The following is a 203,500-nucleotide window of genomic DNA, read 5'->3' as shown; positions in this document are numbered from 1 at the left end:
AGGGGAGACTGTTAAGGTCACATCAGAAGTTGAGGAGGCCACGTCAAAACTGCTGTCATTTGGAACAAGACAGGGATGGTGGTTGCACGACTGTGTGAATGCGTTACGTGCCACTGGACTGTGTGCTTTAAAATGCTTACTTCTACGTTATGAGTTTCATGTTCATTCAGAACAGGGGCTCTGCTAAATGCCATGTTACCTGCCACTGACTCGTTTCAACTGTTCAGCCAGTATTGATTGAGCCTCTGCTCTGTGCCAGGCGCTGACCTAGGCTATGGGGATGCAACAGGGAGCAAAACACAGGTGCTGCCCTTGGAGAGCTGGCACCAGAGAAGGGGGGACAGATCACAATGGTGGGGGAAGGCCCGAGCACAGCAGGACCCATCAGGACCTCAGCTTTTACTTTCAGTGAGCTGGGAGCTATGGGAGGGTTCTGAGCAGAGGAGGGTCTTGACCTGACAACAGGGTCCCTCTGGCTACTGAGTGCTGGATGGACTGCAGGGGACAGGAAGTCAGCCCAGGGACCCCAGGTGGGAGGTCAGTGAAGTCATCTAGGTAAGAGTCGGTGGGAAATACAAATTAAAACCACAAAGAGATCTAGTACATAGCCACCAGAGTGGCTAAAATTAAAGACAGATATAACCAAGCGTTGACATGCACCTGGAGCAACCAGAACTCTCATATGTTGTTGTGGGCACATAATGTTACGGCCGCTTTGAAGACGTTCTTGGCAGTTTCTGGTAAAGTTAAATGTACCTCTACCCTACAACACAACAATTCCACTCGCAGCCATATACCCGAGAGAAATGAGTGCTTATATTCACAAAAAGGCACATACAAGCAGCTTTATTCACAATAACCCCAAATTAGAAACAGCTCAATTGTCCATCCACAGGAGAATGGATGAAAAAATTGTGTATCCACACAATGAAATACTATACAGCAACGAAAAAGAAGGAACCCCTGATACATACAGTGACATGGATGTATCTCCTATACACTAATGTCAAACAAATTAGAAAACAGACACAAAAGAGTACATATTATATGATTGCATTTTTCTGAAGTTCTAGAACCTGCAAAGTGACCTACAGTGACAGAAGTGCAGCTTCCTTTGGAAAGGTGTTAATGACAGGGAGGGAGCATGAAGGAACTTTCCCCAGTGACAAACGTTCTTTGTCTTGATCCTGGCGGTGTTTTTACATACTCATGTAAAATTTCATCAAGCTATGTACTTATGTGTGCATTTCACTGAACGTGACTTACATCTTGGGGAAAAAAAACTGTCATAGGATGAAAGAGAAAGAATCCAGGCTCCAACCAGGTGCCAGGGTGGTAGGTGTGCAGGTGGAAGCAAAGGGCCTGCAGAAACTTACTTCCCTCCATGGGCTCACTGCATCAGGGCCCGGGCACCTTGTAATTCCAGCTACCGCCTGCCCTTTCCCGAGGACCCTGCCCCTTACTCTGGGTGAAGGCAGCCCGGGTGACCAGATGCCTGTCTTAAAGAGGGCAGGTGGCCTGAGGAAGTGCTTATTTATTTTGGGGACTCAGCCCATTTGTCCAATGGGAGAGGGGCTGGTGGTGAGCATCGCGGGACCAGATTCCTGATTATAACTTCATAACGGGCACTGGCTATTCGGGAGGTGCTGATATTTATGGAATAAATACGACGCGATTTATGGCTGTATCTCCCTCTGATGTCCCATCTGATATGCAATTCAATTTCTTTTATTGTCTTTGGGCTTTTGCCATGGAGGAGAATGCATAAATAAATAAATATATGGGTAAATGGCAGCCGGCAGGCTGGGCTGGGGCTGCCAGCCCGCCGTCTCCAGTCCCATATTAGGCCCATCTATCACGCTTTATGAAGCCTGAGCCTGTCCCCCGGCTCGGACGGGGAGCAGTCATGCCAGTCACTCCCTGTTATTTAGGGGTCTCTGCTGGCAGGCTGCCCTACCCGCCTTCTTCCTGCCACTGGGCCGAGGCGTCCCTACTCAGGACCGAAACCTGTGCCACCCGCTTGCAGGGACCCCTGAGGTCCACGTGTCCCAGCTCTTCTGTGGGTGGAGAACACTGAAGACTCGTGACATGTGCCCCCTGCCCGCTCTCCCATGGGGACCCCACGCCAAGTGGCCAGGCTGTGCTTCTGCTTGGGAGACAAACCACATCTTGAAAACCAAGCAGCGGCACCTCTGAGCCCTGGGGGCCTGGGTAAGTCACACTGCCTGACCCTTGCTTCCTCATCTGAGGAGGGGGCAGCGGCCTTTATCCCAGGGCTGCTTCCAAGATGTGGGGAGGCCCTGCACACGCTCGGGGCACAGGGCTGGGCGTTCAGTCCACACAAATGTTGCCCGGGCACTGACTGGTTGAGGGGCCTCTGGAGTGGGCAGACCCCAGCCCTGCCCTCAGCCAGCCCTGTTCTGGGGGTGACAGAAGGGCTCAGTGGCTGGTTCCCTGCCCCTTGCTGAGGACACAGCTGGAGAGCCCTGAGGCTGGCTTCAAGGCTGCCCTCCATAGCCGCTCTGTGGCCCCCCATCTCATGTGGACTCCTGTACCCCATGATTTGAGTAGCCTGCAGCGCCCCCCCGTGCCCCTTGGGGACTGTCCTCCAGGGGCCAACCTCTGGCCTCAAGCCCCCCTCCGTGAGGTGCTCCCATCCTCTGTGTCTCTCCATCCCAGCAGTAGGCTTGGAGCCCTGCACGCCCCCAGCTGGGCCAGGCCACAGGGTCTATGACAACCACCGCTAACTTCAGGCTCCAGGGGATGCGTCGGTCACCCCCCATCAGTTCCCGCCACTCTTCCTCCTCCACCTCCCACGGAGCCTGCCTGCTGGACCCCACGTGTCTCAGGGCTCCACAGCCTTCAGACCGTGTCTGTGCCCACCCCCAGCCCAGGTCCCAGCACACACACCACAGTCACACCCACACAGGCACACACCACACACACACACAGACACACACCACACACACCCGCCCATACCCCACATCGATCTCACACACACACGGCTCACACTCACAAAACACACATGTGTGCTCATGCATGCACACACACGTGAATGCACACACACACACGTGCACACGCCCACATGCACACATCCAAATGGAAGCCTGACAGCTCCAGCACATCCCTGACACAGCAGTGCGGGAAGGGCGATTTGTAAAGATGATCTCCATTGAAGAGATAAATTTCCCTGCTGGGGAGCAGGACGGACAATCGACCACAGTTTTGGAAAGGAAGGGGGTGCGGTGGGGAGGTGATCCAGTGGCAGGAACAGCGCATGTGCAAGTGCTCCGTGGCCCAGGCAGAGCACCCAGGATGCTCTCGAAGGGACTTCTAATCTGACACGGATGCTGGGGGCTGTCCTACATGTGGTTTGTTCCGGAAATCGGGAAAGGTGGGGGAGGGCAGGCAAGGAGGCTGCTAGAGAATCCAAGAGAACTGAGTTCAAACCCCACCTGACCCCTCCCAGCCAGGTAACACTGGGCAAGTTACTTTGCTTCCTGAGCCTCAGTCTCCCCATCCGAAGCATGGGGCCGATACCTGCTCCCTAGTAGGATCCCCGTGAGGAGGAGCCTGATGGTTTGCGTGTCAGGTGGTCAGGGACAGGCCCTGTCCGAGGCGGGGAGGGTGAGCGGTCAGCAACCAAGGGTGCAGCAAAGCGGGGCCTCTAACCCCCCGGTCCCCATGGCTACCCCCACCTGTGGGAGCTACCCTCTGCCCACCTCCCTGTCCTCCAGGTGCCCCACCCTCCTGGGGGAGGCACAGATTTGGCAGCTTTACTGTTTTATTTTCTAGATGCCCCTGCTCCTGCCTTGGCCTTGGACCGGCCCCAGCAGGCGGCATAAATTTCCCGCAGCCCCTGCAGAGCCCCGTTAAGCTGGCACCAGGAATGCTAATGGCTCCTTGTGGTCCCAGGCTGAGAATCCCAGCCTCTCCCTGACATTTGTAAGGTTCACGTTTTCAAAATAAAGCCACGTGAAGGGTGAGGTGCATTTGTAGATCACTTCCCAGTCGTGGGTCATGGGCTTGCGAGCTCCTTCCCTGCCCTTGGTCTTCACCCCCATTTACGGGCAGCCTCACCCCCAAAGAAGAGCCCAACTGGAGCCTGGGCCTCGCTGCCAGATTTCTTTCTCCTTCGTTCCCTCCCTCCGTCCAGTCTGCTTTCCTTCACTCATTCATTCACTCTGTACTATTTATGGACCACCTAGTGTACACCCTGCCTTGGGTGCACGTCAGGGACAGAGCGGGAAGCCACAGGATTCTTGTCCTCTGGGACCGGCAGCCTGGTGGGAAAGAGGGACATGAAAATAATGATGGGTTTAGAGGTGCCATGAGGTCAGGGGGCGGGGCAGCCTGAGGAAGTGCCATTGTCCTGAGGTCTGAGCCCTAGAGGAGGAGCAAGCGTCAGGCTGGTGAGAAGAGCAGAGGAGCGTCTCAGGCAGAGGGACCGGCAGGTGCCAGAGTCCTGGGGTTGGAGGGGACCTGGAGACCCTGAGGGTCGGAAGGTGCTGGCCGATGATGTAGGAGTTCTGGAGTCTTAGGAGCTGAGGTCTCAGAGACCGCCCTTACCTGAGAGCGATGGGAGCCTCTGCAGGGTCGTGCCAGGCCCTGGGGACAGACAGGGGTCCAACTCAGGCCTGGGGGTCCCATCCTGGTTCCAGCGGTGCTCACGGCAAGGGTTAAGAATCCCTGGGGCAGCTGGAGTGCAGGTGTGGCTTATCTGTGCCTTCCCTTCCCTTGCTAGGTTCTGCTGCTGACTTATAATTGCTGTTTCCTTGTCCTCAGCAGAAAGAGCTTGGAAATGAAATTACTGTTTAAGGGCAGCTTCCCCGTGGTGGGGATTGCTGGCGCAGACCAGTGTCTGCGTGGAGCTGGTCACTCCACTGGGGACTCTGTGGCCTTATCTGCTGCTTTGTGCCCCATGGATTCATCCCGCAAGTGTCCCTGCTGGGCAGAGAAAGGGGGGGCAAGCACAGTTGCCGCCCTCAGGAAGCTCCCAGTCTGATGGGGGAGACAGACCACAGACAAACAAGCAAGTATGTGTATGTGTCACAGGTTAGGAAGGAAAACACTGCACAGTGCAGGAGTAGGAAGCACAGGGGAAGGTCTAGGAAGGTCTGGGTCGGACTCTCCATATCGGGACCCTGGGGAGGGAGGGACACAGAAATCTGCAGGAACAGTGCTCCAGGCATAAGGCACAGCACATGCAAAAGCCTTGAGGTGGGAATGTGCTCTGTGTGTTTGGGAAGGAGGCCCGTGTGGCCGGAGCTGAGTGGCCAAAAGGAGAGGGTGGCAGGTGCAGTGGGAGAAATGGGGAGGGGGCTGTCAGGTTGTGCCTTCTGCTGAGAGGGCAAGGGCCCCAGAACTGGGGGCAGAGGTTGTGTGAGGAGAACCCAGGGAGAAGAAGCCCTCACTTCCCGCATGCATGCATTCATTCATTACCATGATAATCATCATCACCACCATCATCACCATCACCATCATCATCACCATCACCATCATCATCACCATCATCACCACCATCATTACTATCATCATCACCATCATCACCACCACCATCATCATCACCATCATCATCACCATCATCATCATTATCATCACCATCATCATCATCACCATCATCACCACCATCAACATTACTATCATCGGACTTCCCTGGTGGCACAGTGGTTAAGAATCTGCCTGCCAATGCTGGGGACAGGGGTTCGAGCCCTGCTCCAGGAAGATCCCACATGCCGCGGAGCAACTAATCCCGTGCGCCACGCCTGCTGAGCCTGCGTTCTAGAGCCCGCGAGCCACAACTACTGAGCCCGCATGCCACAACTACTGAAGCCCACGCACCTAGAGCCCGTGCTCCGCAACAAGAGAAGCCGCCGCAATGAGAAGCCCACTCACCGCAACGAAGAGCAGCCCCCGCTCGCCACAACTAGAGAAAGCCCACGCACAGCAACGAAGACCCAACGCAGCCAAAAATAAATAAATTTTAAAAACCCTATGTTCTCTTAAAATCCTTAAAAAAAAAAAAATTACTATCATCATCACCATCACCACCATCACCATCATCATCACCATCATCATCATCATCACCATCACCATCATCATCACCATCATCATAATCATCACCATCATAATCATCACCATCATCATCAATCACACTTACATCCATTCGTTCACCATCCATCCATCCATCCATCCCTCCATCCATCCATTCATTCAGATGCTCTCATTCTTCATGTACTTTTCATTCACTTACCATCCATTTAACATTCATCATCCTTCATTCATTCACTAGGCATTCTGTAAGCACCCACTTTGCTGCCCACCCAGGAGGTGAGTCACACCCCTCCTGCCTACCCTCCAGGGGCCCCTAGTTGGGGGAGCGGTGCAGACATACAAGAAAAGCCACTGAGGAGCAGCTGGACTCTGTGATCTACCCACAGGGTGGGCTCCATGGCCTTGTGTTCCTGGCTGACCTGTGTTGTGGGTGACTTTGGCTGCGTGTGGGCAGTGTCAGGCACAGCAGAGGCATGTCTGTGCGGACTCGGCCGCAGGCTTTCCCCAGGGAGTGCCAGGCCCAAGGAATGCCAGGCCCAAGGAGTGCCAGGCCCAAGGATTGCCGTGCTGGACCCTGAGTGTCCAGAGGAAGTGGGAGGGGACCTAGCAGGGGCCAGAGGCTGGATCTAGGGCAGGAGCCTCTCACTGGGGAGCGGGGAGCCTGGACCCCTGGGAGAGGTTGAAGAAGGGAGGCTCCTCTCTGGCAGTCCCCACATGGAGTCCGGCTCTTCATCAGGACATGTGGGGCTGGCCTTTGCCCACCCCACCAGCCCCAAACTGCTTCTTCCCAAACTCCCATCTCCAGCCACCCGGGGCTTCCTTCAGTTCTTCGGTTTTGTCTCCAAGCCTTTCACATGCTGTTTCCTCTCCTGGAATGCTCATTCCCAACCCCTTTACTGGCTATCTCCTCCTCTCTGGGTCCCAGCTGAGACCTCACCTCTTCCAGGAAGCCTTCCCTGACTTCTCCAGACTGGGGTAAGCACCTTCTCTTTATTCTCTCTTCCCCAGTGCTCTGATCACTCTGTGTTATAATCACCAGTTTATTATTGGGGCCCCCCAAGTGCAGGGACAGTTTCACCAATTCATCACTCTGTCCCCTGTGCCCAGCCCAGGGCATGGCATGTGGACTAAGTAAATGTCTGTCCAGCGAGTGAATGAATGATGAGTGGACAGCCTTTTTTTTTTTTTTAGAAATTTATTTATTTTTGGCAGCGTTGGGTCTTTGTTGCTGCACGCGGGCTTTCTCTAGTTGCGGCGAGTGGGGGCTACTCTTCGGTGCGGTGCGCGGGCTTCTGATTGCGGTGGCTTCTCTTGTTTCAGAGCATGGGCTCTAGGCACGCGGGCTTCAGTAGTTGTGGCACGTGGGCTCAGTAGTTGTGGCTCGCGGGGTCTAGAGTGCAGGCTCAGTAGTTGTGGCGCACTGGCTTAGTTGCTCCGCAGCATGTGGGATCTTCCTGGACCAGGGATCGAAGCCGTGTCCCCAGCATTGGCAGGCAGATTCTTAACCACTGCACCACCAGGGAGGTCCCGACAGCCATTGTTACCTCCTTTGCAGCCCAGCCTCTGGCTCCTGCACCACCCGGAAGGGGGTGCATCATTTATCCATCTGGGCCCCTTGGATTTGAAGGGCTATCCAGGGTTGACTCAATCCCAGGCCCAGGCCCTGCTCGGTCTGGGGACAGAGGAGGGTTGAGACAGTTGCTGTACTGAGGGGTGGCATGTCCCGAGGCCAACCATGTCCCTGGGCCTGTCTGAACTTGTTAACTCCAGGGAGAAGATGTTCTCTGAGGGTGACAGCTGATGGGTCCCTGTCAGCTCCCATCAGCGTGAGCCCTCCCTCTCCACCCTGCCTCTCATCCCATCTTTCAGGTCTCCACTGTGCTGTCGCCTCTTCCAAGAAGCCTCCCCTGATTGCCCAAACTAAACTTAGCCCCTCATCCTGGCCCCTTAGTGTGGTGTGGTCCCCTCAAGAGCCATTGCCAGGAGCTGGGCAAGGTCAGGGAGCACCCGGCTGGCGCCTCTTAAAGGAGCCATCATCTCCGGCCCTGCCCCCGTAGGATCAGCCTTTGCCAGCCATGTGGTTCCTGCTTGTTCCCCAAACATTCCCTGAACTCAGGGAATGGGGACAGTGGGTGAGGCACACGAGGTCCCTGCCCGCCAAGAACTCACAACCCTCAGCAGCCACAGATCCTCTACAGGACGAAGCCCCTGCTCATCACCATGGTGCCCAGCACCCCACATCATCTGGCCTCTGCACCCTGCTCCAGCCTCACCCCCAGGACCAACTCCCCACCCAGAGCGGCAAACACACAACAGGTTTGCCCTATCGATTCAGACGTCTGAGCCTTTGCACATGCTGTGCCTCCTGCCTGAGATGCCCTTTCCCCTACTCATCCTTTACAACTTGGTCTATTTATCACCTCTTCTAGGAAGCACCCTCCACCTGCAGGCAGAACTAGCCACCCCACCCTCCTTACACCGCAAGTCCCCCATGCACCACCTTCCGTTACATCCTATCAGCCTCTTCATGGACATCAATGGATATGGTGTCTCTCCCTCACTAGGGGGTGGGATGGGGGGTGTCTAATTCACCTCTGTGTCCCCAACACAGTGCGGGGTACACAGTGGGCAACACTACATGTTTGCTGAGGAACAAACGACTGGAAAACACGTGGTCACAATCCAGTCTTATAAAACAGGCAAGAACAAGCCTTGGAATGTCATCAGGCTGTTTCTTAGTGCCTTGTCTCCCTCTCTAGTCAGACCGAGGGCTCATCGAGAGCAGGATCTTGTCTTCATTGTAGTGATAGCAATTTATTGCCCACCCTCTCCACCCTCTCCACCCTCACCATGCTGGGCTCGGTGCCAAGCACTTGGCAAGTGCTTAGGTGTTTGCAACAGGAAGGACTGAATGCAGAGAGGTAAGTGCTCAGGGGATGGATGGAAGGACACTGCAAGTGCTGACATCCAGGACATTGCAGAACTGACCCACCCGGGAAGCTGCCACCACCTGAGGCTCTGGGAGCTCACTCTGTAACTGCAATCCAGGGGGCAGAAATAGGAGTCAAGATGCCACGGCTGCTGCTACCACCACACAAAGCCCTCTCAACCCCCACAGAGCTGGAGAATGGGAAGCACGCTGCTGCAGAAAGCCTCCTCCTCTGTGACCTCACTTGCCACCAGAAAAAATCACCAGATTTTTTCTTTCTTTTTACTTTTACTTTCCCAGTCTCAAGCAAGGACATCTGATGGGAAGGACCTAGCTGCAAAGGCTGCAGCTGAAAAATAGTCCTGAGCATGTTTAGGAAGTTTATTACTATTTTCCTTAGAGTTTTTCTGTGAAAGGCTGCTAAGTTTTATCAAGTGTTTTCTCTAGCATCTATTGATACGAGCATCTGGCTTTCTCCTTTGATTTACTGATTTTAATGAATGGCGCATATAAGGGGGCATCTCCTGCGGGTGGGGGGAGGGAAGGTCTCTCTCTGAGGTGATGTTTGTGATGAGACCAGGTATCCTTGGTCACAAATGTCAGCTTAGAATCTCTGCTTTGAGAGCAGAGAATAGCCAGCAGCAGAAGCACTTTTCAGGTTAATGGAACAGTGGAAACTTAAGGAACTACCCCTAGGGCGACTTTATTGCTGGGAGGAGACGTGCAACGGGAAAGACCAGGTAAAGACCCTGATGCCCCCTTTTATTTCAGGACTTGAAAGGCACTAGTGAGCGGTTTCCATGTCATGAACAGCCATTGAAACCTCACAAGCACGGTAATGAACCTGCATCATTACCAATCCCGTTTTACAGACGAGGACACCGAGGCTCAAAGAGCCAGGGTCCCCCGGCAGAGCCAGGGCAAGGCAGCTGGGGCTGACTCCCAAGCCGGGCACTCCCGGGCACGACCACCAGGTGGGGGTGAGCGGCCAGGGACGGAGCGGTCGGGAGGCTGGGGGGCGCTGCCCGCCGTCTGTCCCTCCCTCCCGCCATGGGTCCCGCCCGCCGGGGGAGGTGCGTCCTGGGGCCCCGCGCGCGCGGTCCGCGCACACCGGAGCCGGAGCCGAGGCGGGCGCGCAGAGCCGGGCGCGCACTGCCTGATCGCAAGGGCGTCGGTGCCCTGGACCATGGCGGCGGTGGCCGCGCTCCTGCTGGGTCTGGCGCTCCTGGCGCCGCGGGCGGCCGGCGCGGGCATGGGCGCGTGTTACGACGGCGCGGGGCGCCCGCAGCGCTGCCTGCCCGTGTTCGAGAACGCGGCGTTCGGCCGGCTAGCCGAGGCCTCCCACACGTGCGGCCGCCCGCCCGAGGACTTCTGCCCGCACGTGGGCGCTCAGGGAGCGGGGGCGCAGTGCCAGCGCTGCGACGCCGCCGACCCCGAGCGCCACCACAACGCCTCCTACCTCACCGACTTCCACAGCCAGGACGACAGCACCTGGTGGCAGAGCCCGTCCATGGCCTTCGGGGTGCAGTACCCCACCTCGGTCAACATCACTCTCAACCTGGGTAAGCGCGGGCTCAGGACACCGCCATCACCTCGTCCCCTGTGCCCACCATCGGGGGCTCGAGGCTGCGCGCCCTTGGTTAGCTGTGGGATCCAGATATGGGGGGGCCTCAGGAAAGGGACCTGTGCCCCCCACTATCTGGAAGGATAGACTGATGGGTGTCTGTTGGGGCTGGGAGGGGTGGGAAGCCTCCTGGGAGCCCTTTACAGAGCAGTGGACCTGGGTGCGAGGACCATGCCCTGTAATGATTGTCCATCCTAGACCCAGAGCTGTTGTGGGCAAAGAAGGGAGGTCACCCACCAGGGGGTGAACTAGTCAGCTCTCTGGGGCAGGGGCTCCTAATCTTGGGTCATCTGGTTGACTTCTGGGGTTCAGTGAATCCCTGAGGCTGTGTGTCGTCCCTGGGGGTGATCTTGGGGATAGAGCCAGTGTGTTCATCACCGGGAAGGTTGCCCTCAGGGCAGGAGCCAAGTTTCACCCGGCTATTGGGTAACTGGACCAGATGGCATGGCCTCTCTGCTGTGCCCAAGCCTCCCTCCACCCAACCCCATGCCAAGGTGCAGGAGCCGTTAGGTCCCTGGGAATCACAATCCCGAGTCTGGACCCAGCACTTCACTCCTGGCACCTCCCCCATTTCAGGGAATGGGAATAATCACCTCCCCGCCCCCGCCCCCCAGCTCCATAGCCCTTTCAGGGAGGGAGTGTTTCCATCGGTCCACACTCCCTTATCTGTGTGTTCAAAATCTCCCAAAGCTCTGAAAACTCAAAGTATTTTTATAACTCATTTTGGTTGCTAAACCTGACCTGAGGCTACTTATAGACCTTGTTGATCCTAGAGTGAATAGTCATACATTCTGTTTCTGAGATGTTTGAACATGGCTGTTAGCCCCAGACCCGGCTGGAGATGTTAACACAATCCATGGCATAAGGACTGCATCATCTCTCTAAACTCTGAAGAGTTCTGAATTCTAAACTACATCCGGAGCCAAACAGTTTTGATAAGGAATTATGGGAATGTATCCCTATTTTTCAGATGAGAAAATTGAGGTTCAGAGAGGTTAAGTCTTTTGCCCAAAGACACACAGCTGCTAAATGATACTGACATCCATGTGTATCCAAGATCAGAGCATAAACTCCTTCACATGAATTCCACCCATCGGTGGAGTCGGCTCTTCCTAGCTCTGGGTGACAGTGCCTTGGGGAGGGCTGGGGAATGGCACTGAAGTAGTAGGGGGGACATCGAGCCTTCTCAGAAGAGCAGGCTGTTACCCACTGCCACCCCAAGAAGCTCGGTTGCTCTGAGGCCTTGTTACCACCCATTGACCTGTCGGGCTCTCCAGGTGGGGCTTGTCGATGGGATGGGAGGGATGGAATGGGACAGGGTCTCTACCCAGGCTTGCGACAGGAAACCAGTGGGGGGAGAGAGGTTGGGGGAGCTGGCTGGACTGGCCTGGCAGGACCCCAAGGCCACAGGGGAAGGAATCTGGGATAGGATGGGGTCTGTGGGAGACAGTCTGTTCCATGACAGAGGACGCGGGATTGGCTGATGTGTTGCTTGTGTGGGTGGAACCCGGGGCAGACGAGGGGCTCAGGCCAGGCACAGACGAGGCGGGAGCGGGCGGGGGAGGGTCTACGTGTTTGGATTTGGGGCAGTTCCCGTTTACACTTGGTGTGTGCCAGGCCCTGCGCCACACACACACACACACACCATTGTTCTTCCCGTCGTGTTGTGCAGCACCAGGCATGTGGGAGGGGCTCTGGAAGGGTCTGCACAGTGAATGAATGAGGGAGGGACAATGTCACCTCCTCCATCCTGTGCCCCGGGCCCAGCTCAGGGGTCTCTTTTGCCTGCCCCAGGCCACCGAAGAGGCTTTGCACTCAGGCCCAGCACAGCCACTCACTGGGCAAACGCCACCCCCTCCCCGTGCCTCGGTTTCCTCCCTGTCAGATGGGGTGAGAGTTGCCACCTCTCGGGCAGCATGCAGGTCCTGTGAGCTCAGGTCGGCCAAGTGCTTACAGGAGCTGGGACAGTCCTTGTGTGTGACCAACAGGACTCTGCTGAGAGCGGCTCAGGCTGAGGTTCCCCTTGCGGTGGCCTCTTCCAAAGGGATTGAGAAATGTTCGCCCACCTGGCTCCCAAAAGACATCCTGACCCTGGTCCCATTTATGCAGGAGGGGTTCTGGGGACCCACAGCAGCCCCAGAGGTGGCCCACGTTTGGTTGCATTCAAATTTGGTTTTCTCCACTCTGAGCCACAGATTGCATAATATCAGGGGAAGAAGAGGTCTGGGATCATCAGGGTATTCCCAGTGGGGGCCTGATGGATCCTCAGTCAAGGTGGGCAGGGAAGCCTCTCCTAGCCCTCAAGCCACCTCTGCTGGCTCTGCCCCTTCTCTCCTTGACCTCGTTGGAGGCAGGAGTGGGCAGCGGCTCTGGCCCCGGTCTCCTGGAGGGAGTGGGGTGAGGGTGGGGGAGGGACAGGCGGCCGGTCAGCCCTGGATGGAGGTCGCTGCTTTCCCAGCCCCCTGCGAGCTCGCAGACATCTGTTCCAAATCCCCGAGTCCTGTCACTAAGCTGAGGCTTCCTGTCTGGGATGAAAGGCAGCAGCGGGGTCTGGTGGCTCCCAGCCCTCCACGGAGGCCATGGGAAGTGAGCAGGCTGGAGCCTTGTAGTGGGTGTGTGGGAGATGGATGGTCATCAGGGGTAACACAGTATTCAGGGGGCCCTCACCACGTGCTAGGGACCCCACTAAGTCAGCACCCCATCCCAGCACCATTTGTTCCTTTTCTTTGGCCACGCTGTGCGGCATGTGGAATCTTAGTTCCCCGACCAGGGATTGAACCTGTGCCCCCTGCATTGGGAGCGTGGAGTCTTAACCACTGGACCGCCAGGGAAGTCCCCGTTTGTTCTTTTATAGACAGGGAAACTGAGGCTCTGAGGATGATATCAGTGCCTAGGGTCCCACCGCAGACCCTGAGACCCTTCGCGCAGCGCGCTGCATTTGGGGATGATAAACGTCCAGGTTATGCCTCAGCTTTTGGCTGGGCTCAAGGGAGTCTCCCTTCTTGCTTGTACACTTTCTTGGATTCCTGGGAACCTACTGGAAAGACCATTAAGTCCCTGAGCAGGTGAGTTCTGAGCCCCTGAGCAAGGGGAAGGTTTCAGGAGTAATGGTGGGTGGGCTCCTGCCCCCCGCCCTCCAGCCTCAGATGCCGGCTGGGGGCTGCCCGTGTGCAGGGCCAGTTCTCCCTGCATCCATTCAGCATCTGCTCCATCTTCATGGAGCCAGAGACTAGCTGGGCCCCGGGAACGATGTGGATGAAGATTTATGCTCAGGGGACACACCCGGGGTGAGCGGGCCTCTCGGAGATCTGAAGGGTGGTGGGAATTGACAAAAGAATGGAGGGCATTCCAGGTCAAGGGGAGCCAGGAGGCCGCTCTGTGTGTTCTTGGACCTGCACGGCCTGGATGGCCAGAGCGGAGGGGACAAGAGGACAGTGGGGCCTGGCCCAGTGGGAGCTGGACGTCAGAAGGACCTGCCGGCCCCTGTGGAGCCCGACGCCGGCTGGGTCTCCTGAGCTTTGGCTCCACTGCGTCTTCCTGTCGAGTGGGTGGCCGTGTTTGCATTGGACGAGGCCAGTGCCGGGGGGACAAGTCCTCCTTCCTTCTCCCTGGGGGTTCTGGCTGGAATGCTGGGCCCCAGTCAGGTCAGGGGTCAAGGCAGCAGCCCTGATTAGCCTCTACCACAGAAGCAGCCCCCCATGGCCTTGGGCCCAGCTGGCCCTGGCCGCCTCGCCCCCCTCTGGGCTCAAGATGGACCCAGCGGTTGCAGGAGTGGGAAGTCCCAAAGCCCAGGAAGGATGCAGGCAGCCTCCAGATCTCCCCTCCCTCCGCTCCCACTCTGGCTGCACCAGCTGCCCTTCAGCAGGGCTGAGGATGGGCCGAGACTGCCTCTCTCCTCCTGGTCTTTGCCTTTGCTGTTGCATCTGCCCGGCATAACTTCCTGTTCCCGCCTTCTCCTGGATAACCCGTATCTCATTCATAAACAAAACAGCCTAGTGCCTACTGCGTGCCAATCCCTGTACCAAGCCCTGGGGATGCAACAGCGGACAAGCCACTATCTGCCCCACTCGGCTTTGAGGTCACCTCCTACAGGAAACCCTCAGCCCCCAGGATTGGGCGGAGAGCCTGCCTGCGTGTTCTTGCAGCCCCTCACCCTTCCCCTGTCACCGTCTAGATCATGAGCGTGAGGTTTTGGTTTGTTTGTGTCGGTCACTGGCTCCAGGCTACAGAGGGAATGCCTGTTTTCACAGCTGCACCCCAGCGCCCAGTGCAGGGCCCCCTGCACAGTGGTGCTGTTGGTTGGGTGGATGGATGGAATGACAGCATTTAGTCGTGCATGTGCCGGGGACTGTTGTAAGTGCTTTGCAGTCATTTACTCATGAAGCCCTTTTATTGTGATGCCCATTTTGCAAATGGGGAAATGGAGTCACTGTGTTCAAGACACTTGCCCATTTCACTGGAGGGAGGTTAGCTATTTTGCCCAAGGCAACAGAGCTGCTAAGCAGTGGAGCGGGGATGTGAACCCCAGCACATCATGGCTACACTGTATTTCCTCCCTGGAAACAAGGAATGAGTGGATGAATGCATGAATGAATAACTCCCCAGCCTTCCTGATACATCCCAGACTCCTAAGCTGTGGCCCCACCCTTCCTCCTGGCCCTGCCCCGCACCTGGGCACCCCAGGGCTCCAGCCGCTTCACCCGCCTCCCTGCCCCTGCTCTCTCTCATCTCCCTGCCAACCCTGCCACCAGCTCTGCCCTCTCCCCATATCATGCCCCTGGCTTTGCCTGTTGGGATCATGGTCGACGTTTGGGGCTCCACCTGCACCTCCAGCCCAGTCTCCCACCTGAGCCCTTGACCAGGTCATTCAAGCATCCTCCTGAAAGTCGACCCTTGAATGTCACACAAGGGCCCCAAACTTAGGGTCCAAAAGTAAAGGTGCACCGTGTAAACCATATTCATAGCAGCATTATTCACAATAACTGAAGAATGGAAGCAACCCAAGTGTCCACTGATGAATGAATAAGCAAGATGTGGCATAGCCATACAATGGAATATTTTTCAGCCTTAAAAAGAAGGAGATTCTGACACATGCCGCTACGTGGATGAACCTCGAAGACATTATGCTCAGTGAAATAAGCCAGACACAGAAGGACAAACACTCTATGATTCCACTCATATGAGTCCCTAAACGAGTCACATTCATAGAGACAGAAAGTAGAATGGTGGTTGCCAGGGACTGGGGGAGGAAAGAATGGGAAGTTAGTGTTTAATGGGTGTGGAGTTTCAGTTTGGGAAGACGAGAAAGTTCTGAAGATGGATGGTGGCCACGGTTGCACAACAGTGTGAATGTGTTTAATACCAGTGATCCATATGCTTAAAAATGTTTAAGATGGTAAATTTTATATTATATATATATTTAAAATTAAAAAGTAAATGCATCCTTCTTCCTTCCCCCTCGTCTCTCCATGCACCAAAGCAAGGAACTCAGGAATCCGCTGCAATTCTTCCCTCCTCATCCTTTGACTTCAGCATTCGCCAGATCACTAGATCACTGTCTGGAATGTTCCTTGTCTTTGCCTTCCTCTCCATCATTCCCACTCAGCCCCTCATCTGTTCCCTGATTTATTGCAATTGTCTTAAATGCCCTGACACCTCTCTTTGCAGACTTGTAGTTTGTACGTTTCAGTCATGGCTCCATTCAGACTGGACCTCAGAATCCTTCTTAACACAAAGCCCTAGGCAATAATCAATCAGACGAAATCTGTTCACTCTCCCCAGGTTAGACAATAGGCTTGACAATCTTGATCCATATTTGGGGTTTAGACTCTTGGCCCAAAGGTGAGGGAACTTTCGTGGGCCTAGCTCTGATTCAGCCAGGCTCTCATGGTGTCTGGCATTGTGGTCACAGGGATTCCCCAGCTCTTCACAGGGATTCAGCGAGCCCCAAATTGCCAAGAGCTAGGGTGGGAGAGGAAGACGAGAACAGTGGATGGCCAGATGCTAGGGCAGAGGAGCCCTGCTGTGATGCCTCCTGCAGGCTGGGAGCGGCTCTCCCCACCTGGTTCTCATGCCCACAGTGGGCAGGGCAGCCTCGGCCACGCATTTCCGCTCAGCTCCCCACCCTGTCCCCTCCAGCCCCATCCCCAGGCCACTGCTCCCCAGATGGCTCCAATTAAAGGGCTTTGTTTTGTTTCCCTTTTCCCAAAATAAGCCTCTCCTTCGGAGCTCATGCTGCTTGGTCAGTGCCGGATGTGGGCCAGCCTGCTTTTATGACCGCCCTGGTGTCATTCCTTTCGGGCTTTATGTCCCAGCTGGCTGGAGAGGACATGGCTTGGTGCTCCTGGTGCTGGCTTGGGCGACCTCTGCAGTTTTCATGGGCACTGGCACCTGCTTCCTGGGCAGCCCTTTCTCTCTGAGCATTGAATGGAGGGGGGGCTGGTTCGGCACCTTGGGGGACGACAAGCCTGTAGTTGAGTAGAGACTCAGCTGTTTTCTACGTGACCTTGTGCGAGACCCTTTCTCCTGCCTGAACCTCGGGTTCCTTGTTAGTAAGATGTGCACGGTTATGGAACTGTTTGGGGGTCTCTGAGATAGAGTGTACATAGAGCACTTAACAAGGTGCCTGGCACATAGTAGGTGCTCACTAAATGCTGGCTGTTGTTAAACAGACTCATTCGGGGGTCGTGATTGGCAGAACACTGTGACAGCCTCAGTCATGTTGTCAGGCCTGCCTGTCTCAACTTGTCCACTGGATTATAACCTCCTTGAAGGTACAAATCATGCTTCATCTGGCAAGCATTTATGGAGCACCTACTGTGTACCAGGCACTGTGTTCAGCTCTAAGGATTCACTGCCCCGTCCCAAGGAGGGCACAGACTAGTGGGAGGGATGAGCAGGTCTTTACAGAACAGGGTGACGAGGCTCAGGGCAGCTGGGGAGCATCAGTGAGGCACCCTAACCCACAGCTCCAGGGATGAGTAGCCATCAGGGAAGGCGGGAGAAAGGTGTTCCACGCAGGACTCAGGCTGGGGCATTTGATCAGTCTGCTAAACCAGTGGGATGAGCAGGGATGCACGGGAGCCAGCCAGGTGAGGAGCGGAGGGAACAGCGTTCCAGGCAGAGGGAACAGCATATTGGGTGGCTGGGAGTTGAGATCCATGTGGTCCCAAGCAGTGTCGCTCCGCAGTTAACAGGTGGGGAAGACGTTTTGGCCCAGCTTTTTTGATGGGAGCACACCTGTCTCAATCACCCTGAAGCCTCATTGGCCCCTGGAGCTTGCAAGGGTCTGGGTTGAGGCTGCAAATTTAATTCTTGTCACTGTTTAGATCTCAGGGCCAGTTCCTTCCCCAGCCTTTGGGTTGCCTTTGGCAGAAACCTTTTCATCGCAAAGCAGGGATTAAGTTGCTTTCTTAGCCCTTCTAATTAACTCTTGTAACAGAAAGTCCCTGCCGCGCCTCTGTGATGTTCCTGCGTCTTCTCTCACCTCCTGGCTTGGCAAGGAAAGGGAAAAGCCGCGGTGTTTCCTAGTGTGTGATGTTGTTCATTTGCATGAAATCCCAGTGGCTGCCTTTTTCCAATCACGCTTCTAGCTGCCAGCTACCTTTTAAGTGGCTCCAAGCTCCCCTCCTGAGAGGTGTCTGGCTGCTAGATGTTTACAGAGGAACCTGGGCCTGTGGACCCACGGCGACCTCCACATAGCATCCTTTCGTGAACGCACACCCGGGGCAAGTCCTCACCTGGTTCCGAGATCTGACGCCTGCTCAGAACAGAAGCGGCCGCCCCAGACACTGGCTCCGTTGGCGACACATGCTTTCTTTTAAGGGACTTGGAGTGACAGTGCCAGGCTGTGCTGCAATGTAACTTTGAAAAACATCTTAAAACAGAACATGGCAAGGCGGTTGCTTTTTAAATTTTTTTTTTAATTTGTGTTTTCTCCAGTTTTTAAATTAGAACAAACTTTGTGAGAAAAAATTGGGAAAATGTAGAACACTTGAAAAGGGAAGAAAAGTCACTGAGTCCTCTGCCCTGAGGACAGTCATGCTTGTGCGTTCGATGTCTTTCTTTTCTGCTTGTTCTTTAGGGATTTTTAAATATCATCTGATGATTCTAAACGTAAGATCGTTTGTCTTTTTTTCATTCAACGTTTTCACTTTCCCATGTACTATAAACTCATTGTCAACTGTTTCAGTGGTTTCAATCATCCTGTGAGTTTTTGCCCTACAATTTATTGAATCTTTATGGTTCCAGTTTTTTCCCTATTATAAAAAAAATTCCTTGATGAACTTCTTGATTTAGGTTCCATGTCTTGTTTGAATTCCCAGAAGTGGGATTTTTTTTTTTTCACCAAAGGCCAGGAATATTTTTATGGCCCTTCATCTGTGTCACCACACTGCATTCCCAAGGGGCCAATATGTATACTTTTGCCCCAGCTTTTTCTTTTATTTTGGTAAAATACACATAACATAAAATTTATTACCTTAACCATTTTTAAGTGTACAGTTCACTGGTATTAAGTATATTCACATTGTTGTATTATTGTTGTATATTCACCACCATCCACCCACAGAATTTTTTCATCTTCCTAAACTGAAACTCTGTCCCCATTAAATACTATTGCTCTCTCCCCTCACCCACCATTCTACTTTCTGTCTCTATAAATTCGACTCCTCTAGGGGCTTCATATAAGTGGAATCATATAGTATTTGTCTTTTGATGACTGGCTTAATTTGCTTCACATAATGTCCTCAGGGTTCATCCATGTTGTAACATGTGTCAGAATTTCCTTCCTTTTTAAGGCTGAATACTATTTCACTGGGTGGATGGACCACATTTTGTTTTTTAATTAATTTATTTTTGGCTGCATTGGGTCTTCGTTGCTGCGCGCGAGCTTTCTTTAGTTGTGGCGAGCGGAGGCTACTCTTCGTTGCGGTGCATGGGCTTCTCATTGGGGTGGCTTCTCTTTGTTGCGGAACACGGGGTCTAGGCGTGCGGGCTTCAGTAGTTGTGGCACGAGGGCTCAGTAGTTGTGGTTCGCGGGCTCTAGAGCGCAAGCTCAGTAGTTGTGGCACATGGGCTTAGTTGCTCCGCGGCATGTGGGATCTTCCCGGACCAGGGCTCGAACCCGTGTCCCCTGCATTGGCAGGCGGATTCCTAACCACTGCACCACCAGGGCAGTCCCTGGACCACATTTTGTTTATTCATCATCTGTTGATGGACACATGGGTTGCTTCTACATCTTGGCTATTGTGTGTAATGCTGCTATGAACATGTGTGTCCAAATATTTCTTCAAGACCCTGCTTTCAATACTCTGGGGTCTATACTCAGTAGTGGAATTGCTGGATCATATGGTAAGTCTATTTTTAATTTTTTGTGGAACCGCCAAACTATTTTCCAAAGCAAATGCACCATTTTACACTCCTACTAACAGTGCACAAGGGTTCCAACTTTTCCACATCCTCACCAATGCTTGTTATTGTTATCTGATTTTTAAAAATATTTATTTATTTATTTATTTTTATTTATTTATTTATGTTGGCTGTGCCGCGTCTTAGTTGCGGCATGCATGTGGGATCTAGTTCCTCGACCACGGATTGAACCCGGGCCCCCTGCATTGGGAGCGTGGAGTCTTAACCACTGGACCACCAGGGAAGTCCCTGTTATCTGGTTTTTAAAAAAATAATAGCCATCCTAATGGATGTGAGGACCAATTTTTAAAAATGTATGTAACGGCTTTATGGAGATATAATTTACTGTACAATTCACCCAATTCAAGCATACAATTCAGTGCTTTTTAGTATTATTCATAGAATTGTATACCCATCACCACAATCCATTTTTGAACATTTTTATCACCTCCAAAGAAACCCTGTGCCCGTTAGCAGTCACCTCCCCCTGCCAAGTATTCACCCAACACCCCAGGCCCCGAAAACCACTAACCTACTTTCTGTCTTTCTGGATTTGCCTCTTCAGGACATTTAATATAGGTGAAATCATACATTATATAGTCTTTGGGATTAGCTTCTTGTATTTATCACAGTATTTTCAAGGTTCATCCACATTGTAGCATGTGTCAGTACTTTATTCCTTTTTCTTGCCAAATAATATTCCTTTGTATGATATACCACATTTTATTTATTCATTTATCTGTTGACGAACATTTGAGTTGTTTCCATTCTTTGGATTTTATGAGTACTGCTGCTCTGAACATTGGTGTACAAGTTTTTGTGAGGACATATGTTTTCGTTTCGCTTGGGTACGTGCCTGGGAGTGAGATTGCTGAGTCACTTGGTAACTCTATGTTTAACATTTCGAGAAACCACCAGACTGCTTTCCAAAGCAACAGCACCGTTTTACATCTTCACCAGCTGTGTACGAGGCTTCCGATTTCTCCACCTCCTTGCCAACACTTATTTTTGTCTGTCTCTTTTATTATATCCATCTTAAGGGAGCGAAGTGGTATCTCATTGTGGTTTTGGTCTGGCTAATGACGTTGGGCATCTTCTCATGTGCTCATTGACCACTGATACATCTTTTTTGGAGAAAGGTCTATGTAGATCCTTTTTTCTGTTTCCCATTTTTAAATTGGGTTATCTGTCTTTTTTTTTTTTTTTTTTTTTTTTGGCTGCGCTGCACAGCTTGCGAGATCCTAGTTCCCCGACCAGGGGTCGAACCCGTGCCCTCTGCAGTGAAAGCGCGGAGTCTTAACCACTGGACCTCCAGGAAATTCCCGGGTTATCTGTCTTTTTATTTTTGAGTTGTAAGAATTCTTTAAATATTCTAGATAAATCCCTTAACAGATATAATGCTTTGCAAATATTTTCTCCTGTTCTGTGGGTTGGCTTTTCATTTTTCTCAATGGTGTCTTTAGAAGCGCAAATTTTTTGATTTTGATGAAGTTCAATTCATCTGTTTTTTTCCTTTGTCAGTTGTGCTTTTGGTGTCACATCTAAGAAGGCTTTGCCTAACCCAGGTCATGAAGATTTACTCCTATATTTTCTTCTAAGAGTTTTATAGATTTAGCTCTCACATTGGGCCAAGATGTTTAAACAGAGGATTGAAGTGACTTCTCCTCTGTGCGTAAGGAAGACTGTGGACAGTGACAGAGGTGGCAGCAGCGGGAAAGGCCTCCTGGGGTATCTGGGACCAGGGCAGAACAGCCAGAGGGAAGAAAGCAGATGTGGGAAAGGGGTGTAGAGAAGTTCTGTGCTGCTCTGGGGAATGTGAGTCGACTGCTAATAGTAGACTTTATGGGAGGGCTCCCTCTGTTGGTCATTCATTCGTTCCTCAGCCCATCGGTTTTTCTGTTCTTAGGCATTGCTTGCTGACACCTGTCGGGGCAGGTGAGGATGTAGGCGTCTGTTCTCCCCACCCGCCCTGCTCCCCAGCCACATTCCCCTTCCCATCCCGGCCTCCCAGCTCTGAGTAATTGTGGTGGATCTGGGGCCATTGTGAGCGCTCCTGCGGCACAAAGGTGGCAGCTGGGCAGAGAGGAGGGCAGGGTGGGGCCTGAAGATCCCACATCTTGATGTCAGCAGGGTGGGGGAGGGGAGCAGGACTAAAGCAGATGGAGAGGCCACTGGGAGAGGGGGCATTGAGCAGAGGGGGCCGAGGAGGGGACCCAGGGTGGGCTGGCAGGAGCAGCCCAGGAGCAAGACCCAGGAGGCAGGGCCAGGGGTGTGGGCTGCACGGAGGCCTGGGGGAGGGGGCTTCCAAGTAACAGGGATGATCCATAGCCCAGGAAGTAAGGCAAGGCGTGGTCCCCTGGCTGTGACCACAAGGGGCTGTTGGTGAGGAGGCTTTGCGAGAGCAGTTTCTATTGAGTGGCCCAGAGAAGCTAAATTGCAGTGGACTGAGGGTTAAATTGGGAGATGAGACCATGGGGCCAACAGATATAGACTTCTCTTAAGAACTTTGGATCAAACAGAAGTTAGATGGAAGCAGGAGAAAGAGAGGGGTTCAGGGGGGATTGTGTTAGGATTGAGGGGGCCTTGAAACAGGCATATCTCCAGACTCCAGGGGTCTAAAATCACGGGGAGGGAATGAGACCAAAAGGCACAGGTGGAAGGTTTGGCTTTGTTGGAGCGTAGTAAAAGAAATAACTTTCTAATGGTAGAGCAGGCTTCTTCAGGATGTGGCAACATCCCATTGCTGGAGATAGTTGAGCAAAAAGGGATGGCTGCCTGTCAGGGGTGTTACACTGCAGATTCCTGTGGAGGGAGACAAATGGGCCTAGTTAAGGGATGGCAAGTACTTGGGGAGCATGCCAGCATTGTCCTATCCTGTGTCCTTGACAGGCATCACTAATTTATCACGGCACACCCAGCACAGTGCTCCAGGCAGCCTCTAATGATCCATCCAAGATAGTATATGCAGCACAGCCGTTCTGCTCTCCCTGGACCAGGATTCTGACGCTCCCTTCCCTTCTGTAAAATGGGTCCACGTCTTCCCACTGCAGGGAAAGCTTACGAGATCACCTACGTGCGGCTGAAGTTCCACACCAGCCGCCCTGAGAGCTTCGCCATCTACAAGCGCAGCCGGGCCGGCGGTCCCTGGGAGCCCTACCAGTACTACAGCGCCTCCTGCCAGACGACCTACGGCAAGCCTGAGAGCCAGTACCTGCGCCCCGGCGAGGACGAGCGCGTGGCCTTCTGCACCTCCGAGTTCAGCGACATCTCCCCGCTGAGCGGGGGCAACGTGGCCTTCTCCACCCTGGAGGGCCGGCCCGGTGCCTACAACTTTGAGGAGAGCCCCGTGTTGCAGGTCAGAGAGGAGTGGGGCTGGGCGGGGGCGGGGTTGGGGCAGGGGCTGGGCTGGACACTCGGGTCCAGGGGACCACAGGGAAGTCTAAAAGGGCAGGAGGACACAGGGGACTGTGGGAGATCCCATGGTTTTCAGATTTGAAACAACAGAAGCTTTTGTTGTATCTTAATCTTTTGTGGATGGCTGATAATGAAATAGATGGAAGAGGGTGCCCTGTGACAGCCACCAACTCAGCTGACCCCTTCCTTAGGCAGGTGTGGAAACTGAGGCCCGGAGTGGGGAAAGGACTTCCCAAGGGCACACATGGGTTGGTGGAAGGGCCCAGCGCAGACCCCGAGGGTCCTGACTCCTAGCTGGAGCTTCTGCTAGAGCTCCCCGCTGGGAGCCCCGCTTCCTCACTCTGTGATGGATGGCGTGGCCTGCCCTGTGTATCTCCAAGGGCTGTGACGGGGATAAAAGGGAAAACGCGAAAAGAATGTGAGTTTGGAGTCATAGAGTCCTGGGATCTGTGCCGTCAGGCAGAGCTATCCAACAGAACTTCCTGCAGCGACAGAAATGATCCCTGGCAGCACCCTCCGGTATGTTAGCCACGTGTGTCTGTAGAACACATGAGATGTGACTAGCACGACTGAGGAATTGCATTTTCATTTTTATTTCATTTTAATGAAGTTTAAACAGCCACATGGGGCCAGCAGCTGCCACGTTGGACAGCCAACTATAAAGTGACCGGCACAGTGCGTGTCCTAGAAGAGATGCTCATTCACGCTTTGAAGATAAGAGCTCGTGGTAGCTCACCCATCTCATCCTCATGGCAGAGAGAGAGCGTGGCAGGCTTGCGGCTGTGTGCATCCATACAGGGCCCCCATCCTGCCCACCTGGGTCTACTCAGGTTTGTGGCCCTACCAGTATAAGCACCCGCGCATGTCCACATCTCTGTGCGTCAGTGACGGCTCATCTGTGGATGTGGTGGGTCTGTTGGATGTTTCGGGGCATTGGACGGTACTCTAGTCCACTCCCCTGCGTTCCGACAGGCCTCTGCCGAGAAAAACTGCTATCTTCTTCCCTCGCCATATTCAGAGCATTTCCTTTGCCTGTCTGGGATAATGAGGGGGCTGGGATTAGAATCCCGTTTGTTTCTGGAGGGGACACTGAGGCCCAGAAAGAGGTTGTGCCCCACCCAGGCTGTGCAGCATAAGAAAACACGGTGTCAGCTGGCTTGAGGTCCCCAAGACCACCCTCAGCTTCCGTGATTCACTGGAAGGACTCTGTACAGAACTCAGAAAAGCCGCTGTACTCACGGTGACGATTTCTTACAGTGAAAGGATCCAGACTGAAACCAGTAAAGGGAACAGGCACGTGGGACGGGAACAGGCACGTGGGACGGGTCCAGGAGAGACCAGGCATGGGGCTTCTGCGTGTCCTCTCCTAGTGGAGTCGTGGGGACAGTGCTGATTTCTCCTAGCAACGGCATGTGACAAGTGCATTGCCAACCAGGGAAGCTCACCCGTGCCTTGGAGTCCAGGGTTTTTATTGGGGGTCAGCCACATGCACATGGCGGACTGCCTATGGCTGACCTTGATCTCCAGCCCCTCCAGAGAGCAGGCTGATTCTGTGTGGCCCAAGGCCTCCCCATAAATCACATTGTCAGCATTGACCATCTGGGGTGGCCCAGGGCCCCAGGGGAACAAAGTTACTCTTATCAAGCAGGACATTCTGAGGGCTTGCAGGTGACCCCCCAGGAGTGGGGGGCAAAGGTCAGAACTCTCTCAGGCAAGGTTAATCCTTTCCGGCACAAAGTCTCATCTCCAGACGCCCAGGCCCTGCTTATCCCATTAAAAACGTTCACCTGTGATCATCACATGATTCTGTTGAAAATGACAATTTCTTCTCCATGGGGCTCCAAGCTCTGTAGATTAGAAAACATCGGCCAAGGTCATCTGAAGACAAGCACAAGGGCTGGGCCCCTGCTCTGCCTGCATCTGTGCTATCTTGACAGAGGGGCCCCCTGACTTGTTGCCCCTTATGTCCTGGATGCTGTCCCTAACGGAAAAACAGCCTTTTCGGAAATGAGACCCCTGCAGCCCCCAGGCAGAAGAAGGACAGAGAAGGTCAGAGAAGGACAAAAAAAGCCAAGCCCCCCCTCCCCTTCTCTCCCCTCTGGGCACCCCCAGGGTGGCGCTTCCTCTGAGGACGTGGAGCATTTGGGGTGTGGGGTAACGAAGGATGTGTCCATGCGGCTGCTGTGTCTTGGGTCCCTCTGTCCTCCATGGGGGCCAAGGACCTTGGGGAGAAGGCTGACCCTCTCTGGGGTGCTGGCTGGAGCAGAACCGCTGCTGCTTGGAGACGAAGCTCCTGCCTCCTGCTTCTCGTTAATGCTGCATTCTGGCTCCCACGTCTGTCCACAGTCAACCCGAGAGCCCACTTGTAGTTTTAGCTGGGCCATTGCAAGTTGCACAAGGTCCTTGCCTCTGTATATTGGGGCTCCGGTTTGCCCCCAAAGTTACCTCTAAGGCATCAGGGAGTGACCCGTACAATTTGGGCTAAGGGAACAAATTCCCCTTCTCTCTCCCAGCTCCCTTCCTGGTGTCTCAGGGAGATTTTGATGCTGTTCCTATCACCATCGTCTTCAAGACTGATGGAGCAGGTCATAGGCTGCAAAGCAGATGCAGGAACCCAAAGAGGGGTCACTGCGGGCCGAGACCTTGGGCAGGTCATTGCCCTCTGGGCTCCATTAGTATGATGAGGGCGTTGGGGTAGATGCAGGAAGGCAGGCTACCTAGTAGCTAAAGCTGGGACCCTGGGGTCAGATAGATCCGAATCCCAGCTCTGCGGGCACCAGCCGTGCAACTAGGAAGCAGAGTACTTACCCTCGCTGATCCTTAGTCTTCTCCTCTGTAAAACATGGGTAAGAATAACACCTCCCTGTGGGGTTATTGTGAGGACCTGAGCCATAACCACACAATCAGCATCAGCTACTGCACCTTCCAGCTTGGACATCAGCTGGTTTGGGTTCTCTAGGGGCACTTTTTCTGGAGAAAGAAAAGGCTCTTAGACCATCAGTTGTGCTCTGCTGGGTTCCCACCCGGGGCCTCAGCCCCTTGCTCCTCAGTTGCTTCAGGGACCGACCAGCAGCATCAGTACCACCTGGGCACATGTGGAAATACAGAGTCTCAGGCCCCACCTCTGATCAGAAGCTGCATTTTAACCTGATCCCTAAATGTACACTGACATTTGGGAAGTGGTTCAAGGAGTGACTCCCCGGAGGTTTACAAACTCAGCTGAGTGCTGAGGTCCCCTCTGAAGCTTTCTGGTTCTGGACCCCTCCCTGGCTGAAGCATCCTCAGGCAGAGGCCCGGGGCCCCAGGCCACGGGCTCGAGAGTTGCTGAGCCCAAGGGGATCGGAGAGGCCCGCTGGCCTGAGTCATGCTGGGGTGAGAAGTCAGACTTTGCCAGTTCATTTTCTGTCCTGATGGGCCTGATTGCTAAACCAGCAGCTGCTGGGCTGAATTAAAATGCTGATTAACATTCAACTGGAGCTGCCTCTGATTATAACAGCAGGCAGATGAAAATGTCAGCTTTCACGTGGGCTCTCCCCCACTTCCCCACCAGCTCTTCCAGGGGGAAGCCTCTCATTCCGCCATCAGCAAGTATTTATCGAGTGCCTGCTGTGTGCCAGGCAGAGCCCGGGCTGGGGGTGCAGCGAGAACCAGGGGCCCTGAGTCCTTGTCCTCTTGGGGCTGTGTTCTGGTGGAACAGATGTCACCTGGGGCAGGTGCCTTGTCTGTGGGAGCCTGATCCTTAGAACGTGAGAAGCCTATAAACCCAGGGCCCACCCCATGCCAGGGCGCTGGGACGCATCTTCCCTCAGCTGCTCTCTAGAATGGGGGTGCAGTCCCGCTGAGCAGTCAGGTAACCTGCGTGACACGGTTTTAGATGGGCTGCTCCAGCACCTCGACCATGTGCCAGCCTCCGTGCCCCGCCGCTGACATTGGCCATCCTCCTCCAGTACCCTCCTGGAGCCGGCATTATTCCTTGTCCTGTTTCACAGATGGGGAAATGGAGGCCCTGAGACATTGAGCAAATTCCCCAAAGCTGCACAGTTAGGAAGGGGCCGGGCATCCAGGTTGGTGTGACCCAAAAGCACAGGCTCCTTATTTCTGCAGCGTTCTCGGAATTTGTCTGTGTTTGGCCTGTCCCTGTGTCCCAGAAGATGCCCCGGGGAGCCAGCTGGACCCTCCAGCAGAGCAGGGTGGGAGCAAACACTCAGGAGCCTGCAGATGGCGCCCTTTCCCTTCCACCTTGTCCCCCAGGACTGGGTCACCAGCACCGAGCTCCTCATCTCCCTAGACCGGCTCAACACGTTTGGGGATGACATCTTCAAGGACCCCAAGGTGCTGCAGTCCTACTACTACGCCGTGTCGGACTTCTCTGTGGGTGGCAGGTAGGTGGGAAGCAGGGCAGCGGCCGGGACGCTGTACAGGGTGGCTGCCACGTGGGGTCACCCGGTGGCTACCGTGGAGGGTAAAGAAACCACTTCTGGTGCTCCAGGGGGGAAAAGGAGCAGGAGCCTGGTTCCTGGGCCTGGTATTCGAGGCCTTCGTGACCCACCTGCCTCCCGCCTCCCAGCCCCGTTCCTGCTGCTTTTCCCATGTCAGCTGTGTTTCCGCTGCCGTCAGTGGGACACACCAGCCCTTTGCACCTGTGATTCCCTCTGCCTGGTGGTCCGTCCCCCTCTCTTTTCTTTCTTCCTTTTTTTTTTTTTTTTTTGCATCTGACAGTACATTCATTCACGCCACATGTGCCCACGTGGGGCAATGTTCCACGCTCTCGTCTAACACGTAGAACCTGCTTAAATTTCCAGTCGGACCACCGTTCTGTGGGATGTGGGCTCCAAATGAAGCTGGTTAACAGTGGCCGTAAGCAGGCGTGGGACCCCAGGCTTTCAAAGCTTTGCTTCTTTCATCAGCACTCATGAGCTTATAACTGATGGAGCCCATCAACCCCATTCTTCCCCAAATCTTCCGGTAAACTTGGGTAGAGTAGGGCTTCCTGGGGACCCAAGCATGTTTAATAAGGCTTTGAGGCATCTCCAAACAGTACGAACGGTTCAGGCCACTCCAAAGCCCCACGGCCAGTGACCCAGAAAGGTCACCGAGGAAGGAGGCACCGCACTTCTGCCCCCTTCTCATGTGAGGGGCGTCGGGCTGTTCCGTCGGGACCCCTGGCCCTGGCCTACATACTTCTTTAGCTTCGATCAGTGCACATTGTAGTTTAAGCATCTCGTCTCTCCAAGAAGCAGGGGCCATCCTGTACACACGTGGCCACCTGGTACTGGGCCCTCCAGGCACAAATGACGTCTTCAGTATAAACGCTCCCTCATCAGGCTCCTTCTTGGAAAGGCGAGAGGAGACAGATGTGTTCCCGCCCCAGGCAGACAGTAACCAGATCAGTCCCCAGTAATCATGTCGCACGCCCCAGATTAACAAGGATAGGAAGCCAGGGCAGGGTGTGCTGGCGGTCAGGGAGACCACCCTGCAGATGGGGACCCTGCGGGAGGTCAGGGAGACCACCCTGCAGATGGGAACCCGGCGAGGCTGGAGAGGTGAGGGGCAAGCATCCCAGGTGGAAGAGCCAGCATGTACGAGACCCAGGCTTGAGGAACGAGGCAACAGTCCTGCAGCTGGAACAGGGGGCGTGGAGACGGCTGGAAGGTTGTCGGGGCCGTGGACCAAGTTTATGCAGTCAGTGGGAAGTTGCTGAGGGTTTGGCCAGGGTAGTGACAGGGTCGGATTTCTAAGACACCCCAACCCCTGACGTCGCAAGGGGGCAGATAGGAGGAGAGAGAAGAAGCTGGCTGGGCAGAGATGGTGGTAGGACGGGAGAGGTGTGGATCCGAAAGCTGTTTAGGGTGGGAAGTCAGCTCCACGTGGGAGTGGTGGCCCGTGGGGGTAGGGGGCGAGGGGCTTCCAAAATTCAAGGATGTTTAGGTGGCGTTCAGAGAGGTGAAGATGTCTGGGAAGGGAACGCGGGCCCAGCTGCCTACACTCAGGGTGTCTGCACCCTCTGGAGGCTGGCGCTCGGGCATGAAGGGGAAATGGGGGGTGTCTGTGAGGGCCCCTCTGCTCCTCCTCCTCCCCCGCCACTCCCACACTCGATTCAGGTCAGACCTCCCGGGAGCAGGGCCTCTCCAAGGATGGTGGATGGCGGTGAGCTGCAGCGTCTGCCATCAGGGGGCTTCGGGACAGAGAACAGCTGGGCCCCAGCTGCCAGAGCCGGACCACCCTCAGGCCAGCAGTTGGCTGGGGGGCAGTGGCCCGGCAGCCTGTGTCCCACAATGGCCTATAGGAATTTCACTCTTTCCCTTGGGATCAGAGGGCTTCGTGGAGGAGGGAGTGTTTGCAACATCCCCTTGGGGCCATGGGTGGTCCCTTGTCCCGAGACAGGTGACCACTGTCTCCCAAGGCCGCCTGGTGCCCGCCTCACCCCTGCCAGAAGTGCTGGGCATTACCTGCCTACCCTGAGCTCCCAGGGAGGCCTGGCGAGGAAACAGTGCTCTGTGCCCTTCCCAAGCCCTGTGTCCCCAGTACCATGGGTACTGGCAGTGGTCAGAGGTTCTTCAACATCCACTTAGGACAGAGCGTGGAACCTAGCTTATGGGGAGACACCAAGTGGCCGTAGAGGAGTGTCTAGGAGCTCAGGGTCTGTGTGGAGTAGGAGAGAACGGGGCTCAGATTCTGGCTCTGCCACGTAGCATTCGTCACTTCATGGTCTGAGCCTCAGTTTCCTCATCTGTGAAATGTGGATAGTTGTGGTCCGTCCTGCTGCAGTGGTGAAACTCCAGAGAGATGATGTGAGCTGATTGCTCGGTTGGGGGCTGCTACAGAGGAAGGCTGGGAGCTAGGAGCCATGGCCATCCTCTGTGTGGCTCAGTCTGGCCACCCGGGATGGGGGCGATGACCCCACCGGGTCAGGCTCAGCCGAGCACGCTGTGTGGCCCCCTGAGCACCTTTGTTCCTGCCTGATTCCGCCTGTCTGACTCTGCGGGAGAGGGGCTGGGGCAGGCCCAGGGCTGCCCTCAAAGGCACAGGCTCACTGGGGTCTTGAGATGAGTTGGGGGCTGTCCTGAGTAAGGCGCTGTCTCCTTCTCATCCCTTTAGATACGAAGGAGGGGGCATGAGGCGGCCTCCCGGGCTGCCTCCACCTCCCACCCACTGCCCTGAGAGCTGGCCCACCCTCTAGCCAGGAGACTGAGATGACTTCTTCCTGGGTCCCCCTTGGCCCCTGGGTGTGGTGCCTTCAGTGGCAGCATCGAGAACTTTACCATTACTAACTGGTGGCCTCGGGCAGCCTCTCTGTGCCTCAGTTCCTCCGTCTGTTAAATGGGGATCATAGCGGGCTTGTGAAGATGCGATGGGTTTAGACGTGTGCAGAGCTCAGAACAGCCCAGCGCGGTCGGTTCCGTTGCTGGTGCCCTGGGCACGTAGTAGGAGTTCAGTAAAGCTCCATAGCTGAGCCGTAGAATCAGGAGCTCACCCGGAGGCAGGGGCTACCTGGTGACTAACCCCTTCTCCGCCGGCACCTCCCCCAGCTTCCGGACACCCGCCACCCCCGTGTTCTTTTCCCAGGTGCAAGTGCAACGGGCACGCCGGCGAGTGTGGCCCCAACGAGGCGGGCCGGCTGGTCTGCCGATGCCAGCACAACACCATGGGCCCAGACTGTGAGCGCTGCCTGCCCTTCTTCCGGGACCGCCCGTGGGCCCGGGGCACGGCCGAGGCGGCCAGCGAGTGTCTGCGTGAGTGTCCTGGGCCTTTGGTGGCCGGAGGCCGGGGGTGCAGGCCAGGAGACGAACTCCCCATCCCTGGCGGCGGGGCTGCTCCTGGGTGGGCCTGGCCACAGCTTGGGACTCTAAACCCTGTGCGGGGATGAGGAGGAAGCGAAGGAGAGCTGGAGGGGGCACGTGACCCTCCGTCCTCACCCCCTCAGGCAGCTCCCCAGGTAGAGGCATGCGTGGCAGGAGGGCTGAGAAGGACCCCCAACTTATTCCTTTGTGTCAACTGCTCCAACCACAGCTGCCGATCAAAGCCAGGCCACCCCAGGTCCTGGGGTGCTGACCTGCCCGCCCAGCCTCTCCTGCAGGCCCCCAGGCAGCCCTTCGCTGCCCCGGCCCCCATGCGATGTGGCTGGCACTGCCTAACCTCACAGACACGCCGGAGAGGATGTTGCCATCATACTTTTTCCGGGGACGGGGGCCGCGGACGGGGTGGGGGGCTCCTCCCAGCCTGGCGTGCCCCTCCAGCTTCCCTCTGTCCCCAAGCCCTGCCCTCCGACAGTCATCTGGCTTGCTCCGGACCCCCATGTGTGGCTGGTCGTCGCTGGGCACCAGACTCCACCCTAGCTCTGCTGCTGGCAGGAGGCATGTCTTCATGGGCAGGCGCTCCTGACGGCTCAGCCTCTGGACCTACTGTGCTCCTGGGCTTGGGCTGCTGACATGTAGAGCTGGGGTGGGGAGAGGACAGCTTGTTCCATGGAACAGGGTGCTGTCTGCAGGAGCTTCCCAGGGCCACTGTGGCCCTAATGAGTTCCTGCTGCCCTTGCTGGCCTGCCTCCACCAGGAAGTCCTCTCGGGGCCAAGGAAGCTGGCTGGCTCACCCGTTCTGAGTCTGGGGCTCTCTCCGTGGTGGGGACACAAAAGGCCAGATTGCTTCTCCTGTCAGGTCCTCACCCCTGCGGTCACATCTCTGTCCTCCCAGCCTGGAACCTGCGTTTCATGCCTGGCCCCTCGCGCTCCCCAGTCCAGGCAGCCCCTGAGCCTCATTCACATCCCCCCAACCCATCTGACTGTGTCCTTCTACACGGTCAACACTGTGGTCTGGCCAGTCACCCCTCCTCTGAGCATCTGAAGCCCCCACCTCCCTGCTCTCCCAGCCCCCATACCCCACCTGCCGCCCAGCTGAAGGCACTTTCAAGTGCAGATGCGATTACATTCATCCACGGAGCCCCTTGCTCCAAGGTGAAGTCCACTGACCGTGGCTGCCCAGCCTGCCTGGATCAAGCGCTGGCTGACCTCTTGACCTCATAACTGCCCCTGCGCCCCTCCCTGTCCCGTCACAGTGCACAACGTCCCCACCCTCTGCCCTGCCCATCACATGACATGCCACCCTCCCACGCCACACTGGGTGAACCTTGCTTCTCTGCCTTTGCCACAACTATCCTCTCACCTCCTGCCTGGGACTCTCCCTTCCCTCTCCTCCCCTCCTTTGCCTGGACACTTCCTTCCTGCTCACCCTTCAGGTCCCACTTAGCTGTGACTTCCTCCAGGAAGGCAGCTGTAGGGCCCTCCTTTCACCTCCCAGAGCCTCCCTGCTTCTCCCATCACAGCCCTTCACCTGCAGGATTTTCACCTGCTTGCTGCATCTGACCTCCATCAAACAGTGGGACCATGTATGCGGGCCCTGGTCCACACCATGCTGGGCTCACCACGGGAGCCAAGATGGAGCCGATCTTTGGTACATACTTTTTTTTTTTTTAACATGAATGTACTTTGTTTATTTATTTATTTATTTATTTTTGGCTGCATTGGGTCTTCCTTGCTGCACGAGGGCTTCTCATTGCAGTGGCTTCTCTTGTTGTGGAGCACGGGCTCTAGGTGTGCAGGCTTCAGTAGTTGTGGCACGTGGGCTCAGCAGTTGTGGCTTGCGAGCTCTAGAGCGCAGGCTCAGTAGTTGTGGCGCACGGGCTTAGTTGCTCCGCGGCATATGGGATCTTCCCGGACCAGGGCTCGAACCCATGTCCCCTACATTGGCAGGTGGATTCCTAACCACTCTGCCACCAGGGAAGTCCCTTTGGTACATACTTTTTAAAAATGTAGGAAGAGTAAGCTGGGACGAAGTGAGAGAGTGGCATGAACTAATATATACTACCAAATGTAAAATAGATAGCTAGTGGGAAGCAGCCGCATAGCACAGAGAGATCAGCTCGGTGCTTTGTGACCACCTAGAGGGGTGGGATAGGGAGGGTGGGAGGGAGACGCAGGAGGGCGGAGATACGGGGATATATGTATATGTATAACTGATTCACTTTGTTATAAAGCAGAAACTAACACACCATTGTAAAGCAATTATACTCCAATGAAGATGTTTTAAAAAAATGTATTTATGAGTGAATGAAAGGTGACTTGTATTTTCCATGCTTCTGAGTGACCTCATGGTCACTGGGGATCAGATTCACATACTCTTATGGCTCAGAGGATCCACAGGAGATCTTGGAGGGAGCCACGCTGCCACTCGAGAAGGTAGCCAGTCTGTGATCCATGACCAGGTGACTCTACGTCCTGGCTTGCCTGGGAGGGTCCTGTGTGTGGGTATATTTATTAATGGTGCCCCCTTTGTTCTCGAGAGTGTCCTGTTTTGGAAGATCAATTGACTGGTCTCCAGATCCTTGATCAAGCCAGGCCTGAACTCCATCCTTGCCCTTCCTCCAGCTGCCTGCTCACTCACCACAAGGAAGCTGATTGGCCCATACTCCCCTCCTACCATGTGCCACGGCCTCTCTCACACACCCTCCCCCGCCTCCTGCCCACAGCTTGCAACTGCAGCGGCCACTCTGAGGAGTGCATGTTTGACCGGGAGCTCTTCCGCAGCTCGGGCCATGGTGGGCGTTGCCTCCGCTGCCGTGACCACACAGCCGGGCCACACTGTGAGCGCTGCCAGGAGAACTTCTATCGCTGGAAGCCACGGACGCCATGCCAGCCCTGCGACTGCCACCCAGCAGGTGAGTGGGCCGCACTGCCCCGGCCCCCACCCTCGGCCACCGCCACGGGCTCCCGCTGCCCTGTGCCCTTCCTTCCCAGGCTCCCTGCACCTCCAGTGCAATGACTCCGGCACCTGCATCTGCAAACCCACGGTGACGGGCTGGAAGTGTGACCGCTGCCTGCCCGGGTTCCACTCGCTCAGTGAGGGCGGCTGCAGGTGAGGGCGGTGGGGACAGTGGGTGTAGATGACCCAGCAAGGGCGCACGGCGGCAGATTTGGACTGAATGATGGGAAGCAGGAGGGAGAGTCCCAAGCCCCTCAGAAGGCAGAGTTGGCAGCAGGTGGTTACCTGGGAGCGGAAGAGGAAGAAGGGATGAAGGCTGACCCCCTGGGGTTCTGCTTCAGGCACCTGGGCGAAGGGAGGCCATTCATGGCAAGGGGAGCACAGGATGGGGAGAGGCTGAGTCTGCAGTGCTCGTGGGGCATCCAGGGGGACAAAGATGGACAGGGGCTACTGGGGTCTGGACCTCAGAAGAGGGTCTAACACTTGACTATCACTTGATTGAGAAAATACACAATGACCAAAAAAAATAAAGCCCTTATAAATTCAGAAGTACTATTAAATGAGCTTGGCTTTGGTTCATTGAACCAGTCTCCTTGTATATTTGAAAGGCAGTGGAAATGCCATTGGGGAGGTTTGGGGAGTCTCAGATCTCTCACAAAGTACTCAGTGGTTCAGGCGTAAAACTGGCCATCAGGTGGGGACCTGGATGCTTCCCCAGGGTCTATGGTCTCTGGGCCTCTGTACATGCCACTTCTCCTACCCTAGAGCATTCTCTTCTCCCTCAACACCCTGCCTCTCCCCGGCCTGTGTCTGAACAAAGTCCTACTCATTCTTTAATTTTCAGCCAAGGTACAACTCCCCACCTTGTTCCCTCTCCAGACACCTCATTGGTGCTGCCACAGCCTCTTCTTGTACATTCTCTCCCATAGCTTGTATCAAAGTACAACATCTACCTGTTTGCCTGTCCATCCTCACTGGACTCTAGGCTCTGTGAGGACAGGGACCATGTCTTATCAGATGGGGGATGGATGGATGGATGGGTAGATGGATGGGTGGGTGGGTGGAAAATGCATGGATGGGTGAGTGAATAGGTGTGTGGGTGGGATGGATAGAAGGATGGAAGGATGAATAAATGAATCAGTGGATGGAAGGATGAACGGATGGATGGATAAGCAGGTGGGTAGGCAGATGGATCACTGTTCAGGTGAGTGGATGGGTCACTTCCTTCACTCAGTGGGAACAGTAGAGCCAGGGGGCAGGCTCTTGGGTCAGCCTGCCTCCTGTTCCTCTCGGGCGTGGGGAAGGATAGAGGGATTCCTTCCAAGGAGGGTGGGCTATTCCCACTCTGGAGTTGCTCGTTGGATGCTTTCCTCTTGTCCTCTCTCTTTGGCAGACCCTGTACCTGCAATCCCGCTGGCAGCCTGGGCACCTGTGATCCCCGCAGTGGCCGCTGCCCCTGCAAAGAGAATGTGGAAGGCAACCTGTGTGACAGGTGGGTGAACCGATCCAATAATAAGCCTGCTGGAAGTGACCTCAGTGGTGGTGGGAGGAGCAGGGGCCATCATCCTCCCAGACTTGGGCAACCCCACCACCTGGCACCCTTCCTGGAGCACCATGGATCTGACACCCAGGAAGTTATCTAAAGACTTTACAATACCATTTATACTTTGACCCACCACCACTGAGAGTTCATAAGCTGTGAAAATACATCTTTTTTCCCCTAGCTCAGAATCCTGAAAAGAAAGAGCTAGAAAGGATAGGAGAGACCATCTAATCCAGGGAGAGCAGATACATGGTACTCGTACCACAACCCTCCCATCTCACACTCAGTGCAGACATCACTAATAGAGTGCTACCACAACCCTCCCATCTCACCCTCAGTGCAGACATCACTAATAGAGCACTACCACAACCCTCCCATCTCACACCCAGGGCAGACATCACCAATGGACCACAGCAGTTTACCATGAGCTCTACTGTAACCTCAGAATCCTTCTCTACGCCCTGCTCCAAGAAGCTCCCACCAATTGAGCTGAGATTCAAGCTTGTTTGCCATCCTTGCCATCCTATCATGGTACAAATGGAGCTTCTAAGGCTCAACGAGGCAGAAGGACTTTTCCCTGTACTTCCTCCTTCATGTGTTTAGGGGGCCTCCTAGCCCCAGCAATGGGCTGGCAGACAATTGTGGGTTTACGTCCTTGGGCACACTCTGTCCCCTCTTCCTGGCTTCATCTCCAACCTTTGAAGCCTTTGCAGCCAGCGTGGGGTGCGCCAGGGCCTCTCTGATCCTCTGGCCATGGGCCATGTGTGGGGAACCTGACACGGCAGTATATTGTGGACTCTACTCTTGCCAGACTATGTTGGGCCTCTACTGGTTCAGGAAGAAGCACGGCCTTGACTCTCACCTTGTCCACGCGGGGCCTGTGGGTCCTGGGGTGGGAGGTGGACTCCCTGCTGGGTCTTCCTTCCCCCAAGACCCCTCAAGCTGAAGAGACAGAGTGGAGTTGGGGGACTAGATCCCACTAGCTCTACGCCACTGCCTCGTACCTTGAGCAGGTCCGCCTCTGAGCCTCACTTTACCTGTTTGTGAGATGGGAGGGCTGGTGAGGTGTGTTCGTTGGAGCTGGCCCAGCTTTGGGGTAATTGGCAGCTTCTTATGAATTGGATTCCTCCACCTGGCTCGGCCCGAATGGAGCCCCCATGGTGTAAACCAGGAATATGTGTTTGTAAAAGGCCTCTGCAGGGCTCCTGGGAGAAATGGCTGATTCTGGGGCTGGGGCGGGGAAAACACAGGATGAGCCCGAAGCATCTTGTAGAAAGCCGGGAAGTGCTTAAAAACAAAACCAGACAAAGACAAACCCAGAAAACCCCAAACCAGGATGGGGGCCCGTGTCAAACGGACATGAGCGCCAACCTGAAAGAGTTCCCAGAGCTGGAACAAAATAAATAACAACAATATCGGATTATAATCCAAAGTATAAAATAAACATCCACGAGTCCACACTGATATAAATAGATGAGTGAATAAATAAATACAGGGGGATGAAGGGACAAATCTTCCTGGCAGAAGAATTCCACATTATAAATGGAGAAGGAATGAGGGAAATATTAAAGCACTGTTACTATATCAGAGTAACGATCGCTGTAGGCCAGAGCCGCTGATGAATGCTGAAATTCGTGGGCAGAACATGAGGGAGAAACAGGATATTTGCATAGCCCCCAAATATCTCCCTCAAAATATTTACTAATTACTGTGGTGCTTTCACCATAGGTCCACAATTCTTTGATTACTGCCCCCCTCCCAGAGGTGGAGCTTAATTCCCTTCCCCTTGACCCTGGGCTAGATTTAGTGACTTGCTTTTGATGACTAGAATATGGCAGTTTTGCAGTGGGGAAACCTGGCAGGGACTTCCCTGGTGGTCCAGTGGTTAAGACTCGGCACTCCCAATGCAGGGGGCCCGGGTTCGATCCCTGGTCAGGGAACTAGATCCCACATGCCACAACTAAGAGTTTGTGTGCAGCAACTAAAGATCCCGCACGTGGCAACGAAGATCCTGTGTGCTGCAGCTAAGACCGGGCGCAGCCAAATAAATAAATATTTTTTAAAAAAAGAAAGAAAAGAAAGGAAACCTGGCAGGCAGCGCCTTAACTAAATGGTGAAGGTTAACTTTACCAGTGACATCATACATGACCAGTGATGTCATACATTACCAGTGACATCACACAGGTATCGGTTACCCTGATATGATGTGAGAAGAAGGGCACTTCGCCTCTATTTCTTCCCGAAACCCACAGCCCCAGTCTAATCTTGAAAAACACCAGACAAACCCAAATGGTGGACAGTCTACAAAATACCTGACCAGTACTGTCAAAAGTGTCCAGGAAAGACCGAGAAGCTGTTACAGATGAGATTAAGGACACAGCTAAATGCAATGCCATGTCCTGGATGGGATCCTGGAGCAGAAAACAGACGTTCATGGAAAAGGGGGAGAAATCCTAATAAAGTCTGGGGTTTAGGAAATAACGTTAATCAGTGTTAATTTCTTGGCTTTGATAAACGTACCCTGGTAATGGCAGATGTTAACATTAGGAAAAGCTGGGTGAAGAGGCCATGGGAACTCGTGTCTGCAATCTTTGCAACTCTTCAGTAAATCTGAAATTAAAACGACTTTCCCCAGTGATTCTGGGCTCCGGTTAGTCTAGCTGGGATCCCCCGAATGTAGCCAATTCATCTGGCCCCCGTGGGCATGTCCGCCTCCATTGCAGATGTCGCCCGGGCACGTTTAGCCTGCAGTCCCACAGCCCAGCCGGCTGCCGCAGCTGCTTCTGCTACGGCCACTCCAGGGCGTGTGCGGCCGCTCCCCACTTCCGGGAGTACCACATCCTCTCCGACTTCCGCCGGGGTAAGAAGTGCCCCCACTGCAGCCACCTCCGAGGGGTCTGCTTCCCAGCCCAGCTGGGACAGGCGGTCCTGGGTCCTGCTCTGGGGAGATCCTGTGATGGTGGTATGGGTGGGTGTGGAAAGGAGGGGGCAACCTCTGGCCCCAGCCCGGGCGTCTCCCACAGGCCTACACAGCGGCCGTGCCCCTCTGGGTCCTTCAGTACCCCCAGCACCTACCTGCACCCCTTGGCTCCCTCCTGGCTGCTGCCAGGGGTGGGGGGTGGGCACCTGGCAGCCCTTGGAGCCTGTGGGGGAATTTCCAGTTGCTCCTTGGCCCCCTTGGTGTATCCTAGTGCTGGGATCCGGGCTCGATCCCCTGGCCTCCATTTATTGAGCACCTGCTGTATGCTAGGCACCATGCGGAGCTCGTTATGCCCATGGAACCTCCTGGATTCCCTGGCAGGTAGATATTCTCATCCCCATTTTACAGATGAGGCAACTGAGGCCCAGAAAAGGAAGGTCACGTAACTTAGTTGTTGGCACCTTGGGTTCATCAGCTCCCGAGTTTTGCTCTTCACTGCTGTGCAGGTCTTCTCTCTAGGTCCAGGGGTGCTGTGGGGACCTGGGTCCCCAGCTCCAGATGGATCTTTGGAGCAGGAAAGCAGTGGAGCTCTGAATTCTGCATTAAATCATGGCCTGCGTGGGTCCCTGCCATGCCCACTGAGTCTCCCCACCCCCGCGTCTCCCCCAGGGAGCTAGAACCTCAGGGCTGGCTCTGGGGCGCCCTAGATGCAGGGGGAGCAGTGCGCCCTCTGCTGGACACCACAGAAAGCAGGACCGAGCGGGGCTTGGAATGGGGACCGCATTGTGGTCCCTTGGGCTGTAGTCCAGGATGTCAGCGTCAGAAGGGACTCATTTTATAGATCCTAGAATAACATCACGATCCTCCTCTCTTGGAGCCAAGCCCTGGGTTTGGCACTTCAGTCTCAGCATCTCACGTGATCTCACTAACACCCTCGGCCAGCAGTTCTCAAACTTTTTGATCTCTGGATCCCTTCATGCTCTTGAAAATTAGACAGAACCTCAAAGTCCTTTTGTTTATGTGGGTTGTTTATACGGATATTTTCTGTATTAGAAATTAAAACAGTTTTTAAATATCTGTGTATTAATTCATTTACAGATGACCGTAGTAAACTTATAACAAAATATAACTTCTGCCTGTGAAAAATAACCCTCTTTTTAAAAGACAAAAAACTTTGAGAAGAGTGCCGCCCGTTTTACCTTTTGCACCTCTCTTTAAGGTCTGGCTTAATAGAAGTCAGCTGATTCTTACCACGGCTTCTGCCATTTAGTCTGTTGTGATATCACGCATCCTGTAGCTTCTGGAAAATTCTCACCGTGAGAAAGAGAATGAAAAACGCAAATAACATTTTAATGTTATTTAGAAGATAGTTTGATGCCATGGACCCCCTGAAAGAGCCTTAGGGATCTCCCAGGATATTCAAACCAACTTGAGAACTGCTACTGGGACCACAGTACCTCATTGCCCCCATTTTGCAGATGAGGCACTAACTGGCTTCAGAGAGGTTAAGTAACTTGCCCAGGGTCACACAGCCAGCAAAGGGGCAGAGCCTAGTCTATCACGGAGGAGCCCCAGACTTCCCCTTTCTGACCTCTTTCTCTTTCTTCATCCCTCCCTCCTCACCCCTTGGGTGCCCCAGGTGTTGGGCCTCCACCCTATTCTCCAGCTGCCCCCCTGGAGAGCGCCCTCTGGAGGTCACTTGTTCTGTGCCCGACTGTGCCTGGTGTGCTGCCATCACCAGAGGGAGGGTGGACTGAACTGGGACTGGGTTCCCACCCTGACCTGGCCACTTCCTAACCAGGTGGCCTCCCTGGGTGCAGTGGGGCTCGTGGCACACACACCTGGAAGGACGGGGTGGTGAGGTCATGGGCGAGGAAATCCTCTGAAGACCTGAAGACGAGGTCAAGTCCAGTCTCGTTAGAGACGGCCCACAGTGGGGTCTCTGGGCTGTTCTCATGTCCTCATCATGTGCTCAAAGCCCAGTGAAGGGGACTTCCCTGGTGGTCCAGTGGTTAAGACTCCATGCTCCCAATGCAGGGGGCCCAGGTTCGATCCCTAGTCAGGGAACTAGATCCTGCATGCTGAAACTAAGAGCCTACATGCTGCAACTAAAGATCCGGTGTGCCACAGTTAAGACCCAGCGCAGCCAAATAAATAAATATATATTTTTTTTTAAAAAAGGGGGGCAGGGCAGGCCCAGAGGTCTGACTGTGCCCCAACAGAGCCGGGTCTCTGAGCCTCCTAGCTCCTTCTGGAGCCACCTCCCACCCCAAGACCCCCAACCTGATCTGGAACGGGGATCCGAGCTGCCTGGCTCTGGGCACGGAGCATTTGCTAGCACCAGCCGGCTCTCATCCCCCCCCGGCCTGTCTCTAGAACAGTCTCTCCCCTCCCTGGGTCCTGGTGTTTCAGGCTGCACTCAGGCCTCTGGGGGTCGTCCTTGGGACCCGGGAAAGGGTGTGAAGTGGGAGGGGGCAGAGGCCACCCTCCAGGGCCTCACAGGGGCGTGTGTGTGTTTGCTGTCCAGGAGCCGAGGGCTGGCGGACCAGAAGCGTGGGGGGCCCAGAGCATCCTGCACAATGGAGCCCGAGGGGGCTTCTCCTGGACCCAGAGGACGAGGAGCTCACAGCACCAGGTACCTGCCTCCACAGGCAGGGGCAGGGCTGCCCGTGTTCATTTCCTGCGGCTGCTGTCACAGATTACCACCAACGTCGTGGCTAAAAGCAACGCAGATGTATTCTCTTTAGTGTTCTAGAGGTCGGAAGTCGAACACGGGGCTTGCTGGGCTGAAATCGCGGTGTCGGCTGGGCTGTGCTCCTTCTGGGGGAGGCTCTGGGGGAGAATCCGTCCCCTGGCCTTTTCCAGCTTCTCGAGGCGGCCTGCACCCCTCTGCTCGGGGCCCCTTCCTCCTCCTTCAAAGCCGGTCAAATCTTTCTCACGTTGCATCTTCCTGACACCACCTCTTCTGCCTTCCTCTCCCATCTTTGAAGGACCCTTGTGATTACATTGGGCCCAGCTGGATAATCCAAAATAATCTCTCTACTTTAAGTCCGGCTGATTAACAACCTTAATTCCACCGCAACCTTAATTGCCCCCGCCATGCAGCACAACATATTCACAGATTCCAGGGATCAGGACCTGGACACTTTTGGGGACCATTTTCCTGCCGACCACGTGCCCCACAGCCTCTGCTTCCTCATCACAGCCTTGCCACCCAGGGCTCCCTCAGGCCACTGTCGCACCCCAGACAATCCCTGCGCGTTTCCCATCAGCGTCTCACCCTGCCAGGCCACCGCACCCCCATGCCCGGGGCCATGGTATTCCTGTAGAAGCAAGAAGTTCTAGATTATTCTGAACCACTCCCCACCAACTAGGGCAGCTTTGGTCTCCTGGAAACTGTATCAGACCAGGAGCCTGGACCTCATTCTTAGCTCCACTGTGGCCAGATTTGGGGTCCACTGGCTCCCTTCACCCAGTCCTGCCCTTTCCCTGTCTCTGCAAGAAGGGCTAGAGAGGTGGCACTCAGACGTCTGAGCAGCTGTGTGGATGCAGCACCCATGCGCCCTGCAGCCAGGAAGCAAAGGACATGGGGTCCTCGGGTCCCCTCCTGGGGCAGGTGTTCCAAGTTCAGAAGCCCGAGAGCAGAAAACACGCTCTGTTCCCTCGCTGCTTTGTCAACGGATTTAAGAAGGAGTTACTCACTCAAAAAGTGTTTGCTGGGTTCTCTGCTGGGTGTGCTGGGCACACCGCAGTGAGCAGAGCAGGTGGTGGGCGAACTTAACTGTTTTTATTTCACTTCTTTTTACGCACACATTCAACAAACACTCTCGTGAGTACAGGGGGCCTGAAGGGAGGAAGGATGGGGTGTCCTTTGGTCCCTTTCCTTCTGTGTCATGATTTTCCGCCTAAGCACTTGGCTAATACAGAGAAATGACAAAGTAAGACAGGCTATGATAAGGCCCCTTGGTCCTTTGTGCATCTGCCTTCTTTCCACTGGAAGCAAGTTCTGATTCCTATGGAAAGTGTGGCCCTTGGGGGCTGTCAGTGCCCCTACTTAGTCACACGTGTAGCACGCTTGCCTGGTACTCGCTTTGAGCCTCACTAAATGCCATGGATGCGGGTCCCTAGGGATTCTGAGCTCACAGGGTGTTGGGCGTCATGAGCGCTGCGTGAACGGGCAGGCAGGTGCCACCGCCTTGCATACTGTGAGTTTCTCCTCTGCTCCTGTACAGACTCCCTTGTCCCATGGCACTTCACTTACAAAACCCAAGGTCCAAGATAAAAGTCTTAAGAGCGTCAAGATAGTGACAGCAGAGCATTAAGCCAGGCGTGGGGCCCCAGATAACTGCCAGGGTCACATGCCCAGGAAGCCAGCCCTGTCTGCGGAGGTATGCGTGGGCCACTCTCAGCTTCTTCTGTGCAGGGACCCTTTGATTTTGTAGTTTTATCTTTTGAAGGTTTAATTGCCAATAAAATCAGTGTAGACATGTAAAATCCAGCTAATTAAGTGAAGACCGTCAAAGCTGCCCTCTCTTGTCTTCAGAGAAGTTCCTGGGAGACCAGCGGCTCAGCTATGGGCAGCCCCTCACACTGACATTCCGGGTCCCCCCCAGGGGCTCCCCCATCCCTGCGAGGCTGAGGCTGGAAGGGGCGGGTCTGACCTTGACTCTGCGGCATTCCAGCTCGCCCAGCCCCCTGGACGCCAGGCAGCCGGGGGAGGTACAGCTCAAGTTCCTGTAAGTGTCCTGCTCTGTCCTGAGAGATGGGGTCGAGCAGTCGGGGTGGTCCCTGAGGTCCAGGCACACTTGGTTCCCCGGGGTCTGGGGGCTCCCGCCCTCCCCACTCCTGCTGGAAGATTCCTGGCACCACCTGCCCCGGGCCTCAGGGTCTGCTTTGACCCCCTCCCCCTGCCAGGTTGCAAGAGACCTCCGAGGACGTGGACCCTCCGCTGCCCCCCTTCCATTTCCAGCGGCTGCTCACCAATCTGACTGCTCTGTGCATCCAGGCCAGTGGCCACAGCGCCAGCCCTTCCGGTCAGTAATGATAGGGACAGCCCCGGCCCCAAAACCAGCTAGGCCCCCGGGCTCTTTCGTGCATAGCCTTGTTGAGTCCTCACAGCAGGTGGTCATCGTCCCCACTTTACCACGAGGGAGTCTGAGGCTCAGAGAGGTTGGGACACTTGCCCAAGTTCATATAACCAGTAAGGGCAGCAGGAGTGGATGCTGAGAACAGAGGCAGGGGCTGGACAGGTGAGGGGCCTGAGGATGGACAGCTCTAAGGGACAGGTGCTTGGCCACAAGGCAGCCAAGAACCTGGCGTGGTCGCACCATGGCAGAGTCCGCCACTGCCAGGAGGCCGGACCCCAGAGGGCCCTAGGTTGGTGCTGGCCGCAGGGGATCGCTTCCCCCTGCTGGTGATCGGAGGTGTTGCACCTAGAGAAAGCCTGGTTTCTAAACCCTCTCAACCAACCAGCTAAGTCATCACAACTTCAACCGGGACTTCTCACCACCTCCCATCCTGGTCACTGGGTGATTGCCCTGACGGTCCTCTGACTGTTCCTGGTTCCTCCCTTTTTCCTTAATGTACTTTCTCTCCTCCCCACCCCGTACCTGTATGTGCCTAGACCAGGGATCCTGCATGCCCCTTTTTAGAACAGATCTTTCATATATAGCACCCCTTTTACTATCTGGAAATGAAATTCACAGATATTATAACCTGGACACAATTTTTAAAAAACAGTGTAATATTCTAACTGTAGTACACAGAATAAATAAAAGGAAAGTAAATGCTATTTTAAAATAACCATATGAATTCCAAACAGTCACTGCTTCTAGGAGGGTGATTTGCTCCTTTTGAGAACCCCTGGCTTAGATGGCCAGCTTTTCCTGGGGCCCCTTTGAGTCCAAGGCTTGGGGGTTGTAACCCAGCCCCCTCCAGCCCCAGACCTTCCTCCTCTTTGGGGCTGTGGTTTAATTGCCTTCATCCCCATCATCCTTGCCAGTACTCCCTGCTCCCCAGAACCCCCCTTGCAGGAATTTCATTTTTACTCTTTCCAGCAGCTTCCAGAACTTCCTTCTGTCACTCACTCAGCCGTCAGTTAACAGATGTTTACAAAGCACCTACTTAGGCCAGGTCCGTGCTGGGAGTGAACTGGAGACGCACGTGGACGTATTGATACTCATCTCACCCCACCCCCCAAACCTCCTCTGCCCACTGGTAACGTTCTGGGGTGTATCACTCCAGACCTTTTTGTGTGCATGTACTTACATTTGTATTTTTTTAATACAGAAATGTGATCCCACAGTATAATGATCTGCCACTTGCTTTTTTCAGCTAACGGTGCATCCTGGAGGTTGTTACTTGCCTTACACGTAGAAAAGCCTGGCTCTCTATGTCCACCGCGTATCACTCTGTGGTAGAGATGCTCCATAAAGTTTTACCCATCCCCCTATTCATAGGTATTGAAGTGGTTTCCAGCTTTTCACCACTGCCAGCAGCGCTGCAGGGAACAGCTTCGTATAAAGGTCTTTTATCCTCGTGCAAGTGTGTCTTTAGGACAAATTCCTCAAAATGGAAACGTTAGGTCAAAGAGTGTACATTTTACATTTTGACACATGCTATCAAATTTTGCTTCAGCAAGGCTGTACCAATCTATATTCTGATGACAAGTGTCTATTCTCCTCCCCTATTTACCTGCTCTGGTTTTCCACCAGTGTTTACAGATAGTTTTTATATTTTGTCCCAAGTTTCTAGTTGTTTTCTGTGGGAAGCTTGGTCTGATAGGAGCTTCTCCCCTGTTGCTAGGAGCAGTACCTCCTGATTTGTATTCCCACAGTCCCGTGCCTGAGTTCCCCATACCCACATCCTCCACTGTCACTGATCTGTAAAATGCTCACCAATCTGAGGGTCGTGAATGATAGCAGTCTTTAAATGTACACGTCTTTAATAACCAGTGAGAGTGAATGTCTTTCTGTAAAATTCCCAGCCATATCTATTTCTCCTTCTGAAATTACCTATTTTTTCCTTTGCCCTTGGCCTGTTTTTTAAAAATTGTAAGTGATCCATGGACTGCCTTTGTATACGTGAGCCAATAACCCTTTGCCTTTTACATATGTGAATAGGAAAGTTTGGGGGAGAAACACGTGCATGGAACTCTCTCCTTCTCTCTCTCCTCGATCTGCAGGCCCAGTGTTCCTGACTGAGGTCCGGCTCACGTCGGCCCGGCGGGGGCTCTCCCCCCCAGCCTCCTGGGTGGAGACTTGCTCATGTCCCAGGGGCTACACGGGCCAGTTCTGTGAGTCCTGTGCTCTGGGATACAAGAGGGAGACACCACTGGGGGGTCCCTATGCCAGCTGTGTTCCCTGCACCTGTAACCAGCATGGCACCTGTGACCCCAACACAGGTGAGTCTCCCTGCATCCCCCCCACCCCCGCAAGGCCACCTGGGCACACAGAACAGCGAGATGAGTACTGACCTGCACGGGGTCAGCTATGAGCATGTAAGTGATCACGAAAAACAATACCAATAAAATGGTGTCCTCGAGTCCCTCCAAGTGCTAGGCACCTTTTTATATGCTATGTCATTGAATCCTGCAAGAACCCCTGGCGGTGCCGGGACCATTCCTGTCCCGTCTTACCGGTGAAGGACCTAAGGTGCAGGGAGGCTGCACGGCCAATAGGTGGCAGAGCTACTCCTCCCACAAGTTCAGTACCAGCTATTCATCCCCACTTGTAGCAGAGGAAACCTGGGGAAAGACCTCGCCGACAGTCACTGGGCAGGAGATGCCTGACAGGGGCTGGACGCTGGTCCCTCACACAGGAGGTGGGAGGGTCAGCGCCCTGCTGCTCTCCTGGAGCTGCTGGGGTCTCTGAAAAGGGAATTTCTCAGCTGACCAAGCACAGTAACCTGGGAATGAACAGGCCAGGCAGGGTGGGCGTGCACCGGTAACATGAGGGGCCTCCCCGCTTCTTGTGCCCATGGCAGGCATCACTAATCGAGCCAGATGAGACTTCATAGTCCTTCTATGCAGGGCTCCAGGAGAGTTGTCTCATGAGATGGGACTAGTTTGTCATCCCTCAGAGCCCCTTGCCTTGGCATGACCTCCAGCTCCATTTGGGCGAGTCCTCATCTGTAAAATGGGCACAGCAGCCACTGCTGTCCACCCTGGATGGGAGGAGGAGTAGTGACCGTGTGGGTGCTGGGCCGAGACAGGGACCAGTGGAAAGCAGGGCAGGTGTGACAGCTCCCCCGGATGCCACCCCTGCTCTGCCTGTCCACCCTGCGTCCCCTCCCCTCCTGTTCACCTCAGTCCCTGCTGGGTGCTGCTGGGGGCCTCTGGGAAGTGCTGGTCTTGCTTAACCCCTTCTCGGCCAGGCTCCTCCCTTAGTCCCTGGCAGTGGCTCTGAGAAGACTCCAGATGCTGTGGGGCTGGAGAAGGTGGTTTGCAGAATCCCCTTCATTAGAAACCAGTGGGCAGAGATGGGGGTTCTGTTCTATGAGACCAGGAAACCTCTGGAAACCCATAGACCCCCTAAACGGGAGCCTCATGTCAAGGCCAGAATCCTGGGTCTGTGTCACTGTCCCTGAAGTTAAGAGGACACGGAGGCTTCAATTAAAAAGAAAAAGAGGACACAGAGGAAGAGGAAAAGGAAAACCGTGACAGCAAATGCTAGCTGTATCGCCAGCTGGTTCGGTTACAGGTTTTGGAATACAAAATAATAATGACGACAGTAATAATAATTGTGTGCAAGAGACCGTGCAGGGCACTTTGACTGCATGGCCTCATTGAATCCTGATGAAAACCTTTTGAGGTCAGAGCCATTTATGCCCATTTTGCAGGTGAGGACGTTGAGGCACAGGGGTGCCCAGGTTCACACGGTCAGTAAGTGGCGGATGTGAACCTGGGGTGGATGCTTCATCCCTGGGCTATGCTGCCTCCACCTTGGAAGTGTTCCCACCCCTTTTCTGCCTGGGACGTGCTCTGTGACCCCCACGGCCAGAAGCCTGCCTGCTGTCTCTGGAGCGTCTGGGCTCAGGCAGTGGTGACCAGGTGCTTGTCTTGCCCCTCAGGGATCTGCCTATGCGGCCACCACACCGAGGGCCCGTCCTGTGAGCACTGCTTGCCAGGTTTCTACGGCAACCCCTTCACAGGCCAAGCCGATGACTGCCAGCCCTGTCCGTGCCCTGGACAGTCGGCCTGCATGACCATCCCAGAGAGCAGAGAGGTGGTGTGTACCCACTGTCCCCCGGGCCAGAGAGGTGAGTGGCTCATGCCCTGGGGCCCTGCCTCTGCCCAGCCTCCAGGAGTGAGTCCTGGGTCTGGAGTGTGACAGATGACGGAGGGCCCTGCTTAGGGGTGACAGGCCTGACCTCTGGGGACACTGAGTCTCATAGCCCCATAGCCAGGGCCCTGGGCTGAATGGGTTCCTGTCAGAACTTGGGCCACTGAAGATACCACGTGGGATTTTGGAAATCCTCATGTCCGGTGCTGGCCCCGCAGAGCCTGGTTTAGTAGCTTAAGACAGAGCTCAGGAATCCGTATTCTTATCAAGTTTCCTGGCTGATTCTTTTACGTAGTTAAGGTGGAAAACCTCTGATTGAACTTTCAGCTTTAAAAAAATGTTGTCATGGGAATTCCCTGACAATCCAGTGGTTAGGACGCAGCGCTTTCACTGCCGTGGGCCTGGGTTCGATCCCTGGTCGGGGAACTAAGATCCCACAAGCCACATGGTGCATCAAATAAATAAATGAATAAAATTTTAAACTGTCACCAGATAAATGTGTGAAGCAGAAGTGTCCCCATCCCCAGCCCTCTCCCTTTTCCTCATTCCCGCTCCAGGACTCAGAGTCATCCTAGGCAGCTGATTTTTTTTAAAAAATTGTGATATTATTCACATACCCTATGATTCACCCATTTGAAGTGTACAGTTCAATGGTTTTTCGGTATATGCCATTATTGATTTTTTTTAATTTTGGCAAAATACGCATAACATAAAATTTGCCATTTTAACCATTTTTAAGTGTACAATTCACTGGCCTTAAGTACATTCATGATGTTGTGCAACCATCACCACCATCCATCCACAGAATTTTTTTTTAATCATCCTAAATGGAAACTTCACACCCATTAAATTATTGTTTAATAGTTCTCCCTCCTCACAGCCCCTGCCATCCACCATTCTAGTTTCTGTCTCTGAATTTGACTATTCCGGGTACCTCATGTAAGTGGCTCAGATGGTGTTTGTCCTTTTGTGTCTAGCTTCTTTGTTTCTTCCTTCTTTCCTTCCTTCCTTCCTTCCTTTCTTGCTGCGTTGGGTCTTTGTTGCTGCACGCGGCCTTTCTCTAGTTGCGGCGAGCAGGGGCTACTTTTCATTGCAGTGCATGGGCTTCTCATTGCAGTGGCGTCTCCTGTTGCGGAGCACGGGCTCTAGGCGCGTGGGCTTCAGTAGTTGTGGCACGCAGGCTCAGTATTTGTGGCTCGCGGGCTCTAGAGCGCAAGCTCAATAGCTATGGCACACAGGCTTAGTTGCTCCTCAGCACGTGGGATCTTCCTGGACCGGGGCTCGAACCTGTGTCCCCTGCATTGGCAGGCAATTCTTAACCACTGCGCCACCAGGGAAGCCCTGTGTCTGGCTTGTTTCACTTGGCATAACGTTCCAGGGTTCCCAGACATCTGGTTCTACATCTAGTACCTGTGGCTGCATCAGGACAGCCCATTACCTTGGTCCTGTCAGATGCCTGCTTTGTTGGGACCACTCCGAAAGCAGCTCCCTGACGGCTAGCAGGGCTGGGGAGATGCCCCAGAGCAGGGGTCCCAAGAACTGAGGGAGTGAGGTCCCATCACAGGAACCTGCCCCCTGCCATCATGATGCCCCTCTGTTTCCATAAACTTCCCCATATCTTCTGGCTCCCTACCTGTGGCTTCCTCTGGTTTGCAACACGAGGGGATCCCACTCAGTGAGAGGGGGGACACTTAGAGAAGTTACCCAAGGGAGGATTTCGGGGGAGCAAGGCACTGCTGTCCACAGAGGGAACCCTGGGAAGGCTGCCTGGGGTCGACGTTAGGCCCTGGGGCTTTGAACCAGTTCCTGTCTTTATCACACCATCATCCTTCAGGTCCCGCCAAAGCCCTCACCCAGACAGTCTGAGCCGGGACTGACCAGGGTCAAGTCCTGATCCCTGCCTGCCTCACTTGTCTACCATCCTGAACCCTTGCAGCCGCCTCCTACCTGGGAGCTGTCCTCACTTGGTCCCAGGTGGATGGCAGGTTAACTATGGAGACCACATTCTTCATCACCAGCTTCAATCTCCCCCTTGCCCATCTTACTTTTTTTTTTGGCCGCGCTGTGCAGCTTGTGGGATCTTAGTTCCCTGACCAGGGATCGAACCCAGGCCCTCTGCAGTGAGAGCGTGGAGTCCTAATCATTGAATTCCCCCCTCTTACTTCATTTCTGTTTCAGAGTCTCAAAGCCAGACACTAGCCTCTACCTTGAACTCCATTCAGATTTTTCTTTTCCTTCCTTTTCTCTCTTTTTTTTTCATCTCTTCCTTAGTATTCCTCCTCTCCGTGTTCAAGGTTGCCTGCCTTTAGTCTCATTAACTTGATTTCAACTGGACCAATGAACTTTGAGGACGCAGGGAGCCCACAACTGTTTTTCACCACGACAGTAGCTATTTTTTAAATTATAAAGTTAGTAATACTCATTATAACAATGTAAACTCTTTGTAAAAGTGTAAAGAGGAACATGAAGGTGCATACAAGCAAGAAGACAACTTAAGATGCCCATCATCCTGCCACCCCCAGAGTGCCCCCAGTCGTCTGTTTCATGCAGATATACACAGAGAGGAAGGTGTATTTACGAAGAATGATCTGCCACTGCATGAAGTACATGGTACAAGTGTGTTCTTTTATGCCCCATCTGTGTTCAGAGTGAATCTCCCAGGCCATGACCCTCCAAAGGCCTCCTCACACACCTTCTTTCCTGAGACTCACAGTAACCCTGGGGCTGGAAGATAAAGCAGCAGCCCCAGATCAAACCCAGGAAGCAAGGTGGGAGTATGAAATAAACAGTCCAAATGGAGTTCAGAAACCATGAGAAGCAGAAAAGGCAAAGGGGTCAGAAACCACAAACGAAAAAGCAACCACAGCTGAGGGAGGGAGACGGGGGAGAGGATGAGGAACAGAAGGGTGAAGAAGAGGGAGACAGTGCTGTTGAAGATGGAGACAAGGAAGATGATGATGAAGATGATGAAGGTAATCAAGTTGATGCTAATGATGAAGATCAAGATGGTGATCAAGATGATGATGGTGATGAAGATGATGATGGTGATGGTGATGATGATGAAGATAATGATCAAGATGATGGCAATAATGACGAAGATGATGGATGATAATGATGACAAAGATGATCAAGATGAAGATGAAAATGACATCAACAAAGGCGATGATGACGGTAATGATGAAGATGATGGTCAAGGCGCTGATGAAGAGACTGGTGATGATGAGGAGAATGTGGGTGATGACATGATGACGAGGAGGGTGATGATGGTGAATGGGTGATAACAGCCACTACTGTTGAGCACCAGCCATGTGCCAGGATCTGTGCTAAGTGCTTTGCACAAGTGATCTCACCAAACCTTCTCAACAGTCCTTTGAGGTAGCTGCCATTATTGTCCCCACTCTGCAGACAAGGAGCCCAAGTTCAGAGAGGCACAGTGACTTGCTTAAGACCACACAGCCTGCTAATGGCCCAGCTGGGCCCTGGCCCCAGGTCAGACTGACCCCAGAGCCCCTGCTCTGCTCCACAAGGAGACTTGAGGGAGCTCACTTTGGTTCATGCCCGGCCTCACCCCTCATGGACCCAGCGGGCTGGGTTCCTCAATCACACAAGGTTTCTCCTTTCCCAGGGTGGCGCTGTGAGATCTGTGATGATGGCTTTTTTGGGGACCCGCTGGGGCTCTCTGGGGCCCCTCAGCCCTGCCAGCTGTGTCAGTGCAGTGGGAACGTGGACCCCAACGCAGTGGGCAACTGTGACCCCCTGTCTGGCCGCTGCCTGCGATGCCTACACAACACGACAGGTGCCCACTGTGAGAGCTGTCAGGAAGGCTTCTACGGGAGTGCCCTGTCCCCTCGGCCCGCAGACAAATGCGTGCGTGAGTACCCCCCTCCCAGACCCACAGGGTGGGGCGTGGTGGGCCCCTTCTCCACCAGATCCAGCTGGCTGCTCTGCAAGGCTGTGCAACCTTAGGCAGGTTACTCACCTTCCCTGTTGCCTTGTCAAGAAAGTGTAAGGGTTTGCTCTTCTCCGAGGTCTTTCAGCCTTGGGATCTGATCAACTCTGACCCTGTGATTTTTTTTTTTTCCTGCCCGGATAATTTAGCAGTTATCTCACGCTCCACAGTTGGCATGCAAGACTGTCCCAGATGGCCTGTGCCACTCATCATGTTTGTCCTGCCCCTGGGCTTCCTGTCAGGCCGTGCCTCCCCACCAAGATGCTCAGCCCTCTGTGCCCTCTCAGAGGGCCACAGCGTGCGTGAGCTCGTGGGAGGCTTCCAGAAGTGCTGCAGGGAGAAGCTCAGCATTTGCCCCAAACTCACGTGCTCCTGAGCCCCTGCTCCTTGCAGCACCTGTCAGCCTCTTGTTTTATGGGGCCCAGGAGAGCAGAGACAAGTGACCCAAAACAGTGGGAACAGAGGTCTGCCCCTAACCCCCAACCAAGTTTCTGGCCTTCTCTCCAGCCTGTGGGGACTCAGGGCAGGCTCAGAAGGGCCATCTGCCACCACGACTATTCTGGGCTGTCTCTCCAAGGACACAGAAAATGGGCTGAGACTGGAGCCCAGCCCTAGAACCTTTTTTCAGAGACTGCTTAGAAGTCTGAGCTGAATGTGAGTCATCTCTGTGGGCTCCCCATCTTCTCTGCCTCTCCTGGGTCCCCAAAGGTTGAACAGATGATCGGCATGGCTCCCCAACACGCTTTCCTGCTCCCACCCCCAGCCTGCAGCTGCAACCAGAAGGGCTCAGTCAGTGAGCAGAGACCCTGTGACCCAGTGACCGGCCAGTGCTCCTGCCTGCCTCACGTGACCGGACGGGACTGTGGCCACTGCAGCCCTGGCTTCTACGACCTCCAGCCTGGCAGGGGCTGCCGGAGGTGGGTGGGGCGAGGCTGTGGGTGCCCTTCCCCTGGGTGTTTCTCCAGGAGGGAAGAAGTCGCCAGGGAGCCTCCAGAGAGGGGCCTGGCTTGGCATGTGTCATCCCAGGCCCACTGCCAGGTACACTGTGCCCTGCACTGAGGGGGGACAAAGGGACGGTCCCTTGGGGGTCAGATTCATGGCCCTGCCAACCCAGGATGCGGGCCAAGAGCAGCCCTAAGGGATGTCCAGGTGGGCAGGGGCTGGTTTGGTCTCTGATTCCCTTCTCGGTAACTCCGTCACTCTGTGACCTTTTGGGCCACAGCAGCAGCTTAGATACCATCTTTACGGAGCAGTGGAGAACTCCAGGGAAATGCCTAGTGAAGCAAACAGGTTTCTTCCTGACCAGACTTCTCAGGCCTTTAATATGCTAGTTGCATTGTGACTTTCCAACTGAAGGGTATAGTCCAAATGTATATATGTCCCCATACCTTTTTTTTGGGGGGGGGAGCATTTTATGAGACTGTGCTTTCCGGGGCACAGCTTGAGGGAAGCTGTTTGACATGTGCAGACACAGAGATGGGGCCTTGTCAGCAGAGGGCGTGATCACCAGCCCTAGCCGGCAGAGGCGGGGCTGGGAGTGGCCCAGAGCTGGACTCAGACCTGGGTCCCTTCCCTTATCGTAGCTGCAAGTGCCACCCGCTGGGCTCCCAGGAGGACCAGTGCCACCCCAAGACCGGGCAGTGCCCCTGCCGTCCAGGCGTCGAGGGCCAGGCCTGTGACAGATGCCAGCTGGGTTTCTTCGGCTTCTCCATCAAGGGCTGCCGGGGTAAGGAAGCCAGGTCCTTCCCAGGCTGCCTAGAGAATGAGGCTTCTAGGAAAGAGGACCAATGGGGAAGATGGCCATGCAGCAGGAGAGAGATCAGATATGGGGCAGGTTTTCTTAGAGCAGCCGTGGGAACATGGAGTGAGTGAGCAGAGCAGAAGACAGCATAGGAGGCCAAGAATCTAGTCCTAGACTCCACTGCTAAATTCCTGTGTGCCTGGGGCCATCAGGTCACCTCTCTGGGCCTCATTTGTATGGTTAGACTGCATGGCAGTCCTAAACCTGACTGGTCCTCAGATCCCAGGGGCACTGAAATAACTCAGGCTCTCAGTCATGACCTCCAACCTTCTGAATCAGTCTCCCAGGAAGGACCCAGGAATGTACTTGAGCTGCCCACGGGGTCTGGAGCAGCCAGGTGCAAGGGTGCAGGGGACCTGGGGGTTCCAGTGTGGGGTGGCCATCAGGGCACCCAGCGCCGTCTGCCCCGGCCCCCCCAGCCTGCAGGTGCTCCCCGCTGGGCGCCGCCTCGGCCCAATGTCATGAGAACAGCACGTGTGTGTGCAAGCCCGGCTTTGTGGGCTACAAGTGTGACCTCTGCCAGGACAACTTCTTCCTCACGGCCGGCGGCACAAACTGCCAGGAGTGCCCGTCCTGCTACGCCCTGGTGAAGAAGGAGGTGAGCCCTCCCCATCCAGGCCCTGCCCAGGGCCGCTGCGCCTTCTGTTCATTTCATGCCCCCAGTGAGCACCAGCTCTGTGCTGGGCACCGGGAAATGCCCGCTTACCCACAGCTCTCAGGCCTTCGGGGACCACCGGCCACCTCCTTCTTGTGCCCACCCAGCCACCTGGCCCAGCCCCACCTCTGCCCTTCCCTGGCTCCTGAGCGGACAGGAGAAAGGTGGCTCCTGTGGCATGTCCTTCCCGACCACCCAGGCCGAGGTCTCACACTTTCTCAAGTTCAATGGGGACGAGACCACAGAAGGCCCTTTGGGGGAGGGTCAGGAGGAGGGCAATGCCCATTATGGGACACAAGTAGTATTTCAAGCAGGGAGGTGGTGTCGTGCAGGGGTCAGGAGCATGACCTCTGGGGTTCCCCTACCCCGCCCCCAACCCTGTTAGTTGTCACATGCCCAGGCAGGTGACAGCCTTGGTAAGTTTCAGTGTGTCTCTCCTACTCCAAAATGAAATAGTTCAGGCCTGCAACCCCTTACCTGAAACCAGTGATGGTTCTGTAGAAAGATAGGATGGTGTGTGCTGAATATTAGGTACCACTCCCAGCGATGCCTGGGCCAGCCCCCTAATCAAACCCAGTGATACATCTGCAGGAAAACAGGTGAATAGTCACACCAAGGGGGTAAATAAAGATCATAAGTAGCCTTGTTCAGAGCAGTTTTGTTTCTAAATGAGTGCAGGGTTTTTTCAACCTGATTTTGCCACCCAATAAGGAATGGAAAGCTTTGCAGGTTTTCAGAGCATTTTGGACTTTGGAATCGAGGCGTGGGCTCGGGACCTGTATCCCCTGCCCCTTAGGGTGGTTACAAGGTGAACGTGAGCTGGTGCGTGGCCAGCGGTCGCTCATACCTGGCTCCTAGCAAGTGCTCCATAGATGCATGTATTGTTCACATGATTGAAAGAATGGGGCTAGGAGACGTTGCAAAGCACACTCACTCAGCCTGCAAGGATCACATGCCTGCTCTGTGCCAAGTCCTGGGAACATAGCAAAACAGACAGAAATCCTCCTGGGGCTTCCCTTCCCATCCCTCCCTCAGTAGGGCAGAGGTGTGGTCGGCTGAATGCCAGCAGGTGCTGTGGGTATGAGAAGGGAAGGGACAGCTCCAAGGACAGGGTGGGCACAGTTGGTTCTCAGAGGTCCGGTGTGTCCTTAGCTTTGGGGCCCAGGGTAGGATTGGAGAAGGCAATGCTCGGGGCGGGCAGGCCAGGCAGAGGTTTCCAAGCAGGACTTTAGGCCACCAGCCTCACACACCCTTCCTTCCCTGACCCCTCCAGGCTGCCAAGCTGAAGGCCAGACTGACCCTGATGGAAGGGTGGCTGCAGGGGTCAAACTGTGGCAGGCCCTGGGCACCACTGGACATTCTACAGGGAGAGGCCCCACGGGGGGACGTCTACCAGGGCCACCCCCTGCTGCAAGGTACAGTGGGAGAGCAGAGTGGGAGACTGGGAGGCAAGGGGAGGGGGCTGGCTGGTCAGATGCCCCCTTTGGAGCCCTTCAGTCTGACCTCAGTCGGGTTCACCCCTAGGAGAACTCACTTGCTGGGAGAGCCTGTCTGACCTCCCCAACTAAGTGAGTTCCTCCTGCTATGCAGTCCTGTCATCCCACGGACCTCTCTTTCAATATCCCTCACCCAGTTGTATTTTGTAGCTTTATTAATATCAGTCTCTGACTATAGCCTCGGTCCCCATGCCCCCTGCGCCACCTAGACTGTACCCATAAGCTCAGTGAGGACAGGGTTGGGTTTATTCGTTGAGTCAGTCACTCAACAAATAATCATTGGGGCGCTGTCCCAGGTGCTGAACAGGTAAAGTTCCTGCTGTCTTTGACTGTTGGCCATTTTGCCCACTGCTGTATCCCCAGCATAGAAAATAAATGGGTAAATAAGAAAAAAGATTGTCATTAAGTCCACGTGGAATTTGTCCCTGGGACACTGAAATTTAGGAGCATCAAGCGTGAATTGCTTATTTTGTTAAATTTCCTGTTCACAAGCACCTGTACTCCTGTAGCAGCCATAGGTGAGCAAGACTAACAAAATAGGGAGCTATCAGATGCTGTGCGTTAAAACGCCCACACTGAGCCATGCTACGAATTACAGAGCTGACTCAAGGCGGGTTTTACTGCTGTCTCAGGTTCAGGAATTGTTCGCTGTGGATCTAGAAGGCCTGCATTCCTTCCAGCCCTTCCTCTGTGGCTGACTTCCTGTTTGGGGAACCTTGGGTCATGATTTGCCATCTCTGGGCCTCAGCCTTCGCATCTGTAAAATGGGGAGGCCTTTCCTTTGGAACCAGTGCTCAGGCCTGGTGATGGAGTCAAGCTGTGCCCAGGAGGAGTAGAGGACACAGATGGGGCCCCTTGAAGGTGCAGGCTTTATTGTGAAATCTCGACTGCTCTGTGACTCCTGGACTCTGGGCTTTCTGCAGGGGCCCAGGAAGACTTCCTGGAGCAGGTGACAGGCCTTGAGGGTGCTGTGAAGGCTGCCCGGGAGCAGCTGCAGGCACTGAGCAGGAATGCCCGCTGTGCCCAGGCCAGAGCTGAGAAGACCTGCGTCCAGCTGGCAGACCTAGAGGCGGTGCTGGAGTCCTCAGAAGAGGAGATTCTGCATGCAGCCACCATCCTTGCATCTCTGGTACCCCAGGGGACCCCTCCCCAACTCCTCCCCTTTACTGAGCCTGGGGCATGCCCCCACCCCCTGCTTTGGGAGGCTCAGTTTTCTCATCTGCAAAATAGCAGTCACACAGTGCCTCCTCTGCCGATTCAGTGAGATAATATTTGCAAAGAACGAGTCATATTCCAAGTAGACAGTGAATGCCCAGCAAGTGGTAGGCGTCGTTACTGTTATTTCCAAGCTCTAGGGCTCTGCCCACTGGATGCTGACTTTGTAGCTGGCTCTGAGCGTTTATGAAATAAGTGGCATGGCCCAGGTCTGCCCAACAATTTAGCCAGATGTGGCCCCTGCCCTTCAGGGATGGACCAATAGTTTCCTCCTATTTCTCTCTCTTCTCTAAAGGTGATTCCTCAGGAAGGGCTCGGCCAGCCCACCAACTGGAGCCACCTGGCCATAGAGGCCCGTGCCCTCGCCAGGAGGTGAGCCCCCATGCCCCGGGAGCATGGTGAGGTCCTGGCCACACAACCATGAAGGGAGCCCAGCCCTTCTGCTGGGGGCTTCCAGGGTCAGGGCCAGCCCCATAGGTATCCCCACCCCGGGAGTTGGAATCACTTGAGTACAGAGCTGAAGTGTCATCGCCGTGGGAAGGAGAGGTGTGCAAGGATGGCATGAGATGCGGGGGTCGGGGTGGGGGTCTGCCGACATTGGTCGACTGAAGGCATCTGAGAGCCTTCACTGGCTTTTTTTTTATAACAGCTTTACTGAGATATAATTCACATGCCATGCAAGTCAACCAGTTAAAGTACCATTCAGTGGTTTTCAGTATATTCACAGAATTGCACAGAATATGCACAGAATTGTGCAACCATCTCCGCAATCAGTTTTAGAACATTTTCCTTACCCCAGAAACAAGTACCCATTAGGCATCACTCCCCATTCCTCCTCACCCTCCTCAGCCCCTGGTAACCACTAATCTACTTTCCGTCTCTATAGATTTGCCAATATGGACATTTCATATAAATGGAATCGTACACATGGTCTTTTGTATCTGGCTTCTTTCATACAGCATAATATTTTCAAGGTTCATGCATATTGTACCATATATCAGTACTTCATTCTTTTTTACAACCAAATAATATTCCATTGTACGAATATGCCACATTTTGTTTATCCAGTCATCCATTGATGGACATTTGGGTTGTTTCATCCACTGCTTTTAAGAAGCAGCTTAAGATCCTAAAGACACAAGCTCTGAAGCAATTTGTCCCTTTAGCTGTACGTTAGGGACTGTAGACCCGTTTTACAGATGAGAAGAGAGACTCAGAAAAGTAAAGTGACTTGCTTAAGGACACGGGGTTAGAAGTGATAGAGCCAGATTCAAACCCAGGCTGTCTTTTCTATGCTCTCTTTATTAGGGTAACCATATAATCTATTGTCCAAGCTGAGATTTTATGTGTGATAAAAGGCCCTATTATTTATTATGCCAGGCCAACAGGCATAAACCCTATATAACAGAAACAGGGGCCTGGGTCCCCTTCCCATCAGTCTTCATTGTGTGTCAGGCAGAGGGAGGAGAGGAGCCTGGCACCCGTGGCTGTACTCTCTTTGGGACAGCAAGAGGCCCATGCGGTGGCGGAGGGGTGGGAATTGGGCCCAGGCCCCCTTCTGTGTCAGCTCCTGGTGATGGTCGGGCGGGTATTGTCACACAGTCACAGGGACACCACCACCAAGATTGAGGCCACTGCTCGGAGGGCCCTGCTCACCTCCAACAGCAGTTATGCGCTTCTCTGGAGTCTGGTGGAGGGGAGAACAGCCCTGGAGGCCCAGCAGGAGCTAGAGGACAGGTGAGGAGACCTCCCAGGTGTGGGTAGGAGCTTGGGTTGGCTTCCTGAAGCTGGCAGGACCTGGTCAGAGGCCGCTGGTTCCAGAACCGGCTTCCTTCCCTTGAGTCCTGATGTTCTTTGGGGCGGGGTGCGATGCCTAGGGTCTTGGGCCTGCTTGGTGGTGCGTTAGAGGAACCCACTCATGCCGGGCTGCAGCTCAGCCTCTGGAGAGAAGGAATGAGAACCTAAACAAGGAGGGCCCAGATCAGCTCATCCTCGGCCCCCTGCAGCTCCCCTGCCCCTCCCCAGACCCCTGGGGAGCTCCTCTCAGGCACCAGCTTTCTTCTTGGCCTCTGCTTCTCTGCTGTGGGTGGCCCCCTTGTATCCAGCTCATTCAGAGGGTCAATGGAGACCCACCAACATCTCACTGAGCCCAAGTGGATTTCCTAGATGAGAGAATCTGATTGGCCCAGCTTGGGTCAGGTGGCCAGTCCTGAGCCAATCGGTATGGCTGGGTGGATCACATGACCCACTCCCAGGGGCAGGGGGGCTGGCTCTCTGTAAAGGGGTGAGGGATGGGAGGCACCCTGGTGGGGGTGTCCAGCAGTACCCATGGTAGGGGGAGCTGGGTGGGGCAGGGTGTGGACAGCTGGACAGGAGAGCTGTCCTAGTTGACTGATTACAGCATTTCAGGGAAAAAGGGCTCCAGAACAGTCAAGCAGCCCAGAGGTCTCCATTTACCTGGAGAGCAACATGCCCAAGGTCACTCAAGGGCATCAGGGCCTGGGCCGCTATCCCTCCAACAACACCAGGCATTTTCCTCTTCACGATTCATCCAGAGGAGCCAAACATTTGCAAAACATGTGATTCTCAAGTGGAAACCAAGCGGGAGCTCCTTCAGAAAAGCGTGATTGAATTAAGTGAATGAGGAAACAAGAATGCAGTCCCTCGGCTGCCTTTCCCATTCATTAGACAGCTGCCGAGCAGCAGCCAGTTTCCGAGGCCAGCTGCTGGGTACCAACTCCGCAGACAGCGGTTCTGCCCGGGAAGTTGCCAGAGCCCCTTCAACCGGGGGCTCCGCTGGGGGGGCCGGGACAGCAATGGGGAGGGATGGCCTGCATCCTGTTCCTGGGCCATCCTGCCTCTGTCTCCTCCCAGGTACCAGGAGGTACACGCGGCCCAGAGGGCGCTGGGCACGGCCGTGGCAGAGGTGCTGCCTGAAGCTGAGAGGGTGCTGGCCGCCGTGCAGCAAGTTGGCGCAGATGCAGCCCAGCGCCTGGCCTCACCGGCTGCCCCTGCAGCACCGGTCAGCTCAGCTGTCCTTGGAGCTCTGCATGCGGTGGTTGTGAGGGAGAACGTGGCAGCTGGGAAACCAGTGCGGCCCAGGCAGAGGCAGAGGACGTGGCTTATTTCTAACTCTCTAGCAGTTGATTAGAAGATCTCAGCCAATCTTTGTTGTTGATTATAATGATAATATCAAGGCCGAGGCCTCTTCTTCATCATAGTGGCATTGGCAATGACACCAGACGGACATGGGGCCAAATCCCAGCTCCGCCACTCTAGCTCTGTGACCTTGGCAAAGGACTTCCCATCCCTGTGCCTCGGTTACTTTGTCCGTCTGTCGGCTGGAGCTCACCCATTTGGTTATTTCAGGGCTGCATCCATGAGGGGCCGGAGGGGATTCGTGAGTAATGCCCTCATCCCCTATGTGCCCGCCACCCTATGCTCCTCACCTCTGGATAAATCAGCTCATCAAGTCTTCTCAGTAATCCTGAAATTCCAAAACTTGGGAGCTAAACTTTAAAAAAAAAAGACTAAACTTATAGAAATGCATCTGGGGCCCAGCCTGCCCAGGACTGACGGCTCCCAGGCTGTTTACTCAGAGTGTTTGATCCTCCCGCTGTGTGTGAAGAAGAAAAATGTAGGTAGTGACGTGTTTGGCCCTGAGCACTGCCCCAGATACTGCTGAGGGCGTTAGGTAATAAGCAGTGTCCACAGGAAATTCTGAATTCAGAAGTACGTCCGGCCCCAAGGTTTCAGCTAAGGGATTGTGAGCCTGGGGAAGGAAACGCAGGTCAGGGAGGTTAGCTGGGTTGCCTGAGTCTGCGCTTCTAGAAATTGCTGGGGCTGGAATCAAACCTCAAGTGACAGCTTCCCCAGCCTGGCTTCTCTCGCCCTGGCCCCTCTGCTTCTTAGGGTCCATGTGCAGCCCTGCCCCCCACGGTCCCTGCCCCTGGGCTTCTCCCACCCAGTAGAGGACCTGCCCCTCGGACCTTCCCGTCAGGCCTTGTCTGAGCCCTCCATCTCCCGGCAGCCTCAGAAGTCCCAGGCCAGGACCCTGGGCCTGAAGGTGCAGGCCCTGGAGAAGACGGTCACATCGAGAGAGCGCATGGTCACCGAGGCTGCCCGGGCCCTCCAGGCCACCGCCCAGGCTGTGCTGCACAAGACAGAGCCCCTTACGCAGGTGGGCGCTTGTCCTTTGAGGCAGCACCTGGAGAAGGTTGGGGCTGCCCCAGGCATGATCTGGGCTCAGGGGTTGCAGGGGGAGGGAAGGGCAAAGACCAGAAGTAGTTCTTTCCACACCTCCAGTGCCTTCCCCCAAATTCCAGAGAACCTCAGTTAGCTCGTGCCAAGGCAGGAGGTCCTGATTTCCCGAGAAGGAGTAAAGGTGTGAGAGGAGGCAGGATGGACAGACAGACAGACAGACAGAGCCGCGCCCACCACCCTTACTCAGTGTTAATTACAGCTGGGATGGGTCTCATTCACTTATTCTTGCATTCATTAGTTCACTTGCCAGATATTTTAGCGAGCACATACGTTGCTCTAGTGCTAAACCCCACTGTTTGGCATCTACAGCCCAGGAGGGGAGGCAAGGCTAACTAATCAGGGAATTCAAGAATTATGGGGTGAATTGAGCCCCAGCCAGTGGTTTCCAACCTAATAAAGTATAAGCACCCCTTCAAGTGTTTTTTTTTTTTAACTTTTCATCTTTCATCTAGACTTAGAAAAAGGTAGCGAAGAAAGCACAAAGAAGTCCCATATAGCCTTCACACAGATTCTCCTTCTGTTAATGTTTTACCCAGCCACCTTACAAGGATCAAAATAAGGAAATCAACATGATATAGTACAATGAGCTAATCTACAGACCTTATTCAAATCCTAGCATTGGCTTATCCCGTAGCCATCTTTTTTTGGGGGGGGTGGGGCGCGGAAGATCTTAGTTCCCTGACCAAGGATCAAACCTGTGCCCCGTATAGTGGAAGTGGAGTCTGCCTGAAGCTGAGACCGCCAGGGAAGTCCCCTGTATCCATCTTTATTTTCCTTTTAAAGACAAGAAACAAGGCAGAAAGCTGTTGCCTGCATCCGAACAGCTGGGCCTGGTGCCTGTCACATACTGGGAGAGCTGTGCTGTGTCAGAGCCCCCTGGGATGGTACCCATTGATTTAGTCCATCACCCTGGTCTGGGGCACAGATGAGGCCACAGCAGAGTTAGGACCAGACCCCAGTGTGCAGAGCCCCAACACAGTGCCTCCCACCTTCCTCTCCCATCCTGCTAGGCATTTGGAGTAAGACTTAAGACACAAGGGCTCCCTGGGCAGCATCTGGTGGCTCTTCAAACCCACATGATTGCAACTTCCCTGGTGGTCCAGTAGTTAAGACTTCTCCTTGCAATGCAGGGCATGCAGGTTCCATCCCTGATCGAGGAGGTAAGATCCCACATGCCTCGCAGCCAAAAAAACCAAAGCATAAAACAGAAGCAGTATTGTAACAAATTCAATAAAGACTTTACCAAAAAAATTTTTTTAAACCCCACATGATTGGTTGATTGATGGATTGAAATTCACATCACATAAAATTACCCATTTGAAAGTGTACAACACAGTGGCATTTACCACATTCCCCAATGTTGTGCAAGCACCACCTCTGTCTAGTTCCAAAACATTCACCACCCCAAAGGGTGACTGCTTATACCCATCAAGCAGTCACTCTTCATTCCTCCCTCCCCCTAGCCCCTGGCGACTGCCCATCTGCTTTCTGTCTCTCTGGATTTACCTGTTTCAGACATTTCATATAAATGGAATCGTGCCGTACGTGACCTTTTGTGTCTGGCTGCTTTCACTTACCATAATATTTTCCAGGTTCATCCACATCGTAGTATATATCAGCACTTCGTTCCTTTTCATGGCTGAATAATATTCCATTATGTGGATACACCACATTTTGTGTATCTATTCATCCATCAAACCCGTATTCTTTAAGTATCCAGCCTTTTTTAGTGGCAATGGGGAAGAAACTAATTTTCTATGAGTAAAAGTTGTATAATAGACAGATTCACTATTTCACGTCCTCTGGCTGAGATGCAGCAGCATTCTGACAAGAAATTTTCAGTTGTCCATCTTTCTTTTAGTTCTTAGGTTCCAGTTTTCCTCTGAGCTTTTGTGAGACAGGTAACTTCTTGGGAGAGATATTCAAGGTTTAATATTGGTATAATAAAACAAATCAGATGTTCCTGGTAAACAGCATAATTCAGTGTCAGAGTTTTGGTGATGTTTTGGGACCTTGTACATGTGGGTTTGGTGCCCACCTGACCCCTCTCTGCCCAGCACACCTCCAGCACCACCTGACCAGCCTCTCTCTTCTCTCTCCAGCTGCACCGGGAAGCCAGAGCTGCCCTGACCCGGGCTTCCTCATCTGTCCAGGCTGCCATGGTGACTGTCACAGGAGCCAGCACTCTGCTGGCTGACCTAGAAGGTATGTGTGCCCTGCTTAGCCCCGGGCTCATGGATGCACAGATGCCCATGACAGACACCAGGACTCATGCCTCAGCCAGGGCAGGCTTGGCTGCAGGGGACAGAAGTCCAGTCATGTGGGCATAAGCCAAGGAGACCATTCCCTCTGCCTCTAAGGACCTCCCTCTCCTGTGGTTGCTTGTCCCTCCCCGTCTCACATACCACTCACCAGGTTCTTGCCTACGTGGCCATCCATCATCAGACCACACGCAGAGCCCCTCAGGACCAGATGGGAAGAGAGTCTGATGCCATCAGCTGTCCATCCCTGATCTAGGCCACTCTGGCTGGGGGGTCTGGTTGCCTGGTACAAATACGGCTGCCCTGGTCCAACGTCCAGTGGGGCTATGGGAAGGGATGCAGCGTTTCTCTTTAGAACGTGGGTTGATGGGTTGATGGCAGTCCAGGTCTCTTTTGAGCTGTAGGAAAATGAGGCCAAGTGCCCCCATTTTACAGTTGGGTAGACCAAGAAAGGAAATTTTACTGAATGAAATGTGGAACAGCCCCTAGCCTGTAGTTGCTCTGCCAAGAGAGGATTTGTGTTCAAATAAGTTTAGGAAATGTCACGTGCTGTAGATCCCCCTGAGGCCTTTGCAGTGCACACCTGAGAATATTAAAGGCTCTGAGAAGTCCTTCAATAAAGAAACCGGGTTCACTTTATGTAAACTTAATTTCCCCTAGCATTTATCAACACCCTGTAGAATTAGGGCTCCCCAGTGTGCACTTTTTTTTTTTTTTTTGGCTGCGTTGGGTCTTCGTTGCTGCACGCGGGCTTTTCTCTAGTTGCGGCGAGCGGGGGCTACTCTTCGTTGCGGTGCGCGGGCTTCTCATTGCAGTGGCTTCTCTTGTTTCAGAGCACGGGCTCTAGGCGCGAGGGCTTCAGTAGTTGTGGCACGCGGGCTCAGTAGTTGTGGCTCGCGGGCTCTAGAGCTCAGGCTCAGTAGTTGTGGCTCACGGGCTTAGTTGCTCTGCGGCATGTGGGATCTTCCCAGACCAGGGCTCGAACCCGTGTCCCCTGCATTGGCAGGTGGATTCTTAACCACTGTGCCACCAGGGAAGTCCCCCCAGAGTGCACTTTAAGAAATGCCAATTTTGTGTACAGGAAGCAAAGTAGATCTAACTTTTGGATTATCTTCGTAGAATGATTATGTAGTATTATGTCCCTGGATATTAGAAGGCTTGATTCTTTTTTTTTTTTAATATTTATTTATTTATTTATATATTTATTGGCTGCATCGGGTCTTGGTTGCAGCACACGGGATCTTTCGTTGCGACGCGTGGGCTTAGTTGCCCCGCAGCATGTGGGATCTTAGTTCCCCGCCCAGGGATCGAACCCACGTCCCCTACACTGGAAGGTGGATTCTTAACCACTGGATCACCAGGGAAGTCCCCTTGATTCATTTGAAATTTTGACTTTGGTCTACTATAATCAGTACTCCTTAGGATAAATTTCCCTTAGAATTTTATCTGAAAGGAAATGAAAAAGTCTCTCTTTCTATGTAGAAGGAAACTACTTCTTATTAGATAATAAAAACCTATGTGAATTGTAGAATTTCTCTTTTTGTCTTGGCTGCTAGGAGGCTAAAAGGTAAATAGTGCATTTGGTACCTGCACCGTCATTATCCTAATTTTCTGGCACTTCTCACTCTTCATCATCCCCCTAGTTACATATGGCCTTTGGTTTATCATTTTAATGGTCCAGTTTTTGGTCTGTTCATCACGATAAGCTGCCTCAAAGCCTATTTAGAAATGCGTGGTATGTAAAACCAAGGAACTTAATGGATCTTTCTGTGTACTGTGCTATAGCTCCCATCTCTACCACTGGCCCAGGCATTGGCCACCATGTAATTCTGTGACTTTAGTAAGTATCATAATATAACATGCATCTTTACACTCACAGGGCAGTATGTCTCACTCATTTGTTTTCCCTGGGTGAGCCTGAGAAGTTTGCACACAGATCTCAAGCATCTCATACTTCCGCTCACGTTGTCCCAGGGTCTGGGGTTGGTCAGACATCTGGCAGTGACCACCCAATGGGCTCTCCAGGCATGAGCCCAGCCCTCCTGACACAGCCTCGGCCGGGTTTACAGGAATGAAGCCAAGGTTTCCTCGGCCCAAGGACCAGGCCGCACTGAGGAGGAAGGCAGCCATCGTCCAGGACAGGCTCCTTGCAGACTCCAAAAAGAAGACCAAGCAGGTGGAGAGGATGCTGGGAAATGCGGCATCTATCTCCTCCAGTGCCAAGAAGAAGGGCAGGGAAGCCGAGCTGTTGGCCAAGGACAGTGCCAAGGTCAGGGCCACGGATGTGACTCCAGGGGCATCCCTGCCGTCTGGGCCTGTGGGAGGACTGTCCTAGAAGAGGTGCCCTTCTGCAGGGTAACTGCCCCTTCTGTATGCAATGCCGAATACTCTGCACTTACTAAGGGGTCCCAGGCTCTGAGCTCTGGAGCTTCACGCGGGTGACCCTGTTGATTCCGCATGAAAGAGATGTCACTGCTGTCCCCATGGGACAGGTGAGGACCCTGACGCCCAGCCCAGTTCAGTAACTTAACATAACCAGGACTCACACCTCGGTCTGTTTGGCTCTACTCCCTGAACTTCTAGACTTTTCTTGTTTAATTAGGGCCACATTTGAATCGGTATGCATCTTCCCAGCACCGTCACTCAGGGCCCAAGTAAACTGCCTCTACAGCTTCCTAGAGAAAGTGCTGGATTGAAGGAGCCCCCAGGCTTGGTTTCTGGTCCTGCCGTTTTGATTTTGGCCAGCTCCTCCTCTCTGCACCTCTGTTTCCCCATCTGTAAATTATTGGAATTTCTCCTCTCGGGGGAGATGGGTAGTGTCCAGCCATCTGCACTTTGCCGGCATCTGGTACACAGCTGTTGAATGAATGAATGAATGGTCTGGTGTATGAATCTATGACCGCTTGGCGGGGCGGTCACCCTTTACCTCTAAAAGGAGTTTCTCCGCTCACACTCCCCTCCCTGCTGCTGCCGCCCACCCCGTAGCTTGCCAAGGCCTTGCTGAGGGAAGGGAAGCAAGAGCACCGCCGGGCTGGCCGGCTCTCCAGCCAGACGCAGTCGATGCTCCGACAGGCCTCCCAGCAGGTGCTAGCCTCAGAAGCACGCAGACAGCAGCTAGAAGCAGCTGATCGGGTACGTGTGCTGAGACCCCAGCACTGCTTCTCCCGTTGGTCCCGGGAGCCAGCCAGGAGCCGCTCAAGCTTTTCTTCTCCCCCCGCCCAAAAGGTGGGTGCTGGGCTGAGCGAGATGCAGCAGCAGATCCGGAAATCACGCACCTCTCTGGAGAAGGACATCAAAGCCTTGTCGGAGCTGCTTGCCAGGCTGGGTAAGGAGACCCCAAGGCCGGGCCCCGGCCCCCTGGGTCCCTGCTGCATCTCCGGGATCTTCCTGGGAGGCCCCGTCCTGGGGAAGCTTGCCCCCTAGCCCTCCTGTCTATGGCTCCCCCCATCCCGAGCCTTGTGGTCAATGACAAGCATTTGTAACCGCTCCAGGCCCCCCGGGGGCGAGGCAGGGATGGTGTCCAGAAGCGTGCTCACTCCGTGCCCCCAGGGGCTGCTAGTCAGGAGGAGAGGAGAGACACAGAGCACTCACCACCCACAGAACACCTGTAGGTGCCAGGTGACTAGGTCCGCCCTCAGTGGTGGAGGGTTTCAGAGAAGGAGAGACAACGTCACAGAAGCAAGTCTGGCATCGAGGATCAGGTGCTGGATTCAAGTCTGGCACTTTCCCTTCCTTGGCTGTGAGACCTTGGGAAAGTCACTCCACCTCTCTGAGCCTCAGTTCCCCCACCTGGGAAATGGGAGTAACAGTGGGGTAGTTTCGAGAGTGCTTTCCACACCGTGCAGTGTGTGATGAGACAGCACATCATGAAAGGGACAGCCCCCAAGACGTGGAGCCCTCAGAGCAGGGGCGAGGGGACAGTATCAGAGCAGTTAGGCTGAAATGAACAACAAGCAGTTTTAAAAGTTGGGGTAAAATACACAAAACATAAAATTGGCCATTTTAACCATCTTTCAGGGTGCAGGTCAATGGCATTAGGCGCAACATTCACCTTATTGTGCAGCCATCGCCACCATCCATCATCCCAACATGAAACCCGTCCCCATCATACACAGACTCCCCATTCCCCCTCCCCCAGCCCCTGGCAACCCCTGTTCTACTTTCTGTCTCTGTGAATTTGGGACTGTAGGCACCTCGCCTAAGTGGAATCATATAGTGTGTGTACTTCTGTGACTGGCTTATTTCGCTTCGCGTAACGTCCTCAAGGTTCATCCATGTAACAGCATGCATTTCAGTTATCATGATCAATAAGACAAGGGAGAATCACCATGGTCTGCACTTTGGCTGGATGCCAGGCCTCCACTAAGCTGTTCACACACATGATCTCATGTTAACTTTCGAGGCAAGGGTCCTTATGCTATTGCTATTTTGCAGATGAGGAAACAACTAAGGCACAGAGAATTTAAATGATGTGCCCAGGGTCCCACAGCCAGTCAGTGGGGAGGCTGTGGATCACACTCAGGTCTGACCAATTCAGAGTGCCCGCTCGTAGCCACAGGTCTATACCCGCAAGAACTCAGTGCACTGGACACGATGCCCAGCATGAAACAAACGCCCTATGTGGGTAAACCACTCTGGCCGTTGTTGTTGTCATTTATTCGTTCACATCGGCACTATGCTTGACTCGGGGGTGCAGGAGTGACCACGCACACCTAGACCCTGTCCCCGCCCCAGGAGACCCAGCTGGGCAGATAGAGTGGAGGCTGTAACCTCCTCCAAGGCCAGGCTGTTTGGACTTCCCCGTGGATGGTGGGACCTCTCCGAGTCTTGGCTGGGAGCAGGGCCTGCCCGGCAGCAGGGCTCAGCTTCGCTCTGCTTCTCCCTGCCCCGGGCTCAGCCCTTGCAGCCGCCTGTCCTCCAAACCAGCCTTCACTGCCCAGGAAACTCAGGGCCATGATGGGGAGCCCTGGGGCCCAGGGGGGTCCTGTGGGATTCGAAGCCATTTAGGATTTGTTGCTGTGACTCCAGCACTCTCCCACCTGGCTCAGCTGTCTTTCCATTGAATGCCACCTTAAGGACAAGGTGACAAAGGCCAGGTGGGGGAGACAGCCCGTGGATTCCATGCCACCATCACCAAGTTCGTATGTGAGCACCCGGCCCCACCCCCTCGTTTTACACTTGGAGAGGCTCCTCCGGGAAGTCCTAATGTGTGCGGGGCCAAGACTAGACCCCTGCTGCCTGCTTCCCAGGCCTGCAGCCCCTCCTGCCCCGTCTGCCTCACCCACCCTCATTCTGATGCCAGAAACCTTTCTTTTCACCCTGATGTCCCCGCATCCTGGCTCACAAGTGCCATCTGTACGTGTGGGCTCTCAGCGAATTGAAACGGTGTGTGGGAGCAGCAGGCATTGTGGGGGCCTCTCACACACACACTGCTTTACAGATGAGGAAACTGGGGCTCAGGACTCACCCAAGGCCTTCATTTTTTAGCAGTAATAGTAATACCAACAACAAAAATTAACCGTTGCCCAGTGCCACCCAGGGGGAAAGTTCCAGGGTCTGCACATAAGCCCGGTGGGGTGCCCAGGCCAGGCCCTCACCTGCCTCACCACGCTGCCCTCTCGGTCCCTTGCCTTCCTGGTAGATCGTGGGCACTCGGGAGCCTGGAGGGTTTGGGCTGGGGAGGGCTTCTGGGGATGGGGCCTGCAGGGGAGGCAGCCCACCCTGAGGCTGTCCGTGCCCCTCCACAGGGACACTGGACACCCTCGGAGCCCCCGCCCGGGCCCTGAATGAGACCCAGCGGGCGCTGGAGCGCCTGAGGCTGCAACTGGGCCCACCAGGGGTGCTGCAAGGGAAACTGAGGCTCTTGCAGCAGGAGTCGGAGCAGCAGGGGCTGCAGATCCAGAGCTTCGAGAGCAACCTTGCTGAGATCCGTGCAGACAAGCAGAATCTGGAGGCCATTTTGCGTAGCCTGCCCGAGAGCTGTGCCAGCTGGCAGTGAGGGCTGCCCGGACCCACGGTGCCCCCGGCCCGGGGCATGCACGCCCGCCACAGGTGCCTCATGCAGGCACACTCCCCAGATCCTGCTGCCGCGTACCCTCCCGAGTCTGTGCCCACATCCCCCTCCCCACCGGCAGGAGTGAGTGTGCATTCAGAGCTCACCCAGGCGGCTACGGTGTGCACACCCCCATCAGCGTGCACTCCCACCCCATACGCACATACACATGCACAGGTACATGTGGACATGTGCCCGTGTGTGCAGTGCACACGTGTGCAAGTCCATCCATGTGTGGTGCGCCCCCTCTGGATGCTGGGGGTGTTTGTTATGTTATGTTAAATGCCCTGTGACACTGACATACTCAGGCAGGGTTGGTACCTGGGAGGCTGGGACCGGGTAGGTTGGGGGGGGGGGTCATCCGCAGAGATCCAGGGTGGGTTCAGCAAGAGCCAGAGCCCCCAGTCTCAGCCCTGCCCTCTGTCCTGCAGCCCCCTGACCAATGTGTCACCCGCCACGAACACCCAGTAGCTCTGCATAGCTGAGGGACCAGGCAGGTCAAAAGACACAAGATTCTGGGGGGTTCTCAGCAGAGGAACCTGAGGCCCAGGGCTCCTGGGGGCCGGGCCGTGGCCCACCCATGCAGGGGTATCTTTGGCTTTATGGAATACTTCCTTCTCAAGATCTTGGGGCTGGGTCAAACTCACTGAAGGAATCACCTGCCCTAGGTCCGGTGCCCCTTTTGGGCCATGGCCTTGTGACCTGAGGGGGCCTGGGTCAGGGGGCTCAGACAGGTCGCTTGGATCTTCCCTTTGTGACCCTGCCAACCCTGGCTGGCCTTTGACCGATCGACACTTCCCAAACTGGCCCTGCAGCCCTGTGGCCCCACCTGCCACACGGGAGGCCCTGCTGGGCGTGGAGGCCTGGCTGCCTTTCTAGCCTGTCACGCTAGGGTCTCCCCCTGTGGCTAGGCCCTGCCCAGGGTTGCCGGCATCTCCTCCTGGCACTCCTCCCCTTTCCCGGGCCCTCTTCCAGCAGACTGCGGGGCCTTGGCACTGGGAGGATGGGTGCCTCGGGGGGCCCAGCCCCTTCCCAGCGTTCTTCCTGCCCCCCAGCAGGGGTGAGAGGCAGCAGCCCAGACCGTTTCTGTTTAACCAACTCTGTTTAACGTGGCAATAAAGGACCCCTTTACTAGCTGGTGGTGTGCCTTTGGTCCTCCGGTGCTGGTCGGCAGCAGGAGCCCCGGCTGTGGGTGCACATGTCCCCCCCCACAGTGAGTCAGTGGCAGACGGTTCAGTGATCCCTCTTGGCCCACATGAGGTAGAAGGAAGGTGACAAAGCTGAGCCCATCGGCTTTGCCAGTGTCTTCCCACTGGGGGGACTCTGCTGGGGTCCTGCAACCCCAGGCATCTGCCCTCTCCTCTCTGCTCCGGGGGGCTTATTAGGCAAAGTCTAAGGCCTGGGGGAGTTTGAGGGGTGGGGTACAGAGAGGTCCTCAGCTGACCTCTGGCTCAGGCTGGAGACACCGAGGCAGGAAAGGAACTCAAATCCAGTGTCCAGCAGCGCAGAAAGGCTCAGGGAGGGACACCAGTGAGGAGAGGGGGAGGAGGGCTTTGGGCCAGGCCTCAAAGGGTGGGGAGACAGCGGGGAACATTCCAGGCAAGAGGGTGGGCAACAGCCCAGCATTTGCAGGGTAGGGGCCTGGCCCACACGGGTCACTCCAAGAACTCAGGTTGCAGGCGGGATTATGGCGCATGCCCAGTCAGGGCTCTTGACCACGAGGCCTGCCCCCCTCCCGGGTTGGTTTAAGCAGAAAAGGGGAGTTTGTTGGGAGGACTTGGGAGAGTCTCCTGGAATCCTGGGGTAGGAAGGGCTGCCAAAGCTCAGAGATGGTCAGGGGCCGGGGGTTTGCCTCTCCCTTCCCTCCCGCCCTTCCCCTTGGTGTCTGCGTCTGCTCCCTCCGCGTTTACTTTGTTTTCTTCTCTCTGCAGAGCAGCTTTCTTTGCTTTTCTTGTGCTTGATGGAAGAGAATGTCCCCACTGCCCCCACCTGGACCCACCATGGCCCCCATGTTTACTTGTCATCAGGTCAAAAGCTTGGCAGAGACAAGCTGGAAAACTGACCTGATTCCAACTTCCCAGGAGGGACCAACCCAGCTTAGGCCGGGTCCCCCCCTACCCCTGTTCAGAAAATCAAGGGTCTCTGGGTCCAAGGCCATATAATGAGAGATGGGCTGTGCCTTCCCCACCCCCGCAAACTCACTGGGGGAGAGCATTCAGAGAAGAGGTGCGCTCCTCCATGGAGAAACTAAAAACAGAGGCCAGGGCTAGTGGGGTGACGTGATGCATGTCAATGACCCAGGGAGTGAGCTGGTAGGTTTGGGAGGGAGGACAGGGGGTGGGGAGGCCAAAACAGGAGGTTGCTGCTCTACTGTGAGTTTGATGATTGATGTCTGGTGTAAGTGGTGTCAAGGAGATGGGGGTGCTTTGCAGACCTCTGGGGCGGGGTCTGATGCCCCCAAACCCTCTTCCCTGCTACCCAGCTTCTCTGCTGACAGAGGCACACCGCTGTTCTGATGGCTGCTCTTGGCCTTAAACCTTTCTGTGCTCAAGCCGTGGGGGGCTCAGCAAGGCCCAGTCTCAGCATCCCCAGCGGGTGGAGAACAGGCTTCCTCTCTGTTCCGCGGTGACGTACCTCAGACCTGACATCTCGTGACTCATGCAGTCCAGTCATGCTTCGGGTGTAGAGAGCCACTCTCTGGCCCCAGAGGTGGGGCTGTGGCTGGGTGGAATGTGGCAGCTGCTGCACATCTGGCTAGCCCAGCAGCTGAGCAGTGGAAGATGGGGTGGCCTCTGCCCTGCAGAACCAGTGACTGGGGCCAACCAGCCCAACCAACCAGGGCAACAGGCTCTCTGAGCCTGAACCAGGAAGTGCATTATGAGGGTCCCATTCTATGTCAGCTGTCTTCTCTGACCTCCAGACGGGACATCTCCCAGCAACCAAGGGTTATAACTCCTATCTGCTTAAACCACCCTGATGGTAATAAAATTTATAACAGCCTCTGCTGGGTGAAAAGCATTGTTTCCTCCATTCTGCAGACCAGGAGACTGAGACTCAGACAGGTCAAGTGCCTTGCCCAAGGTCACACAGCTTGGTCATATCCAAAACCTAGGTAGGGATGAATGGGCCTATGGAGAGTAACTGACTGTGCTGGGGAGGTGGGGCCTGCCCCTCTAAACTGCTGCCCTGGCATTAACCCATCTTGGGCCGTCCCATTCTGTGTAGCCTTCTCCCTTGGGACAGCCTGGCCACTTCCCTCCCCAGGGGCAGCTACAGAAAAAAAGAGAACCAGCTGGTCCCAGGATCCCAATCCTAGGGGTCAGGATGGAGGCAAGTCTGTGGGAAGGGGACTTCCTGGATCCAATCCCCAGGGACCCACTCTGTACCTTTGGGTGGGTTGGTGGGGGGTGGGTGAGTAGGTACACATTACTGGTGACCAGGTGTGCTGTTTGCCCAAGGGAGTCCCCATCTGTGCCTGTGACCCCAGCATAATTGTTAGGAGTGCCGCCTCTCATTCTCAGAAATGTCCTGATTTGGACAAGTCCCCAGTTCCCGAGCCCCACTATTCCAGGAGTTAGAGTCTTGGTTTATCATCCTGGTGGACCTGTACTCCAGGCTTCAACTTTCTGACTTTTCTGTAAAATGGAAATGCCGAGTCCTATTTCATAGAGGTTTGAGAATTAAATGATGTAACACATATATCCTGGGTTGATCTGGCAAAGTGCCTGGTGCCCGGTGAGTGCTCAAGAAAAAGGTTTTATTAACGAAACACTAATTCGTTCTAATTGATTTCAAGTGTCACTGATACCCTAGAGGCACTTTGTCGTTATGCATTTTCTCAACAAACTAAAAGTTTGTTCATCTTTCAAGAGTTCAGAGTAAAGTTTGGGAACCTAGGCCTCCCTTCCAAAAGTGCGTGCTGCGCAAAAGGCCAAAGGCACGTTACAGCTCCCGGCAGCTGGGACCCGCATTTGATCCTTACAGCCATCCCACGAACCGCGTACTAAGGTCGTCCACGGTCTGTTTAAGGCGAAACCGCGGCGCGGAGCGGGAAGGGACTGGTCGAGGTTCCTGAAGGAGCGGAGAGGGAGGTGCTCACGGGCGGCCCCCGCGCCGTGCATTTTCCGCGTCCTCCAGCAGAGGGGCCGGCGGCGGGCTCGGCGTCCAGCATAATAGCCGCTTTGATGCCGGGCGGCGGGGAGGAGAGGAGAGGGGAGGCGGGCCGGGAGGGGTAGGAGGGAGGGGAGTGTCCGGCCGCCCGCGCCATCCCTCCGCCCCTCGGTCCCGCCGCCACACGCCGCGCGAGCTCGGACCAGGCGCCCGCCCCTCCTCGTCGTCCTCGCCGCGGTCGCGAAGCCCCGAGCCGGCGGAAGCCCGGTGCTCACCATGTCGGTCGCGCTCAGCAACAGGTTCCAAGGTAGGCGCCGCTGTCCCCACGCTGTCCCGCGCCCCTGCCCACACCCGGTGTCCCCCGCCCGCCACCTGTGCGCACGGGGCGGTCGGTGGGGTCTGCCGCGCGCGGGAAGCGGGCGCGGGCCGAGGGCGCGCGGCCCGGGGGAGACCCCCGCTTCCCCGGCCGCCTCTTTGTCTCCTCCAGGAGGGAAAGCGTTCGGTTTGCTCAAAGCCCGGCAGGAGAGGAGGCTGGCCGAGATCAACCGGGTAAGCGCGCGCCGCCGCCTTCTCTTTTCCAGCCCCGCCGCCTCTGAGGGCAGCTGGCGAGTCGGCCCTAAAGCTCCCAGCGCTCCGCGAGTCCCACCTCCGTCTGCGCGGCTGTGCCTGCCGCAAAATCAAGCCCCCTTCCTCTCCTTCACCCGGGCTTCCCCCGATTTCTTTCCTCCAGCCCCCTCCCTGTGCCTCCAGGTAGGTCCCCCTCCACCCCGTCCACCGCCCTCTGGTCTCGGGTTGCAAGTTGTTACTCATAGACTAGGGAGGTAGGGCCCTCCCAGGAGCTCTGATGCCAGCCCGGCCCACCGGCCCCGGGCTCCCCAGGAGCCGGCCTGGGACCAGCTGCAGGGACTTGGTGCTGGAAGGGACCCCTGATGTCTCGAGTAATTCCCACTTTTACAGCGAGGGAAGGAAGAGAGGCTCAGAGAGGCGAGGTGGCTGCCCCTAGATTGCACAGCAAGTCTGGGTCAGGCTGCAGTTAGAACCCTGGGCTCCAGATTCACAGGCCCGTGCTCTCTCCACCCAAAAAAGGTTGGCCTCCTGCCTCCCACCACCCCCCCCGACCCCCCGCCCCAACACACACACACACACACAACTCCTTCTCACTCAGGCTTTTAGGAAAGGTTGCCTTAGAGACTTGGTGCTTTTCATCCTGATTCTAGTGGATTTCTAAAAAGAAATCCTTCCGGCTGTTGCCAGGCACACAATGGGACGTTTTAGACCTTTGCTTAAACACCATTTAAATTCTAGAAGATAAGGAAAACTGTTAGGGCCTGCCTGGATTGGCCGAAACTCAAAGGCAGCACAGCAAGACCTGGGCTCAGATCTGGTCTCCATTAGGTACCAGCTCTGTGGTCCCCAGCAAGGACCTCTCATCACAGAGCCGGGGTCACTGTAAGGGCTCCATGAGGGAAGGCATGTAATGTGATTGGTCCAGCATCTGGCACAAGAGAAGACCTCCATGGATGGTACTAGGATTACTTCTTGAGGAGGATGTCTCCAGGTTTCCTTCTCACTGGTTGCAGAATCATGCCCACTGAAACAAGGCTGGACATTTCCCCTGCAGGCTCCCCCGGGCTACTGGGCACCCAGCTCAGAGTCCCAAAGTGGAAAGCTGGTGAGGGTCAGCAGGGTCCTGGTGGAGTCCATGTGGAGGTGGGTCCACGGGCTGCAGCACGGTTGTAGTATAACTCTCGCCAGGGGCTTGCCGTCTTTATTCCCTCCTTGATTTCCTTGGACTGCCTAGAGCTAGGCAGCCTACCTGGTTTCATTCCACTGGCCGTAGGAATCCCATGGAGGGTTCTGGGGACCCCAGGGTCCCTCCAGGTAAACTCTGGCCTCCTCATCGCCATCCTCATCTGGCCTCTTAGTGCCATCTTGAGCACAGCTGAAAGGGAGCCTGGACGTCTGGCTGGGGTTCTCAGGGGTCCAGGCTGCTGGGCTCCCCCGCAGTTGACTCTGCAGCCAGCTCAGCCTTGGTCTTGGCTGCTTTTGCCCTCTGGACAGGAGCCTGGAACCCTGACCTCATACAGCCCCCTGGGCCACTCAGCCGGCTGGGTTCCAAGCCAGTTGAATCCACCCACAGCCAGAGGACCCCGAGCCAGAGACAGCTGGAGATGGGGGAGAGGAGATTGTAGTTGGACAGACCAGAGGAGCTGAGAGTGTGTGGGACTTTCCATGCCAACCATGCCCTTGGGGGGATGGGGGGATTAGGTGGGGTGTGGAGGTGAGGCCACAGGGCTGTTTTGGGAGGTGTACTGCCTTGGCTCAGGAAGGGGAGGGGCTGTGGCTCTCAGGGGCTGGTCTGGACAGCGCTGAGATTGGGGAAGGTGAACAAGAGGGGGCTGTGTCCAACCACCTCGGGACCCCAACGCCCAGAGAGGGCAAGCAGCTGGCCAAGGCCACACCGAAGCCAGTGGCAGAGCGTCCAGTCTAGCGACCTTTCCCTGACTGGATGCTATTCTGAGATCCACCGTGTGAGCCCGGGCTACTGTCAGGTTGCTGGGACCCAGGCTCTGGGCTCCCGGAGGAAGGAGGCTCAAGGAACAAACCAGAAGCTTGAGCTGCTTCCCACCACAGCAGGTCAGGGTGGCCCCACCATAGTTTAGAGTCATGGGCAGAGGGGGGTGCTCTGGGACCTTGGCAAGCCACTTGAGATGATGGTAGTAGGTTTGTTGTGATTTTGCAGCTGAGATAATCTATGTAAACTACACAGGAGAGCTGGCTGCTGTCTTGATCGCTATCATTGGTTTGTTTGGGACTTAAAGGTGTGGGAGTGGAAACCCAGGGGCAAGGTCTGAGGTAGACTGGCTGCTCAGCCTGGACCAGACCCCTTTGTCTGGCAGAACCTTATCTTCCCCTGCCTGAAATGGGAGCAGAGACCCCTGCTCTGCTCTAAGTCCCTACAACGATCAGAGGAGATGAACAGACTGAAGCTCCTTGCAGACTCTTCAGGGAGTCGCTGTGTTTGAGGGTCTGAGTCGGTTTCACCCACGGCCGTGGCCATGGTGGAAGTTCCCTTGGGTGGATGGATTCTGGAGGGAACCACATTGGCAGTCCAGATTGCCTGCCTTTGGGGTGCAGCTTCACTGCCCCACTGGAGGGGGCCTTCTGGGGGGCTGGGCTGAACAGCTGCCCCAGTGGTCCTGTGGAAGCCAGAAAGCGTGATGGATGGGGCTTCATGACTCACTGTATGTGCTTGGGCACCGCAGTGGCTGCTGCCTGGGGCAGAGCCCAGCCTGGCTATGAGCTCTGGAGGCTTCTCTGGGCCAACAGTTCCTCTGGGGCCTTTCTCCCCGCTGGGATGGGCCAGCTTCCAGAGGGCAGCGGGGTAGCTCAGTCTTGGCTATTGTTCTTATAAGGGATTCAGGAGTCAAAATAGAAGGGGACTTGGGTGGACCTAAAGGTCCTGGTGGAACTGTATGAAAATGCACTTTTTTGGGGTTTCGCTCTAGATTTTGCTCTCATTTTCTGAGCACTTGGCGTGTGCCAGGCATGCTTCAGACATTATCTCGTCGGATGCTCACTCCAACCCTGCGAGTGTCTGTTCCCATTTTGCAGGAGACGAGAGTCAGAGGGCCTGAGTCGATTGCCTGGGTTTAAACAGCCACACTTGAACCCAGCCTCTTCTCTCCATTTCTGAGCTTGACTGGGGCTCCTCTGTATGTGCCCACCCCACCTCCGTGCTGTGTGTGTGTGCCTGCGCGTGCTCTGCACCACTGGAGCGGGCCGGACCAGCGCGTGCCTCCTACTCCCCCACATAGCTGACATTCCCTGTGCCCTGATGGCATGGCAGGTGACCCTGGGCCAGCCAGAGCCGGCCTTATATGGCAACGGGACAAATTCCCTCCAGCTTCCTACAGGGACAGAGGGAAGCTGTGGGGCCGGGTGGGTGCCCCTCAGAGTGCCCTTAGCCTTGGGATGGAGGAGGAGGAGCCTGGAGGATGGTGAGAGCTGTGGCTTGCACCGGCCAGAGGCCAGGATCTTTAACAAAATAGCATGAGTGGTGCCTTTGCTCCGGGCCTGGCACTTGACATAAATCATCTCACTGACTCCTCTCAATGGAACACTTGATTAGATAGATGCCCAGCAAGAGTCTGTAAACATCCCCATGAGATAAGGATTACTAAGCCTCCCATTTTACAGATGAGGAAACAGAGGCTCAGCCATGTAAAGTCACCCGCCCAAAGTCACCCAGCCAGGAAGTGACACAGCTGGGATTCTGTCTCCAGATGCTGCCCCTGGCCCGCCCTGGCCCCTGTCCACCAGGTGGCTGTGGCCTCGCTGTGACACAGGCCTCTCTTGCTTATGTGGATAAGGATCTCTGGCTACTGTCCTGCCCTCTCAGCCATCCTGGGTCGAATGAAGGGCACTCAGCATTCCCTGTAGCATTTCAGTGCCTGATGGTTATTTCAGAACCCACGTGGCACCTGTGCTGGAAAGAACTGGGTACGGCAGGCTGGGTATCTCTACGTGGGGTGAGGCTTGTCCCCAGCCCCTCCCCCAGCAGCGGGGGACCTCTGAGACCTGACCCAGGCACTACACAGGTGTGTCTCTTTTCCTGTGTACTGGCAGTGCCACCCTGCCCAGGTGAATATGCCCAGCTGGCATCGCCGGGCACCCATCTCTCTTGTTCTTCCTTAATATATTATAAGGGAGATGGTGATAAGGAGCCACGTGAGCCTCTGAGGATTCAGTGTCCCCGCAGGTCCAACCAGTCTCGACCTCGGTGTGCCCGTGTCGCAGGAAGCTGGAGCTGGAATTTCTGCAGGGTCTGCTTCATTTGTGTAGGCAGTGGGGGTGTTTTTCTCCAGCTGCCCCATCTATTGGCGAGGACGCAGAGTCCGGATGAGGCCCCAGAGCTGCCGTGCGGAATGTGAGCCTGCTGTCCTCGTGGGTGCACGTTACAGGCTCCTGCTACACGCCAGGCACCAGGCCGGGCATCTATGGCCTGGCCCTGGCCCTTTAAGAACCTGTGGGCTGCATCAGAAGCCAGGCCGCACGGCCAGGCCAGGCATCGTGCCGCCTGTCCTTGGGGTTTTCTCCCAAGGCTTCAGCCACCAGCCCCTTGGATGGCCTCCAAGATGGTGCTATCTGCCAGCCCTAAAATTCTGCTGCGGCTAATTCATAAAGGCAAGCCTGGAGGGCCAGGAGCAAGCATCCAGGAGCAGGTGCTAGAGGTACCAGCCCAGAAAGAGAGTTAAGTCAGGGTGGGCGTTGGGCAGGTGGCAAAGGTCTGGAGGCCAGGACACAGCAGGGGCTGCCAACCTCTGCTGGTTGGGGAAATAGCCCCTCCTGGTCATGAGCACTTGGACGGGGCTCTCAGGGGGTGGGAGGAGTCTCTGATGTGCATCAGAGGTTGTAGATGGCCAAGAGAGGCAGCAGTGAGCCCACGCAGCTGCAGACACCGTCCCTCAGGGCTGAGATGGGTGCACTCTGTCCTCCGTGGATGGCCAGTCACGGCCAGTTCAGCCAGGTATCCAAGGACAAAGCAAAGTTTGCCCTTGAGGAGGAATGACCAGAGGGTCAAGACTCACCAGGAGGACTTCGTGGCACAGTAGGGGACAAAGAAAGTTGTGGGTGGATCTCTTCTCTGCCCTTCCCCTGCTCACAGTCGTCTCTTGGTGTGGCTTGAGTTTGGGCGATCCAAACGCACGATGATAATTGCTAACCGTTAGTAAGTATAATAGGAGCCAGGCTCTTTCTTTGCAGTTCGCTCATTTAATCTTTACACCAACCCAGTGAGGAGGTTCTATCTTTATGATTCCATTTTGCAGATGAGGAAACTGAGGCCCAGAGTGGTAACGCAAGTTGCCCAGGGCCACAGAGCTAGTAAGTGCTGGAGCTGGGATTTGAACCCCAGCAACCCAAGTCAACCTCCCTGCCCCGTCCCTCTGCCTTGCACGCCCTGTACTTGCCTAGAGGAAGGATGGTTTAATCAAGACCTTGCCCTCTGGGCCTCAGTTTCCCCAGCTGTTGAACAAAGAGAACAAGCTGGATGCTCTGAGTCCCTTCTGGGTTCTGTGACTGGGTGGATGTTGGAACAGCTCTGCCGCCTCCCTGGGCCTGGCCTGTGGACACTGGCTTGAGAAGTGACTGCCTGGTTCAGAGCTTCCTGTTTTCAACCCCAGGCTCCTCCCTGCTTGCATTTCCTGGTTCTTTGCCAGGGACTGACCAGGCCACCGAGGCCTCTAGACTTGCCACTCTCAGAGCCCAGGGGACCCCTGCATCCCTCATACCTGGAGGCCCTGACAGCAGTTTCTACAGCCTGAAAAACTTGTCTTTTGGGACAGTGGGTTGGAGTGGGAGAGGGGATGGGGCTAGAATAAACCATCTGCACACACCCCCATGCCCCTAGAGGGCTATAAAGTGGTTCCCTGGCCTCTGGAATAACATCTTTCTGTAGCTGCCCAAGAGGAAAGGTAACTCCCAGTATTGGCTTTCTTTGCCCAGAAACCTGTGGCCAGGCCATGTTTGGGGCAGGGAGGGAGCTGGGATGGTGAAGGGAGATAGGCCTTGAATTGTGAAAACGTTGTGATCTTGAGTAAGTTGAGCAACCTCTCTGGGCCTCAGTTGTCCCATCTGTCAAATGGGAATACCCAAAAAGGAGAAAGAGCGACCATAACCAGCCTAAGTTAGGGGAGGGGTTTCCTTCCTAATCTATTTAATAGTCGATGATGGTCTCGATGATGAGCTGTGGGTTGTAAGTGGACTGAATGTATATAGATGTTAGCCGATAATAATAATAAATGACTAACATTTATTTAACATTTACTAAGTGCCAGGCACTGTGTTAAGCACTTTAGATATGTTTACTTACATACTGTAATTCTCAGGACAAGCCTATGTGGTTAATATTTTTATCTTTCCTACAGATGAGGATACTGAGGCACAGGTAAATGAAGTCATTTTCACACAGCACTAAGTATGCTCGGACCTAGGCATTCTGGCTCCAGTTTGCCCTCCTTTTGTTTCTGTTTTTGTTTTTCTTCCAAACATCTGGAGTGACTTCTAGCTCCATCTCCTCTGCCTGGGGGCCCAGAGTTAGGGCAGGGCGGGGTGGGGCTGGGGGCTGGAGTGGGGTGGGTACAAGGTACCTGCCCAGTGAACGTGGCTGTGCCCCGAGGCTGAGCTAGGATATGGGGGGAGGACCCCTGGAGGGAGGAAGCTGTGGGCTGTGCATGAGCAGGAACCAGGAATCCAAAGCTCGGAGGTGGGGTGGGAGCCGGCAGCCCAGCCAGTGGAGCTCCTGTTCCTGCCACCCGCCTTCCTGCCTCCCCGGCCCCCTGGTCCACACAGCTGCCCCAAGCCCTGGGTCAGCGAGGGCTGCCGACCCACACGTGAACGGGCCAGCTGCTTCTCCCACCCCCGGTCACTCTGTGGCTCAAGCATTTGTCACTGTTGGCTCTAAGGAAATATGTGATTCCAATCTCTGAGGCCTCTCCAGCCTCTGTCATACACATACACATGCATTTGCAAAGCTGCCTTTCCATTGCAGGGCTGAGAGTGGAGAAAGTCATTCTGGGCTGAACGGCAGTCTTCTCCATTCATTCAGTAATGTTTATTGAGCACCTACTGTACGCTGGGCACTGCCGGGTGCTAGGCATCCGTGGGGCAGAGACAGTAAACACATCCTCCTGGATGTGTCTTGTGACCAAGGACCTGCCTCCTCTCAGCATCCTTCCAACACCCACTTTCTTGGGTCACTTCTACTCCCCAGCTCTCTGCAGGGAGGGAACCCAAGCAGCCTCTGCCGTGGAGCTTAATCCCAACTCAGCCACCTGTGAGCTGTGCTGCCTTGATGAGCAAGTTGTTCCTCCTTTCTGAGTCTCAATTCATTGACCCTTCCTGCAAATATTTATTGAGCACCTACTATGTAGAACCCAGCAGGGGGAGACAGATAATGGACAACACCCTTAATAAGCAATTACACTGTAAATTGTGTTAGGAGATGACTCATCATGGAATAAAAGGTGTTATCTTAAGGTGGATTGGAAGTGGAGGAGGGGACTCCAGTGGGCAGAGTGGATGGGGCTGGCCTCATTGAGATGGTGACAGTTGAGTAAAGACTTGAAGGAGGTGACATGCAGATATGTGCGCTCCAGGCAGGGCACACAGCTGGAGCAAAGGTCCCATGGTGGGAGCACGCCTGGCATGGGAGAGGCGTAGAAGGGAGGTCAGGGTGGCTGAGGCACCCACTCTGGTGGAGAGGGGTGGGGAGTTGGGGACAAAAATGAAGTACCATGTTAGATGGTGATTGGTGCTAAGGAGAAAACCGGCTTCATCAGCGAAAAGACAATAATCCTGGAAGCCCTGGGGCTGCCGAGAGCATGGTCCCGGGGTCAGGTCCAAGGAGGGGTGTGGCTATTAAGCACCCTGCGGTTTAGGCTGAGCTCTTGTCTGTCTTTGTCTGTGTCTGATTTGTCTCCAAGACCCAGGACCATGTCCTACCCCTCGAACCCAATCTGTCTGGATCCCTAGAGGTGATCAGTGTATATTACCAGACAAGCTCCAGGCTGGTGCGGGATTTCGGGTCAACCAGAGTCTGAGAATTTGGAGGACCCCCAGGTCTTTCCCCAGAGGTTCCCAGATGTTGAGCCTTACCTGTGTTCTTGTGCCTCTCCAGGAAGGCTTTCCAGTTCCTAATGTGGTGAAGTGAAGAGAACATAGGGACAATGTGGTGAGTTGAACGTAGGCTAAATGGGTTCCACTTAAAAATTCGGAGATTGTGAAGTTCCTACTTTTACGAAATATCCTTTTCTGAACTCGTGGCAACAGTCCATGGTCATTATTTAAAGTCTTTACTTGGCAAAATAAAATCTTGGAAGCCCAATATTAGCACCTTCCCCCACCCTTTTTTTTTTTTTGGAAATGTGTCTTTCTGCTTTACCCCAGAGTCTGGCCAATTGGCCAATTTGTCATTGGCCAATTTGTACCTCCGTTGGACAGATATGGGATCTGTGACCCCAGGAGGTGCCTGGGTTGCTCAGGTTCACAGACAAGAGTTAATTGTCCTACTTTTGGTCAGAGAATGGGGGTGGGGGCCTCAGTGGAGAAGACCTGTGAGAGGAAGCCAAGAGGAAGGGAAGGACAGACAGAGCCAGCCGACAGGAGGGCAGGCTCCCAGGCTGCAGGGGAAGGTTCCAGCTCCGTGGAGCTAAGTGCAGGCAGGGCTGTGCATGGCACACGGTAATGAGGCTCTGAGTGAGGCTGTGGCCGAGCCAGCTGGACCCCATGGGTCCTGGAGCTGCCCTCCACTTGTTCAACTGCTGGAGGCATGGGCCCTGGAGTCTGATGGACACAGGTTCCAAACCAACCCTGAGCTTCCCCAGGGCCTGGGGACCCTGGACATATTATTAGTTCTCTGGTCCTCCTGTTCTCACCTGTAAAATCAAATAACAGTGGCTGTGAGGGTTGAATGGGATAACATAGTGCCTGCCAAAAGCAAGGGGGCTATCAGAGGCCCCCTGACCCAGCGAGGGAAGCCACATTGGCGGGGGGTTCCTTCTACTCAGTCAAAGGATGCTGAGTTAGTATGGAGGAACTTGAACCCTGGAAGGGATCAGATTCTACCCCACACGGAATTTTACCTATTGTTTACTGAGCACGGACGCTCGAGCCAGGTGCTAACTGCCCGCAGTGGGTTGTCTCGATTGAGGGGTAGGTGCCTGAGGAGGTGGGTACCCGTGAGCCCATTTGACAGCTAGTAAGGAGGGGGCTGAGGATCCAAACCCAGAGGGCTTTATCCTCACTTAGGTTCTTGTCATTCTCCCATTCTACATTCCATTTACAGTGACTGGAGAGGTAGTGAGTTCCCTGTCCTAGGAGGTATGTAAGTACAGACTTGGTCATCATTTAGTGGGAAATGACGGCAGGAATTTAGAAACATATTGAGTGATTGACCCAGATAAATTTTTTTCATTCAAGAGATCATTTATTGAACTACAAGTACATATTTGTATGGAATGTTCCAAAATTTAGAATTAGAATTTTTTTAAACCCCTCAAAATTAACTTATAAGATGTCTTTTTACAATAGTAGTTGGCCTAGTCATAATAGGAAAAACATTCAAGAGAATGGTAGAAACCCCAAGTTCAGCATAATGATTACCTCTGGGAAGGAAAAGAAATTGGATTAGGGAGGGGCAGAAGGGGCCTTCAAACTGTGTATTAGTTAGACGTAGATAACATTTAACATCATTTTGTTTTGTTTTATTTTATTTTATTTATTTATTTATTTTCTTTTGGCCGTGCCACGTGGCATGCAGGATCTTAGTTCCCTGACCAGGGAACGAACCTGTGTCCCCTGCAGAGGAAGTGTGCAGCCTTAACCACTGGACCGCCAGGGAAGTCCCTAACACCATTTTAAACAGAGACTTCCTGTAATTTTAGGATAAAATTTAAATTTATCCTAAAATTATCCTTTAGGATAAGGACCTTGTCTTATTCACCTTGGTCTCACCCGCTCCCTGGATGCCTAGAACAGAGCAGTGTATACTGTGGTCCCTCAAAAACTGTTGAAGGAATGAAGGAGTCACAGCCATGTCCAGTTGACTCAATGAGGAAAGCAAGGTCCAGGGAAGTAGAGGGGATTTGTGGACTCTGGTGCCAGGATGGGAACACACCCTCTGTTTCCTCATCTGAATGCAGGTTCTAGGGACGTTTAAAGATTAGCAACAAGGCGAGTAAGATACCTGGCCACTGCGCCCAGCCTAGCAAGGGCTAATTGTCAGTTTTTTGTTTTAAAGCCGGATGAATACCTGTTCACTGCCCATCTTTAATTGTCAGGGTTAAAGATAGATGCAGGCTCTAAAGTCAGACAGAGCTGACTTGAAGTTCTGGCTCTGTGAGCCTCAGTTTCCTCATCTGTAAAATGGGAGTAATAATGGTTGCTCCCTCTTGGGCCCACTGGGAGATCCGGAGCGACCATGTGGGTAAGTGCTTCATTCTGGGGGCTGTTGTTAGTCCCTTCCCATCTCCTCCCAGCTCCATCTGGTTCTGAAAAGACTCATTTGAGTCTCTCCAAGCATCTGAGGGGAAGGTGGGCCCTGTTTTACAGGTGAGGACACAGGTGAGAGGGTAAGTGACCTCTCAAGCAATGGACAGTTATTTTCTGACTAGAGAGAGACTAATAATAATAATAATATAGCAGTTGCTGTTTACTGAGCTGCTAAGATTCATATATACACTCTCCTTGGATTCTCATGCAAGAAGAAGCTATGATAGTTCTACCCATTTGGCAGATAAAGCAATAGAGATTCAAAGAGGGATCAGTTTGCTCAGGGTCACATACCTAAGAAGTTAATGCCAGAGCCAAGTCACTTGTCTTTGGTTGCTCATGGCTTCATGGATCTTGGAGCCGGGGTGCCCTGGGGGGAAGCCCAGGTCCCTGCACCCGTAATTCAGAGGTTGACTGAAGGTGTTTAGTCTTCTACAGCAGAACCTCTGGGCCCCACCCCCAGCTGCTGAGCAAACTTCCTACCCACGGGGTGGATTATACCGATCTGCCTCTGCGGGTTGACAGGAGGCCAGGGCTAACACTGCCCTGCACGGCCAAGCCCAGCCACCTGGCGGGAGAGGAGGCAACGGGCAGTGGGCCTGTGTGTTGGTGAGTTCTGCCTGCTGACCCCTTGCTCAGTGCTGTCCTCTCTCCTCTGTAGGAGTTCCTCTGTGACCAGAAGTACAGTGATGAAGAGAACCTGCCGGAAAAACTTGCAGCCTTTAAAGGTGAGCTGGGGCTGGCTGCCCACCCCTCCAGGAGAGCTGGGTGGGCCCCTCCACCCCTTATACAAATCCTCACCCACAGGGCCAGGCTGCACCCGTGTTGCATCCACAATACCCCTCTTCCCGACGGGCTGTGAGACGGGGTGCCCAGCCCGGGGGCACAGCCCCCTCGCCCCTCGCCTGCGGGCCCCGGCCTGCCCTGCCCTTCCCTCCCTTCTGTTGCCCAGCAGGGCTCAGGTTGGCTCCTGCCCGCCCCTGCCCAGGCCCTGCTCGCTCCTGGGGCCCCAGCACACAATCAGCTCTTTGTAGCAGCCCTTGTCTCTCCCCCTGCACGGTGGAGCATCTTGGGAGCCCCTGCGGAGAATGGACGTTTGTGTCACCACAGTGGGGCAGGGGGCAGAGTTTCTGCCCATTGAATCTCGGCAGCACAGGATGAAAAGAAAACAGGGCCCGGGAGTCCGCGCGGGGAGGGGGCGGCATAAAGGTCCTTCTGTTCCAGGCCCTGGCGCTTGGTTCTCAGCCAGCGGCTCGAAAGGAGAGGAGCTGTGCACATAAGGAGTGGGACAGACCCACCTTTCCTGTCCGGGAGATGCACTGGCGCTGTGGGAGCCCTGGGCGCGCTGGGGGACCACATCCCACATCCTCCAGGCTGCGTCCCCCCTGCCCCCTCAGAGTCTTGGCAGCGTGGACATCTTCCCTGCTCCCGGGCAAGGAACCTGCCGGTGCTCCTCAGACCGCGTATCATGTAGCCATCCTTAGGCAGGACACCAATGGCTAAGCATCTATTGAGCGCTGACCTTGTGTTCAGGGTTGCGATCTTCCTGCCTCATCCCAATCCAGCCAGGAGGGAGATGGTTGGAGCTTTAGTTTACAGATGAAGAAACTCAGGCTCAGAGAGGTGGGGTCATTTGCCTGGGGTCACACAGCTCACCTATGGCAGAGTTGGGGCTTGTACCCATATTGGTCTCACTCCAAAGCCCCTGCTTGTGACCGTTACACAATGGTGCTTTTTACATGGGAAGGAAGGAAGGGAGGAAGAGAGGGAGGGAGGGAGGAAGGAAGGAAGAGAAAGAAAGAAAGAGAGAGAGAGAAAGAGAAAGAGAGGGAACGAAAGACAGAAGGAAAGGAAAGAACTAGAAGAAAGAAGGAAAGAGAGAAGAGAAGAGAAGAGAAGAGAAGAAAAGAAAAAAGAACTAGAACAAAGACACGCCCACCCCGGGCTGGTTCCCCTCCCCCATCCCTCTGCCCCTCCCCCTCCCAGTGCAAAGGAGGAGCAGCCAGTCCATTCCGTTCTCTCTGGATACCAATAGGGTCACTCTTCAGAGGTGACTCTGAGAGGAGGGACAGAGGTCCCAGGGGTCTAACGACCATTCTCCTTGTCCTCATTGGACTGTAGGATAAAGGTCCATCCTGGGACCACAGGAGGTTACCTTGGAAGCAAAGGGACTACGGAGGTTTCAAATCATTCACTCATTTGATCTCCAAATGAGCCTTACTAGGCACCAGGCCATTTGGGGCCTGGGTACACAACGGAGAACACACAAGACGGCCCCTGGCCAAAGGAGCCCGTGTCCTAGTGGGGGAGGGGTGGTGAAGAGAGAGCAAGGAAGTAGAAAGTGTGTCAGATGGTAGCAGGTGCTTTGCGGGGGTGACTGACGGTGCCCAGTTAAAAAGGCTAGGGGGCCCTGAAGGCATGAGGAGGGGCCCTGAGAATGCCTGGGAGGAACATGCCAGGCAGAGGGGTGGCAAGCCTGGGCTCAAGGGTCACTGGGAGGACCTTGGCTTTCTCGTGCTGGCTGCTAGTGCAGAATAGACCCTGTGGCTACCCAAGGCCACACGACTTGTTTGCACCCACTGCCTTGTCAGGAGACACCAAGCTCGTTGCTCTGACCCCTTGATCAGGGAGGTTTAACTCAAAGTTTCTAGGTGAGGTTTGCGGGGAGGGTCTCTGCGCCCCGGGCACTGTATGTGCCACTTGTAGTCAAGGGCAGGTCTGTGGGCATTTCTCCGGAGAGAGCATCAGATTCTCGGTGGTAGCCATGACCCCCCCACCAAAAGTTCAGAACTACAGGGACTTCTTAAATTGGGGGTTCTCACACCCAGCTGCCCATCTGAATCACCTGAGATACTCTGAAAACACACCAATTTCTGCCTCCCAAGTCTGCTTCCCAAATCCTGCGGATCTGCATCTCCAGGGCCGGGAATTTATTCCAGTCACTTTACAGCCGATTCGGATGCAGCCAGCCCACACTGGGGACCTGGGAGGAAGCCGCTGCCCTTCTTGGTACAGGGTCAGAGTGGCCCCCGGGCACCTTTCTCCATGGTGCCTGTGAGCAAGTGATGCAGGTGGGCAAGCCCTTTTCCCAGAGACAATGGTTTTCCCCAGAGGAATGACGGGACTTGTGTCAAGACTCCAACGTGGGGTGAGGAGGATGGTGTGGGCACCCTGGGGACCCAGCCAACTGCCCTCAAGGGAGTCACTGGGACCCTGCAGGGGGCAACCCTGCTTCCCAGTTAATGCCAGTTTTTGCTCTGTGATTTCCAGAGAAGTACATGGAGTTTGACCTGAACAATGAGGGCGAGATTGGTGAGTGAGGCCTTGGGTGAGCCGGGGGGTGGGGTGGGGGAGAGTGCTCCGTGGGTAGCGGGTGTGAGCGTCCAGAGAACCCCACTGACTCACCTGCATGGCTGAGCGGCCTGGGGCTCTATTTTGAGGGTGACAAGCACCCACTGAAGCTTCCCCGATGGGCCAGGCCAGCCAAGCTGGCCTTGAACTTGTCTGCCTTTCACCCTGGATCCCCTGCCCCCCAAACTCCTCTCCCCACTGCTTCCCTCCCCCCGACCCCAGCTCCCTGCCCACACCCCAGCCTCCCACCCCAGGTGCTCCCGGGACTCAAGATAGAGGTGCCACCCAGCCCAGGGCTGGAGATGCTCAGGCTGTTGCCGCCCTGGCCCAGGGGGCTGGCATTTCCCTTGTCCCCAAGCCTGTCCTTCCATCTGAACACTGTCCTGCAGTTGACAAGGGGCTTCCATGGACGTTGGTCCTCTCTTCCAGCAGACCTTTATTGTGTCCTGCCGTCCAGGCGCTAGGGGTGACAAACACCTTTTCCATGGCACTTATGTTCATGACCATACCTTGACCTTCACCAGTAGTGTTATGACACGGTCAAGGCCAGTTTAATTGTTCCCATTGTACAGATGAGGAAACCGAGGCTCAGAAAGGTGAAAGGACTTGCTTGGGGCATGTGGTCATTAAGTGGCAGCCATGGCCCAGATCCCAGCCTGTGGTTTCCGAGTGGGTTCTCCCTCCAGCGTTTCTCCGCCTCCTCTGTCTTCTCACATTTTTCTCCTTTTTGAATATTTTTATCTCTTTTTTTCTTAAAAAAAAGGGGGGGTTATCAAATGAATACATCGTCATCATAAAATGTTTTGGAAATCACAGCAAAGCACAAAGACAAAAATACATCACCACAATCCCACCTCCCAGAAATAACTGTGATAAAGATTTTGGTTTATATCCTTCCATTCTTTGTTCTAATCACAAACACTGTTCGATACCATTTTAGAACCTCCTTTTAAAATTTTTTACAATATATTATTAGTATTTTGACATATAATTCATTTTTTAAAAAATATAATTAATGGCTGCATGATATTCCATTTGGGGACAGACTATAATTTATTCAGCCAATGCCTTAGTATCACCCATTTCAATGACGTTTGGTTTTAACTCTTATTGATAATCCTGTGAAGAACGTCTTTGTACATCAATCATTGTCCACAATTGCTGATTATTTCTTTAGAGTAAATCTCAGGAATTAGACCTTCTGGGTCAAAGGCTTTTGAAGCATCTTGCCAAATTGCCTTCCAGAAAGGTCTTGCCAATTTAGAGTCTGGCCAGCAGCGTGTAGGAGACCTTTCACTTCTTCCTGTAGAACTCTGCCCAGCTTTCTTTGAAATGTCCTGGACATCCTGGCACCTAAGGGTCTGGCACCAGTCGTGCCGGCCCTGCCTCTCCGGTGAGCTGGCCCACTACTCCCCTGACCCTAAAATTGGCCCCCTGCCCCACCCGCACTCCCTCTGTCCTTTGCTGACCTGACCCATTGTTCACGGAACAATTTGAAGGAAATTGCCTCAGATCTTGGGAGCCAGGAGGTCAGAGGCAGCAACTCCTCAGAGTGTAGTGACTTTGGTGCCTCCCTTGTTTTTCTTGAATTTTGTTCTTTTGTTGGCTTTCCTGCTCTGCGGGATATTCTTGGCATCCTCTCCCTTCCAGCGAGGTGGAGCCCAGGACCGCAGGGTGGGAGTGGCAGGTGGGGAGAAGCTGCCACCGTGCCCTGGAAAGTAACTCCTGATGCCTGGGTCAGGCCAACTCCCTGACCCCACCTCACTGGGCCGTGACTTCCCGGGTAGCTGGAACAGCAGGCTCACGGTCACCTGAACCTCAGGCAGCAGCAGAGAGAACAACAGAATGAAGAAGAGAGGCTGTGTTCCTGGGCACCTGCTGTGTGCCAGGTGCTTCTGGTGCATCCTCACTCCAGATGATCCCATCAACCCATTTTACCACTGATGGGAGTAGGGGCTCAGAGAGGTTAAGTAGTTTGCCCCAGGTCCCACAGCCAAGAATAGCAGAGCTGGGTTCCAACCCAAGTCTGTCTGACTTTAGAAGCCCAGGTCCCTAACCACTAGTCCATACTGCCTCCGCAGAGAGCAGGGAAGATGTGATGGGCTCATTCTCCCTGGAGGAGAAAAGCTGTTGACTGCAGTCTCCAGGGATGGGCTCTCCTGCCGGGCTTGTTCTGGGCATGGGGGTGCCAGAGGGGAGCTTCCCCACTCAGCCTGGCCCCCTGTCTCCACTTAACGGCTCTGCTTTTCCTCCGGCAGACCTGATGTCTTTAAAGAGGATGATGGAGAAGCTTGGGGTCCCCAAGACCCACCTGGAGATGAAGAAGATGATCTCGGAGGTGACGGGCGGGGTCAGCGACACCATCTCCTACCGAGACTTTGTGAACATGATGCTGGGGAAACGGTCGGCGGTCCTCAAGCTGTGAGTACCTCCCACCTCTCCTGGGGCCTCTGGAGGCAAAGTCATAGTGTGTGGAGAGGCTCCTGGCTCGGGCACCTCAGCCAGTCCCTAGCCAGGAGGTAATTCACTATGTGATCTGCTGGGCAAGATGCTTAATTTCGATGAACATGATTTTCTTATTTGTCAAATGGTCACATTAATATGTACCTTGCAGGCAAAATGAGTCTGTAGCAGAACCTCTGGTAGAATCAGTGCTCGGTAAGTGGCCGACTGTGATGGTGACGATGATGATAAATGCACTGCTGAAACCTTCTGAGCCTCAGCTTCCTTGTTTGTAGAGTGACTGTACCACCCCATGGGGTTGTTGTGAGCATAACAGAGTCAAAAACTGGCTCTAAAGGGAGGTATCGTTCAAATTTTGATGCTATTTCTTGCTACTGAAACGACCTTGGGCAAATTACTTTCCTTCACCTACAAGACAGAGATGGTCATAAATATCTTGCATGAAGTGTTGTCCTGAGGGTTAATGAGATAATACATATAAAGAGTCTAGCCCAGTACCTGGCTGATGGCAAACACCTAGTGTATGGTGGCCAAAATCACACTTTGCGGGTACTTCCCCACTGGAGAGCAGCAGAGAAATTCCTTGGAGAGTCCCATGGTATGTGTTCAAGCTGTAAAGGACACTCGCTTGGCTTTTATGCGATAAGATTAACTTTTTCTTAAAAAAATTGAAGTATAGTTGATTTACGATATTGTGTTAGTTTCAGGTGTACAGCAAAGTGATTCAGTTATACATATGCATGTTTTTTTCAGATTCTTTTCCATTATAGCTTATTACAAGATACTGAATGTAGTTCCCTGTGCTACACAGTAAATCCTTGTTGTTTGTCTATTTTATATATAGTGGTATGTATCTGTAAGATTAACTTCTTCAAATGTACCAATGTAAAATATACCTGTCTCATTTTACAAAGGGGGAAGCGGGGTGACCTGCTGGTAAGCCCACGGTTCAGGCTGGTCTGGTCGGAGTGTTTATTGTAGGGAGGGATGGGCAGGAGGTGTGGTGGGAAAACCATCCAGGTCAGATCATGCTGCACCTGAGAGGCCAGGTGGTAGCAATAAGAGTGGTGATGCTATTAAAAACCACACCTAAGATTCAGTGGACATTTACTATGTATTGGGCACTTCCAATTTGATACATCTAGTCTGCATATTGACTCCTTAGATTTATCATTCATTCATTTGGCAAATACTTATTAAGCACCACCTATGTGCCAGGAATTATGCTCGGTGCTGGGGACACATGAATTGCTTACATTCTAATGGAAAGAGACAGACAAAAACAAACAAAAGACCAAAACACCAGATTGCAATAGTGCAATACAAAGAAAAATAAAGTGGGCAAGAGGAATAGGGAGGGGCGGGATAGTGGGCAGAGAGGATCTCATTGAGAAGGTGACATTTGACCTTCTGCGCAAGGGAGATGTGAAGAAATGAGCCATGTGAATATCTAGGGGAAAGCATTCCAGGCAGAGGAAGCGGCAAGTGCAGAGGCCCTGTGGCAGAACTGTGCTTTTATGCTCAAGGAATAGCACAGAGGCCAGTGTGCCTGGAGTGCAGTGAGTGAAGGATGAGTCTACAGAGATGGGCAGGGGCCAGGTGATGTGGGGCTTTGTAGGCCACGGTTGATTTAGCATTTTGTACTACCGTGGAGGGATGCCATTGGAGTACTTTAAGCTAGGAGCTGACTTTTAAAAGGCCCCCTCCAACTGCAGTGGGGACAAGAGTGGCAGCAGGCAGGCCGGTAGGAGGCTCGTGCACTTGTGCAAGTCAGAAATGAGTCTCTCAGGCTGGAGAGGCTGTAGTGGAGGTGGGGCTGTCAGAGTTGGGAGTGATTTTGGAGGTAGAGCTACAAGGGTTGTTTCCAGGTTTAAAGGAAAACAAGGAGTCTGATGGTTGTAAATTCTGGGGTCTGAGTTAACTGAGTGATGGTGCTGATTGCTTTGAGAAAAGAGCGGGGGGGAAGGTGGGAATTGAGCTCAGTTTTGATGTATTGAATTGGAAGAGACCCTAGACACGCAAGGGGAGAGGTTGAGGAGGGAGCTGGCTGTGCAGATCTGGAGCTCAGAGGTAAGCCATTGTGGACTATATCACACTTTGTTGTTGTTGTTTTTTAATTTTATTTTTTAATTAATTTATTTATTGGCTGCGTTGGGTCTTCGTTGCTGCGCGTGGCCTTTCTCTAGTTGCGGTGAGCGGGGGCTACTCTTCGTTGCGTTGCGCGGACTTCTCATTGCGGTGGCTTCTCTTGTTTCAGAGCACGGGTTCTAGGCGTGTGGGCTTCAGTAGTTGTGTCACACTGGCTCGGTAGTTGTGGCTCGCGGGCTCTAGAATGCAGCCTCAGTCGTTGTGGCGCACGGGCTTAGCTGCTCCGCGGCATGTGGCATCTTCCCGGACCAGGGCTCGAACCCGTGTCCCCTGCATTAGCAGGCGGGTTCTTAACCCCTGCGCCACCAGGGAAGCCCGTCTATCACACTTTGGATGGGATTTAAAGCCGGGGACTGAAGGAGCCCACCCAGGGAGGGAGTACAGAGGGAGAAGGGCACTGTCACTTGGAACAGCTCCAGGATGCAAGCGCTTTTGGCATCCTCACTTTCAGTTGGAAACATTGAGCGTTGGTGGGGTTGGGTGTCTTGCAGGAGTCACCAGCTGGGAAGGAGTAGGGCTGGGATTCAAAGCCAGGCAGTTTCCCTCCAGAGGCTATACTTTGAACCCCCATCCTCTTCTGCTGCCCAGATTTTACTGTCAGACTAGTGGGAGGTTTTTGAAGACCTGAAGGGGTTTTGAGCAGAGCCACGGCCCAGCCGAGCTCTGCTTCCTCCAGGCAGTGTGCTCAGGGGAAGGCGCAGGACCTAGAAGTCCGAGGTCTCGAGTGAGTGTCGTCCTGCCTCGGGCTGCCTGTGTGACTCTGACGAGTCTCATTGCCCCTTTGTGTCTCCGTTTTCTCCTCTGTAAAATGGGACTAGCAGCCCCCTCCGTGGAGTTGCCGCATGGGCTTCTGGGAAAATCTCGCTGGAGAGTGGATGCAAGGGCATTCTGTGGAGGACCCTGCAGACGTGAGGGCTGGGATGATCTTTCCCTGGACGAGGAAGGGAGTCCTGATCCTGTTTTGTGTTTTCTTTTTTTTCTCCGTTCCTGAACCAGAGTCATGATGTTTGAAGGAAAAGCCAACGAGAGCAGCCCCAAGCCAGTTGGCCCCCCTCCAGAGAGAGACATTGCCAGCCTGCCCTGAGGACCCCCGCCTGGACCTTCCCCACCCTCCCCACTCCTATTCCTCCCTCCTGATCTCACTGCCCTTCTTGACTCATTGCGATGTGTCTTATTTGTTCTGTTTGGTCGTTGTGCGTTTGTTTTTTCATCTGCAGAGTCAGAGTCTTTGTATAGCACAAGTTATCTGCCTTAAAGGGGCTCTGGGTTGGGGAGTCCAGATCTCCTCCTTCTCTTTTTCCCTGCGTCTCCCCTCCCTGTGCAGAAGGGCTGACATTAAACCAAAAACCAGAGGGGGCAGGGCCAGGACAGGGAGACCAGAAGCCTGTGATTCCCACACTTGAAGGTGGTACTGTTCGTCCTTCCAGGTCACTTGAGCTAAGTCCTGGTACCCTGGCCTGGCCCTGGTGAGGCCCTCAGCCCCTTTCAGAAGACCCTGGAGTCAGGATAAGGCTGCAGGGCCTCGTTAGGGTATCCTCGGACAGCTCTGTGGTTCCAGTGCTCTTGGGTGGGCCAGGATGTGGCCACGCAATGTCCCACCTCCTCAGCTGGTCCCCTCTCAGTCCACACTTCGTCTTAGACTTAGTGAGGTGACAGGAGAGAAGGAGAGGGACTTGGGAATTTGAGCCCTTCAAGAAGGTTCCAGAGGAATCCTCTAGTCTTGCCCCCTGGCCACACCTTTACAGGCAGCTCAGAGGAAGGGTGCAGCTCCCCCTGACCCTTGCTGGGGCTTCAGAGGCAGAGGGGATCCAGGGGCCTTGAGGGAGGGGATTCAGCTCAGTCTAGTCCCACCTTTTAGGGAGGATGTTGAGGGCAACAGGATAGGAGGATGAGGACTTAAATGCTCATGGCAAAGAGAGGCAGCACCACTGTTAAGCCAGGAGCTGAGAATAGGTTGCCTTTCTGATCCCAATCTGCTTGAAACCTGACTCTTGCTTCCCCATTTGCCTTCACACCTTCCTTACACCATTCATTCATTCATTCACTCACTCCGTCATTCAACAGGTATTTATTTACAACCTATTATAAGCTTTAAGTCCCCCAACTTTGTCCTGACATGTGCCATGTCCAATGTCTCTCTAATTCATCATTCTGTTTCCAAATCACTCAAAACCTTGAGCTTGGGGATTAGATTGGGGTCACCTGTGTTTTTTATTATGGACTAGGGTTTTAGAGCCCTGATCCACCCTGTAGGTTAGCTGGGCCAGGCCTCTCAGTTCACAGGTGAGAAAACTGTGGTGACCCACAGGGATCAAGTGCCTTGCCCAAAGTCAGGGGTTAATCTGGAGATGGAAGATCTGGACTGGGGCCCAGGTGTTCAGATGCCCTGCCCATGCCTCATCTCTGCTCTGGGCTGCCTCAGTCAGTGATGAAAACAAGGGAAGGGGCGGAGAGGGGCAGTCTCTTAGGTCAACCCGTGGGCAAGGCCCTGGGCCAGGATTCACCCTTCCCAGTGCCTCCGAGGTAGCATCAGCAGGGACCCCAGCCTTGACCCTACCTGTATTCTGGAGTCCCTTCCCCTGCCCACTCAGGACTTAGATGCACTCATCCATTGAACATGTTTATTAACCACCTGTTATGGGCCAAGAGCTAAGAACCCAGTAGTGAAATGGACAGACTCATGGAATTTAGAGTCTAGTGGGGAAGTCAGACCCAGGCGATGAATGTTAGGAAAGAGGAGGATATGAGGTGACTGCGTGGCAATCCTGGGGGCCTAACTGGGCCCAGCACTGGGCAAGGGTCTTGGAGAAGCCTTCGCAAACCTGAAGCGGAGAGCTATGCGGGGCGCTGGAGCCCGTGGGAGCTCCCTGTGGCTCCTCTGACCCGTAATCAAGGGCCCAAGGAGCTGACTTTACAGCAGCTGGAGGGAGTGGAGCAGGTAAGGGATGGGGAAACGGCCAGGTTGGGTTAATCCACTGGTCTCGACCAGTTCAGGAATAAGACTATTTGGCCATGACAGGCTGATCTTCAGCCTAAGAAGGTACTTCAGATGCATAAGCCTAGTTGAAGTTTAAACCCCAGCAAAACATTGCACCCTGTAAATGTAAAATCTCACCCCCTCTCCCTCCCCTGCCTTTTTTTTCCCCCCCTGAGATCTTAGATGAGCAACTGCCTGTCTCCACCCCTTCCCACTGCCTCTCCTTTCTGGGACAGGCTGAGACCTTTGAGCAAGGTAATGCCTTCCTTGACTACCCATCATAGTCAGTGTATCTGTACCTCACTCAGACAGGAGGACAGAACCAACTAGGCTTATTTCAGCGGGATACACACTTTACAAGACTGCAGGAAACCTTAAGGGAGGAGAGCAAGTGGGTGTGTCCCTAGCTTCTAGAAAGGGCAGGAAAGAGTTCTCTCATTGGATGGGGAGTGTCCTGGGAAACTCTACCAGCTCCTTCATCATTTGGAATTCAACTTCAGAGGGAGAGGGTCTCAAGAGTGATTCCTGGAAAGGGAGGGGGTGGTCTGCATGTATTTCAGGTTGTGGCTATTAGCTCTAGGACTCTTACTTCTCTGGCTAAGGGCTCAGCTTCTAGAAGTTCAGCTGTCTTCTTTCTGAAAGACCAAATCTAACTAATGTAACCAGCAGCTTGGGGACTGCCGAGTATGGCTCTGTCCCTGCCATTCAAAAGGAAGGAGTGTGTCGGGCAAGTTCAAGTGGATGCAGTATGTGTGTGCGTGTGCGTGTTGAGTGTGTGTGGTACTGGACTGGAAATAAAACAGACAAACTTATCAACGTCTTGACTGGTGTATTTTGAGGGTGGTTCTGGGGTCAGCAAATTCAGAAGAGCTAGCTGATATAGTGACACGACTGAATGTGTCCTGTGTGCCTTTACTCCTCACAGCAACCCCATGAGTAAGGTTCTATTATATAATCCTAGTTTGATAAATGAGAAGAAGGCTTGGAGCAGATAAGCAGTTTGCTGAAAACCAAATAGTAAGTGGCAGAATACACCCCCCCCCTCCCGGGGCTGACCCATGGGCTCCAAGTTAAGAATCTCTGTCCTAGAGCATTTATAATATAATTCCACTACAAAAATCTCTACGTAGGACTGTGTAATAGCCAGCAATCAGCAAGGCTGAATTCGAATCCAGCCTTCACCACTTTCTGACTGAGGGGCATTGGGGAATTTTCTTAACTTCTCTGTGCTTCCAGTTGCCTCATCAATTAAATGGCAATGATAACCCCTAGGTGACTAGGATGTCTTTGCGCAGTTTCCAGGCTTGTTACTCCAACGAGTAAACAAAGCTGATCGCGGGGACCCTTTAAGCCTTCAGACACGTAAGGGTCTCCGTGTTGAGAACCCTGCCCCCCAACTTTCTGAGAACCTTTTTCCTCCACACTCCTCTAAAGCCTTTCTCAGAAGCTACCCCTTGGAAATATCTGTCAAGTTCCCAACTCCTCTGAAGTCGGAACTATTAATAACCACCTACATCCAAAGACTACTGCGAAGTCTCAACGAAACGAACGTGGAGGACGCGCGCTTGCACTTCCCAGTGTGAGAAACCGACAGGAAACAAGCGCGTTCCACCTGAAATCGCGGTGGCTGTACCCGGACGCCCCCGGGCGCAGGAGCACGGACCCCGGGCCACGCCCCCTACTGTCTCAGAGCCGGCCAATGGGAGGCGGCAGCCAGAAGGGCTCGCGACTTTAGATGGTCCCTCCGCCTCCCTCGGCCGGAAATATGTGATGTCATCAAAGCGCGCCGGAAGTGCGTCATGTCTGCGTGCCGCTAGAGCTGAGGGAAGGAGGTCGGCCTGCGAGCCCCCTGGGCTGTGTCTGCAAGGACGCGGGCAGCTGCGGTAGCTGCTTTGACCAGTTGAGGGCGGCGCGATGGGAGACGAAATGGATGCCGTGATCCCCGAGCGGGAGATGAAGGTCAGACACTGGCCGGGGCCTCCCTCCCTTCCTTAGTTCCGGTGTTGCCTTGGAGCCCCGCTGACCCGGGAAGCTCGGATGTCCGCTGACCCGCCCCCCCCCCCCCCCCCAGCGCCTCCTGCTTGAACAATTTGCCGCTTTCAGAGTTCGCATTACCGCGTCCTGGAGCGCTCTGCCGTGCAGTTGGCGTGAAAGCCCCACGGAATGCGGTTTCCGCGTCCCCTGTTGGTCTTGTGCGACCCTCTTGAGTTATCCTAGCTACTTTAATGTGGTGATCCGAGTAGTGGTACTAACTACTGTTTATTGAGCGTTTACTGTGCCAGGCACTGGTAATTATCACAGCAACCCTACGAAGTACTTGTTAATGTAGAGGAGCAAATTGAGGCTCGGAAAGTAACTTACCCAAAGCCGCATTTGACAAGCGGGCTGAAAACCAGATTGTTGTTATTGTTTTTAAGACCCTCTCTCGCTGTACTAGTAAGGCGGTCCACGCTTGCCTAATGCAGAGCCAGGGTTCATCACTTATCCTACAAGAGCTTTAGTTAACTAGGATCGGAGGGCTGTTTCGGTACTGGAAATCAGCCTGAAGTCAGGAAACTTGAGAGGGCCAGGTGATCCAAATGATGGTTGTAAACACCCGAAAGGAAACAAGTTGTAGGAATATTTTAGGCATTTGAACAACAAATCACTGAAATGCATTAGGGAGTAGTAATCCATACCATGTTTAGAATAGTGATGCTCTCGTTCTTGAGAATCACTGCCAAGGGTGAGCAACCCAGTGAGAGTGCGCCATATTTCATATGCTGTAGCAGAAGGATAAAACGGTTTTAGACCCACAGACTTAGAAAATGATGGCCTCCCTTTGAGTTTCTGATACAAGACCCAAGTAGGATATTTGGGATTATCAGGATGAGAATTAACAAAAAAGGTTGAAAATTTTATGGTCTGACCTGGAAAGCCGTGTGGATTTCTGATCACCATACTCAGTTGGAATTAAGAAGAGTATTTCAGTTAATCTTTTAGCAAATATGTATTAAACATCGAATCCAAGGAAATTAGTATGTGGGGTGTGTTAGGGATCCTGTATGAAACACCGTAAATGGACACAAATGAAGGCTGAGAAAGGCTGTCTTTGGCTTTTACACTTTTTGGAGTGTAAGCAAAAGGAGATTCATATTCTTTTCACCAAAACCTTGACTTAAAGATAGGTTTAGAATTGAAGAAAAAAAAAAGTATATATATATAACACAACTTAGCATAATGCTTGGTAAACGTATGGAACTCTTTTTACCAAGAAGTGGTACACACTGAAAATTCTTTGAAAGCAGATCAATAAATTCATGGAAGACTGGATGAATCAGGCATTGACAGGAGGTTGGGGAAGGCTCCCAGGCCCTGAGGTGCTAAGGAGCATGAAAACGGGAGGAAATGAAAACTGGAAATAGGTGGGGGGTGGAGGTGGCACTGGATGTGGCAGAGGTGATGGCGCAGTTGTGGGAGGGAAGCAGAGTATTGTGAGGTGAGGCTCTGGAAGTGGACGAGTCAAGCCGTGTTGGCCTTACAGCCTGTGTTAAGGGGTTTGGACTTGATTTTAGATGTCCTCATAGCATCTAGGTATGTTTATAGGTCTTGAACGCCAAGAGATTGACCTCTTCTGTGGTGGGAGTTTTGTTTAGTATCTGATGCAGGTAAACCAGTTCTTGGGATTTGGTTACCGTTCAGTGGTCATTATTTCCATGTATCTTTGTTGAGTACTGCACTGGTAGTTTGAGCATACAGGGTAGTTGAGTGATGCTTTCAATATGTAACAACAATTTATTAAGCACTACTCTGGATCATAAGACATACCATGAAATAGGACAAGATTGTAAATTTAAAAATGCAGCTTGTGTGGTGGTTCAGACAATAAATAAGCTAGGAATTCAGAAAAGGAAAAGATCAGTGTTATGTGGGTTAGTCAAGGAAGGCTTCATGAAAGAATTTTTTTAAATTTAATTTATTCAGTAAATACTAATAAGCACTATACCAGGTGCCACGATATCACAGGAAGCTTAAAAATGACTGAGCCACATAGCCCTTACCCTCAGGGTAATGTATATTTTGTTGTGCTGGAATTGGGTGTACTGAAATATAATGACAGATGTGATTTAATTTACTGTTTTCCCTGAATTGATCTTGTTTTGACCCCGCACCACAGGATTTTCAGTTTAGAGCACTGAAGAAGGTGAGAATCTTTGACTCCCCTGAGGAGTTGCCCAAGGAACGCTCGAATCTGCTTGCCGTGTCCAACAAGTATGGCCTGGTCTTCGCTGGTGGAGCCAGTGGGTTGCAGATTTTTCCTACTAAAAATCTTCTTATTCAGAATAAACCTGGAGATGATCCCAATAAGATAGGTAAGTTCCTTGGTTTACGTTGCATGATAGAGGAGTGAAGTGCTAATGTCGTTTGATTTACAAGAAATCATTCTAGTAGGAAAACTGCTGTTAGTCCTGAGATTGACCCCAAAGAAGAGGAAGTTCTAGGTAGGCTTCTGGAAGCCCTCCTGGGTGTTCTCTTTGGTCCTTTGTATTTCTCTTTTGGTGAGCTGTCGCTCTGAGCTCAGAGGGAAGAACAGCTTACCGTTGCGCCATATGCTCAGTTGAACTTGGGTTCCGGCTCCCTGTGAGAAGAGTTTCATTGCGTGGCTTTTTAGTTGTCACAACAGCGCCATCCAAACAAATGGGAATGTGTGCTATCTGGAGCATTGTTGCAAAAAGATGGTACAGGGCACTGTTTTCAACAAGGGCTACAGCCACAGTTAGTTTTCTCAGGTCGGATGAGGAAGAGTCCCTATGATACTTAATGCAACATTATACATCTGTAAGAAAGCTACGATTTATCTGCACAACTTGTTATCAGGGTGTGTGCATATTTTTATGTAGATGCAAAAATTGTTTCACATAGACCTGAATACAGAGTTTGTGGCTTATGCTTAGAACATTCCATTTTCTGCTTTGTGTTTTTTTATGTTTTCATAGTTGATAAAGTTCAAAGCTTGCTAGTTCCTATGAAATTCCCGATACATCACCTGGCCCTGAGCTGTGATAACCTCACACTTTCCGTGTGCATGATGTCCAGTGAATATGGTTCCATTATTGCTTTTTTTGATGTTCGCACTTTCTCAAATGAGGTAAGCTGCTGGCAAACTGTAGGGACCTAAGAAGATTTCCTGGTATTGAATCATAACCTAGAAGCTCTTGGTTGACCTTTGAATTCTTTTTCTAGATTAAAATATGGGTTTTTAAAAGGTCCTTAATTATAGAATCATAGATCTTTGGAAATAGAAGTGACTTCAAGAAATTATTTCATAATACCACCTGCCCCAAGATGTTATCATTTCTTATTTATATATGAGACAGCCAGAGCCCAGTGACCCTTAGGTGACCTGCCCAAGGCCATAGAGTTAGTAGTTAATGTCAGAAGTTCCTACATCCTGGATCTCTGGCCTCCTGATGTAGTGTTCTTCCATTCCAGGCCGTTTAGTAATGATAATAGTCAATAATATTGAGTGTTTATACTGACTGTGTGCCAGGCCCTGTACTAGTGCTTTACATGCCTTGTTCTCATTCATGCCTACCCCTCATGGCCTTATGCAGTAGGTACTGTCGTCTTCATTTCATAAGTAGAGAAACAGGCCCAAGGAGTTTTAAGTATTTGGGGTTCTTGTGTGTTTGTTTGTTTGGGGTACCTTTTATAGCATTAATCTTTCATTAGCCTTCCACAACAAATCTTCAGTGAAGCTCTTTTGGAATTTTGAAGCCTTTGGTGGTTTCTGCATACCAGTTAAAATAGGTACAATATTTTAAGATGAGAGCTCTCTAAAATTCAAGGGCCCAACACTATTAAGAAGCAGAGCCCAGATTTTTATTTAGTGTCTGCTCTTTATGGATTATTTTGCATTTGTGTATTCCTTTGTTGCGAGTCCCTCTGAGTATGCTATAACAATTGATTGCCGTTTTCAAAGTTGTGTTAAAATTGTCTGTAACAAATAGACTGTTGTGCAGAGCTACATTTTTTTTTCATGGTCATGGAGAAAAGTGAACTGTAATTCGAGAAAACCTGCAGATTCAGTAATTTTCTTTGACTATTAAATGTCTCTGTACTTATTAATTTACTAGTATATTTTTGCTTCTGGGCATTTGTTTTAAAAGGCCAAACAGCAGAAACGCCCGTTTGCGTATCATAAGCTCCTGAAAGATGCAGGAGGCATGGTGATCGATATGAAGTGGAACCCTACTGTTTCCTCCATGGTGGCAGTTTGTCTGGCTGATGGCAGCATTGCTGTCCTACAAATCACAGAGACAGTGAAAGTGTGTGCGACTCTTCCTTCCACAGTAGGGGTAACATCTGGTGAGTAATAAAGTCTTCTCCTCTGTAACATATGGTAATGGTAATCTAGTTAAAATTTAATTTCTGGAAAAAAAGCAAATGGGGTTTTTTGTCATATTTGTTGTTCTTTGGTAGAAGTGGAGAGAGTGTTTTTTATTTCCATAGTTAATGTCCTTGAAGCCAAATAGCATACATGATTTAACTTGAATGTGCTTGGGCTTTCTGGAGAAAGAAGTATTTTGGCATAGTTGGTTTAGAACTGTGTTATTGAGAATAATTGTTTTGATCTAAAAGGGTCGTACTCTGAAACAGTCATTTGTACCTTTGAGGAAAAGCATTAGAAAATATCAAATAGGAGCAAGAGAATGATATCTTGATATTTGAAAACCTTCTGTATTCTCCTTGTTTTATCTAAAGACTACAGAGTTTTCTGTACTTTACAGCTTTCTGGGCAATACTCCATTGAAAAAGCATTTTTAACAGCTGATTCAGTGGCCCAGTGATAAATCACAGTTGGCTTGTATCATCAAAATGATCTTTATTTTTCACTGTGCCAAGTAAGGATGATCCCACAGTCTTCCGTGGACTGACAGAGGAACAAGAAGTGGTTATTATGTGGCTGTTTTGGTACAGATCTCATTGGTTTGCTCCATTTTATTCAGTTTTTAATTGGTAGCATTCTCTTCTTTACCCAGTCTGCTGGAGCCCCAAAGGAAAGCAGCTGGCAGTGGGGAAACAGAATGGAACTGTGGTCCAGTATCTTCCTGTAAGTCTTGCCTTGGACTTCAGAACTTTTTTACTTAAGTTACCCACTGTTTTGGGGATGGTTTGGGAGTATCTTTCCTGTTTTTTTCTATTAAAATGTAATTTATGCTCATTGCAACAAATCTATCAGTACACAAGTGAATGCAGGAAAGAGTTGTCGCATGTCCACTCTGTCAACTTCCCCTTGTGGTCTTCCAGAGGTAATATTCATGAATATTCTTCAATATAAATTGACAAAGAGTCCATATATATCTGGTCACATCCGAATGGGAAGGAGGGGTTCACAGGCAATGCCAAGGCCTGTGCTGTTGTGCATTCCACCTGTTCTCTGTGGGGCTGCAAAGTGGTGAATGTGGTGGAATAGGTTTGAGGTTAAGGTTTTGTTTCTTCTTTGTCATCACAAAAAGTTATGTGACATTTGGTACATATTCTTTTAGAGCATTAGCCTGTAAAAAGTTAATACAGTTGGTTTAATTTTATTGTTTGCCTTTTTTTTTTTTTTTTTTTTTTTAAACTTAATAGTGTATTGGAGGGACTTCCCTGGTGGTCCAGTGGTTAGTACTCCGCTCTTCCACTGCAGGGGGCATAGGTTCAATCCCTGATCGGGGAACTAAGATTCCTCATGCCGCGCGCTGCGGCCAAAAAAAAAAAAAAATGGTGTATTGGAGTCTTTTTTTTCCAGCTCATTACATATAGAGTTACTTCATTCTTTTGAATGGCTGCATAGGACTCCACTGTGTGAATATCTCTGTTCCATTATTGATGGTTATCTGTATCAGTGTGAGTGGTTTTGCTACTCTAAGTGGTATTGCATTGAGCATCCTCATTACCTACATTGATCACGTTGCTGTGAGTGTTGCCATAGGGTAGGATTCTAGAAGTAGGCATCCCCTCGTCTCTGTATTCATTCTCTCCTGGCTGGGGAGATGAGACTTAGGTGGTTTCTAGGGGAACTTACTGGATTTGACAGTTTCATTGGTTTGGGGATTGTTTCATTCGACTCTGTTTTTTTTGTGTTTTTTTTTCAAATCTCTTTCAGACTTTGCAGGAAAAAAAAGTCATTCCTTGTCCTCCATTTTATGAGGCAGATCATCCTGTCAGAGGTAACACATCTGCTTTTCTTATTGGGCTGACCGCTAATGAGGTGCTGTCCGTATTGCAGAAATTTCAGATCATGTGATGTACCTGCATACCTGCTCAGGGAAGTGTGGATACCTCCTGTATGAAAACTCCCATTATTTCAGTTAGCTAATTAAGTCGCTGTAACCATAATCCTCTGGTAGACACCTGTGTCTCTTGGTAAATGACATTAAATGGATCCTGATTTTTTGATTAGAATTCTTCATTATTTGCCTTGATTATAATCCACCAGGAAAAAAATAAAATACCACTTTGGGATGAATTTGGGCTTCTTGAGTCTCTGTGAATTGTATTTAGTTAGTGAAATCTGGACCTTTTTAAAAGCTATAGGAGTTGGATTTTTTTTTTTATCCTTGAGATGGTACTATAACGTACAGGGGTTATTCCAAGCACAAGATGGTTTATTAGGATGTGTGTCTTTCAGTTCTGGATGTGCTGTGGATCGGTACCTATGAATTCACAATAGTATATGCTGCTGCGGACGGGACCTTGGAAACTGCTCCAGATGTGGTGATGGCTCTACTCCCGGTATGTCTATGAAAAGGATGTCTCTGTTATTTGAGAATTTTAGAAGACTTCTAATAAAGTTTGCAGTTAGGCTTCAGTTTCCTTTTCCTGCTGGCAGTGGTCGTGCAACCTGAGGTGTAAGATTTTAATGCTGCACCGGGATCCTAGGGACCAAAACGGTGGTGTTCACTTAGAGCATGTTCTACTGTTGAGTCACAAGGTGAAAAAAGTCCTAAAACTTACTTTGCTTAAGTTGCAAACTATGAGTTGTGGTAGATGTTAACCTGATAAAGACATTTTAGAAAAGCAAGAAAGTACCTTGATTTTCAAAATTCGTTTACTTATTTATTCATCAGATATTTATCGAATGCCTACACAGTGCGCTTTAAAGCTGAGAATATAGCTGCGACCAAGGCAAAGTCCTTGCTTTTGTGGACCTTGCATTCGGATGAACGCGCTAGTCCACAAACAAGTGTCGGATCACGGAGTGATAGGGGTGAGGGAGGACATAAAGCAGGGTAAGGGGTGGATGATGACTGGGGCGTGATTTAGCTTGGGTGGTCAAGGAAGGCCTCTGAGGAAGAGCCATTTGAGTGAGGGAGTGAGTCATTTTGAAGGACAAAGAAGGACCTGAATAATAAGATCTACACTGTCTTACTGAATTGCAGTGGCATTAAAAAACAGCAAATATTTCCAAATCATGTTAGCTTTCAAAGTCTAGAAAAACATTAAATACATACATAAAAGTCTAAATATAACAAAAGTGGGGGTGGCACTGGTCATTCTGTTTTGCAACCTTGTTTTACTTAGTAAATTGCAACTATCTTTCTACCTCAGTAAATCTGAATTTTGCTTTTGGGCAGATAATCAATTTATTTAGCGCTTCCTCTAGTGCTGGATACTCAGGTTGCTTTCACTTTTTCTCTGTTTTAAAGAATACTAACACTCTTTTATGTACACTTAATGGGATTATGTTTATTTTTTAGGATAAATACCTAGAAATGAATTTGCTAGGTCAAGCAGTATATGCTTTTTTGATATAGGCTTTTGAAAACACTGCCGAAGTATCTTTTAGAAAAGTTGTATCAGTTTATACTCCTACCACGGATGGAACTACCAGTTTCCCAATATGTGTGTCAATATGCAATGGTACCATTTTTAATCTTTGCCAATCTGATACGAGAAAAAAGTGCCTTGTTTTTATTAACTCTTTTGGGTTCCTGACAATATTGAATTTTAAAAATAAGTTTATTAAGATGCCTTGTTTCAAGATATCACTAGGATTTTCTTTTCCCAGGGATAATATTAACATTAGCATTTATTGAATACTACTTATGTTCCATGTTAGACTGGATTAGATGCTTTATATGTATCCTTTCCTATCTCACAACAGCCTTTGATGTAGGTTTTTTAGGTCCATCATACGTGAGAGAAAACATTATCAGAGAGGTTGAGTAATCTGTCCATGCTGAAGTGACAGAAAACTTTGAATTCAGTTTGGTCAGTGGCCAATGCTTCCGTTCTTTGTACTGCTCAATGCTGCCTTTATATAATGTCTATATATTTTGAATGAATTTTCTCATAAAACTTAAATGATTTTATCTTTTGAGATTCTTAACTGTGTAGGATTCAGGAAAAATCGCCGATGAGATTTTTTTTTTCTCGTTCTGTTCATTGTAGAAAAAAGAAGAAAAGCACCCAGAAGTGTTTGTGAACTTTATGGAGCCCTGCTACGGCAGCTGTACAGAGAGGCAGCATCATTACTACCTCAGCTACATTGAAGAATGGTGAGCCGCGTACCCAGGGAGGGTACAACCTGCCCTCACTGTCAGGTCACGCCTGAGTCACTTGGTCCTGCTTGTTCTGTTTTGTTTCCTTTCTGTAAGGGAGGAAAATAGAGGCTGGAGATACCCCGAACATATTTTCAGCTCATGCTAGATAATGCCTTGCTGACTACTACTTCTGTTTTCCCAGTCTTGAATTATTTAGCTCGAATACATACTAAACTTAGAAATCCCATTTTCTCATTAACTCCAGTGATGACTTAAGAAAATACTGATATTTAAGGAACATACTAAAATTTCCCTCTGAGCAGAAGTGTCCCTTTGAAAGATGACTTGAAGCAAAGCTTCTGTTCCTCTAATTAGATTATTCTCTCTACAGGGGGGTATTATATTTATTGGGAATTCTGACTTCATTCTGTTGTGTCTATCCTTTGTCTTAAGTAGGGAGGCAGTTGGCTGAGTCTCCAGGGCTCTAGCCTATGAACTAAAAAGTAAAGCTTTACATCCAAAATCTTCTTACCTTTCTTCAGCCAGGTAGAAAACCTTGCTTTTCTCCTTCACATCCCAACGAAAGCCTTGTAGATGCTACCAGTGACTCAAGTCAAGGTACAACTGTTGCTGTTTGAATTTAATGGTCTTCCGGTTTTATTCTTTGAAGGGATTTAGTGCTGGCAGCATCTGCGGCTTCAACAGAAGTTAGTATCCTCGCTCGACAAAGCAGCCAGGTAAATGTCTCTCTTTTGTCACTTTTATGTGATACTTTTCTGAGAAAGATTTTGGAGGGCTTTAACTGAGGTTAAGATTTAGATGAAGTCACATCCCTTTTAATGAGTTTCTGGATGAGAGCACAGCTTAAATGACCAAGAGCCTTGGACCAAATGGCTTGGATATTGCATTGGACAAACATGGGTGTCAGATTTAGCCGTTCCTTCAATGTCATCAAAAGCCCTTCCGTTAGGTTAGGATGTATCCACTATGTGTGGAAACATACTAGTAATCAGCCTCCAATAGGAGTGTACCTGGATGTGTAGGAGGTTTTTTCTGCCTTGTTCTGTTCAACCATCTTTATTTTCTTCCTGTTACTTGAACCTGCCTCTTCTGTTTGGTTAACTATAACCCATCCTTGACTATGGAAGAGAGACATGCAAATCAAACCAAATTGTGACTCATCAGAAATACTTTCTGTTTGACTTTGAAAAACTGCCAGAAAGCGAAAAGCACCTGTGCAGATAAGCACCCATCTCCCTTCTTCCCCTGTGTGCTCCTTGCAGGCCAGGGTGGGCTGAGGTTGTCGTGGTAAGCTCTCCTGAGCTCTGGTAGATGATGCGCAGTGACTGCACAGGAGAGACAATGAAAGGGAAGCTTTTCTTTCTTTCTTTAATTATATAATTAGTAAAGGCCAGGTAATGGTTGTATTAAATTTGGGTACACATCAAGAATAAACATTTTTTTTTTTCCAGGAGGCACAAAACATTTTGAAAAATTGATCATATCAAGTCAGAGGTAGAAATGACATTGCACTGTTTCTGACATTGTAATAAAGCTGGATAATGACACAATTTTAAACAATCAAAACAAAACTGCAAAATACTGGCAAATATATATACGTGTATATGAAGTCACTAACTGAAATAACTCAGGTCAAAGAGAAGCTCAGAGCTACAGTTGCAGACTACTTAGAAATAATGGCAGAGACAAACATAAAAACATACAGAGCTGTTCTTAAAGAATAAGAGAGAATGAAAACTCAATAAGCTACAGAAGACCAAATCAATAAAATGTTTTATTTAAAATGTGAGCCAAATTTTAGTGCCTCTGCTGCATTTTGTAAAGGATTATAAGAAAAGGATGCAGAGAACTTTGAATATGGGTCAGTTACTTATTCAGCTAATCAAAGTGAGTACAGAATTCTGCTAATTTTATTTATTTTTTTTATAAATTTTATTTATTTATTTATTTATTATTATTATTATTTTTTTGGCTGTGTTGGGTCTCCGTTTCTGTGCGAGGGCTTTCTCCAGCTGCGGCGAGCGGGGGCCACTCTTCATCGCGGTGCGCGGGCCTCTCACCGTCGCGGCCTCTCCCGTTGTGGAGCACAGGCTCCAGACGCGCAGGCTCAGTAGTTGTGGCTCACGGGCCCAGCTGCTCCGCGGCATGTGGGATCCTCCCAGACCAGGGCTCGAACCCTTGTCCCCTGCATCAGCAGGCAGATTCTCAACCACTGCGCCACCAGGGAAGCCCAAATTCTGCTAATTTTAAATATTTTTTCTTATTGCTAAGAAAACCAGGAGAATGACCTAAAATTTCTTTCACTTCTGAACATTAAAATGAACTATTTTTCTGCTACTGTCTTGGTGTTAGGTGTGGCCACGTGACTGAGTTCTACCTATTACAATGGGAGCAGCAGTTTCTGTGCTAATTCTAGGCCTGGCCCCTAGGAACTATGGGCCTCCTCCATTTGCTCTTCTCTTTGTCACCTGGATACAAAGTTGGTTAAGGACTAAAATAATGGCTTGTGTAGCCACAAATGAGGAGCTTGGATCCCTGAATAAAGCTGGTAGGACAGCCACTCTGCCAACTTGAATACCCAATCAAACTCCAAAAATCTTCTGTAATGTTGGCTAGTACATATTTGGATCTATATTTGTTACAGGGTGTTGGTATACCCTAAATAGTGAACTAGGCAAAAAGAAACAAAATAATACATGGACCAATAAAATACAGATGAAGTAGTATCTGTGTCAGAATTTGACATTCCAAATTAAGTACCACTACATTAAATAAGGCATTAAGCAAAAGAATCACATGCAATAAGCAAGTGGAGTTTATTCCAGGGATATTTTTCTATCTCATATGTAAATGTTTAAGTGGCAACTCCTCTTGTATTTTTAAGAGGCATCTTAAACTAATACTGTCTGTAAATAAACTCTTGTTTTTCTCCCAATACCTGCTCCTCCTTCAAGTTTTTCCCTTCTTTGTAGGTTAATCTCCATTCCATCAATTGCTCAAGCAAAAATTATGGTGTCACCTCTGACTCTCTTTCTCTCACATCTCACATCTATCAAAAGGTAATGTTTGGTCTACTTGCAAAATGCATCTGCATTCTGACCATTTCTCACAACTCCTCAGCCAGAAACTTTGCTTTTTAAAAGTCTACCTTGAGTTTAAAAATGTTTTGTGCACCCCATGCACAGGTACATATGCCTCTTCCTTCAGTCGTTCAACATTTATCCATCCTTCTCTGGGCAGCAAGGTGGCCAACCATAAGTGCATAGCCCTCAGGGTCACAGGCCAGAGTTCAGCAGTCTGATTTGCTGTTCTTGGATTAACTTCAGTAAGAATTTCTTAGTAGCACAAATATTTTAAGTATTCACACATTGAAAAACACTTTTATTTTTGCTTTTTATCAAAATAATTATGTTCACGGTTGAAGAATCAAATAGTGGAGAGAGGCTTATAAGTGAAAAATCACCCCTGCCCATCCTGTCCTGATCTGTTCTGTTCTCGAAAGGGGACCACTTTTAACTTGTAAACTTTTTCTTTTAATGGTTACCTCCTTATCCCTAAATAATAATTTGCTTTATCACTAGTTGTTGATTATTAATGTTAAACTATTGCCTGTTAGGGCAAATGAGGATTTAGCTCACATGTGGCCTTCAAACCCTCCCTCCTTCCTTTCAGTAGGGTTATAGCACTGTTTTAGTTTCTTCTATTGGTTATCTTTGAACTTTAAGTAATCATTTTTACCTTCATTTCTTATGGTATTCCCATACACCATCTCTCTTGATCTTCCGAGCTGTGAGAGGAACATTTCAGCACCCCACCCTTGCCTTTAGCACACCTTCCCCACTCCCACCTGTAAGCTGTTGTCATCTGTGTCTCGTCTTTTGCAAAATCAAAGCTGATACTGTGTGTATTCTGTTCTGTAGTGATTGGCAAGCCTTCTTTATTTTGTCTATAGATTGTTTTTCCAAGGTGGAATCCACTTTGTTTACGTTATTATGAATGTGACTGTTCAGTCCATGGCTAAGTCACGGAGCATGATTATGTTCCCTTTCCTGAACAGTTTTTTGTTTTTCTGTTTCTCATTGAGCATTATTCCCCTTTGATTCGTGCTGCCCAGTTTTGGTCAACGTTGAAAGGTTAGATTTTTAAAAACCAGGAATCATTTGTTGCAAGGAACAGATCCCACTCAAGCAAACTTGAACGAAAGGGGAGTTTATTGGAAAGATGTGGTGGTTTCTCAAGGAATCCAGTGGCAGGAAGATTGGCCAGTGTGAGGAACTGACACCAGGAACTAGGAAGACAAGAACTAAGGTTACCTTCTGTCTCTGTGGTCGAGTGAGCACAGGGCATCTGGCCAGCTTTATAAGCTGCTCTGCTCAAGACCTCACTAGAGATCCCCTGGAGATCCTGCTTCCCGTCCCAGATTTCTAGGAGCAGCTACTGACTGGCTTAGTGCAGCTATTAGATTTACCCTCTGTGTTCAGGAGTCTGCCTAGTTGTGGTGGACGATACTTCAGAGAGTGTTCACAGTAGTGGTTATTTATTCACAAGGCAGGAACTTCGTATGCCAGGAACAGACAGAGAGGTTGACTTGGAAAAGTAACCCCTCGCTTGTTGGGGGACTCATAGCTTTTAGACTGTTTTTCCAGATTTCAGAGTCTCAGTCAACACATAACTCTAAACCACGTGAGCTGTCTTTTTTCTTCTCTCCTGTTGAGCAGTGCTGGAGAAAGCTCTAAGCAACATGGCGTTTTCTTCTTCTCCTTGTTCTTTTGTCCAGAGTAATTGGGAATCTTGGCTGCTGGAGGATTCTAGCCGAGCTGAACTGCCTGTGACAGACAAGAGTGATGATTCCTTGCCCATGGGAGTTGCCATAGATTACACCAACCAAGTGGAAATCACCATCAGTAAGTATAGTCTGACATAGCTTAGTGCAGAAGTAGTCTTCTTCCCATCATGGTTAATATTCAAATCCAGCTCTACGTTTTCATGATAGAATCTACTCTGCTGTGCACTTTTAACTTGTTGTACCATGTTTCTACTTAAAGAGTGAGAGAGTGTGTTGTACAACGCTCATCTAACTTGAATGGATATTCATTGACCGAGGTCACATACTCTGTGTGTCTGAGCGTCTGAGTGTTGGCGTGTCTGTGCGTGCTTTAGAATACGGCTGAAATACACAGCGCTGATTTCATAGCTTTGTCTCTGTGCCCCTTCCAGGTTCCCGGTGCCTCCCAAGGGGACAGCACCCCACGGCACGCGGGTGCTGCATACCAATACTTGGTTCGAAGGCCTGGTTAGAAAATGGAGGCCTCAGGCACAGGCTTCCAGATGGGGCCTGAGCACATGCTCTGAGTCTGTCTTCTCCCCTGCTGAGGCTCGGCAGGGCCGCAGTGCCATGAAATGTGAAAGTGAGACAAGACATATTTTTTCTCACAGATCTAGAGAACAAACTAGTGGTTACCAGTGGGGAGAGGGAAGAGCTGGGCAATATAGAGGTGGGGGAGTGGGAGGTACAAACTGTTGGGTGTAAGACAGGCTACAAGGGTGTATTGTACAACATGGGGAATATAGCCAGTGTTTTGTAATAACTATAAATGGAGTGTGACCTTTAAAAATTGAATAAAAAAATAAAGTAAGAGAATAACAAAACAGAGAGAGCGCAAAGGAAACAGCATAACCAACAACGTAACGAAAAGGCCGCCTGTGGAATGGGAAAAACTACAAACCATATATCTGATAAGGGGTTACATCCAAAATATATAAGGGACTCATACGACTCAATAGCAAAATAAAACAAAGTAAACAACCTGATTAGAAAATGGGCAGAGGACCTGAATAGACATTTTTCCAAAGAAGATGTACAAATGGCCAACAGGTATATGAAAAGGTGCTGAACGTCACTAAATACCAGGGAAATGCAAATCAAAACCATAATGAGTTACCACCTCACACCTGTTAGGACGGCTCTTCTCAAAAAGCTAAGTGATAACAAGTGTTAGCAAAGATGTGGAGAAAAGGGAATCCTTGTATACACTGCTGGTGGGAATGTAAACTGGTGCAGCCAGTATGGAATAGAGCATGGAGGCGCCTCAAAAAATTAAAAATAGAACTCCCATGTGAGCCAGCAGTTCCACTTCCCTTTCCAAAGGAAATGAAATCAGGATTTTGAAGAAATAGCTGCACTTCTATATTCATTGCAATGTTATTACCGCAGACAAGCTATGGAAACAGCCAAAGTGTCCATCAGTGGATGAATGGATAGAGGAAATGTGTTATATATATTACAATGGACTGTTCAGCCATAAAAAGGAAATCCTGCCATTTGCAACAACATGGATGGACCTTGAGTGAAATAAGCCAGACACAGAAAGACAAATACTGCATGATCTCAGTTATATGTGGAATCTAAAAAAGTCACACTCAGAGAAGCAGAGAGCAAGCATGGTGGTGGCCAGGGACTAGAGGGTGGAGGAAATGGGGAGGTGTTGGTCGGAGGGTAGAAACTTTCAATTATGTTATGAATAGGGTCTGGGGATCTGTACTTGAAATTTACTAAGGGCGTAGATCTTAACATAGACACACTACTATATATAAAATAGGTAACTAATAAGGACCTACCCTATAGCACAGGGAACTCTACTTAATACTCTGTAATGACCTATATGGAAAAAGAATCTAAAAAAGAGTGGATATATGTGTATGTATAACTGATTCAGTATAGCAGAAGTTAACACAACATTGTAAATCAACTATCCTCCAATAAAAATTTAAAAAAAAAAAAAGTTTTCACCACACACACAAAATCGTAAAGTACATGAGGTGGCGGATGTGTTAATTAGCCTGATTGTGGTGATCATTTCACAGTGTATACATCCATCAGATCATCATGTTGTATACTGTAAATATGTACAATGTTTGTCAGTTTTATCCCAATAAAACTGGGAAAAAATATTTGTTTACAAAAAGCCATATTCTTCGCGCTTTGTGCTTCATTTTAGAAAGGTGTACCCGTCAGACACCACTAAGTTCCTTGTCCTTTCCCTGGTCAGGCTGTTTGGTCTGATGAGCTCATTTACTCTGATTCTCATAAAGACTCAATTGACAAAATACATGCTTATGATTCAACTGTGAATGAATATAAAGTAGTGGGACTCACTTCTCTGTGCCCTACCATGTGTTTTCCAAAGAGGCTCATCTGTCATTTTTTTTTACTAAAGGAGTGGCTTCCTGGAGACTCCTGTCTTGGTCAGGGGAATGCTAAACCTACCTCCCAAACACTGGGGCACACGTAAAAATCGGAGCTTTGGGAGTAAGAGCCACTGCAGGACTGCTAGGGCTTCCCTGTAGGGCTGGCTGGACGGTGGCCATCTGATCATGGCAGTAGCTCTTCTTTAAGGAGCTGTTTCATAAAAGGCTGTTCAGATCCAAATCAGAACAAACCAACTCGAGCTACTGTAAAGATGAGTCCTGTGAAGCGTCTTTTGCTTCCAGCAGTCTTCCGCTTCTGGGCCCAGGCCCTTCAATCGACTTGGCCCTTTTATCACCTTTGTTTTCTTTTTTAACAGATGATGAGAAGACTCTTCCTCCTGCTCCAGTTCTTATGTTACTTTCAACAGATGGTGTGCTTTGTCCATTTTACATGATCAATCAAAATCCTGGTGTTAGGTCCCCCCTCAGGACACCAGAGCGGCTCTCATTGGAAGGAGAGCGACAACCCAAGTCATCAGGTGCGTGCCTCCCCCCATTTTGGCCGAGAGGGGATACCGAGGGCTTGTACAGGAGTATTTGCTAGGATGAATACTGTGAGGACACACAGTGGTTATCTTTATCAGCCGGTCTGTCTTATCGAGGCAGGACTAATCTTTTCCTCAGACACGTGCACATGCTTGCCTTCTCTCACCCCCAAGCTTTATTCTCCAACCTTTACTTTAGAGAAAAAGGAATCTCAGCCCGATGGATCCCATTAGGTAATTTACTGACAGTATCCTATTATAAGACCCTATATTATATGGTCTGAAACCTAACATGTTTAATCATGAGAGGTTGGTTAAATAAATGATTGTACATCCATACAGTGAAATGCCATGTAACTATTAAAAATGTTGTATTTATTGACAAGGAAAGGACAGAACATATCGTAAAAGAGCACTGTATACTCTGATTCCTTTTTTTTTTTTTTTTTTAATTTATTTATTTTTGGCTGTGTTGGGTCTTCGTTTCTGTGCGAGGGCTTTCTCTAGTTGCGGCAAGCGGGGGCCACTCTTCATCGCGGTGCGCGGGCCTCTCACTATCGCGGCCTCTCTTGTTGCGGAGCACAGGCTCCAGACGCGCAGGCTCAGTAGTTGTGGCTCACGGGCCTAGTTGCTCCGCGGCATGTGGGATCTTCCCAGACCAGGGCTCGAACCCGTGTCCCCTGCATTGGCAGTCAGACTCTCAACCACTGTGCCACCAGGGAAGCCCTCTGATTCCTTTTTTATGAGAAAAATATGTACATAGAAAAAATACTTGAAAGATGTTAAAATCTACATAGTGGCTATTGCTGGGTGATGAGAACATGGGAATTTTCTCTTTGTATTTAATTTTCTTTAGTTTTTTTTCCCCCTCCTCTTTGAAGAGATCACTTAAGTAATATATGTTTATTGGAGAAAAATTAGAAAATACAAAGACAGAATCACTTCAGAACCCATCATGCAATAGCCAGTCAGCATTTTGGTACATACACTTCACATACATAAATGCATGCATATAAATGCCAATCTGCATTTTCAAAATTTTCACAGTGGCAGTGTATCACTTGTGAGAACAAAGTGAACTTTTTAGAAGGGCGTTGTTTCATACTTTGGAATTTTACTAATATTTCTCTTTTTGAATTCTGTGAGTATATAACTAGTAAGTTTTTTCTCTTCTAATATAGCTAAAAAAGCTCATATTGCCACCAATTCTATATCTAGGAAGAAATGTTGACCAGTTGGGTTAGATGTGGTGGAGAACACTTAAGGGATCTTTCCTCACTGCTTCCCAATGCAGAGTGAGTTGTACTTCATTAATAGAGCCACTCAGATACTTGGGCTCCCATCAACTGGCAGTGTGCCCCCAAGTAACATAGCAGGTGCCTTGCATAGACTGTATCAGTGTTGTTGTGTTGGGATATCTCCTTATCTGCAGTGTGTACTCTGAGTTATTTTTTCCCCTTTAAGTGGTGCTGAGTCCCATGAACTACCTACACTCAGTTGCTGGGTCTGTCTGTAACAAGCATTGTACCCTGTGAAGTCGGGAGCCTGTGGGATGATGTTTGTTTCTGAGCACAGTTCAGTGTGAGGGACTTGCTACAAGCCCCTTATTCCCCGAGCACGAGCAAAGACCAGTTTTACTGTTTGCCTCTCCTAGAGAAACCCCATGTTCCCTCATGCTTGGCCCAGAGGTAACAGCCATGTTTAGATGAGAGGAAGAGAGCCACTGAAGGGGGAGGAGGTATCCCACCAATTCACCAGCTCTAGCCGAAGCTGGCTCATGGGTTCAGAGGACATCAGTGGTTCTGCTTGCTTCCACACTCCAGCGCCAAGGATGCTGTGTTGAATGAGCACAAATAGCAGCATGATGGTTTTCAGATATTTCGTTCCGTTTTCAGTGGGGAAGATGCCTATGATTTCTTTTGGGTTTGGCATATGCTTTTTGTATTGGTCTACTAAATGCATGGAAGTGATTAACACATATGCTTGGGTCTCTAAAGAGGTAAGCTGTTGTTGGTTCCATATTTATTGTGTAAAGGAAGTATTAACAGAATAGATAGGCTTGCATTATATTACTATCATAGAAGTGACAATTTACCTGGTGGTCGTTGTTTTCAGAAAGTGGCATTTTCATAGTTGTATCCTAAGTATTTCCTTGCTTTAGACATAGTGAAGATAAACTGTCATCTCTGACAATTTGGAAGAACCAAGACCCATAAATGTATTGATTAAAAAATATTGCTTTCTTAGTTAGTTATTTAATTTGGAAAATTAACATGTTTACTTTATAGAAAGTTTGGAAAATAGAAAAAATTTTAAACTTGCCTTTTATGGTATTCTCTTTCAGTGTTTTTTCATAAACATCTTTCTTCATAGTTGTGATTATATTGTATACATAATTGGTATGCTGGTCTTTTATTTAAATTTTAAGTGTTTTCCAGGTTTTTAAATAATTTTTATGATTCATTTAGGAGTGTTTAACACTCTATTGAATATATTTTACCATTTGGGTTGTATTAAATATCTTTTTCATTTTTTAGGTTATTTCCGTAGTCTTTATTCTTAAAATTGGGATTACTAGGTACATGTTCTATGATTTTTGAGACATAATGCTAAAATGCTTTCTGAAAGACTGTGCTAAAAAGGTACCTAGTAGTGATAAAAAGTTTCAGGTTTGTTTTACCCTTTCAAACATAGGGGATTATATGTATTTTTATTTTGATAATTTAGAGGACAACCAAAAATATGCCTCATTTAAATTTGTATTTCTTTGATTAGAGAGATTGAATACATTTTCTTTTTGTGAATTAGATTCCCAGCTTATATCTATTAAAGTCTCAAAAATTTTTAAATCTCAATTTGTATGAGCTTTAAAAAAAATAAAACATATTACTTGTCATTTGCTGCAAATTTTTTTTCATTTACCTTTTGGTTGTATAACTATTTCTGTACATAGTCAAATCTTTATCTTTTGTGGTTTTTTTGGTCACTTTTAGGTTTATCAAGTTGATAGACTCTAAGAGACAACTCACTTTTTGCCTCCTTTGTTTTGAGATATAGTTATATATATGCTTTTGTATATGTGTTTATCTTTAATTAACCTGGAGTTGTTTTAGTGACTATTATGAGGTGTACGTCTGAATTAAAGTTTTTCCCTGATAATAAAATATTGCAGAATAACTTATTTTTCACTGTAACATCGAGAAGTGTATTTTTTCTGCATTACTCAAGTGGGTGTTCATGAAGTCCTATTAGTCTAATGTCTTTTTGCATTTCCTTTTTCCTTCAAAGTTTTAGACATCTTACTATATGGAATGTTTGCTATGGAAAGTCCAACATCAACTCCACTTCCCTTTTTTTTTTCCCTTGTGGAACGAGAACCATTATTTCTGGCTTCATTCTTCCACAAACCCACTTGCTTTGTGTGATGTGGACCTCCACTGTTACGGGGTTAACTTCTCCCTTCCTTTTTCTCCATATTTCTCATTGCAGGAAGTACTCCTACTACCCCCACCTCCTCTCAGGCCCCGCAGAAGCTCGATGCCGCAGCAGCCGTAGCTCCTGCCTCTGTTCTGCCTTCATCACCGGCTGCTCCCACCTCCACCTTCTCTTTGCCTTCTGCCGTTGGAGCCCCTGCTGTGTTCTCCTTTGGTTCTTCATCCTTGAAGTCGTCTGGTTCTGTCACTGGGGAGGCCCCTTCGTGTTCCAGTGCCTCTGACAATTCCAAAGCAGCCTTGGGCCCTGGAGCATCCTCCTTCTCTTTTGCTCCTCCTCTTCCTCCTCAAGCCTCCCTCGTACTCACCCCAGCGGCCTCTCCCATGGCACCCTCAGCTGCCTCATTCTCCTTTGGATCATCGGGATTTAAGCCTACCCTGGAAAGCACGCCAGTGCCAAGCGTGTCTGCTCCAAACACAGGAATGAAGCCCACCTTCCCACCATCAGCCTCTGCAGTCAAGGTCAACCTTAGCGAAAAGTAGGTAACACTTAAAGTTTGATGGATAGAAATACCGCTTGTTATTCACTAGAAATAGAGTCGCTGTGAGTGGAGTTATTGAATAGATTTTCTTTTCCTTTTTCCCATAGTAATACTTGCAAATGGTAAAAATTCAAACAACATAAAGGTTTGCATTTCATCAGTGGACAGAGTCCAGAGATGTCTCCTAGAATTTTTTTTTTTAACTATTAGAAGTTTATATTTAAATGCTTGTTTTGCTTTTTCAGATTTTAAATGTAGGAAATATTCCTTACTTTTTTAAAATGAAGCAGTACAGATTATATATCCCTTAAGGAAAATGAATCTCTCTAGTCCTTTTTCTCCCTTGTGTCCACTCTTGACTCTCTGAACTGTTTTCCACATAGCCACTGAGTGATCTTGTGAAATTGTAAATACGTCAGATGACAGTCCCCAGCGTCTTCTCATTTCTCTTTGAGTACAGTCCAAACACTTCAGCATGGTATTCCACTTTCCTCCAGATCTGGGTCCTACTAACTCACTCATATCTTATTTTTTACTTCTTTATCTGCTTGTTTTGTTCTCACCACTAGCATGTAAGCTTCTTGAGAGAAGTAATCCCTTATACCTTGTAACCCTTCCTAAGATAGCCATTGAGTGGAAAGACTACCAGTTTTCCCCCACTCTTCTGTATTATCTCTTATTACTATGAAGGGGCTGCTGGCCGCTGTCGTTGTTAATATTGAATTTGCCATGCAGCCACTTCATTCTAAAGGTTGCCTAGTATTCCATTTTGTGGCCACACCATAATTTATTTGACCAGTCATCTGATGCTGGATGTTTAGATTGTTCACAGACGTTTGCTCTTTAGGTGAAACTTACCTCCCCTGCCCAGTAGATGGTCAGCATCCCAAAGATGGTGACCTGCTGTCCTCTTCCTTCCTCATTCCCCAGAGATGATCACCCCACAACGAGTTCTCAGTAATTTCCTTGGCAAAGGGAGAGCACTAAACTCTCCTAAGTCCAGTAGAGTCCCACCCTCTTTCTTTACTCAGCTTGATAGAATGGACAATAAATGTTTTATACCATGATAAACTTAGTTTCATCATCATGTTAAATACTTATTAGATGTTTTCACTGAATTTTTCATTCCAAATAAGCAGATGATAAATGCTTTCATGCAGCTTTCACCTTTTATAAGAAATAGCTAAATGTTTGCATTTCCTGAAGGCAAAAAAGTATGGATAGTAAGTTATCCTTTGATGATCGCTCATGACCAGTGTGAAAGGATCTCACAGCAGCAGGCTATTTTGATCCATTTGGGCTTCCATTTTCAGGTTCACAGCCGCGGCCACCTCTGCTCCTGTTCACAACTCACAGAGCGCACCCTCAATGCTGCCATTCTCCTCGGCCTCCAAGCCAGCATCCTCTGGACCTCTCAGCCACCCTGCACCTCTCTCGGCATCATCCAGTTCCTTGTCATCCAAGTCCTCAGTCTCTTCCTCAGTATCGGGTATGATTTTAAGCAAACTGCTTTAGAGCTCAATCCTGAATTCCCAGATGACTATTTTTCCAAGTTGTGGGACTTCCCTGGCGGTCCAGTGGTCAGGACTCCGCGCTTTCACTCCCAAGGGCGCGGATTCAGTCCCTGTTTGGGGAGCTAAAATCCTGTAAGCTGCACGGCACGGCCAAAAAAAATTTTTCCAAGTTGTTTAAAAATCCCTACTTTTAAGGACTGTTGTTTACATCCTTTTTCTTGCTTCCTGTAACTCACACTGAAGTCCTGTGGCTTTTGTACTCTGGATTGGGAAGGTGCACAGTGGCCTCAGTGCTGCCATGCTGTCTCCATCTTGTTGTGGGACATTTATCTTCATGCAGAGCCTGCCCTGCGTGAAGGTCGGTCACAGAGCAAGTCTTTAAGCCACATAGATGAGAAGGAGCCTACGGTGGCTTTATGCTTATTTCCTCTGATGACTGTCTTTGGGTGTTCACAGTCAGCCCTACCGCAAGCAAACTTATTAAATAAAGATCATAAATGGGAATAATGATTATAGCCAAGTTGAAGTGCGTTATAAAACCCCATGAGTAAATGTATCTAGCCTATCTCTTTCTTCTTTCAAACCTACAGAAAGGTTGCATAAATTATATTCTGAATACCATGCCCTTCCCTGAGAGTCAACACTTGCTAACATTTTGCACCATTTGCTTTATGTCTTTTTTTTTTTTTTTTTAGGCTGTGTTGGGTCTTCATTGCTGCGCGCGGGGGCTTCTCATTGCGGTAGCTTCTCTTGTTGCGCAGCACGGGCTCTAGGTGCGCAGGCTTCAGTAGTTGTGGCACGTGGGCTTCAGTAGTTGTAGCTCGAGGGCTCTAGAGCGCAGGCTCAGTAGTTGTGGCTCGCGGGCTTAGTTGCTCCACGGCATGTGGGATCTTCCTGGTCCAGGGCTCGAACCCGTGTCCCCTGCATTGGCAGGCGGATTCTTAACCACTGCACCACCAGGGAAGCCCCGTCTTTCCTTTTTAATGTAATTTTTTTTCTAAAACATTTGAAAGTTAATCGCAGACATGAAACACTTCACCCCTAGGAACTTCAGTATGTTTCCTAAAAATAAGGGCACTCAATACATTGTCACACTGAGGAAATTTAACAGTAAACAGTCTACAGCTGGTATTCACATTTCCACAGTTGTCCTTTTAATGTTCTTTGTAGCCGTTTTTCCCTCCCTCCAATCCAGGAGCCACTCAAGGACTACACGTTATATTCCGATTTTGTCTCGTTAGTCTCAGTCAGTTTCTCACCTTTTTTGTCTTTCTCAACATTAACATTCGTGAAGAGGTCGGGCCAGTTAGTTTTGTGGACTGTCCCTCAATTCGGATTTGAGAGTTTCCACGTGGTGAGATTCACATGAAACATTTTGAGCAGTAATACCACATAGGTGATGTGCATCACATCACATGATTTCTTTTTGTCCTGACGTAAGTGATGTCAGTTTGCTCACATGGTTGGGATGGTGTTTGTCAGATCTGTCTCGGTTTTTAAGTTGGTTGCTTCTATGAATTCCAGTGATAATACCTAGCCAGACATACTTGGGTAGCCATTTGGTGTTTGAGCGTAAGGAATAATTTTATCTTGATAGATATTGAGCAAGCATTGAGCTGTGAAATTCCTGAAATCTTCTCTCTTACCTATTGCTCAGGAGAAAGGGCTGCCTTGTGGCGTTTGCCAAAGTCACCTCATTCTGGGACTTGTCATCAAATTCTGAAAAGCACCTGTCTGTGACCCAAAAAATTAACAAGCCTTCCTTTAGTCTTTTCCCATGTCTTTACAGTTTGGGAGAGAGGAGATGTACCGTAACACACATTTTCTCCGTTTCCACCACTTACCACCCAGATCTCCCTACGCCCATTGACATATTTAATTCTTACAGTTTGGTGGGTCTTGGATTATTGGATTGCAATCCCAGTTGTACACTGAACGCAGTGGGGGATCCCCTCCCTAACCGTTTAATCAGGCTCTCTGGAGATGAGGCTTGGGTATGAGTTTTGGTGTATTTTTTTAAAGAACTCCTGGGTGATTCTAATGCGCAACAGGGTGAGACTTGTCCTAGAGGCTTCCAGGAGGGTCCCGAAGACCTTGTGAGTTCTTAAAGGGTGATGGGGATTACTGTTCTGGTGGTCTTTAAACTTTGCCCCCAGTTCCCAGAGGTGCATCAGGAGCCTCTGTGGGGAGTAAGGATGGGCCAAGTGGACAGCTTCCTGGGCTTGCACACCATCCACATACCTATTATCAGAGACACTCCAGTTCTACCTGCTTTACAAAGGAGTTTCCTGTTTTAAAATGTAATATGTGTTTTTTAGTTATTTGGGAACTGTGGGTGTCACTCTTGGTAACAAAGATCATAAACGGGGGCTAGGGACAATGATAAACTTTTTTTTTTTAGATTTGAGGAAAGGATGTTCGCGATAGGAGAAATAACGGGAATAAATACTGTTTGTTTTAACTGACTTCTTGTTCCAGCAGGGCGCTCTGCTCAGGGGAGTCCCAGTCCAGTGCCGTCAATGGTACAGAAATCACCTAGGATAACCCCTCCAGTGGCCAAGTCTGGCTCTCCCCAGGTATGTTTAAACTCAACCTACAGTGCTGTGTTTATTAATTTACTGCACAAAACATACATGTTTATAAAATGGGTTTTTGTGTTTTAGAATTCACACCTTTGAAATAGTATATAGGATTATGTGATAGGAAATACCAAAGTATGACCTTTGAATATTTGTAATGTGAGCTCATAAAAGCCATTTATCTCAACCCTAGAGTCTTAGAATTGTTTTCTCTGCTGGTTCCTGAGCTTATCCATGTTATGTTCCGTTTGTTGAATTCTGTTTATGTCTGAAGACTATGGTGTAGCCCCTGATTTTTTTCTATCATTCCCAAAGTAACCAAGAAATCTACCCACTGCCTTCTTTTTCTTTTTCTTTCCATAACAACTCAGTTTATTTTAGTTACTTAGTTTTTTACTAACATAGACTACACATGTGGGTAAAAAGGATACATATGACACATGTCCACCTCAGTGAATTGTCACCCGCTGAATACACCTTGGTAACTAACACCCAGATCAAGAAATAGAACATACTAGGGTCCCAGAGTCCCCCTCATGTTCACCTTTCTGGTCACAACTCTTGCCAAACGGGTCTCACTATTATGATTTCTAACAGCATAGCTTAGTTTAGCCTGTTTGTACCTTCTGTAAAGTGGAATCATACAGTATATATTCTTGTGTCTGACTGTTTTGCTCAACATTATGTTTGGGAGATTTTTCCGTGTCATTGTTGCTGTATGGAATTCATTGGGCGACTCTACTACAAGTTTCATTCCATCCTTGACAGGCATTTGAGTAGCTTCCGGGTTTAAGTCATTGTGAATAGCGTTGTTATGACCATGCTAGTTGACGTCTTTGGCTTAATGTGTGTATGCATTTTTGCTGGGCAGATGCCTAGGAGTGGAATTGCTGGGTCATAGAATATTCATGCGTTCCTCTTCAGTACGTTCCTGCTGGGAGCTTATGAGTTCAGCTGCTCCACATCCTCACCCGTTTTTGCATTTTTCATTGTTTATTGTTGTTGTATTTTGTGGTTTTGATTAGTATTTCCCTGATGACTAGTAAAATTCAGCTTTTTTTTCATATGACTATTAGCCATTTGACTATCTTCTTTTACAGGGTGTCTTTTGGGTTGTCTTTTTCTTACTGATCTGTAAGAGTTCGTTCCTTGTTGGATATGCACATGCATGTGCAAACACATACATATAATGCAAATACTAATACTTTCTCACTCTCTGAATTGCCTTAACATTCTCTTTGTGGTGTCTTTTGATGACTACAGTTCTTAATTTTAGTGTAATTCAATATATCAATTTTTCTTTTCTAATGAGTGCTTTTTGTGTTCTGTTTTAGAAATCATTTCTTATTCCAAGGTCAAAAAGATGTTTTCCTATGTTTTCTGAAAGTTTTACTGTTTTACTTTTCATATTTAGATCTGCAGTCTATCATCTCCATTTATTTTTATGGTTTAACTTAAAGAGCATTTTCTGTCCATTTCCCACTTGATTACTTGAGTGCCCTCAGAACAGGAGTCATGTCTTTTCCTTCTGTCCCTCTCCCAGTCAACCTCCTTCCTGCCCCCAGCACACACCTGTACAGGCTCCACAGTAAATGGCCAGTTTACAGGTGTAGCTTTTGGCATAAAGCATGACACATGGCATTTATTAAATAAAGCTGTTTTAATGAATGCTTACGCAGTCTAAAAACTCTCCATGTGTTAATTGCTGTAGGTATCAAATAGTCTGAAAGCCATCTCAAGTTATAACATCTCTAAAGCAGAATTCTTGATTTCCATCTTCCCCAGAACCTGTTCCTTTTCTAGTATTCCCATCTCAGTAAGCAGCACTAACCAGGTAGTTTGCTCTACCCCCAGTCCAGAAGTCATCCTAGATTCCTCTCTTTAATAGCACCTCCCCCAGTCTATAGTAGCAAAGGTCTTGCCAGCTCTGCTCTGTGATGTGTCATATGTCATAAATCCACATCTCTGTCCCCTGCTAACGTCGTATTTCAGGCCATTATCATCTCTTCCCTCCTTAGCCTCCTGACTCCTCTTCCTATTTCTTTTCCTACCTGTCACTGTCATCCATGCTCTATGTAGCAGTAGGAGGGATCCTTTAATATCATAAATCAGAGGATAGTTTAAACTCTCCTAAAACTCCGCTAGTACTTTTCCAACACACTTAGAATAAAATCCAGACTCCTTGGAATAGCTTTACACGACCTGCCTCTGCCTGCCCCCAGCTCCCTCCCTGACTTGATGTGCCCACATTCACTTTATATCTTTGCCTCAAACTTGCCAAAGTCTTTCCTGCCTCAGATTCTTTGCACTTGCTCTTCTCACTGCCTGGAGGTGCTTCCCCTAGAGCTTTCCATAGCTTTCTCCCTTTCTTCCGGTCTCAGTGCAGAGGCAGTGCTCAGTGAGGGCTTTTGGGCTGTCTCATGTCAAGCAGTGCCCACTTTTATTCTCTCTATATGTTCCTGTTTACTTTTTTCATATCACTTATCACTAGCTGAAATTACCTGTGTTGTTTACTTCTTATTATCTGTCTTGTCCCAGTAGAATGTGTTCCATGAGAGTAGGGACCTCATCTACCTTGTTTACCTCTATCTAGAGCATGTCTTATACCAGGAAGGTACCCAGTAAATACGGGTTCAAAAGAGTGAGTGGTGGAACAGTGAGGGTATTGTGAGAGCGCCGCACCTGTGATAGGCACAGAGCCACCTGCTCCAGGAAGCCATCACTTGGGGTGTGGGATGCACTTTAAAACCTTTGCCTTTCATTTCAGGCAAAATCACTTCAGCCTCCTGTTACAGAAAAGCAGGGACATCAGTGGAAAGAGTCAGATCCTGTGATGGCTGGAATCGGGGAGGAGGTAAATTTGTTCCTGCAGATTTTTCCAGAAGTAGCTCTGATAGTGAGACTTGCCTGGCTCTGAGTGTGGACTCCTACGAGACTGTTTTATTCTGGCATTGAGCCTTGGCGTGTCCCGGGAGTCTGCGCTGTTAGCGGGCCCGGGGGCAGTGACATGACTGCCGTGCCATTCAGACTGAGCCGTCCCCTCATTTGTGGCCTCTACAGGTCACTCACTTTGAGAAGGAGTTGGAAGAGTTGAAAGCCCGGACTTCCAAAGCCTGTTTCCAAGTGGGCACTTGTGCGGAGATGAGGATGCTGAGAACAGAATCAGATGACCTGCACGCCTTTCTTTTGGAGATTAAAGAGACCACAGAGGTTTGTGTTTTTGATATTCTTCCTAAGTTGAATTGCACATTTGCAAATTGTTGTCCTGATACTCCACGGATGTATGTATTTTCTCTCTTCAGGAACCACCAGTGTTGTTTTTTATGTGGATGAGTGGTTTACCTAGGAATGCCTGACTTCAAATCCTACCTTTAGCACTTAATAATAAATTATGTGACTTTGGGCAAATTATTCCAGCTATTCTATATTTTAGTTTTCTCATGTGGAAAATGGAATAATAAGTACTTTCTACCCCATTGACACTTACAAGGCACTCCATAAAAGTGTATTCTAGTTGTTAATTTAGTTTAGATATATTTGAAAATTTACTAAGTTTTTTTTCTTGGTATAAAAGCGGACTTTAATGAAGATACTGTGGGTCATTTACAGGAGAAAATTTACTGTCTTTTATAGTAAATTGTTAGGTTATAAAGGGTTAGGTTTAAGGTAAAAGCAGGATACTTAAGAGCATATACAGTATAAAAATAACAAATATTTGTTGTTAACTGTTTATTTACTGTGTTACAATTATTACCACTTACTATGTGCCAGGCATATCTATATTATCTCATTGAATCCTCACAGCTTTTCTGTGTGGTAGGCACTAGTATTCTTTTTGTTTTGCAAGAACAGTAAACCAGTTCTTAGAGAGATGAAGTAATTTGCCCAAAGCCACCCAGTTACTGAGTTATAGAGCCAGGATCCCAGTTCAGGCTGCCTGACTCCAGAGCTCTGGTTGTAAATAACACACTTGGAAAGAGGAAAGTTCTCAAGGGTGGGGAAGGGATAAATTGGGAATTTGGGGTTAATAGATACTACTATATGTAAAGTAGATAGACAACAAGGACCTACTGTATAGTACAGGGAACTATATTCAATATCTTGTAATAACCCATAATAGAAAAGAATCTGATAAAGAATATATATATATGTATATATAACTGAATCACTTTGCTGTACACTTGAAACATTGTAAATCAACTATACTTCAATAAAATTTTTAAAAATTAAAGAAAAAAAAGAAAGAGGAAAGTTCTCCACGGTTTTAACAGTGATCATCTTTAGATGGCAGGATTACCAGTACTTGTCTTATTTCCTGAGTTTCTGATCATTAGAGTATGTATTTTTTTAATGAGGAAGGAAAAAAAATGAACATTAGTATCTTTCTTTCCAAGCAGTGAAATTCACTTTTTGCTATATTCATATGTTCATCATGTTAAATATTTGAGAAATACCACCTTCCTTGATCTAGAAAGACAGGTTTATTTCTTGGAAATACCACTTTTGTATCAATTCATCCTCGTACCTTTTCTAGTCTCTTCACGGAGATATAAGTACCCTGAAAACAACTTTACTTGAGGGCTTTGCTGGTGTTGAAGAAGCCAGAGAACAAAATGAGAGAAACCGTGACTCTGGGTATCTGCACTTGCTCTATAAGAGGCCGCTGGACCCCAGGAGTGAGGCTCAACTCCAGGTAGGAGAACCCCGCCAGAGCTGCTGAGAACAGACTCCTAGACAGGCGCTCCTTTGGGAGGTACAGGCTTGCCCAACTGCTTGTACAAAGTTGTTCATTTCCTGTGAGTGTTGACCCACTTGGCGTAGACTCCCTTCACTGTCGCAAAGGAAATGGCACCTTCCCACTTAAGGTTTTTTGGATTAAACAAAAACATAATTCTTAATTAAACCTTAAGATTGGTAGAGAGTAGCTGTTGAAAAAGATATATTTAGAAATCAAATCAGGAATAATAATTATTAAACTAGCAACTGTTCATTGGGCACCAAGTACTCTGTGAGGTGGTTTTTTTTTGTTTTTTTTAAATATAAATGTATTTGTTTATTTATTTATTTATTTTTGGCTGCATTGGGTCTTCTTTGCTGCACGCAGGCTTTCTCTAGTTGTAGTGAGCAGGGGCTACTCTTCGTTGCGGTGTACAGGCTTCTCATTGTGGTGGCTTCTCTTGTTGCGGAGCACGGGCTCTAGGCGCGCGGGTTTCAGTAGTTGTGACACACGGGCTCAGTAGTCGTGGCTCGTGGGCTCTAGAGCACAGGCTCAGTAGTTGTAGCACATGGGCTTAGTTGCTCCGCAGCATGTGGGATCTTCCCAGACCAGGGCTCGAACCCGTGTCCCCTGCACTGGCAGGCGGATTCTTTTTTTTTTTTAATTTTTATTTATTTATTTATTTATTTATTTTTGGCTGTGTTGGGTCTTCTTTTCTGTGCGAGGGCTTTCTCTAGTTGCGGCAAGCGGGGGCCACTCTTCATCGCGGTGCGCGGGCCTCTCACCATCGCGGCCTCTCCCGTTGCGGAGCACAGGCTCCAGACGCGCAGGCCCAGCAGTTGTGGCTCACGGGCCCAGCCGCTCCGCGACATGCGGGACCCTCCCAGACCAGGGCTCGAACCCGTGTCCCCTGCATTGGCAGGCGGACTCTCAACCACTGCGCCACCAGGGAAACCAGGCAGGCGGATTCTTAACCACTGCGCCACCAGGGAAGCCCTGTGAGGTGTTTTTTAATACATTATTTCTAGTCTTCAAAACCTGCTGCTCTGCAAGGTGAGAGTTACTGATCCCATTGTACAGATAAGGAACTGGAATGTCATAGGCTAAGGAGCTTGCCCAAGGTAATGTTGATTCTAGTAAGAGTGGGACCAGAATCGAAACTTCTACCTGCCAGGGCTCCTTCCTGTAACTATTAGCAAAGTTACTTTTCTCATTCTTAATTATTCCTATATTCTCTTTGAGCTAAATCTGAGTTTTGTTTCCATCTTTCAATTTATTCAAAATGGTTGCATCACAGCTTTAGTAGGGGTCATCTCCCACCACCTTGCATTTCCCTAGAATCAGGTAGGAAAGGGTGCAGGGGTGGCAGCACTGGCCTTCCTCACCTGGGACCTGAGGGTCTGTGAGTATGGCGAACCCCCTCCTGCCTCAGAGGATTTGAGGCTGCAGACTCTACTGTTGCTGTCATTTCCATCCCACACCTGGTAAGCATACTGACAGTAGGAAAATGAAAGAAGTGGAGGCCTCCCAGAAAGGTTGAGGAACCCCTGCTGTGTCCTGCCACCCTTGAGGTATTCCTAGGTGTGTCCTTCTCCTGGGGATGGTAACCCTCTTAGCAGAGAGTGCCGACCACCTGCCTACCACTCATCAAATTACAGGCCTCCACGTTGAATCTGGTTACTCTTTCTTCCTGTGTGCCTTTTCACCCCTTGCTCTGTGTGCAAACTAAAAGAATTCAGCTTTGGGTGAACCACTTTCCCCATTCAAGGGGAATAATTTTCTCTTTTCCACAGTGCTAAGTAGATAATAATAGCTAGCATTTATTGAATGCATACCATATACAAAAGAAAGATAAGGAATCAGAGACACAGGAACTACCCAAGTCTCACCACTAATACATGCTGGACCCTGGAGCCTGGGCGGTCTGGCTCAGAGCCTGTGGTGTTCAACACTGCACTACAGCTGGATAAGTAGCAGCAGAAAGATGGACTTGTAAATACAACGTGGGGTGTGTTGCTGTGGGATTGCAGATGGGGGAGCAGCTAAGCCACAGAAAAATATTTGTGATAGGCCTTAAAAGAAAAGTTTTTTTTCCCTGGCAGACAAAGTTGGGAGGGCATTCAGAAGAAGCAAGATCAGGTAACGCACAGAGGTGTGGTCACATGTGCAGTGTCCACAGTACAGGGCCTCCGTGTAGCCATGGAGCACTGAGCTGAGATTTGTATTTGATGCCCAGGTTACTGCTGCTTCCTAGAATCAGCCTGGCTCTCTTTAAATGACATTTTCTTCTTCAGTTAGGACACATACCCTTGTCTGAAAATAATTTTGAAAATACAGTTAAACACATTAAGATCTTTGTACAGATGTAAAGAGTGTTTTCCACTGTAAAGCACATTGTCTTCATTTGTATACATGTTTAATGGAATGCTTCGTTTGCGTTAATGGAATGCTATATTTTTTTAATTTTTGAGAGTCAAATGGTATAGCCATGAAGGTTAACACTGGACCAATATTTAAAGAAAATTATTGCAGGCCTAAAATAAATTAATAGGTAAGACTTTTAATAATGGTAAATTCAGTTTCTAGTGCTGATACTATACTTTGTTTTTGAGAAATGAGTTTTTCCCCACTGGTGAGATGACTTATGTGTTCTACTCTATGAATAGATAGGTGCAGAATTATTTTCAGCACTGTTTTGTAGAATAATTTTGTCTGTATTACAGTTAATTTCATGGGTGGGAGAGCAAAAGCTAAATGGGTGCCCTGTCGGAATAACAGAGTGCAGTGGAAAATTCCTAGGCCATGTGGAGATACTTTACAGGAGCTGAAAATGAGAACTAAGCAAGAACATTGGTTGCCTAGAGGCCCTAGGCCGATACGCCCTTTCTGTTTCCCTTTTCTTCACACCACCTCTCTGTCACATGCTTTAAAAGGTTGAGTTGCTGTTTTTCATTTGAATTATAACATTCTAATGATTGCATTAAAGCCTATTACGTTTTCCTTGTTCATTATGGTTCTCAGTATAAAAAGACTTCAAAGTCATTTTAACTGTTTTGATACACCTTCCTGCAAGCTACTGGGCAACTGAGTCATTTTGACGTTTCATTTTTTTCTTGTAGGAAATTCGGCGCCTTCATCAGTATGTGAAATTTGCTGTCCAAGATGTGAATGATGTTCTAGACTTGGAGTGGGATCGGCATCTGGAACAAAAGAGAAAACAAAAGTGAGCGAGGCCTCTCATCCACTGTGTAGATAGTTGCTGTAGCCCTTTTAAAGGATCATTTAGGAGGATTTATAAAAAACCCTACAAAGGTTCATTCTCTTTGACCCAGTCATTATACATCTAGAAATTTGTTCTACAGAAATAATAGCAATATTCACAATAATTCACATAGAACAATTTATATTACAGCACAATTTATGAGAGTGAAAAATTGGATTCAGTCTAGTTACCCAAAAGTTAGAGGAGTGGCTAATAAATCTGGTCACATTTTTTTCTTAATGCAGAATACTGTGTAACCGTTGAATCGCATATTCTCAAAAAAATCATATTAAATATATTTTGTGTTACATGAACTATACAAAATATATAATCCTGTAGCTAATTATTAGGTATAAAATATGAAAAAGGTAAGACATAAAATCAAACTAGGTGACCTCATTGTGGAGGTCTAATGTAGAAAAGGCTGGAAATAAATCTGTCAAAATACTCATACCTGCAAGACGAGATTAAGAGGAATGTTTCTTTTATACTTTTCTGTATAGTCCAAATTTTCCTTTGGAGGAAACATTCCTAATTAGTATGGATAACTAAAAGGATGAGAGGAGTGGTAACAGAGGTAGAGGAAAACCTTCTATCCTAATCTTCCATCCGTGGATATTTGGTTTTATGCCTCGTGTTTTCCAGAAGGAATAGAATGCAGTACATTGTGAAAGCAGTAAGGTGCCCACAGGAAATGTGAAAACCAGGTCAGCCCTCAAAATGCTAGATTTCTGAAACACCTATACTTGATTAATGTGATTAGCCTTGTAAGGAAACAAACCAGGAAATGATCTATTCGCTTGTTTACAAAGCTGTGAGGTCACAGACTTTTTTTTTTTTATTTTAATTAATTAATTAATTAATTTATGGCTGTGTTGGGTCTTCGTTTCTGTGCGAGGGCTTTCTCTAGTTGCGGCAAGCGGGGGCCACTCTTCATCGCGGTGCGCGGACCTCTCACTATCGCGGCCTCTCTTGTTGCGGAGCACAGGCTCCAGACGCGCAGGCTCAGTAATTGTGGCTCACGGGCCCAGTTGCTCCGTGGCATGTGGGATCTTCCCAGACCAGGGCTCGAACCCATGTCCCCTGCATTGGCAGGCAGATTCTCAACCACTGCGCCACCAGGGAAGCCCCGGTCACAGACTTTTAAGTGGGGCAACCTGGGTGTTGTGTCGGGGGCAGGGCTAGAAGGTGTTTAAAGTTCAGTAAACAGAATTTAAGACATTGTATTTTACAGTGTGGAGAAAGGCTTTGTGCCCGACCTGAGGAGCATAGGTATGGGAAGACAGAGGTGAACGTTGATCCTCCAGACACTGGCAGGGGGAAGGTTCTGTGGCCTGGAGCACTTGTCCCCGTGGGCAGTTGGGCCCCTTTAGAGATTTCGGAGCTTACTCCCCCGGTTCGGAATTCATGTTCCCCCCCCATGTGAGAGAATGGCTTGACCCAACAGTGAGAACGTTCTGCTCTGCTTGACAGTTGGATTTCTCTTTGCTAATTAATAAGTTGGCTTTTTAAAAAGTGCATGATGGGGACTTCCCTAGCGATCCAGTGGTTAAGACTCCGTGCTTCCACTGCAGGGGGCACTGGTTCAATCCCTGGTCGGGGAACTAAGATCCCACAAGCTGCACGGCCGATAACATAAAATAAAATAATAAAAAAATTTTAAAATTAAAATAAACAATAAAAAGTGCATGATGCTAACAGAGAAGCCACGCTTTGTTCTCCTTTAAACAACCCCATGGATTTTCTACTTAACGTGCTTTTTTTTTTTTCCTCCGCACTCGGGCTTTCTTTAGTTGCGGTGAGTGGGGGCTACTCTTCTTTGCGGTGCGCGGGCTTCTCATTGCGGTGGCTTCTCTTGTTGCGGAGCACGGGCTCTGTCTAGGCACGCAGGCTCAGTAGTTGTGGCTCGTGGGCTTAGTTGCTCCCTGGCATGTGGGATCTTCCTGGGCCAGGGCTCGAACCCGTGTCCCCTGCATTGGCAGGCAGATTCTTAACCACTGCACTGCCAGGGAAGTCCCTTAATGTGCTTTTTTTAAGTTCCCTTTCTGTAGAGTTCAGATTCTTAAATCTGTACAATTTTCTAGCACTTCTCTGTTTTGGGCCCTTCTCTAAATGTTGCCTTGTACCCTATTGAAATGCCTGTTAAAAATATATGTTGAACTAACTACCTTGTCACCAGAAAGACAGGGACAGTTGTCCCTGTCTTCTTGTAATTCTTTTGGGTGGGTGACCCCCCCTGCTGCTAAATCGTGTGCTGTTCCTCTGTTTCAGTGTTGACAGCACTCTGAAGAAATGACTGACTGACTCCCTAGATTTCCCTGCACCCTTGGGCTTTTTCTTTTTATTTCATATAATTTACATACAGAGAAATATGCATATCCTAAATATATAGCTGGATGAATTTTTCCCCATTTCTTCCCTGGCACCCATCTGAGGTTCTGTCTGGCTGTGCTGTCCTCTGCTACAGGCCCGGTCCTGCACATCCTAAGCTGCTCTTTCCTCCTTCCACTTTATCCTCATTAGGCTTTCATCCCCTTTTTATGTTCTAGTAATTTCTTGATGTTTCTTTCCCACTAGTGGTTCTCCAGTTTAGTCTTCTCACTGTTAACAGTTGTGGTCTCTTTTTTTCCATTCAGTGGGGAGTTCCTTTACTTGAACCATTCACATTTAATTCTTTCCTCCTTGCTCTCAACAGACGCCTGCTTGTGCCAGAGCGAGAGACGCTGTTTAACACCCTTGCCAACAACCGGGAAATCATCAACCAACAGAGGAAGAGGCTGAATCACCTGGTGGATAGTCTCCAGCGGCTCCGTCTTTACAACCAAACCTCCCAGTGGGGCCTTCCCTTGGATGTTCCCTCGCAGAGCAGCACTCACAGGTGTGCAGGAGAATGGGCCTGTTAACGCCCCGTGCACTCAGTAAATGTGGCTGGATGAACGAATGAATAGTCAGAGTTAGGTGGAGTAGTCCTAGAATGGTTCACATGTGGCTTTGAAAGTGACTCTGCTGTCTTTCACCTGTGTGAGCCTGGTCAGATTCCTCACCCTCTCTGATCCTTTGTTCCTTTGCCAAAAAGTAGGGCTAACAATACGTGCCTCATGGGGTTACTGGAGAGTTTAAAACTAAGTCTTTAAAGCACCTAGTAGTGTGCCTGATGAAACAGATGCTCAATAGATGATAACAGACACTGTAGTCACAGTATTATTGTTTAATTGAAAATCAACTGTCAGGGTTAGGTTGACCAATTTGTCTTGAAGCTCAGATTTATCATTTTGCAAGAGTGTGGAGATTTCAGACCCTGCAGTTAGACAGTTTACCCCTGAAGTTACCAAGGTGGTCTTGTGTTTCTGCCTTTAGGCTGAATGTGTAGATTTTAATTGCCCTTCCTGCTGGAGCCCCGTTGGTGGTGTGTTTGCTCTGGGGTTGGGATATAATATTGAGACTGTGATCTCTTTCCTCTTGGATTAATTTCCTTGATTGGTCAGATTTTCCATTTCTGTATTGGGATGCTCTCATATCTTGCCTTTAGATTTAGGAGGATAATGTACCACCACCACCCCCCCGATTTCTCAGGTCGTAGTTGGTTCATATGTAACACTATCCTATTTCAGTTTTGACAGTGACCTCGAAAGCCTGCGCAATGCTTTGTTGAAAACAACCATAGACTCTCAAACCAAACCCTTGCCCAAAGTTCCAGGTAAATGAGTTCTTCCCAGTCTTTAAACTCTCTTTGTTCTCTTTCATCTACTGACATCTTAAAAACCGAGTCTTATGCATTTATGGGTTCATGAATTTCTTGCAGCTAAACTGTCCCCCGTGAAACAGGCACAGCTGAGAAACTTCTTGGCCAAGAGGAAGACCCCACCGGTGAGATCTACTGCTCCAGGTAGAGGAAACTGGTCCTGAATTTTTAGGATAAACCATATAGTACATGGTGTGGGAGTAGGATGGGGGGTGTGTGTGTGTGTGTGTGTGTGTGTGTGTGTGTGTTTTCCTTTGGTTCTTAATGGGAGATAGAGAAAATGTCCCCAGAATCTGTCATCCATTTGAATATTGGGGTAAGAAGCAGCTTATACATGGTCAATGAAGCAGTTCAAGGTAGTTATTCTGGCTTTTACACTGTGTTTTCCACAGTCCTTAGGGTCTGTGGCAGTGATTCCCAAGGGTTTTGGGGGAAGCTGAGCTGACTCCAGGGGTCCTAGCCTCTGCTTTAGCTAGAGAAGCTTTACTTTTTTTATTGGTATGGGGTTTTGAGGAAGGCTACATTTGAAAAAAAGACGTTCTAAGAAAGAAGAAAAAAAAACGACAGATTAGGGAATGATGGCTAAAAACACTTGCTGAAAAGAAGCCATATACCTGATAAAAAATATTTTGTCATGAAATTATCTATATAATTACCTGAATTTTCTTTTAAAAAACTATTTGTTAGATGCAACTTTAGGCATAACCCTGCTTTGCTCTAGTGCCTGTAACTGCTTTTTTCTTTGAAATTATGTTTTGAGTTGAAATTTTTTTTTTTTTTTTGGCTGCATTGGGTCTTCGTTGCTGTGCGTGGGCTTTCTCTAGTTGTGACGAGCGGGGGCTACTCTTCATTGCGGTGCGCGGGCTTCTCATTGCGGTGGCTTCTCCTGTTGCGGAGCACGGGCTCTAGGCTCGGGCTGTGGTAGTTTCAGCACACGTAGCCAAGCTTTTTGGAAAATCAGGATCCAGTCCAGGATTGTACATTGCATTAAGCCGCTGTTCTCTTTAGTCTCCTTTATTTTTCCTTTTTGACAGTTTTACTACTTAAGCTTGCCTCCCCAAACACCATAATTTGGTTTTGCCTGTTTTTTGGGCTTTGGATACTGCGGAAGTCCATTCGTTTATTCTCTGGATGGGTTTCTCTTACTCCACATCAGGTTTCTAAGAGTCATCCATGTTGCTGCATGTAGCTGTTTGTTTTTGTTGCTTTGGTGTATGAATATACTGCATTTGTTTATCCATTCTCCTTTTGGTGGACATTCACTGTTTGCAGCTTTTAGCTGTAACATAGTAGAATGTTGCTCTGAACATTCTTGTGCTTGTCCCTTGGGGTACACGTGTATGTCTTTTGTGTGGTCATGTGGCTCCGAGTGGAATTGTGTCTCGTACTCTGTCCCTGCGCTCAGCTTCAGATTCTGCGTGCAGTTCTCCAGAGTGGTTGTACCGAGTCACACTTGGCCATCGGTGTATGAACATTCCAGCTGTTCCACAGCCTTGCCAAGCCTGATATTATCAATCTTTTTCCTTTTAACTCTGCTGGTGTCACCTTTTTATATGTTTAATTACCATTTGGGGATCTTCTTTTGTGAACTGCCTGATTAAATCCTTTGCTCATCTGTCTATTGGATAATCTGTCCTGCTGATTTGTAAAAGTTTTTACCAGTTCTTGATACCAGCCTTTTGTTGGTTATATGAGTTTGTAGTTATTCACTTTGTTGCCTTTTTAGCCTCTTAGTATCTTTTGGCAAAGAGAAGTTCTTAATTTTAAAACAGATTTTTCAGCCCTTTCTTTCTTTTTTTTTTCTTAAGAGACTTTTTTTTTTTTTAATTTATTTTTTTATTTATTTATGGCTGTGTTGGGTCTTCGTTTCTGTGCGAGGGCTTTCTCTAGTTGTGGCAAGCGGGGGCCACTCTTCATCGCGGTGCGCGGGCCTCTCACTGTCGCGGCCTCTCTTGTTGCGGAGCACAGGCTCCAGACGCACAGGCTCAGTAATTGTGGCTCACGGGCCCAGTTGCTCCGTGGCATGTGGGATCTTCCCAGACCAGGGCTCGAACCCGTGTCCCCTGCATTGGCAGGCAGATTCTCAACCACTGCGCCACCAGGGAAGCCCCCTTTCTTTCTTTTATGGTCAGTTCCTGTTGTTCTGTTGAAGAAATCTTTCTCTACCTCTAGGTAACAGGAGTATGTATGCACCTTTATTATTGTCTAGAAATGTTAATGCTTTGCCTTTCAAATTTAGATCTGCTATCTACCTGGAATTGATTTTTTTAAAACAACTTTATTGAGGTATAATTTGCATATCATAAAATTCACCTGTTGTAAGTGTATAGTTTGACGATTTTTGGTAAATTTACAGAATTGTATAACCATCACCGCATTCCAGTTTTAAAACATTTCCATCACTTAAGAAGTTGCCTCATGCTGTTTGTAATCAGTTCCTATTCTGCTCCCAGCAACCACTGATCTGTTTTCTTTCTTTGTGGAACTGCCTTTTTTTAGAAACTGCGTATAAATGGAATCATATGTAGTCTTTTGCTTTGGCTTCTTTCCCTTAGTATAACTTTGAGGTTCACCCATGATGTGTATCATGTATTAGTAGTTCATTCCTTTTTTTGTTGAATGGTATTCCATTGTATGGGTAGACCATATTTCGTTTATACTATCTGGAATTGATTTTTGTGTATGATACAAAGTATGGCTCTCATGTCATTTTTTTGTATTTAGATATCTGATTGTCCCAACACTGTTTAGTGAAGATTCTTCCTCCCTGCTTAGTGGCCACCTTTGTTGTGAATCGGTTTTCCTTATACTCGTAGGTCTGATGGTCTGTACACTGATGAGAAACCACTGCCACCGCACTGCCTCAATTAACTGGTGCTAAAATAAGTCTCGATACTGTTTTTTTTTCTAGATCCTAAAGCTATGCTGTTCAATATGGTAGCCTGTTCAAATTTAAATTAATAAAAATTAAATAAAGTAAAAAATTCAGTTAATCCCAGCAGCCACATTTCAAGTGCTCACTAGGTACATGTGACTGGTGGCTACTGTAATGGGAGACGCAGACATAGAACATTTCATCATCGCAGAAAGTTCTACAGTCTAGAGTAGGGGTTGGCAAACTGTTTCTTAAAGAGCTGGATAGTAAATATGTAGTAAATATGTAGTTTCTATGGTACCTAGTGAACTCTGCCCTTGTAATGGGAAAGCAGCCACAGACTGTATGTAAACAGATGGGCATGCCTATGCTTCAGTAAAACTTTATTTATAAAAGCAAGCAGCTAGCTCATGGTTGTAGTTTGCTGACCCATGCTCTAGAATGTTTTGGCTCTTCTTGGTGCTTTCCATTTCCATATTAATATTATAATTGTCTTGTTAAGTTCTACCACCCTCAGCCCTCAAAGAGTTGAGATTTTGATTGGGATTGTATTGAATCTCTGAATTGACTTAAAAGAATTGACATTTGTACAGTGTTGATCTTTCATGTCCTAGACATGGCGTATGCTTATTTGGGTCTTTAATTTTTCTGCATGGAGGACATGCACATCTTTTGTTAGATTTATTCCTAAGTTTGATATTTTTGATGCTTTTATAATGAGGGGGGTTTTTTCCTTAAATTTTACTTTATGTTTTATTTTATGTTAGATATAGTATATAGAAATGTGCTAGATTTTTTGGTATGTTGACTGAATCTAGCATCTTGGCTAACTCGTTTCAAATAATATGTCTGTAGCTATTTCTTGGACTTTCTGTGGAAACAATTATATCTTCCATGGATATGAACACTTTTGTTTCTGCTTTTTATTTCATTTTCTTACCTTATTTCGCTAGCTAGAACCTCCAATGCAGAGTCCAATAAAAGGGGCGAGTAGGCATCCTTGCCTTGATCTCAAAGGGAACACTTTCTGTAGTTCCTTATAAGATATGAGGTTTGCTGCGTCTACTGAGATGATCATGATTTCTACCCCTTCTCCTTCCTGTTAATGTGGCTTTCTGCCTGTCCTGATCTGAGCTAGCATTTAAGCAGAGTAAGATTCTTTAGGTTTCAGTGGGGCCCCCTTTCTAGTGCCAGGAAGGTAGCTGCATCCTTGATCACAGCAGGAAGCAGCATGTGTCAGCTGCGGAGGCAGCATCATTGGGACAGTTGAGCAGACCAGGCCTCTGCAAGTGAGCATGGCCATTGCATTTTTCAATTGATGGGTGTCCCTCCACCCAAATCCAATGAATGGCATCAGAAAGATGAAGGAAGGAAACTGAGAGAACCCCCAGGTGGTATCAGACCTTGGGAGTTAAAGTTATTTCCGTTTTCTATCCAGTTCCTGAAGATGATGAGTCTGAGTCATCTCTTGTTGCTATTAACTCTCAGGAAGTGCGATTTTAGAGAAATTAGTGAGAGCACTGTGGCCCTAAGAGAGTGTGGGGTTTATATTAGTTTTCTGTGGATGCCGTGTAACAAATTATCACAAATGTAGTGGCTTATAACACCACCTGTTTATGATCTCCCAGTTGTGTGTGTCAGAAGTCCAGGCGCAGCATGGCCCTGCTGGGTCCTCTGCTCGGGGCTCACAGGCTGAAGTCAGTGCTGGCTGGTCTGAGCTCTCATCTAAAGGCTCTGGGGAAGATCCTGCTTCTGAGTTATTGGAGTTGTTGGCAGAATTAGGTTCCTTGCAGCTGTAAGACTGAGGTCCTCGTTTGCTTTGCTTGTGCCCCCGGCCCCGTTCATCTGCAGTCCAGCAACAGCACATTGAATGCTTCTGTGTCCCCACTTCTGCCACCTCTCTCTGCTTCCTCTTGTGCTTCTTTTCTCTACCTTTAAGGGCTCTTGAGATTTTACACTGGGCCCACCTGGAAAATCCAGGCTAATAACCTCTCTGTTTTAAGGTCAACTGATTAGTAACCTTAATCGTGTCTGCAAAATCCCTTTGGCCATGTAATATAACCATCTGACAGAACATAACCATGGGTGTGGCACTGGGGGCAGGGGTCGTGGGGTCAAAATTCTACCTAGCACAGGGTATTTTATATATAACAGAGTATTGTTAAGAACATGGTCTTTCAAGTCGGATACACGCCAGGTTTGAATTCTGGCTCTACCACTTACCAACTTCGTGACCTTGGGCAAATTACTCAGCCTTTCTAGGCATTAACCATAAAGTCAGATAACAGGAATTTCTAATTTAGATGCTTTGAGCAGTACCTGGTACCAGGTAAGTTCTCAATAAATGTTAACTGCAGTTTTACTGGTGGTGCTGGTGGTTATGGAGGGACTTGCTAAGTGACCCTGCTGCACATTGACCTGCATCAAAACACTTTGGTACAGTGCTGTCCCGTAGGACTTCCTGCAGTGGTGACGATGTTCTGGATCTGTGCTCTCCAGGAGAGCAGTTAAGCTGCGGCTATTGAGCACTTCAAAGGGGGCTGGTGCAGCTTAGGATTCCAAATTTTCATTTATTTACTTTACATTACTTTTAATCTAAATAGCCACACATGGCTGGTGGCTACCAAATTGACAGTGCAGCCTAGCAGCAGCGCTAGCACACAGCATTGGTTTTCACTTGCATTTATTTATGTTCCGGTTCCATTATGACAAATAAAATCTTGCAGAGTGATGTGCCTATAGGGCAAATAAGTCAGTAAATATTAGCAATACTTTTACATAACTTGAGGAGGAGAGAGGGCTGTTTTCTGTTTAGTTTTGGTTTTTTCCAATATACAGACAGTAACATGACTTCTGAAATTCATGGTAGAAAGTAACATGGCATATTACCCCATAGTTTATGGAAGGAAAAAAACAGGGAAGGTGAAGATTGATTTCAGTGGGTTTTTTTTTTTAACCTAATTGATTCAAAAGAATGATTAGATTTATGTGGCAGTGTTTGAGACCCTCAGCATTGAGGACATGATGTCTTTTCCAGTTTGCGTTAGGCCTGTTCTCAGAAGTTTATTGTTGGAAAGCAGTGGCAGCACTGGGACTGTTTACTCTGCTCTGGAAGCTTGTCTGTTGCTTTTCTGAGCCGGTGTTATTGCCTGTGAACTTCCTGCTTTTACACCAGCATGCATCCCGTCTCTCACCTCACATGTTTTTTGTTTAACAGTCAAAATGTTCTTGTCCTACACAGCTGGGTTTTGCAAAGCCCGCTTGAGCAAAAAGTATCTTTGTTCGCATTCAGCAGCAGCTGCTTCCACTTAAAATAAGTAATAATTAAGGCGATTTATAAATTGGATATTTCTCTAGCGGCAGTGAAAATTACATAGCTTTTGGACTTGAATTGTCTAAGTTGTGTTTTGTTTTGGGCTTTGTAGCCAGCCTGTCTCGGTCAGCTTTCCTGTGTCAGAGGTATTATGAAGACTTGGATGAAGTCAGCTCAACGTCATCCATTTCCCAGTCTCTGGAAAGTGAAGACACACGGGCATCCTGTAAGGATGACGATGCAGTGGTTCAGGTTCCCCGGCATGCTCCCGTGGTTCGAACGCCTTCCATCCAGCCCAGTCTTTTGCCCCAGGCGACTCCTTTTGCTAAATCTCACCTGATTCATGGTTCGCCAGGTGTGATGGGAACGTCAGGTAAGTAAACAATGAGACAGGAAATGATCTTTTTTCCCTAAGAGATCTCTAACTCCTGAAGGAACTGTAACTGGGTTTTATATCATCACGCCCTTAAGTTATGGGTTCCAGCCCATTTCTGTTAATATTCTAGAAATTACAGGACGGATTCAAGAGGTGTGTTCCCCTTGAAAGTGGTTGGTAGGACCTGAGGAAGAGGAGACCCTGCAAGGTTCACAGTTACTGCTTTACTGTGGAGCACAGCTTGTGCCTTTCACGTCCCACCTCATTTCAGCTTCTCCACTGTAGCCATGTTGTGCCAGAGCTCACCAGCCAGAATGCTCATTGTCTGTGTTGGCTCGCTGATGTGACCTGTGTTGTGCTGTCACACCTTCAGTTCAGAGCATCAGGACTTTGTATTGCAGTGACTTCTAAGAGGACAAAGCCGGGCATGAGGTACCAGAATGGAGAGATTTTATGAGAGGAGAGCAGGACATTGCTCTGTTTTGGCACAAAAGTTATATTTTGCTCAGTGTCAGAGGAAATGATCGTGTGAAGTATTTTCACTAATAGAAGTGGGCAGGCAAATTGCCTGCAGCATCTTTGAAAGATAAAGGTGCCAGCCTGTCAGTTTGCCAGTACTTTTCTGTGTTAGTGCTTAAGGATTTTTAATCTTAACATTTTCCCTGCAACCACACATGGAGAATTTACCATTTTAATTTTTGTGTTTTCTTCTTCTCTGACCCACTCTCTCACTTAATTTATCTTTTTTCCTCAGTGTCTACACCTGCTAGCAAAATTATTCCCCAAGGGGCTGATAGCACAATGCTTGCAACAAAAACCGTGAAGCATGGCGCTCCTGGCCCTTCCCACCCCATCTCTGCTCCCCAGGCGGCCGCTGCGGCAGCCCTGAGACGGCAGATGGCCAGTCAGGCGCCAGGTAAAAACATCTATGCAGGAGCTGATGGTGAGCTGTCTGAGCCCCAGGCCAGGACACAGGTGCCAAGAAACGGCGGGCTTTCTTTGCTGCCCTTCAGAAGAGAAGGCTGATGTGATAGGTCTCTCACCTTTTGGGGGAGAGAGTTCTGCGAAGGCAGAGACTTAGTCGGGAACTTTCCTTTTAAGGGGCGGTATTATCTGCAACATTCAGTTAAGTGGGAGATCAGTGGGGTTTTTTGATGGAGTTGTTAATCCCTACTTTTGAATAATGTCTGCTTTAAGCCCAAAATTAATCTTCGCAGTTAGATCACCTAATAACATTAGAGTTGTCTGATGGTATCTTAAGGATCCCAGCCACCCTCTGAGGTAGGTATAAGTGTGCCCGTTTTGCTTTTGAGTAATGTAAGGTTTGGAGAGGTGAAGGTCACCTGACCAATAGGTAACAAAACCCAGACTCCAACCGTGTGTTCTTTGTATCGTAGTACAGCTTTTTCTTAAGACTGCAAATTTAAGATGGAAACTTGACAGATGAAAACTCTAAGGAGCTAATCAGCTTTTGCATTTTGTCAGTGGTTTGTGGCTATCCGGAATTTTCTACATTGAGATTTATAGGTAGTTCGCCTCGGGGCCTCAGTTATCACTGGCTATCAATTTTTACAAGCCAGTGGTTCTCAGCCAGAGGCTATTTTGCCCCGCCCATCTCCCCTCCAACAGTTGGCAGTGTTGCTGGCATTTAGTGGGTAGAGACCAGGAATGCTGCAAAAAAAATCCTAAATGCACAAGACAACCCCGCAACAAAGGATTATCCAGCCCCAAAATGTCAATAGTGCCAAGGTTGAGAAACTCGGCTATAAATCAAATATTTTTGTTTTAGCTGAATAAAATTATTTTTTAGTTCTATAACTGCTTAGAACACATACCAATTTAGACTAAAATTTTAAAAGACTAAAAAGACGTGATGGTTTTATTTAGACAAAAAAGAATTACCATTATATAATAATAAAAGATTTCTAGGAAAAGTTCAAATATTAAAACCCTTATTAAGCCATCTAAAATAGATATGAAAGAGCAAAAACCGGATAACTTTTTAAGGCACTTTTGAGCCGTCTGAAAAAATAAGAAACCTTTGATGTTTTAAATATTGGTTGGACCAAGCAGAATCTTAGCATTATGCTGAACAGGCCCAAAATCAAGCTGATTGAGTTGGTTATTCATAAACTTAAAGTCTGTCAGTATTTAGGATTATTCCACTCTCAGCAGGAGGTGGTGTGATGTCTGTTTTCATTTTGGAAGCAAATATGTCTAAGGTGTAGGCACCTCTGAATGTGAAGGATGAAATACGTGCGGTCGTGGGCCAGATGTCCCTGGTTACCTCTCTGAACGAGGGAGTGAAGTGAGCTGCCATGGACCCACCGTCCTACCTGGGCTGCAGCTTTCAACTTTGCCCAAAGTATAGTTCGAAGAGATCTAAGAGCTTTGCTTAGGCCTTCTTAATAGTTAATTATGAAATATCATTAAGTCTTGGGCTACAGCTTTAAATTATAAGACACAAAAAAGGAGCCGTGAAAGCTGACAAGCCTAAGATAGATAAGTAGATGTCAAGTCAATCCCGGTTGCCATTCCTTAATTCAGGCCTCTTGGCCTCATTTTTCACATTTTATTCATCGTGTCTGTCTCACTAAGGCATGAGCTTCTTTAGACAAGGAACTATGCTTTAGACATTTTTTTGTATTCCCAGCACCTGAGTCGGACAATAATAAGCTCATGCGAAAGAACGGTTGAATGAAAATGCACGATGGATGGCAGAAGCCCTTAGTCTGAACACTGCTAATCCTCTAGCTCTTTCTGCCCTTTTCCAGGGCGAGCCAACAATATGGCAGGTATCTCAGCTCTGCGGTATAAAAGCTGGCTAGGGAATTCCTTTTTTCTAAACTAGTACATTTGATTAAATTGCGCAAAGCTTCACCAAATAATTTTTATGAATGGAGTAGGCCAGGTGCTCCACTGAACACAGTTTGCATTCTGCTTAAGCTTGCGTCCCAGTTATTCATTATACCTGGCTAGAATTTTTGATCCTTTACTGCAATTAATGTGCCTTTCTCTTCTCTATTTAAATAGCTGTCAGTACTTTGACCGAATCAACTTTGAAGAATGTCCCTCAGGTGGTAAATGTGCAGGAACTGAAGAATAATCCTACGGCCCCCTCTGCAGGGATCGGGTATGTTACTACTTTTCAGTGTGTTTAAGCCCGTGAATTATTCTGTAATAGCGGTGAACTGCCTGCAGGGAGCAGCATTGCCATTGTCAGAGTGTGACTATTTATCCTGCACAACTTTAGGTTATAAGAGGGGTGGAGTGGACGGCTAATCTTGGGTACACAATTGGGTTTTCAGGAGATTGTCCTCTTCAACTGGCAGTAACAGTTGCCTCATAAACCTTCAAAGTCTTGGTGATGTATACTCAGTATGCTGTTTGCCTTGTGTAAGTCTACGTAGGATACACATTACGGTTATTAAGTCAGGTAAGGTGTAGTGTTTGATTTTTGGTTTTTTTTGTTTTTTAATACTCTTGGGGCTCCTGAGTTGGCACTTCGACTCTAATGCTGACTGTTGATTCTGAAAACCCAGTGATGATCTTGAGATTGACGGTCTCTCCTCCCTTCCTTCCTCTCTCCAGGCATTCCTGTTCTTTCAAGTTTCTCATACCTCTTGTATGAAAAAACAATCTTTTAAAAGGCACCAGCTCTGTTTGGAGACTTCTAGCTTGTCTTCATGCCATATCTGAGGGCCAGATCATTGCTGCCAGAGCTGACTTTTCTTTTTTTTCTTAATTAATTAATTAATTTATTTATTCTTGGCTGTGTTGGGTCTTCGTCTCTGCGCGAGGGCTTTCTCTAGTTGCGGCGAGCGGGGGCCACTCTTCATCGCAGTGCGCGGGCCTCTCACTGTTGCGGCCTCTCTTGTTGCGGAGCACAGGCTCCAGACGTGCAGGCTAAGTAGTTGTGGCTCACGGGCCCAGTCACTCCACGGCATGTGGGATCTTCCCAGACCAGGGCTCGAACCCGTGTGCCCTGCATTGGCAGGCAGATTCTCAACCACTGTGCCACCAGGGAAGCCCCAGAGCTGACTTTTCTTAAGTCTGAATCTGTGTTTAGAATTCAAGTCATTGACTCCGTGTCACTGTTCTGGGCAGCACGGTTCATAGCATATGCCTGTGCCCTGTTGCTCTGCGTATTTTGTAGCCAGGAACTCTTCAGTGTGGCCGAAGAGGGAAGAGTTGGGGGCCGTTTCCTCAGTCTGAACGTAGGGATCGTGAGGACCAGTGTCATTCAGGCAGTCAGAGCCTGGTGCCCATTACTAGTCCAGCGGTGAGAAGAACAGCCACAGACCCTGTGTTTTTTCCGGTTTGCATGAGCTCTCTCCTACTCCCCTGCCCCCAGGTCTGCTCACTGTTCTGGTGTGGCTTTATCGAGTGGCCCTGCTGCACCAGTCCACTGGCCTCTTTTTTCCACATTGGCCCATTTATCAACACTGCCAGGAATTTCTCAGTTATCTCAGGGCCATACTAACAGCCAAAAAAAAGCCTACTCGCTTTCCTATCAAGTGACCTTGAAGCTTTGGTATGCTGTTTAGACCAAGATGGCATTTGTGGTCGTTGTGAACTTCTCAAAGGAAAGAACTATGCATTAGAGTTTGGGAATTATAGCCAGATTCCTAGTGTAGAGTAGGCAAAGAAAAGCCACTGCAAGGCAGAATATTACATAAGACAGGAAAATCCAGCTTAACGGTGAAAGAAATATGGTCTGGTATTTCTGAGATATTTTAGCTGTTAACCATGTGTGAGAAGCACCTGTTGGTGATTTCCTTTATCTTATCTCAGGCTTTGTTTCCCTCCAAGGTTCATCTGAGCTAATCATTGATAAGGGCTTTGTTAAAGGAGCAATGCTGAGTTTGCCCTTTTTTCTGACTTAAGAAAAATAGACACAAAAGTTAAAAAGGAATTGAAGAAACTCTCTTCCTTTCCCCACAGAATTGGACTCTGGTGCAGTTATTTAACCTGTAAGCCCAGCGTGGTGCCTGGAATGCAGTTCCTTTTTAATAACCACTTGTTGAATAATAGGTGGATCTAAGCATAATTGACAAGTGGAAATTGGTATTTACCACCTCCCCCAAGAAGCAAGCTTGAGAGGGAATTACATTCATTATAAAATTACTTTCAGATTCTCTTAAGCAGTAGTTTGGTAAGTGTATTTTAAATATTTAATTTTGCATTTAACTTTTTCTGAGTAATATCTTAAAGATATTTATTATAAGATGAGCTTACACATTTCTTGCAAATCAAAACTACAGTGAGGTATCACCTCACACGGTCAGAATGGCCATCATCAAAAAATCTACAAACAATAAATGCTGGAGAGGGTGTGCAGAAAAGGAAACTGTCCTACACTGTGGGTGGGAATGTAAATTGGGTACAGCCACTATGGAGAACAGTATGGAGGCTCCTTAAAAAACTAAAAACAGAACTACCATATGACCCAGCAATCCCACTACTGGGCATATACCCGGAGAAAACCGTAATTCAAAAAGATACAAGCACCCCAGTGTTCATTGAAGCACTATTTACAATAGCCAAGACATGGAAGCAACCTAAATGTCCATCGACAGAGGAATGGATAAAGAAGATGTGGTACATATATACAATGGGATATTACTGAGCCATAAAAAAGAACAAAATAATGCTGTTTGCAGCAACGTGGGTGAACCTAGAGATTGTCATACTGAGTGAAGTAAGTCAGACACAGAAAGGCAAATATCATATGATATCACTTATATGTGGAATCTAAAAAAAAAAAGGGTACAAATGAACTTAACAAGACAGAAGTAGAGTCATGGAGGTAGAAAACAAACTTATGGTTACCAGGGGATAAGGGGGGGAGCGATAAATTGGGAGACTAGGACTGACATATACACACTACTATATATAAAATAGATAACTAATAAGAACCTGCTGTAAAGCACAGGGAACTCTACTCAATACTCTGTAATGGCCTATATGGGAAAAGAATCTTAAAAAAAAAGAGGAGTGGATATATGTGTATGTATAACCGATTCACTTTGCTCTACACCTGAAACTAACACAACATTGTAAATCAACTATACTCCAATAAAATTTTTAAAACAAAAGCAAACAAACAAAAAAGATGAGGTTACACATTTCTGCCGTTGGTATATCTTATGTTCATTGGCCTCATCCCTTATATTCATCTCCTGTTTTCAGGAAGAGGGTTTATCTGGAGCAAACCCATGGCTATCTAGACTCCTCTCCAGTGCTCCGTCACTTGATTCAGCAGGTTCCTAAGGGGTGTCTGCCATGAGCATGATAACACCCTGGGTATTTGGGATCCAGTAGCGAGTAAGACATACCAGGTCCCCGCTTTCACGGCACTTAGATCTTAGCAAGAAGACAGCCACTAAATGACCCATTACATCGACAGTTCTCTAACTGCAGTATAATGAGTTGGATGAAGGAGACGTACAAGGTGCTAAGAAGGCACACAGTGAGGCCATCTGGTTGAATCTGGGGCTGCTGAGGAGGTTGGGAAGGAAAAGGTGTTGTAGCTGAAAGTTGAGCAGTGACCAGAAGCTGCCAGGCAGAGTGGAGAGAAGATGGTTATAAACAGAGGGTGCAGGATGGGTAAAAGCCCAGACCTGGGAAAGGACAGAGCATGTTTGAGGTGAAGGTGAAAGAAGGCCAGTATATCGAGAGACCTGGCAGGAAATGAAGGATGAAGAAAGCAGGGCCGAATGAGGTTAGAAATACGGTGGGATTTTTGGTTGGTTGGGTTTTTTTCCAAAGCGCACCGGATAGATCATTCCTTTCAGGAATTTTGGCATTCATTTATTCATTCTTTCTACAAATACTTAATGAGCATTTCCTATATGCCACACACTGTTCTAGGTGCCGGGGATAAAGCAGTTAACAAAACAGATTCCCAAAAACCCCCAAACCCTGCCCTTGTCACAGAGAGACAAATGGTACGTAAAATATATAGTATTTTAGGTGGTGATAGGTATGATGGAGAAAATTAAAGCAGAGAAGGGGTTTAGGGACTGTTGTCTGGACATGGGTTGCAGTTTTAAATAGGAACAAGGAGGGCGCTATTCATACATGGCTAATGACTAAAATATCTCAGAAATATCAGACCATATTTCTTTCACCATTAAGCTGATTCTCCCATCTTATGTAATATTTTGCCTTGCAGTGGCTTTTGACACTTAACATTTGAATTAAGACCAAAGACCAGAGAGCAGGTCGCATGAATATCCTAAGGAAGAAAGCCCCAAGCACCAGGCCTGTAGTGAGAGCATGTCTGGCAGGTTCAGGAAGGAGCCAGACAGCCACTGGTGGCTGGAGGGAGAGGGAGAGCGGGGCCGGGGCCCGGGATACAGGTCCTGTAACGTCTGGTAAGCCTCGGTCAGGACCTGGCTGACCAATGGATGTTGAGCAAACTGATCTGATTTATGTTTCCTTTATTAAAAGCAATTTTAGCAATTTTTTAAAATATTGGGGCATAATTAACACACAGTAAAATTCACCTTTTTTTAGTGTAAAATTCCATGAGCTTTGATAAATGCAGACAGGTGTCTTGACCTATGGTTTTAGCAGGAAGCTTCTGGTTCTTATATTGAGAATAGATGAAAAGGGCTGGAGTGAGGAATGGTAGAAACAGGGAGAACAGTTAGGAAGCTTTTTTTTTTTTTTAATTGTGGTAAAATATATGTATAACAAAATTTATTAATTTAACCATTTTTAAGTGTACAGTTCAGTGATATTAAGTACATTTACAGTGTTGTGTAACCTTCACCACTATTTCCAGAACTTTTTCATTATCTCACAGAAACTGTAGCCATTAAATAGTAACTCTTTACTCCCCCTTCCCTCTAGTGTCTGGTAGCCTTTATTCTACTTTCTGTCTCTAAGAAGTTGCCTGTTCTAGGTATATCATATAAGTAGAATCATACAGTATTTGTCCTTTTGTGTCTGGCTTATTTCGCTTGAATTTTTGAGATTTATCCATGTTGTAGCATATGTCAGAATTTCATTCCTTTTATGGCTGAATAATATTCCATTGTATGCCTATGTCCTATTTTACTTATCCATTCATCTGTAAGTTGACACGGGTGTTTCCCCTCTTCATGTACAAGTATCTGTTGGAGTCCCTGCTTTCAGTTATTTGGGGTAATGTTTTAGGAGTGGAATTGCTAGATCATATGGTAATTCTGCATTTAGCTTTTTCAGCTAAATGTAGTTCAAACTGTTTTCCAAAGCAGCTGCACCATTTTACATTCCCAGTAGCAATGTATGAGGTTCCAATTTCTCCACACCCTCACTAATATTTGGTATCGTCCATCTTTTTGATTATAGCTATCCTAATGGGTGTTACATGGTATCTCCTTGTGGTTTTGATATGCATTTCCCTTATGACTAATGAATGATAATTGGGTGTCTATTCATGTGCTTATTGGCCATTTGTAACTTCTTTAGAGAAATGTCTATTTAGATCCTTTGCCTGTTTTTTAATTGGGTTATTTATCTTAATTGTTGAGGTGTCATATTCTTTATGTAATCTAGATTCAAGTCCCTTATCAGATACATGATTTGTGAATATGTTTTCCCATTCTTTGCGTAGTTTTCACTTTCTTGATAGTGTCCTTTGGAACAACAAAATTTTTAATTTTGATGAAATTCAGTTTATTTTTTTCTTTTGTTGCTTGTGCTATAGGTGTCTTACATATAGGTATGTGTTTAAGAAACCATTGCTTAATCCAAGATCATAAAGATTTACTCCTGTGTTTTCTTCTAAGTTTTATTGTTTGAGTCTCACATTTAGGTCTTTGATCTGTTTTGAGTTAATTTTTGTAAATAGTGTGACTTTGTGGTCCAACATCTTTCTTTTTTGCATGTGGATATTCAGTTGTCCCAGCACCATTTGCAGAAAAGACTCTTTTTTTTTCCCCCTTTGAATTGTCTTGGTGCCCTTGTCAGATTGATCGGTTTTCTAATGTTAAACCAATTGTTGGTAATGATGTATTGTCCTTTTTTTATATATAGTTGGATTCAATTTGCTAAAATTTTGATAAGAATTTTTTCATGTCTTAATGAGGGATATTGGTCTGTAGATTTTGGTTTTTTGTAATATCTTTGTTTCATTTTGGTATCAGAGTAATGCTGGCCTTACAGAATGAGTTGGGGAGTGTTCCTTCCTTTTCAGTTTCCTAGAAGAGTTTATGTAGATTTGTTATTATTTCATCCTTAAGTGTTTGGTAGAATTCACCACTGAAGTCATTTTGGCTTGGAAATTTCAGTTTCTTTAGTAGATATAGGACTATTCAGCTTATCCACTTCTTGAGTGAACTTTGGTAGTTTGTGTCTTCCAAGAAATTTGTTCATTTCATTTGAGTTGTCGAATTTATTGGCAAGACGTCTTTTGTAATAGTCACTGATTATCATCCTTTTAATGTGGATAGAATTCATAATGATTTCACTTCCCTCTTTCCTGTTAGTGGTAATTGTTGTCTTTTTTTCCCTCATCAGTCTAGCTAGAGGTTTATCAATTTTATTGATCTCAAAGAAACCAGCTTTTGGTTTCATTGATTTTTTTTTTTTCCTATTACTTTTTTTACTTGGTCTTTATTATTTCATTTTCCTGCTTACTTTGGGTTTTATTTACTCTTCTTTTTTCTAGTTTCTTAAGGTAGAAGCTAATGTCATTGATTTGAGACTGTTCTTTTCTAATACAGGCATTTTAGTGCTATACATTTCCCTTAAGAATTGCTTTGGCTACACCCCACAGATTTTGTATATGTTATTTTTCATTTTCATTCAGTTCAAAATATTTTTGTTTTTTTTTTATACTTATGGATTATTTTAAAGTGTGTTATTTAGTTTCTAAATAACTGGACATTTTCTAGATATCTTTTTGTTATTGATTTTCAATTTAATTATTGTGGTCAGAGAACATGCTTTGTATGACTTGAATTCTTTAGATTTATTCAGACTTCTTTTATGGCCCATAACTGGGATCAGCAAGGTTTTTTTTTTAAGGGCCATATAGTAAATATTTTAAGTTTGTGGGACATACAGTCTCTGTCTCAACTACTCAACTCTGCCATTGCAGCCTGAACACAGCTGTAAACAAACTGTAAATGAATGGGCATGGGCTTTGTTACAGTAAAACTTTATTTACAAAAACAGGCAGCTGGTCTTTGGTCTGTAGTTTGCCAGTCCCTGACCTAGAATATCAATCGTCTTGGTACATGTTCTGTGTGTACTTGAAGAGAACATGTATTCTACTCTTGTTGGTTGGAGTGTTCTATAAATGTCAATTAAGTTAAGGTGGTTGATAGCGATAATTTTCTGTCTGCTTGTTCCATCAATTAATGAGAATGGTGTTGGTATTTTCAACTATAGTTGTGGATTTATTTTCCTTACAGTTCTATCAGTTTTTGCTTCATGTTGAAGTTCTGTTATTAGTTGCATAAATGTTTAGGATTGTTACATACTCTTGATGAAATGACCCAGTTTGTCATTACAAAATAACTCTCTTTCTCCCTTGTAAGATTAATTGCTCTGAAATCTACTTTCTCCTATGTTAATGTAGCCAGTCCAGCTTTCTTTGTTTAGTGCTAGTGTGGTATAGCTTTTTTTTCCTTCCTTCTATTTTAGACCTATCTTGTGTCTTTATATTTAAAATGGGTTTCTTGTAGACAGCATGTAGTTGCATCTTTTTTTTTTTAATCCAATCTGACAGTCTATGACTTTTAATTGGAGTACTTAGGTCATTTACATTTAATGTGATTATTAACATGTTTGGGTTTTAATCTGTTATATTGCTGTTTGTTTTCTGTCTGTCCCATTTGTTCTGTGTTCCATTTTCCCTCTTTTTCTGCCTTCTTTTGGATTGAGTGATTTTTTTTATGATTCTGTTTTATCTTTTTCTTTGGCTTATTAGCTATAACTGTGTGTTATTTAAGTAGTTGCATTAGGGTTTATAGTACACATCTTTAACTTATCACAGTCTATCTTCAAGTGTGATTATACTGTTAAAATATAGTAAAAGAATCTATAACAGTATTCTTCTATTTCTCCCCTCCGCACCTTTGTGCAATTGTTGTTGTATATTTTCCTTCTACCTATGTTATAAACCCCATGATATGTTGTTATAAATAGTTGATTATCTTTTAAACAGAACTAAATAAGAAGAAAAATATCTTTTCTTTTCCCATATAGTTATCATTTCCGGTGTTCTTCATTCCTTTCTTCAGTCCCAGGTTTCCATCCGGTATGATTTTCCTTCTGCTCAGGGACTTCTTTAACATTTCTTCAGGTTTAGATCTGAATTCTTCCATCTTTTGTGTGTCTTCCAGAGTCTTTATTTCATCTTTGTTTTTGAAAGATATTTTTCCTAAGTAAGGAATTCTAGGTTGACCGTTTTTTCCTTCACTGACTTAAAAATGTTGCCCCACTTTAAAAATAATAACTATAGTAATTACCATAACCTTAAAGAAAACTTTCATTCTTTTATTTTTCTTACTACAAATGTTCATTGTAGATAGTATGAAAATCTCAGATAGTTAAAAAAGAACAAAATTTAAATTACCTTTATTCCCACTGCAAATGTTTAATCACTGTTTACATGTTTCTTCATCTTTATTCCATGAAAATTTAGTTTTTTAAAGTAAAATTTGGAGGGAGTTCCCTGGTGCTCTAGTGGCTAGGATTCCGCATTTTGACTGCCGTGGCCCGGTTCAATCCCTGGTCAGGGAACTGAGATACCGCAAGCTGCACGGCGTGGACAAATAGATAAATAAAGTAAAATCTGAATACATGCTGCTTTGTAACCTCTCAGCTTAATCATGAAACTTAATTGTTAACATTTTTCCACGTCATTATAAATTCTTAACAATCCTATTTTCATATTTAATATAGGTCTTTTTTAAAGCTCTAATGCAGTTCCAACTTGCATTAGTTAAGTTACTTGGCACCTAGACACGCATGCAAAAACTACAGTTTGATTTAGCAGACTTTTAGGTGATATTTTGGAAAGCATTTGAGTCTTCAAAGACATAAAATTTACCAATAGGGGACAACAGTTGGTGGTAACAAGACATAAGAAACTCCTAAAAGTGATCGGATAGCTTTTTTTTTCTCTACTGACTGATGTTCAGGGATGTGCTTCTTATGTTGTTACCAACAATGCTAAAATAATTTGACACTTAGATAATTTTGCATGCTTGCAGCCATATCTGTTGGATAAATTCTCAGTTTTAGGACTGCTGAGGCAAAGGAGATATCCATATATGTGAGTATATATATATACATATAATTTTTATAATTGTTGTCAACTTTCTCTCAGTAGAGCTTATACCAATTTCTCCTTCCCACAAGCAGTGTATGACAATCTGGTTCCCCATATCTTTGCCAAGATTATCAAACTTTAAGATTACTACAGTCTGATAGGTGAAAAAATGAACTGAGAGCTTTTGTTTTCAATATCTTCTATTATTTTCTTTTTCTCTCCTGATTTATTTGTTCAGTCGCTCTTGATAAGTAGTCCTGTCTCCTTACTTGCTTCACCTTTAAATAATTACAAAAAATTCATAGTTCATTAAATAGTTAACTTTAGCAGCTTTCACAGTTTAGATCCACTGTGTCATATGTGACTATATAAAAAGATATACATGATAATGATTAAGACTTACCAAAATAAAACATAACCAAGTCTTTTGTTTTTTAGGCTCTTTAAAATGTTGAAATAGGTAGAAGAATGAGTAGTTGGCCCCTTTCACAACAATAGTATGAATATTTACCTTATTAAAGTTCATTAAAGTTTAAGGGACCACTAAGAAAGGGCCTAGGCAACATTTTAATGCTTCACAATCTTAACTCAATTTTATCATTGTGTGTAGAGTACACAGCCCTCGAATGTGTGTGCATTAGCCTGCCTATGTCGGCAGGCAGTGCTGATAGGGTGTGGCAAAAAAACAAAAAAATGGCTTTCCTGTGTTCAAGGCAGTGTTAGAACGAGGTTTGTTGTGACATTTTTTGATGTTTATCATACTTGATATGTTCACCTCCACTTGTGTATTAACTTTTATCAGGATGGTCTGGATAATGGAAAGTCGGAGAACTTAAGTTCTGTTGCAGTTGTTTTTCTCCAAGAACCTAATTTTACTACTCTTAGTGACCTGTGTAGCTCCATTCCTCCTTTCTAAAGCAGTGCCCTAGTGTTGGCAGTAGTATAAATGTCATTTGTAGACTCATGTAGTAAATATATGTGACAGTGCCATTTTCTGCCTGTGGTCCTTTGATTTCTGTTTTCAGCTGTGGAACAGAACATTTCAAATGAATTTCCAGTGATCTCTTTTCAGGTCCATACAGCTAGAAAGTAGAATACAGTCATCCAAAATATGATAATTCCAAGTTTAGTATTTCCATCTTCTCTTGAACGTTTCTAGCTGTTGATTTCCGTTGTTTTGGTTCACAGTCACGCACAAGTCTTTGAACACATTTGCTTGGTAGTATACTGTTCTTTTCTGTTTGTGCTCTTGGATCATGGTGGGTCCGATTTAGTGAGTAGGTTCGTTAGCTGATTGCACTGAGCAGCATTTCTCTGCAGGGTTGTCATATGGCCCGGTGTGTAAGTACTGTGAATCCTAATTTTGTGTGTTTGGGGATTTAGGACACCCAAGAGATTTATAGCATTATCACAAGTAAATAGAACAATAATTACACTCAGTCTGCTTCATGCATGATTTAATTTACCGTCATGTCATAACTAAGTTTAGGGTGCAAAAAATGTTCTAAAATTGGGTGAATTGCTGCTTTTCTTTTTATTTGTAGTTTCTTTTTTGCTTATCTTTAAGGAAGCATGAAAGATTTTCATTGCCCTCGTGACTCGCCTGAGCTGCAGCCATTTTTCCACCTAAGTCTGCTGTGTCCGCCCAGGGATTTCTCAGTCTCAGCATCTCAACTCACACATTCCTTTTCTCGTTGGAGAGTCAGCAGATGAGGGGAGCAGTGTCCCTGCGTACCTGTTTGGTAGAACATCTCAGGGGAACAAGGGTGTGTCTCTTCAGAGAGGCGCACATTTACAGCTGCTTCTCTCTTCAGTAGGAAAATAAAGAGGTTCTGTTTCATTGAAAATAACTGCCTTTTTTCTTCTCTCTGAATCATATAAAGTTTGTTTGGGAAGGTTCCTGTATTATTCCACGAGAGTATCCTGAGGTGACTGTAAGATTATTAAAATGTTTGATAATTTTTTTCTATGAGGCATGGGCTTATTTTTGTCTTTCCCCCTCCGAGTTAATCTTTCGATGGAAAATTATTAATCCTCCCTAAATGAGAGTTCTGAAAAATAAAACCAGGTCCTACAATTGCTATTCCTATGCATACTAGTCAAAGTAGCTCTGCACTGAGGACAGATACATTGATGGAAAGAATTGCTCCCAGGAGCCAAGCTTTGCGTTAAACAGGTGATTTTTTTCCGTCACATATTAACACTAAGTAATTATTGAAATAACAGTTCCCTGCTTACTGTGTTCAGGGGTAACAAAAGATGGTGAGAACTCTTTGTACACACACTGGATGCACTTTTCATACCATAGCAGAAGTGCAGGTCGGGAACGGAACCGTGGTATGTTTGACTCTCTTGTGTGCTGACATCATGAGCGCTGGGCTCCCAGGGCTGGTTGCTGTGAGAAGCTGAGATCTCTTCTTTGAGCCAGATCATATACATCCCATAGATCCTGTTGAACATTTTCTCAGGCTTGGAAAACAGAATCAGGCATTCCCCACGTGGTCCGGAATGGCGGTGGGTGTTGGGGAGGAGGTGCAGAAGGCTGAGTCTCCAGATGAGAAAAGGATCTGCTTCTGAATATTCATAATTTTTTCCTTAGGATTGCAGGAAGAAAATTCATTTTAAGGTCACTGCTTTGACTTTTATGCTAAAGACCCAAATTTCATTTAAAGAATTTATTCTTCAATCTGAAAAATGTCAAATGACTTTGATTAGGGTCCCAGACATCTATATTCTACCCCAAAATTGATATTATTTTTTGGACAGAAGGTTGGCTCAAGGATGAATGTGATTTACACCCAGTCATGCCTTTCTCTTGGGCATATGCTTTGTGTTTTTCAGTTCTTCAGTGCCGTACTCTGCAGCCAAAACACCTCACCCGATGTTGACCCCAGCGGCTGCTAACCAAGCTAAGCAGGTAAATTGCTGATTGTGGCTTTGCTAACGTGACATGCAGTGACTGTCTTTGTAACTGAAGACAATACTGTACTAAGCCCTCATGTTGTTTAAATGAACTATAAGTCTGACAAAGACCTGTGATCCTTTCCCCACAATTTATGCCAGTCTTGACCTAGTAGGTCAGTTAGGACCTGATACTATCTTTGACATTTTGCACCTAGTAATCTTGGGTCATAATTCTATATTTGTATGGGGTATCTGTATGGAGTTGAAATTTACTTTCATTTAACATTGTCTTAGTTAACCCATACAACAACCATATAGACAAGACAGGTGTTCAGCTATGTTTCACTAATGAAGAAGCCGGGGCTCAAGTGACTAACGCAGGCTTCCACGGTTTTTATTAAACGATGGAACCAGAGCTGGAACCCAAGTCTTCCAGCTTCTCCCTGTCCACTGCTTCGTTCATTGTCCCTTTCAGTGTCAGCGTCCAGGGGGTAGGTTCTCTTGCTTTCTCTTGCAATCCCTGTTTTTCAGACCTTGCATCTTCAGTGATGTTTGTTATGTCTACTTTCAGGCTTTTGCCTGATAAACATTGTCTCTTACAAAAATAGGTTATATTGTAAACAGTTAAACAATCCAGAAGAAAATAATAGGAGATGGCTGAAAGGTAGATCAAGCTCTCTCTGAAACTTTCCCTAAGAAAACCTGGTTTCTCTGCTACTCATCTCTGTCTCTAGAAATAATTGTAGATTGTGTTTGAGATTGAACATCAGAACTTGCCTATTGTGAGTTCTCAGACGTGGCTCTCTACTCCTTAGCTTGACGTGACTTAACATGACACTTAAGCAGTTAGCATTTGGTCTTTCTTCTGGAGTTTTCCATGTTCACCTTGGAGGACACATGGTAAGGCACAAATCCTCTTGCCTTACCAAGAGGAAAGGAACATTGACTGGAGATGGATGAGTTGAACAGTTTTGCTTTCTAACCTTATTATAAGTTTTATTGAGAGCCAGGACCTATTTCATTCATTAACTTCTTCCTTCATTTGTGTATCAGATATCCCAGTGCCTTTTACGTGCCAAGTGTTGTGTTAGGCACTGAGGAAATAGCCACAAGCTAAACAGGCATGACTCTGTTTTCTTGGTGCTTGTGCAATATTCCCATCTCTGATACGATCTTACATGTGGTAAGCATTTAAAAATACTGACTTAAATTGAAACGGAAAAAACAAAATTAAACTAAATAAAAGTGTTTGTGCTTGCTTATTTTAAATTATGGTATCATTTTACATGTTCCTTTATTCCAAAGGCTCGTTTGTGGTTTCACATAAATGTCTTGCTCCTGTTACAGGGATCTCTGATAAACGCCTTAAAGCCGTCTGGGCCCACACCAGCGTCCAGTCAATTGTCATCTGGTGATAAAGCTTCAGGTAAGTTTGCACTTTTGTTTTAGTGAAAATAAAGGTGAAAGATACGCTCCACAGTAGAGTTTATTGTTGTAGATCACAAAGGCAGCTTGATGTGAAATCAAGTACAGTAAAGACATATTTGAAAAGCCTCAGTTGATGTAGAATATCCAGGAAATTAGTGAGCCCTTCAGCAGCTCTGTAGACTTCTGAAATATGAGAGCAATAGGAGAAAGCCTGCCTTTAAATGTTTTTCCTAAAAAGGAGCACCTGCCTTGCTGGATAATCAAAGTTTAGAGAGGAGTGGATCAGAACATTGAACTCTATTTCTTCTACTACAAAGGAAAGAAAAACTCTCTGGGTTTACAAGGACAATTCAAAAGCTGGTAAAACACAGAAAGTAAAATGGATCTGTTACAATATAAGATCTCAGAGTAGATATAATTCAGTATTAAAAGACTGTGGCTTCACATGCTTCCAACACTCACTCAGGCGTAATGACTCTTAACCGAAATTAGTTTTTACGGTCACCATAAAGTGCTCTGACCAGGCATCCACGCCGCCCTCGCCCACTTGACCTAGAAGTGTGCTGACACGTCGTGCCTAGTTTAATGTGGGCTCTTCCGCAGCAGCCCCTCTTGTTGACTCTGTGTTGGAGTCCACTTCATTTGACATGTGTTACTTTCTGCTACAGTCCAGAAAATGCTAGATTGTGCTGCCCGCAGTCCAGCGTTCTCACCATGCTCTGGACTCTAGCTTTTATTCTGATTCATGCTCTCCAGTGGGTCTTCAAGCTAATAAATTCTGCTCGAGATGCTGAACTTCACACTTTAGCAGCCTGCTTTCCGTAATCTCTACACAATCATACCATCATCCCAACTTCTCTGTAGTCAAATCTTTCTCATTGGATATTGGGTTTATCTTCAGAAGTATTCCTTGCAGTCAGAAGAAAACCATTATTGTGTAAGCCCAAGTTGTATTCTAGAATTCAGATTAATGGAGGAGCACAGTTTTTATCATATAAGCCTTCCATGAGAAGGAGGTATATAGCACTTCTTAACTAGCAGCTAAAACTTTATGTTAGAAGGGAAATTTCAGTGGAATTTGTCAAAGACTTTTGAATCATTTAGGATTCAAATTAAGAAATTTGTTTCCATTTCTACCTAATATTTTAGAAAAATTTTTTGAAAGATTATGTATCTTAACCCCTTTCAAGGATTTTATTGGAGAGTTTTTTGTCACTCCTGAAGTTAAGAATCAAGGACATCTAAGGGGCTTTGTTTTGTGCATGTCTAGGCAGTTAGCATGACTTGCAAAGAAATTTCTAAGATTCATCATTCAGTGATGATTGTGAAATATTCTCTGTCCTTGCTATGTGTTTCCTTCTGTCCTCACTTTCTGGAAACAGACTTTTTTTGCGTAGGAAAATTTCCCTGAAAAGTACTATTTAAGAGTTTGCAAAAACTTTCTTTTAAAAAAAAAAATGCATTTCTGAAACCTCTATAGAATAATTCCCTTATTACTTAATAACGGAAATACCTTCATTGTTTTTCTGATTATAAAACTATTACAAGTCCACAAAAAGTCTATGGTGTAGAGCTATATAATGTAGAAAACGAAAGCTGCCCTGTAAGTTCCCTGTTCCAGAGATAACAGCCCTCAACGATTTGATGTATATCTCTTGGGGTTTGAAGTGTATCGTTTTTTTAAACAAAAATAGTCATATCCTGTATATATTGATATGTAATCTGTTTCCCCGCCCCCTCAAAGTAAATATCGTGTTCATCTTTCCAGATCTGATACAACTCTACCTCACTCATTTTAATGGTAGCCTAAGACCTCACTGTACAGTTGTACCCTGTTAAGTTTTAGTAGTACTCTGCAGATAGTTTAGATTGTTTTTAACTTTTCAAGATTATAAGTCAGGCTGCCGTGGACATCCTTGGACACATCACATTGTATTATAGCGGTTTGTTAGATAATTTTACAAATATTTATCCCATACTTACTTAAAGGGAGGTGCTTTTTCTTATTGTTTGGTTTGGTTTGATTTGGGCTTTTTAAATGTAATTCCCCCATTCCCCTCCTCCTTTTAAAAGTAGAGCGATAGGGGAAAGATTGTAGGTAATACCCCAGACTATTAATAAGTAGTTACAGTATATTGAATGTGGGAAGGATGATGGATTACACTTTTAACTCTCTATACTTCTCTATATTACAGCAATCATATATTACCTCTGTAATTAAAAAAAAAGAACTATTATTTAAATACAAAAAGTCTATGGAAAATACAGAAATGTGGAGAGAAAGCAAATAGCCATGAAGTCACTACTCAGAGATATTTAGTTAACCTATTTCTCTTTGGAATTTTGTCTTTCCTTTGGTATATATTACTTTTCGGTAATTGTAAAAGCTACTTTTAAAGCCTTAAATTTGAACTGCACTCCAGTTATTTTGACCTCTTTCCTGGAAAGGGGCAAGTGTGGCATGTCCTGGTTTGGAATTGACAGTGACTGAGCCAGAGGGCAAGTTCAGAGACCTTGAGGCAGCACGACTTAGGCAGCACTGCGGCCACCGACTTGTCATAGAAAGTGCGTGACCTGGGGCTGCACTCTACACGGCACCACGCTTTCGCTGCCACAGAGAATTAAACTAAAATGGTGATTCTAACTGGTTTTTTGTAATGTTCTCATTTTTTTCCATAATTTCAGGACCAGTGGCAACCAAGATAGAGACAGCTGTGACGTCTACCCCATCTGTTGTTGGGCAGTTCAGCAAGTCTTTCGCATTTTCTCCGTCAGGGTCAGTAGTGAACTAAATTTTGTGACATCACCAGCAACCTTACAGATAGCTGTCCCAAATCCTACAATCAGTAGGTATACTTATATGAAGCCAGAGTTCTTATCACTGCAGTGATGCGTTTGATAATAGTGACAGCAGCTTAGTGTCCTAATGTAAATCTGTTTCCCCTTTTTGATTCAAGTTTATACATGTGTTATTACATACTTGCTTATCTGTTTTGTTTTTTAGGATAAGCTTCATTTTCTTTGGATAGTGAGTCTGTGGTTGATCAAGTTTATCACACTGAGGTGTTTTCATTCTGACACCATCTGGGGGCTGGGTGAGAAGTTTGGATTGGCTTTGCTGCCCTGAGAGGTCACGTTATATGCGACTTCTGAGAGATCAAGACAGTAGTAGCCATTTGAAAATTTGGGTTTTATATAGATGTGGGGAAATACATTTCTGTTTCATTTTTTAAAAAGTAATGATGGCTATACTTGACAAGTTGAGTCATCTTTAAAAACAAAAGGGTCTTCTCACCCTCATTCCAAAGGGAGCTTTTATTAACCTTGGAAGGAGAGTGCCTTTTCTCTGTGCTACAAGCACTCATCTTGAAACCTGTGAGAGTCGCCAAAGCGTCCTTCCCCTTCAGGGGTGGAGTTAGGCTCTGTGTGGCTGAGATAAAAACCCATCCAAAGATTGTTTTTACTGTGAAGAGTTGCATGTTCAGTTCCATTAGAAAAGCCTCTTAAGCTCTTTCAGTTTATGCTTTTGTAACTGCAATCATATTGACCACAATCTCTTTTTCCTGACATGAATTTGTTTCTTGAGCATCCTTCAACCTAACCCCTTAAGAAAAAGGAGGTGGTTAGAATAGAATTTGAGGGGAGGAAATTATATATATTTTACTGTCAATCGTTATGTTTTCTACTTCCCAAAGGTAGTTTGGAGCAAATTTTGAAGAGTAGGTCAGTGCCAGGAGTTACTGCATCTTTTTTTTTTTCTTAATAAATTTATTTATTTTATTTATTTAATTTTGTCTGCTTTGGGTCTTCATTGCTGCGCGCGGGCTTTCTCTAGTTGCGGCGAGCGGGGGCTACTCTTTGTTGCGGTGCGCGGGCTTCTCATTGCGGTGGCTTCTCTTGTTGCGGAGCACGGGCTCTAGGCGTGCAGTCTTCAGTAATTGTGGCACATGGGCTCAGTAGTTGTGGCTCGCGGCTCTAGAGCGCAGGCTCAGTAGTTGTGGCGCACGGGCTTAGTTGCTTCGCGGCATGTGGGATCTTCCCGGACCAGGGATCGAACCCGAGTCCCCTGAATTGGCAGGCAGATTCTTAACCACTGCGCCACCAGGGAAGCCCTGGAGTTACTGCATCTTTTAATCTTTACTTCTGTGAACTGATAGTCTTCTTGCCATTTTTAAAATAACCTGAAAAGGTTTGGGTCATTGGGTCAATGGCTTACCTCTATTAGATAAAATTTCTTCACCAAGTTTGAGACAAAGAAAGAGAATTGTTTTCTTTTTTGATGTGATGAAATGTTTAACATATCTTCTTAGGTGGTCTTAGTTCATTTGACGAAGCCAATGATGGGTTAAAAAGAAAACCCAAAGTCCAGTCCTTACCATTACTTACCATATTTGGTATGCTTGGTCCCTTATATTTTAAAGCTGTATAGTTTTAAATTTGCTATTTGAACTTTTCTCACAGTGAATAGTCTGTTCTGGCTCAGCTTGTGCTGAGTTTTCTTCTTTGGCCATGGTGTCTTCATTCACGGTGTAAAGAAAATGTACAGAAAGAGAGGAGGTGATGAAAAGAGTCAGAAAAGTTTTTGAGGGTAGTTTCCTGGTGGTCTAGTGGTTAGGATTCGGCGCTTTCACTGCCAACGGCCCGGCTTCAGTCCCTGGTTGGGGAATTGAGATCCCGCAAGCCGCGAGGTGCGGGCAAAATTTTAAAAAAAGAAAAGAAAAGTTTTTGAACCAAATTTCCGAGCCCAGAACTAAGCATTCTGTCAGAACGGCAGAGACAGTGGCTCCTGTTCCGCGCTGTCCGTCGTCTCCCTGTGGCGTGCACTGTCCTGACGCGCTCTTTGGTCTCGGGCTGGGTCATAGAGGTCCTCCAGCCTGTCTCGTCTTCGTCACTCGGTGGGCCGTCTGCTCTGGCCACTCTCCCCACAGAAACATTCCCAGTGCGTTTCTCCTACTCCTTTGCTTTCCTTGGAATAGGTCCCCACCCCAGCCTCCACCATGGGAAGCCCAGCCGTTCCTCCAAGGTCTTCTCACCTGCTTCTCCCTTCTTACCTCACCCACAAATTGCCTCTCCCCGCTTAGAGAGCTTGCGATGGCTCTGCTGCTTCAGAGATAACGTGCTTTTACTTTGTTGATGTTCCTCTTCTAGATTATAAGTCCCTTGAGAGCAGTTTGTGTGAATGAATTATAAAATGTACTATTAAAAGGGCAATGTTGTGCCTTGGGTTTGTTCATTTTTAGCTTCTTTTCTTCCCCTCCCTAGGACTGGCTTTAATTTTGGGATAATCACACCAACACCGTCTTCTAATTTCACTGCCACACAAGGTACAGTCTCTGCATGGCATAGCATTACTTTTGTGTTTCCCCCTAAACAAGTGCAGGTTTTGGGGGGCAGATGTGTTGACATTTTGCTTGCTGCTGCATCTTGCCTAAAGTATCTGCAATTAACCTGGTGTTGATATTATGCATTAAAAATAGGCTAGATTTACGAAACTGTGGGGAAGGACTTATACTCTTCATAATTAAGTACAAGGAAAGGATTTGCTTCCAGAAAAGCAAGGCTGTGCTTTAAATGTGAGTGTTTACATGTGAATTAAAATTTTTCTCCATCTTTTTCCTATGTCATTTAAAATTGTATCAATTTATAGGATGAGATAGCCTTAGTACTATAGAAATCAAAGACTGAACTCATCTTTTTTCCTTGATAACCTATCAGAAAACACACTGGTCTCATGCATATTGTTACAGATCTACCAACCAGCATGTTTTTAATGTTTAAAAGAATTTGAAGACCTATAAGGAAACCAAATATACTTTTTAAGTGCCTTCCAGTTCTCAGTTTAAGTAATTAAGTTTACTTTTATTTTAAAAAGAAAGCTTTTATTATAAAAGTGATTGTTACATTTTATTATAAAAGTGATGTGTTCTAGAATCACACATTGTACCCTTAACCATTGCCATTTGGTTATATTTCCTTCTGGGGTTTTTGCTTCCACTCTATTTCATTTAACACAATCTCTTGTGAGTTTTCCAATATTACTGAAGATCTTGTGTAAATGTCATTTTTGATGGCTACATAATTTCTATCTTGTGGATATGCCATAATTTATTTAACTATTCACCTTTTAGACATTTAGGCTCTTTCCAGGTTTTCCCTATGATAAGACTATGACCATCTTTCATCTCTTCATTCAACACATTTTTATGAGTGCTTTCTATGTGCCAACCCAAGTGGTAGAAGTTTTTTTTAGTAAAAAAGGGCTCTCCTAAAACCTCCTAGAGGGAGATTAGGGAGTTGAAAGCATAGCAGACTTCCTGAACCTGAGCTGTGTGTGGCACTTAAAGGGTTGTTGATCTCATTCCTTTCTCTCTGGAATAGTGATTCTTAAACTGTTCTGCCCACTTAGATGTGGCTGAATACCCTTGAGGCCCACCCTCTCCCCAGTCTCACTTTCTAGAAGAAAAACAACTCAATGATATAAAAAGATTGGAGAGGAACAGAATAATTGTCAAAAATCCTAAATGAAATAAATTAGTAATAAAACACAATAGTAATTCCATAAACATTTTCATTAATATAAGAATAGACAACAATCCAAAATCATAAACAACTCAGTACAACACCAGTGATACAAAGAGGGGTTTCTGGAAATTATCTGTAAATAGTAGGGGCTTTGCAGTGTTCTCAGGAGTTTGTGATAGACAGACTTTTTAAAACAGCATGGAGTTAGAAACCTCAACCAGCACTTTCGATAGACCAATTTCAGTTTGTAAGTATCAAATTAGTCTTTATTGATCAGTTTTTTGACCAGGCCTTGTGAGTGCTTTACCTGTATTTCATTTAATCTTCGTAACAACTCTGTGAGGTACGTAGTGTTATTATCTCTCTCTTCCAAATGGAGAAATTGAAGCCCAGAGAAGTCAATTAACTTTTCCAGAGTTGCACAGCCAGCAAGTGGCAGAGCCCCCAGCCTCAGAGCCCACCCATGTCCTTGACCATCTGGCCACACTGCCACCGTGAAAGCACTTAGTGAGGAGAGCACTAGGAAGTAGCCCTTAATTATAGGTAAAAATGATTGCCTGTGGATTGACACTTTATCTGTCCATAAAACCAAACGGGGAATTCCCTGGTGGTCCAGTGGTTAGGACTCTGTGCTCTCACTGTCAAGGGCCTGGATTCAATCCCTGGTTGGGGAACTAAGATCCCACAAGCCGCACGGTGCAGCCAAAAAAAAAAAAACACCACCAAAGGATCAGTTCCTGGTCTCTCAGGAGGTCCATAGGCTAGTACTGTTGCCAGGAATGTTATTGCGACATGCACACGGGGAAAATGTGGGAAGATGCCTTTTCTTTCTCTTTTGGACCACTAGGTTAATTCCATGTACTCTAGAGAGAGGTGTATTTGTTATGATTTAATGGTCATAAAGAGAACGTTTGTTCATCTCGCCTCAGTGAGATGACTCAGAGCTAACGTTCCTGCGGAGAAGCATTTGTTCTGTCTGCACCTGTCCGAACAAGCTGTCCCTGACAGTGTCAAGGGAGGAGAGAGGCTTTGGCTTAGAAAAGTCAGTGAGATTGTGATAGGTCATATTTTGTGAAATCCAGTCCATTTCTTAATTTCTGTTTCTTGCTAGGGGCAACACCCCCCGGCAGAGAGTCAAACCAGCTGGACACATTCTCCTTTGGCGGGACAGGCAAACCTTTTTACGAGGCCGTTCCTGAAAGCTCACCTCCCTCGGGAATGACGACGTCAAGTAGCACGGGAGCTGCCGGTCCCTCTCCGGGGGAGTCTGCTCCGTCCGGCGGCAGGCCCGTGGCACCTTCTGGAATTGCTCTTTCCACCCCCTCTGGCAAGCTGGAAGCTCCACCGTCCAAGTTGGGAGAGCTTCTGTTTCCAAGTTCTCTGGCTGGAGAGACTCTAGGAAGTTTTTCAGGACTGCGGGTTGGCCAAGCAGATGATTCTACAAAGGCAGCCAGTAAGGCTTCATCCCCAGGCGGGACTGGTGCTAGTGTACAGCCCACCAAGACTTCGGCCGTCCCCTCCGGGTTTAGTTTCACCGGCCCCGTGGTGCTGGGGAAGCCCGCGGAGCCTCCCGTGACCTCCTCTGCGGCCACCACCACGGTGACCCCGGCGGCGGCGGCCGGCCCCAGCCCCAGCCCCAGCCCCAGCCCCGGCAGTTCCTCGACTGGCGTCTTCGGCAGCCTGCCGCTCACCAGTGCGGGACCCTCCAGCGTAATCAGTTTTGGGGGGCTATCTCTAAGCGGTAACAAGACCAGTTTTCCGTTCGGAGGCCAGCAGACAAGTAGTACAGCGCCGTCCTCTGCCGTTGCCGCTGCCACACCCCTTCCCACGTCCCTCCCCGCCTTGTCGTTTGGCAGCCTCCTGAGTTCAGCGTCTGCTCCCACCCTGCCCACGTCCTCCGGTAAAAGCACAGAGGCAGCCACGTCATCGGCTCTGCCCGAGAAGCCAGGTGGTAGTGAGGCCTCGGTGTCAACAGCCTCCCTCCTAGGGCAGCAGCCATCCACCCAGCTTCCCCAGGCTCCTCCTCAAACGTCTGACTCTGTGAAGAAGGAGCCCGCTCTCGCCCAGCCTGCGGTCAGCAGCCCTGGTACAGCGGCGCCCAGTGCCACCGTCCTAGCGCCGTCCGTGGAGGCCACTCCGACAGCCACGGGGGCCCCGGACGCCAAGACCGAACCACCGTCCCCGGCCCCCGCCCCGGCCGCGCCTGGGCAGATCGCCGTCGCAGCACCTGCCGTCCCAGGTGCCGGCCCCGTGGCCCCAGAAACATCCAGGCCTCCCGCCACCTCCAGCGCTGTTTCCGGTGATGCTCCAGGCCCAGCCACGGAGCCTGCAGTGTTTGGGGCGGTCACTTCGGGCTCGCCTGTCTTTACTCAGCCGCCGGCCGCCAGCTCTAGCTCGGCTTTCAGCCAGCTCACCAGCCACACAGCCACCGCCCCCTCGGCGACCCCCATGTTTGGGCAGGTGGCCGCCAGCACCGCCCCAAGCCTGTTCGGGCAGCAGGCGGGCAGCATCGCCAGCACGGCAGCTGCCGCGCCGCAGGTCAGCGGCTCGGGGTTCGGCAGCCCAGCGTTTGGCACCTCCGCCCCGGCGGTCTTTGGACAGACGAGCTTCGGGCAGGCCCCGGCCTTCGGGCAGCCGACCAGCAGCCCCGCGAGCGGCTTTTCCTTCAGTCAGCCTGGCTTCAGCTCCGTGCCGGCTTTTGGTCAGTCCACGTCCCCCACCCCCGCGTCCACCAGCGGGAATGTCTTCGGTGCATCTTCAAGCGCCAGTAGCTCCAGCTCCTTCTCATTTGGACAGTCTTCTGCCAACACTGGAGGGGGACTCTTTGGCCAAAGCAGCCCTCCTGCTTTTGGCCAGAGTCCTGGCTTTGGGCAGGGAGGCTCTGTGTTCGGTGGCACCTCAGCCACCACCACGACAGCACCATCCTCTGGGTTTAGCTTTTGTCAAGCTTCAGGTAAGAATTTATAGAAGATTTTTACTTTGTTGTTCTCTGTATTATTTGAAACATTTGCAGCAAATCTGCAGTACTTTGGTGATTAAGAGAAAGGAAGGGAAAACAGAAGAGGCTCTGGAAAGTCCGGAAGGGAGTCTGGCCACTGGCAGTCTCGGGCATTTCTTTGGTCTTATCACTGCGGCTCCAGTTCTGCTTCTCAGCAAGTTCTCCACTCTCCTAGCCACCGGAGTACCAGTTTCATGGGGGGAGGAAAACAGGTGTAAAGTCATGGCAAGTAACGAATGACTCATAAGTATGAAATTTTACTTTTGCAAGGTACTTTAGAGGTCATTATGTCCCAACCTGTCAAGCCTCGAGGTGACTGATGTAATGTCACTTAGTGCCAGTAGTGGAGCCGGGACTCGACGCCAGAGCTCCTCATCCTCGTCCGCTGCCCTGCCAGTATTTCATATTTCCTCTGGCACCACCTTGCTTTCTAGAAGGGCAAATAGTGACATTTGAGAAGTTGGATTTTTTTTCTATTTTCGGTGTAATGTTTTAAAAAAAACAAATCTTTAAATTTTACTATTTTTGGAAGTAAAACGTAATCCTCACTATTGCATGTCCAATCTTAGCAGATGCTTTTGCTCTTAAAACCAGTAGACAGGACAACTCGAATATCTTTTTCTAATTTTCCTTTCTCCATGGTTATCTTATGAAAGGCATTTCTTCAGCCATCAGGCTCAGGGGATGGGGGGTGGAATCAAAGATCAATGATTTCTTGGTGGACAGGATTACAAGTAACTGCGCGTTCATTCCTTTGGTGAAAATTTATTTGAAACTGGTTCATAATTTATTAGAAAGGAAGTCATTTCCTTCCTGCCTTCAACAAATGTTTGTGAAGCTCCCACTGTGTTCCGCTACAAGAACACAGTGGTGCAAGACAGTTTTGGGATCCACCTGATGCCCTGTGAAGAGGCTGGTTGGCCTGTTTGAGTGACGGGAGATGTGATCAGTTGGTCTAGAGAACGGGCAGGGAAGAGGCCTTGTGGGTCTTAAAAGAGAGTAGGATAGTTAACGCTATCGCTAGTGCATCTTTTTGTTCTGCAGTCAGAACTTGAGAATCCTCGTTCACAAGTATAATCAAAACTATTTCAGTACAACTGAGAACCTCTGAAAAACCCTACTGTCCTATAGGAGCTAGGTGGAGAGAGAACCTGAGCAGCCTCTCCAGCGCTGGTTGAGGAACTAAGACTTGCCTGAGCTCCCCTGCCTAGACCAGTAGCAGAAATGAGCATGGAACTCTTGTCCTTCAACTCCTCGTCTAGGACTCTTTTGTTATAAAATATGGTTCTGCCTGATTTTCCCAGGCCCTGTTAACTCAGCACCTCAACCATGTTATGCCACCTAGAAGAAAGATAAACTACCCTGAAAGAATCTGGTATTTGAGATTAGAGGTAACCAGGGAGTAGGAATATTCATGATTTTAAGTCAGTCATTGGAAGCACTTCTTGGCCGCTATAAGTCTAGGGGAGCTACTCTGAGTAGTCCTCACCCACCTGGGGTTTGGTAGGAGACAAGGATTCAGTCCTTGGGACTTTGGGACTTTTTTTACTATTATAAAATTCTAGCAATGAAAGAAAGGTGTTTTTAATTATTTACTCATAACTTTCTCCATTTCCTAGGTAGGAAAACAGATTTTCTTCATGAGTTGATTTATTGTGAGGCACTTTAGCACACCTGAATGCCATTTAAAAAAGAAAAAACAAAACTTTGATATTATAGAAGGTTCATCCAAATTAAACTTTGGTTTTCTTTTTACTTTACAGGTTTTGGGTCTAGTAATACTGGTTCTTTGTTTGGTCAAGCAGCCAGTACTGGTGGAACTGTCTTTGGCCAGGTAAATATGGATGTTTGCCTCTATTCATGTCAACATGTATCAAACCCATTTGCGTCGTTCCTGTAGGATGTAATCAGTCATGTTCCTGTAGGATGTAACCAGTCCTGTAGGATGTAATCAGTCATGCTCCTATAGGATGTAACCAGCCCCAGCAAACAGCCCTGTTGTTCTCAAGCTCTGCCTTCTGTAGCTCCCTTGGGGACGCAGAAGTCTCAGCCTCTGATTTGAGAGAACCACTACAGTTTTGATCCTTGTGTGAAAGTCCTCTCGGGAAGCACTTTAAAGCACATTGCCTGATTTCCATCAATCTTCTGCCTGTTGTTAGGCCAGGGATTGGCAAACTATGGCCCATGGGTTAAATCTGCTCCTTGGCCGTTTTTTTTTTTTTTTTTTTTAAAGGCCGTTGAGCTAAGAGTTTTTATTTTTTTAAGTTGTTGTTTAAGATGAAGAAGAATATACAACAGAAACTGTATATGGCCCCTGTGCGGAGCAGTATATTGTCCAGGGACCTTTCGGTGACCTGAGCCGTTTCACTTTGTCTGGCTAGTGGTTATCTATGTGCTGGGTGTGGTTTTAAGTGCTGTACACACACTGAGTCATGGAATCATTAGTACTTGTATAAGGTAATGCTGTTATTATCCCCATTTGACAGATGAGGACACGGAGGACCCAGAGGGGTTAAATTTACTGTTGTAAAAGCTAGCTGCTTTTAGATCATAGTAACTTCATAAGGGGAGTCCTTCCGAAGAAAGGTACTCTGATATATTGGAAACGATTGTGACTTTCTAAAGGTGGGGTTGGTACTTGTCCAGTAGTTAAGAAAGTGGTAGCCATATTATATGTTTCTTCCAAGTCTTCAGTAGGAGATTTTCTTTATCACCTTTTTCCCTAGAAGATGGGCTCTGCCCTAGTCAGTGATCCTTGACCGAGAAACAGAACTTCTGGTTTTCAAGTTCCCCACTGAAAACAGCTAAAAATGGCTACATAAAACATACAAACCATAGTTTCAAAAGCCCTTATAAACTAACAAGGTATTTAACCAAACCGGATTAAAGGGAAAATGGGAACCTGTAGAAGTGAGTGGAGCACAGAAGCCAGTTCTGCCCTGAGAGCATCTACTAATCTGAGAGCACCTGAATTGCCTATGTTAACAACCCCAAAAGGGCAAAGGGGCAGACATCATTCACCAAGACGTGTACAAAGTGGGAGGGCTAAAAGAGACCCTCCCCACGATAAGCTGTGACTCCAGATTCACCGGTCTTGGCCTGAGAATGCGGCTTGAACCGATCCGAGGATGCCGGTGTCTCCAGATGTCTGGCAGAAGAGCACAGGCCACTCTGAAGAAAAGTAACTGTAGGCCTCCGATAATTTTTAAGGACATTGATTCCCACACATAAATTCATCACAACAGGAAACAAGGAACTATGATCAAGAGCCAGAATAAACATGAGACACACATTTCCAAAGACTTCCTAGACTATAAAACAGCTGTGTTTTACGTGCCGTAAAGAAATAAAAGACAAACTTGAAAATACCAGTGAAGAATCGGAAATTATAAGAAGTGTCATAGCAGCTTTGAACAAGAACCAAATAGAACTTGTAGAGAGATATAATAATTAAAGTTTTAAATCAGCAGATTAGACCCAGCTGAAGAGAACAGTAACATACTAGATCACGGATGAGGGAGCTTTTTCTGTAAAGGGCCAGATAATAAATATTTTAGACTTTGAGAGCTACATACTGCTCCTGTCACAACTACTCAACTCCACCATTGTGACACAAAAAGCAGCCGTAGACAGCACATAAATGAATGAGCATGATTATTTTTGCATAAAGCTTTATTTATAAAAACAGCAGGCTGGGTTTGGCCCATGGGCTATAGTTTGCTGACCCTTAAACTAGAAGTTCAGGTTAAGTTATCTGGAATTCATCACGGAGAGCATAAAAGATGGAAAATACAAAAGAGAAAGCAAAAATGCTGAAAGAGAAAATCTAACATACATTTAATCAGGAAGAGAAGAGAGAGAGAAAGTATGTATGGCAATATTAGAAGAGAAAAAGACAGATTTCCAAAACCAACAGAAAACAGTAACCCACAGATTCAGAAGTCCAAAACAAATACCAAGCAGAATGTATAAAAGGAAATTGAATCCAAGACCTGCCATAGTGAAACTGCAGAACTACTAATATAAAATATTAAAAGCACTCAGAAAAAAGACAGATTACCTTCAAAGGCGCAGTAGTTGGACTGATGGCTGAGTTCACGGCAGTGACAGGGAAAGCCAGAGACAGTCTATCTGCCTAGAATTTTTGAACCCGGTAAAAAACATCTGTAAGAATTAAGTGAAATCAAGACACTTTTGGGCAGATACTGAAAGGATTTATGCCTAGCAGACCTGAAAGAAATTCTAAAGGATATTCTTCAGGCAGAAGGAAAGTTTGACCTCACTAAAATTACAGCTTTCTTAATTTTAGGGTAAAACAAGCCATGAAATAGGAAAATTGTAGCCTATATAACCAACAGAGTAATTGTATTCAGAATATATAAACGATACAAATCAAAAAAAAAAAACTGCAGCCCCATCAGAATGGCTAAAATTGAAGGGCTGATGATACCCAGTACCGGGGAGGAAGCAGAGCTACTGGAAACTCTCACAGAGCAGGAATGTAAGTTCATAGAATCACTTCGGTATCAAAACTAGGTACACGGAATCCCTGTTGACCCAGCATATCTACTCTAGATATGTAACCCACAGAAACAAGTACCTTTGTTCACCAGAAGGTATGGATAAGAATGTTCATAGCAGCGTATTCAGAACAGCTAAAAACAAGAAACAACCCAAATGCTTATCAGCTGAAGGATGGATAAATAAATTGTGTATTTATACAGTGGAGTGCTACAGAGCAGTGAAACAAGACGCACAGCTCCTGTACAGAACAAAACAGATGCACCCCACACACAGTGTTAATTGAAAGACACAGACACAAGAGAACACACTGTTGTTACCTAAGAGTCAAGTACAGGCAAAACTTAGCTGTCACGATACAAATCAGAATGGTGGTTACTCTTAGGACATTGAAAGTGCGGTACAGGGGAGCCATCTAAAGTACTAACAATGTTCGATGTCTTAAATGTTGAACATTGGGACTTCCCCAGTGGTCCAGTGGTTAAGGCTGCACATCCACTGCAGGGGGCATGGGTTCTATCCCTGGTCGGGGAACTAAGATCCCACGTGCCATGCAACTTGGCCCCCCCCAACCCCCCCCCCCCAAAAAAAAAGTAAGGCTGGACTTCCCTGGTGGTGCCGTGGTTAAGAATCCACCTGCCAATGCAGGGGACACAGGTTCGATCCCTGGTGTGGGAAGATCCCACGTGCGGCGGAGTAACTGAGCCCGTGTGCCACAACTACTGAGCCCGCGCGCCTAGAGCTTGTGCTTCACAAGAGAAGCCACCGCAACGAGAAGCCCGCGCACCGCAACGCAGAGTGGCCCCCGCTCACCACAACTAGAGAAAGCCTGCGCGCAGCAACGAAGACCCAATGCAGCCAAAAAAAAAAAAAGTTGAACATCGTAAACAGTTATATGTCAAAATTCATTGAGCTCTGTACATAGAAAACTTAATAGAAAACACAACAGAAAGAAAAAGGACAAGAGACCTCATGAAAAAGGATAGTGTTGGTTGCACAGCATTGTGGAATGTACCCAATGCCACTGAATTATACACTTAAAATGCTTAAGATGTTGCCCCTGACCCGGGTCGAGTGGCACCTAGTTGCTGGTGCCTGTCTCATATCAGCCAGGGGCAAAGCAACTCCTTGCTTATCCCAGCTTGGCTTTTGGTTTGTGCCCATGCCTGGTTCATGCCCCGGACACGTGGGGGGTGGGGGGAAAGCTTAAAATGGTAAGTTTCATGTACATTTTACCACAATTTAGAAAAAGAGAGAAATAAGAAAACATTTTTTAAAAAGGATAGCCAGAGGACCGTAAACATATTCAACTTAATTAGTAACACAAAGTAAAACCACTAAGAGATGCACACCTGTAACACGGCAAAAATTTAAAAGCCCAACAATACCAAATGTCAGCAGATATGCAGAGCCACAGAAACCCACGTACACTCTTAGCTGGGGCGTAGGTTGGCACACCACCTTGGAAAATAGTCTGGTGTGATCTAGTAAAGCCCTGCGGTTCCACTCCTAGTTTGTTCTTTAGAGAAACTGATGCACCTGTGCGCCAGGGTACAATGTTATAATAACTGAGGACTAGAAGGAACCCAGACGGTTATGGCCATTCCACTGGGTAGATGAGCTTATATTATTCTGTAGTAGAACATTACTACATTGCGGGAATGAACAAATTAGAGCTACATGCGTGACTTTCACAGGCATAAATTTTTTCTCTCTCTCGCAGGCATAATTTGAGCCAAGAGATTTAAAGCTTACTGTGATAAACTCCATATTGGTTACTGCCCTGCACCTCATGTTCTTCCTTCACAGAAATTATGTTTGCAATTGGAGGGGCTAGAAATTCAAATGAATTTTTTTTCTATCATGGCAGGGGCTTTATCTGTTATATTTGTTGCTATATCCCCAGTGCTTAGGACTGTGGCTAGCACAGGATAAGCATTGTAAAAATGAATGAATTTTCAGGTAGTAGGGGTATTCTCAGAAAAATCTAAGGATACAGGTAGATTCTGGCCAGGATATAGAAGAACTTCATTTTCATCATAATACCAAGAAAAATCCAGATGGTGTGAAAATCACACGAATTCTGTGGATATTAGAATTATCTAGTGCTGTGTAACAAATTACCCCAAAACTCAGTAGCATTCTCCAGTGGTTGGCTTGGCTGTTAGTTCCAACCTTAACTGGAACTCTTGGCTACAACATCTACATGTGGCTTCTCTGTATGGCCTGGGCTTCCTTACAACATGGTGGCTGGATTCCACGGAAGAATATTCCAAGAAAGAGAGGGAGCCAGGCAGAAGCTGTCCTCAGAATTCACAGAGCATCATTTATACTGCATCTTCTTGTTCAAGGCAGTCCCCACCCAGGTTCAAGGGGAGAGGAATAGACTTCACCTCTTGCTCTAGAAGAGCATTTCGGTCTAGAAGTACTACTGTGACCATCTTTGGAAAATATAATCTGTCACAATGGGACCATCAAAACATGGCAGAAAGCCTTGTTGAATTGATTTCCAGACAGGGGAGTTAATCGTAGGTGAGCTTGATGGTACAGCAGCTTTTGGGGGCAAATGTCAGGTCTGGGTTTAGGAAGTGGAAGAGAGGCCTTGCTGAAGGAAATTTACTGGCTGGAGAAGCCAGAGGAAGCTATTGGCAACAATGAGGGCAAACAAATGACCGATAAACACACGAAAAGATAATCAATAGTATTATAAACATTAGGAAAATGAAAATCAAAACCATAATGAGATACCACTCCACAACCACTAGGAGGGCTATAATTTAAAAAAAACAACAAAGAATAACAAGTATTGACAAAGATTGGAGAGATTGGAACCCTCATATATTGCTGGTTGGAATGGAAAATGGTACAGCCATTGTGGAAAACAGGTTCCTTGAAAAGCTAAACATAGAACTGTCATATGACCCAGCAGTAGAACTCAGACACTTGCTCACCACTGCTCATTGCAGCATTATTCACAATGGCCAAAAGATGGAAACAACCCAGTGTTCATCAACAGAGGATTGGATAAACAAAAGGTGGTCTGTTCATACATAGGAATATTATTCAGCCTTCAAAAGGAATAAGGTTGTGATTCATATAACATATGGATAAATCGTGAATACATTATACTAAGTAAAATAAGCCAGATATAAAAGGACAAATATTGTATGATTCCACTTGTATGGAATATTTAGAATAGGTAAATCCATAGAGCTGGGAAGTAGATTAGAGCCTACCAGGAACTGGGGGGGAGGAGGGACCAGGGAGTTCTTGTTTAATGGTTACAGAATTTCGGTTTTGGTGATGAAAAATTTTGGAAATAGTGGTAGTTGTTGCACAACATTGTGAATATAATTAATGCCACTCAATTGTATACTAAAAGATGATTAAAAGGGCAAGTTTTATGTCATACATATTTTACCACACTTTTTAAAACTTAAAGATGTAATATACCAAAACCATTGAATTTTATACTTTATAAATTTATTTATTTTTTATTTATTTATTTTTGGCTGTGTTGGGTCTTTGTTGCCACACGCGGGCTTTCTCTAGCTGAGGCGAGCAGGGACCACTCTTCGTTGTGGTGCGTGGGCCTCTAATTGCGGTGGCTTCTCTTGTTGAGGAGCATGGGCTCTAGGCGCGCGGGCTTCAGCAGTTGTGGCTCGCGGACTCTAGAGCGCAGGCTCAGTAGTTGTGGCGCACGGGCTTAGTTGCTCCGTGGCATGTGGGATCTTCCTGGACCAGGGATCGTACCCATGTCCCCTGCATTGGCAGGTGGATTCTTAACCATTGTGCCACCAGGGAAGTCCTGAATTTTATACTTTAAATCAGTGAGTTGTGTGGTATATGAATTATATCCCAGTAAAGCTGCTTTTAAAAAAACAACAGCAACAAATTGGAGTCTGAAAGACTTGCAAGTTCAGTATAAAAATCCTCTGTTCACCTCTCCCCCAATTTTGCTGAGAGAAAGAAAGTAAAGCAGAAAGAACTTGCAGTCTAGCAACCTCCTGTTCCCTGAAACTGTTGAATCCAAAGGTAGCACTGCAGCCTAACTGCCTCCTGGCTCCAGGCTCCAACACTTATACGACAAATAACCTAAACCCTAAGCAAAGACAGTGTTTGGCTAACGAGAGGTGAGTTCGGTCTAAATCTGTGAACCAGTTCCCGATCAACTGGACACTTAGTGAAATCTGAATAATTGCCTCCTCACTTTAGGACACAGACGAGAGTGGTCTCTCTCTCTCTGGGGAAAACGCTAGCATTCCTCAGTCACCACACCACCGTTCCTCTGTATAAAGTCCAGTATACCTAACAAACAAAAAAAATTATGTAACATACGAAGAAGCAAAATGAAAAGGGGGACCTACGGTCATACTTTAGAAATCAGCAAAAAATAACCTACAGATGATCCAGTATTAGAACTAACAGGCAGAGACTTTATAATAACTTGTGCTCAAGGATTTACAGGAAAATAAAATAATGGTTGAATAAGGAATCTCAGAAGAGAAATGGGAATTACAAAAACAAATAGAAAGTCAGTCTGTATCTGAAGTTTAAATCTAATATCCAAAATAAAAAACAATTAGATTAAACAGCAGAGTGAATACTACAGAAGAACAGTGAACTTGAAAATATGTCAGTAGAAATTACCTAAAATGAAGCTCCGAGAGACTGAAAAAAAATTGGACAGAACATCAGTGACCTGTGCAACAGTATCAGGCAATTCAACATAATGCAATCAGAGTCCCAAAATGAGAGGAGACAGAATTGGTGAGAAAAAATTTTTTTGAAGAGACAATGGCCAGGCTTTTTCAAATTTGTTGAAGAACAGGAATCCACAAATCCAAGACACTCTGTGAACCTCAGAAAACCACCCCTGGACACAACCTAGTTAAGCTTCTGAAAACCAAATACAAAAAGAAAACTTTTAAAGCAGCTGAAGAAAAAAGATTGATGACATAAAGAGAAACAATGTATTGTGCGGTTAATAACAAGGAATTAAATATATGACAACTGTGGCAAAAAGAACATCTTTGCTACCTTGGAGTAAATCAGTGCTTCTCAACCGGTATCGATTTTGCCCCCTGGGGGAATTTCACAATCACAACGTCTGGAGACACATTTGATCCTCATGAGTGGGGGATGCTACTGGCATCTTGTGGGTAGAGGCCAGGGATGCTGCTAAACATCCTACAGCCCTCCAAAACAAAGAATTATGTGGCCCAAAATGTCAGTAATGCCACTGTGAAGAAACCATTAGGAAGACAGAGATTTCTTAGAACACAAAAAAGCACTAACCATAAAAGAAGAAGTTGAAAAACTGGATTTCATTAAAATTACAAACTTACGCTCATCAAAAGACTTTGTTATGAAAATGAAAAGGCAAGGTATAGACTGGGAGAAAATATTTATAATACATAAATGAAAGGGCTTCTGTCCAGAACATATAAAGAACTCCTATGACTCAAAAATAAAGACACCTCAATTTTAAAATAAGCAAAATACTTGGACAGATACTTTACGAAAGGAGCTATGCAAACGGCCAATAAGCACATGAAAGCTTGCTCAGCATTGCTAGTCATCAGAGAAATGCAGATTAAAACCATGAGATACTATGTCATACCTGTAGGATTACTGAAATTTAAGAACCAACAAGACCAAATGTGGAAAAGATCTAGAGTGACTAGATCTCTTAATGCGGTGCTGGTTGGTGGGAAGGTAAAATGGAGCGGTCACTTTGGAAAACCATTTGGCAATTTCTCAGTAAGTTAAATATACACTGATTTTATGGTTTAGCAATTCTAGTCCTAGGTATTCACCCCAAAGAAATGAAAATATATACTCACAGACAGATTTCTATCAGAATGTTCATAGCAGCTTTGTTGATGATAGCCCAAACCTGGAAACAGTCCAGATGTTCATCAGCAGGAGAATAGTAGACCCTGGCGTCCTCACACAATGGAATACTATTCAGCAATAAGAAGGGAAGGGCGGCTAATGGCATGCAGCCATAGGGATGGCTCTCAAGAGCATATGTTGTGTCTAGCCAGGTCAGTTAGGCAAGAAATGAAATAAAGGCATCCAGATTGGCAAGGAGGAAGTAAAACTATGCATCTGCAGGTAACATGATCATGTATATAGAAATCCCAAAGGAATCCACTACAGAACTAGAACTAATGAATGGGACCAGCAAGTTTGCAGGATGCAAGATCAATATATAAAAATTAATTGTATTTCTGTACATTTTCAACAAACCGTCTGAAAATGAAATTGAAATTAAGAAAACAATTCATTTTCAATATCATGAAGAGAAGTAAAATACTTAGAAATAAATTTAACAGAAGTGCAAAACGTGTGCTCTGAATACAATGAAACATTGTTTAAAGAAATTAAAGGTGATCTAAATAAATGGAAGGACATGCTGTGTTTATGGATCAGAAGATTTAATGTTGTTAAAATGGCAGTAGAGAACCAGGACTGTGAAAATTAATTTAACATTCATGCCGGGATTCAGTAGTGAGTAAGACAGACAAAAGTGGCTATGTCCATAGAGCTTACATTTTGGGGGGGTGGGGAGGGGTGTCAGTCTTTATTAAAACAGTTTCATTTCAGATAGTTAATTTAAGTACTATGAAGACAGTAAAGCAGGATGATGTGGCAGTAATCAGGGAAGCTGATTTAGGTTCGATAGTCAGGAAATGCCTTTCTGAAGAAGTCTCATAAATGTCTGTTTTTACATTTGTTTCTTTGAATCAGGATCAAGTCAGGTTCACTCACTGAGGTTGGCTGATAGTTCTCTTCAGCCTCTGTATCTATAAATTGCCCTCCCAGGACCGCCCCTCTTTTATTTTCCCTCATAGTACAGTTGATGAACAAAGCAGATTGTTGGTCCTTTGCAGATCCCCGGGGTGTAGCCCCCGATTAACTTGTTCCTCTGTCCTCTCTGTTACTTCCTGTGAAATGGTGCTTGGGTCTGGAGGCTGGATGAGATTCACAGGGTTTTTTGGCAATTTTATTAGGCTGGATCTTGAACACTAGCACTCTATTCAATGATATAAAGGAATTAATTTTTTAGACACGATAATGTTATTATGGTTATGGTTTATGTTTTAGAGCTTTATACTGGAAGATCCGTGGATGAAATGGTGAGATGTCTGGGATTTACTTCATACTAATAAAGGATGAGGGGAAGAAAATGGGGCTCTAGGTAACACTCTGTGAGTGTGAGTTAACGGGTGAAACTGGGTGATGGGTACATGGGTTCATTATGCTCCTCCATCTATACTTTTGAGATTTTCCATAATTTAAAGTTTTAAAAACTATTGTTATTTATTGTAGTTAAAATGAATGGGATACTCTAACCCGCTTCTGAGGATGCAATAACTGTCGATTCACATTCACTTCAGTGAAGTGCTACCCACTTCTATTCATTTCTGCAGATATGCATTACTTTTCAAATCATGTTTTTAAAAATAAGTTGAGCCATCTGAAATTGCTGGGTTTGGTGGGGTTTTTGTTTTGGTTTTTTCCTTGTAGGGCAAAAATGTCCGTATATTGGCAGTTTCCTATGTTTCAGCCTGATGCGTGGAAGTCAGCTAAGGAACCTGATATTTTCTATTTTCCGCATGCATGCATAGTTGTCACGTCTTCGTTACTTTGAAAGTCAGTTTACTAGTTATCAAAGCCTGTGCTCTTATGGTTGGATTTCATTCCAAGTTTTAAAAAGCTGTTACTCATCATTAAATGGTTGTAGTAAACAGTTACTGTTGTTTTTAAAGAAGTTTAAAGGGGGAAAAAAAAAAAGGAGAGAGACAAGCAAGTACATGAAGTACGTTGCCCTCAGGTAAAAATTAGCTTGTCTTGTCCAAGGCACAAAAGACTGGTGTGACTGTACCAAGTGCAGGGGGGGTGATAGAAGACGATGCCAAGAGATGGATGGGGCCAAGTCGTGTGTGTCTTTCAGAATTTGTAAGCAGGAGTGAAATGTTTTGACTGCCATTTTCAAGGATTAATCTAGCTGCTGTGTGAACACAGATTGTAGGGGAAGCAGAACGTCAATGAAGTTGTCGTATGGTCCAGGCAGAAAGTCACGCTGCGGGGGCTCAGAGCAGGGATGTGCTGGGGCATGTTTCAGGGGCAGCCTGCTAGAGGTTTGACTGTTGTGGGGATTAAATAATTATTTGTAAAGTGCGTAGAAAAGTGCCTCACACAGAGAAAGTGCTCGGTCATTGGTTCGTTATCGTCATTGTCAAAATACTGAACAGCAACCATTTTTTGAGTGTGTAAATTACATTTTAGGCACTTTTCTGAAGGGCACTACCTTCCTAGCTCATTTACTGATATTTCACTCACTGTTTTGAGGTGGGTGGTTTATTTTGCCAGAAAGAAGAGGGACTTGTACACTTCTCTGGTTCCCCCCCACTCCCCTCTGCAGGGGCTCCTGTAAGGTTCCTGTGCACAGCGACCCATTTCTAATGGCCCATCGTATTCTACATTATCAGCCAGGGAGATATCATACTTAACTAATCATTAATGGTCCCTCAAATCTAGCACTGGTCTTCCTTAAAGAACCAGTTTCTAAACAAAAATACAGTGTGTGGTGCCTGATACAGCTTTGTTGTCAGCACGTGCCCAGCATCCTCTGAGCATAAGATTTGCAAACTTGGACAGAATTCAGCTGCGGTCATCGTTTCAACAGCGGAGCTAATTTAAGCTCATTTCTGCAGTACTGGGGAAGTCATTACGAAATAAAAGCACGCAAATTGGGAGAAAAGACAGTGTAAATCCCTTATCGTCGGTTGCTGATGAGGTCAGCCAAACACTAGAGGAATCAAAATAACTGGTGCTCATCATAACCTAGACATGTTTTTAAACTTTCGCATTTGGGGGCGCTTTTAAGGGTTTGGTTTATCCTGCCCCTGGCGTCATGGCCAGCAGAGACTGCAGGCAGCAGGGCAGATGAACTGTTAAAGACTCCCACCTACCATAAATGATGTTTTCAGAGAACTGTGCACATAGAAGAACTTGAGAACTTGTGATTATAGGGAGTGTTCCTGTCCAGAGCTCAGCTTCCTTTGTGGGTGTTAGAGCACCTGCACCAGAACTAATCAACGTTCTCTTGCTTCTTCCACTTGTACAGCTGTGAGTGCCCCCCCTCCGTGGATGTGACCCGCCATTTACCGTGACCTCTCATCCTGTCTTGCTTCCTCTCCCTTTTGTTTTTTAGCAGTCGTCCTCTTCCAGTGGCAGCGTGTTTGGGTCTGGAAACACTGGAAGAGGGGGAGGTTTCTTCAGTGGCCTTGGAGGGAAACCCAGCCAAGATGCAGCCAACAAAAACCCATTCAGCTCGGCCAGCGGGGGCTTTGGATCTACGGCCACCCCAAGTAAGTTAAGAAAGTTTTCCCAGTCTCTTGGTCCCCTGATGTCATTGTCATCCTCATGGTGTTATCAAAGCTTCAGTGACAGGTGTAGAAAGGAAAGAAAAGGTCTAGAAGGCCCATTTAAAATATCTACCCCAAAGCAGTGTGATCTGTTTTGATTTTGTTTTTTATTTTTGGTTTTCTAATGAGATGTCCTATATAATCATGGAAAGACATCAGAGCTGCAGGGAGAGAGGATCTGTGTATTGAGCTACTCCCCTCTTCTCTCCCAAGGCCCAAATTGCTCTGTTTCTTAGGACTGAAATGAGTTGAAATGAATGCGGGCAGACGAGCATAAAAGAAAGCAGCAGGACAAGCTGGGGTGCTTGGAGGCGCATCCGGATGTTCATTCGTGTTGGACTCTCTTTGAATTTGCTTTAACATTCAGCTACTGTAGAGAAACGTCACACAGAAGTTGAAGCCGTCATTATTTCTCATCTCTTACATTTTTGTCTTATTTTCAAATGAAGCTGTATCTTTCTGCTGGCACTTTCTTCTCCAGCTAATTCCTTGTCGATCTGTCTGTTCGTGGTTGGAAATGAAAGAAATTTGTTTGTTTAAATCTTCTAAAAAAATATATCCTGCTGCCAGTGGAGACTGAGATGGGAAGTCGGGCACCTGTCACCTTCATCTTAGCTTCTCTTGTTTAATACGCTCTACCAGAAGCTTCTCTCATCTGTTGTGCTATACGTGATCTTAATGTGAGAGCTCATGCTCCATAGACAGGACAGATGTTTCCTTGATATTAAGGCTCATGTAGTTAAAAAGCAAAACTCTTTGCTGAGACTCCTGGAGTCACAGATCAGTTATTTTGATGTCACTGTTCATCTAGTAATATGTAAGGTGAGATTACAGTGAAGACACACATAGCTTTAAACTTGCGAAATTATATAATCAGAAATTTGTGTTCTGCTAGGAGGAATTCAGAACCCTAGAAGGGATCTGAGAAGTCAAGTCTAGTAACAGTTTTCGGAAGCCGTTTCTGCAGATGAACTCTTACGCAGAATCCTGATACATAAAACAGAGAAAAACAGGGTATTCAGAAGCAGGGGCCAAGAGCCAGCGATACTCCTGGGTGGTTTCCCCATCTTTTCCCCAGCTATCAGCACACAACTGCAAGGTTCCATAGCACATACTTTGAAAACGTGATCCTTGGGTGTCAGTCTCCCTTTTCCAATAAAGAAACAAGCCCAGAATGGTTAGGTGATTTTTAGTTACAAAGCCAGAAAGTGGCAGACCTAGAACTCAGCTAGATCATACATAAGGTGCCAAACACAGCATCTAGCACAGAACAGGCATTTGATAAAACATGCTAGTGAGAAATGTGGGTTTGTCCCATAGGTAGATTATCGTCTGCAAGATTGTGTTACTAGCCTATTTTGTTAAAACGTGGGTGTGTCATATCCTTGTAAAAAATTCTTTCCTCCTATCAGATTCACCTTTAATGCCAAGGCTCTTACCTGGCAGAAAATGGCCTTCTCTCAGTGATGGGCTGGAGCTGGCCTGCACCGGCTCAGGAGAGCCAGCTTGCACATTTCTCCCCAGCTCCCTGTTCAGTGACATCAGGGAGTAGTTATTTACACCATAGTAACTGGACAGTGCTACAGATCGGGGACAGACACCCCCCGCCCGGCCCCGACCTGTTGTTCATAGGCACACCATTGTTTCTAATTCTTTAATTCTGGTTTAAAATAAACATGTATCTGTTCTTGATACCAGACACCTGCGGGTCTTCGTCTCCTAAACGTCAGCTGTTGTAAACTAGCAGTTTACTTTCACACTTAAGGGAAGTTTAAGTGAATTTGAAAGTATGCAGGAAAGATTTAGCATTATTTTGCTTTTTAAAACTAACTGCGTGATTTGCTAGTGAAACGGACAAGAGCTTCTGTAGCCCTGAGGACCAAGTGCAGGATGAGAGGAAGGAACAGTGGAGAAGGAGCTGGAAGGCCCCTGGGGAGGACCCTGGCCTCGCCACAGTACTGAGAATGTTTTCTGCAGGTCACAGGGGCGGCCTCTTTCCCCTCGGGCGGCCCTGCGGCGTGTGACCCTCTGAGCAGCACTGTTTCCTGCCCTGTGTGGATGGGCTCCTGGCTCCTTTCCTGCCTGCCGAACAGTTCCTTCCCTGCACTTTCCTTCTCCTTTCCCCCTGTCACTGTGGGGTGTGTCCCCATTGTCATCCAGGTTATCACAGGAGTCTCCAGACTCCCCTCTCTGCCTGCTGTCTCCTACACTGTGGTCTGGAAATCTGTACCAAATTGAATGTCTTAAAACTCTTTTATTTTGCCACTCTCCCTACTCAGAACCCTTTAGCAATGTCCCACTAACTATAGAACAAAGTCCAGACCAACTCCTTAGGCTATAATGCAGGGCCCTCCATGAGCCCTGACACACTTTTCTGACTTTGAATTCCTTCGCCTGCGCGCACACAACCCCCCCTCACTTCTCCCTGCTTCAGTGCCGGGGTTCACGCTGCTCCCCACACCCCGCTCCTCTGAACCTACCGTTCCTTTCAGGATGAATGTACGTCTTCCTCTGTGCAGCGTGGCCGAAAGGTCACGAGGATGCACAGCGATCTCTCCCTGTCTGGAATCCTGCAGCCCTTATGCTCTGTTCTTTCACGAGCCGTCAGCAGAAGGGAACTCATCTTGACTGATCACCTGCTGTGCGCCAGTTGTTCAGTGGGTGCGGTCTAATCACCTTTCACCTCGGAAATACAACAGTATTTTCAGACGTGGCCGTCCCCATTTTACCAATAAGGAAGTAGGTTCAGAGTGGGAATGTGGGCCTCCAGTGGTGACAGCCGTTAAGTGGCGTAAGGAGGGTCTCATCCTGGCATGTGTGCAGAACTCTGATCCACCGTGCTGCCTTCTGAGATCTTCTGGCCTCGCCACGGAATGGAGCGCCTCCCCATGCACCTCGTCTGACAGCCCTTGTGATCACTCCGCGTGGCACCGAACAGGCTCCCCTGCAGATAGATATCTGAGCACAGATTGGGCGGCCAGCGGTTCCCTTGGTGACATTTAGGCCCCAGGCTGTCTGGTCCTGGAGCTGCCCTCTTTAGGCCTGAGAAGTAATTGGAACTATGCATAGATCGAGAAAGACAAGCTAGGAACACTGGTGCTTGGAGTTGGCGTGTTCTGTATCCAGAAGCTCACACTAGAAAGGTTTCTTCTCTCTCTCTTCCCCGAGACTCTACCACAGATACAGTTAACCCCTGGGGGTCCTGTGAATTGCTACCTGTAAGGCCCTATTGCCTCCTTGAGTCTTGTCCTAAAGACACTGGTGAGAACAATTCTCAGCACATTCTTTCTGCACAGGGGCTTGAAAGACATGTTTGTGTGAGGATGAAGGAGTCATTTGATGAGAATTTTTGGTCCCACAAGGCTCCTTCTACTACTGTTCTTTAAGAGAATGTCTTGGGAAGGTATCCTGGATGAGGGCTTCCTGAGAACCGCCTTCTCAGTGTGTGTTGAATTCTCGTCTAGTGACTTTAGACCTGCAGGATGACGTGGGATCTGGTCTCTGTGATGTTGTTTATATCAAATTTATATCAAGTATCATTTAATTTAAATTGGGTCTGACCCTGATGTTGGATTTTGCTAGTGTTTTTGCCAAATAAAAGACCATGGAGGATCCACGTTGCACCAGTGGGGGGAAGCCCAAAGCGGATGCCAGTGTGAGCCGTTCTTGGAACCCCCAGTGGAGGTCATCCGATGGCTCTGCAGAGACAAGCTTTCCTACTGGCTAGTTCACAAGTGAAGAAGTCTCTTCCACAATGAAATATTGTTCCAACAACCAAGATACCATATTTTCAAGAGCTAGAGACTGTTACTTTGGAGCCACTAGGAGAAAACTGAGAAGCACATTGTTGGCCATAGAGACAGAGAGAAGCAGACATCCCATCATTTAATGCCACTTCGTTTCAGAGCAGCTTAAATAAATCCTAAAACGTTTCAACATGCAGAGCTCCTTTTGAGACTACAAATGACAACTATTACAACTTGAGTGGCTTGATTCTAGTGATCTTTGCAAAATGAAAAGGGTTTAACTTTCTACAGCTGACCTGCTCTGTTTTATTATATTGAACATGATTGTGATAGGAAACATGATTGGCAGGAGGGAAGTTAAACAGGGAGGGGAAGTGCTATTTTCTAGGACCTACCTTATGCCTGACTAGGGGCTTTCCATACATTAGTTCATTCAATCTTCCCAGCAGCCTTGCCTGGGCACAGTGGCTGTCCCATTACATGTATGAGGAAACTGGGACTCGGGAAGGTTAGGTCCTTGCCCCACAGTTATTAGGTTTTCGAAGCCAGGGCTGACTGCACAACTCATTTATTCCACTGTCATATCTGTGAACATCTTAAAGACAAAGGAGTCTTAAAGAGATAAAGGGATAAAGAAGCCCGAAGACTTCTAAATGTTCTCTGACTTCTCTAGAATTTGTCTTCCAACACTGTCCCAGTAAAATCATTTCATCTCTGTATTTCTGATTTCTCCAAGGGGAGATCTAGCCTCTAATCTTGTACTTGAATTTGTTTGCTATTTGGAATTTTTGCCTTGTTAGCGCTAACAAAGTCAGAAAATTGCAGTCCTGTGTTCTTGAAATACCAAATAAAAGGAATGGCTGAGAAGCCTGGTTTTGTACTGCCATTGGAGGAATCTGATGTAACCTTCAGCCGGCTCACTAAGGGAAGGATCAGACTGCTCAAGAGGGCATTTTGCAGACTCTACCAGAGGGTATATAGTCCCGTGCGACCGTATTTGAAGGTGGTGAAAAGGAATTTGTTAACCACTCCTGCTCTCAGTGCCTGACCTACTCGCAACCAGGCTCCCAAACTGTCAGCAGTAGTTTTACAGAGCAAGTGACCCTGTGGTGGTCTGAGGCTCTATGTTATCGGTGCCTAGAAATTTGAGGTGGTTGTGTCCCTGAGGTGAGGCTCCTCACTTCTTGGCCTGCAGATCAAGAGCATTGCAAGCGGAAGTAGTAACGGAGTTGCATCTCCCACTGGGGTGGGATTGGCAGCAGAGCGAGATGAGAGACCCTGGCGCTAACGGGCTAGTGGTGGACCACCTCTTCAGACGGCTCGACTTGCAGAGTTATTCGCCCTCCACTCTTCTCCTTTCCGTCACCTTCTCTGTGAGCGCCTGACGGGCTTGGGGGAAGACTGGCCTGGGCAGGTGTTTGTAGGCCTCGCTTGGTGACATGGAGTCAATGCCCCATTGCCACCCGGAGCATGTCATTTCAGCCTCCTGTCCGTGCCTGTGGCTTTGGGCAGTGATCCCATTTCAGCAGAGCTTCTTGCTGCCTTACTGTGGGTGCAAACTCATTTTAATAAAACACGCATCCAAACATGGTGGGGAAATGTGAGTTATCCCTCCCCTCTCCCCCCCGGAAAAGGGTTAAAGAAAAATTCCTGTTATTTAGTGTGCTGTTTGTACTCTCTCCAAGCACTTCTGTGTATATGACTTTGGCTGTTTATACGTTGCCTGTCAGATTCGCATTACTTGTAACAAAAAACTTCTCACCCATCTTGGTTTTTAGTAGTTCACTTCCTTTTTTTTTTTTTTTTTAATTAATTTATGTGGCTCCAGTGGGGTTTAGTTGCGGCACGCGGGATCTTCGTTGCAGCATGTAGGGTCTTTTGTTGCGGCACGCGGGCTTCTCTCTAGTTGCAGTGCACGGGCTCAGTAGTTGCAGCACATGGGCTCTTTAGTTGTGGCGCGTGGGCTCAGTATTTGCAGCACACAGGCTCTCTAGTTGTGGCTCGCAGGCTCTAGAGTGTGCGGGCTCGGTAGTTGGCAGCGCACGGGCTTAGTTGCCCCGTGGCACGTGGGATCTTAGTTCCCCGACCAGGGATCGAACCTACGTCCCCTGCATTGGAAGGTGGATTCTTAACCACTGGACCACCAGGAAAGTCCCTCATTTCCGTTTTTCCTTTAAGTCTTGGAGCCGATTCAGTGTGTAGCTGCGGGAGCGACCCACTAGATAAGCATCTGAAAGGTCAAGGGCTTAACTGAACCTCTTAGAAAGAGGAAATCAGACTGGAAGTCTTGCTGGCCCCTTACATTCTTCAGAGCATGCCTAGCTCCTGTCAGATCAGAGGTGGGAGCAGCAAGGTTTTTCCTATTTCGTCTGCCATTCTCCGCGCAGATCAGGCAGCGGCAAGCATGCCCAGCTAGACTGTAAAAGCAGAACGCCGGAAGCCACCGCGCTCGGTTTGGATTCGCTCTTTGTTTTCTCTAGTTTGACAAAATTTGAAGTTGGTCTTCATACGAGGAGATCCATGAAAACCAGCCCTGTTCTTCAGAAGCAAATGGTCTCGTGTGTGGCTGCGGGGTTGGTCCTGTGCTGGACATACCTGTGTGTGATACCTGTGGGCACGCAGGTACCTTTCTGCAGAAGAGCCTCTTCACTGGGACCTGCTGCGGCCCCGTTGTTCTGTGCCTGTAGAATCGCGCCAGGAAATCCTGAGCCTGAGCACCAGAATGATTAAAAACTTGTCGTCAAGATGCACGCAAATCAAAGAAGGTTTCTGTCTCACTGCCACTCAGCGACCTTGGATCCTCGACTTCTCTATCATTCCCTTCTCCCCAGACACCTAGTGAGGTTCCTTCCTTCTCTGTTCGGAGAAGTAGATAAGGACATTTTTCTCCCTCTGACCTCCCTCATACGTGTTCTTCATCTCTTCAGATACCTCTAACCTTTTTGGAAACAGTGGAGCCAAGACGTTCGGCGGATTTGCCAGCTCATCATTTGGAGACCAGAAACCTGCTGGTACCTTTAGTGCTGGAGGAGGAAGTGTGGCCTCCCAAGGCTTTGGGTTTTCCACTCCAAGTAAAACAGGTACTCCTATGCCTGTTAGCTGTGGTTATTGTTAGATGCGTATTTAACATTGCATAGACCTCTGGAAGAAGAGCTCTCTGGGGTGTTCTTAGGGGAGAGTATGGAGTATGGATGAAGGGATCTTTTCCCCCAAATTCATTTTCTAATTATTGAGCATCTACTACGTTTCTGACGCTGTTCTAGGTCCCCTGAGACATGTTAAAAAGCACAGAATGCATAGCATGCAGCCCTGAAAAGAACTTCATGTTTTCTTAGGGAAGAAAGCATTGTAAATATTTAGTTGCATTTAACAACCAAAGTGAGGGAACATATAAGCCCATGATAACTGAAATATAAACAAGAAAGCATCCTAAGTCAGATTTGCTTGGATGCCCATTACCTGTGATGGGCAAGACAGATTATTTATTTAATTTCTTATGTCTATATCATTTGTCCTCCTTCCCAAATCACTTTTTTTTTTTACTTTTGAGTGTAACATACATAAATGTATTGATATTCCTGTATATATACAGTATCCACATATCATAACTATGCAGCTCAATTAATTTTCGCAGTTGGAATATACCCATGTAGTCAGGAATAAAGAACATTACAGTACTACTTTTTATGCCAGCATTACTTTTAAAGTATACATTTATAAACTGTGTGGCTTCTTACAATCATGTATTATTACACTTATAATTAAAAATTTTAAAGAACAATATATGTTTACCTGCAAAACCGTACTTCATCTCTGTCAGCTGCCCCTCTGTCCTATTTCTGTCTCTGAGATCTACAGAGGGGATCTGTGCATACCTGCCCTTGTTGTGTGGAAAATTGTGTGAAAAGATTTTTTTAAGGCAGGGGGCAAAGGGGAAGGATATTTGCTGAGAAAGCAGTTCTTTAAAGCAAATCCCCCACAGGTGAGCGGGCAGGATACTTCTCCCTTGTGTGTATGGGATACTCTGAACTTATGGGGGGATTGCAGAGGAAGGACCCTACCCAAGGAGCAGATGCCTGGGTGGCTCTGACTGAGGAGCAGAACTGCCCCAAATTAGTACCTGGAATCCCACCTTTTAGAACCGAAATTGCTGTGGTTTCTGAATGCACTGTGCACCTTTACTCAGACCCGTGCCTGGGCTGGGTTAGTCTATGAGTGCTAGTTTTTTTATACTCCTTCCTAGAATTTAAAATGGACTAGAAATGAGCATCACAGCTTTATTCTGCCACCACCCTTCCCTGCAGTGAATGATTTAAAAATGAAAGGGCTACTAAGGTTTTGGTCCTGCTTGACAAGGCAAATATTATTTGACTAAGAAATTTTCGTTTATTAATCATCAAGACTTTTAAATTTACTTTTTCAGGAACCTGATCACGTTTTCTTCGATTCTTGTGTTTATCTTCTATGTTGTTCCTTATCCTAGGATCATGTCCCAGTTGATCTGAGAATTTGCCCCTTTTATTTTTGCAGTCTGAGAGAAAATGTGTCCTCCCACATTTCAGAATATTTTTCCTATTTGATTACTTGCCCCATGAAACCACCTAGATTGAGGTGTTGAGGGATTTTTAGATTGATGGTTTGGATGGGTCTCTGAAATCCCAAAAGTGCCCATCCTCCCTTGAGTACAGTTGCAGTAGAAAATAATACCACTGGAGATCATTTGAGGAGAGGACAGGAAGTGGGACAGACTGACACCCCCCAGTCCACTGGGGTCTCCCCACTGCTCTGTCAGTGGAGTTGCTGGATTTGGCGGCAGTGGCAGGGGGCAGCGTGGCACGTAGTGGTGAGGGGATGGGTAGTCTTGTGAGTCACTCAGCCCCGTTCCAACCCCAGCTCTACCGCTCGCCAGCTGGCTCAGCGTAGATGAGAGACATGTTCTCTGAGCCTCGGGGTCCTCACCTGTGAAGTAGGGAGTCCCAGGTTTGTTGGGAGGATTGAAACAAACTGGTGTACAGCACCTGGCACATGGCGGGCCCTCAGTAAATCAGAAATCTTATTATCCTTGAGTACTACTAAATTTCTGTCTCTTCTGGAGGAGAAAAAATATAAGCATCTAATAAAATTGGAACCCCCTAGCATCAGGAGTGAGTTGCCTGTCTCCAGAAATAAAGCCCAAGTGACCATTCTCTTCTGTTTCACGTAGCTGTGACATGGATTCGTTGTTTTGGGGGCATTGTGTGTGTGTGTATGTGTGTGTGTGTGTGTGTGTGTGTGCGCTTAATCTCCTCCCCTCCCTGTCCAGTGTACTTTCTGTATCATTGTGACTTCTCATTTTTCACTCACCTTCCACCAAGAACTCTGAACACTATTGAGTACAAGGCACTAGATAAAGGCCTGTGTGTCCAGGAAGAAAGTGTAACCAGATCTGTGATCAGTCTTAAATAATTCAACTGCAAGGGTTTTTTTAGCACTTTTTTTTTTTTTCCAGTCTGTTATATTTGTAACCCAACAGTCTGCATTATCATGGCTTGGAATTTCACTCAAGGTTTTAAAATACAGAATGTAAAGCCAAACGTTAGCCCGCACAGAAAGCACCTTCTCAGCTGTGCTTCTGCTGTTCATGGTAAATAAGCAAACGATTGAACCACAAAGTAGCAGCTAACTAAGGCGTTCAGCTGACAGCTTTTCGTGTCCAGCAGTTGATCTTTCCTGTTGCAGGTGGCCGAAGCTTGTGCTGCGATTACGCTCATAGTAAGAAGGCCTGAGTGATCCCTCTATCAACGGGATTCACTTTCTGAAGGGGCGAGAATGAGGTCCCCGTCTCCCTGGGCAAATCGCCTCCTGGCTCTGCCTGGGCCACCACTCCTCCCTTCAGCATGTAGCTCCTGGGCCGATAGTCACTGTAAGAAATGCTGCCCTTTAGAGCACACGTCTTGTACCGTTTTGCTCTGTTCTGCTCAATGGATACTCAGCAAGTGTCTCTGCTAATAGCCTAGAGTGACGTGTGCAGTATCTTGGGGTTTGGGAACCCTCCTCAGGAGCAGGAGGGACAGTTAGGGAAGGACCTTCTGTCTTCCCGCCCGATGGGCATCCACCAATCCGGGGAGGTGGCCTGGGCACGCCTGGCCCTTCCTGTGCGGTCACCTGCGTGCGTGCCACCCCTGCGGGCCTGTGTCCACGTGAGTGAGAGCGCTGGGAGCCTGCCCAGGGGGTCGTGGACCCAGGGCTCTCCTCCCGGCTGATTGATTGCCTTATCACATTTATGCAGCAGCCTTCCTCCAGACAAGAAACGGCGTGCTTTTTTATTGAGGAGCAGTTCCTGACTGCAGAGAGAGAGCATTTTTTTAAAATTCTTCTGTACAGGGAGAGAAAGACTCCTGTGAGAGATGTGAGAGCTCTCAGGCTCTAAATAAGTAAAAAGCACCTGGCCGAGCGTCAGCCTCTCCGTCTCCTCTGTAACCCGGCTCGCAGATTCTCCCTGAGAGGGGATTTGAGCCTCTATTTTTATAATTTGTGTTTCCATGAAGCGAGATGCCTTGCCTATGTGATGATAAGTAATAAACTCTGACCACTTTGACAGCTGGGTAGGGATTGGCGCTTTTGAGCGTGACTTTTCGGTGAGGAGTCTCCAAACGTGGCAGAGGGTCTGGGCGGGGGTCTGCCGTGCATGGAGTTGGTTCTTGGTGGCAGTCGGATCTCACGAGACTTGGAGCTGACGAGTCCAGCTTGCCTCTGGGAGGGACCAGGGAGCTCGCAGACAAACACGGAGTCTGCTGGATTCTTAGAACTCCAAGGAGCTCTCCTACGTGGACCCCAAACCCCTCTGCTAGAAATGGAGGGGGTGGCGGGTTGGGTTGGGTTTGGGTTTGGGTTTGTTATTTTGCTGATAGAAAGGGTGTTGTGAATCGAGTTTCTAACGTATCTTCCCCTTTCTCCTGCCTCTTGTGATTTGGTTTCTCACTGCTCATTGTCTTCTCTTCCTGTCTCCTTCTTTCTTTCTCCCCGTTTCTGTTTGTTTGCCTCTGTTTTGCTCAGGTGGCTTCGGTGCTGCTCCAGTGTTTGGCAGCCCTCCTACTTTTGGGGGATCCCCTGGGTTTGGAGGGGTGCCAGCATTCGGTTCAGCCCCAGCCTTTACAAGCCCTCTGGGCTCGACGGGAGGCAAAGTGTTCGGAGAGGGTACCGCGGCCGCCAGCGCGGGAGGATTCGGGTAAGCCCCCCAGAGAGGCCTGGGCAAACCCACAGGCGCAGGTCAGCAGAAGCACTGGGGCCCAGTACTGCTGCTTTGAATAGAAAGTTCTTCTGTTTCCCCTACTCTCGACTGAGCTGAAAGCCCCTCCCTCGAAATCAGCAAGCCAGTCGCTCCAGGATTCCTGTTGTCTCCAGGGGAAGGTTCGTGTCTTCCAAGGCAGACTCTGTCCAGTACGTGGTGGACACCAGCTGTGTTGCTGTCCGCTGATACGTGGCGTAGTGGCTGGCAGACCCCTGTTCTCCTGGTGGAGCTAGAGGATTGGTTAAAGGAAGAAAAACAGTCTCACCTTGGCTGCTTTACAGCCACGATTGCCCCTTGTATGGTGACTTCTGTTAGGAAACTCTGAATGAATAGTTTTTAATCAGATTCCTTCCTCTTGGGATTGTTGCGCAGAAGACCCATTGTCCTTGAGCAAACAACTCCTGCGTCCCCTGCTCCGCTCCAGACCCCCGGAGTGGGTCTTCGGTGCCCAGTCCGCTGGGCCAGCTTCCTTAGGCACTGCCTGGGCCCCGTGCGTGTTTCAGAGTCTCCATGACTGCTCAGCCTTCAAGGCGGCTCTCACTCCCTTGTGCACATCCTCACTTGAAAATGCCATATTAGAGATTTGCTTTTAAGGGCCCCAGAAACTCGGTCTGGTTACCAAAACCCCATGGAAAAAATAGCCTTCACCACACCACAAATTCCCAGTAAAATATATGTGGTGATGACTACAAAGTGTCTCCTTCAGAGGAGGTGTGGACGTCTGAGAGGAATGTCTTATCGGCCTCTCGCTGTCCTTGTCCTCAGCGCTGGCTCAGGATGTGTAAAGCTAAAGAGTTGGGGGGTGGAGCCAGGGGCTTGTTTGGGAGAGCTGTCAGGGTACGTGGGGTGAGGGTTGGCCGGGTGAGAGCATCTTTATCTTGAAAATAAACTCAAGTGGACTCCTTATTCATACCCTTTCCTCTCCATGAAAGATGCTGGTGCAGCAATGCTGGCGAATTTCAAGGAAAGTGAGCAAGTTGATGTATTGCTTCTTAGATTTCATGCAGAGACCGATGGGTCTTTTAAGTTTCTCCCAGGAAGTCAGGAAACCCCAAGACTTAAAGTTAAGAAAAGCTTTTAAAGGAGAGCTGGGATCGACTTAAGCCAGTATTCTGGCAGGTTCTGACGGACACTGTTCTCGCCAGTGACCGCCCAGCACATAATGCTGCAAAGTTGGTGGAAGGTTCGTGGTTGACTAGGAATCTTGAGGTTTTTATTTATTTATTTGAAACCAGCTATTTTCTTCACTAGTTAAAAAAAAAAAGTATCAGATTCTGCCTCGGCTGGGGGCTCTCCCACATAAATCCTGACTGGCTGGTTCCATTTTGTCCAGCAGAGCTGAGTACCGGCTTTGGTATGAAATCTCCGAAAGAGCCTGTCACCTTTTTTCAGGTCCCTGGCCGGGAAACTGTATCTGACCCCGACTGACATCTGAGGAGTTCCCACAGGCGTACACGAGAGACCCGAGGCAGGAGTGGGATTAGAGTAGGACCAGACAGGGGAGGAGAGCTCAAACACTGGGCGAGGGGGATTTCATATGGCGTCCCTTTACTTTTCTTCCCGAGGCTGAGGTGAAGGTTGGCTCTGGGCTCTAGCCTGTTTGTTCTGAGAGGCTGCCAGTTTAAACCGAGCACGTCACCTCGAATCATGTGTGTCTCACATCCTGAGACTCGGGAGGGGGGACTGAGGCCGTCAGGCAGCAGGGTGGCCGCGTGGCCACGCTTAACCGCAGCCTCATTTCTCGCCGGAACCCAGGTTTGGGAGCAGCAGCCACACCGCGTCCTTCGGCGCCCTCGCCGGTCAGAACGCCCCGGCTTTCGGATCGCTGTCCCAGCAGCCGTCTGCGTTCGGGACCCAGAGCGGGGGATTCTCTGCCTTCGGATCAGGCAGCGGAGGTGGGCAGCCAGACCCCTTCCCTCACCGTGGCCCCTCCTTTCGTCTCCTCAGTAAATGCCTGGACACCCCCGGCCCCCCAAAAAAAGAATGAGTGGTTTTACCTGGCTCTTCAGTGTAGTATTTTAAAAGCCGAAAGGGCTTGAAAGACAAAATGTTCTTTTTAGGTTTTAATTAGATTTGTAATGCTGTGCTGTTTCTTACCAAGTGAAGAAATGGCTGACTTGATTTTTCTCTCAAGATTTGAGGACCCCAAAAAATAACCTTGATTTAAAAATCAGGTTCTATTAAACCTTGATTTAAGAATCAGACTCAAAAAATAAGATAGAGAAAAAAATAGAAATAAGACGTAGAGACTTTACAAAATGTCTTTCATTTGTTTGACACTCCGCTTCTTCACATAGTACCGTGTGTGCATTCTGCTTTTATCCTTGCACCACACTTACTAGACACAGAAGTTAGGCATCGTTATTATTTTACAAATGACACAAAAACTCCAGGGAACCAATTTGCCCAAAGGGCCAGACGGTGAGCCGCAGAGCCAGGCCTAGAACCCGAGTGTCTTGCTGCTCTGGCCTCAAGAAGAAGAGGGGGCTTCCCTGGTGGCGCAGTCGTTGAGAATCTGCCTGCCAATGCAGGGGACACGGGTTCGGGCCCTGGTCTGGGAAGATCCCACATGCTGCGGAGCAACTGGGCCCGTGAGCCACAATTACTGAGCCTGCGCGTCTGGAGCCTGTGCTCCGCAACAAGAGAGGCCGCGATGGTGAGAGGCCCGCGCACCGCGATGAAGAGTGGCCCCCGCTTGCCGCAACTGGAGAAAGCCCTCGCACAGAAACGAGGACCCAACACAGCCATAAATAAATAAATTAATTAATTTAAAAAAAAAAAAAGGAGGAAGCAAGTGGATGGGAGAAGTAGAAAAAACATATTTTCCCGACGCAATGGATCTGTGTGGCACGGTGCAGCAGTGAGAGGGCGCCTACCCAAGACCCTCTGCCAATGCCCGCCAGGGAGGAGGGAAGAACCCTGAAATACCCAGAAGACCACGGCACTTCCTGCCCACCCGGGCCTGCAGGCAGTGCAGGAGGAGGGAGACAAAGGGAGGGAAAGAATGCGGCCTAGAGACCACCTTTGTCTTTCAAGTGTGTGGTGGTGTTTTTTGGGGGTTTTTTGGGGGGGGTTTTTTTGGCTGCGTCGGGTCTTTGGGTCTTTGTTGCTGCGCGGGCTTTCTCTAGTTGCGGCGAGCAGGGGCTACTCTTTGTTGCGGTGCATGGGCTTCTCATTGCGGTGGCTTCTCTTGTTGTGGAGCACGGGCTCTGGGCGTGTGGGCTTCAGTAGTTGCAGCACGCGGGCTCCGTAGTTGTGGCTCGAGGGCTCTAGAGCGCAGGCTCAGTAGTTGTGGCGCACGGGCTTAGCTGCTCCACGGCATGTGGGATCTTCCCGGACCAGGGCTCAAACCCGTGTCTCCTGCATTGTCAGGCGGATTCTTAACCACTGCGCCACGGGAAGTCCGTGTGTGTGTGTATTTTAACTGCACCCTTTTCCTCTTTTTCAGGATTTAGCTTTGGATCATCTAGCTCGTAAGTATCTATCTTCAGTTATTTTGAGTCATTAACGAAGGATGGAAGAGTGTGTGGTACGTGAAAATACTAGTTTCTGCTCTGTTTGTACATTTTGTGTCCATTTTTCCTGGTTTAAAAGCTTGTCCTAGCAGCATGGTGGTCTGGCAGCGGGCTTCGGGTTCTGTGGACTTGCTGATCTCGGACATGTGGCAGGAGGTGCCCGGCTTGGCCTCTCCTCAAGGGCTGAGCCTGAGAGAGAAGATTGTGCCTTCTGATGCGCAAAGTCTGGAAGGCAGGACTCAAGAGATGCTTTTGCTTATTTTGCTGTTCGTGTCTCAGGAGCTTCCTGGGCTCCAAGCCGATTACCAAGTCTTATTTTTTTGATCCTCGCTCTGTGATTCTGTGTAGAATTGCATGACATTAAAAATTCAGGGTCCTGAACTTTGAACACAGGGAGTGGCACGAGCCCCGAAGCCCTTCCTCAGAGCAGGAGCTGATATGCCTCTCCCGGCGCTTCCTTGCAGGTCTGTCCAGGGCTTTGGTGGCTGGAGAAGCTGAATGGGTGTCGGTGTTCCTTTCTGTTCCTGTGACCAGCTGCGTTCTCAGCTCCCCTTCACTGAGAAACCCGGGAGCAGTCCTTTGAACTGCACGTTCTCATTGAAATACACACCCCGAAAGAAACAGCAGAAACCAAACTCCAGAGATGCTTGATTGCTTGTTTTGTTTTATATTTTGTGTTGGTTGTTCCCCCCCACCCCTGCTATTAAACTGTTTGGCCTGTTTCCATACAGAATGTATGTGGGCTTTTTCAGGTCACAGCCAAGGAGAGAGGTTTCCTCATTTCTGTGGCTCTGAGAAACCTGCACAGCCTGCCATCAGCCAGCAGCATGTGTCTTCAAAGACGGCTGCCAAAAGGATCGAGCATAGGATACGGATAGGCAGACGCTTCTCCCAGACAGTCTCCCCTGGTCTCCTCGGACTGGGGCCCTCCCCAGGGGGAAGAGGTTGAGTGCTGGCCAGCACCTTTTTGAGGCCATAACTCGGTGTCTTTTCTTCACGTCCTTTTTGCTGTTGAGTATGAGGCCCCTCAAGGTGCCAACTTCGTGATTGAGTAGAGGGAAAGAAACTCACTTATGCAGGCATTAGCTGAGTTTCAGGAGAGGTATTAACACCTCAGAGTACAGGTAGCTGTGAGGCAGGCGTGGAAAGCATGCCAGGGGGTGCTGATGACAGGGGTGCTGCCCTTGGAACACCTCTGCTCATTCTCTCAGTTTGGCTCTTGGGCACTGTGTGGTCCCACGGCTAATTTCTTATACTCTGGCGGCGAGGTGGGCAGTTGATTGAGGAACACCTTTTATCTCCAGTAGGTGACGGTGACATGGGTGACCACTCCTGGCCCCTGTCTGTGAACCGCAGTGCACATAACCCTTGGGTAGACCCAGGAGTTGAGAAGATGTTGCTACTGCCCGATGCCACCAGGCAAGTGTTTGCTCGGGTGGCCTAGAGGTCGTGACTTTGGTCTCATTAAAGTGCTTGTAATGCAGTGTTCTTCAGGTCTCGGCATATTTTAGTTCTTAGGCCTGTGATGTCCTTGCCAGTTGCTGACAAACAAGGACTGCCTTGCACCAAAGCGTAGGCGTAAGAATTTGTTATCTTTCAGGCTCAGAATAGGACAGCGCTTTGGCTTGGGTCATTAGCAGGGGAGGGTTGGAAAGGGACAGTTATTTAGATTTTTATACATTGGAAAGTTGTATTTTGAAAGGTGTTAATAAAAGTTTTCCATGTGGTTGAATTTGTCACATTACAGCCAGTACGACCTGGCTGGTTCTGTTGGCTTGTCGGGAGGGTAGAGCCCGGGGAGGTACCCTGGGCCACAGCCTGCCCTGCCGGTCCTCGCTCTGCTAGGGGCTCTGTGTAAAGTACAGACTCGGAAGCCCCAGTCTGGCAGGTTCTCATTCAGTAGGACTGGAATTGGTACTGGACGCGCTCGGGCTGAAGGCAGTAGTTTCTCACGCTCATCAGAAGACGAGTCCCCTGGTGCGTGCGGCGCGTTGGGTTTCAGGAATCCCAAACCGGAATTGGGCCCCTGGGTGACTTATCCTGTTTTCTGTGCAGCTTATGAGAGAAGAGTGAGAGTCTGCTCGTATGTTCCATTAATCAGGGCGTCTGCCTCCTTCAAAGAGCTTGGACTTCAGTCATTTAACGGGTTCCCTTGTCGGTTTTTGTGGAACTGAAGCGCCCGTCTCCACCTGTTCTCATGTGAGGCCCCCCCAGCCGCAGAGCCAGTCCCCAGACGTCCACACGGCCAGGCACGGGGCTCATTCCTCCCACGTGTGCTCTCCCTCGTTTGTACCCAGGGCCATCCTGAGACAGAGGAATTCGAGTGTTGGTGGAGGGCCTTGCTTTAAGGGAGCAACGTGACTAAATGGCAAGAGCTGACCTGCCTCGGCGTGTCCTCCTCCTGACCGGCACCCAGACAGAGCCATCTCCTGCGCTTATGTTTCCCCCCAGAGGCTCTTTTTTATAAATAGAAGCTGGTTTGGCCTAAACCCTTGACCTCAAAATCTCTGTGTAATCCTCCATCGAGGTGGCATGTGACATCTCTCCCTAAGGCCGTATCAGCTGAGCTCGGCCAGATAACGCCCCCGCACTCACTGTCGGGCGGCGGCCACCAGGGAATGTATGGCTGGTGCGGGAGCCCCTCTGAGTTCCTTTTTTGGGGTCGACTTCGCTGGTGGGTGACAGGGGTCATCTCAGAGCGCAGCCAGCATGCGTCCCCTGAAACCCAAGCTCCCAGGATGCTGGGCAGGGAATGCACGGTGGCTCCAGCCTGCCCGGGGAGGAGACGGCGGGGCTGCGCCTTCCCCAAATAGGGGCAAACGGAGAGCAGCCGCGAGTGTGAGGGTCATGTCCCCGTGAGAAGGGAGCGTGACCGCAGATGGGCCCGGGAGGGCGCCTGCTTAACCAGGCTCTAGCGCAGGAGGCCTCCACTTCAGTCTGAGATTCTGCCTCAGCAGAGCTGAGTTGGTCCCTTCAAGCTGTGTTTTCGATAAGCTTCACAGGTGATTCCCACGCAGACGGTCTGTGGTCCACATTTAGAGAAACCTTTTAATGGCAGTAACTATAAATATCTTCTTCCTGTGGAGCATCTGAAAGAGACCCGCACTTCTATGGCTGTGTTTATTTTGCCGTGAGTGCAGGGTAAGGGATCTTTCTGAAACTGTTGATGAGGGGCACCGAGTTTTAAGTTTCAGCTGCATTTGGGGCACCTGCTCAAAAAGGAAATACGAAAGCACAGGTGGGCTGTCAGCGCCTTCCTGTTCGGGCAGCTTCTGAACGCCGCCTCTGTGAGGTCTCCCCGATTAACGGGTGGGAGGAGGTCCCCTCCTTGACCTCATCCTGTCTCCCGACGCGACTCAGTCCCGCTGTCTCTGGTCACCATGTTTTGCTTCAAAGTACTGGAGGAGGAGGAGGGGCGGTGTCCTGCATCCTCCTGAGATTGGCTCTGTCATCCTTTCCTTTTCTCTTCAGTTCCATCAACTTGTGGGTTCCCACTCGGTTTCCTCACAGAGCGCCTGCCCAGTGCCCCCAGGCATCGGCCGGCTCTCCTGCTCCTTCTGGGTGTCACCTGCTGGGCGGAAAGCAGGGGCAGGTGTACCTCCCGGCCCCGGGCTTCCGGGATCAGTCTCTTCCTCCTCCTACCCCGGTTCTCTCTGATTTCTCTGTTCCTTCATCACTCACAGGAGGAAAAAAAAGCAATTAGACTGAGATGGTTTTAGCCCCCAAACCTCCTCTGTCTTCAGAATGTTTCCTATGGAACGTTTGTATACTCAGCCAAAATAAGAAGGGTTCCAAGGTCAGATAAGTTGGGGAAAAGAATGAACAGAATGAAATTTAACACATCTTTTTATCGGACTCTTTTGAGCCTTTAATACGCAAATTTGCTTTGTAAATCAATAAGATGCAATAGTCTGCCATTTCCCAAATACTTTTACCGGGGAACCTTTGCTGGAGCCAGCTTCCTTGAAACTCATCCTTGCTTCATCGTCGGTGTCGCTGGACAAAAGCATAGCTGATTTACTTCCTGCAGGTTGTGTTTCCGATACACATCCCTCTCTCGTATTCAGTGATAATAGTAGTGATAGTTCGTTGAATGATTACTGTCTGCACGTTTAACTTAACATCTTCCAGATGAGAGTGAGACCAAGAGAGTAAGCAGTTTGCTGAGTCCTAAGCCGGGCAGCGGTGGAGCCAGAAGGAGCCGGGGCAGTGCCTGCTGCCCTGCCCCGCACAGCACCCGCCTGCCCTCGGCTGGGCCCTGGCCGTCCACCGCTGGCTCTCGTGATCGTCCTCCCTCAAGGTGGTCGTTCATTCTAGAGGCAGTACCTGACCCGTTGTGCCAGGGACACTGCCGAGCCCCTCACACGCCTGTCGTGTCTACCCCCACGGAAAGGAGCTGACATCGGGTGTGGACCACGGTAAACGCGCTGCCGGTTGTGCAGTCGGTTGCCGCCGTTCTGCTGCTCCAACCTTGCGCGTGATCCTCCGACTGAACCGCAACCCCAGGGGGGCGGGGCGGGGGCGGGGCTGAGTCTGTGGCGCCCGCGTTGGCGCTCACCATGTACAGATGGGGGCTCGCGTCCGCTTCCGGAGGAAGGTGGTCAGACCCCGGAGGAAGCAGCTGGCCCCACGCCCTCTGGCTGTCCAGGCCCCTCTTTCCTCCACTGTGTCCTGCGGGCTCTGGCTTTGAGGCTTTCCAGGGTCCCACAGGTCCCTTTCCAGGGTCCCGAGTCGGCAGTTACTCCATTGTTCCGCCCCTCTCTGCTCACGATTGGAGTCCCGTCCATTCCACAGCCCTGGCCAGAGATTCTCCACATCGTTCGCGGCCCTAGCCCGCCAGCTGCAGAGAGGGAGTCAGTGAGGTGATGGGGGCGCGGGGCGGGCCCGGGCCGCACGTCGCGGCGAGCCCAGCACATCGCTCCTCCCGGCCCCCCTCCACCTCCGCTCCTGCCTGCCCGCCCCTTGCTGGCCCCGCTCGTCTGGGGCTGCGAGGATGCCGGAGAGCGTTACTTCCTAACCCTCCCTTGGGTGGGTTCTGCAGCCACACCTGTAGGCCCCCCCATCCAGAAGGTCAGAAGGCAATCCTCACCGTGGCCTGCTGGTCACACCTCCAGGCTCCCCGACCCCGGCTGGCCCCTCTTCTTGCTTCATCTCCTTCCTTTCCGGGCCCTTCTGCACGTTCTCTTCCTCACATGGCCCGTGGTCCCCCTCCCCACCTCAGGGCTCCCCCGCACTTGTCTCTGCTGCAGGGCCCCTCGTGCCTTCCCAGTCACCAGGCAGCTCTCGGCTTAAATCATTCCACCCCCCCCCCCAACCACCCCGCGCCGGGCTGCCTGCCCTGCTCAGATTCAACCAGTCCTGTCACACTGCACTGCCATTTTGAGGTACACGTCGCGGTTACGGTTAGTCGTGTAATTGGGTGGCTGGTTGGTTGTCTGGTCTGTCCCACGCCTCCCCTCCCCCAACAACTGGCAGCTCAATGTGGGCAGAGGCCGTGTCAGCCTTGTCTGTCCTCAGCCCCCGACAAGTGCCAGGACAGCAGGAGTCAGGAGCTGTGGGATAAAAGCCACCCAGAACAGCTTCCCAGAAAGAAGCCGGGACTTGCTCCAAAGCCAGACCCCAGCGGGAGAGGACGGGGTGGGGGGCAGGGCTACTATTCAAGAGCATGGAGCCAGCTGATCACACCAGGGCCACACAGCAAGGCCACTGTCCGCCAGGCCCGGGGCCTGGCTCAGTGTCCTCTGCCCAAGCCGACCAGAGCCCCCATCAGGCATCACCGCAGTAGCCCTGGCCCAGCGGTCCCCACCCTGCCCAGTGGCCCTCTGCTTCTCAGCATCCCAGGAAGGTGCTATAGCTTGGGGCTGGAACAACAGTCTGTGGCCCACAGCGGGTGTTGGGGGCACAGACTAGACGCAGAGAGGCCTGGGTACAAGGCTCTCCGCTGAGACTTCCCAACTGGAACTAGTCGCATCCTCTGGCCCAGTTAAAATGGGGCAGATGCCACACACCTCACACCTCACACCGCACAAGGCCGTGCCCGGCACGTCACTGGGACTCTCACAGGTGGCTTCCCTGGCTTCACGGGGAGAGACCAGGAGCTGCAGCAGCCTGGCCCAAGCAGGTGGGCCCCAGTGCCACCCCTCCCCACCCCGGCCTGAGCACACGCCCGCGGTGCTTTCATCTGATCACTCCCTAAGGAGGGACAGGGCCTCAGGCTGAAAGATACCTTGTCCTTGTTCCCCCCTCAGCCTCATCCTGGCCCGGGAGGGTGCAGGCCTGGCATCCCCCGTCCAGTCTACAGGTTTCTGCCCCTGCAGGTGAGAACAGCCAGATGCGTGGCTCACCCCGCGCCCCGCCAGCGCTCCTCTCCCGCCCCGCGCCTTGCTAATCTTCGCGTCCCAGAGCTCTCCAGCTGGCCAGGGGGGTGCAGGAGGAGCAGGAAGGGCTGCTGCACCCATTTTGGAGTCACTGGCTGCGGCTGACAGAGGAGCTACGTGAGCCAGTAGAACAGCTTGGTTGTCACCAGCCGACAGTTTCAGAAGCATTTAGAATTCTCAAGTCTTGGGAGGTTTGCTTTTAAATCTCTTTCATTCTCTGCGATTTAGGGAACAAAGATTTGCCCCAGTGTAGGGAAATGAAACTGCTATAATTACAAGTTTTTACATACGGGTGAGTTGACAGTGCAGCCTGAATCTCTCCCACCAGCCCTCCGGCCCGGGGCCCAAGAGAGCCATGCTCCTCTGTTTAATGACCTGGCAGCAACTGCTCTGAGCTGAATTCCGGCCCGGATCCTCTTCCCCACTTGGGGGCTTCAGGCATCTGACCTGGCTGACTCCTGACCCTTGTCTATAGCTGCTGCTGCTTTCATTTTGAGCCATTCTGGAAACAGGAATAAACATCGTCTCCGAGACATTCAAGCCAAGTGGTGCTCAGACTCTGCTGTGTGGTTGTCAGTGTCACAGATGGTGGGACCGGTGGTCACCATCCAGAAACATTTATATATGTGTTGTGCTTCCTGTGTGCATCTCCCCCGCCAGTCCACCGTCAGCACGGCACACACGTCATGCTTTCTCCTAATGGGCAGTGGGTCTGGCTGTTCCGGCCACGAATTTATCACCCAGGCCCTTTTTGCACCAAGTGCGTTGCTGGCTGTAGGTTGTTCAGGATGGAGGCGATCCCTTCTGTGGCCTTGGCACACAGCAAAGCTGGCCCAAGCGGGAATCAAAGAAGCCGGCATCTGGGGGCCGAAGATGATCCTGTTCGATTCTGTCCTCAATACAGAAGGGAATTCAGACCCAAAAACTGGAAGAAAGTGACTCAATCCAGCAAGTGGAGTTTATTGGTTAAGGCCATGTGTGTGTCTGGGCTCGAATCCCATCCTAGCTGTGTGACTTAAGGCAAGTCACTTAACCTCTCTGAGCCTCAGTTTTATCATCTGTAAAAAGGGGGAATGATAATATATTTGTCTAGATTTGTTGACGATTAAACGAGACGTTATATATAAAGCTGGTGTTATTATTATTATCATCATCGTTTATTAGAGTGAGAGCGGAAGGCTAAGTTCCCCATTCCTGACCCACTTCTCATTTACTGCACTCAGTATAACGGCAGCAATCAAAGAGCTAACATGAGTCCGCGGCAAGATCTGAGTCGCTTGCTCTGTTAGCTGTTTATACTCCAAAACAAATGAGCTCAACTGTCCAGAGGTAAAATCTTGCTCAGAGCATTACAACTTAAAGATACGCATGATGGCTCCGCTTGTGCAATAGATGTTCACTGGATAAAAGTATCCACAGTTAAACTTGTGGTAAACATTTTGTTTTCATGTTTTCAGCCATGCAATAAAAATCAATTATTGCAAGTCACGGGACTTCCCTGGTGGCGCAGTGGTTAAGAATCCGCCTGCCAATGCAGGGGACACGGGTTCAAGCCCTGGTCCGGGAAGATCCCACATGCCGCGGAGCAACGAAGCCCGTGCACCACAGCTACTGAGCCTGTGCTCCAGAGCCCGTGAGCCACAACTACTGAGCCCGTGTGCCACAACTACTGAAGCCCGTGTGCCTAGAGCCTGTGCTCCGCAACAAGAGAAGCCACTGCAATGAGAAGCCCGCGCACCGCAACAAAGAGTAGCCCCCGCTCGCCGCAACTAGAGAAAGCCTGCGCACAGCAACGAAGACCCAACACAGCCAAAAATTAAAAATAAATGAATAAATTTATTAAAAAAAAAACGTCGCATCATGGGGATCTAGCTATAACGTGGGTCCCTGTGGTCTCTGAAGGACTAAGGGGTGGCAGGAACACGTCCATTTGAGACTTTGGCTTGTCCACAGGTGCCTGTAGCTCAAAGGTACAAACCAGTGGGCCCTGCCTCCTCCCACTTTTGGCAGTTCACCCAGAGCTGTCCCTCATCGCCCTTGGGTGTCCCTAAATGCCCTCTCTGCACAATTTTCCCCAATGGAATGGCACCCATGAAGGTGAGATTTCACTTTCCAGTGATCCATGTTAAAGTGAGGTCTCTCAAAATGCTCTAGGCCTGAAACTGGAA

At 48.6% G+C, this 203,500-nt stretch overlaps 3 protein-coding genes and 1 non-coding gene across 10 annotated transcripts; all 4 read left to right on the top strand.

The window, feature by feature from the left end:
- The first annotated feature begins 10,095 nt into the window (after window positions 1–10,095).
- LAMC3 (laminin subunit gamma 3) lies at window positions 10,096–70,754 on the top strand. Of its 3 annotated transcripts, none has more exons than XM_061199752.1 (28): window positions 10,096–10,545; window positions 23,066–23,370; window positions 27,681–27,811; window positions 30,996–31,162; window positions 33,952–34,140; window positions 34,220–34,337; window positions 35,578–35,676; window positions 38,451–38,587; window positions 41,175–41,282; window positions 43,191–43,383; window positions 43,562–43,680; window positions 45,831–46,049; window positions 47,717–47,905; window positions 51,554–51,799; window positions 52,641–52,794; window positions 53,461–53,603; window positions 54,098–54,276; window positions 55,607–55,748; window positions 56,753–56,958; window positions 57,340–57,416; window positions 58,647–58,781; window positions 59,919–60,066; window positions 61,075–61,224; window positions 63,410–63,512; window positions 65,638–65,837; window positions 66,554–66,700; window positions 66,794–66,893; window positions 69,316–70,754. In XM_061199752.1, the coding sequence occupies exons 1-28, from the start codon at window positions 10,170–10,172 to the stop codon at window positions 69,564–69,566; spliced, it is 4,731 nt and encodes a 1,576-aa protein (XP_061055735.1). In that variant the 5' UTR covers window positions 10,096–10,169; the 3' UTR covers window positions 69,567–70,754. The 3 variants fall into 3 exon arrangements, with proteins under 3 accessions (XP_061055735.1, XP_061055736.1, XP_061055737.1); XM_061199753.1 differs by lacking the exon at window positions 69,316–70,754 and adding an exon at window positions 67,586–67,781; XM_061199754.1 differs by lacking the exons at window positions 43,191–43,383; window positions 43,562–43,680.
- A 3,059-nt stretch (window positions 70,755–73,813) lies between these two features.
- On the top strand, window positions 73,814–96,533 carry AIF1L (allograft inflammatory factor 1 like). 3 transcript variants are annotated; one of them, XM_061199749.1, is made up of 6 exons: window positions 73,922–74,037; window positions 74,218–74,279; window positions 85,444–85,510; window positions 88,053–88,094; window positions 90,392–90,554; window positions 93,741–96,533. In XM_061199749.1, exons 1-6 carry the CDS (start codon window positions 74,007–74,009, stop codon window positions 93,826–93,828), a joined length of 453 nt encoding a protein of 150 aa, XP_061055732.1. In that variant the 5' UTR covers window positions 73,922–74,006; the 3' UTR covers window positions 93,829–96,533. The 3 variants fall into 3 exon arrangements, with proteins under 3 accessions (XP_061055734.1, XP_061055732.1, XP_061055733.1); XM_061199750.1 differs by lacking the exon at window positions 74,218–74,279 and adding an exon at window positions 82,411–82,464 and having other exon boundaries at window positions 74,014–74,037; XM_061199751.1 differs by lacking the exon at window positions 74,218–74,279 and having other exon boundaries at window positions 73,814–74,037.
- Window positions 96,534–97,530: 997 nt separating this feature from the next.
- NUP214 (nucleoporin 214) lies at window positions 97,531–196,687 on the top strand. 3 transcript variants are annotated; one of them, XM_061199747.1, is made up of 36 exons: window positions 97,531–97,680; window positions 99,878–100,073; window positions 100,698–100,849; window positions 101,871–102,069; window positions 102,744–102,814; window positions 103,853–103,916; window positions 104,378–104,481; window positions 106,141–106,247; window positions 106,903–106,969; window positions 111,031–111,157; window positions 113,819–113,980; window positions 117,476–117,956; window positions 119,273–119,448; window positions 121,955–122,049; window positions 124,820–124,906; window positions 125,113–125,262; window positions 126,587–126,745; window positions 129,889–129,992; window positions 132,727–132,909; window positions 133,643–133,728; window positions 133,834–133,917; window positions 140,074–140,334; window positions 141,092–141,253; window positions 143,371–143,470; window positions 155,453–155,528; window positions 156,863–156,941; window positions 159,629–159,719; window positions 162,206–162,267; window positions 164,577–166,418; window positions 168,227–168,297; window positions 180,211–180,367; window positions 187,098–187,250; window positions 191,206–191,377; window positions 193,196–193,335; window positions 194,889–194,913; window positions 195,420–196,687. In XM_061199747.1, exons 1-36 carry the CDS (start codon window positions 97,636–97,638, stop codon window positions 195,451–195,453), a joined length of 6,324 nt encoding a protein of 2,107 aa, XP_061055730.1. In that variant the 5' UTR covers window positions 97,531–97,635; the 3' UTR covers window positions 195,454–196,687. The 3 variants fall into 3 exon arrangements, with proteins under 3 accessions (XP_061055730.1, XP_061055731.1, XP_061055728.1); XM_061199748.1 differs by having other exon boundaries at window positions 121,952–122,049; window positions 180,214–180,367; XM_061199745.1 differs by having other exon boundaries at window positions 121,952–122,049.
- LOC133098456 (small nucleolar RNA SNORA48) lies at window positions 172,040–172,174 on the top strand. Its single transcript, XR_009702160.1, has one exon. It is a non-coding gene; the product is annotated as a small nucleolar RNA SNORA48 (small nucleolar RNA).
- Window positions 196,688–203,500: the final 6,813 nt, after the last annotated feature.

Source organism: Eubalaena glacialis, chromosome 9, assembly GCF_028564815.1.
Source record: "Eubalaena glacialis isolate mEubGla1 chromosome 9, mEubGla1.1.hap2.+ XY, whole genome shotgun sequence".
Lineage (NCBI taxonomy): Eukaryota > Metazoa > Chordata > Mammalia > Artiodactyla > Balaenidae > Eubalaena > Eubalaena glacialis.
The sequence above is the reverse complement of the archived record's forward strand: the minus strand, read 5'-3'. Positions and strand labels throughout refer to the sequence as shown.

What these genes read in the sequence shown, in the direction of transcription:
- NUP214 (XM_061199745.1), top strand. Translation starts at nt 97,636, where the DNA reads ATGGGAGACGAAATGGATGCCGTGATCCCCGAGCGGGAGATGAAG. An exon ending in TGGCTGGAATCGGGGAGGAG is followed by an intron (nt 124,907 to 125,112) that starts GTAAATTTGTTC and finishes TGGCCTCTACAG; the next exon opens with GTCACTCACTTTGAGAAGGA. An exon ending in GCCCCCTCTGCAGGGATCGG is followed by an intron (nt 143,471 to 155,452) that starts GTATGTTACTAC and finishes TGTGTTTTTCAG; the next exon opens with TTCTTCAGTGCCGTACTCTG.
- LAMC3 (XM_061199752.1), top strand. Translation starts at nt 10,170, where the DNA reads ATGGCGGCGGTGGCCGCGCTCCTGCTGGGTCTGGCGCTCCTGGCGCCG. An exon ending in CGAGGAGCTCACAGCACCAG is followed by an intron (nt 41,283 to 43,190) that starts GTACCTGCCTCC and finishes TCTTGTCTTCAG; the next exon opens with AGAAGTTCCTGGGAGACCAG. An exon ending in CAGCAGGAGCTAGAGGACAG is followed by an intron (nt 58,782 to 59,918) that starts GTGAGGAGACCT and finishes GTCTCCTCCCAG; the next exon opens with GTACCAGGAGGTACACGCGG.
- AIF1L (XM_061199749.1), top strand. Translation starts at nt 74,007, where the DNA reads ATGTCGGTCGCGCTCAGCAACAGGTTCCAAG. An exon ending in GCTCAGCAACAGGTTCCAAG is followed by an intron (nt 74,038 to 74,217) that starts GTAGGCGCCGCT and finishes TGTCTCCTCCAG; the next exon opens with GAGGGAAAGCGTTCGGTTTG. An exon ending in CGGTCGGCGGTCCTCAAGCT is followed by an intron (nt 90,555 to 93,740) that starts GTGAGTACCTCC and finishes TTCCTGAACCAG; the next exon opens with AGTCATGATGTTTGAAGGAA.